The following is a 288,358-nucleotide window of genomic DNA, read 5'->3' on the forward strand; positions in this document are numbered from 1 at the left end:
CTTAAAAATTTTCTAGCTATTTTTCATAGACATGTTGGAATGCAGTAGCTTCTTCGATGGCAAACCCAGCTGTATTAATACAAAGCAAAACAAAACTAAAACCCACCCCTACACAAAGAGATAATAATCAGTACCAGTAGCAGAATCTTTGAAAAAGGAGATCTAGTTAAATTTGAAATTGAAGAATGCTGAGAAGGCTAGGCCAGTGGTCCGCAAACTCATTCGTCAACAGAGCCGCAGTTTGCAGACCACTGGGCTAGGCCATTCCAAGGTATAAAATGTGATGCAGGCGAAATCACTTGGTGGACTAAACATGGCAGTTGCCTACCCAATAGCCATTCTACCCTTTCCCCCCTCTATCTGACAGAATCCCAGTTTTGTTCAGCTATTGGCTGACCATGTGTTTCAGAGCCACTCTCCAGCTCCAGGAGGTGAATCCTGACTCAAAGTCAATCCCGATAATTCTACTTCCCTTCCCAGTGTCTGGTTGAGGACTGGCCAGGTGATGCAGGAGGGATTCTCCTGGCAGGCTCTGGGAAAAGTTTTTCTTGTTCTTACAGAGAAATGTAAGAAAAGAAAAAACTCCTTTCTTGCAGCTTTTGGTTCTTTAGTGAGAATGTAGTTGCCACTTGGGAGTACGAGGGGACAACTCTGAGGACAAAAGCTGAGCTGCTGAAGAGGAGACCACAGACAAGTATGAGGGTTCTCCATCCTGTCGCTGAGGATTTCTTGTTCCCAGTTTTCTTTTTTCTTAGATAATATATACATTTTTGGTATTGTTTGAGCCATGTGGAGTTTAGAATTTTACCTGTTTATAGCCCAAAGGATTCTGATTCAGGTGGTCACTGATAACAAGCGAATTAGTGACTGAGCAAGGTTTAGGGAGGGACAAATTAAGTTCTGTTTGCATTTCCAACTGACTGCCTTTCAGTTTAACCTTTGGAACTATCTACTATCCAAACTAGAATCATACCATATTCATACTGCTACTAAAACTACTACTAATACATTAGTCTTTAAAACAAGATATAATTAATATCAATAGTAGCTAACACATCAATATTTACTCTAGTAAAGACTTAGCCAGGTGCCTGGATTGGAATTTAGTAAATAATTTTTAGTGAATTAAGGAGTATTTCAACTGAGGAAATAGCCTTGACCTAAGGGAAAAACTATTAGCAAATTAATAATTTAGAACCTTGTTTATACTTTTCTTATTCTATTAGAGAAATCCCAAGCCAACCATAGACATTTAAAAAATTACTAGCCTCACTTAAAGTAGAAAGTATTTAAGGTGTGCCCTCTCGTGGGAAATTCCTGAGTGTACAATTCATCACACTTATATGGCTCAGTCAATTATTTCATAGAATGTCAGTTTAGGAGGGACTGTAGGCTTATATAAACTGAGAAGTAATTACTTATGCAATAAAACTATAAGTAGGTCCCCAGTAAATGAATTTGCTAGTTGTTTTCCAAGTTTATAGACATTGACCCATATGAGACATTTTACAAATGCATAAACACAGACAGACATATTCATTGCATTAATTAGGGCAAGTTAAATAGCTGTAACAGATAGACCCAAGAATGAAGTCACTCTAAAAAATGGAAGCTTACTTCTCCCTCATAAGACAGTCTGGAAGAGTCATCCAGGTTGTTAATTGCCTCCTACCATGTGTTCTACAGTAACCCAGGCAAACAGTTGTTCTATTATCTTCCAATTGCCACTCTCCTCACTGCCATCCAGCCAGCAGTGAGGAAGACAGAACATGAAAGAGGTGCTGTATAGTCTTGAGCAACACCCTTCAAGCAGCACATTTCATTTCTGCTCACATTTCACTGCCTGAAACTTGGCCATTTGGTCACACCTAATTGCAAAGGGATCTGGGAAAGGGAGTCCAGGCATGTGCTGAGGAATAATGGAAGCCTGGATTTTGAGGGGCAGCTTCTGACACATATGTGGTGTAACAGAAAGAGTACCAGGCTGGAAAAATCTCCTACCTGGGGTCACCCCATCCTTTCTAGTCTCTTCTCTGTTCTCCTCACTACAAGTAGAGTTTATCTCTGCATAGTACAAATGTGTCTGCCCTTCACCAATCGCCTCCATGCCTCTGCTTAGAACTTTTCAATAACTTTTCATTGTATTTAGGACAAAGACAAAACTCTTTATCCTAACATACAAGACTGCATAATCTAATATCCACTTACCTATTCATTTCCAATTTTGGAAAGTGCCTCTTCTCACTTTTGAGGCTCCAGCCCCGTAGGCCTCCCTTTCACATTCTCTACTTTCCATCTTCTCTTTCCACAGGGATTCTGCACTTGCTTACCCTGTGCCTAAACTCTTTTCTCCCCTCTTTGCCTAGTTGGTGCCCATTTATTCTTTAAGTAGGACTCTCCCACTGGAACCTTCTTTGATTTGGTCAGATTCTTCTAAATAAGCTCTCATCACAGAACATTCCTTTTTTTGCCCCCAAAGCACCAATTACACTTATTCTTTTATAATTGTGTGATTAAAATCTACCTCTCCCACTAGACTCGGTGATTATGAACTTTTAGCATAGAAGATGCTCAGTCAACATTTGTTGAATATAAGCATGTTTGAATAAATGAATAAAGGAAGGGAGGGAGGAGAGAAGATAGGAGGAAGGAAAGGAGGGAGGGAAGGTGGTGGAGGAAGTTCTGGATTCTATTTCCTGCCACAAATTAGCCCTGTCATCACCAAGACTTCATTTTTATGGGCCTCAGTTTCTTCATTGTGAAAGGATTCAATTAAATGATATTTCAGGCTTTCAGCACCATGGGTCTATGGTCCTGCTATTTTAAAATTGAATCCTCTAGGTCAGTGGTCGGCAAACTCATTAGTCAAGAGCGGCAAACCGCAGCTCGAGAGACGCATTTGGCTCGCAAGCCGAAGTTTGCCGACCACTGCTCTGGGTCATTATGTTTATCCAATCACTCAATTATGTTTCCTAAGCAGATGCAACAAATTGTGGACCAGGTAACATAGAGTGAGAACACTTTTATTCTTTAATTTCAAAATTTTTACTATTATAGATTCAGCACAAATTTTTACTTTATCCTAATCCATAGGTCCAATACAATAAAAAAGATTGTATGTTCGTGGAAAAATAATGGCATCAATTATTATACAGAAAAAGATAAGGAAATAAAATCCACAATTGATCCTGTAGGAGGCTGGAAGATGAGTACTTTGTTCCTTTTATTCTGGTTGAATTTGGGCCTCCGTATTATGAATACCATGTATTGACAATACATAATATAAAATTTCACTAGTATAAGAACAGAAGCTATTTTTTCTTCATTTGATTTTGAATTTATATTCAGTTAAAAAGCTTGGGACAATTCTATAAGTGATTGGTCTTTTTTATTCAGCTGATAGATCATCCTATCATGTTATATTTTAGAGAGTTTGTTATTTAAAAAGAACCAATCTGGTCTTTGCTTTTATGAGCTATACTAGTACAGTTATAGAAAGTTTCAAGTTCTACCAAGGAACTGAAAAAGTAAGGAGTGGACCAGGACTGATGAAGTTAGCAATTGCCTCTTTAAAATGGGATTATCCATTTGACCTAGTGATCCCACTTCTAGGAATATATCCCAAGAAACTAGAAACACCAATCAGAAAGGATATATGCACCCCTATGTTCATAGCGGCACAATTTACCATAGCTAAGATTTGGAAACAGCCTAAGTGCCCATCAGCAGATGAGTGGATTAAAAAACTGTGGTACATCTACACAATGGAATACTATGCTGCAGTAAAAAATAAGGAACTCTTACCATTTGCAATAGCATGGATGGAACTGGAGAGCATTATGCTAAACGAAATAAGCCAGTCAGAGAAAGATAAATATCACATGATCTCATTTGTGGAATATAATGAACAACATAAACTGATGAACAAAAACAGATCCAGAGACAGAGAAGCATTGATCAGACCATCAAACCTCAGGGAAGGTAGGGAAGGGTGGGGGTAAGGGAAAGAGAGCAACCAAAGGACTTGTATGCATGAATATAAACCTAACCAATGGACACAGACACCAGGGGAGTGAGGGTACGAGTGGGGGGGGGCAGGCAATGGGGTGATAAGGACACATATGTAATACCTTAATCAATAAAGAAAAAAACTTTTTAAAATGGGATTATCACTTTCTCCTTCTTTATTAGCATATATATTTCCCCTCTAGTGTTCAAAATGGCTAAACTGATTTTTCATATGTCCTTTATAAGGGGGTGTCATCCCATCAATAGTGAAATCTGACAGTGGGCATCTTTCCTTCTAACAAATTTTGGTTTGTTTTCATCAAGATTCTTTGAAATTCGTAACTTTTTTAGAACAGTTTTAGATTTACAGAAAGATTGATAGTACAGAATTCCCATATACTGTCCCCTTCCCTCACTACAGTTTCCCCTATTATTACTAATTATTATTATTACTAATCTTACATTAATGTAGTATATTTGGTATAATTAATGAACCAGTTTTAATAAATTTGTATTAATTAATGTTCATAATTTATACATATCTCCTTAGATTTCCTTTTTCTGTTCCAGAATCACATCCAGAATTCCCTATTACATTAGTTGTCATGTGTCCTTAAGCTTCTTTTGGCTGCAACATTTTCTCATACTTTACTTGTTTTTGATGACCTTGACAGTTTTGAAGAGTACTGATCTGCTGTGTCATAGGATGCTCCTCTATTGGAATCTGCCAGATGTTTTTCTTATGAGTAGACTGGGATTATGATTTTTGGTAGGAAGAACAGAGAGGTAAAGTACTATTTTCTTTATCTCATATCAAATGTACTTGCCATCAATGTGATTTATGACTATTGCTATTGACCTTGATCATCTGGCAGAAGTAGTGATGGTCAAATTTCTTAACTGTACAGGTACTACCCCCCCTTCCCTTATTCTTTTATTCTGGTTGAATTTGACATGCACAGCACACAAAGGATGAGTGGGAGTTATGCTCCTCCTTTTCTGGAGTGCAGTTCCTACTTAATTTATTTGGAATTCTTCAAAGGAGATTTGGAACAAGATTCTTTTTAAGTAGGTGGGCTTATTTGGGTTGGGAGTTATACTGATGAGCATTTTATCTCTATAATTCTATCTTTTTATTTTTTGGGGAAAAAAATAAGGCCATCTGGCCGTGCCAATGTGATGGAATGGAAAGGACTAGATTAGTAGTGGGAGGATCTGAGGTTAAAAACCAGCCTGGTTATTTCCCAGGGTCAGGCCTTGGGGATGCCCTTTTTCCTGAAAGCTGCTTTGAGTGATCAAACGTTCTACTTAGCAATGCCACTTTACTTGATGTTTTCACTATTTGGAACCAAGTTTCCATGGTGTGGCCCAGGGCTGGTTCCTTCTATTCTGGTCAGCTCAAAAGTCATCCCTTTACAAGAAGAGTTCTTGGAGCACCCCAGGTAAAGTAGCTCTCCCACATCCCAGAACCCTTTATCCCATTGGCTTTGCATTCATCATTGGCATTATTTATTGTTATCAAAGATTACCTTATTTATTTACTTGCTTATCCAGTGACCTTCTGGCTCACAGGTTGATGCTCAATCACTGAGCCACGCCATCTGGGCTATCATCTGATTCTAGATTATAAACTTTAGCAATTCCATGAACTTCATGAAGTCAAGGACCTTATCTGTCTTAGTTCATCCAGTGCCTAGAAAGTACCCAGAATAAACTACATACTAGATTAAAAAGAAGAAACAAACACCAAATTGACCATTGAAGACATCTACACTGAACATTGTCTGGAGCCAACAAGAAAAGAAAATAACACAGAATTCTTTGGCAGCTCTGACAAAAAATGTTAAGCCAATCTCCACTGCTGGTATTTCCATGAAAATGGGTGGAATTCTAAAAGCAAAAGAGGTTTTTGGTATTCTCTGTTTTGGAATTTGATTTCCAACAAGATGGTATTCTTTAGATCTAGATTATTTTTGCTTAAGAAACTTAAATTAATAGGTACTTTGGCTGCCACAAAGGGGTTCTGACTTCTCTTACTTAACTAATCAATCAGGAAAAACCCCCACAAAACTTTGATGTCCAGAAGAGGGTCGTCTTCTTGAGACTCTGAAATTTGAGATGTCAGAAGTACTTCTCTGCTATAATTGTTGGAAAAGGATCATGTTGATTCTCTAGGGGAACTGAAGCATAATGAAATGCAATCTAAGAACATGCAAACTTATTATCTACCAGGATGGTTGAATAGTTCCAATCAAATGGAGGATAGAAATAGGGGCTTTATATTCAGATTTTGGAAAAAAAAATGACTCCCTAGCTATATTTAGGCACAATGGTGCCTGCAAATACCTGGTTAGTGGCAGACTGTGGCTTATTCTTAACATAACGAATATATTGTCTTTGAAACTTATCATGGGGGTGAGAAAAAAACACCCCAAATTATTTCTGCAAATGGAAGAAAGATACCTTACTGTGGATAAGAGAAAGCCAGCTGCTTGTCTAAGTGATAGGTTAGTATTGTTTTTAATTGGCTCTTCAGAGGGCTGCCTTTGTGTCAGAGACTGCTTAGAGTAGGTGGACTTTGTGACTTTAAAAAAAGTCAGAATTTTTCTTTATTTCTCCCACTCTTGGAAATTGCTGAGAAGTAGAGCTATAGCACCATTAACAGTAGGAATCCTTTCATGAGAATATTTTTTCCACATTTCTATGGATAGAAATCCTGGCACCAGGGAGATAGCCTTTTTAAAAATACTAATCTGATGTCACTTGCTACTTAAAACTTATCAACAAGTTCCCACTGCTTTTAGGTTAAAAATAAAAATCCGTGTAGCCTATGGAACCCTGCAAGTGCTCTGGCTGTGGGCAACGGTACAGTCTCATTTTGTGGCCCAGGGACTTTGCACATGCTTTTCTTTCACCTGGACCCCATCTTCCTTCACCGTCTTCTGTCCTATCCCTCAGACCCCAGCTCAAATCTCAAAACTCGTGGGTCGCTTCCCTGACCTCCTAGATTAAATCAAGCTCGTTGTCCAACACTTATCATTCCCTGAAGCTTGTCTTTTTCACAGTTAGTATTTACTATCACTCGCACTAGATTATTAGGTAGAGACCACATCTATTTGCTCACTACTAAATGCAATGGCACATAGTAGGTACTCAATGAATTTATAGTAAAAGAAACGAATGCATGAAGGAATGAAGGGAACTGGGTAATACATTGCATCCTTGCACACATTTTATAAATACCTAATATGGTAGCAACATAAACAAGTTTGTTCCCTTATTATAATTAATAACGAAAAGGTCAGTTTTCACTTTGTTTCATATTGGCTATGATGTAACTAGATAAAGATAAAAGTTAAGTATGTGGGTTTTGTACTCATACAGATCTAAGTTCAAAACCTGCTTCTACCATTTACTGGCTGTGTGGTCATGGGAAAATTACTTAAAATTTCTGTGTTCCAGTTTCCTCATCTGTAAAATAGGTCAGACCTGGGTTTGAAGCCCTGATCCATCAATTATTGTGTAACTTGGGTCAAGTTAATAATCTCTTAAAGATTCAGGCTTCAGAACTTGTAATAGAACAAGGCTAATAATATCTATCTGTCTATCTTAGGCTTATTAGGAAAATTAATACATATATATGTATAATTTAAGTATATATATATATATATATATATATATATATATATATATATATAATTTGCTTATAAACATATGAAAGGTGCTCAGTCCATTTTGAGTAAAACAATAAAAGCAAATTAAAACAATATTGTAACATTACTTTTTATCAGAATATCAAAGATAAAAAATTGAGCAATGTATGTATGCTATTGGTAACAATGTAGAGAAAGTTTTTTTCACACATTGTTGGTGAAATATCTTTGGAAGCCACTTTGATCATATCTATCAAAATTGGAAATGCAAATAAAATTTGACCTAGAAATTTATTCCTCTAGGAATTCACCATACAGGTATAATCAGGATACAATCATCCAACTGTTTAAATGGGCAAAAAATATTTTTCTAAGAACTTACTGGAAGTTATAGTTGCCTTATAGGGAGAGAAATGAGGTGAAATGAGAGAAGCTAGGGTGAAAGGTATTTTTCATTGTCTACACTTTTTAAAAATAATTGTGTGCAAGTACATATATTTCTTTTTCTTTTCTTAATTTAAAATTTTATTTTTCAATTACAATTTACATTCAGTATTATTTTGTATTAGTTTTAGGTGAACAGCACAGTGGACAATCATATACTTTATAAAATAATCCCCCTGATAATTCCAGCACCCACCTGGCACTAAACACAGTTATTACAATATTATTGGCTATGTTCCCTGTGCTGTACTTTACACCGTGACTGTTTTGTATCTACCACTCTGTACTTCTCCACCCCTTCACCTTTTACACCCAGTTCTTCATCCCCCATCCCCTCTGGCAACCATCAATCTGATCTCTGGATCTATGAGTCTGTTTTTGTTTTTTGTTTGTTTGTTAATCCTCACCAGAGGATATTTTCTCCATTGCTTTTCAGAGAGAGTGGAAGGGAGGGAGGGACAAAGGGAGAGAGAGAGAGAGAAAGAACGATGTGCGAGAGACACATCCACTGGTTGCCTCCCGCATGCACCCTGAACCTGCAAACCAGGTTCGTGCCCTTGACTGGGAATCAATCTAACCACTAGCCACACCAGCCAGGGCCATGAGTCTGTTTCTATTTTGTTTGTTCGCTTATTTTGCTCTTTAGATTCCATAGATGAGTGAAATCATAAGGTATTTGTCTTTCTCTGTCTGATTTATTTCACTTAGCATAATACCCTCCAGGTCCATTCCTGTTATTGCAAACAGTAAGTTTTCATATTTTTTTATGGCTAATATTGCATTGGGTATATACATCCCAGCTTTTTTATCCACTTGTCATTGATGGGCTTGTGGTTGCTTCCAGTGCGTGGTTGTTGTAAACAGCACTGTAACAATGAACCTTGAGCACATGGTGAGTGCTCTCTCTCTCTTTTTATTTTTTATCTTTTTTTAAAATTTCTTTATTGATTAAGGCATTACATATGTGTCCTTATTCCCCCATTTCCTCCCCAACCCCCCATTCATGCCCTTACCCCCCTGTTGTCTGTGTACATTGGTTAGGCTTATATGCATGCATACAAGTCCTTTGGTTGATCTCTTCCCCTACCCCCACCTTCCCCTACCTTCCCTGAGGTTTGACGTTCTGAAACATATATTTCTTTATCAATTTGATATTAATTAAAAAGAGCAGAGACTGTGAATTAAAATTTGTAGCTACTGCTACTATGTTAGGCTCCCACAGAGAGCCCTGACTCTCCAACATGGAAGATGTAGGCCAGCAGGGTGGCAACGTGGTTACGGTGGGAGGACACACAGGTGTTAGTGGAGAGGCAGAGAAGCTTGGGAATTCTGGAGTGGGTATTAGAAATGAACAGTGGCTTTGTGGTATCCTCAGAGGTAAATGGAAACCAAATCTTAGAACAAACATCCTTTTCATGTGTATTTATTGAATCCTCATAACTATCTCAAAATAAGTATTGTGCCCATTTAACAGATGAGCAAATAGAGGTTGAGCAGCCTGTCCAAAGTCACACACTAGCCATTGGTGAAGCCAGTATCAGATGCTGGAAGTCCTACTCCAGAGGCATGCTTTAGGCATGCTCATGTGCTTTAGGCACAATCCTATATAATAAAATTGTCTCCTTGACTAGTTCGACCAGGGGGTGGGGCTGGCTGGGGGGGAGGGGCCACGGGAGGTTGGTGGGCTGGCCCCATCCCTGATCGACCCCTCCAACCGCAAGAAGCCCCTCCCCCTAGCTGACCCTGCCCCCGATGCCCCCCCCCCCAAACCCTGATCAAGGGCGGGGCTGGCCAACCTCCCGCATCCCCTCCCCCCAGCTGGCCCAGCCTGATTGGTCCGGATTGGGGTGGGCCGGACAGACCCCAGCCATGCACCAGGCCTCTAGTTATAGTATATTGTCTCTGTGTAGTGTTTAGGGATCCTACTGCAGTTTTTAATCAGTTTTGGACTCTTAAAATTTTTTTAAATTATATTTTTATTGATTTCAGAGAGGAAGGGAGAGGTAGAGAGAGATAGAAACATCAATGATGAGAGAGAATTATTGATTGGCTACCTCCTGCATGACCCCAATTGGGGATTGAGCCTGTAACCTGGGCATGTGCCCTGACCAGAAATCAAACCGTGACCTCCTGGTTCATAGGACAATGCTCAACCACTGAGCCACACCAGCCAGGGTGGACTCTTGGTACCTTTGCTCAAAACAAGCACTCTGTTGGAAATGCAGTTCCACTCTGTGCCAACAACTGCATTTGAAGCTCTTTGGTGATTTCTAGAAGCTCCTTTATACCCGGTTTGTGGTTTCTCCAGTTTCACTTCTGTTTTCCCTGGAGAAAAAGACTGCTTGATGGAATCAAGATACGTGAGCCCCCCTAGTGCTCTGCTGTGGTCATGAACATTTCAATTAGTGAAGACAGCTCTAGGAAAAACACATCTCAGCACATCTCCAGGCCTTCCAGTCTTGGAACTACATGAACAATAGACATGGTTTCATCTTAAGGACTTCGCTTACACTGCTGATCAGTCTACTTAGAAAGTTACCAAATGCTGCCAGATCTGCCTCTCCTCCAAATAAACACATTTTGGGAAATCTCTTTGGAGCTGATGGAGAAGGTAAGGTTATAGCCTGAGGTTAGAGCACAGACAGAACATATCCAACCAAGTACCACCCAGATGCAAGTACAGTTGGTTCCAGTATAAACTGGAAACTATTTGAAGGAACTATCCCCTCCTAGCAACCTCTCCATTCTGAAATACTCTGAAGTCTAAGACGTTTGGAAAGGGCCTAAGGAGTAATTAATTTAATTTGTCCAACTAGGGATAACCAGTTGGTAAATAGATATTTTTCTTTTGAAATTATATTTTAATAAAGGTATTTAAAGGCTTGAGATGTTTTCAATTATTCTACTGCAATATAATGGTTAATTTTAAGAGCTCTGTGTTTGATTTGTAGTTAAGATTTTTACGGTCTATATATAGGTTGGTCTTTAATAACCATTTATACATTGCTTCTTTTTATATAGGTCATGTATTCTCCTGGGAGAGTAACAAGATTAGAAATAACAAATACAGTACAGAATAAATTAACGTGCTTCAAACTGCATTATGTAATTTCAGAAAATTGGTTTCACACTGAATCGTTCAAATAAGGAAACCAAAGGATTTAAGGAAAAATCCCCTAGTATATGCATTTGAATAGCTATTGTTTAGTAAGTTTTATACTTTGTTGTGTGGTAATAGTATCTGTCCACAGTGCTTCATTTATGGGGTAGTTCATATGAGTCAATATGGATAAAATTATCATTATTTGTCTTTATTTAAAAATGTTGGCTTCATTCTCCTTGAAGATGAATAATATTCATTAGTCAAAATGTCAAAGAAGTATTGTAAAAGTAATTGTATTTATATATATAATTCTCCAAACTCTTGTATACAAAATGTTCTTATTACACTCAATGCAATAAATTCAGAGGCTGCTATGGGACAGGAGATAGCAAAATTGGGGCCAATGCTTTTCTAATTACTTACGATAATAAAAAGTGGGGCTTGGTTTTCCTCTCCCAACTAAATAAAGGAGATACGATGCTCTAGAGAGTCTATCATTCTGACTGGTTTTGTTTGTTTCTGTGAAGTTTAGCATCACTCTCTTTGTACCGAGTCCTCAGGCCTTTTTCAATTTTTCTATTCGTGCATTAAAGGCCTCTTCCTGTATTTGCAGCTTTTCGTTTATCTCGGCCTGTGAAGACAATCATAAAAAAGTGGTTATGATGGAGCTATCTTTCGCTGCACATTGTCTTTGTGGTTTTGACATACTATAGTGCCTAAAGACAGACATTATCCCTCACACACCTTCCTGTTTTGCAGACATAGCCGTGTTTCAGCCTGTAGTGATGTGATAACACTTTATCATATTTCTCTGCACATTCCCAATGTATAGCATGTCTGCTATGAACAGGAAGTGGTATTTGGACAGCCATTTTTCACATAGCCTTGTGTTGGAAGATAGGATAATTTATCTGTATTTTCAGACAGACTTTACCAAGAAGCACCGAATCAGAATAACTGCTCAGGGCTCAGTTATTACAATGCTGTTGGTCTCCCTACTCCTTTGCAATAAATGTTTTTGTCTCCTGTGTAGTACATTCTAAATGGGATCTCAGAAAGCTTCTGTTGTGAAATAGCAACACAAATAATCTCACGATTAGAACAATTTCCTTAATTAAATGTATTCATCAAACATTATAACTCCTGGGATGATGCCACGTGGTGGTATAGTTTTGGTAGAAAAAAGTCAGTGATTGCTGACAGGTCCCAGTGCTTGCTGCAGCGGTGATAGCATTTAGCCTCTGGCAGTGATATTCCATGGACTAGCGTTGTTACCTGCACATTTCCAGAAATACTTCCATATTAACTGAACATTAGTAGCCTGGAAATGTCTGCTCTTCTTCATGATGGATAATAAAATCACGTGTAGAGAAACCAGCTGTGGGCAATGTGGTAAAATTGGTGTTTTTGTTTAGATGATTTAAAAAAAATCTACAAGTATATGAATAGTAGTTTATACATATGTGTTAATTACTAACTCAAAGTGTAGAATGTTCATGTCTATAACATAATTTGAAGTTTTCAGGGTCAAATACTGTTTTGGTCCAGATATACCTTTCTATTCTTATTTCTTTCTTTATGAGGATAACTATAATAGATAGTTTTGAAATACTCCATCTTGGTTGCCTTATCTGATGAGATTTTGTTTTACCTTCACAGTAAGGACTGATATTTCTGAAAAGATCACGCTGGTGTCTAGATTCTCGTGTAATGCCAGAGTATCAAGTGTTTTTTGTTTTGTTTTTCTTTGGTTCAAGTATTATCAAGCCTTGGATCAAGCACTGTCCTCTGGTTTTCCATTTTGTTCTTTCTTGGTGGTTGGGTGAAACAGCCAAAGAGGGATGAAAATGGTTCTCCAGGTTACAAAGGAACTCTTGTCATTTTTTAGGAATCTCTAATCCTTCAGGCATGACTAGGGTAGAGCTAAAAGGAGCACACAGGTCTAGGAGTGTGGAGACCTAGGGATTAGTTTAGCTATTGTACCCTTGGGCGAGGCACTTAACCACTTAGGGTCTTAGTTCTTACCTGAAATATTGAGCAGTTAAAAATTAAGTATTAAGTTAATATTACATGCTAACTTTTAAATTCATAATTCCAATTCCTGATTTTGTGATATATTCACCAATGTTATATTTCAGTGACATGATGTTATGAAACATTTTAAAAATACGTTACTCCTATTTCTTTAAGCCATGCACCATATTAGACCATATAGGGATAAAATGGTTGGAAGAATAATGTGGGTCACAATTCCAAAGGATTGGGAAGTTTGAACTAAACTGACTCTTCCCACTTTCAATTATACTCCCATGTCACATAAGGACATTTTGGTCCAAGACAGACCATATATATGACAGTGGCCCCATCCTTCCTATCTAATAAAGAGGGAATATGCTAATTGACCCTCACACTGTCGCAAAGATGGCAGCACCCACAGCCAATAAGGAGGGAATATGCTAATTGACTGCCACGCCCTCAAAGATGGTGGCCCCCACATCCAATAAGGAGGGAATATGCTAATTAACTGCCACACCCTTGAAGATGGCAGTGCCCACACCACAAGATGGTGGCACCCAGTCCCCTCAGCCCCACTGGGGCAGTAGGCAGGTGGCAAGGCCAGGCCCGCCCCCAGGCGTGCCTGCCTCCAGAGTCCCCCAGTGCCCTCAGGCTCCTAGCCGCCCAGGGCTGGCCCGAGGCGCAGGCAAGCCTCGGATGGTGGCTGCCCAGCCGCTCAGGGCCACCTGAGGCTCAGGTAACCAGGGCCCACTGAGGCTTGGGCTGCTGGCAGTGACAGCCGCAGAGGTGTGATGGGGTGTTGCCTTCCTCTGATCGCTGGGTCACCTCCCGCCCCTGAGGGCTCCCGGACTGCAAGAGGAGGCAGGCCGGGCTGAGGGACCCCCCCCCCCCCGCCTCCAGTGCATGAATTTTCATGCACCGGCCTCTAGTCCTATATAATAAAGAGCTAATATGCTAATTAGACCGAACAGCAGAATGACCGTCTGGATGACCTTCCAGACGACCATCTGGACGACATTCCGGATGAGGCTGTGAGGGGCTGTGAAGGGCTGCGAGGGCCAGCTGGGGCTGCAAGGGGCTGCGAGGGCTGGCTGGGGCTGTGAGGGCCGAGCCCCTTGCATGAATTTTGTGCATCGGGCCTCTAGCAAGATTATAATGGAGCTGAAAAAAAATCCTATTGCCTAGTGATGATATAGCCAGTGTAATGTCATAGCATAGCACATTACTCACATGTTTGTGGTGATGTTGGTGTAAACAAACGTACAATCATATAAAGGTACTAGAGGCCTGGTGCACGAAGTTCGTGCACTTGGGGGGGGTGGTCCCTCAGCCCGGCCTGTGCCCTTTCACAGTCTGGGAGCACTTGGGGGATAGCTGGCAGTTGGACATCCTTAGCGCTGACCACCAAGGGGGAGTTCCTGCATTGAGCATCTGCCCCCTGGTGGACAGTGCGCATCATAGCGACCAGTCATTCCACTTTTTGGTTGATTTGCATATTAGACTTTTATTATATAGGAAGGAGGATATAGCCCATACAATGATATACAGTGCATACTACTTGATAATGATAATTAACAACTATGTTACTAGTTTATGTATTTAATATACTACACTTTTTGTTATTATTTTAGAGTGTTCTCTTTCTACTTATAAAAAATGTTTTCTGTTTCACAGGCAGTGGACTCATACATCTCATGATCACTGTGTTTCTTGATTGCATCATTCTCACCTACACTTAATTTAATCTTGTGTTGTTTTTCACAGTAACATGTTGTATATGCTTGTAACCTAAGAGCAATAGGCTACATCACGTAGCCTTGGTGATGTAGGCTCCATGATGTTTGATGTTAAGTATACTCTCTGATGTTTGCACAATAATATTACCTAATGATGCATTTCTCAGAATGTATCTCTGCCATTAACCAGTGGATGATATAATGTTTTCTATGCCCATCAATAATCTCATTTCTTTTCAACTTAGGACAGATGTACTATCATCTACCAGCTTCTGTTTCACTGTCTCACCAGGGTTTTTTTCACATTAACCTGGAGACCTTTCTGGTATTTCACTGAAACAGAATTCATCTACACAAGTGTGGGCTTTGGGGAAAATATTCCTGGAGATAAGGTACACACCTAACAGAGTTGTGTACTGACAGAGGGGAGTTACGTTTAAGATCATCACTGTGGTGATCAGACTTCAGTTCAGGCACAGCCAACAGAGCCGGACGAAATACTCCTTGTCTGGTCAAAACACATTGTCATTGGTCTACCATCTCTCCTGGTTCTTCCTTAGAACCCTGCTGAACAGACAAGCTATCCCACACCCACTAGGCTTGGGTATGCTCTCTTTCCTTCCCGGAAGAATGGGAAACATATGCCCTGGTTCAGTAGCCTCTCAGTGATCACTTCCTTGAGGTGATCTCACTCTCTGGTTTTCTAACCTGGAAATTCAAGTTGACCTAAAATCTCTACAGTCCCAAGATGGCAAACTTCCCTCAAGGTTTTCACTTTATTTTACCCTGTTGCTTAGAGCCAACAGCCAACATTTAACAGCAAGAATTTAGTGTTAGCATTCATATTTCTCTGAAATATAATTCTTTAAATATATTAAAATTTGCTCCATTGGGTATAATCTTTTATTATACAATATGGGGCCAAAATAATTTCATTTTCAATGTATCCTTAAAATTAAAATAACTAAACTATATAACCTTAAATGTTTGCTCTATCCAGTATAATTTTAATTAACATCTCCAGGCCAAGATAACTTCATTCTTTTTAATTTTTTCTTCATTCTTAATAAAGCTCTAAAACTATAAAGTGAGTCAATGGGAAAGTAAGTGAATCAATATGCAAAATTTAAGGATTCACACTACATTTTTAGAAATTTCTGAATTACAGGAAGTAAAATATGCCCATAACCACACTAGAGAAGGAGCTCTGAAAAAACTGTACTTAAAACATGATTTCTCTACTACCTTTTACTCCAAAAAATATAATAATTATATGATTTTAAAATAAATGAGAAGAAAAACTATTGGAAAATTTTAAGCAGCTTACAATTAATAATTCAGTAAATGTTTCTACAGCAGGCCAGTGTATTCAGGCCTACACACACTGGCCACTGGCATGTGGCTACCTTTGAACAGGGATGCGGCAGATTTAAGAGCCAGGGACACTGGGAGGTAGGTTTTAGAATTGGAAAATAACTTACCATCTAAAACAGGGGGAGAAATTTAGGTAAGCAGAGAGTAATTACCCAACTTGGAATCGAACCAAGACACAAGGGCAAACACTGAAAAAGTGCCACACCACGGGAGTATTAAAATCCAAAGTAGTCTGGTCGTGATATTAGAGGTTATGTGGTTTTTGCGGATAGCTCTGGAATTCAAACTAGAACCCAGTTTACAACTCCCATTCGGAGTCTTTCATCAGCTTCTGACCTTGGAAACTGGACAAACGACTCAGTCTTCCTGCCTCTCTCCTTTTTCAATTTATTTGTCAGAGAAGTGCCTGCCTAATTTGCCTAGAGTTTACTAGAATAATTGGTAGAAAATACAGAAAAGGATTTGCTATCTTGAAGCATTGCATAAATCCACATCATCATGTCATTTTATTGAAAAATTGGCAGTAATTTGGCCCAGGCTAATCCCTGAATCCACTTAATATGGAAATGATCGTAGCACCTTCTCCTCTGGTCCAGATTCTCTCTATGTCTAATTATACTATTTAGATGACCCAACTAATGAACTTCCAAGCCCGGTTAAGGATTGCTGCAGGCCAACGGGACAATCATGTACGTATACAGCAATCATATTATTTCTGTTACATAGTAGTGTTATAAATGCTGCAGACTCTAATATTTTTAAAAAATCAATAAATAGTTAAAAACACACTCACTACATGGAATATGGCCTTGGTAAAGATGTTTTCAATTTTTCGGGCCTGCAAACAATCCTATTACTGTCTAGTAGTTCCTCGGCAATAATTTCAGAGCCACAGGATCGCAAAGGAGCCCAGGGCCATGATTATACATAAACTATATTTAGATGAAATGTTATCACTTCTAAAAAGGAGATATGTTCTGAACTCAGCTTAATTCAACTGCACTCTGCCCTTCCACACAGTAACCAGTTATTACATTCATGGGGTTGCTAACAATACAGCTTTGTGTAAAACGTGTTCTTCCACTATTTCTGGTAAACACTAAATACTCTTTATTAAGCCAAGGACTTTGGCTGATTCTGTTGGCATCAAATCATTAAACGTTCATGTAAATAGTGCATTAACATTTGACAATTAAACAGTAACAAGGTATGCTTATGCCAAGCTAATCTTTTGCCCTTTCTAAATTAGTTGTTAATACAGTGTGCTTTTTATATATAGTCTCATGCTCAGATATCAACTAAATCTTTCCCTAAGATGCATTAATATTTTAAACATGCAGTAGACTGTCTTATTGATTCACGGTCATTTCCACAAGAAATTATAAATCCTCTCAAAATATGCAATTCACTTATTTAATCATTTTGCCTGGGCAATGATGCAAGTCTTTGTGTAGAGGTAGAAATGTGCTTTTTTGGATGGGAAAAAAAAAATTAAGCATAAAGCTAAGCCGACTGATCCATCATTGGCAATTGCTGCTGAGCTGGCTGTTGCCAGCACCGTTTTCATGCATCCATTGGTGTAAACTGCCTAGCTATTAGTGCTATGTGAAAAGGAGCAAACTATATGAGAGGGAGTTCAAAGATTTGAAAACCTCTTTTAGAAATTTGGTGAGAAAACTTAGCTGAGAATTATGCTGTGATCTTCAGTGTTTACTGCTTTTAGCAATGTACTCTAATTACTCTCGCATGAGCGATTTTGTTATGACAAGGCATGAAGTCTTTACCATGTTATTTTTTGGGTTTTGATGCTGAATGATTTTTCAAACTGATAACACTACACTATGTGCTGTTGGCGAAGTTATTTTGTGATCTTATTGAGTCTCAGATGACTCAACTGAGAGTTATGTGGAGATGTTAAATTGAACTCTTCCATCATAAGCGTTGCTCTTGCTAGCTGAGTGTAGGTAGTGCTTACAGACATTAAGGATGAGGTTGGCTAATTAACCAGTAATGAAGTAAGCGAGCACATTATCAAGGCTGAGCACCTGAATGCCGATTAGGATGTCATCTGTGACTTGGGCAAGCACTGATTTTATATCTTCAATGGTGAGACCAGCTAAAGCATCTGTCTCTGAAGTGCTGGCTGCTGGCTGGGACTCCATCGGGCCTTGCTCTTGATCCAATCTCTAGAATATGGAAAGTAAACAATGTTCAGGTGATATCTAGAGTACTCAGGGATTTATATGGAGCCTCAAACTTCTGGGTCATTTGCTACCAGGAGTGATGTCAATCTGCCAGGAGATTGCAATTTGACATCATCCTGCATTTTCATTATTTATGAGCATCATGAAGATCAAGTCATGGTGCTAACAGTGCTTACTTTGAGAAAGTGAAGGTGGAAACTGGGGAAGATGATGGAGTGGAAAAGATTAAAATTCCTGAACCAACCTCAGCTGGCCCACCTGCAAATTAATGGTAAAACAAATATTTGTATTTAGCTGGGGAAAGTCACAGGGAGAGAAAAATGGAAGAACATTTGCTTCCTTTCCTCCAACCCCTTAGAAAGTCCCATGCTGAGACAGGTTGAATTAAGAGACAAAAGGAAACATACCTTCATTTCTGTATCCAATATTGGGGGTGGCTCTATGAATGTTGAGTAAATATCAAATGAGATTCCTTCTTCTAGAGGGTTGGGGAAAAGGCCACCTGAAGACTTGACAACCTCTATCATTTGCTGGAGGGGAAGAAAAGAGCTGTATTATGATAAAGCCTTTTGTGTGTAACCACAATTTACAATTTCAGTTCTGCATCTGATAATTAGCATTTTATTCTACCCACTGTCTAATTCTCTTTCCATCCTATGTGGTTTAGGACTTCATTTTGTATTTCTCTGAGCTTTCATTGTTCATGGGTCAGTATCCCCTTCCTCCTGCTTACAAGCTCTCAGTACGCAGAGACCTTGGTTTAGATCACATGTATTTCTTCTCAAAGTTTGGCAGAGGGTTAGATGCTTAAAACACTCAATAACAGCCTGATGGTGATAGATGTTACTCAGTGAGATACAGCTGTTCTTGGAGGCAATAGTGAAATGACCATCAAGAACTTGTTAAAGGCTCTAGGTTACTGTATAAAGCCAGCACACAGTAAATCAGAGATGCTTGCAAAATCAACCAAGAACACAGAGGGCAGGGCAAAATTTCACTGTGAGCATTTAATAATTCTATAGCAAGAGTGTATCAAACAGAGGAAGGGGGATCATGGTTGGTCAACAGTGAAAATGAAGAAACAGGAATTAAAATGTCAATTTAAGTCCTGGCTGGTTAGCTCAGTTGGTTAGAGTATCATCCGATAAGCCAAGGTTGTGGGTTCGATCCCCAGTCAGGGCATATACAAAAATCAACCAATTAATGCATACATAAGTGGACCAACAAATTAATGCTTCTGTTTCCTCTCTCTCTCTCTAAAAAAAAAAAAAAAAATCAATAAATTAAAAAAAAAAGTCTGGGGAGAGAAAGAGGATATGAGGGCACTGATTTCCTTTAAAAATCTGAATCATTTTATTAGTTCCTCATGTTCTGATTCTAACCAACATTTTGATCATAATTTGACTTTCCATCTCTCAAATGATCTATAAAGATATGTCTACTTTCGTGCTCTGATTCTCTTGCTTATCACATTCCTTACTGTAAATCAATAAATTGATGTTCTAGTTTATGTAGTAAGCTCCATGATCCTGTTTTTGTGGCCCTGAGCTGACGCTATCCTATTTGCTGACAAAGTCAGACCGTGAGCCTTCCAAGTTTGAAGACAATACTCTGGAAATGCATAAATTCACCAAATAATTACCATCCCCTGAGGCCTAGAAAAATCCTAAAATCATTATATATTCATTTCTAATTTCACAATAGTTCAGATAAACTTATATAATATTTCATCGCTTAAATATTACTATTTATTTCTACTTATATAAATGTACTGGAGGCTAAGTTATTGCTTGGTCATACCAATGTCTCTTACATTGAATTCATATTTCTAACTTTAATTTGATTTTATAGAAAGTTGCTGCTTAGTATACATATAAAGTAGGAATGAAGTGTCCTAACTTTATAGTCAAGTGAATTGGAAACCAAGAGATTAAATGACTGGCTTAGTCAAATAATTGCTAGGTCTGGGAGTTAAACCCTGGTGTGCTAACTTCTTGGCTTATCCAGTTTTCAGTAAACTGTAATGTGTCATCATGTTGCCATACTTGGAAATTATTGATGTTATTGAGCACTTAATCTTTATTCTGTTAGATGACATCATTCCAGATTGTTTATCTTCAGTTGACTAAATGTTAATCAAAATAGAATATCAAGAAAAAGCATAGCAGAACGATTCTTTTCTCTCATCACATTCATAAGCCCCAGTTTTTTTCCTAAATGGAGGCATTTTCAGCTTCCTACAAAATTATTTGTACCTTTTTTCATCACACTTGATTTTTCATCCTCCTACATTTTATATTGCTCTTTATTTTACTAAACTAGGACAATGAAACAGCTAAACATATTTTAGTGTCCTTTGAAACTTTATAGGCAAAATAAATAAGCAGCACATGGGAATACAGAGACAGGGAAGAGGACGAGTGATACAGACTTTAATATAGGCTGAGAAATAGAAATATGGGTGGAGTGGTGGTGCGTGAGACATTGAAAAAAGAAGAGAGAAAGAATTGAAGGGAGGTTACTGAATTTCCTGCAGGCCTGGAGAAAATAAGCCTGAGCTAATTGGCAAGATACAAGTATGTCCTTTTAATGAAGCTGAATCTTAATTTGTTGCTGTGGCCATATCTGTCCCACTGCTATGCACTATATACAGGCTAGGCTTTCTGCTAATTCTCTCTCACCTCCAGTGCAAGTTCTCAATAGATTCCCTATTCCCTCTCCATCCTGTTAGGAGCAGATTCTACCATCTGCCCACCTGTGCCCCATCTTCCATCAGATTATACACTTAAATGTAAGCAGATATTTGTGCTCAACTCTCCCATTTTATCCCTTCCAGCCCTCCCTGTGGTCTGGATTTCTTTAGAAAGCTGATCTGAACTACCTACCAATGACCCAGCACTCCTGGTCTTTGGCGCTGGGGTGTGTGTGTACTGGGCACACACTTGGAAACTTGGAGCTCCTCAGGTCCACATCATTTCTCTGGTGGAATGAAGCTCCCATTTACTCCTAGAACCTGGAGCTCTGACTGAGAGTTGGGCTTCTCTTCTACTTGACTTTTTGAGTGTAGCTAATACAGCTAGTCACTTGATTTACCTTGTGCACAAAGCTGGAGGGGGGAGGGGTAATTTCTTTTCTTCAGGGTGTTTATACTATCAGGGAACCAAACCATAGCTACACTTTACTTTAAAAAAGTTTTTGTTTTTTATCTTACACTTTTCTTTTTCATGAAGAGTTACATTTGGCTGTGTTAGTAAGATACTGTTAAGGGAAAAAATATCCTAATTTCAGGTGAGGGTAAATACAAAGCTGTTTAACTAATAAGAAGGTATACAGTCAAATATAGTTCACAGAAGCATCACAGTGATTTTTTTCCCCATTAAGTGGCATTTAAAAAAAAACAGTTTAAGAAAATTAGAATCAATAATTGTGGTGAGAGCACAGAGCCAGCAAATATATTTAAATGAAACCGTCTGATGCAATACTTTCTTTAAAAAAATACAATTAGGCCTTTGTATTTTTTTTTAACAAAACCTCATGTTTTACAACATCACTGGTTCTGTAATAAAATCTATTTAAAACAGAGAGACATGGTCAGCTTTATTAAGTTAGATTTTCTGAAAGAACGTTATAATTTCCTCAGTCTATGAATAGTTGAAGCAAATTAAATAAAGCTAGTTTTATAACTATTTTTATACATTCCTATAGAATTGTAATTGTCTCATATTTTTTTCCTCAAAAGCCTAATATGTTACCTCTTAAATCTAGAAAAATAAAAACAGAAAAAGGATCAAGTATGTTTATTAAAAAAACACTCCTATTTGGTACCCTGATTTAGCAACCGCCCTTTTCCTATAAGAGAATAGCACCCATAATCTTCAGATCAAGAAACAAAGGGAACGACTTTAAGTGACTTGCCCGAGGCCTAATGCTGAGATTAAAACTCAGGAGTTTCTGATTATACACATACATCCATTTGGCCAAATGATTGGTTTTGCTTGACTTTCAAATACCCCCTAAATATTACTTTGAATGTAAAGCAATAAATGTGTTTCTCTTGCCATTTTTGAATGCTTGCACACAAATGGATATAATAAAAACAATCATGTTGTTCCATGTGAATGCCATTTATATTTTTTCAGATAATGAGCAGACCATTTGAACCAAGGTGAGTACATTAAAAGCTCTAATAAAGAAGAGAATAGATTTCTAAACTGAATAATCGACTGTTAAGTGAACATACAATAAATAACATCTACAGATGTGGTCACTAGAAAATTAGTTTTCTATAGCTTACCAATACACATTTCCCCCAGATGTTATCTGTTACATGAAAATTAACTTAAGTTAGTTATATTGTTCATTACCTGTACATTTCATTAGTGTTATTTAAGACGGTTTACATTCCAAGCTTTAGTTGAATCATGCTACGGTATTTAAAGAATATAAAGTAAGTGGCTTTTTGGCATAATTTAATACTTATAATAACAAATTTTCATTATCAACCATTATATAGCTTTAAAAAAATCCAAGATTTACTTATAAGCCAAACAAAATCACTAGAAATCTTTTAAGAATTTTATTTACATATTCAGTAGGAAATGGACCTCTATCATGGGAATCAATGGTAAGAATTTTGAACCCTCTTGGAACTAAGTACAGGGTCAGTTTAGTTTTAAAAACATACTATAAAAATTAAAGTCTGCTTCCAGATCTTACTGTGCCTAAGAACTATAAAGATTTTATCTGAAAAATGTTACTTCATGCTTTCTTTTTCTACTTTATGTGGTAACATTATTAATAATATCAACTCTGATTTATTATTTCTGTTACTTTTAGTTATTGTTTTTTGTTTATTGCTATTTGTTTATTATTTTCTCTGGAGAAAGTGCAGGTGATCGGTGGGTAGTGTTTGTACTGCTGATTAAAGTGTCAATTACTAAATTATTCAAAATATTAAAAATGTAATTGAGATGACAACTTTCCATTGTTTTAAGTGGCAGAAAGCAAGATAAATTTGTTAAACCCTTTTGGAACTAGAGGAACACATACAAAACACTCGCTTGCTTGAAAAAGACATTTGTTTGGAATTATCAAAGGATGATGACTTCATGTGTAAATCAGAACTTACTAAAAAATGTCAAAGTTTCAAATAGCAAACATTATTGCAAACTTTTCCCAATACAAGGAAAAAGGGCACACAAATTCCTGTAATGTTTTAAGTATTTCCCCCCTTAAAGAGAAAGGCATTACTAATTTGCAAGTCTAATTAAGAAGAACTTGTGTGGTTCTGGAAATTTTGACAAAAAAATTGTAACCCATTGCCCACAATATGCTTCACGTAAAATAACAACATATGAATGCCACCTGCAAAATGCAATAAACTCTGCTAATGTTATACTAAGGCCATAAATTTAAAATCAAAAGAGAGTAAATTCAAAAGCTATGATTATCAGAGAAGCAAAATTAATTCATTTCTAAAGTGTTTTTCTTTTGTGTTCAGGCCATTAAAACTCTTAATATATCCTGTAAATGTAGAATATCAATTCTGCTATGAGATCCTCCTCCCCCTTTGCATTTTTGACTTGGAAATAAATTTGCAAATGCAGCACATTAATTTTCTTTCCTATGCTTAATATGCAGTATTTACATTTTGAAAAGGTTCAGAATGTTGCCAGGCTTCTGCAGAGTATGAATAGACATCTAATAGCAACTTCTATTTTTACTCACAGCATACTGGTAGTTTGAACATTTATAACTTAATAGAGCATTGAGACCATCAGATCCACATGCTAATCACCTAAACAGTGAACGGTAACACAGTACAAGTTAGGACAGGAAATGAAGACTACCCCTTCCAGCTGAAGCTGCGAGAGGAATTCAAGTTGGCAGGCCACAGTAAACCAATTTGCAACCTAGCTAGGACACTCCAGTTAGCACCTCGTGCCCATTTTTATTTATATGTCTCGATTTGATCTTGTTTAACTTGGGCTTGGAATTTAAAAAACTAAAGTTAGATAATTAAAGAAACTGATTCCAGATTATTTTAAACATCTTCAGTATTTCAAGCGTACTTCTGCTTCAGGCCAACACAATTTGAAAAGAAATCTGAGTACTCCTATCTTAATGACCTAAGAAAACAAAATCCTCTCTAATGAATTTGAAAAAGAGTACCTTCTCAGAGTAAATGCAATTTAAAAGGGAAAGATCTGGCTCCTGTACAAACATTTCCTCAGGGATAGAGCAGTTCTTCAGATGCCCAGATACTTTCTAAAGATGGCAATAATCTGGAAGAGAGACCACTGCATTATAGGCTTATCCTTGGCTCTATTCCTAACTGTGAGATGCTAAGAAAATCCCTAGGCCTCAGTTTATTTATCTGTAAAAGAAGGATAATGATAATTGCTACCTGGCTACTTCATCGAATTATTTCAAGCACAAATTAGATAATGTGGGTGAAAATAATGGAAGTCCTTCAAAGGGAAGCTATTATTAAACCCAAAGGTGTGTTATTATAATTACTGTTATTATTGAAAGGGTCTTCTCTCTAATGCTAGCATTGGAAAACAGATTAGAGTAGCCACAGGGAGGACATTGGCCCATGTTATTTCCATATGTAATTGTTAATATTGCCCAAGGAGTCTAATGACCTCAGAAGAATTTGTTAATGAGGACATGCTATCAACCTGTTTCCATACAGCCAGTCTTGATAATACCAAACATATATTCAGTCCTATCTGATTTTAAGAATTCTGTGGACTCAACTTCTCTGAGGCCTGGATAGCATGGCATAATTAGGTAGTTACGTGGCATGGTCAGGACTAAGGCAAATCACCTATTTAGATAAGGAGAGTGTTTACATCTAACTTTTAAATGAGAAAAATCTGTCTCCCCCCTTTGTAGCTCAATTTATTCTTCTTTTTTATCTTTTGTTTTTCAGCATCGAGTGTGGTCTGTGGTTGCCCAGATTGAGTTTATTTTTAAAAAATTTCCTTCAACAAATTTCATCAAAAGTGAAGAGTTAGGGCATAGAGGGCAAACTTTCAACAAGTCCTTCTTTTGAAAATTGAAATACCAGAGATCTTGAAATTGCTAAATTCAAAACTGTATTTTTTATTCTTAGATTGACCTTATCCTCCAACTTCCTCAGTGTGAGAGATGGAAAGTATGGCAGGTTCCATTATAAATACTTAGAAAACAACTAATGCCTTTCAAAAATATTTTTAGAAGCCACTCAGAGTATATTTGTTTAGCTTACTAAATTATACTCTAAAAGGCATATCCTTGAACTCAACTGTAAACTATTTCAAATAGTTCTAATCATGGATACATTTTTGTTTGGTTTCATTTAGAGTGTTCTATTTAAATTTTAGGTTTTAAATATTTAAAGTATTTAAAACATTAATAGGAAATACTCTAAATTATCTCTTGTTTTAAGAATTGGAAATTAAGTATCAGTATCTGTCAGTTATAATAAAGATGAGTTTCTATTATCTTTGTGGAAAACCTGTTTTGAATTATCTATACTAATAAAAGAGTAATATGCTAATTAGACCGGGAGACCTTCCAGAGACCTTCTGGACAAAGCTGGGGGCTTGGCCAGCTTGCAAACCACCTCCAAACCCTCAGCCCTTGCCCAGGCTGGCCACACCCCCAGTGGGGACTCTCACTCTGATGGGGGCGTGGCCAGCTTGCAAACAGCCATCAGCCCCTTGCCCAAGCTGGCCACGCCCCCAACGGTGATCCCCACCCTGAAGGGGGTGTGGCCAGCCTGAAAATGGCCCTCAGCCCCTCTCCTAGGCTGGCCACACCCCCCCAGCGGGGACCCTCACCCTGATGGGGGCATGGCCAGCCTGCAAAGGGCCCTCAACCCCTCGCCTAGGCTGGCCACGCCCCCCAGTGGGGACCCCTTCCCCGAAGGGTGTGTGGCCAGCCTGAAAACGACCTTCGGCCCCTCGCCCAGGCTTGCCATGCCCCCCCAGCAGGGACCCTGATGGGGATATGGCTGGCCTGCAAATGGCCCCAGCCCCTTACCCAGGCCGGCAATGCCCCTAGTAGGGACCCCCACTCCAATGTGGGTGTGGCTGGCCTGCAAACTGCCCCAGGCCCCTCGCCTAGGCTGTCCCCGCCCCCCAAGGGGACCCCCACCCTGATCTGGGACCCCCTTCAGGGCAGACCAGCCGGCCCCCACCCGTGTGCACCAGGCCTCTATCTATACTAATAAAAGGGTAATATGCTAATTAGATCAGGAGACCTTCTGGAAGACCTTCTGGACGTCCTTCTGGACAAAGCCATGGTGGCGAGGCCGAGGCAGAGGTGGTTAGGGGCAATTAGGCCAGGAGGGGAGGGCAATTGGGGGCGAGCAGGCCGGCAAGGGGGGGCCAGGTGTGGGCGAGCAGGCTGGTGGGGTGGGCAGTTGGGGGCAATCAGGCCGCAGGGTGGGTAGTTGGAGGCGAGCAGGCCGGCAGGGGGGCAGTTGGGGGCAAGCAGGCCGGCAGGGGGGGGGGCAGTTTGGGGCGATCAGGCCAGTGGGGGGGGGCAGTTGGGGGCAAGTAGGCCGGCAGGCAGAGTGGTTAGGGGCGATCAGGCAGGCAGGCAGGCAGGTGAGTGGTTAGGAGCCAGCAGTCCCAGATTGCGAGATCGGGCCTGTGGGATCGGGCCTAAACTGGCAGTCAGACATCCCCTGAAGGGTCCCAGATTACAGAGGGTGCAGGCCGGGGTGAGGGACACCCCCTCAGTGCATGAATTTCGTGCACCAGGCCACTAGTCTATATATATATATATAAAGCCAGCGACCAGAACACCATAACGACCCAAACAACAGGTCACTATGACGCCCACTGTGGCCAGTGAACTGGCCTGATCGGGGGGTGGGGCCGGCAGGCCAACCTCCCACGGCCCCTCCCCCCAGCTGTACAGCCCCTGATCAGCCTCTCCGACCCCGATCAAGGGCGGGGTGGTTGGCCAACCCCCTGCAGCCCTTACTCCCAGCCGGCCCTGCCCCTGATGGTCCCCCACCACCCCTATCAGCCTGCAGCTCCTCACCCCTGGCCAGACTGCCCCTGATCGCCTCCCAACCCCAATAGGGGGTAAGGCCAGCCGGCCAACCTCCTGCAGCCCCTCCCCCTAGCCAGCCAAGCCCCCGATGGGCCCCACCACCCCGATGGGCCCACAGCCCCTCCCCCAAGCCAGCTCTGCCCCGATCGGCCCCCCCACTCTGATCAGGGGCAGGGCCGGCTGGCCAACCACCAATGGCCCCTCCCCCAGGCTGCTGGCCCCTGATCAGCCCCCCCACCCCATTCAGAGGCAGGGCCAGCTGGCCCACTGCCCACAGCCCCTCCCCACGGCCGGCCCTACCCCTCTCATCAGCCCCCACCACCCCAATCAGCCCACGGCCCCTCCCCCCAGCCAGCTCCACCCCTGATTGCCCCCCCACCACACCAATCGGGGGTGGACCGGCGGGCCAACCTCCTGCTGTCTCCTTCTCCTGACAGGCTTGGCCCCGATCCGCCGATTGGCCCTGATCTGCTGATTGGGGCTGGGCCGGCCAGACCCCACCTGTGTACGAATTCGTTCACTGGGCCTCTAGTTAAATATAAATTTAAAATTTTTATTTTATATATGTTGCATTTTAATTATATCCTAAAATAGCTTATATGAAGATGAAGCTATTTCATAGCCTTCATGTTTGAGAATATTCCTTTTGAACAAGTTTCTATAATTTGCAGAAATCAGATGAGCCAGTAAGTCCCAATGGTTGAAAGAGAAACTACAATGGAAGAAGCCTAAGTACTTGATTCCAGTCTTTCTCTTCATGGGCATCCCTGTTATTTTTCACAGTTTAAACTACCTGAGTAAGAGGAGTCTGAAACCTTTTGGATGAAGTATACATGTAATTTATTTAATTTCAAAGCACATTGAGTGAACGGCATTTCAGTCCTGAAGTCATCAGTAAGAATAAAAATCTTAAAACTATACTGAAACTCATTTCATGTAGAAATATAAAGCTTTTTTAGACAAAAAGAGAATGTTTGTAAAGTACTATGAAACCTTTAGAGAAGTCAACATAATATTATTCCTGTCCTCTTAGACCCAAGATGTCTATTTTAAGTAATCTGACATTAAAAATGTGCTGACAAATATAGATTAAAAAACAACACAGGAAGTTGTAAATCAGTTGGTAACCCTTAGCATCAAGGAAATAAGAGACCATGAAAATATAGTCATTTGCTTTAGTCAACCTCAACCTTAATTTTTAACTAAAGAAAATTTGCAGAAGGCATGATGTTTACATTTTGGATATTTTATTCATAGTTTGTGTGTTTCCTTTTTCTCCAGTAGGCTCATAAATTATTACAAGGAAACATGTTGTCAGTTATAAATATTTCCCTCTCTGCTCAGCTCCCTCCCCCCTCCCGCCCCCTCCTTTTTCAAATCTCCCCTAACTGGTTCTGTTACTGTATTAGGCACTCTTCCTTGGTCAGCAGGGCATGATTTTCTCTCTTCAGAGGAAACTGCTGTCAGTTACTCTTCTGTGCCTGACATTCTAGAAGCAGGGCTCTTGCAGGAAGCACCCCACCCTTTCCTTCGGCAGCCCCTTATTATGTACACGGGGTGTCATTATTTTAATGACCTAAAAGGAGTCATGTCTTTCCAAGCAAGAAACAGCTCCAGGTACCCTAAGCTTATGAGGCTTTTCATGGAATCTGAATTCTTGGAAATCAACTTCAAAAGTGATTTTGTAGACAATGGTTTACACGGCAATAAATTTTCTCAAAAAAGACCTTTCATTATAATCTGTAAACCAAACAAACAAACCAAAATAACAACAACTCTGAAAAGTTTACATGGTATCTTATTCCAGATCTGAATATTTCAGAAATCTGGATTTTTTCCCCCTTAAATGTGTGGAGTCCTGGCTTGGCCCTGCCACTCAACAGAGAGTATGTCTGAGATGTGGCATCTTTACTTGTAAAATTAGGGAGTTGGATTAGGTCTTCTCTAGTCTTGTTACAGATGTTATATCCTAATTTACTAAATTTCAAGTGGCTTTTCCTCTATCCAAACAAGACTCAAAGTTGCTGGTCAGTGAAGATCCTCAGGTACAGTATTTTTCTCTTGTGGTGTAGAAGAATATTTGGATCACACACCCAGAGCTTACTGAAATTTTAGACAGGCTGAAGCTTGTCCATCTATTTCTACTTAATTATCTTCTCCAAACCTGCTCCTCCTCCATTTCCTTAGCTCTCAATGGCATCAGCAGCTTTTTGGTGACCGGACTCAAAACCCTGAGGCTGTCTTCAGTTGTTCCCTTTCCCTAACATTAAATCAACCACAAAACATGTTGGGGGCATCTCCGTGATGTCTGTTTCATCACAATGACCATTGTGTAATCCAGGGGCCACATTGTTTCCCATGGGCCATCTCCTCTACCCCTGGCACCCCCAGCCCCAAACAATGTGAATGATACCCATTCGACTTGTGGCAGCATTTGCCTCCATCCAGGAAAATGAAGATTGAAATGAAAAAAAAAAAAAAATAACCCAAAATAAAAACAGCTTTTATTTACCAGAACCTACTCTGATTTTGGCATTGGCCTAGTTAGAAAGCACATTATAAATATTAGGTCCTTTAATTCATACTGCATTGTGAGGAGAGGTTTGATCAACCTCATATTTTGAATGAAGAACTTAAAGCTCAAAGAGGTTAAGTAACTTGGTCAAGGTTACACAACTAGAGAACAACGAATTCTGTCAGAACTTGAATTCAGATCTATTTCACTCCAAAGCTCATGCACCTAGTCCTTAGGGGTAAATGGAACCCCACTGGCTCTTTATGATCACCCCAAAACATTCCTCTCCAGTTTTGGGGGGAGTAAATAGAGGTTCGGGAAAGGAAGATGATAGATGCACAGCAGGAATCTGGAGACATGGGTTCTCTGGGAAATTCAGAAAGAGAATTTGTTCACTGGTTCCTCATAGCATTACAGTACATGTTCCAAAGTAAGTCAATGAAAGTAAGGCAGAGAGGACTGATTTTTTTTTAAGAAGGCAAGATATAAAAAGCATCTGGTTTATAGAGAAATCTGAGAACATACTTAATTCATTCATGTAAACAGGAAATATAGGAGCATCAGTTTGCTTTTGGTGACTTAAACTGCATGTTCCTGCTCAAATAGCAATTTGTCCTATTTGTTGTAATTTTAATTACTATTTTCATTGGAATCATAGTTTGTTTTTTTCCCCCCTAGGAACAGGCATGTAGAAAAACAACCAATAACCTAGACAGTTAAAAAGCACATTGAAAAATGAATATGATTGTGTGAACAAGTCTCTTGTGATTATTCTTCCACTGTGTGCTGCAATGTGCTATAAATCCATTTCCATATTTTTAATTAACACTTAGTTCCAAAAAACTTTCTGGAGGCCATTAAAATCACAAATGGGGGAAAAAAATTCATTTTATCAGAAAATTGACTGTAGACTATTTTGGCGGTTTTTATTATTTTTATATTTTAATGATTAAAATTAAATATAGCTCAATTACTCATGACAGAGGACAGTGGACTAATTTTCATGGCTGATATAATTCTGAAGTCAAACCTGGGTTTGACTTTATTAGTTCTGCTATGGATGAGTGTCATTGTCCATCCTGCAGCTCTAATTCCTGATCACTTCCATCCGCCCATAAAAGGAATCAGACAGCTGTACCAAGTTACACTTCTCCTAGAGACCTATGGTGCTTTGGCTTTATCTCAACAGCATTCCTATGGGAACTGTACCTTCTGTCCTACGGATTTCAGGCATCTATTTTCATAGTTTGAATCATTCATTTCTTTAATTTCTTTAATGGGAAAACAGAGAATTATTTGAAAATTTGTTGCACCAAAAAAACAACACCTGTATCTTCTGCTATTTTGAGACACTTATTTTGTCCCAACTAGAAGGTAGAACTGCAGCTCTCTGAGGCTACTTATGCATTCCTGGTCCCACAGCAATGACCACTGTTTCCTCAGTTAGAAAATGGGGGTAACAATAGTTACCCACCACGTGAATTTTTGTGAGGATTAAATCAATATGCATAAACCTCTTAATTCAGTGTCTGGCATGTAGGAAGAGCTAAAAAATGTTAAGTCTGTTTTTCTTCATATTCTTATGTCGCATATTTATGTCTATAATGATGCTAAACAAAACTCTCCAAGAATAGGGACTTGATCTCTTTTGTTCCCCACTTTACTGCCTGGCAGGTGGCTGATAAATATGGGAAAGTAATAAATATTTATTGAATACTTAACTGTAAGAAACCCTCATGGACTCATGATCAATAGATCATTTTACCACTACTTTTCACCCTGTTATATAGTCTAATGAGATACAGGGCATTACTTTTTTAAGATTTTTTTCACTCCAGTCTCCTCTCCCCACTATGACCTATGACTCAGGATGCTCCTCATCTGGGGGTCCAGCCCAGCTCCTTGACTTTACCTATTTCTCCCCTGCTGATGGTCAAGTTCTTCCTGTCCATGCTAGATGGAGTTAAGCAAAATGAATAGATTGTAGTGGTAAGACTGGAATATTAGGATGAGTATAGCCTGTTTCTGATGAGGAACTTGTTCAGGCCAGGAAAACCCTGGAAGGATCATTCTGATTTTCACACTTGTATGAACACAGCCTTGGTATGAGGGGTTGCTAATGAAGCCAGAGAATCTGGCCCAGCATGTTAATTTCAATTCAGGGAACTTCCAGGTATTTAGAAATAAATTCCATATATTAGGCAACTGATACTTAGATAAGAAAGTCAGAAAGCACATGCTATAATATAGTGCTTCAATAAATTATAATATCAACCCATTCTAGCAAAGCTAACATAATTGAAATAATCAAAAACAATCAAGGACAATGAACTACTGTTTCGAAATTCTTCTGCTAGAAATAAGAAACCAGGACTAAAACCATGCAAACAACAAAGTAACATTGCAAAATTAAGCCATAGTATTAATGGGGTTTATCGAATTATATAATCTACAAAGAAGCCATAACAGATTTCAGATTGGAATACCTTTGGAAACATCAGTCACCTGATTATCATCATTGCCCTAAGAGAAGATGAAGGTTTACTTTGAAGGATCCGGTATTCAAGGCAAGTTTTGCAGAACAGATAGAGTATCAAAATATTATGAAAAAACACATTCAATTTCTTTAGCTTCTGTATCTCTCTGAAACATTTTATTTTGTTTGGCTCAGCAATGACGGTAAACGCTAAGAAATGATGGGAAAGACAATATTTTACAGTAATTCTTTAGTCTAAAAAATACTCCTTTCCTTACGGTTTATTTTGCTATAATTATTTATTTATTTGTTTATTAGTAAATAATTTTATTTTGATTTTAGACACAGAAATACAATATTGTAACTGATTTATTCTTTTATGAGACTGATCTTTCTATTGGTAGATCATAAGATATTATTTTAATAAGAATTTTTTTAAAGCATTGGCTGTTATATCTCAGAACTTTGGAACTTCACCATCTCACTAGCATCTGTCAGATTTAATCACCCACAGAACTACCTTATAAAGATTATCTTATCAGAAAAAGTGTCATCTTGTGAGCTTAGGTGTGAGAATTGCAAAATAAAGCTGAGCTACACTAACAACTGCTGTGCTAATTTATTGTAAATTATGTTTTTTTTTGTTTGCAGATATAAGACATGAGAAGTGTTTCTATTTTAAATTCATTTCCTATTATTTCAACATAAATACCAAACAGCTCGGAAAAAAAAAAAAGTGAGAACAGAGAATATTCCTTAAATAGGTTCTAGTGACAGTGAAATTTATTTTCTAAGCTATCGGTACCAGTCATGTCATCCCGTTCTAGGTGCAGAAACCAGGCAGCACAATTAAGACAAAGCATGTATGCTTAGAATGCTAGATGGAAATTGCTGATCGTCATATGAAGAGTGATGATTTATAGGATATGAACTGGAAATAATTGCATAGCAAGCTGGTCTACAACAAAGCTTTAATTCACTGGGCTGACACTGTAAACTCATAATGTGTCGACCTGGCACCAGCCATGATAGATTACAGCTGTTCACAACACATAAGCATGTCCTTTTCATGAATATTCTGGGAACCGTAGTTCAGATGACCCCAGTAAAAAACTGCAATGGTTTTAACCAAGCTGGTTCCCTCAGAAATGTAAAAACCATGATGAGTCATTATATTATTAAAATTCAGAACCAGGTGGCAATGAATCACATGAAGTTATCACCTCTAAATCATCAAAGAGAGTATAAATTGGGTTCTATAAAGTACCACGAGTCTCAATGCATTTTAACAAGCTAACCTCTTATATAAACACGATTTTATTAATATATTTATTCTTCTTATTATGAAAACTAGAGTGAAATTTAGTGGCAATAAAAGTGAAGGGCTAATGTTGCTAGCTTGAGCCAGAAAGAGTATAGGCCTGTATTTGTATACTGCTTTATTTATGTAGTTCTGTCAATAACTTTTGACCTATGTTTGTTCTTATGAGTCAATGACAAACATGGGAATTTGTATGTTTTTTTTTTAAAAAATGCATTAGTGGACTGGGCATGTGGCAAGAAACACTCAAATTCATTGTGTTGTTTTTTTTTTTTTAATCTAAATTAGTATTTGAACTCTGGTCTCAAGAACCAGTTGTGGGTCAACCCAACTATTTTGCACATACCCCTCCACCACTTAAAAAAAAAAATTAGATTTCAAAGAAAATGGGGTAGAAATACTATTTTAAAAAGTAAAAAAAAAAAAAAAAAAAAAAAGCACATTTTGCTGGGTTTGCTGTGAGTTAGTAAGCTTTATGTTGTACCAGATCACAGATTTAAAAGAAGAGTTTTGCCTCTTATGTAAGATTTAGATATCAGTTAAATTTAATTGGTCTGGGTGCATGCAATGCAGGCAGACACATCATAGGCAGACTTCTGCCTTATCAGGGGTTACAGTCTAGAAGTGGAGTCAAAAGGCAGGGGATACAAATACCTGTACAATCAATTACAATAATATGTTAAAATGGCTACAGGTGGGCTAGATTAGGGTACTATTGGGTCATTCACACTTTATTTAGCTGCCAACTGAATGGTACCAGTGAGAGAATCAGACAGACAAGGAGAAGAGCTGGAAGGGAAGGACACAGTGGAGTATGTGTCAGCTGGCTAATTTTTTTAAATCCTCACCTGAGGATATCTTTCTATTGATTTTAGAGAAAGAGGAAAGGAGAACAAGAGAGAAAAACATTGATTGGTTGCCTCTTGTATACGCCCCGAGAGTGAACCTGCAACCTAGGTTTGTGCCCTGACCAGGAATCAAACCCACAAACTCTTGGTGGATGAGACAATGCTCCAACTAGCTGAGCCACCTGGCCAGGGCAGCTAGCTAATTTTTATAATAATTACTCAAAATCAGAGGAATAAGTGACATTAAATCATTTGAGTATAAAACCATGCTAAAATAAACTCAGTTAAGCATAATTGTTAATTGCTGATAAATATTGCTTTATTTTAAAGAAGATCAGAAGAAATATTCTTGGTTAATGGCTATTTTTACTTAAAATATTTATAGTTGGAGGGACACAAATAGACCTCTGTGGAAAACACATTTGATAGCTAAATATAAAAAAAATACAAATATTAATAACTACTGACATTTATGTAGTCTTTTTTTTTTCTCCCAAAGCTCTTGACAAACATTACTGACTATATACACACAGGAATAGTAGTGAAATGCTGCTACTCTTTCAAAGGACTAGACACTAATCCAAGAGTAGAAAATGGCTGATCTACTTAAGCACAAATCTGCAGAACATAGGTATGTATTTGGAAATGAAAACTCACACCACAGCACCTCCCTCTCAAAGTGTTTGTCATATTTTAACTTTATTAAATGACTGGTCTTATCTAACTCCATTCTCTTACTAAGTCAACAATGGTGTTTGTGTTTTCTTCTTAGATGGCCTGAGCTGGTTTATGATTGCTGTGAGGCAGTGAGGAAGCACAAAGGCTGATGGCACCTCCTCTCTGAGGGTATCCACGCTGGCTCCTTAGCACCTCCTAGCATGAGGATGGCTGATATGCAACACAAGAGTACCTCCAGATTTGGAACTAGTTGTTTCATCACGAATCAAGTTATTTGAGACAAACCAGTTCAAACAAGTTTCATTTATGAAATACTAGAGGCCTAGTGCACAGGTGGGGTCCCTTGGCCTGGCCGGTGATCGGGCCCGATGGGGCCATCTCGCCCAGTCCCGATCCAGCGGCCAGGGGTTGGGACCACAGGAGGTTGGCTGTGGGAGCACACTGACCACCAGGGGGCAGCTCTTGTGTTAAGTGTCTGCCCCCTGGTGGTCAGTGCGCGTCATAGCTACAGGCCAGTTGTCCGGTCATCTGGTCGTAAGGGTTGCTTAGGTTTTTATATATATAGATTAGATCAAATCAATTGTTGCAGGGCTGCTTGGTGACACTGATTAAAAAGATGCCATGTTTGTTGTACTTGCTTGAACAAAGTGTAAATTACATGGCAATAATCATGTGTAGAATGTTTAATGTATACTGTTAGGGCGGTTACTATAAAATATTAACTATTTTATTTTATTCTCACAGTATGACTGGCAATGACAGAAATATAATATTCTTTACATTTCCTGTAATGATGTTATTCATTGGAAATTTTCAATCCAGGGCTTATTATAAATACTTTGCTTCAAGTTTTAACATCCTTCATCTCCTCTATAAATCCAAATGTCTTTAAAAATTCAGCCCAACCCCAAGCTCCTCCTTAAAGCTTTCAAAAATTTTTCAGAAAACAAGGCACTCTATGTTTTTAAAACCCTCATGATTGTATAAATGTATCTTCACTGAGGAAGTTCTGTCTAGGTCCTGGGGATTCAGGCACAACCAACACACATTCATAGACTTTCAAGGAGGGCACAAGCTAGTGTGTGTGTGTGTGTGTGTGTGTGTGTGTGTGTTTGGTTGGTAAGGATAACACACAAGATAATTTGCAGAATAAAATAATCATTAGGATTATATGTAGGGTGTCTGAGACATATAGAGGAAAGAAAGCATTTCACACTAGTGGGAAAAAAGACAGGAAGGGATTCAGGGAAAGTATAAAGGGAAGTTGGTGCCTGAGTTAAATCTTCAAGGGTAAGTAGGGGTTACTATGCAGATAGGATTGAATAGAGAGAAAAAATTCCAGGTAGAAAGACATAGAGACATAAGGAGAGCATTCCAGGACAAGAGATGCACATGATGTTGGTGAAGAGCTGGGGTCACACAGGCCTGGGTTTAGTCCCAGCTCTAGCAATTATTTAATAACTACACAACCTTTGGGCAAGTCATTTATTTTCCTATAAGCATTAGGTTTTGCACCTGTCAAATGGTTCAAGTAACTTGACAACCATCAAATTGGCAGAGCCCATTTTCTTCAACATTTTGTGGGAACACATATCGAAAATTTTAAGATCACAATAGAAATAAAAATTATGGTGTTAAAGTCTAATAGCAAAAATGAAAATTTTATTTTAGGGGTGCTAATATTTTAAATATTTAAATGTTGTGAATACTTTAAGTTTAAAATGTGATTTATAGTCTTTTAGAGTAAGTTATGTCTACAAGTGTTTGTCATTTGCTATAGCTACATAGAAACAAAAAGTAAATAAAAAATTCAAGAGATTTATTTTCCATATGTCCAAACAATATTCAGCAATTTAAAAAACAAGTTTAGCAGAAGTTAAAACAATGTATTTCCCTCATCATTTGCTGAGAGGAAGCCTACTTGATTAATGTGATTAAAGGGTTGCTTGTAACTCAAGACTCAATTTAAAAAAATAAATTTGGCCTTATTACTTTGCTTCCAACTGGTGGTTTTCCTAGTGTGATTTTTGAGCTACAATCTGCGGCTGCTTTGTTCATGACACATGAATTGTTTTAGCACATCCTTTCCCCTGCTGTGCATATGATTAAGAAAGCAGAGGTTAAATAGTGCAGTAAAGAATTGGGTAAATTCATTCTATTTTTGCTCATAGTGAGTTTAGTCCCCCTCCCCCTTTTCAGGACTTGAAGAGTGCAGAAATCTATTATCTTCTCTTGAAATTCCTTAAGGTATGTTCTTATGCCAAAAATGTAACTTCTCTCCCACCATTTTCTGATACACTGATTTTGTGAGGCCTGTGCTATAGATATTATCGTATTGGCACGAAAACCAAATGCAAGTGTATCCTACCGTTTATTGAGTGCTCATGTGTGCTAGGCACGGTGATAAGCATTTTATTTATTTATTTACTTATATTTATTTATTATTTTTTAATCCTCACCTGAAAATACTTTTTCCATTGATTTTTAGAGAGAGTAGAAGGAAGGGAAGGAGGGGGAGAGAGAGAGAGACCCATCCTCCCACATGCACCCCAACTGGAGCCTGGGATTGAACCTGCAACCCAGGTACATGCTCCTTTAAATATATATATACATTTATTGATTTCAGAGAGGAAGGGAGGGGGAGAGAGAGATAGAAACATCAATGATGAGAGGGAATCATTGATTGGCTGCCTCCTGCATGCCCTTCACTGGGAATTGAGCCTGCAACCCAGGCATGTGCCCTGACAGGGAATCAAACCATGACCTCCTGGTTCATGGGTCAATGCTCAACCTCTGAGCCACAACAGCTGGGCCCAGGTACGTGTTCTTGACTGGGAATGAAACCCCAGACCCTTCAGTCTGCAGGCTGATGCTCTAACCACTGAGAAAACTGGCCAGGGCTGTAATAAGCATTTTAAATACATTGTTTTATTTTTACTTTGTGATAATCCTATGAAATAAGATCAACCATTCTCATTTTTAGATGAGAAAGAAGAGGCTCTGAGAGGTTTTGTTATTGTTCCAAGACCCCACAATTAGGTGACAGAACTAAGGTGCTAATATGATATTTCATTCTATATTTCACAGTCTATTTCATCCTAAACCTGGGTTCTTACCCATTTGCATTTTTTGTAGGTAGCATTTGACTCAATTCTGGTGGAGTCTCTTATATATAGTTGGTGCAATACATGTTAAATTCAATTGAATGGAAATTGTATGTTCATGAGGGCAAAGAGCAGTCAGTTGCCCTCTTTCAGTTTATAATTTAATGTGGGTATGACTAAATAAAAGATATAATATGGAAGCATGAACGCAGTGTAGTTTGTAGGGGAATCATGACAAACTCAGTATGTCCAAAGAAACTGTTTCTTCCCTTAAACCTGTTCCTTCCCAGTCTTCAGGGTAATGGTGCTAATACCCACCCAGCTGTTCAAATCAGAATCCTGGGGGACATCCCTGATTCCTCTCTTTCCCTCACATACAATTCATGATCAAGTTTTGTCATATCTGCTCTGAAATATATCTGAAATCTACTTCTACCTTCCCTGCCACCACCCTTTCCAAACCATCAGTACCACAGGTATCACCTTCTAACTGGTTTCTAGCTTCCTCTACCCAGTAAGACCCATGTACAAAGAACAGCCAGAGCAGGTTTTGTGGAGCATGAAGCTAAATTATGATATATGAATAGACAGAAATTGCAGAAGTGACTATATAGAATGATAGATTAACAAAAATTCTATATATTAAAAAGCTGACAAATTCCACAAATATAATAAAAACAAATTAAAAATTATTAAATGCTTGACCCATAATACATTTTAATATATTTTTGGGCTTTATACTCTAATGCTCTTTAGATACCAAAAATTTTGTAATATTATTTTCACATAAAGAATAGAAAGATCACCTAGTCTTTCCTCTAGCATGGTTAAGGGAAATTGTTTTTATTAGTGATACTAGAGGCCCGGTGCATGAAATTCATGCACTGGAGTGGGGTTCCCTCAGACTGGCCTGTGCCCTCTCGCAATCCGGGACCCCTTAGGGGATGGCCGACTGCCCTCCCAGGGATCGGGCCTAAGCAGGCAGTCGGACATCCCTCTCACAGTCTGGGATCCCTCTTACAGTCCGGAACCCCTTGCTCCTTACTGCCTGCCTGCTCGCTGCTCCTTACCACTCAGCTGGCTGCTCCTAAGTGCTGCTGCAGAAGCGGGAGAGGCTCCCGCCACTACTGCTGAGCTTGCCAGCTGTGAGCCCAGCATCTGGCTGTGCGGCGCTCTCCCTGTGGGAGCACACTGACCACCACAGGGCAGCTCCTGCATTGAGCGTCTTCCCCCTGGTGGTCACTGCGCGTCATAGCAACCGGTCATTGCGCTGTTTGGTTGATTTGCATATCAGGGTATAGAGGATAATTTAGAAAAATTTCAGCATCACAACTCATTATTTGCAAATCATATACATGTTTAGAACTAATGTCAAATTTCAGAGAATCTGTAGCAAGTTTCCTTCATACATGAAATGCAAGATTTAAGGTTCTTTTCAGGTTCTTTTATGCAACAAACAATTTAAAATATTCTTTCCTTCTTGAATGAATGACACTAATTAACGAATTTGTGTCGATGTCTTCACAGAAGAGGCATATTATACATTTGCTGTTATCTTCATTGATGTTAGACTTTTTTATAAAAATGCAATAAATTTATCTCTCTTGAGACAGTGTTCATATGATTCATTCCTCTTCACTAATTGGACTATCAAACAATCTAGAAGCCTATTATTGCTTCTACTTAAAATGTATTTCTTCTTCTTATTGAATTACTGTTGTTATGATCTGAATTCCTGGGATTACAATTTATTCATTGATGTCAGAATAATTTTCTATTGAATTTAATTGCTCATCTGTAATGCTCTTGTTTTATATTTTGAATTTTTCTCAGTTCCTTAATAAATCAACTCAAAGATGACAAAAGAAGGTACTCTGAACGTAAGTCCAAATCAGAAGTTGTAATTTCCCATTTGTTGAACAAAAATATTCCAAAACTCTGCCCAAATTGCAGCTAAATTGGTATATTCAAAATTTATTGAATAAAATGTTTGCATTTCATTTGCACTTGGGTTTTTACTCCAAGTCTTCAAAAATATATTTTAGAGTTCTTAAAATGACATTTAGTTTCTACTGCAAGACTTGAATAACATTTTACACAGCTGATGATTATCAGAATTTTCCATAGTTTCTAGCTCCATACATTTCATACCTGTTTCTCCTCCACTACTCACTCTTGTCCAGAGTCTGGCCCTAAAAGACACACTCACATTGCAATATGATCTTGGACCTTGCACCTCTGTATCATGATATCATAGTGAATGGTAGAAGCCATATCTGCACAAAGATGGCTAGATATAGTTTATTATACAAGATTTTCCTCTTCCAATTCAATCAGTGACCTTTATAATATACTTATCTAGCTCTATATTTCTAACTATGTGTAGGAAGTTTCTATATTATCATTTCAGTATTACATTAAACTTAATGTACTTAACACTAAAGTCATCATCACAACTTTTACTATCATTTTGAAAAACTGTCTTTTCTAATTATGTCAATGGCACAATTACTTTTAGATCCTTTGCTCAAATCTGTGTAAGTTTTGGTTGACCTTAACTTCTTAGTCTTTCTCTTTCAAATGGTCATAATTTCTGTTAAATTTTCTTTATAATATTTCTGACATATGTCCATTCCTTTCCATTTCCATTGCTGTATTCTGGTAGTAACTGGAATAAACTGTTAATAAAATGTTACAAGTAGACACTCTGGATCTATTTTAATGACTAAAAAACTCCCACTTCATTTATAATTAGCAATGTCCATTTGCATATAAACAGTGAGCGCTGCCAAATTTAAACCTTGTCCTAGTCCAGAGAGCAAGAGGCTGTTTATAAACAGCACTCATGTAATATTGTCTACATTATGTGTCTCTGTTCTCTTATAGACTAAAGTTTTACTGTTAGTGCAGACCAGATTGATATGTCTGAAATTCTGAGTTATTTGTGTTTGAATTAATGAAGTTTTTACTGTTTATAATTTGAAAAAATATTCAAAGTGCTACAATATCTATTGTCCAATATAATAGTTAACATATAATACCATGTATACAATAATTTTTATGTTAGTATTTTAAAAATATAAATATTTTGAGAGGAGAAACTATAACATAATATTCTATTCTGGAGCTATTATTAAAATTAACGTGTAATTTTAAAAATTAAAAGTGGACAATATTTGTTCACAATACAAAGTAGTAACATTGGTGTATTAGGTTTGCATTTAGCTATTAAAGTGACAGAAAACCCAAAATTCAGAACTGGTAAGGGAAGACACTATAGGAAAGATTAAGTGAGAATTGTTAGCATCCCTTCAAATGTTCCTTTCTTCCCTCATTTATCTGACTTGGTTAACCATTCTTCTCTTTCTCATCATTCATTAAGTCTTCAGAGCAGTTTGGCCAAAGCTCACATGACAGAGCAAAGAGGGAAAAGGAAATCTCTGATTTAAGAAAGAAAAGTTTCCTGCAAGGAGCTTAAGTGATAGGCAGTGATAACATGGATATATGTAAAGTGAACCACTGGCAGGCAAGGCCTTCGTCTTTTCAAGAACGCCAGGGTCTATGGCACGGTAGAAGCTTAAGAAAGGGCAGCGTGGGAGGACTATCTACGCTGTTTTGGCACCAGATTTAGTTCTCTAAGCCTGGCTGCTCCAAGGCTTCTGGTGGGAAGCTAAGACTTGAAATTTAAGGATTTCCATTACCTAGTAAGAGATGACTTCACCTCCCTGACTTTACCTGATTTTATTGACAGAAAACTGCTCTCAGGCCTGTCTCTCCCTCTAGAAAGAGACATCAAGTTTCTGCGGATTCTCAATTAGCTTTCTGACTATGGACCATGTGATTGGTGCTCATTTTGTAAATGGCTTTTGGGATTTATCCTGAATCCCTTTGAGGGAAATTTTCTGGCTGGGCCTCAAATTTATTCCATTGATTTTACTGTTCTACAAAGATACTTTAGATTTCACCATTGCTTATCAATGGAAATCTCTTTGTTCTTGGCCTTAGAAAATTTTATTCTTCTGGATTCTTTTTAGAAAATGGAGGAACAAGTATGCTCAGTACTAAGCATGCTTCATCCAAAATATTAAGATTAGCTTTAATTTCTCAACTATGGATCTAATCTTACCTGTTCTAATTAATTAAGCTATTTTTACTAAAGGAAACAAATACAGTCCTCCACTCTGTTCCACATTGTCTCATCCTATTTTTGCTTTTAAAATTTTTTTTCAACACTTCTAGTTTGGATGAGCTTACTCATAATCTCTTTGATCATGGCTATTGCTTCAGAAAGAGCTCCACTTACTTCTCTAGTCATGAACGTTGCCAGTTACCTAATAGTCTGTAATTATAGACGTTTAAACTTTGAAAACCCAGTATTTTCCCCTTTCCATTCACAGGAGACAGACTGAAAGAGATTTATGTAAGGAGACAAAAATCCATTGTATTTGTTGTTGACATAAAATGCTACAGATAGCTTTCTGGTTTTTGTCTTAGTGTTTTTCCCTACTACTTCTTCAAGAAAGTCTTAATTAGGTTCTAGTGCTTCTTAACACCTATTTAATTTCCCATTTAAGAAGGAAGGTGGCCTTTAGGGTTTGAGTAGTTAGCAGGCATCTTTGGCCTTAGCAAATGGAAAAGGCTGGGGAGTAAAGCAGTGGGCTATTTGAGGAAAAGACTAAACACAACAGGAACTATTGGACACTTAAATCCACCCATCTAAGAATGTTATGCACATTGAACTTGATTATAAATGTGCACCAAGAGTAAAAAGGTTGTGTGTGTGGGTGCGTGTGCCTATGTGCATGTGTGTGTGCCACATGTGGTAATTAACTTCGCATTTCCACATCCCTGAAACGAAGAGTAAAAGAAAGTTTAGAGCTGAGAGGAAAAACAAACAAACCAAAGCTTTGAAATAAATACTTAATATGTAACATTAATTTATCTCTAGAAAGAAAGTTTAAATCTGAGGAAAAAAGCTTGGGTTTGAATAAAAACTCACCTTTTGCATATTTCATTGGCAAATGTAAATGAGTGCATATTCTAGATTAAACTTAGTCATTTTCTCTTTCATAAATTAAAAATATAGTCTTTATGCTTCCAACAATAAACCTCTGTTTTCATTACATAAACCTGAAAGTGCCTTGGCTGAATAATTTACCTTTCTATTTAAGTATTGATTATGCTCCTTCCTTTTTATTAATTACTTATTTAGGGAAAAATCAAGGGAAGAAATCCATTTTAATAAAACAATTAAGGAATGTAGATAAAAGACAACATGCCTCAGTTTGTATTTTGAACTGCAAATCTTCTGACCTGTCAATGCTTTTACATTGTAATAGTAATTTAACGTCGTTACAAATGAAAACAATGACCAAATTATATTGAACTTCAGTAATTTGTCATTTAGCTTGAAAATCAATCTCATGGGCACAAAAATGAAGTTTTAACCAAACCTCCACAGGAGGGCACTATAGTGTGACTCTGGTATAAATTGCAACTACAGCAACCTATTCTGTCATAATCTGGCCCTTGAGGGAACATCTAAAATAGTGAGTCCTCCTGAATTAGAAAATTCTGGTTTTCAAAACTCAAGATAGTAGATCTCACATGTGGTAAATATTTTTTATTTGGTTAAAAAGGACTATAAGTAATTTAATTTTTCTTTTGTGGCATATATTCAACATAAAATCTATTTCAAAATACAGCAAAATTTGTAAAAATCCATGGTCTGGATGAAGCAAAATCTAAATAGTTTAAAATTATATAATATTTTAACAAATAGTGGGACTATTTTAGAACCATCATGTTAAGCCATCAAAAGGGAAAGATATTACAACTGATAAATGCATTTGTAGCATTATGTATATATGGTATGTATTTATAAATAGAATATATAAATAGTTTACATAAATATCACTTATAAGGGTATTATTACTTATAATGGTATGTCTAGATAACCAGACAATAGATAGGTGAATCAATCTTAGTGAATGTAGAAATATATCGAAACATATATATCAAAGCATTTCCTAATTGGCTTACCTTGTTTCAATAATATTCTAAAAACATTCACTGTAAGGATAAAGATGAAAATTTGGTCCAAAGGAAGGTTTGTAAAATGCCTTTGATCCTTTCAATTTCACTGGTATATATTAAAGTTGTTCTTCGGGAAATAAAATATTTTGATATTTTACTAGCATTAAATCAATATGAAATTAATTGTAATCTTTTCAGTTGCTATGTGTCTTTGTGGGCCTTGCCTTATTTTTTTTTTGAGGACTAAGAATGCTGTGCAAGTCCAAGAAAGCTATATTAAATAAACAGTTTCATTAAATTTGAAGAGTAACAAGAGCAGTGGTTATAGATGTAGTTACACAGTTCTATAACTTTACATAACAAATATGTTTCCATTAAGGAAATTACTCATTACAGTTTTGCCCCCCCAAAAAATGGCATTTAGGTAAATTCTAACAATGGAGGAAAAGACTGGTGAAAATCCTTAACTTTGGGGCAGTACATATGCTTCTTTATAGACTAATATTGATAGCTTTAATATTATGGAATTTATAGTTAAATCAAAATAATCTCACCACTGTACAAATCTGACAGCTTTCCGAATCTGCATTCTACATTGATGGCATCATATTTTCATACCAATGCAAAGCACTTGCTCTAAACTTTTGATGTTGAACACCTGGGTTGAATAATTAAATTTGTTGATAATTAAAATACTAGTTCATCACTCCCCCGGGGATTTAAGGCAGATGGTTCGAATTTAAATATCTTTTCTTTTAGCTCATACTTAGATTCTTTAGCCAATAAAGAATTCAAAAAGTAGATTTAAAAGTAATAAAAAATAACAAAGTAAGGCTTGGATAATCTGCTTGCACATAATAAAAATTACATTAAAATATTATTCTTATGTAAAATTGGCAAATTATGTAGTCAGATACTTAAATAATAGAATCATACACAAAGTATGATTTCCTTTGCTTTTTAATCTGGAATCAAGCTAACCAGAACATTCAACTTACTGGATATTTTGTATTTTAGAACAAAAAATAATCTATATTTAAAATGTTTCCCAGCTTTATTGAGGTATACTTTCATATACAAAAATTGCACATATTTGATGTACACATTTTGATGAGTTTGGACATATGCATAAACCCATTACACCATCACTACAATCAAGGTAATAAACATATCCATCTTCAAAAGATTTCGTGTCCCGCATTTCTTTCATTTATTTTGTGGTAATAACACTATCTACCCTCTTTAACTATAGACACTATAGACAGATCTCTAGAACTTATTCATCTTGCATGCCTGAAACTTTATACCCACTGAACAACTTAATCCCTTGGCAACTATCATTCTATTTTTGCTTTGACTATTTTATATGCCCCATGTAAGTGGAATCATGCACAATTTGTCCTGTGACTGGGTAATTTCACTTAGCATAATGTCTTCCAGGTCTATCCATAGGTTGAATTTCCTTTTTTTTTAAAGACTGCATAATATTCCATTATATGTATATACCACATTTTCTTTATCCACTTGTTTGTTGATGGACATTTAGATTGTTTCCTTATCTTGGCTGTTGTGAATAGTGCTGCAATAAGCATATGAGTGCAGACATCTGTTTGAGATGCTGATTTCAATTCTTTTGGTTATATATTCAGAAGTGGGATTGCTGGACCATACAGTAGATCTGTTTTGTTTTTGTTTTTTTAGGAACTTCCTTACAATTTTCTATCATGGCTGCACCATTTAACATTCCCACCAACAGTGCACAAGACTTCCAATTTCTCTACGTCCTCACCAACACTTTTCTTTTTTTTTTTCTTTCTTCTTTACTAACCATCCTAAAAGGTGTGAGGTGATACATCACTAGTTTTGATTTGCACTTCTCTGACGATTAGTGATGTTAAGCACCTTTATATTTTGTATCCATTTGTATCATGCAGGATCATGTAACAAAATCCAATAGAAACAGGATCCAGGAAATTCGGGATGAGCTTCTCCTCAAGGCACATGAACATTGCCAGCATCCCTAATGATTCAGACCTTACCATTTTAAAAAGATTACCAAGAATTTATAAAAATCATTTTTTTCTGTTGTTTGTTTTACTTTAAAAAATACAGCGTTCCTGTATAACCATTGAGATTAAATTGCAGACTAATGCTGCATTTCTCATCAGACTTCAATGTGCATTTAAGTACAATGACACTTACCACAAAACAGCTATTAAAATTAACTTTGATCTAATATTGCCATATAGTCTCCAGAATCCAATAGTTTTGCCAATTATCCTATGTTGTTTAGAGATTCAGGATCCAATCCAGAAGCATGTTTTGTATTTAAATTTCTTTAGTCTTTTTCAATTTATAAGAGTTCCTGAGCCTTTTCTTATTTTCCTTGACCTTGAAATTTTTGAAGAGCCTAGACAGTTATTTTTTAGAATATTCCTCTTTTGAAGTTTATCTGATGTTCCTCATGATTTATGCATTTTTGACAGAAGCACCACAGAAGTGATGGCATATTCTCCCTCTGCAGCACAGCAGGAGGCACCAATGTTAATTTGCATTATTTCTTATATTAATGTTTATTACATGAATAAGATTATATTGATCAAGTTTTTCTGCTGTGAAGTTAATTATCCAGTATGTTTAATAAAAAATAGCAATTTCTATGAGAAGATATTTTGAGACTATGTAAATATTCAATTCCTTATCAAACTTACACTTTCAGTTTTAGACTCTTTAATCATTCAAACCTAAATAAGTTATTATTGTAATGCTTATCAAATGGTAATATTCTAATTTCATTACTTTTTTATTTATTAGTCTCTTTCTACTGATGTGTCCTATTTCTCCCACCTATCTATTTTTTTAGATTCATGTATTTATAACAGTAATGCTTCACAGATATGTATTTTACTCAAATAGTTATAGCCCATTACTATCATAATTTATTTTGATATTCAAATTGGCCAGTAGGAGACCCTTCAAAGCTGATCCTGTGTCCTTTGGATAAGATCCCATCACTCTTTGTATACTTCTTTACTTTCTAGCTCAATAACATAGTCCACACCTATCTAATTTTTTTCCTTCCCCAAACCCAGAGTCAGTCATTTCCTATGGAGCCCTAGTTTCTTTTATTGGACAAGGGTATTTAGAAACCCAGAGCTGAGTGTTTAAGCTTAGTGTGCTTATTACCAAGGTATTGTTGCTGTGGGCCATCTCAGCAGGTAAAATTAGAAAAAAATTACATTATATACTTTTATGATTATGGTTACCTATCTATCTTAAAACCCATTATTAGTTCACACTGATATCTCCAACATCATGTAGTCTTCCCCCTTACCAAATATGGAACTCCCTTCTCCTATAGTGATAAACCCCATTGTCCCTGACATATTTACTTATTTGATCACTTCCCCAAACCCAATTTTCAAAGCTGTGCCAATAAAGTTAAACCCTAGTCATATGCTGCCCTTCTGCCCATCTCCTCCCCATTGCCCCCAGCCAGGCTCCAAGAACCCTTTAACCAGAATAACAATCCAAGAAGGGGAATGGGAGTGGATTAACAAAGGAAAGAGGAGGAATGGCTTAAAAATCTTGGCTCAGACATGTCAGTCCCCTATATTGTCCTGGTTGTGTTGACTGAAAGCTGGGCCCTGGATAGATACACTGTATCTCTCCAGACCCCAGCTGGGTATGTGGCAGAAACTTAGCTTAGTCAAAATTTTTGAAAACCCCAATTCTGAAGTCATCTTTTGGAGTCTATTCAATATTAATTGAAACAATCAGGTTAGCTCTATAAGCATATAAAACAAATTAAATTTTTACATTCCCTTTCCCTAGTAATCTCAAGGGTTCAATGTATTTTCTCACCTTGGAAGTAAGATAAAAAATGCATAGAAATATTATAGATTATTCTTTCTTTTTAATTGAAAAGGGGATAGCTAATGAATTTACTTATGAGGTTAGCTCCCTATTGATATGTTTTTGGTCAGAAATCTGCAATCACCTGGTAACATTTGGTGCTGCCTTGTAAATACTGACAGGCCAATTGCAATACTGGCAGCTCTGACTCATACTTCCATATTTCAAGAATGATGTTTTTATTGCCAAATGTCTAAGAATTGATATGCCAAGTGTTAAAAACCATGAATATAAACATGAGTAAAAACTAACTTTGTGTATTTAAAAGAAAATTAATCAACAATAATAATAGGAAAAAAACACACACACAACAGCACAAAATAAGACATACATAGCTAAAAGACTGTAAACAAATTGGATAGAATGGTAAAATACCTGTATCTTGGACCTCTGGCCAAGATGGTGGTGAAGGTAAACACAGTACTTGCCTCCTCCCACAACCACATAAAAATTCTAACTAAACTACAAAACAACCATCATTCAGAACAGCCTGAAATCAAGCTGAATGGAAGTCTTACAACTACAGAATTAAAGAAGCCATGCCCGACCGGCGTGGCTCAGTGTTTGAGCTTCGACCTATGAACTAGGAGGTCAGGGTTCGATTCCTGGTTAGGGCACATGCCTGGGTTGCAGGCTTGATCCCCAGTAGGGGGCATACAGGAGGCAGCCACTCAACAATTATCTCTCATTATTGATGTTTCTATATCTCTCTCCCTCTCCCCTCATCTCTGAAATCAATAAAAATCAATAAAAAAGAAGAAGTCACTTGGAAACTGGTAGGAGGGTCAGAGATGTGAAATGCGCTGGTTCCACACCCACGTGCAGCAGATCAAAATTGGGAGGGATATATCAGTAGTGCAGGTCTCCCCTGAGGAATGAGGGGCCAGGCCGCCCCAGCCTAGGGTTTCAGTGCCAGGAAGAGAAGTCCCCATAACTTTTGGCAATAAAAACCAGCCAGGATTGAGGTTGAGAGAAGCTGAGGCTGCTGGAGTCCCAGGCAATTCCTCTTAAAAGGACCACACAAGGTCTTACTCAGACTCACTCCCTCTGAACTCCAGAGTGAGGGCAGCAGCTTGACAGGCAACAGAGACATATGGGGAGGAACTGAATTACTTGGCATCAGGGCAAGAGCTGGAGAGGCAGATTTCTCCCAGACAGAAGTGCTGGCAAGAGGCCATTGTTCCTTTGATGAAGACCATATCTGAGTCTTCATAAATCTGGCTCACAATGTTTGCTCCATCCTGGTGATATGAGGAGGCCCCGCCCCATCCTATTTTCAGGCCCACCCAAGTTGTTTCCATACAAATGCCTGTCTCAGATTTTCCTGCTTCAGAGTTTCCTAAAATCTCTCATGTGGCCTCTGGCCTCAGCAAGCCCCACACCTCTCACTAAGTGGCCCCAGGCCTGGCACTAACAGCAGCTGGCTTTGGTTCACAGCTTGGTCTCCCCTAGGCACCTCCAAACCCAGCACAAGAAGTAGCCATCCTCAGACTGCTTTGAGCTTATGCAGGCTGGCCCTGGGCAGAACACAGGCAGTGGCTGACCGTGGCCTGCACCTCCCAGGAGGCCCCAGAGCCAGCACACCCAGTGGAGAGCTTCAGACCATGTCGAAGCACTACCACCCAGCCATCTCCACAGAGATACACTCAAGGGCACCAGAGCCCTGCTGAAATAAGTCCTGCTCTGTGTGGTGGACCCCTACATAACTGATCCTCCACAGTGGTCAAGGTTGGTGGTCAGTGTTAACAGCCAGTCCTTGCAGCCAATTGGCCTAAGTCAGTGGTCGGCAAACTCATTAGTCAACAGAGTCAAATATCAACAGTACCACTATTGAAATTTCTTTGAGAGCCAAATTTTTTAAACTTAAACTTCTTCTAACGCCACTTCTTCAAAATAGACTCGCCCAGGCCATGGTATTTTGTGGAAGACCACACTCAAGGGGCCAAAGAGCCGCATGTGGCTCGCGAGCCGCAGTTTGCCGACCACGGGCCTAAGTAAATCCCACCCATTGATGTTGTAACAGCAATAAAGGCTCAACTATAACAGGAGAGTGTACAGCTATATGGGGGGCACACCTCGAGTGCCCATTGTGATCAGCAAGGCTGTGCCACTGTACCCTACAAGACACCTACTACATTAGGCCACAGTACCGAGCCTGGGAGGCATAGCAGCTCTACCCAATACATAGAAACAAACACAGGGAGACTGCCAAAATGAGGAGACAAGGAAACATTGCCCAAATTAGAGTACAAAATAAAATTCTAGAAATAAAATTTAAACCAATTTTGAAACAGATGCTAATGTAAGTGATGCTTACAGGCATTGATAAAACTTTGCCTTCCTTCTACTTATATTTTCCATAATTATACTGTGATTTAAGTAGTTTATATATAGAGAGATGAATGTGGAACAGGAGAAAAGTATTCATATATTAGCATTCAGAATAAGTAATTCAAACATCTAATTGTTCCAGCTCAAGGAATATTACCAGTTAGATGTTCGAAATTATTTTGGTTTATTTCTATTGAGTCATGCTGATCATTGACAAAATTAGAAAATGTTCTGGATCATCATACATGCACACTACAGAAAATACAGAAAAGGAACAGATGACACAATTATCAAGAAAGCGTTTCTGTTTTTCTTTATTCTAGATACAATAAAATCATTTTTCAAAAAACAGAGCTTGTGCTATTTGAAGACTGTTATGGATGAAAACAGACATTTCTAATTATTATTTTTTTATGAGAGAAATACTGTGTGTAAAGAGTTTGATTGTACATTCTTTGAACTCCAATACTCTTTCAGATGCATTTTAATTAGCTTGGAACAGTTTAAGTCTTTTTTCAATATTCACAGAACACCAGTGAAACATCTTATTATTGTAAAAATTACTTTGAGATTCATTCGTTAGCCAATTTATAGTCTTTTCCTTTGTAAATCGTGTAGAACTAAACTAAAATGGAGTCACTTATGTCAAGGACAAAATGGAGATGGTTAGTACTGGTTCATAAAGGATACTTAACCTAACATTACAGGAATTTACAGCTTTTCTCAGAAACCAAGAGGACAGTAGCCAATTCCCAAACATCAAGCCGTCTCTGGACTTCCTTGTTCCCATGACTCCGCTACCTTGATCCAAATAAGAAAGAGTCCACTAGGTAACCAATCAGCTGAAAAAGCCAAATAATATCTTTATTTATCCCATACAAATTCCTTAGTCTGTGATGTGAGCAACTCAGAACTCACTGTTCCTGTAGCCTTGAGTTTTCTGGTTTGCAGGATGAAACCTTGTAATAAACTCATCTTTCTGCTTTGTTTTATACAGTGTGCAGAGTTTGGTTTTTAACACTTAGATTAGTATAGGTATATTAATTAGTATAGGTATAAAAATTATATTTTTTGAAATGGTTTCAGTTCAATTAGTTTAACTCAATAAATGTTTACTGAGTACTTCCCTATGTTAAGATCTATAAGAAATAGTTCTAAGTTCAAGAAGTTTATAATCTAATAAAAGGTAATAACTTAAAAATCACACTTTGTCTTTTATTACTGTAATTTATACAAGTGTCATAAATGATGTGGAAGTTCAAAGGAAGTCATCCAATTCTGGGTAATCACATATGATTCCATAAAAAATAGTATTTTCTAACTATTATGAATGAGTAACATATCATCTATCATAATATTTCCCCACCAATGAAAAGGATTTGTTTTTTAATCATAAAAACAATCAGAATCATAGTAAAAGAGATCAAGCAATCAATATAAATAGCAAAAATATAAAAGAAAAAATGAAAAATCATCCAAATCCTATAAACCATTAACATTTAAACATTTTCCCAGATATTTTCTATATAATCAGATATTTACTAGGTACATAATTGCTATATTTACTATTAAATATGTATGTATTTATTTTAAGAGACAGAATGATATAGGCATTTTGCTATATTTCCTTTCCAATCTGTGTAAAAGTTAATGAGCTCATCATTTATAATGGGTATGTAGTCTTAAATTGGACAGATGTGCTTAATCAACTTATCAAAGAACACTACTTTACAACTTTCCTGATTATAAAAACACTAGGATGAAAATCCTCACTGACATATCTCTGCATATGTTGAATTATTTTCTTGAAATAAAGCCTTAAAGTTAGAATTGCCAGGTCAAAAGTATGCCTTTCTAAAATTTTGATACATTTTAACAAATTACACTCTAGAAGAATATCAATTTAAATTTCCACAAACAGTCCAGGAGAGATTCTCACACATAGGTGAACACAGGACTGCCAACCTAATAAAAAGACTGGTATCAAATTATCTTATTTGTATTTCTTTGATTACTAATGAGCCTAATATCTTTTCCATATATTTTTGGCCATATTGTTTCTTCTGTTATGAAATGTTATTTATTTTATTGTTGGAATGTTTTAATTTTTTGTATTCACCTGTGAAATGCTAGGGATGTTATTAACCGTTTGTTTAACGTATTACAAATAATATTTCTACTTAAAATTTTTTTCAAACTTGATTTTGGTTCGTCTTTCTATTAAAAATGTAATTTTTATGTTTTACAATGATCAATCTTTTGCCCATGAAAAATTATAAACAAATTAGAAATGAATTCACTCATCTTTTCATTTTGTTTTAGTAAGGTTTAATTTTTAATTTTTTTATTTTTTTAAAATATATTTTATTGATTTTTTACAGAGAGGAAGGGAGAGGGATAGAGAGCTAGAAACATCGATGAGAGAGAAACATCGACCAGCTGCCTCTTGCACACCCCCTACTGGGGATGTGCCCGCAACCAATGTACATGCCCTTGACCGGAATCGAACCTGGGACCTTTCAGTCTGCAGACCGACACTCTAGCCACTGAGCCAAACCGGTTTTGGCTAGTATGGTTTAATTTTTAAAATTTATATATTTTTCTGACATTTTCTTTGATACGATAAGTGAGCTGATAATGAGCATTTTTCCATTTTCCATCATTGATTTGAATGTCATTGATAGCATATATTAAGGTCCTATATAGGCTGACTGCTGTTTCTAAGCTTTTTATTGTACCACATGGATATATTGGTCCTTTCCAGATCCTATAACATTGTATTTGGTAGGATATGTTGCTCTTCATTATATCATATTTTTATTGTCCCAAGTGGAAGGATAATTTTGTTTTATTCTCTCATTAGTCGATATACTCCATATTGAAAGTATGTTAGTCACAAATTTTAATAGGATTTTGAATGGCGTAAGAGCTTAAAATTTCACAATATTGAGTATTTCTATCAAAGAAGAAACTATGCCTCTTGTCCAAGCTTTCTTTTATGTTCTTCAGTAAAGGTTATAGTTTGTTTATTTGAGTTTTGCATATTATTTTGACTTTCATATGTTTCTAAAACTTTTCTTACTTTTGTGAATGGAGTTTTTATTCCAATATATTTTTTAATTATATTGTTTAATATATGTCTTAAAATGTTAATGGGAATGTTTGTAATATATCATATTTTAGCTTTTTGATTTTGGAAATGCATACTTTTATACTGTTAAGTATCATATTATATATTTTTAATTGAGGTAACATTGGTTTGTAACATTATATGTTTCAGGTTTATAACATTATAATTCAGTATCTGTATACATCAGAAGTCTAGTTTCAATCTGTCACCGTTTATTTGACTCCCTTTACCCATTTTGCTTTTCCCCAAACCCCTTCCCTCTGGTAATCACCAAATGTTTTGTTTTATATTCCACATATGAGTGAAATATGGTTTTTCCCTTTTCCTTTAAAAAATATGTTTTCATTGATTTCAGAGAGAGGAAGGGAGAGGAGGAGAGAGATATAAACATCAATGATGAGAATCATTGACAGGCTGCCTCCTCCACGCCCCCTACTAGGGATGGAGCCCGAAATCCAGACATGTGATCAAGCCATGCCCTCCTGGTTCATGGGTTGATGCTCAACCACTGAGCAACACTGGCTAGGTGCCCTTTTCTTTTTCTTTTTTTAATATTGATTGATTTTAGAGAGAGAGGGAGAGAGAAACATTGCTTTGTTTTTCCACTTACTTATCCTATATAATGAAGAGGCGATATGCAAATTGACTGTCATGCCCTCACAAGATGGCTGCCTATGACCAGGCCGGCAGGGGGGTTAGTGAGGGACTACCAAACAACTGAACAAGCAGGCTGTGTAGGGCGGTCGCGGGGGCGGGGGCTGTGAGGGGTGACCAGGCCAGCAGGGGAGGCAATTGGGGGTGACCAGGCTGGTGGGGGGGTGCAGTTGGGGGTGACCAGATCAGCAGGGGGGCAGTTGGGAGTGATTAGGCTGGCAGGGGGGGCATTTAGGAGTGATTAGGCTGGCAGGGAATGGGCAGTTGAGGGCAACCTGGCCGGCAGCAGGGGGGCAGTTAGGGTTGACCAGGCAGGCAGGCAGGTGAGCTATTAGGAGCCAGTGGTTCAGGATTGTGAGAGGGATTGGGCCTAAACTGGCAGTCGGACATCATCCAAGGGGTCCCGGATTGGAGAGGGTGCAGACTGGGCTGAGGGGACCCCCTGCCCCCGTGCACAAATTTCGTGCACCAGGCCTCTAGTTATTCACAATTTGTTTTACTGAGACCTGGGAAAGCAGTGATCAGACTACATGTTTGGTTTAAGATACAGGAAGTCAGGGCTTTCTTAATACTTCCTGAAACTCTAGGCATTTAGAAGCAAATTATATATTGGTATTATTTTACTCCATTAGTAACTGTATCCAACAGGTAATATATTTAACCGAATGGCTTTCTGTAAAATTAACGAAGTGTTTTTAAAGCATATTTATGAAAAGTAATTGATGAAAGTTTTCCATTTGGCAATTATGCTGGACTTTTTATTATTAATTGGAAATCAATTTCTAAGCACCTAGAAGATACAGGCATTTGATAAAAATTAACATTTTTTTCTAAGAAATGTATCCCATGAGATTAACAAAATTTATTTCTAAAATAAATTTGACAAGCTGTTAGTTTAATACCTGTATTAATACTTTTCATTAGATAAACTTACAGTGGCTTTCCCCAATGAATTAGTAAATATTTATTTTTAAACTTAGTTTTTTTTTAACTTATTCCAGTAAATTGTCTATTTGTGAACTAAAATAACCAACTTGATTGGTTGGCCTCACTCATAGCACTAACCTGTCTTTTGACCACCCACTTTAGAGATTAAAACTTGCACACCCACGCACACACCCCGACACTCACTACACGCCGAAAGTCTCAACTTTGCTTCATGTTTAAATAATAATCTCTATGGAAAAACATGCTTATTTTTATAGCTTTCTTTAAACAAACTGGGACTGCTTTTCATAAATAATTTATAACTATTTTAATTTAAACATGGCTGATTGCGTGTTTTCCAGTGAATTGACTACTTCTTCGATTGAACTGAACAGCTTTGCTATATCCCGAACCTGACCCTGACTTTGGAAATTAAAACACCTACACACATCATCGTGTTCGTGGGCACAAATACACACCCAAACACTGACCTTTGCTTCATGTCAAAAATAATAATCTCTTACGGAAAATCATGCTGTATTTATGCCAAACAAGTAGGAAGATTTCATTCCAACTGTGCTTCAGGAAGAATTTTCCTATGTTAAAACTCAGTCCAGGTTGCTTTAGTCCATTAAGTGCTCCTACAGGCAAGTGTGTAAATGGCTTCAGCTTGTTTACTGCACCAAGCCTGAACCACATTGACTAGCATCCATTTAAAGCCTGTCATAACCTAGCCTTTTACCCATTAAGTTACATTTTCCAATATTCTCCAATACATAGCCCTGGTCAAGGTGAGCAGTCTCTTCCCTGTTTTCTGGTTAAAATGTAACTATCATTCTTGTTTTCATGACCTTGCTCATACTGTTAATAATTTCCACCCTCTCAAGTTTGAAATGGTCGTTGCTAACTTTTCTATGTTCTGCCCTTCTTTGTAGGCCCACTTTTATTCCCAACTCCTAAGCAAAGTTTTATTTTGCTGTAAAATTCCACAATGATGTTTCCCTTTCCTGATCTTTTATCTTATTTTTAAACTAAAGCTTGCCTGTTAATTCCCTAAATATTTAATTTTACCTTTTCAAGTAGATTGCATATTCTCTAATGTCAGGTACTATATGATACACTTTAAAAAAAAATCTTCACCCGAGGATGTTTTGTAAATCCTCCCTTGATATTTTTTCCCCTTGGTTTTAGAGAGAGTGGAAGGGAGGGAGGGAGGGAGAAGGAGAGAAAACATGGATGTGAGAGAGATACACTGATTGGGTACCTCCAGCATGCACCACGATCAGGGCGGGGATCGAACCTGAAACACAATTACATGCCTTGTCTGGTAATTGAACCCGAGACCCTTTGGTGTGCGGGCCAATGCTCTACCACTGAGCACACCAGCCAGGGCTGAAGCGTGTTTTTCTTCATTGATTTTAGAAAGAAAGGAAGGCGGGGGGAGAGAAACATCAATGTGAGAGAGAGTCATCAATCAGTTGCCTCCTGTAGGTGTCCCAACTGGGGATGGAACCAATAACCTAGATCAGTGTTTGGCAAACTCATTAGTCAGCAGAGCCAAATATCAACAGTACAAAGATTGAAATTTCTTTTGAGAGCCACATTTTTTAAACTTAAACTTCTTCTCACGCCACTTCTTCAAAATAGACTCACCCAGGCTCTGGTATTTTGTGGAAGAGCCACACTCAAGGGGCCAAAGAGCCGCATGTGGCTCTCGAGCCGCAGTTTGCTGACCACGGACCTAGGTATGTGCCCTTAACGGAAATCAAACCCATAATCTTCCAGTGTACAGGGAGATGCGTCAACCAACTGAGCCGGCCAGGGCCAGATCGTTATTTTCACCAGTCATAAAGCACAGTACTGAGCACACAATAGTTTTTGGTTGTTAAACAAAAGTATCAGAAATCTGTTTAATTTTCTCTATTTATAACTGGATTTTTACCTCGAGGTAGAGTCCAATTATAAAAACAAACACTAAATTATTGTTAGGCTTTTCTTTTCCTGTATAAGTGTTTAAAGGATTTAATTTTACATTAAAAATAACATTAAGGTAATATGAAGCCTTTGATGTTCCAATAAAGCAGAATATCAATGATTTTGTTCTAAAAAATAAGAATTCATATAAACATGGGAAATGTAGATTCTAATTCAGAGGAAAGATAAACTTTTTTTTTTATATATCCCCAAAGTCATTTTCTGAATCTGTTCGTAGAATCTGTCTTTGTTCCTCATTTCTTGGTTATTTCTTCCTTTTCTTCAAAACTTTGTCAGGCTGTTAGGAGGATGAAGTTCTCAGAGATGTGCCTGACAGTTAGGAGCTCAGTAAGTGTTAGCCATTGTGTTATTTTCTTTTGTTTCTTTTATTATGACATTCCCTACCCCCCAATACGAGCCTGGTAAAATATACAAAAACATTACTTAGTATTATCTTGCTTACTGGTATCTAAAAATATGGTTAAGGATAAGAGAGTAGCAAGCTAAATGCCCTCAGAAGTACCTAGTATTTGCCTATAAGAAATTTTACTCCTACCTTTCTCAATAAATGTTTACTCCTACCTTTCTCAATAAATGTTTATTAATGATCTCATAAGTGTAAAACAGTATGGGGAGGCACATAATATTAAAAAATAGATCCTCATAATTTTCTACAATATGACTATCTTATTTCAGCAACTAGAAATAATGTTATTTAAAATGTAGAGGAGAAGTGACATAAATAATTCAAGATTGAAAGTTAAAAGTGCCTCAAGAAAGGTACAGATAAAACGAGAGTTCACAGGGTAATGGAAGAGCTATTTTCAGTTTAGGGGGTTAATAATTCATAAAAGAGAGAGGGTTTGAAATGAACTTTGATGATAGAGCTAGTTTTGGACAAGTATCCATTGGAGGGAGGTGGGAAGATGTGAAGATTATGGATGGCTGCAAATCTGTCATTCCCCACATTGAGCATGTCCTTTATTTCCCCTCTACTTGAATGCTAGCTAGTTCTGTGACTGCTTTCACCAATGCACCATGGGTGTGGTCAAGGTGACACTGTGCCAGTTCTGAGCCTAACCTCTAAGGGGACTGGGAGCTTCTGTGTAATTAGCCCAGCTAACCACATGGAGAGATTACATGCAGAGCCCATGTAGAGAGAGGTCAGCTTCCAGTGCTTTGCATTTTCTTGGTGACTAATAAAGTTGGACACACCTTTTTATTTGGGTATCTTCTTCTGTGAAGTGTATGTTCAGTTTTTTGCCCATTTTTTTCCTATTGGTTTATCTGTCTCATACCTTATGGACTTGTAAATTTTTATCTATTATGGATTTATCTTTTGTCACATACATTTTATGAAAAATATTTTCCCCCAATCTACCTGAAATTTTGCCCTAATTGTGTCTTTTGTTGAAAAGAAGTTCTCAATATTAGTGTAGTACAGTTTATCAGCATTTTCTTTTATGGTTAGTATTATTTTGTGACCTACTTGTGGCCATGATGATATTTTTCTGGTTTCTTCTATAACTTAAAAGTTTTACCCTTTATGTTTAGATCTACAGTGCATTTAGAATTGATCTTTAACATTGTGAGCTAAGAGTCCAGATTCCTTGTTTTCCTTATGAAATACACACTCAATCCAGCATCACTTACTGAAAAGGCCATGTTTCCCCTTCTGCACTATGTTGACACTTTTGTCATAAACTAAATGTCCGTGAAAGTGTAGGTCTCGTTCTGCACTCTCATTCTCTTCCGGTGGTCTACTTGTCCATCATTAAGCTCAACACATTGCTTTAATTATTGTAAATTTATAAATCTTGAAACAGGTTAGTATAAATCCTTCAATTCTCTTCTTCAAGATTGTTTTAGCTCTTTTTTTGCCTTTTGCAATTCTTTAGACATTATAGAATCAGCCTATCAGTTACATGCACAAAACCTGTTAGGATTTTTAATGAGATTATGTTGAGTCTGTATATCAATTTGAAGAGAATTGATATTTTTATTATATTGATTCCTCCAATCCATATCTACTATGTATTCCTCCATTGTTTAGATGTTCTTTACTTTCATTCAATAGTATATATGCTTTACACATTTCCAGTTAGATATGCTTTTTTATTAATTGTTTGACTTTTAGAGAGAGAGAAAGGGAGAGAGAGGAAACACTGATGTGAGAGAAACATCAATCAGTTGTCTCCCACACATGTCCCAATTGGGGACTGAACCCACAACTTTGGCATGTGCCCTGACTGGGAATCAAAACTGTCCCCTTATATAGAATCCTCTTTTTTTATTGGTCATTTGTCCATTGGTTTACAATATTGTTTTATATGTTTGAATAATTTTTCAGATTCTTTTGCACTCTAAATATACAATCAGATCAAATGTGAAAATGAGAGTTTTAAAATGTTACTTTCCCATATCTATACTCCCATTTTTTCCCCTGCCATATTGCACTGGCCAAGATTGCCAGCGTATACTGAATAAAAGTAGTGACAGCAGACATCCTTATTCCCATTCTCAGGAGCAAAGGTTTCAATATTTGACTATCAGTTATGATAATTACAATCATTAATGTTTTTCCAGGTTTGCTAACAGATTTTATAATGATTGGGTATTCAATTTTATGAAATGATTGTTCTGTTTCTAATGAGATTGATCGATCCTGAAATATTAAACAAACATTGCATTCCTGAAATAAACTTAACTTGCTCATGGTGTTCTATCTTTGCATATACCATTGGGTTTGATTTGTTAACATCTTGCTTAGAATTTTTACATGTATGTTCTTAAGGACAATACAGCAAGACTTTTCTTTTTGTAATGTCCTTATCAAGTTTAGGTATTAAGGTTATGTTGATATTTTTCTAAACTTGAAAAGCTTATATAAGATTAGTTTTATTTCTTTCTTAAATATGAAGATAGATGGCCTTGGAAATTTCCTTGTGGAAAATATTTTAATTTTAAAAATATTTTAATTACATTCAATTTTTTTGACATAGAACTATTATAATTTTCCCAATTTTATCATTTTATCTAGTATAAAACGTAGACATAATGTTCCTTATATCATCTTCTTATTTTTTATTTAATGTTTGTGTGATCTTTTGAGATGCCCCAATTTATTACTGACATTTCATTCTTTCTAAAGAATCACCAAGTAGGCTTGTTAGTTTTCTCTTTTGGTTGTATAGTTTCTATTTTATTAATTTCTGCTCTTAGCTTTTTAATTTCCTTCCTTATCCTTTCTTTGAGTGTAATTTGGCATTTAAAAATTTTTACTTCTCTAACTTGATCTCTGGCTCAGGAGTCTGGGATCTTTTGCCAGTATCCATAAAACTGTGAAAGCTAAATTGTAAAGAATGTAAAATCTCAGACCCTCCACAGTTCTTGACAATAATATTCCCTTATTTTCTTTCCAATATTTGTAGACATTTTAGTGATATCTTAAGAATCAGCCCATGCCTACAGTAGAAAGCTGTCATAGAGTGTCAGGCTTACTTCTATACACCCACCTTCTTCCTGTGATCTTTATCTCTTAATCCTAGCAGACTTGGCTTTTCCATACTCAAATTTTGTTTTCCTAGTTTTATGAAACTGCCAAAAGTTTGATTGGCTTCTCTGCTTCTTAGGGGCAGCCTTCGCTGTTTGCTGTTTCTTGACTTTTTGCCTTGTACATCCTAAAACAAATGTCCCTAGGGGAAAAGCAGCACACAAATATTGGGCTTACTTTAAAATTATTGGGATCACTTCTCTCTGAGACCATGGCCCTTTAAGTCCTTACTTTCTTGGAAAATCTCCAAAGCCTTCAAATGGATTTTTAAAAATGTATTCACTTTTCTATTTGCTCTTGATTAAAGCATGGTCTGTTATAAGATACTCCATCAGAGCTGGAAACAGATGTGCAGAATGGTTGTTTCTTTGAATGAAGTATTTTTCACATTGGAAAGATATATAATTATTTGTAAATTTTGTGCTTTATTTTTTAATGATCCCCCCAAAAAAAACATGTTTCCACTATTTGAACAATGATAATATATTAGAGTTCACTGTATATTCAGGGACTATCAATAGTATCACAACTGCTTTTAGGATCCAAACTGTGTTCAACAGAAATTTAGGGTTTATTTTTATTTATTTTTAATTTATTTATTGATTAAGGTATTACATATGTGTCCTTATTCCCCCATTACCCTCCACCCTCCTTTAATGCCCCCACCCCCCTGTTGTCTGTGTCCATTGATTAGGCTTATATGCATGCATATAAGTCCTTTGGTTGGTCTCTCCCCCTTACCCCCACCGTCCTACCTTCCCTGAGGTTTGACATTCTGATTGATGCATCTTTAGTTAACTCAAGACCTCCTTAAAGAAACTATTATAATGAAGTCTCTATCATTATTTCTTTCTCTATATCTATGTCTACACACACGCAAGTGCACACGAGTTCAGCATCTCTAGCCTCCAGTCGCAATGCTGTGTTAGGAACTAAAATCTGTACATAGAACAAAAGGTTTCCATGGACCGTATACACAAAAAAAGCTCACCAAAATATTTATTTAAAATAGTAATTAGGTAAGTTCTTCTTGTTTTTTGGCAAATAAATGCATTACAATCTTAAATCATTGTCTTCATTTTGTATATAAAAATTTAAACTTCCCAATTATGTAAAATGCTTATTTTATGAAGTCACTCATGCTTTAATTCATGTCCTTCACCCTTTAATTCACTTTATACTTTTGAAATAGCAAGTGGAGCTTATGTTACCACAAACATTTCCTTTAATCTGAAAAATATGTTTTTAGAAAAGCCACTCAACTCAAATAAGGCCCTAAGTAAAGCTTCTTTCTCTAAATCAGTTTAAATTAGTTGCATTTTAGATTATGATGCAGTGCTGGAGCCCTAAGAAAAATGAAAGAAATAGCATTTAGTTTTGTCAGTTATGTATACACTAGAGGCCTGGTACATGAAATTCATGCATGGGGGGGGAGGGGTCCCTCATCCAGGGCCTGCACCCTCTCGCAATCTGGGACCCCTCGGGGGATGTCCGACTGCCGGTTTAGGCCTGATCCTGCAGGGCAGTTGGACATCCCTCTCACAATCCGGGACTGCTGGCTCCTAACTACTTGCCTGCCTGCCTGCCTGATTGCTTCTAACCACTCTGCCTGCCTGCCTGATTCCCCTAACTGCTCACCTGTCTGCCTAATCACCCCTAACTGCTTCCCTGCCTGCCTGATTGCCCCTAACCATTCTGCCTGCCTGCCTGATTGCCCCTAACCGCCTCTGCCTCGGCCCCCGCCACCGCAGCTTCATCCGGAAGGATGTCTGGAATGACATCAGAAGGTTGTTTGGGTGTCCAGTCTAATTCGCATATTATGCTTTTATTATTATATATTATTTTCTATTTGTAGAGAAGAAGAGAAGTCAGGCCAATGGCAACTTAAATAATTTTTTTAAAAAAATCTTTTTGTCTTTGTTTTTAGTGGTTGTTGAAGTCCTTTTAGGTATGCAAACTGAATCTGTGTAAAGGCACTGATTTTGTGTATTTGTGTAAATGTACTATGCATTTACTGTGAAAATTTACCTGAGTTTTTATGCTTATGGCATATAGCTAATAAAACAGTCCAAATATTTTAGCCATGTTTTAATCAAAGGTGACTATCTTAAACTAACTTAATTCCAAATGTCTGGCCTTATTTTAACTTAATGGGTCTATGTCTAAGCACTAATCTAATTTTAAGCTTTTTGTTTATTCCAAGTAAAGTCAAACAATATGTACATTTGTTAAGAATAATCTTTGGGCAACACTTGAGTTGACATATCCCATTAGAAATGATTTGGGGAGCCTCTTTTGAGTAACCTATCCAAACTGTTTCTTCTTAAGATTTGTAGAAATAAGAGGAATAAAATTAACTGTCTTCTACTAAAAATTAACTGTTGAATGTTAAATATTTTCCACATCTATTCATTTTGGATTTATTGAAATAAGTTTCAGAAGTGGGGCCTCTTCCAAATTCTTAGAGCATTTTAACCATAAAAGGCTAAAAATATTTTGCAATCCCATGGGCAGTAATCTGATATTTAGAAGGTTTTTTTTAAAAAGGAATTAATGGAATATAAACTTTCACAATTAGAACTCCATGTGTGATCCATCACAGACATTATTTCAGTGCCTATAATGTGCCAGGAACTTGAGATACAAAGGGGACAAAAGAAAGAGGAATAAAATTTATGGAGTACTCCCTATTTTCCAGATATTTTAACTGTTACCTAGTTTACTTCTTACAGCATTCCTATAAGGATAGGAGGTGTTATCTCAATTTTAAAAACAAAGATCCCATAGCTCAATAGGGTTAAGTAATTTGTCTACAACTATAAAGGCAGCAGATGGAGATGGAATTTAAACACAGGTAGAGGAATGAATGGAAAGGAAGGTAAATCATAAATTGACCAATTCCTTTGCATTATCAAAATAAAACATTTACTCATTCATTCAATTACTCACATAGTTGGTACCTGGTATGTGTCTGTCTATATGGGGAGCACTGGGGATGCAAAATGAGGTAAGTACTGGTAGACATGGACCCTGAACTCAAAGGTTCATAGCACAGTGGGTGGTACTAGGTTGGAAGTGCTGTGAGAGAGGAATGCCCAAGATGCTGAGCCCAGAAGAAGGGAAACTAAATTAGTTTATTAGCTGACTCGCTCTCTTCTATCTTGCTTATCCTTACAACTATGGGAGGCAGATACGATTCCCCTTATTTTATAGATGAAGAGCCTCATAGAGATTGAGCTTCATAAAGATTAAAAGAATTGTCAATGATAACCCAACGAGAAGTGGGGAGGGCTTACCTTCGAACCAAGCTCTTGCATTAGCTTCTGTTTTCACCTTGTGCTAAACCTGAAGTAGGACTTAGTACTTGTATCAGCTATTCAGAGAATATTTATTGAAGCGTTGTGTCCAGTGTAGATCTTACTGGAGATTTTTTAAAAGGATTTCATTCAGCACTCTTTTCTCACTAATACTATTAAAAATTCACTTAGTGTTTTAAGAACATACAAACATGTCATAGGAATGAATAATGTAATCCATATCCCAAACATGGTTCTCAATATCCCGGGGGCAATGGTTAGCAAGTATAAACAGGTTGCACATTATTTAATCTTCCTGAACTATCTGGATCCTTCCTCTCATATGGCAGGGAAGTTCTGGCACATCTTCCTAATGGACTGTAGGCCACCACTGAGTTCAGCCTTCAGTTATCCAGCCTAGCAGACTAATAAAGCCTCTCTGGGGTACTCAAGCCACACTTTCAAGTCCTGAATTCTGAGTGAATGCCCTACATGAGTCCGTTCCTCCTGCTCAATCTCTATGATCTCATTACTTGTTTCATCCTCTTTTGTCTGGTACCGTTAAAGTCAACTCAACCATGTCCCTTAGTGTTGCATCACCACTTCCCCCCTCTCCTGGCCAATAAGTTGTCTGAATACCACACACATATTTGGACAACCCAGTTCAGAATCCCATTTTGAGGGTGAGTTTCCTGAGGCCACTTCTGTTATCAATTACTATGTAATCAGGGTTCTACATGAAAAACAGCACACCGATGCTAGGTAATTGATGAGAACTTAATAAAGGGCTATTTACAAATACAGTATATAGCCCATTTAGGGGAAAGTAACAAGGATGGTTTGGCATCTTATATATTCTCATCCCTGGGTCTAATGGGAAGGCGAGGGAGCAGTTTCCAGAATAAAGAGAGAAGAGCTATATAGACGGGACAGGAACTAACATTCTGTAGAGGATACACCCAACATGCAGTGACCCAACTGGGAGGGAGTGGGGAGTAAAGACACCTCAGCTGCACTCTTTTCTCACCCATGTTGCCAACTGGCCCAGCTAGATGTCAGAGGGTAAAAGAGTCTATTGGTGATTTCCATAAACTTTGGCCTTCTGAGCACAGAGTAGGCTATAAAAGGTAGAAAGTGGTTCTGAACAGGTAAACAGAAGACATCCAACATAACGTATAGCATAGGGAGCATAATCAATAACATTGTAATAACTCTGTATGGTGCCAGATGGGTACTAGACTTAGAGTGACATAAGGCATAGATAAATATCTAATAACTATGTTGTAGACCTGAAACTTATATAATATTGTATGTCAACCATAATTGGAAAATAAATTTTAAAAATACATCCATGCAATAGGCTAAATATTTAATGTAGGGTTGTTTATGGTATTTAAAAATCTATGTAATACTATTAATAAAAGTATACAAAATAACAGAAAGTAATAAAAGCTTAAAAAATTAAAAAATGTATTTAGGAAATAGGTATATTCAATTATAATTATTTTTACCTAGATAACTAATTATGTTGAATAGGTGACTGCACACATTTTGTGTAAATGGAACCGTTAAATATTCAGAACTTTAGCCAGAGTTTATCTTAAGAAACATTTCAAGTTTTAAAAAATTTATATTTATATCACATTTATGCTCATTTGTAATTAATGACCACATTACTTCAAAACATTCATTATTTAACAAAGAATAATAAAGCACTTTCCTTCTTCTTTTCTCAATTTTGGCTGCAATTTAATATACAGTAGAGTGTCCATTTTCATAAACTATATAAGAAGAAGCATACATATCTGGACAGCAGTATTTATTATACAAAAAAGGTCATCTGGGGTTCTTGGGTAGAAAGCATAAAGAATTTGAAAAACTTGTAAAAGTGTTAAGTAATTTAAAATTACTTAGTTATAATATCATTTATATGATCCTTTACTTTTTTAGAGAGCATGTTTGGAGGGTAATAAAGTTAAACCATGTCCTCTTTTATTTGTGTTCAATTGTTGAAACTTCTGTGGGTAAACAATATATGACATGCTGCTTCACTTAAAAGTGGTCTAAAGATTTCCTTAAACCGGCGGTCGCCAACCTTTTGGACCTCACGGACCACCAGTGGTCCGCGGACCACAGGCAGGCGACCGCTGGAACAGTCTCTTTCATCCAAGACTTTCTTTGGTGCCTCTAGGGTTGAATTCAAAGCCTTTGCAGAGGAAATTTGGGACAGTAGTTAATTAAGCATGTGGACAATAGGCCTCAGGTTTCATGTCTTTAAAATGTGGTTAATGTGGTGCCTACCTCCTATGGTTGCAAAGATGACATGTGTTAATACTTAAAGTACTTTGACAGTTGTTGGAATATAGTAGATGCTGAACTAATTTAACTTCCCTTTCCCCTACACTTGTGCCTAGGTAACTTCTATAGTCTCCAGATCTCCATAACTAGCTCAAAGGAGTATTTGTGATCCACTAATCCCCAGATTAGTGAAAGCTCTCTAATACATCTCTCTACAGTTACCTGTATTTTTTCTCTACAATTTTTGCTTATAACTATTTTTCTGTGGGTTTATTAATGTCCATTTGTCTCACTAGACTATTTAGCATTATTAGTAACTATGTTTTTTTTCTACCCAATGTCACATACAGGCAGTAAAAGTAATATTTATAAACAAACTAACAGTAAGTTCTCAAAGCACGGCACATATACCACATTTGTTTTATAATTATCTTGATTATTAAAGGTGGCAATATACACAAACCTGAAAATTACAGGCAACACCTAGAACTAGACCTGCATTTACAAGACAGTGACCTTGAACTTGCAATTGTTCCTTAGGGCAAAGCTTGTTGAACATTAACTGTGTGGCATCATTTCCCCTCTGGGACTCAAATGCATACCCATTCCTGTTCCTGAAGCCGAAGAATGCATTGAGTCCAACATCTGCCTGGCTCAGGCCCCAGGTGAACTTGATTGTGTAGTCATCAATAGTAAGCCTTGCTTATAAAAAACAGCTTCAAACACTTAAACACTTCTCTTTATAATTCTAGTCTGAGTTGATAAAAAACATGCTGTTTTCAAATGAATGATTTTTGTTTGCACAACTCAAAAGAAAATGAAATTTGGTTACACAATGAACAGATATTTATTAAGCACCTCTTATGAGCAATCTAGTTAGGAGATGAGCTATGCATGTGTATAATTTGATTTTTTACTAGAATTACAGGAGGCTTCTTTGGGAGTGAAGAGCAGGCCAGAGTGCATGGTATAGAAGCAGCCTAACACAGGGGAGGCGAAAATGAAAGACGAAAAAGTGAACATTTGGAGGGTGATTGAAATAATGAGTAAAAGAGAGAGATTTCAGCTATTGTTGTGAACAGGAAGTGTATTAGTTATCTGTTGTTGTGTAACAAATTTCCCCAAATTCGGCAGCTAAAAACAACAAGCATTTGGTATCTCACCATTCTGCTAGTCAGGAACCTGGGAGTGGCTCAGCAGGGTGGTTCTGGCTAGGTTCTCTCACAGGTTGCAGTCAAGCTACTGCTCTGTCTGCAGTGCTGTCAGGCTCACCTTGGGGAAGATCTTCCCAGCTCACTCATGTGGCTGCAGGCAGGCTTCAGGGCCTTGCCCCGTGGGCCTCTCCAGAAGCTTCTTGCATGTCCTCACCACATAGCAGCTGGCTTCACCCAGTGCAAACGATTAGAGAGAGAGAGAGAGAGAGAGAGAGAGAGAGAGAGCAAAAGAGTGCAAGCCACAAGTTGGAAGCCACAGCTTTTTCACAGCCTAATCCTGGAGGTGACACCATCATTTCCTCCACATTCTAGTCTCTAGAAGCTGGTAACTAAGCCCAGCTCACATTCAAGGAGAGAGGAATACATCTCTTGAGAAGTATTAAATTTGTGAACATATTTTTAAAAACAACAGAGGAACCGTGGAGGGACATGGAAATATACAGATCCCTTTGTGATGCCTTATGTATAATATCTAAAGATATAAAGAGTCACAGTTGATTCTAACTCATAGGAATCAACTGTGTGTTTGTGTGTAGATGTGTGTATGTCTGAGTGTGTGTGCTTCAAGAGGCAGCAGCCAACTTCAAGGCAACCCAGCTATAGTGAGATGACATACAAACTGACACTGCAAGGCATAATGCCTTAAGTGTCAAATCTCAAGAGTGGTTTACAGAAGGAAGAATTCAGCATGGTCTAAGGAAGTCAAGAATGGTTTCACAGAGGGAAACACGAGTTGCTCCAGATTTTGCACATTACTGTGTGATATTGATTTAATACAGTTTGCATTTTATTGACAAAAGATAATTCAAGTCAGATTTTCACTGCTTAAATGGAGTAAAAATATCTGCATTCATTTGTTAGTTACATGTATAATTTTTCCCATCTAAAATATTTAATCTTTAAGTTTCTACACATTAAATATGTAGGGCAGAAAAATATTCTCTGAATAATGGACAGTATCTCCCCACAAGCACTGGCAGATGTATATGATCCTGTGTGAACCATCAGGCATACAAATCCCAAAATAAGCTAAAGTAGGTTGCTTCTCCCATCTAAATTCTTGTTAGTCCAAAGCCATGCTCTGGGAGCTATGAAACTCCATATGCATCAGTTAAACTTGCCATGTTTGCTATTAGTACTTTAAGCAAACAGAAGAAATAAGCAACTTAAAAACAAAACAAAACAAAACGCAAAAGCAATCTACCTCATCTACCCTCATCTTATTTCCTTGATCAGGTACAGAGCTAGTTTGCACAGAAAACTCGCCCTCACCCCTTCACTCCTATAGTGTCAATGGTGCTGATGCAGCCTAATTTGCATAGGAAGTTGCTCAATTCCAGTCAGAATAGCAATAAGGTGACCTGTTTCTAAGCATGTCTATTCTCTCTTGATTGACTCTTCACTTGCATGCTTTTCTGCACAATGCACACTTGCATATTCTCCGCCATCTGTCAAATATTCACCAAGCCTTAAGATTGGCCTAGCAATCAAATTTGAATACTATGGAAACATTGGTATATGGCCCAATATTATAAAACTATGACCAAAATTATTTTTAAAGAAAGTAATCAATAAAAATATATCACCCTACAGTCTCGCTTGACATATTTGATTACATAAATTTATTAACACTTAAGTCTGCATTCACCAAGACAGAGCTAGCATTTATGACTTCCTAGTTAGAAACAACAATAGCTCTCTATCCACACTACTGTAGCAATCCAACATGATTTCCAGTCTGTAGGACAGAATCTATTTTGTCATTCTATTAGTTATGCTACCCAGAGTAAGACAGGCTCATCATAAATTGTGGACTTTACTACCAAAAAGAACATATGGAAGTATACTTATGGGAAGAATAGGACAAAATAGTTTATATTGGAATTGTCCTAGAAAATCCTAGAAGAATTTGGGATAGATGGTCAGGTACTTATAGAAGACCTGGCTCAATCTCCTATCCAATGTTTAAACAACTTTATAAAATATCTTTCAACAAAAATCCTATAGTTAAATTTGGAATATAGTCAATGAAGATATAGCTTATTACCTCATTCAATAGAACATATTAAGTGTCTTCCGTTTGCCAGGACCTGTGCTAAGCGTTGGTAGTGAAAAAGTGAGGAAGGCACATCTTATCCTTTCCATTTCTGGATATATCCATTATTTAGATAGTGTTGCATATACTAGTCAAAATTTCCCCCCAGAAGAGCCAGCCACTGGAATTTGGTCTGCCATCTGGGAGTTCTACAGATAAGACAAATCTTTTTTACTTTGCCAGGCCTTTAGATTTGCAGACAGCTATTAAATCTTCTTTGAATTTTTTCTTCTTCGGAGGCCTCTGGTCCTGAAAAATCCAGGTTCTTTTCCTCTGAACTCATGTTGATTTGAATGTGCCCCTTTTCAAATGTGGGTTGCTGAACCTTAGTTAGTCTATTTTAGACATGTCTGGACATTTTCTTTAAACCAGAAACTTGGATTATTAATGGATTCTGCTGAGTATGTAATCACAGACTAGAGACATATTGATTTTTCTTAGACTCCATTCTTCCCCCTATTTCTCACCATCTATTAGCCAGATAGCATCTTAAATAATAGAGTAAACCCCTGTAGCTAGAGTCCTTGTTTTTTAGGTCTTATTGTGATCACCCTGGACATTTTGGTAATTTATATAACTCATGAATAATAAAATGCTCATCCTCAAGTAACAATTAAATCTTCATTTGCAATAGAACCTTTTGCTTTAGGGAAAAAGAACACTGCCTAATCACATAAACATGAAATGCACATCTTCAAAATAAAACAGACATTTTCATAATGTTATGCAATCTTTTAAAGTTAAATAAGCAAGGAAAAAATAATACTGAAAAAACACACAAAAGGAAATGGAGTAAAACTTTGGCAGTTTAAATCTTTATCTTAAAAAGCAACTGCATTCAATAATACATGCTGATTGCCATAAGTAATTTCAGGATGTATAGACAAGTGGGAAAAAAAAGCAAAGATTATCTGGTATACTGTCAACATCAAATGACTAACTGCTAACAATCTGATATTTGTCCTTTAGGACCTATTCTCTCTCTCTCTCTCTCTCTCTCTCTCTCTCTCTCTCTCTCTCTCCATATATATATATATATATATATATATATATATATATATATATATACACACACACACACACACACATATATGTATATATATACATACTAGAAGCCCGGTGCACGAAATTCGTGCACGGCGGGGGGTTGTCCCTCAGCCCAGCCTGTACCCTCTCCAATCTGGGACTCCTGGAGGGATGTCCAACTGCCCGTTTAGGCCCGATCCCACATCGGGCCTAAACGGGCAGTCGGACATCCCTCTCACAATCCAGGACTGCTGGCTCCCAACTGCTTGCTTGCCTGCCTGCCTTCCTGATTGCCCCTAACCGCTTCTGCCTGCCAGCCTGATCACCCCCTAACCACTCTGCTGCCAGCCTGGTTGATGCTTATCTGCTCCCCTGCCAGCCTGTTTGCCCCCAACTTCCCTCCTCTGCCAGCCTGGTCACTCCTAACTGCCCTCTCCTGCAGGGTTGATCACCTCCAACTGCCCTCCCTTGCAAGCCTGGTCCCTCTCAACTGCCCTCCCTTGCAGGCCTGGTCCCTCACAACTGCCCTCCCTTGTAGGCCGGGTGCCTCCCAGCTGCCCTCTCCTGCTGGCCATCTTGTAGTGGCCATCTTGTGTCCACATGGGGGCAGGATCTTTGACCACATGGGGGCAGCTATATTGTGTGTTGCAGTGATGATCAATCTGCATAGTATTCTTTTATTAGATAGGATAGAGGCCTGGTGCACGGGTGGGGGCCAGCTGGTTTGCCCTGAAGAGTGTCACAGATAAGGGTGGGGGTTCCCTTGGGGTGTGGGGCGGCCTGAGCGAGGGGCCTGTGGTGGTTTGCAGGCCGGCCACGCCCCCTGGCAACGCAAGCAGAGGCCCTGGTATCTGGAATTTATTTTCCTTCTACAATTGAAACTTTGTAGCCTGGGGCGGCAGCCATTTCTGTGGCAGTTAATTCACCTTCTACAATTGAAACTTTGTAGCCTTAATCGGGTGAGCCCGGCCAGGGTGTGCGGAAAGCTTTGCTTCCCCTGTTGCCGCCAGCAACCCTGGCCTGCTCTCTCAAGCTCCATTCTGCTGCCATCTGTTTGAATTTGTTTACCTTCTATAATTGAAACTTTGTAGCTTGAGTGGAGGCTTAGGCCTGCAACGGCTATGGAAAGCTTGGCTTGCTCTGTTACCTGGGAAACCTTGCTCTCTGTGGCTGTAGCCATCTTGGATTGGGGTTAATTTGCATACTCGCCCTGATTGGCTGGTGGGCGTGGCTTATGTAGCGGAGTGATGGTTAATTTGCATATTACCATTTTATTAGAGAGGATATATGTATATACACACACACACACACATATACATATACATATATGTATATATAAGTATATACTAGTATATACACCCATATATATATATATATACTAGAGACCTGATGCATTAAATTTGTGCAAGAGTAGGCCTTCCTTACCCCAGCTGCCGGCACTGGCATCCCTCCAGCCGCCAGCAGGCACCCGGGACCCAGGCTTCCCTCGCAGCCCTGGCTTCATCCAGAAGGTCGTCAAGTCTAATTAGCATATCACGCTTTTATTATTATACTAGTGGCCTGATGCACGAAATTCTTGCATTGAGTGGGGGGGAGTTCCCTCAGCCCAGCCTGCACCCTCTCCAATCGGACATCCCTCTTGCAATCTGGGACCACTCACTCCTAACTGCTCACCTGCCTGCCTGCCTGGTTGCCCCTGTCTGCCTCTACCTGCCTGCCTGATTACACCTAACCTCTCTGCCTGTCTGATTGCCTGTAACTACCTCTGCCTGCCTGCCTGATCACCCCTAACTGTCCTCCCCTGCTGGCCTGATCTTGCCCCTAACCCCCTGCCAGCCTGATATCACCCCCAACTGCCCTCCCCTGCCAGCCTGATCACCCCTAACTGCCTCTGCCTCAGCCCCCACCACCATGGCTTTGTCCGGAAGGAAGTTGGACATCCATAAGATGGCCGGTCGACCAAGTCTAATTAGCATATTACTCTTTTAGTAGTATAGATAGATTATATAGGATAGGATTGCTTAAATGGGGCGGGGGGGGGATGCTCTTGACAGACAAAAATACATAATCCCTATATCTAGACTGATAGCCAGCCATATGCACTATACTGCCAAACCGGTCATTAAAAAATTGAACCGCTTTCTTACACCTTACACCAAATAGATATTGCCCTAAAAACCCCTCCTCAACCCCCACCTTAGGTTCTGCCTTTCGCAGTTCACCCAGATTAGGTTCTGATTGGTCAGTTTCTATGCCAGTCAGCGTCTTTGGGCCTATCTCCAGGCCTGATCAGAGAGGCGGGGCTGATCAGCAGCCGCCCCAGACTGCTGGCGAGCGGGATGAACTGCTGACCTCTTGGAGAGAGAGAGAGAGGTCCAGCTGCTGGCAAGGCCCGGAGAGAGAGAGAGAGGCAAGGGCTGACCAGCAGTTGCCACAGAGGCTGCAGATCAGACCCTGCTTCTCTCTCTGGGCCTCGCCAGCAGCTGTGACAGCTGCTGATCAGCCCTGCCTCTCTCTCTCTCCAAGAGGTCAGCAGTTCAGCCTGCTCGCCAGTCCCTGCCCACCGGAGCCTTCTGCACGTGCAGCCTGGCATTCGGTTGTCCCTTTGGTCGTTTGGACGTTATGGACCCTGGCTCTTTATATATATACTAGAGGCCCGTTGTCCTGGCTCTTTATATATATACTAGAGGCCCGTTGTACGATATTCATGAAAGAATACGCCTTCCTTCCCCTGGCTTCGCTCCCGGCCACCCAGGAGCCTGCAAGTCCTTGCTCCGCTCCTGTCCAGAGCACCACTCCTGTAGTTCCCTCCGCCAGCCCCCCTCCCCCTCATAGCAGGCGTCCCGCCCCAGCCGGCTGCTCCATGCCTGCATATGCAAATTAACCCGCCATCTTTGTCAGGTTAATTTGCACTCACTCCTGTGGGCATAGCGGAGGTATGGTCAATTTACATGTTTGTCTATTATTAGGTAAGATATATATACACTTACAAACTGCAATCACAATAGATACACTTAATAGTCTGTTTTTCACTTAATTAACACAGTGTGAATAACTTTCCATCATAAGTACAACACTATATGAGTACTCTTCATGATGACAGAATTATAATGAGGAATCACACATTTTTTAAAACTTCCTGCTAATGATAAACATTTAGGTACTTCACCATCTGACAGTTTTTCTTCTATTATAAACAAATATATGCACACATAATTCTGTCCACTTCCCTGATTATCTCCTTGGGATAAACTCAAAGTAGTATAATTTTTGGCTCAAAAAAATAAACACATTTTAAAATTTGATATATCATGCCAAACTGCTCTCTGGAAAGTTTACCAAATTTACATTCCTACCATCAGTGTATGAGAGTGCCCTTCATCACTCTCTAACAAGACAATGTATCAGCATTTTAATTTTTAAGAATCCGATTATTTTAATTTAGTTTGCATTTCTTTGAGTACTGCAAAGCATGAAATTCTTTGCATGAGTTAACTGGCTACTTATATATCTTCTCTTCTAAATATGCTTTGTTAACTTTTCCATTAGCATGGTCACCTTTTTCTCATTGATTTTTAAGAAATAATTATATTAAGACTGCTAAGCCTTTCTGTCATTTATACTGTAAATTTTTTAAAGTCTGTTTGATGTTTGTTTTTTGGTATTCCCTTCCTCAAAAATAGAATTTTTAAATTTTGATGTGGTAAAAAATATTAGTGGTTTCTGGGATCTTAGTCTCAATTTATAATAGGCATACCTTTTACATATTAAACATTCCCAACATAATTAAAAATGACTAAGCATATTTTATTCTAATATCAGCTTTTAATTTTCTAATAATGGATTTAATAATTGATATTTAACCCTTTGCACTCTCTTGCTTTTTTCTTGATTCCTTTATTCTACTCGGGATTTAATTTTTTAAATACCCCAGATTTTACAAAGCGCGGCAGTAGAATAAAAAACTGGAGTTTCTTTTCATACAAACTTATTTATTTGGATTTTTTTATATTTCAAATTATTGATACATACAAAGAGTAATTTGCACTCGGCATCCGAGTGCAAAAGGTTAAAAAGGTTAATTTAGATTTTTTCAGTCTATACACCAAAATTATATTTCAAATAGAATATTTTGAAATTAATAAGGAAATAAAAATTTCCCTTTTTTCACATTGATTTAGTAAACAGTTATTGAAAACTGGGTGAATGTATATAAAGTTGACCCTTGAACAACATGGATTGGTTCTGAGACCCCTGAGAATACCAAAATCCATAGATGCTCAAGTCTCATATAAAATGGTGTAGAACAATGCATAGAGTTTGCCCTCTCCTTTGGGATTCCCAATCATGGATGAAAAATGCTTGTTTTGACCTGTGATTAGTAGAATCTTTGGATGCAAAAACCCAGGAATAAAGAGGGCTGGCTGCATATTTTTTAAAAAAAACAACAACACATATGTGGACCCACACAATTCAAATCTATGCTGTCCAAAAGTCAACTGCAGTTCCTATACTGAGAAAACAAGAAAAAGAAAGTCAGTTACCCAGGTCTCAGAGCTACAACAAGGAGCACTATAATTAGAAAGTTAATACTGAGGAAATAAGTAAAAAGTAATGTTGGATAAAGTATTTTTCCCTCCCTCCATTTCTTCCTTTTTTCCTATCTTTTCCTTTCTTTCTTTAATTCTTTAAGAGAGGTGTTCCTCAAACTAAGCTGTGAAGAAATAGATTTTGGTTGGCAGACAGAAGATTGGAGAGCCTTTCAGGTAGTAGGACGAGCTTACTTCAAGGCAGAAATAAGTAGAAAACCTGTAATTATGAAAAGAACAACATAAAACTCCATAGAGAACTGGTCACAGAGGAGCTGAGATTAATGCTAGTTGGCCCATGGATGGGAAGACTTGAGTGACAGGTTCAAGAGTTTAGGTGCCATATGATCCTTGATGGAAACCATCTTTAAATTATGCTCCTGCCATTTATCAATTATTGTACTGGAGACAGATTCCTTGAATTTCTCTTAAAAGATTTATATTTAGGAAGGGATGATTATTTTTCTGTGCTTTGGAGAAAAAGGACTAGGGTGAAGTTTGATAAATTGTATACCCAAGTGTCAACCATTTTCTTTAAATGATAGCTTCTAAAGTCAGTTAGTCACACATGCCAGGTGGAGCAGATTTTAACACAACCATTTTTGATTCATTTTCTTTAGCAACACCCAATGTGAGTAGGTCAAACTACAAATTATGTCCTGTATGATTTTCCCTTCCAGCAGTTTGCTAATACAATCATCCAAAAAGAAAAAAAAAAAGCCTTTTTCAAGATTACAAACATCATCTGGATAAGTTTAGATTATTTTGATAGGTACATCTCAAGGGTAAACTGAAGAGGAAAAAGAAACCTTTATAGCTACGCTTCAATTGCCTTCCTCCTCTCCAAAATATGATCCGACATGCAATGTTGTTTTTGCCTATTTTTTTTCCATAAAAGGGTGAGTGTTTACATAAGTCTCATATTTTGTTTATTTGGGAAACTATAACTTTACAAAGACAGAAAATAAAATTTATGTTTCTACCTGATTCTTTTCCCCTCAAAGCCTAACAGTTTTTAAGCACAGTGTCACTAACACCCATAATCTGTGTTGATTTTGAAGGAAGAAAAAAGTGTTTTCTTTATTTTGTTTTTGCTTTAGGAATAAGTGCTCAGAACATGAAATTATATACAATTGACATTCACTGCTTTTAGCGAGGTCTGAGTTTTCTACATTTGCTGACTTTAAGTGGTATTATTTTGGGTTATGTAAGGCTGCCAAAATATGACTCTAGGCAAGGTAACTACTTAGGTATATTTATCATACCCTTTAAATATCTAAGTTTATCACATTTACAATATTCAGGTTCTACTGTAGGACCACTTGTGAAAACGGCCTCCACCAACAGCTGCACAGACTGGGCAATGAACAACTCCATTAAGCACAGAGACTTCATTGTGTACAGTGCCCCCTGGAATTGTGTGAGGTTTGCATGAAAATGCCCATGTTACAAAGTAAAATTCTGAAACATGTTATGTATGCTGGCTGAAATGAAAACAAAACTACACCTATTACACTTGATAAATTAAGGAAACTATTAAGGCGGACAATCTTATGAGCTTTTCTACACTGAAACACAAATATGTGTATATGTGTGATTGTGGATGTGTTTAAATACTTATCTATATAATAAAAGCCTAAGAGACCGTTACGACGGAACGACGAGAACAACCAGTCACTATGATGCGCACTGACCACCAGGGGACAGCTGTTCAACGCAGGAGCTTCCCCCTGGTGGTCAGTGCACTCCCACAGGGGGAGCACTGCTCAGCCAGAAGTCAGGCTCACAGCTGGCGAGCACAGAGGCAGTGGCGGGAGAGGCTAAGGAGCAGTGAGCCAAGCAGTAAGGAGCAGTGAACAGGCAGGTGGTAAGGAACAAGGGATCCCGGACTGCAAGAGGGATGTCTGCCTACTGGCATAAGCCCAATCCCTGTGGGGAGTGGGCCTAAGCCGGCAGGCGGACATCCCCTAAGGGGTCCTGGACTGCCAAAGGGCACAGGCCAGGCTGAGACACCCCTCCCACCCCAGTGCACGTATTTCATGCACTGGGCCTCTAGTATATAATATAACCTTTGAAAGTATAAATGATCCAAGATGTGATGTGTTGTCACATTGGTGAAATTAAACTGAATAAATATTTTTAAAATGTGCTATATATACATAATTCATGATATCAAGTTTATTTTCTTAGGGGAAATTTGGGATGTTATAGCACAACACCAGATTTTTATTCTATAAATGACTTTTCAGCTAAATCTAGTTTATACTTAAAATTAAAATATGGCAGCAACACAGTTGTAAAATATTTAATTGTATGGATCAAGAGTTCACCTATTTTATTCTATTTGGTCATTCATTTTGTAAACACCAGATAATATCTCTCTGTCTGTCAATATATTAGTATGGAAGCTGGTTGATATGCCTACACTTAATGTACAAAATGTGCCTACATTCTCCTGGGAATGAACTAGGAAGCAATTTTACTATTGTATTATATGGAGACATTCACATTATAAAAGATTAACATAAATCTGAAATATACAAAATAAAATGTCCCTCTTTACGTACTATCCAACTCTTACTTCCACTCCATTGCCTAAAGGTATGCCTGTTAATGGTTAGTATAAATCCTCCTAGTCCCTTTATTATCACTTACATACATACATATATGTGTCTAGGTTTTCCTGTTTAATCTGCATTTGAAAATAAATGGAACTATGGTCATATTGTTCTTCTTCTATACTTTTTTTTTTCATTAAGAATATGGTTGAAATCTTAATATAACCATACATTCCTTTTATTTTTTTATTTTTTATTTTTTATTTCTTTATTGATTAGGGTGTCACATATTTGTCCTCATCCCCCCATTCCCATCCCACACCCCTCCCCATGGATGCCCCAACCCTCTGTTGAACTTAAGCATTGGTTAGGCTCATATGCATGCACACAAGACCTTTGGTTGATCTCTCCCCCCTCCCCCCACCCTCCCCTATTCTCCCTCTGAGGCCCGATAGTCCGATCGATGCCTCCTTGTTTCTGGTTCTGTTCTTGTTCATCAGTCTATGTTGTTCATCATTTCCCCTAGATGAGCGAAATCATGTGTCACTAGAGATATACTTATAAGAATTGAATGTGCGACGAGCAATAATAGTTATGCTGACAGGCAAATGAATCAGTCTGTAGTGAGTTTCTTTCTGGACCAAGAGTTCTTTTGAGACCCAATATCAATGTCCACCAGTTCCTTATGAGTACATGTCGGCACTGACCCGTCAGCTCTGGATGGTGGACAAATGGTGGTAATGCAGGTCCGACTCCCTCTGGTTTGGTCTCGGCGGACCCAGGGGCACGGCTTCACCCGGATCCAGGGGCCCACGGCCTCACCCAGACCCGGGACCCAGCCTCACCCGGATCCAGGGGCACACGGCCTCGCCCAGACCCAGGATTCAGCTTCACCCGGACCCAGGGGCGCATGGCCTCACCCGGACCCAGGGGCACGTGGCCTCTCCCAGACCCAGGGTCGCGTGGCCTCACCCGGATCCAGGGGCCCACAGCCTCACCCGGACCCGGGACCCAGGCTCACCCAGATCCAGGGGCCCACGGCCTCACCCGGACCCGGGACCCAGGCTCACCCGGATCCAGGGGCCCACGGCCTCACCCGGACCCGGGGCCAGGCTCACCCGGATCCAGGGGCCCACGGCCTCACCCGGACCCGGGGCCAGGCTCACCCGGATCCAGGGGCCCACAGCCTCACCCGGACCCGGGACCCAGGCTCACCCGGATCCAGGGGCCCACGGCCTCATCCGGACCCGGGACCCAGGCTCACCCGGATCCAGGGGCCCACGGCCTCACCCGGACCCGGGACCCAGGCTCACCTGGATCCAGGGGCCCACGGCCTCACCCGGACCCGGGGCCAGGCTCACCCGGATCCAGGGGCCCACGGCCTCACCCGGACCCGGGGCCAGGCTCACCCGGATCCAGGGGCCCACGGCCTCACCCCATACATTCCTTTTAAAGACTGGGTAGTTTTCTATGTATAACTAGAGGCCCAGTGCACGAAATTTGTGCACTGGAGGGAAGGTCACTCAGCCGGGCCTGTACCACCTTGCAGTCCGGGACCCCTGGATCCTTACCACCTGCCTGCTTGCTGCTCCTTACCACTCATCTCGCTGCTCCTTACCGCTGCCACGGAGGTGGGACAGGCTCCCACCACTACTGTGCTCACCAGCCATGCATGAGCCCAGCTTCTGGCCACCTGGTGGTCAGTGGGCATCATAGCAACCGGTCATTCTGGTCATTCTGCCATATGTCACTTAGGCTTTTATTATATAGACTAGAGGCCCAGTGCACGAAATTTGTGCATGGGGGGGGGGTTGTCCCTCAGCCCAGTCTGCACCCTCTCCAATCTGGGACCTGTTGAGGGATCGGGCCTAAACAGGCGGCCAGACATACCTCTCACAATCCAGGACTGCTGGCTCCCAACTGCTCACCTGCCTCTGCCTGATTGCCCCTAACTGCTTCTGCCTGCCAGCCTGATCACTCCCTAAACACTCCACTGCCAGCCTGATCGATGCCTAACTGCTCCTGACTGGCTCGATTGCACCTAACTGCCCTCCCCTGTTGTCCTGGTCACCCCTAACTGTCCTCCCCTGCTGGCCCGGTCACCCCTAACTGCCCTCCCTGCTGGGCTGATCGCCCACAACTGCCCTCCTCTGCTGGCCTGGTCACCCCTAACTGCCCTCCTCTGCAGGGTTGATTGCCCTCAACTGCCCTCCCTTGCAGGCCTGGTACCTCCCAACTGCCCTCCCCTGCTTGCCTGATCGCCCACAACTGCCCTCCCTTGCAGGCCTGGTCCCCCCCAACTGCCCTCCTTTGCTGGCCTGGTCTCCCCCAGCTGCCCTCCTCTGCTGGCCTGGTCACCCCCAACTGCCCTCCCCTGCAAGCCATCTTGTGGCAGCCATTGTGTGTCCACAGGGGGGCAGCCATCTTTGACCACATGGGGGCAGCCATCTTGTGTCTTGGAGTGATGGTCAATTTGCATATTACTCTTTTATTAGATAGGACTAGAGGCCCGGAGCACGAAATTTGTGCACGGGGTGGGGGTGGGGGGGTCCCCCTCAGCCCAGCCTGCACCCTCTCCCATCCAGGGCCCCTCAGGGGATGTCCAACTGCTGGTTTCGGCCCAATCCCTGGGATCGGGCCTAAAACGGCAGTTGGACATACCTCTCACAATCCTGGACCGCTGGCTCCTAATCGCTCACCTGCCTGCCTTCCTGGTTGCCCCTAACTGCCACCCCCCCCCCTCTGCCAGCCTGATTGCTCCTCACTGCCTCTGCCAGCCTGATCGCCCCTAACTTCCCCCTGGTGCCAGACAGGTCACCCCCAAATGTACCCCCCACACTGGCCTGGTCGCCCCTAACCCCTTCCCAACCTGCCTGGTTGCCCCCACCTGCCCCCCCCTGCTGGCCTGGTCACCCCAACTGCCCACCCTGCTGGCCTGGTCGCCCCCAACTCCCCCCCCTCCACCGGCCTGGTTGCCCCACACAGCCTGCTCTTCAGTCGTTTGTTTGTCCCTCACTAACCCCCCTGCTGGCCTGGTCACCCCACGCAGCCTCCTTGTTCAGTCGTTTGGTCGTTCCTCACTAACCCCCCTGCTGGCCTGGTCATAGATAGCCATCTTGTGAGGGCATGAGGGTCAATTTGCATATTACCTCTTTATTATATAGGATTATATTTCATTTTATTTAACCATTTCCCTTCTAATTGACTTTCCACAATTGTTAGCTGTGATAAACCATGCTTTGTGTATAAACAGCTTTATATAATACTAGAGGCCCGGTGCATGAAAATTCATGCACTGGAGGGGGGGGGTCCCTCAGCCCAGCCTGCCCCCTCTCACAGTCCAGGAGCCTTCAGGGGTGGGAGGCGACCCAGCAATCAGGGGAAGGCGATGCCCCCATCACACCTCTGCTGCTGCTATTGCCGGCAGCGCAAGCCTCAGCCAGCCCTGGTTACCTGAGCCTCGGGTGGCCCTGGGTGGCTGGGCAGCCGCCATCCAAGGCTTGCCTGTGCCTCAGGCCGGCCCTGGGCGGCTGTGGGGCTGAAGGGACTGGGGGACTCCCAAGGAAGGCGCACGGAGCAACCGGGCCCACCTGGGGGTGGGCCTGGCCTTGCTGCGCGCCTGCTGCACCAGCGGGCCTGAGGGGACTGGGCACCACCATCTTGTGGCTGTGGGCACCACCATCTTCGAGGGCGTGGCATTCAATTAGCATATTACCTCATTACTGGCTGTGGGCACCAACATCCTTGTGATGGTGTGAGGGTCAATTAGCATATTCCCTCTTTATTAGATAGGATTGAAATATCCATGGGCAAGATACTTCTATAAATATATTTTTATTGACTTCAGAGAGAAAGGGAGAGGGAGAGAGAGAGAGAAACATCAATGATGAGAGAGAATCATTGATCGGCTGCCTCCTGCATGCCCTCTAAATGCAACTTTTGGAATTTACTTCCACCACTCCGACTCCAATTTTTGTTCTCCTAGCTCCATGTGTTTACCAAAACTCCTAAGTGTCTCAGATTCTCAGCTACCTTTTACAAAATAGTAGCTGTCTATAGTAGAAACTACTTCTAAGTTTCAGGTTCACTTCTTGGGCCAATATATTTTTTAAAGCTTTGCCAGCTCCAATACTTTCAAATATTTAAGTCTTAAAAAAAATCTTGCCCAACTTTTTTAGTTGTTTTCATGGAAGTTTGGGAGGACAAAATTATAGTGTTCCATTATGGGCTATGTCTATCATTATGAGAAATGAATCTTTTAATGAATTAGACTCATTTTCAAGTTTGATGTGAAGGAGAAATTTAATTTTTTTCCTCAAACATGTAGACAATTTTCCCAACTGATTTTAAATGCCACTCTTCTAAATACTTGTATATGTTCTATACAAGAAATATACATGTTTAGACTGTCAAATTACAAGGGGAAGGTTAGGGAGAGGTGGGGGAGATAAGAGATCAATCAAAGGACTTGTATGCATGCATATAAGCATAACCAATGGATGAAAAACTCTGGGGGGTGAGGGCATATATGGGAGTGGGGTGGGGGGGCAATGGTAAGATATGTACACATATAATACCTTAATAAAAAAAATTGAAATATTAAAAAAAAAGAAATATACATGTTCATGAGTTTAATTCTAAATTTCATATGGAAGTAAAAATGAACTATTAGAGGTAAACTATATAATCAACCAAATATTGAAGAATAAAAACAATGAGAAGACACTGTCATATCAAATAACAAGACATTCTATAAAGCCATGCTAATTAAAACAGTATTGTAATCAGACAGGGATTGGTAAATAGACCAATGGGATACCTGGTCAAAGATGAGACAACCTGAACGTTAATAAGAATAGCAATTAAAATTTATGAAAAGAAAACAATTGTGTGCCATTAGCCCAAATCTATGTTAGTTTCTTATTCCTGCTATAACTAATTATCATAAACTTAGTGGCTTAAAATAGCACAAATTTAATATCTTACAGTTCTGGAAGTCAGATATTTTTCACTTAACATGGTGACAGGGCTGCATTCCTTTTAGCAGCTCTAGAGAAGAATCTGTTGCCTTGCCTTATCCATCACCTGGAAGTGACCATGATTCTTTGGCTCCTGGTCTATTCCTCCATCATGAAGGCCAGTAGTATAGCATCTTTGAATTTCTCTCCATCTCTGACTGACTCTCCTTCTTTGCCTTTCCTCTTATAAGAAGACTTGATCCTACTTGGACAATACAGAATAATTCTCGATCTTGAATCCTTTAATTTAGTCACATCTGCACTCCTTTTGCCCAGTAAGGTTACATATTCACAAGTTTCAGGAATTAGTATGCAGGCATTTTGATTTGGGGGTGGGTGGGAATTATTTAGTCTACCACAGTCACTTTTGGAATATATTAAAAATCTAACTTATTATTTGAAAACTATTAAAGAAAGAAGAATCAAGCACTTATCCTGTCTTTTCATATGAACTATATCTCAGTTTAATAAAAAAGTGAAGGGTGACAGTTTCTATTCATAAAAGTGACCATTTAATAAATTAGAAAAGAATAATTAAATAGCATATCACCACTTGAAATGATAGATGTAGCCAATTATGATTAGTGGTTCCTAACATCACAAAAAAAAGAGAAGAAACCAGACATTATTTGCCTCCATATAAAATTGTATAAAACCACCTATAGATTGTTGTTGCTAGACATTTGAACTGAAATATGGTCAGTCTCTAAACCTTAAGAACCCATTTAGTAGAAATATTGGAAACAGAGGAGCATGAAAGGGATACCACAGGAATGCAATTAGCAAACCAAGCAGTGGGAAATTCTAGAGAAGATGTGGATTCTTCAATAAATAAATTGCAAAGAAAGAATAAAAACAGTAGTGAACTTATACATTAAAACTGACTCAATCTAATTGCAAATCAAATTTGGATGCTACTTCAAACAATAAATTAAAACACAAATATGAACCAGTTATAAGATAATTAGGGGCTTTTGATCATTTGTTGCACATTAGATGATATTAAAGAGGTACTTTAAAGTCACTATTTTAGAGTCATATTAAAATATTTAACAATTTTGGCCTTAAGTTCATAACTGTTGAAGCTAGGTAATAGATATATGAGGGTTAATATTATTTTTTTCTATTTTGTATATGCCCCACAATAATTTTAAAAAAATAATTACTTGGTAAAATGCTACAATTATAACATTTTGGTTGTAACTACCTTGAGTTTACAGGTTAATTTAGATTGACATGATATCTTCCCAAAATTGAGTATTCTCAACTGGGGACATGTCTATCTCTCTATATTTACTCAGAATTTAAGAAAAAAAACCTCTTTCTTAAAACTACTTAATTTTCATTGTGTTTTTCTTCCAGATTTCTGTTAAATTCATACCTAAATATTTTATGGTTTTCATTATTATCAATGTGATCCTTTTCTAGTGGATTCTTACTAAAATATAGGAAAATATTCTTTTCTGAATGTTGTGTTTCATACCATCTGCAAACAATAGCAGATTTGTGTGTTATTTTTCAGTAACCTTTTTCTTCTACTTTTGATTTCTTTTTTGTTTGATTGTTTGTTTTATTACATTGGCTAGAAACTAAAAAGCAATATTGGTATATAATAACAATTATCATTGTCTTGTCCCAAGTGGGTATTTTAAGGTTTTCATTAAAATATTTCTAGTAAGTTTCTTGGGTTGTTATATTTTATGACTCAAGAGTGTAATTATCTATACTGATTAAGTAGGGTCTTTTAAAAATCAGAAATCGATGTTTACTTTTATTAAATTCTTTACCATATCTACTGAGATGATCATTTGTTTTTTCTTCCCTTAATTTGATAATGTAAAGTACATTAATAAATATCCCACTGTTAAACCATCTCTCCAAATCTGAAATAAACCCTATTTGTGAACATTCAATCACCTGCTCTGTTTTACTTCCTAATATTTTATTTAAGACTTTTTCATCTATTTTCATAACTGAGATTGCCCATAACTTTGCATTATTGTTTTCCATTTCTGGTTATAATTCATTATCAATTCATAGCCTTTCTCAGGATTATATTAATTTCAAATGAGTTGAAAACTTTGTTTCCTTCTATCCTCCATCATAATTTATAGAAAGGGGAATTATTTACTCTGAAAAATTTTGGTAAAACTGGCCTATAAAACCTTTGAGGTATAATGCCATTTCCATGCATACATTTTTCAGTATTTTATATGGTTAACATTCTATTAAGATTTCCACACCCTTTCAAGGAAATACTGGTAATTTACAGTTCCCTTAATATCAATTTTGTACATTTATAAATCTATCAACACAAATTGTACCTGATAGTTCATTAAAAGTTTTCAAATTTTATTTTAAATTTCTAAGACCTCTATTAGGTCACTTTTCAAGAGTATAATAAATTTTCAAACATTTCTGAAACTATTAATCAGTCTTCTGCCATTTGCTCTATTAACTCTTCCTTATTTGATCTGTTTGTAGAATTTCATGCCTGTGTATGTTTTTATTTTCCTCAACTGTTTGGTGAATTGGGGCTGCCAATCACCTTTACATTAGGTGATTCTGGCTTACTTATCTGGGGATATTTGCTTGCCATAGCTTGCCTCTAGATACTGTAGAAGGTGCAAAGGAGGATGGTAGTTAGTGTGCCAGTAGCTTTGATTTAGGGTATATTTGCTGTCTATCCTGAAGATCAGTAGCACCACAGAACTATCCTCCTCTTGTATGTCAATGTCTGCACTAGTTTCTTTAGCTTTGGAGCAAATGCTATGGAGTCCCAGTGCTCTGCTCATCAGCAGAGGGTGAAGGGGCTGGATGTGCAGTTGCTGGGAAAGCAGTCTCCTACTTGCTTTCATTTTTTCCATCTAAAGCTTTCTCCCACTTCTGTATCAATTTGAGGATGCCTAAGAAACCGTCATTAACTGTGTATCATCTTCTTTGTATATATGAGGCTGTGGTTCCATCTAATCAATAATCTATAAATTTAGATGTCAAAAAAATCTCTTATCCATAGCATAATGGATTTTGAAAATTTTGGTCTCTTACGGGATTTTGGATGGAAGAAGAGTTGTGCACGTATGTTTACTTCACTCTTTTGATAAAATCACCCTTCCCTTCTGCAAATTCTCTTTCTGCTTCTTTTGGGTACATGTTCATCTTGTTACCCATTCAATATGGCCTACTTAGGTTTTCTAACAACTTTACTCCACTTCTCTGGCCACAGTGGTTAATCGGGTGTGGACACCTGACAAGGAGCACAGCCAGTAATGTTAACATTGTGAGGAAGGATGTCTCTTTGTCTGCAGTTGTTAAATGAGAGCTGCCTGTGTCATGTCTCCTGCAGGTTGGAGGAAGCCTGTCTACAGAAGGGAATGAGGCCAAAACAGAGAGAATCAGAGAAGTGAAAGAACTAGGCTGAGAGGTGGAGACACATGCATTCATAATACACACTCACATGTACGTTCACACGTCATAACATTGACTACTTAGATCCAGCTGACCTTAGGCTAGCTTATCCACTGTGTTTATCAGTTATTTTGAGTGGAATTTCTTCCATTCATACTCCAAAATTATAATATTTTGACTGGCTAAGTCATTCACAACCTTTAGGTTTCCTATTAGATTTCACTTGTTTCTAGAAGCCCTATGAGCCTTAAATCTACAAGTTAGATGCTCCTCTTTGTTTTCTATTTGTCCCCATAGTATATTAACATTATTGGTCCTATATTGTAATTATTTATTCTTCTGTCTCCTCTCAGTAGAGTGTAAACTCCTTCAGGACAAGAATTGTTGCTTACCCCTGTTATACCCGAAACTCAGTACAAGGCCTAAACATAATAGGAATTCAATAACATATGCTATGAAATGAATAAGATTTCTAGATTATAAAAATTAAAAAAAAACCACGTCAGGTCAAGAATAATGATTTACTGAAACATGCCTTCTATGATCTAAGAACAACATGAAATTTCTTGATAAAAGTGAGTAGAAATAGCTAGAAATAATTGTTAACTTAAAAAAAAACACAAAAATTAAATTTTCTTTAAAAGCTAAAACCAAAGAAAAGTAGGAGCATGATTTATTTGTATTCCTATTAATAATTAAAATTAATTTTTATCAATATTCTTAGAGGTGATTTATATGTTTTGTTCTCATCTTCCATCCATTAATTTACAAAAATTAAATTTCATCAGTTATGTAGTTTGAATGCTTGCCTGAGCGTTAAATTTAGAACACTGGCCTGTGGCCTTTGTTCGGTCCCAGAGCTCTGAGGTCAGCATGAATAGTCACATTAGTGGGGCAGGTTCTTGCCTCCTCCGCCAAAGGTTGTTAATTGAAATAATAGATATTTGCTAAGAGTTATGAGATAATTTTAAAATGCCATAAAATATTGCACTATAATAACTGCTTTGGCTAATCCTTTAGAAAATCCATGAGTGATCTAATTCTTGAAGATCCAATATCTTCTTAAAGATTATTTTTATAGTTCTGTCAGCTTGGGGAAAATACAAAAGACAATGGCAAATAAGGAGCCAACTCCTGTCCGATTTCTCCACTTTATCTTTCTGTGAGCATAAATGTCACCTAAATATATCCTTACAGCAGAGAAGAAAGGCATGACTGTGCAATTAACAAAGGGAAAAGGGAGTTCTTTATGAAATTTTCCTTGATAATTCTAAATATTTGCTTATGCTGCTAATGAAGCCACTATCATTTTCCCAAAGTTTTGCTGAATAAATGAGATAGGATCGTATTCCAAAACGATAATTATTGCAACACTGTCACACTATATGATGTAATTCTGAAATGGAAACATTTTCAGTGAAACTTTGTCAAGTGACATTTAGTTTAAGCTACAAGGATATTGCAAAGAAGAAATTTTAAGGAAACTCAGAAGCAAAAGGGTTCATTGTTTTCCTTCAGCTCATTTTTAAAAGGGCACCATTAGAACAAGTATCCAAATGGAGGGTGCGTGATGGTGACTGAAATGTTTATGAAATAAACCATTTAAAAACAGTAGAATAACAATGCTATGGAAGACAGAATAGTTGGCACATTCCATCTGGTTCTTAATATCAGGAAAATTATAAAGATAACATAAATATCCCCTTATTCACTGTTTATTTGCAAACATAGCCACCCCTATTCCTTACACCAGGCGTCCTCAAACTACGGTCCACGGGCCACATGCGGTGTTTCTGCCGTTTTGTTTTTTTACTTCAAAATAAGATATGTGCAGTGTGCATAGGAATTTGTTCATATTTTTTTTTAAACTATAGTCCGGCCCTCCAACGGTCTGAGGGACAGTGAACAGGCCCCCTGTTTAAAAAGTTTGAGGATCCCTGCCTTACACTTTTAGGCAATGTAGTCTCCTAAAGTAGTAGAGTACCTAAGAAACACATTTTAATGGCATTTTTAGCCTCCTTAAGATGTTCCCTTACACATAATTCATTTCTGGTCATTACAAATATGTGATTATATGTAAGGCTGGTCAAAAGTGTCTCCAAGTAGACCATAGAACTTCTATTTTATGCACTGCCACTGAATCACTGAAGTAGTGTTAACTGAGAGACTACTATGTCCTTCATTATATTGTATACTGTGGTAGAAATACAGCACATGACCCTTTTCTTCAAGGAAATTACATTCAGGTTATAGTTAGAAAAGCATATAACAGTGCATTTATGTGCTAATTGGTGTGGTAAAAGTAGCCAATATTCAGCAAAAAGAGATCAATTGGAATAAAATAATAGAATGTGATTAAAGAGTTTGCCTAAACCCTTTCTTTGCAACATGATGCAATTAAGGAAGGTTTGTTTCATTGAGAAAGTAGGAATTGAATTAAGCCTTAAACGAGTAGACGGAAAACAAATGTGCAATTAGAAGAGATTTAACTGAATTAATTTATCTCACTTTTCCTGATTTTATTTTTATGAAGACATACATATCCTATCCATTTGAGCTTTGTCAAAGAATTAATCCATAAATACATAAAGTATATGTGTTTAACAATGCTGTTAATGCCCAAAGACAACTTATTTTCTTAATCCAAAGTCACTTTATGTGATTATTCTTTTTATAAACTACTAGTTGGTTATATTAACACTTGAGTAATCTTGACAAGAAGTTGCTTTAAGCAGTTAAAGATCCAGATGCTGATCAGCATGCATTAAGTGATTCAGCTTAATTGGTACCATCTAGATAAATTACTTACCTCAGTTCCTATCACAATTTCTTCCCTGGAAGAGTAGAACAGAAACTCATATAGCTTGTAGTGTTGAAATAAGCTGAAATATAAAACAAATATGCGACTGTGAAACATTTATTTCAGGAAAAAAGGCAAATATGTAAGAATGTTTATTAAAGGAAAGCTGTTGACCAAGCTAAAGACCTTAAACACTACTATGGAGTTAACCCCTCCTTTATTCCAAAATAAATTTATTTAATTTTTAAGTACTAATAATTTATTTTATTTATAAGTACTAAGAAATTAATGGTTTACTTTTTGAGACATTGACAATATAACAGTGCCTAAAATAATATCAGTAAATTAATTGTGATGAGTAGATAGGTTTGGAATAAGGGAGCAATTATATTGCACCTTAACATTTCCTGGCTTACAACTAAATAATGCACTGCCCCTAAATAACACCAAACTTGACATTATTTTTATATTTTGTTCCAAACTGAAATCAGTTTCCTTTAGCATAAATGGCATGGAATTCTACAACCTACTTCCGTATCAATTACTTCTTCTCACGTTCTAAAATCTGTTTCAAGATTAAATTAATCTCTGATAACTCTTGAAAAATGATGCAATATGAACTAAAATCCATTTAGAAGATGTCTGATTTTCTTGCAGAATATTTGATCATACATCAAAGAGAGGAATTAATTTAAGGAAGATGATTTCTTCTATTCCTACCCTAAAGATCAAGTGGTTAGTTTATAAAAAATTATAAAGAGCCAAAACACATATTTCTAGTAAGTTTAAGGATCTCAGCAATGTATTATTAAAAGTTAAAATTTTACTAAAGGGCTGATTTTTAATATCCTGTTTGTGATAATATTTGGATTTTTCTAATTCTCTTCCTGCTGGTTGGGAAAATTAATAGACTCATAATACAGCAAAATGCCCAAGAACAAAAAATTGTCTTAGTGGTTTCTCTTTCACTCTGGTGCCTTTTGCTATTTAAGAAAATTGATTTTAATATAACTGAGAAATTAACATTTGCAAAATGTAGCTACAGAGCATGTATAATAATGGCTTCTTCTGAATGCTGTAATGGATCAAAGTTTCAATTCATTTGAAATCAATGAAGAAATCCTCAGGCAGCTGGGTCTCTGAGTTACATTTGCAGTTGATCTCACAACTAACACAACCCATTAAAAAGTGATGGGTGTGCAGACTCACTCATGGTATTTTTTTTTTGGGGGGGGGACCTTATACATTTACTAGTAAATTAGTCATCAACATTCAGAAAACTAACTTAGCTTTTGACATTACTTTGATTTGTTGGCTAGAACATACATCAAGATTAGTGAAGTTTGATGATTCAATGAAGCAAAATAAATTCAAATTCTCCCTCCTTACATTGCTTACCTAGAGAAAGCATTAAGGTTAAAAAGATTACACTGGCAATAACTGATTTTGAGTAGAAAAAGTAAAAACTTGTAAATAGCTTGGCTTCCTCTCAGTGAATTAGTATAAGATTTTTCTTTCACCAATTCAAAGTTAATTCATAAGTCTTCCTGAAATTTCATCATCTTTCAGCATTATTCTCCTCATTACATGTAGTGATTAGATTTTCCCAGGACAAAGGGAAATTCGTGACATGGATGCAGTGGTCAAAGATGCAAGGTTGGGGTGAGGCCAGGAGTAGGGTGAGGCAGAGGAGGGGAGGGAGGCACCTTACTCAGGGGCAGGTCAAGTTGCCTCCATTGCCCCACACTGGTCCTCACCTTGGTTGGGGTTCTCTAACTTTACCAAGAAATATTAGATGACCTCCCGTGGGAGCAAACTGTGACACCTCCGCAATGAGAGTAAATTTCTTCCCTCTTCCTTTAGACTTCCCACTGACTCAAGCCTTAGACTACTTTGCTAAACAGCTTGTCTTAGTCATAAATCAAAGAAGAAATACCGAGAATGAAAATGGGTCAAGGCATCTGGCCCCATGCCAAAAAGTTCGATTCCTTGTTGTGCACAGAGAGGCAGTGTTGATTTTCTCATATTGCATATATGCCTGTGCACATTACCTTCACCTATTTCCAGGGGGTAGGTAGAATACACAATGGGAAATGTGTGCTTCCAGATATATATCCAAATTCTGTCCTAATTAAAAAGCTGCAGCAGTATTTATATTTATACTAGATGCCCTGTACACAAATTCGTGCGTGGGTGATGTCCGGCCAGCCCCCCCCCCCCCATGGGGGCCAATTGGGCAGGGCTGATGGTGGGGAGGGGATGCGGGAGGTTGGCTGGTTGGCCCCGCCCCCAATTGGGGTTGGGGGGGTCGATCAGGGGCTGGGGGGGCTGCAGGAGGTTGGCCAGCCGGCCCCATCTCCAATCTGGGCAGGGGGAGGGGCTGCCCCCCCCATCAGGCCAGTTGGCCGGCTGCAGTGTGCCTCATAGCAACCAGTCATTATGGTTGTTCTGGTCATTCCGGCCACTTGGTTTTATATATAAATATGGTATACAACATTTGCATATGTGTATATTGCACAAGAAGATTCGTCAGTACTTACAGTAATGTTGGGGAGGAATTTTGGTATTAGTTTTTTTAAACTCACAGACACATGACAGAATATATCATTTATACCAGCAATTTTCAACCTATTTTGTCTCATGGCCACATAAACTAATTATACTAAAATTATGTGGCACACCAAAAAAATATATTTTTTGCTGATCTGACAAAAAATAGGTATAATTTTAATTCATTTACACTGGATGGCTATTGTGTTGGCTGTTGTCATTTTTAAATTTTATAATATAAGGGAAAAGAGGTCAGTGCCCCTGACTAAATAGTGAAATATTGCATGTTTTAAAAATTCTTATGGCACGGCAAACTCGTTAAAAATCACTGATTTAGACACTATTAACAGTATCAAATGAGATTTCAATTTTATGCCAGTTAAGTTTCATGTGCTATGGGGTCATGTTCTAAAAACTGCTCTCCCTAAATTGACGAGGGTTTTCACTGGTTGAGTAAATTTAATATCAGGTTAAATTGAAGCATGCTCATACTTTCAATAATTGAGTTAGCTTCATATTTATAAAATTTCTTTATAGTCATTAAAATGAAAAATATATTATTTAATTGCCACTAAACTTACATTTGTGGATCTATGAGGCATTATGAACAGGTGTTACAGAAAAATGTATTTCTCTTTATACAATTTCTGTATCAATTCCAGGTATCCTACTAACTGATATTTTATTTATGTAACATGTACATGGAAAATGTATAATTTATTTAAAATCACAGTATAAAGATTTAGCAGCATCAAATATAGTTCTGATTTATTTTGTATACTTTATATGATGACTAATCTCTGAAACAGTACTTTTTTTTAAGAAGACGAGGGATTTTTGGTAAGTGGTTACCCTGGTTAGGACCTAACAGTGACTAAGACTGACATCGCCTCTGAACCATTTTCTGAAATAACATGGTAAGAAGTATACTGATGAGAGATATGAGATGAAAGAGAAAAGAGCCACCATCTTTCCTCATCTAGAAGGTGTTATTATGGTGCCCGCATGGGTTTTGCTGCTGTGGTTAACGACCAGTTCCAATGACCAGTATAAGCCTCTTGGGCTTAGAACTGAGATGTAAAAATGTGTTCTGCAAAAGAGACTTAGCAGTTTTAAAGAGAGAGAGGAGGGAAAGAAGGATGCTATATGAATGTGCAGAGGATTCCCCCGGCCAGTATCCCAGGCCCTGAGAGGCAGAAAGACCTGGGACCAGGTTCCCTTCAGTCTGGATTTCCACTCCCTCCTCTCCCCCCACACAAGGGCCTTGCTTTATTCTAATTGATATGAAGAATAATGTGGCTTTTAGTGGAAGACACACTTTAGAGGTATGTTTTATGGTAAGAAATCATATTATATTAAATGCTATTATATAAAAACATATTATATCATGTGCCATTATTAATTCATGCCAGAAATCACTATACAAATCTTATCATATTAAACACATTAATATTTAAAAAGCTTCCAGACTACAACCAGGATCCTTGCCAAGCAAATCATGAGCATGTCTAGGACATCATGCAGCACGCTTTATTTTGAAATTTTAAAATTTAAAGTTGGAAAACACTGCAGTATACAGTATTAGAGAACAAAGATATTCTGGGAAGCTTTTAGTAAGACAAAAGAAATATTTTTACCAACTCTTATGTAAATGTTTTCAAACTCTAAAATCTCTCTTCCCTGGGAGAGAAAAAGGACTCTAATGCAGACCCCATGACAGATTAAATAAAAAGACAGATTTCATAATTCACCAATGAAGAATCCTACATAATAAAAAGGTAATATGTAAATTACCATCACTCCGCTACGCCCATGATTGGGCCAGCGGGAGGCGCATGGGGCGGGACTCAGGGTGGCCGGGGTGGTGATTGGGCTGGCAGGATGCTCAGTGTCTGCGCCATGGCTGTGCTGCGGCACAGAAGGGGCCTCTGGGGCAGCGAGCTGGGGCATTTGGAGGCCCTGGCTGACGAGGTGGAGCAGGCGGGGGGGGCGGGTGGGCGGTGTGGCTCCTGGGGGAGGAGTCTGGCAGCAGTTGGGCCACAGGAGCGCGGGTTTCCACGCAGCCCTGGCCGGCCGAGGGAGGGCTCATGAGGGAGATGGAAGGCAGAGGAGGCGGCAGCGGCCCGAGCCTTCCTGGGCAGGAGGCAAAGGCAAGACCCTGGCCTGGGCTCCAGCCGCCAGAGGACCACGCCCCCGCCCCGCCTCACCCCAGGGGCCCAGGGACTTTGGAGCTGCCGGCCACACCGGGTCCCGACCAGCAGACAGACAGCCTACACGTGCATGATTTAATCATGCACTGGGCCTCTAGTCTTACATAATAAAAAGGTAATATTTAAATTACCATCACTCCGCTACGCCCATGATTGGGCCAGCGGGTGACACAGGGGGCGGGACTCGGGGTGGCTGGGGTGGTGATTGGGCCGGCAGGACGCTGAGCTCGCGTTTCCAGCGGCGACGCAAGCTCAGCGTCTGCGCCATGGCTGTGCTGCGGCACAGACAGGCCTCTGGGGCAGCGAATCGAGCTGGTGTTTTGGAGGTTTGGAGGCGGCGGGGGGTGGGCGGGCGGCGTGGCTCCCCGGGGAGGAGTCTGGCGGCAGTTGGGCCCCAGGAGCACGTGGCGGCGGCCCCAGCCTTCCTGGGCGGGAGGCAAAGGCAAGACCCTGGCCTGGGCTCCCGCCGCAGGAGGACCACGCCCCCGCCCCGCCTCGCCCTAGGGGCCCAGGGACTTCGGAGCTGCCGACCAGCGGACAGACAGCTTACACGTGCATGATTAAATCATGCACTGGGCTTCTAGTCACTGTAATAAAAATACTTTCCCTCCATATACCATCATTTTCTATGCAGAAAGAAAAACTTACTGAGTTTAACTGGTCAATACTACAAAATATTTCTAGACAGCTAATAAATTTGAGGAAGTATATACATAAATCTTTTAAATTTCTAGTACAAAGCATTTAAAATAAATGTTTAAGTGGAGATGAATGTTCTCTTTAAAATGTAAAATTTTGACATTAAGGCCATCTACATAAAATATAGATTCCATTGTAATCAAGTCTGATAAATAAAAAAGAATATTTTTATTTACAAAATGGTATTAGAGACTTAGAGAAAAATAAATGCATAGATCAATTTATTATAATTCTAAATAAAACTATACTTATCAAACACGAACCTCTTTTTAAAAATGCAAGTTAGCTAAATTAATCAATGACCTGACTTTTATTTATTGAATGGATGATTAGAATATTATCTAATTATTGGTTGAGTTAATTACTGTATAACTTCTATAAATGTCAAACTTCACTAAAAACTGAATTAGTTTCTATTTAGAAGATATTTTCTAGAAGATATGAAACAAAAAAATAATTGTGACTAAAAAGAAATCCATACCTGATTTTTAAATAATCAGTGATAGCATTGGCTTGTTTTATATCAAAGATACTCCATTTCCCGTGTTTCTGTAAATTGGCTGGTCCAATTTCAGCCATAACTTCTCCAACCCATTGTAAGCTATCTTTTAAGGACATATGCAATGCTGAAATAAAATTCAGAGAAGCTTTAAGCAATTGTTTTGATAGATGTTTGGAACAAAATAATCCAAGATGTCCTTAATGTGAAAAAATGTACCTTCAATATTTGTGAGGACAAATTTTAAAACTATTGTTTCTTTATGATAACTTAATAATTATATTTTGTGTAAAAGAACAGCAGCTGACACACCCAACAATTATAAATTGCTATAACGCTACACAATTGTCTAAAGAGCTTATGTTTTCATTTTAAGACACAAAAAATTTTGAAATCTATCTAAAGATTACTTTAAAATGGAAAAGAAATATTTTTTTATGATCTCAAAATAAGAGCACATATGGAAACCACACAAAAGTTGGTTGGATTAGCCGGTGAGGAAGGCCTGCATAGTAGATTCAGTCACAGTAGACAGCAGAACTGAACTCAGAGCTGAAAATATAAATGAGCAGTCGACCAACACTTGGCTTTAGCTGATTGTTACCATGTGGGAATTTGGGCTTGAAGATTTTCAATAGATGCCAGAAATATGGATTTTTATGTAAAACATCAAGATTTTTTTTCTTTTCCAAGCTATAGGCTTATAACTTATGTAAGCTGTTTCTCAAATTATGGGTGGTGGTGATGGTGAGAGCCAGAGGACAGTGCAAAAGAGTGACAAGGACTCCACTTTGCCACCATTACCAAAACCAACAAGTCCATGGTTGTGGTCTGTTATCTTGCAACTAAAAACAACAGAGCAATGCTATCTTTTATGGCATTTGTTTAGCTGAAAAAGAAGTAAATGTCAAAAGCCATAGACAACTTTTATAGTGTCTATAACACAAATATATTATCTTTTGTCTTCTTTTCATCTTTGGTCATATTATGCTCGTTTTTACTTGTGGCAGGCAAATATTTACAACCCACACACACCCACTGCTCCCTTTGTCCCAAGGATGAATCCAGGGAACTGGAGTGTCCAGAGTGCCCTTTGTTTGTTGACAAGTGACTGTAGTATGGAAGTAAAACTGAAGAGTCTTAAGGTGGAGAGTTGAAAAGCTCTACCAAAAGCGAGGTTGGACAGGCTGCATGTGGGGGGTGAATGGGCTTTGGAGAGAATGGTGTTGCTCAGTGTGAACCCTACTCTCTTAATCCCAAACAAACTTAGATATCTTTATCTTTAGGAAATCATCAATAAACTTCCACTTCCTCCTAAAGGAGTGAATGTTTTCAGGGAGGTAGGAAAAGAGAATACAGAGGAATTATGAGAACACTAGAGGCCCGGTGCACAAAATTCGTGCATGGGTAGGGTCCCTAGGCCTGGCCAGTTATCAGGGCCGTCGGGGCCTTCCGGCTGCTGGCCAGGGACTTCCTTTGTTCCGTGCCACCCCCTGGTGGTCAGCGCACATCATAGTGAGCGATTGAACTCCCGGTCTCCCAGTTGAACTCCCGAGGGACACTTTGCATATTAGCCTTTTATATATATACTAGAGGCCCATTGCACAATATTCGTGCAAGAATAGGCCCCTGGCTTTACTCCCAGCCTCTTGGGAGCCGGCAAGTCACCGCTCCTGCTGGGAGCCGGCACGACCCTGCTCCCTGGCCGCCCGGGAGCCGGGAAGTCCCTGCTCCCTGGCCGCCTGGGAGCCAGCATGTCCCCGATCCCGGGCCGCCTGGAGCTGGCACGTCCTTGCTTCTGTCTGGAGCACCACTCCAGTAACTCCCTCTGCTGCCCCCCTTCCCCTTATAGCAGGCTTCACACCGCTCTGTGCCTTCAAATGCAAATTAACCTCCATCTTTGTTTGGTTAATTTGCATACTCACTCTGATTGGCTGTGGGCGTAGCAGAGTGATGGTTAATTTGCATGTTTCTCCTTTATTAGGTAAGATAGATAGGCTGACTGTTGGACCCAGCCATTTCTGGGTTACACAGATACTTTTTATCTCTGGGATGTAAGTGCTATACCCCCAAATTACTAATAAAATGACAGTAATTTAAAATTTTAGGAAGATACTGTGAACACTAACTTGTAATTTGTTTAATCTAGATTCTTTTCTACTTATAGAAATTAGAAAGAAGCAAAAAACTATGTAACAACTTAAATCTGGTTTAATAAATGACAACTGGTACATTTCTTATAGGCTCCCTCCATCTTTTATGTATGTCAGATACATAATTATTGCTGGATAATTAGGCTTTCCTGTATCATCCTAAGAGATGCTCAATTATTATTGTATATTTCTTTTTCCATACCAAATTTCTTTTGAAAATAGTGCGAGTAACTTCAGAAATGAAAAATTTGTTGGATAAAAGCAATTCAGAAAGGAATGTATTGAAAATGTGAATTATTTTAAAATGGTATTACTTAGAGTTTCAGGAAAATAAAGAAATTCTTAGATAACCTATTATAATTCTAGATGTAATTATATTTATCAAGCACAAAATACATGTATATGACTACTTTCTTATATTGAAATATAACTGACTCTAAAATTGTTTTTTGATTTCTAATGTCTTTTTATAGATAACAGCTTTAAAAATTAAGAAAGTTTTCGCTTCACTTATCTAACTGAAATATTTGCTCTTTTAAAATCACATTTAGTGATGTGATTAAAATATGAAAGATTAAACCATTTGAATAGTAAGGGCTGTTAGAAATAAAATTTATCTTTGAAAATTTAGGGTAATGAAAGAACACACTAGACTTATAATCAGTTGGAAGGCTTAAGATGGTACCTCATAGCTGCCACTTAGTAGCTAGGTGATCTGAGTTTCATTTTCCTTATCTGTAAATGATAGTAGTATCAATTTTCAAAGTGACAGTGCTGTTGCGAGGGTCCAATAAGAAACACATGTGAAACTCTTGGTAAACTGAAAAGATACATATCCTAGTATATTACACTAGAGGCCCGGTACACGACATTCGTGCATGAGGGTGTGTGTCTCTCAGCCCAGCCTGCACCCTCTCCAATCTGGGACCCCTCGAGGGATGTCCGACTGCGCGTTTAGGCCCGATCCTACTGGGATCGGGCCTAAACGCGCAGTCGGACATCCCTCTCACAATCCAGGACTGCTGGCTCCCAACTGCTCACCTGCCTGCCTTCCTGATTGCCCCTAACCACTTCTGCCTGCCAGCCTGATCACCCCCAACCACTCCCCTGCCAGCCTGATTGATGCCTAACTGCTCCCCTGCCAGCATGATTGCCCCTAACTGCCCTCCCCTGCAGGCCTGGGTCCCCCTCAACTGCCCTTCCCTGCAGGCCTGGTCGCCCCCAACTTCCCTCCCCTGCAGGCCTGGTCACCCCTAACTGCCCTCCCCTGAAGGCTTGATTGCCCCCAAATGCCCTCCCTTGCAGGCCTGGTCCCTCCCAACTGCCCTCCCCTGCTGGCCTGATCGTCCACAACTGCCCTCCCTTGCAGGCCTGGTCCCTCCCAACTGCCCTCCCCTGCTGGCCATCTTGTGGTGGTCATCTTGTGTCCACATCGGGGCAGCCATCTTTGGCCACATGGGGGCAGCCATCTTGTGTGTTGGAGTGATGGTCAATTTGCATATTACTCTTTTCTTAGATAGAATGTGTATAGGGCTTTCTAGAATTCAGCCCAAAGGCAGGCACATTTGATATAGTAATCAGCAGGACGAGCTCTCACTCACTGGGGTTGAACCTCATGACCTTAAGGAGTTATTTTACCTCCCTGAATCTCATTTATTTTTCTCACTTTCAAAGTGAGGAGAATGATAGAATTATAATAAGATCATGTGTGAATTAAATGAGACAAAGCAGATGACACTATGACAGGCACAAGTTAATCATGCACACATTTTACCTATTGCTATTATTATCATACACATTTGGGGGAAAACAAGTCAACTTGATAAAAGTATTCTATGGTTACTTATTAATATTCATGTTATATACAGGGGAATCAATCTAGGTCCTCAGACCTGGAGAGAGGCCAAATATCCAGTCTGTTGAATACAGTTTGTCCTTGGTCAGGCCCTGGAAAAACTAAGCCCCAACATGTATATTGTTAAGACAGCTATACAAATCCTGTATCTTTCACAATCTTTCAGGTGATCTGATCTGATTTCAGGTGGACTGTCTACAGATTGCCTTGTAGATAGATAACACAGCACCAGTTTGAGACAAGAAACAGATCAGAAACTGAGTCAGAATAAAATGCAGTTTCCACACTAGGTTTTATTAACAATGATCAACCACACTACAGCTAACAGCCCAGACTGGGCTCTTCAGTGATTTTTCTATTAGGATGTCCCGGATGGGAATGCTCACTAGGGCCCAGGACTCACCACCTCTTAGTCTGAGTATAATGCATTTTACCTCTTCCCTAGCACACTTGGCTAAGATTACATTCTTTCCTGATTATTACAATAACCTTCCTGGGATTAAAGGTTTGAGGGGATTTTTTTTTCTTGCCAGAAGGAAAAACTAGATCCCTTGCTTTTTTCTGGTTAGGTTTTACATATGTACTTTCACTCTCTCATAGTTAATGTGGAGTTAGATGGAACCTGATCAAGTTTGAAAATTCATTTTTGAATTGATATCAACAATATGACGTTTCATGTAAAAGAAATAGTCTTGGGTCAGTTATAAGTTATGGAAAAAAGTTAAAAATGGAAATATCTTGTCAGATTTGGAATTGAGGTTTATGAAAATGTTTTACTTTTTAAAATTCTGTTTCTAATTTGTGAATACTTAGTTCAGAGTTTGCAAAAGTTCATGTCATATATTCTCTTTACAATCTAGTTTTTGCATAGGTGATATATTCACATGGTTCAAAAAACCACATGTGAACATACATTATGAAAAGACTCTTCAATTCCTGTTGCCCATATGCCCAGTTCCCACACCCTTCCCTATAGAAAATTTTGATAATTGTTTCTCTCCCCCCATCTCCCCCCCGTATTCTCTGAGCATTTTTTTGTACATATAACATGCAAAAGCACACAATTCTTCACCTGGCTTTACTCAGTAACAATATACAGTTTCCCATGCAACACTTAGAAAGCTTCCTCATTCTTTCCTTTTTATAGCTGCATCATATTTCATTTTAGGGATAGACTAATCCCTACTAGTTAACTTCAATGTCAGTGTACTTTTAGATTTACAGAAAGGTTGCAATAAGAGCTCCCATTTACCCTATAGACAGTTTTCCCCATTAACGTTGTTATGGTACATTTGGCACAACTAATGAACAAATACTTTGGGGGGATTTCTTAGTTTTTATTGAAGACTTTTTCCCTCCCAGGATCCCATCCAGAATACTCAATTGCATTTAATCATCATGTCTCCTTGGACTATATAGTTTCTGACTTTCATTGTCTTTGATGGTTTTGACAGTTTTAAGAAATACTAGTCAGGTATTTGTAGTAGGTCCTTCAATTTGGATTTGTCTGATATTTTTATCATGATTAGACAGGGGTTAATGGTTTTGGAGAGGGAGCCCACAGTGCCATTCTCATCACATTATGTCAAGGGTTTATGCTATTTGATATGGCTTCTCACCAACAGTGTTGGCCTTAATCACCTGGCTGAGGTAGAATTTGTCAGCTTCTCTACTGTAAAGTTACTGTACTTCCCCTTTCCATACTGTCCTCTTTACAGGAAAATCAGTGTGCTGCCCATACTTAAGGGGTCGGGATTTGTGCTTCAACTTCTTGAGGATAAACTATGTACATAAATTACTGAGAATTCTGTGTGGGAGATTTATTATACCCCAAGTCATTATTTATTCATTCATTAATTTATATCAGTGTGAATTCAAGGATGTTAATTTTACATTTTGGGTTATAATTGTATTTTTAAAAATATATTTTTATTGATTTCAGAGAGGAAGGGAGAGGGAGAGAGATAGAAACATCAATGATGTGAGAGAATCATCAATTGGCTGCCTCCTGCACGCCACCCCACCTGATCCGGAACCCCCTTCAGGGCAGACCAGCCAGCCCCCACCCGTGCATGAGGCATGTGCCCTTGACTGGAATCGAACCTGGGCCCCTTCAGTCCACAGGCTGACACTCTATCCACTGAGTCAAACAAGCTAGGGCAATATTGTATTATTTTGTTCAAATTGTTCCAGGTTTGGATATTGGGAGCCCCCATCATTTTCATTTTTGAGTACTTGCTTTTGGCCACTAAAGTTGCTCCAGGCTAATCTTTTATGTCTTTACTCCAGGATAGCCATTTTTCTAAGGAGCCATGGTTCCTTTTACTGAAGAATAAAATTATAAACTAAGACCTGGGTTCTGGTATTGCTACTGAGATGTCATTGCTTCTAAGCCCTCTCTGTGGTCAGAGCTAAGAAATATATGTGTGTATATGTATGTGTATGTGCACTAAACCAGCAGTCGCCAACCTTTCAGACCTCACAGATCACCAGTGGTCCGCGGACCACCAGTTGGTAACTGCTGCACGAAACTATCCTACCTAATAATAGACAAATATGCAAATTAAACATCACTCCGCTACACCCACCAGCCACACCCACCAGCCAATCAGAGTATGCAAATTAACCCCAACCAAGATGGCTGCAGCCACAGAGAGCAGGAGGAAGGCTTGGGTTTCCCTGGCAATGGAGGAAGCCAAGCTTTCCACACACCCTGGTTGGCCCAGGCCTCCACTCAAGGGTACAAAGTTTCAATTATAGAAGGTAAATATATTCCAACAGAAATGGCGGCAGCTATGGAGCTTGAAGAGCAGGAGGCTAGGGTTGCCCCAGGCGATGGAGGAAGCCAAGCTTCTGCAGCCCTGGCCAGCTCAGGCCTTCACTCCAGGCTACAAAGTTTCAATTATAGAAGATACGTAAATTCCAACAGAAATGGCTGCCACCACGGAGTGAGCAGGAGGCTTGGCTCTGCTCCAGGCTATAAAGTTTCAATTGTAGAAGATAAATAAATTCCAGATAACAGGGCCTCCGCTTGGGTTGCCAGGGGTGTGTGGCCAGCGTGCAAACCACTACAGGCCCCTCGCCCAGGCCGCTCCGCGCCCCAAGGGAACTCCCACCTTGATCCGGGACACCCTTCAGGGCAAACCAGCTGGCCCCCTCCCATGCACCAGGCCTCTATCCTATCTAATAAAAGAGTAATATGCACATTGACCATCACTCCAACACACAAGATGGCTGCCCCCATGTGGTCAAAGATCCTGCCCCCATGTGGACACAAGATGGCCACCACAAGATGGCCAGCAGGGGAGGGCAGTAGGGAGGGACCAGGCCTGCAAGGGAGGGCAGTTGAGAGGGACCAGGCCTGCAAGGGAGGGCAGTTGGGGGCAATCAGGCAAGCAGGGGAGGGCAGTTGGGAGGTACCAGGCCTGCAAGGGAGGGCAGTTGGGGGCAATCAACCCTGCAGAGGAGGGCAGTTAGGGGTGACCAGGCCAGCAGAGGAGGGAAGTTGGGGGCACACAGGCTGGCAGGGGAGCAGTTAGACATCAATCAGGCTGGCATAGGAGTGGTTAGGGGGTGATCAGGCTGGCAGCCAGAAGCAGTTAGGGGCAATCAGGAAGGCAGGCAGGCGAGCAGTTGGGAGCCAGCAGTCCTGGATTGTGAGAGGGATCCCAGATTGGAGAGGGTACAGGCTGGGCTGAGGGACACCCCCCTTACCTCGCCCCCCCATGCACGAATTTCATGCACCGGGCCTCTAGTCTATATATATATAAGGCTAATATGCAAAGTGGTCCCTTGGGAGTTCAACCTGGAGACCAGAAATTTGATCACTCACTATGACATGCACTTACCACCAGGGGGTGGCATGGAATGGAAGAAGGCCTCAGCTGGCAGCCAGCAGCTGGGAAAGGGAGGCCCCCTACCCAGGATTGAGACCCCATCCTGGCATGTGCCGTGACTGGTAATGGAACTGGCAACCCTTCAGTATATGGGATAACACCCAACCAACTGAGCCACACAGGCCAGGGCTACAGGGGTTTTTCAATGTAGCAATAAAGAAGCATATATGTTTTCTTCCAGTTTTGTCAACTGAGGATGTTACCAAAATTTTACAGTTTTGTCAATCTGATATACGATAAATTACATTTCGGTGTAGTTTCAATTTGCATTTTTCTTATTAATGTCAAGGCTGAACTTTTCATTTGCTTAAGAATCATTTGCATTTATTTAGTAACATCCTTGGCAAATTCTTCTACTGCATTATTGGACTTTTTCTTCTGCTTCTGCATGCTCTTTTTTATAATTCAGAACTTAATTGTTTGCTGGTGTGCGAGATGCAATAATTCCCAGTTTCTTATTCTTCTTTTGATTTTTCTTTGGCATTTTTGCTTTGCAGACTTTTAACTTTTATATATCAAATTTAACTCCTTCATCTTTATGGTTCTGTAGCTTAGAGGCATAATTATAAATGTCTTCCTCATCCAAGATTGTAAAGAAATTAAACCATGTTTTCTCATAACATTTTTATAGTTCCACTTATTTTACGTTTAAGTGTTTGATCCATTTGTTGTTTTTTTTCCCAATTTTTTTTTATTAAGGTATTATATGTGTACATATCTTGCCATTGCCCCCCCCCACCCCACTCCCATATATGCCCTCACCCCCCAGAGTTTTGCGTCCATTGGTTATGCTTATATGCATGCATACAAGTCCTTTGATTGATCTCTTATCTCCCCCATCTCTCCCTAACCTTCCCCCTGTAATTTGACAGTCTGTTTGATGCTTTACTGTCTCTGTATCTATCTTTTTGTTCAATTTTATTATGTTCTTTATTATCCATAAATGAGTGAGATCATGTGGTATTTTTCTTTCATTGACTGACTTATTTCACTTAACATAATGTTCTCCAATTCCATCCAGGTTGCTGCAAATGATGAGAATTCCTTCTTTTTTATGGCAGCATAGTATTCCATTGTGTAGATGTACCACAGTTTTCTGATCCAGTCATCTGCTGACGGGCACCTAGGCTGTTTCCAAATCTTAGCTATGGTGAATTGTGCTGCTATGAACATAGGGGTGCATATATCCTTTCTGATTGGTGTTTCTAGTTTCTTCGGATATATTCCCAGGAGTGGGATTACTGGGTCAAATGGGAGTTCCATTTTCAGTTTTTTGAGGAAACTCCATACTGTTCTCCACAGTGGCTGCACCAATCTGCATTCCCACCAGCAGTGCACGAGGGTTCCTTTTTCTCCGCATCCTCGCCAACACTTGTCGTTTGTTGATTTGTTGATGATAGCCATTCTGACAGGTGTAAGATGGTACCGCATTGTTGTTTTGATTTGCATCTCTCGGATAATTAGTGACGTTGAGCATGTTTTCATGTGTCTCTTGGCCTTCCTTCTGTCTTCTTTTGAAAAGATTCTATTTAGGTCTGTTGCCCATTTTTTTATTGGATCATTTATCTTCCTTTTATTAAGTTGCATAAGCTGCCTGTAGATGTTGGAGATTAAACCTTTATCAGTGATGCCATTTGCAAATATGTTCTCCCATGTAGTGGGCCTTCTTGTTGTTTTGTTGATGGTTTCTTTTGCTGTGAAAAAGCTTTTTATTTTTATGTAGTCCCATTTGTTAATTTTCTCTTTAGCTTCCACTGCCCTAGGAGCAGTGTCAGTGAAGAATTTCTTTTGGCATATGTCTGAGATTTTGCTGCCTGTGGATTGCTCTAGTATTTTTATGGTTTCCCGTCTTATGTTTAAGTCCTGTATCCATTTTGAGTTTATTTTTGTGTATGGCGTAAGTTGGTGATCAAGCTTCATTTTTTTGCATGTATCTGTCCAATTTTCCCAACACCATTTATTGAAGAGACTGTCTTTATTCCATTGTATGTTCATGCCTCCTTTGTCAAATATTAATTGAGCATAGTGGTTTGGGTCGATATCTGGATTCTCTATTCTGTTCCATTGATCTATATGTCTGTTCTTGTGCCAGTACCAGGCTGTTTTGAGAACAGTGGCTTTGTAATACAGCTTGAAATCTGGTATTGAGATCCCTCCTACTTTATTCTTCTTTCTCAGGATTGCTGTGGCTTTTCGGGGTCTTTTTTTATTCCAGATGAATTTTTGGAGAGTTCTTTCAAGGTCTGTGAAATATGCCGTTGGTATTTTAATGGGGAGTGCATTGAATCTATAGATTGCTTTGGGTAGTATGGACATTTTAATGATGTTGATTCTACCAATCCATGAACATGGTATGTTCTTCCATCTGTTTACGTCTTCCTCTATCTCTTTTTTCAGTGTCCTGTAGTTTTCCGTGTATAGGTCTTTTACCTCCTTAGTTAAGTTTATTCCTAGGTATCTTAATTTTTTTGGCGCGATGGTAAATGGGATTGCCTTTTTAGTCTCTCTGTCTGTAAGTTCACTATTGGTGTATAGAAAGGCCATAGATTTCTTGGCGTTAATTTTGTATCCTGCTACTTTGCCGAATTCATTTATTAAGTCTATTAGTTTTTGGACGGAGTCTTTCGGATTTTTTATGTACAATATCATGTCGTCTGCAAATAAAGACAGCTTTACTTGTTCTTTTCCAATTTGGATGCCTTTTATTTCTTCTTCTTGTCTAATTGCAATGGCTAATACTTCCAGTACTATGTCAAACAGGAGTGGTGAGAGTGGGCATCCCTGTCTTGTTCCTGTTCTTAGGGGAAATGTTTTTAGTTTATGTCCATTGAGTATGATGTTTGCTGTGGGTTTATCATATATAGCTTTTATTATGTTGAGGTATGAGCCATCTATTCCCACCTTGTTGAGAGTTTTTATCAAGAAAGGGTGTTGGATTTTGTCAAATGCTTTTTCTGCATCAATTGATATGACTATGTGATTTTTATCTTTCAATTTGTTTATGTGATGTATCACGTTTATTGATTTGCGGATATTGTACCATCCTTGCATTCCTGGGATAAATCCTACTTGGTCATGGTGTATGATCTTTCTGATGTACTGCTGGAGCCGATTTGCTAGAATTTTGTTGAGGATTTTGGCATCTATGTTCATGAGGGATATTGGTCTGTAATTCTCTTTCATTGTGTTGTCTTTATCTGGTTTTGGTATTAGGGTGATGCTGGCTTCATAGAAGGAGCTTGGAAGTGTTCCTTCCACTTGAATTTTTTGGAATAGTCTGAGGAGGATAGGTTTTAGTTCTTCCTTGAATGTTTGGTAAAACTCTCCTGTGAAGCCATCAGGCCCCGGGCTTTTGTTTGCCGGAAGCTTTTTGATGACTGCTTCAATTTCGTCCATAGTTATTGGCCTATTGAGCTGTTTAGATTCTTCTTGATTGATTTTTGGAAGGTTATATTTTTCTAGGAATATGTCCATTTCCTCCAGGTTGTCCAGTTTGTTGGAATAGAGTTGTTCGTAGTATTTTGTAACAATCCTTTGTATCTCAGCAGGGTCTGTTGTTATTTCACCTCTTTCATTTCTGATTTTGTTTATTTGGGTCCTCTCTCTTTGCTTCTTGGTGAGCCTGGCTAGAGGTCCATCAATCTTGTTTATCCTTTCAAAGAACCAGCTCTTGGTTTTGTTGATCTTATGTATTGTTTCTTTGGTCTCTATGTCATTTATCTCCGCTCTGATCTTTGTTATTTCCTTCCTTCTGGTTACACTGGGCTTTTCTTGCTGCGCTTTTTCTAGCTCTTTGAGTTGTAGGGTTAAGTAATTTGTTACCATTGTTTCTTGTTTTTTGCTTGTAGAGCTATGAACTTCCCTCTCAAGACTGCTTTCGCTGTGTCCCATAGATTTTGGATTGTTGTGTTTTCATTGTCATTTGTTGCCATGATGTTTTTTATTTCTTCCTTGATCTCTCTGGTGACCCAGTCCTTGTTTAATAGCATGCTGTTTAGTCTCCATGTGTTTGATTTCTTTGGATTGTATTTATTGTAGTTGATTTCCAGTTTTATGCCACTGTGATCTGAGAAGATGCTTGATATAATTTCTATCTTCTTGAATTTGAAGAGATTTTGCCTGTGACCCAGCATATGGTCTATCTTTGAAAATGACCCATGTGCACTTGAGAAGAATGTATATTCTGTGGCTTTGGGGTGAAATGTTCTGAAGATGTCAATTAATTCCATCTGGTCTAGTGAGTCATTTAAGATTGCTGTTTCTTTGCTGATTTTTTGTTTAGAGGATTTGTCCAGTGGTGATAGTGGGGTATTAAAGTCTCCTACTATGATTGTATTGCTATTAATCTCTCCCTTGATATCCTCCAGGAGTTTTTTTATGTATTTGGGTGCTCCTATATTGGGAGCGTATATGTTTACCAGAATTATTTCTTCTTGTTGGATTTCTCCCTTTAGTATTATGAAGTGGCCTTCCTTATCTCTTGTTATGGCATTTACTTTGAGGTCTATTTTGTCAGATATAAGTATTGCTACCCCTGCTTTTTTTTCATTTCCGTTTGCCTGAAAGATATTTTTCCATCCCTTCACTTTCAATCTGTGTGAGTCTCTTGTTCTGAGGTGGGTCTCTTGTAGACAGCATATACATGGGTCGTGTTTTTTTATCCATTCAGCTACTCGATGTCTTTTGATTGGAGCATTTAGTCCGTTTACATTTAAAGTTATTACTGAAAGGTATTTGTTTGCAGTCATATCTATTTTTGTGTCTGTATTCCTTCTTACCTGTTTATTTCTTCTTTTTACAGTATTCCCTTTAGCAATTCTTGCATTGCTGGTTTGGTGGTGATAAACTCCCTGAGGCTTTTTTTGTCTGCAAAGCTCCTGATTTCCCCTTCAATTTTGATTGATAGTCTTGCTGGATATAGTATTCTTGGATTCAGTCCTTTGCTTTGCAACACTTTGTATACCTCCTTCCATTCACTTCTAGCTTGTTGTGTTTCTGATGAGTAATCATTTGACAATCTGATGGGTGTTCCTTTGTAGGTAACTCTCTGTCTCTCTCTTGCTGCCTTTAGGATTCTCTCTTTATCATTTATATTTGCCATTGAAATTATGACATGTCTTGGTGTGGGTCTTTTGGGGTTGATCCTGCTTGGGACTCTCTTTACTTGCGTAACTTTTATCTTTCCCATATCCGGGAAGTTTTCTGTCATTATTTCTTCAAATAGATTTTCTAAACCCTGCTGCTCTTCTTGTCCTTCTGGCAGCCCTATTATACGCATGTTACTTCGTTTCATGTTGTCCCGAAGCTCCCTTAGGCTTTCCTCCTGCTTTTTAATTTTTTTCTCCAATTGCTGTTCAGCTTGAGCTTGTTTCTGTACCTGATCTTCTAACTCACTAATTCGGTCCTCTGCTTCTTGTAGTCTACTGTTGAAACTTTCCATGGTGTTTTTGATTATAGCTATATCACTCTTCATTTCTTCCTGATTCTTGCATAAGTTGTTGATTTTCTCATCCATCCGTTGTATAAATTCCACGACCATTACTCTGAACTCCTTTTCGGTCATGTTGCAAGCTTCAGTTTCACTAATTTCCTTTCTTGGCGACTCCACATTTTCTTTCCTCTGTGAGATATTTCATTTCCCCATTCTGGCTATTACCAGAAAGCTCAAGTTTCCATTTGTGTGGACCTGGGCCGTGTGCTGTGGGGACTTCGCTCCACCCGAGTTTCACTGGAGTGCTCTGACACTAGGACGTGTGGCTGCCTTTGGTTGGTGGGAACCAGACTTGCCCAGGGTCAGTGTCCCCAGTGTTCTGTGTGGTCTCGTGTGCACACTTGGAATCAGGGGCCCTGTCTGCACCACACTGTTGGTATGCGCCGAAAATGAGATCCTTAGGATGTGCCAGGAGTCAGAGTTTCCCTGTGTCTGCACCAAGACTCGAGTGTCAAAGTCTCTGTTGCCTTGTGAGGTTTCTCGTTGAGAATCAGGGTCCCTGTGTGTGCATGCACCAACAATTGGGGTCGCTGGCTCTTAGTGTGAATGCGCTGTGAGTCAGGGATCCCCGGCAGCTGTGTCCGGCGTGCCAAATTCCCTGAAGTGGAGCTGCGTCCTGTGTGTGCTCTCTCTACTGAGCCAAACCGGCTAGAGCGCACATTCTTAAAATCCTGAAGGTGAGCTGATTCTGTGGTGCACTCTCCCAAAGTCCCGGAAGGGGGGCAGAGTCCGTCCTGCACGCCAACTTCCCTGAAGGGAAGCCCTTCTGTGCACGCCCTAAGATTCCCAGAAGGGGGAGCTGTGACCCGCAAGCCAAATTCCCCGAAGGGGAGCCCTCTGTGCGCGCTGACAGATTTCCCCGACCGGGAGCTGCTTCTGTCCCGTGCCGCGCCAAATTCCCTGGTGGGGAGCGCGTCCCTGCGCAAAGCTCAGCAGCTTGGGCGAGGGGCGGGTCTATCAGTTACTGTGCTCTAGGCGTGCCTGTGAGCGTTCAGCAGCTTGGGGGAGGGGCGGGTCTATCAGTTACTATGGCGCTATCAGCGCCTGCTCGGAGTGGGGTAGGCTCTTTGACTCACGGAATTCTGCTGAGAAGTCTGGATTCTTGTTTGTTGGTCTGAAGCTGTGATAGCAGTTCTCTGTCCCCAGTGGCTGCAGGGTCCTGGTTTGTGTCAGAAGCCAGGATCCGCGTCTCAGGCAGCTCTGTTTCCCAAGATGGCGTGGTCTCCACGTCCGCACCAGCCGCTGAGAAGTGTCCGCTTTGTGCGCGGGGCTGCGCCGTCTAGGACTGCCCAGTTAGGGAGCCCCTTGGAAGACGTGCAGAATCTAACTGACCCTAGCTCACACACACACACACACACCACACGTCTACACTCTCCTCTATGGGTTCCTCACTCGCACTCTCTCCCTATCTTCCAGCCGGTCGCCATCTTTCTATCCCTCTGTTTGATCCATTTGGAATGTATTCTGGTTTATGTACAGAGAGAAGCTGGATCCAATTTTATTTTATTTTCTTCTAGATGGATACCTAGTTGTCCCAATATTATTTACTGAATAGTACATTTTTTTCACCACAGATTTGAGATGTCATTTTATCAAATACTGAATTCCAGTGTGTGCTTGAGTCTATTTCTGAACTTTTGGTCTTCCTGCTCATTCACCACTGTGTTTAAATTTTTGAGATTTCATAAACACTACTACATACTAATACTTCTAATAGCAATATATGCTACATCTTATCATACTTTTAAAAGACAGTTTTTCTGGCTATTTGTGTGTATTTCCTATGTTTTTGTTAGAATCACCTTATCTAGTAACCTATCATATAGACAAAACATCAACAACAAAAAAACTGTTGATATATATGTGTGTATATGTATGCACATATGCATACATATACACACATATATTTCTTAGCTCTGACCACAGAGAGGGCCTAGAATATTAATATTTTTAATTAATTTAATGAGATTTAGCATCTTTATGATGTTGAATCTTTCAATGACTGTTGTTTTTCCCAAATGTTGAAAACTTCCTTTGTGATCTTGAAAAAATGCTTAGAATTTTTCTTTCTATAAGATGTGCAAGTGTTGTTTTTTAATTCTCACCTGAGGACATGTTTATTGATTTTAGAGAGAGAGAAAGGGGAAAGGAGAGAGAGAAGGAAAAAGAGAGGGAGTGAAAGAGAGAGAGAAAAACACTGATGTGAGAGAAAAACATCAATCAGTTGCCTCCCATTTGCCCCCTGACCGAAGATTACACCTGCAAGCTTTTGGTGCCCAGGGCAATGCTACAACCAAGCCACCCAGCCAGTGCATAATCATGTGTGTGTGTGTATATATATATATATATATATGTGTGTGTGTGTGTGTGTGTGTGTGTGTGTGTGTGTGTGTGTATTGTTGAAAGTATTACAGATGCCCCGTTTTCCCCTCCTTTGCCCACTCCATCAAACCCTCACCCCACCCCAGGCCTTCATCACACACTATCGTCTATGTTCATGGGCTATGCATATATGTTCTGTGGTTAGCCTCTTCCCATCCCTGCCCTCGCCTCTGGCGAGATATGTCAATCTGTTCCATGTATCCATGTCTTAGGACATGTCTTGTTTATCAGTTTATTTTGTTCATTAGATTCCACATTTAAGTGAGATCATGTGATAGTGTGTTTTTAAATTTATTCCTAGGTAGTTTCTCTTTCTTGTTACAGAATATATATATTTGCTTTCATTAAATCTTTTACCTTTATTTTTATACATACATATTTTTTTAAAGTTTTATACAGTGAAATTGACTTTTCCTTTTGCTGTACAGTCTTATGAACTTAAACACTTGGATAGATCAGGTAACTACCACCACCACAATAGGATACAGAACAGTTACATCACATCAAAAACTCCCTCATGGCCCAGACAGAGTGGCTCAGTGGTTGGTTCGATTTTTGGTCAGGGCACATGCCCAGGTTGTGGGCTCAACCCCAGGTGTGAGGCGTGCAGGAGGCAGCCAATCAATGATTCTGTATCTCTGTCATTGATGTTTCTATCTCTCTCTCCCTCTTCCTTCCTCTCTGGAATCAATAAAAATAAAATAATAAAATAAATAAAACTCCCCCATGCCTTTCATGGCCTCTTCCCATCCCAGTCTCTGGCAAACAATAATGTGTTCTCCATCACTACAGCTATCATCATTTTGAGAACATCCTACAAATGTAATCATACAGTGTACAATATTTTGTGGCTAACTTCTTTAAATCAGTATGATGCTATTGAGATTCATCTAAACTTTTGCATGTATCATGGTTCATTCATTTTTACTGGCAAGTAATGTTCCATTTTATGTTCATTGTATGTACATTGTTTACCTCTTCACCTACTGACAGACATTTGGACTGTTTTCAGCTTGGGGCACTTATGAATAGAGCAACTACAAAATATTCACGAACAGGTTTTTTGTGTGAACATGTTTTATTTCATTAGAAGAATGCCTAGAAGTGGGACTAATAGGTCATATAATTTTATAAGAAAACTGCCAACCATTTCCCAGAGTAGCTGTGGCATCTTGCATTGGCAAAACTCTTGCTCTAGTTGCTCCATATCCTTCTCAGAATTTGGTATTTTTTTTTTTTATTTTAGCCATTCTAATAGGTGTGTAGTGGTATCAGAGTGATTTTAACTTACATGTCCCCAGTGGCTAGTGATGTTGAACATTTTTTCATGTCATTTTGCATCCTTTTATCTTACTTTGTGAAGAATTTGAATTAAATTCTTTGTCCATTTTTTAAAGAGAAATTTTATTTGAGAATAAATGTGTATATATATATATATATAGAAAAATTACAAAAATAGTACTGAGAATTCTTGCTGTAATAAACCATGCTTTGTGTATAAACAGCTTTATATAATACTAGAGGCCCGGTGCATGAAAATTCATGCACTGGAAGGGGGGTCCCTCAGCCTGGCCTGCCCCCTCTCACAGTCCGGGAGGCCTCAGGGGTGGGAGGCGACCTGGCGATCAGGGGAAGGCGACGCTCCATCACACCTCTGCTGCTGCCACTGCCGGCAGTGCAAGCCTTGGCCAGCCCTGGTTACCTGAGCCTCAGGCTGTCCTGGGTGGCTGTGCAGCCACCATCCAAGGCTTGTCTGCACCCCGGCCAGCCCTGGCGGCTGGGCAGCTGACATCTGAGTCTTGCCTGCTCCTTGGGCCAGCCCTGGGCGGCTGGGTAGCCACCATCCGAGGTTTTCCTGCACCTTGGATTGGCCCTGGGCGGCTGGGGGGCTGAGGGGACTGTGGGACTCCGGAGGCAGGTGTGCAGAGCCTTGCCATGGGCCTGCCGCCCCAGCAGGGCTGAGGGGACTGGGTGCCGCCTTTTTGTGGCTGTGGGTGCTGCCATCTTTGAAGGTGGGGCAGTCAATTAGCATATTCCCTCCTTATTGGCTGTGGGTGTCGCCATCTTTGCGGGTAGGGCAGTCATTTATCATATTCCCTCCTTATTGGCTGTGGGTGCTGCCATCTTTGCAACAGCGTGAGGGTTAATTAGCATATTCTCTCTTTATTAGCTAGGATCTTACATTATGGTATATTTATTAAAACTAATAAACTAAAATTTATACATTATAATCAACTAAAGTTCATGTTTATTAGAGTTCCTTATACTTAACTTAATGTCCTGTTTCTGTTCCTGGATTTCATCCAGGGCATCACATTATATTTACTAGTCATGTCTCCTGGGGCTCCCCTAGAGTGACAGTTTCTCAGACTTTTCTTGTTTTTAATAACCTTATCAGTTTGAGAAGTACTGCTCAGATATTTTGTACAATGTTCCTCAATTTGGATTTGTCTGATGTTTTCCTCATGGTTAAACAGAAGTTATGGGGTTTGATGGCTTTGCTTATTATTTTTTAATGTTTTTGTTGATATTTTAGAGAGAGAGGAAGGGAAACTGATAGATAGGAACACTGATGAGAGAAAAACATCATCAACTGGCTGCCTCCTGCATGTCCCCTACTAGAGTTCAATCCTGCAACCCCAGGCATGTGCCCTTGGTTCCTGGTCTATGCTCAACTGCTGAGTCACACTGTCAGGGCATTTGAAAGGGTTTGTTTTCTCACTGTTGAGTTTTCAGAATGCTTTATATATTATAAATACAAGTCCTTTGTCAGATATATAATTTTTTTTATAATTTTTTAATAATTTTTTGTAAACGTGTTTCGTGTTTCCCCTGCCTGTAGCTTGTCTTTTAATTCTTTTAATAGTGATGTTCATAAATCAAGTTTTAAAATTTGATGCAATCCAATTTATCAATTATTTTATGGGTTAGGTTTTGGTGGCAATTTCTAAGAACTTCTTGTATAACCCCAGGTTGTAAAGATTTTCTCCCACTGTTTTCTTCTAAAATATTTACTGTTTTCTGGTGTATTGTTCTGTAAACATCAATTAGATCCAGTTAGTTGATGATGTTTTTCTTTCAGTTTAACTTGTCTGTGGTCCAATCAGCCTTTTGAATTTATAGGTTTTATCTTCTGCCAAATTTGAGACTTTTTAGCCATTATTTCTTCAAATGTGTGATCAGCACTGTGCTCTCTCCTATCTGTCCAGGACTCTGATAATACGTAATTAGAACTTTGGTTGTCCCACAGTCTCTGAGGTTTGGCTCATGTTTTCTCTGTATTGTTCACACTGGATAATTTCTATACTCTGTCTTCAGATTCCTTGACTTTTCCTTTGTCTCCTCTCCATTCTGCTATTGATTTTACCCAAAAAGATTTTAATTATGGCTATTATATACTTTGATCCTAAAATTTCCATTTGTTTCTTCTTTATATCTTCAATTACTCTCATAATTCTTTGTATTTTAACATTTGTTTCAAGAATGTTCACTTGTTCATTTAAGCATTTTTATAGTAGCTGTTTTGAAGTCTTCGGCTTATAATCTCAATATCCATTTTATCTTATTGTTGGCATACTTACTATTTTCCATGCAAGTAAGAATTTACATAGTTTTTTGTTTATTAAGTAACTAGAGGCCCAGTGCATGATTTAATCATGCACCTGGTGCACCAGCGGGCTGTCCGCCGGTGCCCCAGGCCTTCCGAAAGCCTCCGGCGCTGCGGAGGCTTTCGAAAGGCCTTGCGCCGGAGCAGACAGGCGGCCAGGTCCCCCGCTTTGGCCTTTGATCGCGGGGGACCTGTCCGGCTGGCTGTCCGCCGGTGCCCCAGGCCTTCCGAAAGCCTCCGGCGCTGCGGAGGCTTTCGAAAGGCCTTGCGCCGGAGCAGACAGGCGGCCAGGTCCCCCGCTTTGGCCTTTGATCGCGGGGGACCTGTCCGGCTGGCTGTCCGCCGGCGCCCCAGGCCTTCCGAAAGCCTCCGGCGCTGCGGAGGCTTTCGAAAGGCCTTGCGCCGGAGCAGACAGGCGGCCAGGTCCCCCGCTTTGGCCTTTGATCGCGGGGGACCTGTCCGGCTGGCTGTCCGCCGGCGCCCCAGGCCTTCCGAAAGCCTCCGGCGCTGCGGAGGCTTTCGAAAGGCCTTGCGCCGGAGCAGACAGGCGGCCAGGTCCCCCGCTTTGGCCTTTGATCGCGGGGGACCTGTCCGGCTGGCTGTCCGCCGGCGCCCCAGGCCTTCCGAAAGCCTCCGGCGCTGCGGAGGCTTTCGAAAGGCCTTGCGCCGGAGCAGACAGGCGGCCAGGTCCCCCGCTTTGGCCTTTGATCGCGGGGGACCTGTCCGGCTGGCTGTCCGCCGGCGCCCCAGGCCTTCCGAAAGCCTCCGGCGCTGCGGAGGCTTTCGAAAGGCCTTGCGCCGGAGCAGACAGGCGGCCAGGTCCCCCGCTTTGGCCTTTGATCGCGGGGGACCTGTCCGGCTGGCTGTCCGCCGGCGCCCCAGGCCTTCCGAAAGCCTCCGGCGCTGCGGAGGCTTTCGAAAGGCCTTGCGCCGGAGCAGACAGGCGGCCAGGTCCCCCGCTTTGGCCTTTGATCGCGGGGGACCTGTCCGGCTGGCTGTCCGCCGGCGCCCAAGGCCTTCCGAAAGCCTCCGGCGCTGCGGAGGCTTTCGAAAGGCCTTGCGCCGGAGCAGACAGGCGGCCAGGTCCCCCGCTTTGGCCTTTGATCGCGGGGGACCTGTCCGGCTGGCTGTCCGCAGGCGCCCAAGGCCTTCCGAAAGCCTCCGGCGCTGCGGAGGCTTTCGAAAGGCCTTGCGCCGGAGCAGACAGGCGGCCAGGTCCCCCGCTTTGGCCTTTGATCGCGGGGGACCTGTCCGGCTGTCCGCAGGCGCCCAAGGCCTTCCGAAAGCCTCCGGCGCTGCGGAGGCTTTCGAAAGGCCTTGCGCCGGAGCAGACAGGCGGCCAGGTCCCCCGCTTTGGCCTTTGATCGCGGGGGACCTGTTCGGCGCCCCAGGCCTTCCGAAAGCCTCCGGCAGCCATGGTACAGACGCTGAGCTCGCGGCGCCAGAGGCGCCGCGAGCTCAGCGTCCTTCTGGCCCAATCAGCTACCCCGGCCACCCTGAGTCCCGCCCCCTGCGCCTCCTGCTGGCCCAATCGTGGGCGTAGCGGAGTGATGGTAATTTACATATTACCATTTTATTATGTAGGATTTTGGCAATGTTGTTGGAAGAATGTGTTTAAAGAAATGTAGTATTCAAAGATTATACAAACATTTGTGTCACAAAGAAAAAAAATAGCCAAAGTCTGTCTTTTTTATAATTTACTAAAAATTCCTTTTTGGAAGGTTGTGGCTTAACACTTGAAATTCAAACAATATTATATTATTTATCATGTCTCTTAATTACAAATTATGTCTCTTGAATTATAGTACTGGAAAGACTGAATTCTCAAGAATAAGTATCTAGGACTTCAGTTTTTGTTTTCACTTTATATCCTGTTTCCTATGTGCAGGATAATTGGAAATCGGTCAGTTATTATCATATTTATTTTCATTACCAAGTATAATTACTTTATCTGCTATTGGTATAGTTATTTATCTTTAACATGACACTACATACTTAAGTAAAAGCAAAGATAAAATTATTGCACTTGCAGAGAAGGAAAATAATAATTTCTTCTCCCCACATATGAGAACCACCAATTCTTTCCTTGTAAAGGGTGACTAGAAGCTGTAAGAGTACACAGGGCATGAGTGGATTCTTTATAGTCTTGCTAACTCACTAAAAACTTCCCCTGTACCAGTATAGTTAGAAATTGATGCATAGAACAGACTAGGCTTTGAGTGACCACAAGGCATCCACAAATTTTGCAAGGATGATGGTAACAATTCTTTAGGGGGAGCAAGGTCTCTAACTGCCCAGTTGAAAACAAGAAAAAATAGAAACAAACAAACAAACAAAATAAGGCAAACAACCAAAGAGAAAAGAAACAAAGGAAAGGAAGAGAGGACTGAGAGACAGGAGGAGAAAGAGAAAGGAGGGGCGGTGGGGGAGGGCAAGAGAGAAAGGGGAGGAAGGAAGAAGATGCCTCCCAACTGACATTTTCAGTTGAGACACCAACACCTTTACATTTATTGTGCTCATGGCCTTTTGGTTTTACAGTCTGAGACCCAAATTCCAGTTCTGCCATTTCCCAGCTCTACGACCTTGTTCTCAGGACTGCCTGCTCAACTCGGAGACAGTGGTTACCACACCCACCCTGTAGGAAGGAGATGCTCTAGGTTCAGTAATGTATGTTAAGGCTTAGGACCAAATAAACTACCTAGACCACAGACTTGGCATTAAATAAAGTATATTTCCTTCTTTTCCTCCTCCCAAGAAGCAATTCTATTTATTCTCAAACAAAAGTTATCACATTTAAAATTGCTCCAAGGAAAAATTTGCAATCTGCTTGTAATAACTGATTGCAATGTTATACAAGAAAAACAGTCACAAAATCTAAGTCTATATGAGTAATGTCTATTTAATGGGGGTTTGAGACTGACCAAAGTACCTCCTCTTTTAGTCCTCCTGAGATATCCCAGGAATATTTTTAGGTAAGATGAGATGAAAACTGCTCAAACAATGAAAAAATATCCAACTAGATCTGAACTACTTGATATTTTTTGGATAGATGCCACTGAAAAGATTTTAAAATGAAATTAATATATCTCTGGTAAATTAATTATTAAGAGACCTTTATATTATTTAATATTACTTGAACTTTTACAACTTAATGAAAATCTGACTATGGTTTTGCTACACCAAGGAAAAATATAATTTTCACTAAAGAAATCATAATACAATTAGGAACTTAGCTTGACAACACAATTTAAAGAAAATTTCCTTTCTTTAAAAGAAAGAAGAAAGTACTTACCTCTAAGATTATGAAGCAAGATATCTAGTAAAGTCATAAATTTTGAGTACTGCATAACAGAAAAGTCCATGCCTCTAGCCCACAAAAATCCAGATACATAATAATCTAGTAGAATGGCTTCTTTTAAACAGGTTTTAAGATTTTTGAAATTCAGAAATGTGGCAAATTTTCTGTAACAAAAAGAAAAATTCAGGTATTAAAATTAGATTAAATACTGAACAGTCCCTTTTTCAGTTTTAAAAAACATAAATATTTTTGGAATGAAAATTCTATAATCTAAAAATATTCATATCTAAATTCTAAGTCCAAAATGACATTCAAAAGAGAAACAGAGAGGAGAGAGAGAGGGAGAGGGACAGATAGAGAGGGAAAGGGAAAGAGGGAAAAGGAGGGGCAAGAAGAGAGAGAGAAAGAAAGAGGACAAGAGGCAGAAGAGGGAAAGGGAGAGAGAGGAAGAGCATATCTCTCTATATATAAAAGGCTAAGCGAGTGGCTGACGGGTTGGTAGGTATGATGTGCACTGATCACCAGGGGGCAGATGCTCAACGCCGGAGCTACTGAGCGACAGCAACTTTGCAGAGTGCCCTCTCGCATTCTGGGACCCCTCGGGGGATGTCAGACTGCAGGTTTCGGCCTGATCCCCGCAGGCCAGGCTGAGGGACCCCACCTGCTGGAGGGACCCCGCTCACTCCGCAGATGCCCTTCGAGCCCCGGAGCTGCCTCAGGTGCAGCTGGCTGGCCAGGGAGAGACTGCAGGAGGTTGGCTCCAGAGTGTGTCCTGCCCATCTCGCCCAGTCCCACCCCGCAGGCCACCTTCTAATTAATTTCCTTTCAAAGTGCACAAATCCATGCACTGGGCCTCTAGTAAAAATATAAAACCATATTTGGTCTTCTTCCTCTTCCTCCTCATTCATTTCTAATTATCCTTCTTCTCCTAGTCTTCCCTTCTCTTCTTCTATCTTTGAAGTATAGCAACTTAACTACTATTTTTTTCTCTGAAAATCATTATCTTTTTCTATTATACAATCAAGTTTCTTTTCCTCCTCACAATGTTCTGGAATTAGATTGTTAAATATTTGTTCTTTTTAAAAAAAGAATTCCAATTATGTGTATTTACTCATTTTTTCTATAGCTACAATTTTCTATTTAACCTTTAAAATTTTTTCAAATCAATTTTCTTTTAATTTTATATACTTTTCTCATTACTGTATTCTATGTCTCTCAGTGTTTTCAGAGTGTTAATTCTCCCTTGGGCTGCTTTATAAATTTTTATCTGGGCAACATTGTTTTTTTCCTACTCTGTTTTACATATTTTGTCTCCTTTTATTTTGTATCTCTTCCTTTAGTTTTGTACTCTGATTAACCTTGTGGTGATTGCTTCCCATGCATTTTTAAAATTCATGATAAATATTTTACTTTATTTTTTATCTGCTCATGGCTATATTTTTCTGATGTAAGTATTATGTCTACAAGTTCTTTACCCTATTCAATTTTTCCCCCCTTGCTATGTCTTATATGCATATTCCTTACTTAGCACTCAGACCTGGCCATATTACAAGCTATTTTCTGTATGACATAAGTTTATGTCAATGAGTCTAGTTTTATTTTTGTTAATTAGTAGGGAAAAAGAAGAAAGAAGTGGGATATGATTTCTTCACTATCACACAAACAATCTATTCTTGTGAATATGGGAAGCATCTGCTCCCATCTCTACATCCTGATCGTGCTGTTGCACCCAAGGCTTCTGGAAATGCATTTTAAGGTTTTCTCTTCCCCTAGGAGACCGAGTATAATTTTACCTCAGTCTAGGTCTTCAGATGTGTGTGTATGTATGTATGTATGTGCTCCCAGTCCTTTCTCCTGCACTTGTGTTTCCAGTAGTTAATCTTCCTTCTGAGTGTACTCTTCATCTGCCATCTCTATGCTTTGCATTTAAAAATGGAAATATTCGGCCTGAAGAGTTACATGTATACTCAGTGTTTGGTTGTATGTAAATGAAGGTAACTACCTGTGTAAGAATATCTTGGTGAAATTTCTTTGACATCCTCCACCTTTGCCTCTTTCCCATATCCCCTGCACCTCTTCTCCTGGTACCATTTAGATGTTAACCTCCAATTTGAAGTGCAGGACTAACATTTCTATTCTTGGTTCAGTTATTTCACCCCAAAGGAGATTATGCAGGGAAGCATTTGGAGCAAGATACTACTGTGGTTTGACTGCAGTTTCTATACCCTACTGTCAAATTTGTAAGCTTTTCCTCTAGGGATAAGGAGAGATGAATAGGGGGAAGGGGAGAGATGGCCACAGCTGGAGCATGAGAAAATGCAGGGAAAGGGAAAGATGCTTAATAGTGACTTAGGAAGTTTTGCTACACTGATAAGCGATATAACTATCTCACCAAGAATTTTTCAGTAAAAATATTACATTATTCTTGCATGCTCTTGAAATTGGAGTGCATTTTATTTTTTAAATATGATAATATGCAGAAATAAGCCTTAAGGCAAGAATTGAACAGCTCATGGAAGCCCCGTTATAGAAAGGTTATTAAAAAATCTCTTAGTGTTATTTCTGTATTTAAATAGTTATTTTAAATTTTGTTCCTATCATTGTTTCAAACAAGATTTGAGTAGATCTACTCATAAAATCAGAGTTACATTAAAATATAATTGATAGTACTTAGGAGGCCATGAGAAATGTACCCAGACATTTAGCTTTATGTGAAGTATATTCCACAAATATGTTTTAATGATCCTTTAATGTTTTACTTGGTTGGCTGCTTTTATGGAGTACAACTTTTAATTTTAAAAGGTAGAAAAGATGCTAATTTCCTATAATTTATTTTTAATAGGTGTATTGCTTTGCAGACTGTATGATTTTGGCATACTTCTGTCACTTAGTGACAGGATACCTAAATTATATTTCTGTTATGTTGAAAGGTATTTAATCCCCATTTATAATGATGCTATTTTAACTGAAAAATGAATGATTGATTGTAAATATTTCCGGATTACTATTACAAAAATCATTTTAAAAAACACACAAAAAAATACTTTGCAGAGCAATGACTCCTTGCATAACATTGGTGTCATTTATTCAAAAGTGATGTCTTAAAATTTGAGATTACTTCAGGTGATTTCTATTAATGAGACAGTTTAAAAGGTCCACCTATGTTAAATCTGCTTGTTTCTATAGTGCTAACTTCTGTATCAACATCTGTATCATTTCCTTTGTCCTAGATCTCTCCTCTTAAAGATTAAAATACTTTCAGAATTTAGATCTTAAACAACAAAAGAACCAATAATTGAAAAATAAAGATTGTCACAGATGGTATGATACACAGTACAACTTAAGATGCAGTAATAAGTCTTGAAAGCATTTGTCTGCAATACCTTTTACTTAATATTAATTGCATTGAAGATAACATCTTTTATTTAATATTTTAAAAAATACTTTGTAAACGATATTAAATATGTCATTTGCATCACTTTATTTTGCCTAGTATTAAATACCTAACTTTTACATTTCAATGACCAACAACATTTGGGATTACTTAATAAGAGAAAATAATATTTTACTTAAAAGCATAATCAGTGATGCTGATGAAATGAATGAATTTTACTAATCAATTCTGACACTAAAAGTCAGAATTCCCAATGAGCATTCATTTATATAAAAATGGTAAAATCACCATGAAATACTTGTTTTAAAATCAGTAAAGAGTTTTATTGACTAACTAGAGGCCCAGTGCACAAATTCGTGCACAGCTTGGGTCCGGCCAGCCCAGCCCCAATTGGGGCAGATTGGGGCTGGGCCTGTCGGGAGGAGGAGATGGCAGAAGGTTGGCCAGCCAGCCTAGCCAGATCAGGGCCTGATCGGGCTGGGCCAGCTGGGGTGAGGGGCTGCAGGTGATTGGTCGGCGGGCTCCACCCCCGATTGGGGAGGGGGGCTGATCAGGCATCAGCACTGGGGGAAGGGCAATAAGAGGTTGGCCAGCCAGTCCCACCCCAGATTGGGGTTGGGGGGCAGATCGAGGGCAGAGCTGGCTGGGGGGAGGGGCCGAGGGCTGATTGGGGTGGTGGGGGCTTATCGGGAGTGGGGCTGGCTGTGGGGAGGGGCAGTGGGTGGTGGGCTGGCCGGCCCTGCCCCCGAATGCGGTGGGGGGCCCATCAGCTGGGGGGAGGGGCCATGGGTAGTTGGCCGGCCCGCCCCACCCCCGATTGGTAGGGGGAGCGATCAGGAGCAGGGCTGGCTGGGGGGAGGGGCCCTGGGAGGTTGGCTGGCCGGCCCCACTCCCAATCTGGCCAGTTTGCTGGCCGCATTGGGCGTCATAGTGATCGGTCGTTCCAGTTCCTGGCCTTATATATATATGCATAAATATATATATATATACTTAAAAAGATGCAGAGAGTCAGTAGTATGGTCGAATCACACATCACCAGCATTTCCAGCAGGATTTGCAGGTGCTGGAGGTGAACAGCATCTTGGGAAAAGGCCTGTCACTGGTATTCCCCTGCTCTTAATATGCTTTCCCTTCTCAGATTTCTCTCCCAGCCAGTACATCTGTCATATTCCTTCTCAGTAGTAAATCACCTCTATTCCATAATATTTGTGAGATTTGCAAATGATAACCCCTGACAGAGTCATTTTCTATTTGCCCATTACAGTCCACAATACCCTGCTAAAATGTGGATGACTGGCCTGCAGAAATCTTACATAGGGACATTACGGTCCAGAACAGCACATCGTCCCCACTCTCCACGCATTACAGCCAATTGGGATTCCATTATTAGAGCTGATGATTTTTAAAATCAGTGATTACTAAAAACACCATTTAGGTATTTGTGTGTTGGATATATCTGACTAGAATTCAAAGTAAATGCTCTACTATAGAAATCAACGGTCTTAAATATAATATGTACACATATTAGCATTATTGCATATAAATTCAGTTATATTCACATTTTTATGCAAATGTATGAAATCAGAGTACTCAATATAGCTTCATATCCAATGAAAATCAGAGATGGATGGCTAATATTCAGAATTTCCTAATAAAATATATTATTAACATTACAGAAAATTACAACTTATTCTTTTCAAGATGACACAGAAGACCTAAAAGCTCTTGTGAATATTGATGGTTTTATGGATGAAAGAGAAAAAGAAGTAGAAGATAGCATATGTTAAAGGCTGCTTTTAACAATAAATCCCTACTCTCAGTTAATATTAACAAGTTGGTTTGAAATGCATTTCTCCCATAAAGAAGACTACTGAGTGGTGCAAAGTTAGTTGGTTAAGATTTTTTGTGTTCCAGAGTCTGAATATATACCTATATATAATACATGTGTATATAATATTTAGTAAAAAAAGTTTAAAATGTGTAGTAGAATATTATGGTCATTTATAGATGCAGAGTTAGAACTGTTCTACATTTGGTTGTAATATTGAAATGCTTACTGTTGAACTCCATCTATGTCTTCTGCTAGCATTTCGGTGATTTGGGCAACTGAGAGAAAATCTGGAGACAGAAACTTGTCATGTTCCTGAAATTCAGCATCTCTCTACAAAAAAAAAAAAAAAAAAAAAAAGTGGAATGAGTTATCTCAATCATAACTTTTACATATTAATCCCAAGGATATCAAAATTGGTTCTTACTGTGAGACCAGGAAAATTTTTTTTAGAACAACACTCCTAAATAATCCTTTTCTGTTTTTAAGTAAAAAATTGAATGGCTAGTCTATCTTTTGGGCATACTTAAAACTGGGTAATGGTTTTCAATAACAAATATTTTTTAATATCTACGTATGGAGAGCGGCTACAATGTTTGGACAGGTTCAAGCCTCGGACTGACTTGTGGCAAAGCCACATACAAGTCCCACCTTGGAGGTCAAAGCCCTCCCAGCACAATTATAGCCAAAAGGCTATGGTTGTAAGCTTTGACCTTATAGTCCAACCCTGCAGTCCTAGGTAGCTAAGGGATGTGGGCTGCAGGGGGTGCAGCAAGTGCTGCATAAAAAAAGCTTGACAGAGTTCAGAGAATGGCAACAACAGGAAAGAAGCAGATTTGAAATTCACAAGAACATTGTAAACATCTTGCCCTTGTTTTGCTTTGTGTGATCTGACTATAAAGTAAAGCTTCAGATTACAGGCTGTGTCACTGTTTCCTCGTCCAGGCACAGAGATCCACCTGGTCCCAACTGTATTCTCTTGTCAATTTTTAATCCTTCACCGCCCCTCCTCAGGTTCACCCCTGGCCATGCTGGACGTGGTTCATCTACATATTCCTCATTGGACTTGGGGCTCAAGAGGAGGCAATGGCAAGTAAGAAAGACTTGCTATCCTCAAGAATCTTAACATCTAGTGGGAGGCACAAATTAAGGGTGACTATAAAACAAGAAAATAAAATGGTGAAGCATAAAAATGTGGCATTCAGTCCAAAAGAAGGAACAAGAATAGGAATAGGACAAGGAAAGTCTACAGACAAAAGGTCCAGGAGTGGACTTTGTGAGATTTGGCATGCCCCAGGTGAATGAGCGGCAATACCAATGTGATAAAGACATTGATGTTGGGTACCAGTTCTGTAAATATCAAGTAATTCATAATGGTACCTAGGTTACAAGTGGGGGACTAGTTGGACTAAGTGGGAAGTTGCCAATGGGAACCTATTGTGGGAGATCTTAAATTTAATAATTCAGTAAATATTTATTGAATGATTACAAGATACAAAATACTGTGCAAAGAACCATAAATATTTTAAACCCTAGCTGGTTAAAGAATGAGAGGCTGAAGAGTTTGTTCTTGCTGATAAGGCATCCATGAAGTTTTGAGCAGTGAATAGCACAATAAAACTGTGCTTGAAGGAAGGGTAATCTTTAGCAGGGGCAGAGTAAGGGCACAGAGGAGGAGCTAAATGAAAGCGTTGTTAAAACAGTTCAGGAATGAGGCCTTAGGCTGTACTAGGCTCCATGCAATGCATTTTAAAAGAAAGAGGTGAATGCAACATATTATACTAGTATATGGGGGACTAAAAGAGGGAAGAAGGAATGGAGGTTCTGAGTTTCTGAAATAGGCGACTAGAAGAACAAGGGCCTCCAATAGCATATATGCCTCTCTGTGTGACCTAGACAAAGGCATCCTCTCTAGGGGCAGCAAGTGCTAAGAGTCTTAACCCTTGGCCCAAGTGCAGCACTTGTGAGGACAGTATAGTTTCAGCTCCTGCTCAACCCTCAGCCAAGTTCTTTTGTTTGGAGTAGTCTGCAAATTCCATACGTGGTACTCTCGTTATACAGAATAGAAATAGGAGTTTTTGAAGATGATGCGAGTTTTAAAAAGGCAAGATAATGAGTTTGGTTTCAGTGGTTGAGTTTAAGATGCAATACACCTATCAAGGAAGAAATGTGTAGAGGTTAATTAGAAATGCTGGAGTGAGAAAGGTCAAGTTTGAAGATCCTCGTTTAGGAGTCCGGCAAATGTAAGAATAGATGGGACTGCCCAAAAGAGAGCAGGAGGAGAAGAGCTGTGAATGGGGGTGAAAGAGGAGACAGACACAGTAACAGCAACAGCTCCATAAAAATCAAGGACTGTGAGGTTTAGGAAAGAGAGGGGGCAAGTGTTTTCCATTCAACAAATAGTGATATATCCTTCCATATGAATTAGCTCCAATAAATAAGAAAAGCAAAGAAATGCTTTGCTATAGTAAAGAAGATCATATCACAATTTTTCGTTATTCTTTTCCCAGATCAGAAAGATTCCAAAGCTAGCACTTACAAGGAATGGTAATCAGCTTAATGATTGTATTTAAATTAGGTAGTTAAATTTTTGTTTTTAAATATCTAACTTAGAATTAAAATATGCTACTTCATTAGCTATCTTTTTGGTAATCTAGGGTTAGCAAATTAACCTAAACTAGATCATTCTATTAGATTATAATCCCAATTAAGCCAAAATACCTTAGTACCTAATATATAATAGCTTGCACCTAGTAGGCACTTAGATACTTGGAAATTGAATTAAACACACTCAGTTTTTAGATAGGATAGTATTTTAGTCCACAATATATGGCGGTATATTTGTTTAAATGTTTGTTCGTTTCATATTTTTTATTAGTAGCAGTATTCCTGTACTGTCAAGCCCATTAGATTATGAATTCCTCAGGGACAGTCATTCAATCTTTTACTTCTTTTGAGAATTCTGAAGATCCCACTTATGTCAACATAGGTTGTTAATAGGCTGCCTGAATTCATCTCCATCATTTGATGACACTGTTGGATGATGCAACTTAATGAAAAGCAGGACTTAGATTTGGAAATCTCATGAGGTTTGACAAATGATTAATTTTGTGACTTACAGCAAGTCATTTCAACCTAAATTTGAACTCATGTTAAAAAATCATTTTGATATGTTTTAATATATACAAGACTGCTATCATTATTAATAATGAATAAATATATACATGAAAGGTTCATTATACAGATATTTAGATCAATTTTATTAGATTTAAAATTTTCTGGATAGGAAAAAAATATGTCACACAAGAACTATATGAAAAAGAATACAATATTCAACCTTTTGTATAATAATAGTTCTAGCTAAGATGCCTAAGATCAGTGCCTCAATTTTTACTAAAACTTGATAGCTTAAGATAATCATCTTGTAGGAGGGTTTGCCTCTGGTTTCTTATTTTCTTTGTTTAAATTGAATTCCTGGACCTATTTTAAACTAGAGCTCTTTTTTGTTTGTTTTTTTATACACTGCCTTGCATTAGAAAGGATACAAGGTGGTTAAAAATCTTTAATCTTTTAACACATACATTCTAATTTGTACAAATCAAACGTATAATGGAAAATTCATGAATAGGCTAATAGAAATGTGGGTATGTAATTGTGGCTTTCTCTGTAAAATGACATCTCTGACTAGGAAATCTGTAAGCTAAACTGCACTGTAGCTCATTTTATTCCACCACCTGGTGGATTTTAGCAGTTATTCCAGAAGCAATAAAATTGAAAACCTGATATTATTTGCCAGATAATGTTTTCTCTGAATTTTTTCTCTTATGTCACCTAAACCTTGTACACATGTCTTCCTTCTAGCATTTAAGGTTTCTGGGGGTATATTTGTATCCATCACTGGTAGTGTCTTAAAAGAATCTTAAGGAATGTTCATTAAAAGAAAAATACATTTCACCAAAGAAGACTACGGAGGAGTATCACAGTCATACAATGGTCTACAATTTCCACATTTTAAAAGACTTTCTTCAAGCCTGAAAATAAATGAACTAAGGAGCAACACTGTGTTGAACCATGTTGGAGCCTGAGGCAAAAGTGGGGCGAAATCAGTAATACTAATGCTGTCTTTATTTAAAAACTTTGACCATTAGGGATTTTTCTGCATTAACTTTGATTTTTTAAAATACTGCATTAAAATAGAATTTATCTTGACTACTGAATTTTTTTGGCATCCCTTAAATTTTGTGCCCAAGGAGAGTGTATCACTCACCTCACTATAGTCCTGACCATGCTAAAGAGCCAATTTAAGAAAAAGAAGGAAAAAATAATTGAAAAAAATGATATGTTAAAGCAATAGCTAGTTTTTTAAAATAATAAAACAGGCAAATCTCTGGCAAATGTGATTAAAAATAAAGAAAAAATATGCCATGTAAGTGGAAATACATTTTAAACTTACAAGGAAATGGGTGATTTTGTAGGATTACATAAGTTATCTAACTTGACCAGGGGTAAGGGAGAATTGACCAAACATGAACTAAACTGGAAGTCTACTTCTTAAAAAGTCACCATGCCCAATAGTTTTACACTTGAAGTGCTACGTAATAAACAAGAACACAAATTCTGTTAAGTGTAATAAACAGTAGATAACTCATTTTAAAGAAGCCATCATAATCTATACACACAAAACTGAACTAGCACAAAAAGAAAATTATAAACTGAAATCATTAATAAATTCAGATGCAAAAATTCTAGTTAAAACACTGTCTTAGAAAATTGAATCCAGAAATGTTCTAAAAGAACAATAAGCTATCATTGTGACCAAATTAGGATAAGTTCAGAAATGCAAGCATGGATCATCATGAATAACTCTATCATAACTTTGTATGTGTATAGTTGTATATAGGAACTAAATCTTTAGATCCACTGAATCGCATTTATAATGTGGGAAGAATTTAATTTTTTTAAATTTGAAGGTTTCCAATAAGTCTTCTTTTTATCAACTCTTGTTATTAAACTTTTGATAGTTTATAATTTCTTTAGGTCCTATGCCTTTCTTATTATATTCAAAACCAAGATCTTACCATTTCCATTTCTAATTAATTTCTAACATAGAAAATAGCAATTGGCCTTGTATATTTATATTATATGTAACCACCTTATTAAATTTCGTATTAGTTCAAACCATGTTAATACAATGTCAGGTTTCTTAGGTATGCAACCATGTAATCTTCAAATAAAGATTTTTATATTTCCTCATTTCTAATACTTAAGTCACATATTTAGTTTTCTTATTTTATTAATTAGAAGTTCTATAGTATGTTGGATTACAATAATGTTACTAGCCAGAATCTCTTTTTAGTTCCTGGCTTTTATACAAATGGCTTTAAGTATTTCACCATTCAATATGATGATGTTTGGCAAATAATTTTTTCTTGTTTAGCTATTCTTTTTCTACTCATACTTTACTGAGAGTTTTGTCACCGAATTCCTGCAATACCTGTTTTATATTATATATATATATATATATATATATATATATATATATATATTCTCTATTCTATGACTACTTTGTCTATTCCTGTGTCCATTCAGGTATATTGATACTATATAATAAAAGCCTAATATGCTAATTATCCAGTCATCCATTCAACCAATCAAAGCATAATATGCTAATGATATGCTAAGGTCGCTCAACCACTCGCTATCATGTGCACTGACCACCAGGGGGCAGATGCTCCAACCAGTAGGTTAGCTTGCTGCTGGGGTCCTGCCAATCCGGACTGAGCAAGACAGGCCCGACATGCCTGGGGCCCTCCCGAGGTCCCTCCCTGGCTGCCAACCTCCCGAGTCCCTCCCCGGCCCCAATCGTGCCCTCTCACAACCTGGGACCCCTCAGGAAATGTTGGAAAGCCAGTTTTGGCCTGATCCCTTCAGGCCAAGGGACCCCACTGGTGCACAAATTCGTGCACCAGGCCTCTAGTAATGTTATAATGTGAGAGCCAGTCAGTCCATTCTCTAAGAACAGAGAGGATAGTTAATTTAGTTAAGGAAGCTAATTTAATTGATGGTTCACGTCTAGAAGAAAACAAAATTAGATCCTCATTTCAAATAAATAAAATATATCTATCAAACATTAATTTTAGCTGTGTTAAAAACCTAGCTTTAGTATATTAACACTTTAAATATTAGAAAAAGATTGAAGATTATTTGTGCAACCTGAAAGGGAGGCTGGAGGGGAGAGAAGAAGTAGGACTTTTAAAATAAGACAGGAAACCCAAAGAAATGCCCCAATGTTTATCAATATTTCCATACCCACAGCCACTATTCCCAGAGGTTCTCAGTGTCTGATAAATAGTATCGTATAATGACATTTTGAGGTACATTAGCAGCATTTTCTCAATGATATTTTAAGGAATATTTTGGAGACCTCCCCTTGGTCCTGCATAGGTTGACCTACTCTCTGTGCTGTGAATGGCTTCAATAAGTAACTCCTGAGTAATATTGTAATAGCAGAAACCTCATCATTTTGCTGTTCATATTAATCCCAAAGTGTTTTCTCTCTAACCTGTCAATAGAGTGGGGGCTGGTTTCCAAGTTCTGTAGAAACCACCTAATGTAGAGAGACTCGTCAGTGGCCTCCTCTAGGTCATGATGAGGATCTCTAAGACAAATGACGTTCATCTTTCCACTCAAGATTATGTAAGTGTCCTTCTGAGCGGATAAAGCCCAGAAAGCAGTGAGTAAGTGTCATCCATCAGGGGATATGGTGACACTAAGGGACATTATTCAAAAGAAGCAATGGGGTGGGAAATAAACATTTACATTTTCTTTTAGGTCTCTAATGTGAGTTGAAGTATAGTCCTTTTAAGTATACTACTTAAATAATTATATTTCCTAAAAAGTGTTTTCAAAAATATTAAGAAAGTCAGTTTATGAGTAAACTAATAATAAAAGACTGACTACTGAATTCCTAGTTTTCATTTTTAAATTCAATTACAAATTCACTTATAAACTCCTTTCTCTTACACATACATATGTCTACAGCAAATATTTATTTTCAGATTTTTGATATTTTTCTGTTCTTGTGCATTGATACAGATATCTGCTAAAAGTTTGGTCTTACCTTTTGCAGGGAGTCATTTACTCCAATGTTATTAAAGAACCTGGAATGTTAAATTCAAAGAGTTGACAAGAAGAGTTTATGCAATGTCATAGGAAAAATATTTTCCTGGACCTGCATTTCATGTCTGCTTGTTCACAGTACCTCATAGAGTAGATTTTAGTCTATGATAACTACTATCTCTCCTGGCATATGTCAGTCCACCTATGATTTTAACTAGCTATATTTTTTATTGAGTGCTTACTGTGTGATTGCAGTAATTGGTTGTTTTTATTCTAGGTATTGGCAACAAATGGGAAACCTGAGACTCCTGGAAGCTTATGTTGTAGTTCCAATAGACTTAGCAAGAAAAGAAATATTTCACTACTGCTTGTCTGAAATGACTACATGGTCTACTGGCTAAGTCAATTTGGATACCGAATACATTAGAAGTGACACCATAAGGGACCAAGTCTCAAGGGATCAACTCTGGAAAGAATCTGATCTGAGAAGAATCTATCAGTATCTAACTGAAAAGCTGTGGCCTTGGGAAGACTCTAAGAGAGAGAGAGAGAGGTTTTGCCATCTTTTCCATCTAACCCCTGAACCCTCCAGTCAGCACAAATGGGTGGCTGGCAGAACTTGTCATTCTAATGAATGACACAGCTCTATGGATCAACTCTCTCCTCTGTGGACCACAGGAACTCTGCTTTCATTAGACAGTGCTAACATGATAGATACTCCTCTAAGGCCTCTAATAAGCTCATTCATCTGTTTCATCATCCATTATAAAAAGTGATTTTTTCCCCCCTCGACCATGGCATTTATTTGCATCTTTAAAAACCATGGTGGGGTATTTCTTTCTTTTTCTTAAGTACAGATACATTAAGACCTCAAATTGTCAGTCTTCTTAGAAAGGACATTATCTACATGGATAAGTATATGTAAGTGTACACTGAAAATTATGCATTGTCATAAGTATGTTTTTGTATATATTTAACAAAAATTTATTGGGAAAATTTCCTATGCCACTTTTGAAATTGTATTACATTAGAGATCACAAGGGAGTAACTGGCAGTTTATCACATTAAGATGTGTTTTTAAAGAAAGCTAATTTCAAAAGGCTCACAGGAGAGACAGCATGCCTTAGCAGTCTGCAGATAGCAATGGGAAGAATCTGGATTGGGAACAACTTTGTATATCTCTGAGCAAGGAACTGAATTATTGGCTCTGTATTTATTTATAATATTGCAGCTAATACTTCTGCACAGAGAACATTGTTTAGGCTAATGAGGGAGTTGAGCATTCAGTGTTAATTATAACATTATTTACCTTTTGGGGGCCTTAAGAAACTGAAAAACACTTCATAGGAACAACATGGCCGGCTCAGTGTGTGAAGACAAACATTTTCTTAGTAATATCTGGCATAGCAGCTATGTTCTTGATAAATATCTCAGGATACCAAGCTTCTGAGAAATTAAAGTTACCTAAAGCCCATTTATGACTGAGAGGTGATGTTGGGCGGGGCCTAAAGGTACGTCTTGATTGCACACAGCAAACCACCGGGGCCCAAGGAGGTGAAGGAACTTCCCAGAGGACAAGTGGATGATGAGCACCTAAGCCACAGCCATTAGGTCGCTTTTCCAGGGACGCCTCCTTTGTCCTACCTCCTGTCGTGTATGTATTTAGAGAAACGGTAAAAGAGTAAGGGAAAAACCAAGCCCCAGCCTTCGAACATTAATCAATCCAGTATTAATGAAGAGTTACTCACTGACACCTTTCCAACCATCGGAACGGTGACCGTTAACAAAAAATTAGTAGAAATTTCCAAAAGGGACTGAGGGCCGACTTAAAATGCCAAAATCCCTTTCTAAGAGCAGGGAATCCGGGGGGTAGCGCGTAGTTGAGATTCTCTGGGCCCAAAACCAAAGCGTCCCCCGGAGGAATCGCCACCGTTCACCCTCGAGGGCGAAAGGGCAGCGAGCCGGGGCGGGTTGGACCGGGCAGGCGGGACGCAGGGAGCGCGGGGCGGTGCCTCCGGGGCCCTCGCCCCGCCCCCCTGGGCCCCGCGCAGCCCCACTCCTCTGCCCCCGCGGCCCGCCCCGCCCCGCCCCCAACCCGGGCGGGGGACTCTCGCCCGGGACTGGCCTGGGCCGAGGGTCCCGCGGGCCTGCGGGGCGTGCGGTAGCGGGTCGCGGGTATCGGGAAGGGGCGACGTACCTCCGACTCCGGCGAGGTTCCCGCCGGGGTAAACGCCGCGGTCAAGGCCGCGGGGGTCGTCCCCCCGACACTTGACCCCAAAGAAGTCGCCAGGATCTCGCCTCGGCTGAGCGGCCCCGCGTCGCCTAGGCAACCGGGGCGGGGCCGGGGAGTGAATCCCCGCTTAAAGCGGCTTCCGGTCGGAGCCTGGGCCGCCCCGGGGCGGGGTGGGGCCTGGCGGTGGGAGCTGAGGTCTCCGGCCGTGGGGTGCGGGCAATGCTGGGAAGGCCCTTTGAATCTTGGAGGAGAGACAGACTCCTTCCTTCCAGTGACAGTGGAAGCAGGGGCAGCAATTCAGATGAGCTAATATGGGGAAGTTGCTTATGCCCATGCATTAAGTTCTCAATAAGTATTTAAGTGAGATACATTATTGGGACTTTACCATTGATTGACATTTGATATTAAGGAACTATTACAATTTTAAGATGCGATGATGATATTGTCATGGTTAGAAAGAAAATAGTGTCCTTACCTTTCAGAGATATTGATGTCATTGAAATGATATAATGTTTGGATTTACTTCAAAATAATAAGGGGAGGAGCATGGGAAATGGGTGGAGGTATAGAAAATGAATCAAGATTGAGTACATGGTATGTGTGTGTGTGTGTGTCAGGGGGTCACTATATTATTCTTTCTAGTGTATGTAGGTTTGAAATTTTCCATAATAAAACATCTAAAAACAACATAGTTATTGGCCCTATGAGTATTCCTTTCTGGATAATACCTGCTTTGAAAGTGAAATGTACTTTGCTTGCAACCAGCTGCATGGGAATTGCTGTGCAGGAAGCTTACTGGAAAAATCAGACATTATTTGTGTGCTTCAATTCTCTCATCTGTAAAATGGGATAATAACTGCCTCACAGCATTACTATGAGGATTTAACATGTTAATATATGGGAATGTTTAGAAGAGTGTCTGGCACCTTCAAGTGTGAGATATTGTTAGGATTAGGATTAGTTTGCATAATTTCTCCTGATTGTAGCCCATCATGTATAGAGCTGCCAGGATGATATTTCATATTTTCCCATTGCCTTTCAGACCAAATTAAACACTTTAGCTTTACATAACCTCCATAATAGTGCCTCTTCTTAAAATTGTCTCACAGTTCAAGTTATGCACATAGTTTGTATTTTCATCTGGTGTTCATGAATTGTCTCCGGTTTTGTGTATGTTTGGACAATTTTTCAAGTGGATTGTAGTGGTATTTTCATTCTTAAAGAAACTGGTTTAGTTCTTAAAACACTATTCATCCAACAATGCATCTATGACTTCCAACCCCTTTAAAAAGGACTACCTTAATTAGTTGAAATACAGTCAACTTTTAGTGATTGCAGAGTTGATACAAGAGCTACCTACCACCTTACAAACTCATTACAATGTGTATTTATTTGATTGTTTCCTTGTGATGGCTACTTCAAAGACACTGAAAATAGCAAGTCACCTTCTGCTAGGTAAAAAAAAAAATTCTCCACTTTCCTTAAATTTAGCATTTGGTAAAGTGCTAAAGCGCTTATTTCTCTAAAATACAGTTCTAGTTTCCTCAAAGATCTGATTTTTTTTTTCCTTTAATTTTCCCTAACAGTCTTTGACAATTGTTATATTCCTGCTCCCCTTTTTTTGGACCCCAGAACTAGATGGAGTACTCCATTAAAGATAAAGTCAATGTTAACAGAGATAGGAAGGGGGAAATTGTTTTGTAGGAATTCCAATTTTACTGTATTTAATGTTGCAATTTGTTGGAGAAGTCAGTTTTGAGGAGGTAATTTAATCTTATGCGGCACAATTAATTTTTGCTCAGTAAGGAGTGGTGTTGAAAACCCATTAGCCTGGAGGTTACTTTTAATTTTCACAAGTCGAAGCTGATTGTAGTCTCCCACTTCTTTCATAGGGAGGTGCCAACGAGGAAGACACATCTCAGTAGATGATATGCCTCCTTACATGGGAAAGTGAGCAGTCTTCCTTCTCAGGTCTCTTTTGAAGATAAAGGCTTCTAACCAAAGCCTGCGAAATTCCATTTGTTATCTTAGTTTATTGTTTCAGGACTGGAAGAGAAAAGGAAACATATGGGTTTTGTAGTTTACAATGATTTTTTTAAAAGACCTCTGACATTTACCTCATGACAGCAAAATATGGGGTAGCTTGAGATATTATTGTTTCATCAATTGGTTTGGCTCCTGTACCAATGAAAGTACTCCAATCTATATACCTATGAGTAGCACATTTTACAAATGGAAAATTAGATGTTAAAAAAGACCATACTTTTATTTATTTATTTTGTATTTTAAATCTTTAAGTTGAATGTATTACAATGTCCCTCTTTCCCCCCCATTGACTCCTTCTAGCCTCCCCCGAGGCTTTCACCACACTATTGTCTGTGTCCATGGATTATGCATATATCCATTCGAGTTCTTTGGTTGATCTCTTCCCACCCACCCCCACCTTCCCTCTGAGATTCAACAGTCTACGCTTAAAAAGACCATACTTTTAAATACCAGAGACACATTTTTAGGAAAGGGCTAGATGCTTCTATGGTTGATATGGATGGGCTAGTGTGGAAATAGGTGACAATGAAAACTGAGATTCAGCTGTCTTCTTAGGATGAGGAAACATTTCTGCTCCACTCTTCATGGTTCCTAAGTTACTGGCTCATTTTAAATATGAATGAAGTTCTTTAACAATACATGAAATAATGCCCCTAATGTGATTAATGACTTATTAGTAGTTCAAGCACTGTGATTCCTGAAGTAACACCCATGATAGTCTCAAGTGGATAAAGCTGGAAGAATTCTAATTTGTCCTTTAAATGATACTGAGAGGCCACAAAGTTCTGGAGGTAGAATTTACATAATACATTGTATCTTTGTCTTGAAATACCTTGAAATTGTTAAATGTAGGAAAAATATATGAAGCATTTTATTTTGTGATTAAAATTTAGTCTTTGTTTCCTATTTAATTTTTAGCAAAGAAAGTATTCCAATAGCTAATTATTCTTGAAATATATTTAATTTTCTTAAATCTTTACCTAATCCTTAAATCTGCTCTTCTTATTTCAATCAAGTGCCTTAATCTGTTAAAGAGAACATTTTAAAGTCTAACCTTAATAAGAACACTTTTAGGAGATGGCATAGTAAACCTACTGTAGCAGAATGCATTCTAAGACTAAGAATCATTAAGGGAGGTAATGAATTCTAGTAAACAGTTGGTACGATTTTGACAGTGTTCATGTAATACTGCAACTTGTCTTCAAAACTCTACTCTCCCATTGTGGGTATATCTGTTTATTCCTTGTACAGTGGATCCTTATGCTCTTCACATGAAAATTCAAAGTTTCCCCCCAAATCAGAAAATACTCTTTTCCTAATCCAGATACGTCTTTCAGATAGTTTGGTAACGTGATCCTTTTCTTCCTGATCAACTTACTGAAAAAGTGGACTCATTCATCAAGCTCCATGCCCTGCCATCAGTCTCTTACTTCCTTTGCTCTCCTAACGCTGTCTTGTCTTTCCTGGTATGTGGACATTGTCTGTTTGTCCTCTTATCCACTCTCTACCTTCTCCACTTGCCAATGTGCCCTGGAAGGCTGACCCTTATGATCTTCATCAGCTGGATTTGCCACATGCCTTGCCCTCTGACTTGTTTGCGGTTGGGTTTGGTCAATGGGAACACCAGCAGGAGGTTGGAGAGTGGATGGGTGAGGTCAGGGTCCACATTCTCCCTACTCTCTCGTGCAGGACTGTAGGTTGGGATCAGCAAGTTCCTACACCAAAGCGCTTGAAGTCCACTGCATGTCCCTCAGCTTCTCCACAGCTATAGCCCTCTCTGGGTTTTGGTAATCATCACCCCTTTGCCCCTTCAGGCCTAAGGGTGGTAATGGTGCCCTCCTGATGCTAGCCTGGGGTTGCCTCCCCTTCCCTTGTTGGTTCCCTTATGGCTGCCCACATTTTTACAAGTAGCTCCTTTACTAAACTATTCCTTGTTCTCATCTGTATGCCATCTGTTTCCTGTTGGTACCTTGACTGATAACAGCAAAAATGAACTCCAAAAGCATTTAACATGGAAGACTAAGTCTAGCTTGTTCAACACCGTTGTTGCCCACCACTTAGTTGTCGTGCAATGAGAAATTATCTAGATAGAACTGCACCCCACCTCTATCCATTTTCCACCAGGAGGCACCGCACCCAAGTTCCACTACCTTCAGAATTGATGGCAGGCAATTGAGGGACTCCTCATGGGACCTGTACTAGCCATGTCCTGGGCAGCTCTCTGTCCCAACTTGTGTAAACTGCTGGCTCCCCCAGTCCTAACTTTCTGACGTTGAGCAGTCTGTTTAGTTAGTTATCCGGTTGACAAGACTTCTTGAAAACCTGACCTATAAAACTACAAAATGGCAGATCACCTGGGCGCTGGCATGCCTCGCCATGGATGATGGAGAGTGTGGGGAAGGAATAGTGCCTTTCTCTTCTCTTTCTTGCAGATTCTGGCCTTCAAGCTTTGACCTTTTCCAATAAAACTTTATCCTGTGTCATGTGATGATGTGTTATTCAGGAGGGACATACCAGGCAGTGGAGGTTGCTTGTGAAAATGCATGTCATTCACAGATTCACATTGAAATTTATAACCTATATTTGCATACAAGTTAATTATTTTCACTTACAAATTGTTCTTTATTTGTAGTATTTGCCGTAGTATTTTCATCATTCCTTTTATGCTTCAGTGAACTCCTGTTGAGTCATCAATTCATATATGTGGATTGGTAATTTAATGCAAAATACACGTTAAAAAACCTGAGCAATGATTTAATATATATTAAATGAAAATGCTTCCTCTGACAAAGAAACTGTACCTTGTTTCCAGAGCGTTATCCAAGGCAGACTGACTCAAATTAAAGTGCAAGCAGAATCTTTAGAAACATGATGTGAGTTACCCATAAAATTTTTTTTTAAATCAAAATTCATCCTACATTGTATATTTGTGAAATATGTGTGATCAAAATAGTTTCACTGATTGTTTTTCTTCTAAATCTATCTACCAGTAAAAGTGATTGGGTGCCACTCAATTAATGGCAGCAGACTCCCATATTGTTTGAGTATGTTTTTCAGAATACTTACCCTGGGTTATTCTGGAAAGTACTTTGTCTGAGCAAGCATTGCCCCTGTCTGTGTACTACCTCCCATCTTGCTCCACTTTTAAATGTAGCAAGTCTAATTTTACCTGTTTTACATAATAGCTTTCTTGTAAATTTCATTAGAAGGGAGGGTTTTGAGTTTCAGAAAGTTTGAAAGCCAGTGGATAATCTCTAAGGAAACTTTATCTCTGAAAATTTGGTTACATTATAATTTCCCAAAGCATGCATTGTCAGAATCATTCACTGACAAATACACGGTATTATTAAACATTTCTGACGAACATGCATGCTTATGATTCTAGGGAAGTAAAATGACATACATTATCTTATTTAATCATTAGAATCCACTGTCATGGTATTCCACGCCGCATTGCCTTATTTTTCTCCTGTTATTTATTTAAAATCTTTATTATTGAAAGTATTACATATGTTCCCTTTTTTGATCAAAAAAATATTTCACTGCAAAAGAAGTGTGGCGATGGGCCAATGCTTATGGACTCACTGGTCTTTCCAGGTTTACCTCCAGCCAGGGGTAGACTTGACGGACCAGTGGAATGGCCTTTTGAAGACTCAGTTACAGCGCCAGCTAGGTGGCAATACCTGGCAAGAGCTGAAGCAAGGTTCTCCAAAAAGGCTGTATATGCTCTGAATCAGCATCCGGTATACGGCGCTGTTTCTTCCATAGCCAGGATTCATTGGTCTAGGAATCAAGGAGTGGAAATGATTATTATTCAATTACTATTCTAATGACCCACTAGCAACATTTTTGCTTCCTGTTCCCATGACCTTATGCTCTGCTGGCCTAAAGGTTCCAGAGGGAGAGATGCCTCTATCAGGAGACAAAAATAATCCCATTGGACTGGAAGTTAAGACTGCCACTTGACCACTTTGGCTTTCTCATGCTCCTAAATCAACAGGTAAAGAATGGAGTTATGGTGTTGACTAGGATGACTGATCCTGACCCTTAAGGGGAAATTAGGCTACTGCTCTACAATGGAGGTAAAGAAGACTATATCTGGTATATAGGAGACCCCTTAGGGCTTCTCTTAGTATTACCATGCCCTGTGATTAACATGAAAGGAAAATTACAACAACCCAATTCAGACAAGACTCCTAATGGCCCAGACCCTTCAGGAATGAAGGTTTAGGTCACCCCATCAGGTAAAGAATCACAACCAGCTGAGGTGCTTGCTGAAGGCCAAGGGAATACAGAATGGGTAGTGGAAGAAAGTAGTTATATGACCACTAACCAGTTACAGAAACAAAGACTGTAATTGTCATGGGTATTTTCTCCTTATTTTGTTATGAATACATGCGTGTTTTCTTTTTTATTTTATTTTACTTACTTAATTAATTAAATTTAAATTATTTATTGTTTAAACTATTACATAAGTCTCCTTCCCCCCCCCCCCCATTGACCTCTCCCCAGTCACTCCCACCCCCCAGGACATGCCCTCACACCCCTACTGTCTGTGTCCATTGGTTATGCTCATATGTCCTTTGGTTAATTTCTTCCCCCCCCCCCCCCGCTTCCCCCGCCTTCCCTCTTAGGTTGGTCATGTGTGTTTTCAATAACATAAAATGTACTGACTTTATATCATAGTATTTACGTATTATTAAGTTTACATCAGAGTATTTAAGTTACAGGATATCAAAGAGAAGACTAAGCATCACTCAAAGACTAACTTCTGGGGAGGGGTTAGTGCATTTTCAGTTGGACAAAGGATGGTTTTGAATCATGTTGGGCAGAATTATGACTGTTATTTTCTTTATTTGGAGCCGAAGTATGGTTTAAGGAGGTGTATACAGGTGACAAGTTGACAAGGGATGGACTTGTGATGGTTAAATTTATGTGACACCTTGACTAGGTCACAGGCTGCCCAGATATTTGGCGAAACATTATTTCTGGGTGTGCCTGTGAGGGTGTTCTGGATGAGATTCGTACTTGAACCAGTAGACTGGGTAAAGCAGATTGACCTCCCATAAGTGCCCACATAGAACAAAAAGGCAGAAGAAAATGGAGTTCACTTTCTATGCCTGACGGTTGAGCTGAAACATAACCTTCACCCTCGGACTCAGTTTGGGAGTTACACCATCACTCCCTTGCTTCTCAGGCCTTCAGTGTCGGCTTGGGACTATATTACTGGCTTTCCTGTGTCTCCATTTTGCAGAAGGCAGATTGTAGATGTCTCAGTCTCCATAATCATGTGAGCCAATTCCTCAGAACAAATCTCTATGTTTTAAGCACATATCCTGTCAATTCTGTTTCTCTGGAGAACCCTGACAAATACAATGGTATTATTTTGTTTTACAGATGGAGGGCACTGAGGCTCAAAGGGCCAAGGTAACTGATCTAATGTCTTGTGACTAAGTAGAGACCATGCAGGCCCAGGTGTAGACCAGTTTTATGATTCCACTGCCTACTCACTGTGCCCACTACATTACACTACCTCAGCTGTGTCATGCACTCAAGAACCTGGTGGGTTGATGAAGTTTATCACTGGAAGCTTTCCATCATTCCCTGCATATCTGTCCTCTTGTCCCCTGCCCCCATTCCCCAGTGCCTTTACAATAATCGCTAATTCATTTAGTGTTTTCCTCTTGGCAAGTTATCTACCGAGGTATATAGTAATAACTACAGTGTGAGATGACTTGGTATAGCACCTACCAAATATTTCACTAGGCAACTCTTGAAGATGGAAGATACTTTTGCAGCTCAAATGAAAGAGGTTTTAATAGAAGATTCCCAAGTTGTGGAGAATATATTGTGGAAATAGGAGGTCTTTTCTGTTGCCTTCTCGCCCAGACTCAGCTGTACTTTACCTACGAGTGACATAAGATGTTGTCATGATTTGTTCTACCTTCCATAGCATCTATTGCACTGTTCTGGTAAGCATTCCATTAATAGGTAGAGCATGATGATGAAAGAGTAAGTCAATCAATAGAAACTATTCTTGTAGCTATGATTATTCCTGATTCTAGTACAATAGATGACACAATTTGCTCCTTTTTTGGTAGATGAAGTTATTTTATCTTTTCCCCATTTTCATTAGGATATAATTGTCACATATCACCATATAAGTTTAAGGTGTATGTACAGCATTATGGTTTGACTTACATATATTGTGAAATGATGAACAAAAGTTCAATTAGTATCCACCATCTCATATAAATTTAATGAGAAGAAAAATTTTAAAAAGGAAAATTTCCTTATGATAAGTGTCTTGGGATTTATTCTAATACCAACCTTCATATCCATCACTCAACTCTGTTAACTATAATCATCATGCTGTACATAACATCCCTAGTACTTACTAGTATTTATCTTATAACTAGGAGTTTGTACCTTTTGACCACCTTCCTCTAATTTATTCTCTCCCCCCACCCCCATCCCTGCCTCTGGTAACCACAAATCTGATTTTTCTTCCATGAGTTTGGTGGGCTTTTTGTTGTTGTTGTTATCTTGTTTTTAGATTCTACATATGTGTGAGATCATGCAGGATTTGTCTTTCTCTTTCTGGCATTTCATTTAGCATAATGTCCTCAAGGTCCACCCCTGTTGTTGCAAAAGGTAGGATTTCCTTTCTTTATATGGCTCAATAATATTCATATATATATATAATATTCACATATATATAATATTCATATATATGTAATATTCACACACACATATATATGTATGTTTATATATATGTGTGTGTGTGTGTGTGTGTGTGTGTGTGTGTATATATATACATATTTATATACTAGGAGCCCGTTGCACAAAGTTTCGTGCAATAGACTTTTCCTTCACCTGGCTGCCAGCACCAGTTATCCGCCAGCAGCAGTTTTCCTCTGGCCACCCGCCGATCAGAGCGCCTCCCGCCAGCACGATCGGCCACCCCGAGAGGAACTCCGATCGGAAGGTGGAAGGTGCTCCGATCGGGCGGGTGGCCAGAGGAAAACTGCTGCTGGCGGAAAACTGGTGCCAGCAGCCACGCAATCGGCCACCCCGAGTTCCCCCACCAGCGTCTTCCACAGTGCCGGCCTAAGCAGCGCCAGCTGTTTAAGCCGGTGGGAGGAGCGGGGGGCGGGGACTCGCGAGTCCCCGCCCCCCCGCTCCTACCGCCAGCCAATCGGCCACCCTGAGTCCCACCCCCCGCGCCTCCAGCCGGCCCAATTGTGGGCGTAGCGGAGTGATGGTAATTTGCATATTACCATTTTATTAGGTACTAGAGGCCCAGTGCATGATTGAATCATGCACGTGTAGGGTCCCCTACACGCTTTCGCTTTTCGCAGTGGAGCTGGGTGCCTATCCGCTAGTGCACCGGCCTTTCAGAAACCTCCGGCTCGGCAGAGGCTTCTGAAAGGCCTGGTGCCGGAGCAGACAGGCACCCAGCTCTTCCACTTTTGATGGTCCGCGGCTGCTGAGGGGGGCTACCCTGCTGTTGAGAGGCGCAGGGGGCGGGATTCCTGCCCCCTGTGCCTCTTAACGGCCGCTGAGGGGGGCTGCCACGGACAGCCGGCTACCCTGCCGTTGAGAGGCGCAGCTGGGTGTCCGCGGCAGGCCCCCTCAGCGGCCGTGGATCTGGCCGTTGAGAGGCACAGGGGGCGGGAGTCCCGCCCCCTGCGCCTTTCAACAGCAGGGTAGCCCCCCTCAGTGGCAGCGGATCCGTGCCTCTCAATGGCCGGATAGGCCACCCCGAGTCCCGCCCCCCAGCCTCCCACCGCCCAATCGTGGGCGTAGCGGAGTGATGGTAATTTACATGTTACTCTATTATTAGATAGGATGATTTTATTTTTTTTATCAAAACTTTTTCATCCATTCATCCATTGATGGACACTTGGATTGTTTCTCTGTTTTAGCTATTATAAATAATGCTATTATGACCAGGGGGTGCAGATATCTTTTTGGGTTAGAGTTTTTATTTTGTTTGGATATACTCTCAATAGTGGAATTGCTGGATTATTATAGTTCTATTTTTAATTTTTTGAAGATCCTTCATACTGTTTTCCATAATGACTGTAACAGTTTACAATCCCACTAACAGTACACAGCATTCCCAATTCCTCCATATCCTTGCCAACACTTGTTATCTCTTGTCATTTTTATCATGCCCATTGTAACAGATACGAAGCAATATCTATTTGTGATTTCAATTTGCATTTCCCTATGACTAATGATAAGTATCTTTTCAAGTACCTATTGTCTATTTATATATCTTCTTTGGAGAATGCTTATTTAGGTTGTTTTAGAATGTTTTCATAGAAAAAGAAAAATATAAGATTGAAAAAATAAGGAAAGGGAAAGTGTATGGTAGAACAGACTTTGGAGAGAGAAAATGGACTAAAATTAAAAAGCTGAGTCAAAATCACCATGTTATCAAATCATATTCCTGTCATTAGGAGTGAGCCCACATGAGATTAGGCCAGAGTGTTCTAGTAGGTTTGGTTTTGCTCTGGAATTACCCTGGTAATTTGTAGGAGAGTTGCTAGGACAATCCCCTCTGTGGGACCTAGATCCTCTAAACAAATGATATACTGAAAGGAGACCATTTTTTTCTTTCGACTCTTAGACACTCTGAAAATAGTTGATGTCATGGCATTGATACAAAGCTGACTGATATAAGTTGATTAAAATTCAGCGGCTGAATTAAGTATTCAAGATATGTTTAAAATACAGATTTTGAAGGACCAGTGGGCTATTCTTGGTAGGCAGCCCACTCCTGAATGCCTGGCCATTCTTGATTTGGCAGCTTGCTCATATAAACTTGACTATGCTCAAGAAGAGTCAGACTACTCACAGGACTCCATAAATGTTAGAGCCCAATGGTCATAGGTCCAGGGTTCAAGGATATTGTAAGACAACAGGGAAGGTCTTTATTCTAGTTCCTTTGTTGCCAATGTCCTTTGGAACCCACTGGCAGAATCACTGCTCCTCCCTTAATTGGACAAGGACGGGCTCATTTTTGTTGTGAAAACTTAGGTTATTGGAACGATTCTACCTCCTCTTCTCTGGAAGCAGTAGGTGCTCTTGCTCTGCATGGAGTGGTGAGTCACTGTAAACTTGAACCTCCCTCTTTGCCTATGGAGCCTTCCCTTTCTTCCCTACAGGGCATGCACACGAAACTGGCTTGGGCCATATCCATACATAGAGTGATAAACTCCATATTGGAGTTCTGCTTCTAATTTCACCTTCAGTGACAAGCACTTAATTATATGATTATACTGAGTGTTAGGAATATAAAAAGAAGTAAAAGGTATTTCTCTACAATTTAAGACTATCTAAAACTGATAATATTCCTCAAGGCATTTTCTTCTTATTATTCATTCAACCAGCTTTTATTGACTACTGGCCACTTATCAGGCACTATTCTAAGCATTTGGTGAAAAAGTAAAAGACAGAAACTCTCTGTCCTCTCAGAAATTCCATTCTAGAGAATTAATAACTCTAGATTCTATTTCAAGATATAAGAGCCCACTAATTAGTATTTTGGAAGGCTTTTTCTCTATGTGAGTCTGAGAAGTTAAGGTCAGCAAAGAGGGTGATAGTTTATGTGATGTGATGTCACTTTAACTGGAAATCATACCCTACTGGTTGATGTTTAATAGTTTGTTAAAAAGTGATACATGTTATAGAAAAAATAGAGCAAATGGATGAGGTATCACAAATGTGAGGTTGGGAGAATATGGGCATATTATAGTTTTAAGTGGGATGGCCAGGATAGGCCTTAGAGAAAAGATGACAACTGAACAAAACTTATTGTCACTATTATCATAACTCATCTTCTGTCTAATTGCTTTTCGTGCATATATTTCTTAAGTATCCCAACAGGTGTGATCACTGAGCTTAAAGAAGTTAGGTATTGCCAAAACCGGTTTGGCTCAGTGGATAGAGCGTCGGCCTGCGGACTGAAGGGTCCCGGGTTCGATTCCGGTCAAGGGCATGTACCTTGGTTGTGGGCACATCCCCAGTAGGGGGCGTGCAGGAGGCAGCTGATCGATGTTTCTCTCTTATCGATGTTTCTAGCTCTCTATCCCTCTCTCTTCCTCTCTGTAAAAAATCAATAAAATATATTAAAAAAAAAAAAAAGAAGTTAGGTATTTACCCAGCATCACACAGCTATTTAGTAGAGGTGTGATACTGTTTCATAAAATTTAAACTCAGGACTATCTGAGTAAGGGCCCATGTTACACTCTTGTTGTGTCTGAAAGCAGTGGTTTACAAACTGTGTTTGGAGGTTGTACTAAAATTTGATTTGACACTAATTTTTCAAAGCATTTATTATTACCCATATTTTAAAAGCTATCTTTAAAAACATGTACTCAAATAGACTATAATCCACATTAATATATTGGAGCATCTCAACCTGTTAAAATGTGGGGTAGGTACTTTTTGTATATGTGCAAACATTTTCTACCTCGGTACAGATATTTGGACATTGTATAAATGTTTCATTGCCTAGGAATGTTTAAATTTTGCATGATTCAAAAGAAACTCAGGTCTTAGCATGTCTGTTTAACATAAAATTTTTAAAGAGCTCATGTGTAGTACAGGGTAGAATCAGGAACATCTGCTGGTTACATGTTCTCATCATGGTACAATTGTCGACAGCTCATTCACAAGGGAATCCATAACATGTTTATATAATGTCATGAAAGGTAATTCTAGTACTGTTTGTTAGGTTTAGATGCTTTTTGAGAAAAGCTGAAATATAGTTAGTGACTGACCTTGATTTTATTTTGAGCTCTGAATTACTTAATTAAAGAATATCCTGAGACTACAGGGAAATTTTGTGTTTTTTTGCAACCTACTATTTGACATTACTATATGGATCAGGTTTCCTTTTTTAATACAACTAAATCAAGTCAGAATATTGGAATAAATTAAATATTGAGACTGACATGGCTGGAAGAGTCTCATTATGCTTGTTTTTAAAGTTATAAATAAGTATATTTTATAGTAACTAAATATGTTTTTAGTTATAATGCACATGTTAAAATAGACTATAGGTAATATATTTATATGAATAATTTAGCACTTTCATCAATTTACATATTGATTAATTTTTTAAAAATCAGCAAGAGATGGCCCTGACTGGTTTGGCTCAGTGGATAGAGCGTCGGCCTGCAGACTCAAGGGTCCCAGGTTCGATTCTGGTCAAGGGCATGTACCTTGGTTGCAGGCACATCCCCAGTGGGGAGTGTGCAGGAGGCAGTTGATCGATGTTTCTCTCTCATCGATGTTTCTGACTCTCCATCCCTCTCCCTTCCACTCTGTAAAAAATCAATGAAATATATTTTTTAAAAAATCAGCAAGAGATGGGTAAAGGTTGACATCCATTGATATAAACATGGAATTAGATTCTAAAATGGCAACCACTTAAGGAATTAAGAAATAACATAGATTGTGCCCATGGTTGCCCTAAATGAAACTATTGCTCCTTTTGGGAATATAAATAGTCCAATAACCAAAATAATTTGTGTTTTATTTCCCCTGTTTTAATGTATATAATTGTACCATTAAGGAAGTAGAATAGTACAAAAACCTTCACAATTTTATCATTCAGCCATTGACTTTAGGTGATTGAACTTGGAGGACGGTTATTGCTGGGGTGTTGGGCTAAAGGGACAATTCACTGGAGTTTAAGATTGCTACTGCTATGTCCACAGGCTTTGAAATTGTACACCTCACCCCTTAACTCACTTGCAGAATTACACCTCAAGTTCACCTTGTTATGTAGGCAGAATACAAGTTGATATGAGAATTGGATATTCATAGTTTCATTTTCATAATTTTTACTTTGGCCACTAGAACTGAATTGTCTTCAATGGTTGATTAATACATTGAAAATTGTTTCATTTATGTGGAAAGCATGTCTTAATGTGAAAAATTTAAGACATAAAATATTAACCCAAAACTTATTTTGTGCTGAACTAGTAGAATTATTGAAATGGATATGAGGTAATAAGAAAACAAAAATTTCCTGCCCTCTTCCCAGTGGAAAAATAGACAAGGGTATATATGAGCACATCTCAAAAGAAGAAATATCAATGAAAAGAAACATATGAAAGAGGTTAAACCTCACTAATGATAAAAGAAATGCAAATTTAAAAATCATAATATCTCTTGCCTATCAAGATTCACTAACATGTGGGGCAGTGGACATTCTTAGGACACTTCTTGTGGACATGTGAATTTATAGCATTTCTGGAAGTTCATAAGACTGTATACATAAAAATATAAATATTTGCATATTTCTTGACTTGGAAATTACATTTCTAGAAATGTATCCCAAGGACATAACCACAAATATCTGAACATGTCATCTATATTTTTTGGTATAATCTTGTTTATAATCTGGGCGTGAAGAAGAGAGAAATAAAGTAATCCTATATAATAAATGCCTAATATGCAAATTGACCGAACAGTGGAATGACAAGTGGAACAACTGGTCACTATGAAGCACACTGACCACCAGGGGGCAGATGCTCAATGCAGGAGCTGCCCTCAGCCCACAGGCCTCAGGCCAGCCGAGGCAGGTGCCAGTGGGGGCCCCCCGATCACCCCACCAGTCGCTCCACAGATTGGCCCTGATTGCTGGCCAGGCCTAGGGACCCTACCTGTGCACGAATTTCATGCACCAGGCCTCAAGTGTTTAATAATGGGAGAAAGTTAAAATAAATAAAGTTAGATCCATAAAGTGAAATTTTATATTCTTACAAAATCATGTTTGAGAAATCGTTCATGATAAATTAAAAGAGATAACAGAACAAATTAAGATATAAACAGCATGATACTCATATATAATCTACGCATATGTGTATTGTTTTATATGTATTTAGTAAAAGAATTGGAACAATGTTCACTAAAGTATTTAGTGTTATTGCACGATTTCTTATTTTTGCTTATTTGTACTTCACAAATTTTCTATAACAAAAAAACAATATTATTTTTTACTCTTAATACAAATTAAACAAAAGTAGAGAGAATAGGACACTAAACCTTCACTTAACTATCATTCATTTCAACTATCAACCAAAGCCCTTAAAAAATTTTTATTTTAAATTCAATTACCCACAAACCATTGTGCTCAAACCTCCTGGAGCTGCATATTAATTGTAATTCTTCATAAAGAATTTCTCATCTCTTCCCTTGAAAAATATTTTGTTTCCATTGCCCGAATCCTGTTTCCAAAATATTGGATTAGTCACCCAAATTTTTTGTAAGAGAAAGCTAAAAGTATTTCAGTGTTGTTAATGAAAACAGTAAATCAATAATGTGATTTATTATTTTTTTTATCAAAGTAAAAAATACATCTTTGTTTTCTGGCAGTTTGTCATTGTTTCTTGAATATACAAACAAGAGGGTTTTTTTTTTTTTTTTTTTTTTTTGTATAAATGACATTTGAGCAATGACAACTAAAAGGCAAAGTGGCCAGTTGTGTGTGGTCCTTGCCATCTCTTTCTTCATCTAGTTTATGGATTATTCTGAATTTGGCAAAGCGCATTTAAGGAAAATTGTCTCTACACTCTTCAGTCAGTTTTCGGAGCACCTTCACTCTTGAATTCAGTATCTCAAATACAGAACATGCTATGCAAGCAAATGATTTTAAGGAGCATCTAGAAGTTAAGAGCCATGTTTGTGCTAAAGGATTAGGTGCTTACATGTTTAAAAAAAGACTCCAATGAGTTTAAATATTTTCTCCACTGAAAAGTAAGATACAAAGAGGTGCAACAACCACCATCTAGTATATTTATAACTGAAAACCTCTCCTCCAGACTCCTCAACCTCTAAAGGCACATTTTTACACCCTGTGTTAGGACTGTATGTGTTTTGACACAGACTAACCCCTCTAGCAAACTTTAGTGTGTTGTGTTTTTTTAAATTCCAGATAAATTAGTTTTGGAAAAATGGAAAGTTGTTGTTTTTATATTTCCATAAGGCCCAATACTGTGGTTCCAATGCACTCAGTATAACTGGACCATAAAAATAATAAATGTCTGACAACATGATATAAACATAATAAATATCCTTCCTTCACATGGCAAATTGTCAATATCTATTGACATTTGTTCTTATGGCATCTATTAAGGCCACACCATATTTATTAACTCTGGTTTGATTACACTGCTCCATTAACTTGCTAATTTCATTAGAGCTTAAGAGGGATTTTAGCTGTTGAATTTAGTTTAAATTTTATGCACAAGCCCAGAAATCCTTGGGCAGTAAACACATTTCATATATATCAAACAAATAATTAACAAATAAAAATGATTTTAGAGAAGCAGAAAACAAGAGAATCAGGATCAGATAACTTTTTAATAAGACAATCTGAGAAATTGTTCATCAAGGGTATAGTCATAAACTGTGTCATGTGTATTCATATGCTTGTTAGTAACACACTTTGGAATAGAAATACCCATATCATAGGGAAACATTAGTTCTGTTAGAAAATAGATGTTAAGCCCATGTAGCATGAAAGGAAAGGAAGATGCTTGTATGGGGGTAAGAGGCTGAGTAAATTTGTTTGTTTCTGATCTAGTTTCAAACATGACATTCAGATACTCAATGATTAAAATGTTCCCCTTCTGATAAATCCCACAAAAGTTTCCAAAAACACCAGTCAAGAGATAATGTATTGGCTAAAGGCATCTCTGGTCTATAGTTAATCTCACTTGAAAAAATATATAGAATAATAGTCTGTGTTACGTTAGCTACTATCTATTAGCAAGTCAAAAACTACATTTGGGTGTGACCTTTCAGTTCTTAGCTCACTAATTTGTTTAATTTATTGTCCTCCCTAAAGGCACTTAGAATATAAAAAAAAATGTTTTAAAAGCCTTGAAAACAAATGAGTAAACACATGTTCTACTTATCATTTTGTCAGACTGAACAAAGCTCTTTGGATGTGCTCAACAGCTCTTGGATGAAGACAAACACAATCAGTTAAATAAATGAATGATTTCATTGGGATCAGAAAGTTTCAGCAGAAGCTATTAATTTTTATGAGCATTAACTGACAAAAATCTATCCATTTGACACAACCTAGTATCTATAACACACTCCTCCATGTTAACATCAGGAATAGTGAATCAGGCAATTCAGATAAAAATTGTAGCATATGGTAGAATCTTTACAATGGTGGGGAGATACACTAAAAATTATGTTTGTAAATTTCTGAAATGATTTCCAGAAATGCATTACAGGCTAAGTGCTTTATGCAGTATGTATTGTTAGCAGGTGTTGCAAGTACTTTATTTCTTACACACAATGCTGACATTTTACTCCTTTATACTCTTTAAGGGAACAAGCAGCATAATTGGAATTCCTTTGAGGATGATTTGTTAGTTATTTTGGCCCTTTGCAGGGAGTAAATGGTAAATAAGAGCTGAGTTTTTGGACATTAGTGTCTATTGGTTGAGCAGATTATGCTGTAAATTTTAAAAAGGAAGGGCAATTTAGGCAATGATACTAACAGCTGTACGGTTATTGTGTAATAGTGGCCCACCTGGGCTGAATTGTGAATTGCAGAACAACGCTGAATGCTTTCAATTCCGTGATGTATTATGCTACACGGGAAGCTCTCCGCTAAGCAGACTGTAGAGCTACTGTCAGACCATCCCTCTGCCAAATTACTACTGCACTGAAAAATGACTACAGTGATATCACATGGTGAGATCATCACAGTCCACTTCTCTTAATGTTTCCATCATTTCTGATCCCAATTTTACATCTCAGTAATTTATTTTTGGTGATGAAGTGTTTTTTCCCCACCTTTACTTTGGTAGAGCTTGTATTAGAAAATGTACTCAGCTCTTTGAAAATAAATTAACATGAAGTCTTCTCCCTCCTTCATCAAGAAGAGTATAATAGGTGAACAATATCTAGGCAATGACTCACATGCTATGATTTATATATCTATAATGTGCAATTTTTTTTAATTTAAAAAAAATTGATTTTTAGACACAGGAAAGAGAGAGAGCGAGAGAGAAAGAAACATTCCCCTATGCACCCACCTGGACCAGAGATAGAACCTGCAGCCTGGGTATGAGCCTGGACTGGGAATAGAACCCGCCGCCTTTTAGACTCTCTAACCATCTGAGCCACATTGGCCAGGGCATAAGGTGCAATTATTTTAAACATAGAGGAATGTTCCTAAAAGTTGGTTAAACTCAGCAAAAGGAAGCCTCTTTGCACTTAAGAATTTATTACAAAATGATGTGATTCATTAGTTTTCTACAACTTAAAAGGAGAAGAAAACAATATTTTCTACATCTCCATTAGGACCCCAACTCTGCATTCCTGTAATTTTCCTCTATACTTCCTAGTGGTAAAGAGAATGGATGCTTCTAGAAACATGAGTTCTTAGAAAAAGGAGTTGAGACATAGGGAAACCATGTGGTCTTGCTGTGAATCATCACAAATAGGAGCCAAAGAAAAGTTGGGCATTCTACCAAGCATTGTTTTCTTTCCAGGTTTTGTTAAGTCTGGCCGAGTTTTACAAACACTTCAAGGGATGTGCAGAGTTCTGCATCTTTTTCCTAGATCTTTCATATGACCCTGAGAAACCACTTAGGCTCACAGATGTGTTTGAGATGCGTTTTGAACCACCTTTCCAAATATACCAGAAAAAAAGATGTTTGTTTGGATGTTTTCTCTTCACACACACTCAGATAAAAGCATGGGAACTGTTATTATATTTTGATGTAAAGAATAATTCAAATTTTTAATAAAGCCAAATGGCTGCCTGGATAAATCAGTTAATCAGTGTTCTCTTTCCTTATTTTCTTTCAGTAATGTGGTTTCCATTAGACATTTCAATTCTGTCTCATTGCTGGTAAGCATCTGTTTTAAAATACAGTTAAAAATTGGCACTCTTAGTCCAATTCCAAGGGGCAAAATCATCAAGAATAAGTAATCCCACAGCCTTCAGAGAACCTTCTAAACCATGAAAAAAAAGTATTAAGTACTAAACTTTGAATAAAAGAGCCATAAATGAGTCTGGAAGCCTCATTTACATTGTAATGTGCATACCAGCATGATGTCATTATCAATTAGTGTGAGTATTTTCTAACAGCCAAGTATGTAGTCATTTAGTTTATGGTTATGATTGTGGTGTGTGTGTGTGTGTGTGTGTGTGTGTGTGTGTGTGTTAATATCAGAAAGTAAACACAAAAGCAGCAATGTCCATGGAAAGTAATAACAGAGAAAGTGTATGCCAGCCATGAATCAGTCCCACTTCATCTACTTCATTTAATGTTATTTATTGATACAATGTAGATATAGTACCTCAATAATCTATGCACGTTGAATAGAATAATAAAATCTGGCTGTAATATCTTTGTATTGTATGAATTAAAGCAACAAATATATATATATATATATATATATATATATATATATATATATATATATATATTCTCTTTTTGTCAGTCCCATCACACTGTACTTTTTCATATTTCATTCTGTGTTTTAAAGTCTAGCTCAGTTTCTCTGCTTGTTTCAGGAATCCTGTGCACTGATTAGGGAAGTGGTGTCTGAGCTGTGAGGTGAGACTGTCCTCTGGAGTTTATGGTTTGTTCCTTGTAACTCCAGGCTCTCTGGGAGGATAGAGGGGAATCTAGAGCAGCTTGCATGGACATTGATGTTATGAGCTAAGCAATCTTAATGGGGCTGTCTTTTAAATTTTAATTTGTTTCTATTTCTTTTTGTGTGCTGTGAAATATTCCATAGCTCTTAAAAAATTATTATTATTGACCTTTTCTGCTTTGCTACATTTCCACATATTAACTCATTCCAATGATTAGGAACTTGGTTAACATTTTTTATTTTAGTACATAGATACTTAGGATGACTGAGAGTCACCAGTGAAAGATATGCAGGTAGTTCCTATATATGTGTAAGGCATCCTATATAATAAAGAGCTAATATGCTCTTAGACCGAAGAGCAGAATGACCGTCCAGACGAAGCTGGGGCTGCGCGGGCCGAGCCCCTTGCACGAATTTCGTGCATTGGGCCTCTAGTTTCTCAATAATATTTGTGAAATATATAAGAGGGTCACCTGAGAAATGGATACCTTGTTTAAAAATATATGACTTAAAATGATCCTTGATTTATCCATGTAACAAAGGGAAAGTAGTTAATGAACAAAACAGCAACAACACTCTGTTTCTGGACTCTGCGAAGTGAGCATTTTTAGCAATAAGGCTGGGTTCCCGCTGGACAGTGCCCACCTTTACTTGTCTCTGCTTTCCGACCAAGCTGTGGTGCTTCGCTCTGAGCATGCTGCAGTTAGTGATCTGTGTAATGTTCTGTGTCTTTGTTAATCACACTATAGAAGGATTCAACTTACTGAATCATTTGCTTTATTGCAACTCCAGAACACCACTGTAACTGCCCTGTGGGAACTCTTGGAGCGAGTTTTTTCTGGAGTTAGCCGCTATGCAACTGCATCCCTTCTATCCCTGAAAATGGCACCAAGACATTCTGCAACAACTCACTTAGGAAAAAAAGACCCTTTTGATAAGCTTTCCTAGTGGAAGTCCTTTAATGCTGCATTTAATAACTTCATGGTGTTAGCGTGCTACATCGCTAGAGTAGTAATTGAATGGGGTGATGTATGTAAAAGTGTTTTGGGTGATGCGGAGAACTCAACATATGCTACATATGAACCGATGCTGGCTCATAACCATATTTCTTACATTAAGTTTCAAACGGGCATTCATTTAAACTGTTTTTTGAAAATTTGGATATGCCCTCCCCATTTTCCCCCAGTGCACAAATGTGTATTTTTTTAAAAATATATAGAACTCTCCCACCTGATCCCATCCTCTCTCACTGTTTCCTAGACTTTGCTCCATCTGGCATGACTTCAGTTCACCATCCTCTTTTTTGCAACTTGTAAAAACTCTCAAGTCTTCCTCTAAGACGTGTCCATAAAACATAATACCTTTCCTTGATCCAACCTTCTCTTAAGCAGTTGACTTAGGCTTATTCTTTCCTTTATAGCCAAACTTCTTGAAAGAGCCATCTACTTGATGTTACCCTCTGCCCCCCCACACACACACACACAACTACCTATGCAATTTGAAAAGCAACAAAAGATATATCAGAACAAATAGAAAGATACAGTGGTGTGCCCAGCATATATGGGACTAATTACAATTGAGTGTTCATCAGCAAAAGAAGAGTCTGCCTCTCTAAGTCAGCTTCCCAGTGTCTAAATTGTAAGCCTGCATTGTAATAATTTGTCTTACATCCTGTGAGGCATGCCAAGAGAGGGAAGGCAAGGGTTTTCTCTTGAAGTTGCTTATGAACTAATTGTGGAGAGGACCACATAGATAGAAAGATAACAGAAGAAAAGGGAGGTCCTTTTGTTAGGAGAGGGGTGGTGGCAGATCAAAGCTGGATCTAATGGCTGGATCGAATGTGGCAGGGTTGAGGAGATAAATTTCCAGATGTAAATATGGGTAGTGATGGAAAAGGTAAAATGTGTTTGGTAGATAGAGAGGAACAATCTATCTAGGAAAGAAATTCTTATGTGAGAATGGTGCAAGTCAACGTAAGAATACTTATCAATTTGTACTTTATTCAATAAATATATTCCTGGAAAATAGGAGAAAATAAGAACTGATGTATCTAGTTTTTTAATAAATAATGACAACTGGCTCTCTCAGCAATGAATGGATGCTTAAGAACCAGGTTCTCATAGTCTCCAGTCTTTTTTTTTTAAATATATTTTATTGATTTTTTACAGAGAGGAAGAGAGAGGGATAGAGAGTTAGAAACATCGATGAGAGAGAAACATCGATCAGCTGCCTACTGGGGATGTGCCCGCAACCAGGGTACATGCCCTTGACCGGAATCGAACCTGGGACCCTTCAGTACGCAGGCCGACGCTCTATCCACTGAGCCAAACCGGTTTTGGCTCCAGTCTTATCTTAGTGTAAAGGAGGCAATTGTGTGAACTCTTTCAGGCCTTTAGGTGATCTACCATTTGCTGTGACAATAATTAACTGGCACCTGCCATTTAATATACTAATAGTGAGCATGCGATGCTACATTCACTGCAGTGTGTCATGGACCTCTTGGATGTTATTTTAATGGATATTTGAATGCTATTCCTGGCAACTCAACTTCTACTAGCAACTATTTCAATAAATCTGTGTTCATAGTAAAAACTGGGTTGACGTGGTACTCTGTGGGGCAAATTTAGGGAGGAATTATGCTAAATTTCTATATTACCAGGGCTGTCCCAGGTGCTGGGTCATTTTCAAATCTCACCAAGTTCATGAAAATGATAAGAATAGGGTCATAAAATGGTTCAATTAGTCTAACTTTCCCAAGATGTAACGTCCTCTTCAAAGCCACATATCACATGGCTGGAGGTCCATTTAATAAATAAATGACTTCTGTGCACTAGATAGGACCCGAGAGACCTGAAATTGTTCATGTGGCTTCATGTCATCCACAGAGTTTCTATGTTTAGTTACCCCTCTGTGGCAATATTTTATTGATGTCCTATATGTCAATTTTCAGATTGGGTCATTCTGTGTAATGTTGCAAATTATTCTGATTTTTTTTCCCCTCCTGAAAGACTGTGTTCCTCTAAAAGCTCTCTGTAATATCTATCCATTAGTAATTTTGAGATGTGAAAGGGGTTGGGACTAGGGGGGAAAGGGTGTAGCCAGGTTTCTATTAAAACTGATAGATGTCTATGAAAGATGGAGTATTATTATTGAAAACATTAAATCAGGTCTTAATTCAGTGATTCGATATTAGCCTTTCATCTAAAATTACACCATCAAAGGAATACTACAAAACATTTATCCAACTCTGATCCTTTGAAAGCAATCAATCAGAGTAGATTTTCCTTTAACATCTGAGTTTGACCTACAGCTCTTGAGCCAATTTGGAAAACAGTGTGTTAAGATGAAAATAATAAGACTTAACAATAATACTCATATTTCTGATTTTTCTATTGGAAACTAAAAATGAAATTATTGGCAGGAAAGCTCCAAGTGTTATAAGTAACATATTTTAAAAATCTACATAATATAATATAACAGAATCAGCCAGCAATTAATCAGAAAAATCAGAGCTAGACCAAACAATATACATGGAAGAGCATCAGCCACATTTCTTTGAACAGAATCTTATTTCCTGGTTGTATCATTCCTTTGATCAACTAATCTGGGGATTCAATTTGTCTAGCCATGATTCAGAATCCCTTTAATGAAGTTATAAGAAGGATATCTAAAAAAAAAAAGGGAATATCTACTTAATTACCACTCAGAAAGATGAATTTAGCTCCATATTTAAAGGCTGAAAATGTAACTTCACAGGAGTTTGCTCCGAAATCTTCCCCTGACAAGGCTTATCAGATACAATAAACTGGGAAGGAATTTTAAAATTATTCAGTCCACCAGGTCACTTGCAAGATGAGGAGTCTGAGACCCAGGGGATAGCTGAATTACTGAACTTCCTGTAACTGGGCCCATCTCTACCTGGCACCACCCTGCCACTTGCTTGAAGATGTGGGAGTCTGAAAATTCTCTGAGATTTTACAGGTTCATCATTTTGCTGTGGTTTGGTATTATTTGATTATTTATTTTTCTCATGAGTGAAGAGTATATTTCCCTAGAGATGCAAACTACTGTTAAGCAATAATTATAGTTAGTCTACTCAAGTTCAGAGCATGATCTTTGCTGTCTGATAGACACAGATTCAAGTTCTGGGTTGGTGACTTTTGATACATTACTTAATCTAAGCCTCAATTTCCTCATAAGGAAAATAGCTTTTGTTTATTATTGTGAACAAAGTGAATAGTCAATAAGTATTGCTCTCATTATTATTTTTCAATAAATGCTTATTGGTCAGTTGAATCTAGGAAATTTTCTGGTGCTTCATTACTACATTTAAAAGTATTTCTTTTTCCATATTAATCAAAAAGTGATAGTGAGATGAAATTTGTGAATGTGTTCAAGTATGTTCTTTGTTGATAGTATTTCTAGATTTATAGACTTCACGAGTTCATCTGTGTAATACAGAAAAAAAAAAAAACAGCCAAAAATGTAATTTATTGAGTTGTTGGTGAGTCAAAGGTAGGTTGGAGTTTAAGCAAGATTTGATTCAGAAATTAATAGAGGATGGAGTATGGAGTTTCCTTAAAAAATTAAAAATGGAACTACCATATGATCCAGCAATCTCACTTCTGTGTATTTATCTAAAGAAAATGAAAATACTAACTAAAAAAGATATGTACTTATGTTTATTGTAGGATTATTTATAATAGCCAACATAAGGAAACAATCTGAGTGTCCATCAATGAATGAATAAAGAAAATGTGGAATATATATATATATATATATATATATATATATATATTCACCCATTAAAAAAATAATGAAATTTTGCCATTTGTGGCAACATGGATGGGCATTGAGGGCCATTATGTTAAGTAAAATGTCAGACAAAGACAAAATAAGTAAGTTAGGGGGTGTAATGTACAGCATGGTGACTATCCTATATAATAAAAGGCTAATATGCAAATCAACTGAACAGCGGAAAGACTGGTCGCTATGATGCACACTGACCACCAGGGGGCAGATGCTCAATGCCGCTCAGCCAGAAGCTGGGCTCTCCCGCCTCCAGGATGTCCCACCTATGGCTTAGGCCCTCTCCCCAGGGGGACATCCCTGTCAGTCAGGCATCAACCAAGGGTTCCCAGACTTCGAGAGGGCACAGGCTAGGCTGAGGGACCCCCCTCCCCCTGAGTGCACGAATTTTGTGCACTGGGCTTCTAGTAGTTAATAATACTGTTTGATTATTTGAAAGTTGCTAAGAGAGTACATCTTAAAAGTTCTCATCACAAGAAAAAAAATTGTATAATTATGTATGCTAACAGATGTTAACTATACTTACTTTAGTGATAATTTTGCAATTTATAAAATCATTATGTTGTACACCTGAAACTGATATAATGTTATATGTCAATTATACATCAATAAAAAATAAATTAATTTTAAAAAGAAATTAAATCATGTTATTAAAGATCCCATTTTTTTCTTATTATCCTTTCTGCCTGTCAAAGTGTCTGCTTCATTCAAGAAAGGCTCAGCTTTAGGGAACTAAATGCTTCCTAATTCACCCTAAGCACTCAAGAGAGAAAATCTCTTCTGGAAGCTTTCAAAGAAGAGGGTGGAAATTTATTTCTTCAGAAACTCTCAGCAAAGATCTTCTTGTATTTACTGACTTTCACTAGACTCTGGTCATTATATGAGTGATTGGACTTGTTGGCTAGTTTTAGTCAGTCAGGATCCAGCTCTGGTGTTGGCGATAAGTCAGCTCCTCATTACTAAACATACTGTGGTGGAGCCAGAAGAATTCTCAAAAGGAAATTAGAATATGCTTACTAAAAGAAAAAGACAATAAATGAAAGCTAGACCAAACTGTTTGCTACAGCTCCCCAAAGTAAGAGATATGTCTCAAGTTTGAGATAAAATGTTAGATGTAACCATAGTTATTTTATATATCATCAAATTCTTTGCTTTTGCAAAGATTAATAATTATTGTTGATAAAAGCATGTCAGCATGGAGACAGTTAAAAAATTATTTGTATTTCTATTAAAAATTTCTCAATCTCCTCCCAAAGCAGTAGCCTATTGAAGAGTTTACTATCGTTGGACAGAGGTCTAAATTAATTGTATTAAATACTAGAGGCCCGTTGCATGAAGAGATTTGTGCAATAGGCCTTCCTTCCCTTGGCTTCCAGCACCGGTTTTCTTCTGGCACCCAGGACCCAGGCCTCTGCTCCGGCCAGAGCCTGCCATCTTTGTCTTCGCTGCAGACTCCAGAGTCTGCAGTCTTGTCTTCACTGTGGCACTCTGCTCCTGTAGATCCCTTCGCCCTGCCCTCCCTCTCATAGCAGGCGTCCTGCCCCGCCTGGCCACTCCGCACCTGGAGCAGCTGGGCAGCCACCATCTTTGGCCTTCTACTTTGCATACTCACTCTGATTGGCTGTGGGCGTAGCAGAGGTATCGTCAATTCACATGTTTTTCTATTACTAGGTAAGATAGCACTTTGTAGAACTTCTGGAAGGTGGTGTTTGAAGCTTTGAACTCAAAGACAAATTATTTGCATTATTTTGTATTATGCAAGATAAAAATGAGAACTGAATGATTTAATTTGAATCATTTGGCTGCATTATTTCCACTTTTAGCAAATCATAGTGTTATCAACATGTCATCCTTATTTTCACACATAGTATTTAATAAACTTTGGTCAAGTTGGAAATTCTTTTCTTTTCTTTCAAGGAAATTTATACTCTCAATTCTGACATCCTCTAAACATCATGGATCACAGTGTATGAATGTCTGAGTCTACAATATGTACCCAAGCTACTGTAGACTAAAAATAGAATTATGGCTCAAAAGTGTTTTGCATTCCCATGGAGAATATATACCTCACAGGAAAAATAATCACAGAACCAAATGATGCTAAGTACAACAAAATGATGCAACCATAGACTATCAGAGAACTTTCAGCAAAGAAATCTGACTTATTTTGCACTTCATGGTTTTCGCACGCGCCATGACCTTGTGATACTTACTGAGTAGCTGCAATAAGGCATATGTGGGTAGTCTGTTAGTGGTCAGAGCCATAGATTCTTTGGGAATCAGATGATAGCTACAAATGCTCACACCAGAAAAATGCCCCCCCCTCCAAATTTCACTACTATTTGGGGGTTTCAGGAACTCCTTAAAACTCATTTTAGTTCTTTATTGGAGTGAGACTGGTTAATAAAATTATATAGGTTTCAGGTGCACAATTCCACAACACATCATCTCTATACTGTATTGTATGTTCACTACCCCAGTCAAGTCTTCCATCACCATTTATCCCCCCTTTATGCTCCTCCACATAGCTCCTTCCCACCTCCCCCTGACAATCAATTTTCTCTTTTTTTGTCCTTTTTTTTTTCTCAATCCCCCACAACCACCCTAAAGCTCATTTATAGACTCAAGCATATATAAACCATTTTTATCAGAATGCAAACACTAACCCCTCTTTCTTTGAATTTTAAAAATCTGATATCTGGCTTCTTATAGCCATAGCTTTAGGAAGTTAAAAGAACTGAGTTCATTGCTTCTTAAAGTATATTTCTAGTAGTTCAGTCTAGTAGGACTAAGAACATGTAAAGGAATAAGAAATGTGGAGCATTAATGAATTCTTCCAATGCGTCGCACACAGTAGGTGCAATGAATCCTGTAAAAATGAAAAATAGGTCTTAGAATTCTGCCTAAGGTAGCAGCTCATCTAATGTCATAAAAGTAATACTAGGTGAATACTTATTAAAATAATCCCCCTTCATTTTGTCATAAACAAGCTACTTTACCATTATATAATTAATAGTCATCTAAACAGAACTTTCTGAACATGTGAATTCACTAGCTTATACAAAATAAAGTGCATGGCTATATTCCTCCAATTTCTTGCCTTTATTGCTTCAGTGAAATGTTTCTCTAAATAAATACTAGATTATGTTTATGCATGTACTCAAATAGTTCCATGAAGAATGTTCCTTACAGTTTGCATTTTCAGGGCTATTTTAATTTTTTCTTTTGATCTTTATAATCTCTAATAAGCTGTTTTCTAAAATCAGTGCTCTCACTGGAGATGATCCAACATGTTGCCTCAAATGACTGAAAAAACACGATTTGCCCTAACACTGAGTGAAACTATGTGGAAAATTTGTAATGATTTGTAAACATTTCACACTTATTATGATTCAGATATGGACTGTGGCCCAGAAAAGATTTGGATTTATTTTGATAGTCCCTGTAATTAGCTCAGCAATGTTTTTCTAAGTTATGATTTCATGCTGACTATTAGAAATTGCACATTGTTGAGATGCCACATGCAAAGAAGGTACGGTATTATATGGCAACAATTAAAAACACCATAAAGTAAATTAAATAGGATTTCAAACTGAGAAAACATAAATGTGGCATAAATAGAATTGAAAGGGAAAATATCTAGTCTTAACGTTTTAGTTAAAATTCTAAGCACATAGCCCAATTTAGTTTCGAACAAGTAGAGCAAAACTAGAGCACTGATGAGACAATAGAAAATGTGGCCTCTCCTCCTATGTCATTAGCATAAGTATGGAGATCAAGGAAACATTTCCTGGCCTTAACATTATACTACTGATGTCTTTTCTCCCAGGATGCATGACGGGCAGAATTGGCTACACAATTGGTGGGGCCCAATACAAAATGAAAACGCAGGACTCCTTGTTCAATATTCATTATAGAATCCAGCCCAGCCAGCATTCTTAGTGGTTGAGCGTTGACATATGAACCAAGAGGTCATAGTTCAATTCCCAGTCAGGGCACAAGCCTGGGTTCTGGGCTCCATCCCCAGTGTGGGGGATCCCCAGTGCAAGAGGCAGCCGATCAATGATTTTTACTTATCATTGATGTTTCTCTCTCTCTCTCCCTCTCCCTTCCTCTCTGAAATCAATAAAAAATAAATATTTTTTAAAAAAAGATGACAACAGACATACATTAAACCAGCACAGGGTCCTGTGCTACTGTGGGTCCTGGTGACAGGGAAAAGGAAGTTGTAAAGACACTTTAGAAGCCTGTCTATCCATCCCTCTGGGCTCTTCGGGGATCCTGACCAAGCCCAAGGGAAGGGCCAGTGCTCAATTTGGGACAAGTTTTGAAGGTGGTTGAGATGACAAGGCTCTGCTCCCTTCTGAAATCTATCCTCTAGATAGGTTGTGAGGATTAACGAGTTAATATCAGAATTTGCTCCAGGGCAAATCTTCACTTGCCTAAAAGAGCATAAAATTTTTATTTTGCCTTTTATGCTTTCTGACAATCCCTTCAGTCTGCCACTAGGCTTTTAGTGGAGCGTGTGGAGAATTTAGGACAAGATGATGAATCTTACTCAAGGGCATCTCAATAGCTTTGCAAACTTAATGCAATAATGTAGGTCTTGAGCCCTGTGTCATGGAGTAAAGAAAGACAGCCAAAACTTCAGATAAAAGAGGCTATAGCTCATTTTTGTTATTATTTAGAAGACAAATTACAGCAATGAATTTCTTTTTATCTTAGAATCCCTTTTATCATTGCATGTCTACCTAATTTTATTTTGAGAAACTACAAAGCTATAGAGATATTTAAGTGTTTAAGGCCATATATTTTTAAATTTCTTATTTATTGATTGATTTTAGAGAGAGAGGAAGGGTGACACAGGGGAGAGAGAAACATCGATTTGTGTTTTACTTATTTATGCATTCACTGGTTGATTCTTGTATGTACCCTGACCTGGGATCAAACCCGCAACCTCAGCATATGGGCATGATGCTATAACCAACTGAGCTACCTGGCCAGGGCTAAAGCCCTATTTTTTTAAACAGTGCATAACAGTGCATATACTTTAGTTCCTTAAAACAAAAGAAGAAGAAGAAGAAGAAGAAGAAGAAGAAGAAGAAGAAGAAGAAGAAGAAGAAGAAGAAGAAGAAGGAGGAAGCCAGGTTGTACAACTCAAAACTGGGTACAGCCCCAAATGAAAGCTACTGGGACAACTGGGAGGGACATAAAATCATATCCTTTGCACACACTTTTGAGCCTAACAAAACTGAGAGCAAATTCCTGCCCAGTGCCATAGCCTGGGCTGCGACTGTAGTCTTAAAAGCACTTGAGGGCATCTACTCTTCTTAGTCACTCGAAAAAAAGGAACTCCAGGAATTGAGCTGAAAAAGGTAGGCTCATTACAAGCCTACCTTTTTCAGCTCAGTTCTGTAAAGAAATTGAAGAGGAGGAAAGAACAAACAAAGTGCTCCTATATCTGTGTTTATAGGTATTGTTATATGTTTGGGTAGTTACCTTAGGTACTGGAGGATGTAAAGAAAAAAAAATAGAAGCAAAATAGGAAGTAGGTTTGTAGTGCAATGTAAAAGGAACATACACAATATTGCAGCTCAATCAAGGCAATCATCGAATGTGCCTGGGAATGAGCTCTCTGGGGAAAATTAAAGGACAATACTGATTTATTTAGGTGATGGGGCTGTGGGTAGTTTGGGCCATGGATTCCTTTCTTTTATGTTAATTTAGTTTTTTCTCTCAGGTAAAATAACAAAACAAACACAAAAGATTTCCCCAAATCTGTATGCACTTGGTTGTACCTATAGGTGTACAGCAAGCATGTCAAACTCAAAGGCTAACACAGGTCAAATAAACAAGGTTTAAGTTTATGTGGGCCTCAAAAAAACAAAAGCTTCAATTTTCATATAAACATAGGTTTATTTTAATAGAGACATATTGAATACAAAGGGCTGAAATAGATGAGTAATTGTTAATATAAAATAATAGAATATTTTAATAAAAAGTAATATTTTTGTCTTGAATATTAACTTACCAGACACTGAATAACTGCACAAATTAACAAGTGTAATGCAAATAAACCTATTTTTCTTGTTCTCTGAAAGCGAAATATTTCCTGTTGTGCACACCAAACAAGTCAGTCCAAGACTAATGATGTGGCAATCGGCTGCTAAAATATTTGCTGCTAGTATTAGTGGAGAGAAATGGTGCGCCTGCGCATAAGGCAAATAAGGGAAATGAACACAACACAATTATAGTAATCAGTCATTAGTGAACATTGTAATTTGTTATTAATAACTAGTAGCCCTGTGCACGAATCCGTGCGCCAGTAGCTCGCCAGTAGCTCACTGCTGCCCTCCAGTAGCTCTCTGCTGCCCGCTTGTAGCTTGCTGCCCCACCCTCTCGCTGATCCGTGATCTGGTCATTATGTGGTCGGTCCTTACGCTTCAAGGTGTAATGACCATTTGCATATTACATCTTTATTATATAGGATTAAGTATAACAGGATATTGTAAAAGTTAAGTTACAAAATTTTTATTAATACGTCTTTTACATACCATTATATTGGCTGGGCCGCAAAAATATTCGTTGTGGGCCGCATGTCTATTGTGGCTTGCCTAGCACCTTTTCAGGTGTGATTTAGTTCCAATCATTAACAATGAAGAGCATCCACATACAAATCCGAATTTTGTACCTGAGGGCCACGAGTTTGACATGCTTGGTGTACAGCCAACAATGACACATCTCTGGCTCAGAGGCTCCTGCCCCAGAACTCTCAACACCCGCGCCCCCTGCCCCTCCACACCCACCGTCCCTGTATTTCTGCATGGGGAACTACCCACTCTGTTCCCACGGTTACATGCTGGCAGTGATCCAAATCCCTAACCACACCCCCTTCCCCACAGAAAACAGTTAAAATGGTGAAGGGCACCCTCTGGGAGCTTGAAAAGGGACCTTATGCTTCCTGTTTAACAGGGGCAGCCTCCGCTCCAGTCCTGGAGCTCGTTGTGTTGTTGCAGGATGGTGAGCCCAGTCCTTGGTAATCGTCCAATTCTTATAGAAGAAGAGTACAAAATTTGGATTTGTATGTGGATGCTCTTCATTGTTAATGATTGGAACTAAGTCACATCTGAAAAGGTGCCAGGCAAGCCGCAATAAACACATCTGCAGTCACACATCATTGTGACTTGAAGGGGAAAGGGTCTACTTCAATGTTTTGACAAGAGCTCAAGAAAGTTCTGGCTTATGGCTCTTGGGTGGAACACAGCACTGTGTGGGTGGCGTGGTTAGGATGGGGAAATTTAAATATAAAGGAAATCACAAAGTCACGCACCATAGAAAGACATCAGCGATAACTTTTGCTGATTTCCAGTTTTGCTGAGTGTCTATCTTTTCACAGCTATTTATCCTCTCTAAGATCAGTTGTTAAAATCAAACCATGTATCTCAAACACAGAGAGGGGTCACGGCAGTAAGGAGCGAAGACATTCTCTCTCCAACCCTAACCACATACATGTGTACATCCCACACATCTCAAAGCGTGTAGAAACATGGAGTGTTGTTTTGCTCTTTTTCTTTTTTATCACTTAAGAGTTAGGGATAAGAATGAACTGAAGTAAAATAGTATAGTGTGTCATCGCATGTTCTGAATTCTGGCATAATTCAAACACCTCCCACTAAGATTTGTCATTCTGCTTCCAGGCAGGACCGTTCTTAAAGTGTTCTTGACATATGAGCACCTACGCAAGTCATTAAGCCCCCCTTAAAAATACTCAGTGTCTCTTCTTAGAGAATGAAGTTCTATATCTCCATCAAAAAGATGAAGGTATAACCCTCACCCTGCCATTTAGCAAAGGGCAGGAGAAGTAGGTTAGCATGTAGCGAGTGGAAGGAAGTCTGTGCCGGCATTATTCATGACGTATGCCTTATATCGCTTGTGACTTAACATCGTGAAACCCTCCTCCCCACTCTGCCTCTGCAGAAGAGGGACACAGGAATCCTGGAACATCATACTCTATTAATTTTTAAACCCCACTAGATATGAGTGCTTTTAGACAAGGAAATATTAAGAATTGTTCTGAACCCGAAACGGATATTCTTATTTTAGAAAGTGCTTCTTCACCAACTATCACAACATTCTTTTGCAAGGAGCTAGCTAAAAGGGAGTGAAGTTTTTTCTGTATGCAAGTCTATCCTCTCTGTTCCAGTTCAAACCAATAACTCATTTTATGCAGCCACGGACCAAGAATTTTGACATTTTGGAGGCATTATTGGAATAGCATATTCTCCATGATCCCAAAAATACATTTTGATGACACATTGACTGCTATATTCCTAAATGGATATTTCTAGTCCATTGTCTGTCTAGCAGCCATATATTCCCACCTATTTGGGTAATTTCTGGCTCCAGAAGAACATATGGGCCATATTCACAACTTCTACCATTTTCGGTGTTTATCTTTATTCTGTCAAATTTCTTAAGAGTTCTTTCCATTTCCCTTCTGTCTCTTTATTCTCTTCATTTTTCTTGAATGTGCTGATTAGTAATTTGTTTTCATAAAGCTCCAGTTTTAGTTTGTGGGCTAGGCAAGCTCAGTGCTAAGAAAATGGTAAATCCACAGGCTAAAATTTTAGTCCCTGCTCTGTCATTATTTAATATTAACAATTTGTATAGTTGTTTAAGTACCTCATGCTTTAGATTCCCCACTCACTAAATGCAATAAAGGCAGTTTCCTCTCACCAGCTTAGCAGAAGTACAGTGGCAATGAGTAATGTACACGTGTTACTTTGAGAGTCTTTGGAAAAATCTGAATTACTGAGTTCACTGCCAACAGCTCTGTTTGCAGCCTGTGCAAGTCACTTTGGATGTTCTTTGCTTTGATTCCTCCATTTGACCAATCTGCATAATAATTTCTCTCTCCACCTATTTCACAGAGATGCCCAAATCTTGATAGACAATTGTGATACTTTGAAAAGATAGACTGCTAAGAATTTCAGGCAGTGTGGCCTAGCTTCTGGATTAGAAAGAGTCATGAGCACTATGGCAATCAATGACCTATTAAGTACAAGTTCATGTGTTTTGTGTTAATTACATGATCTTGTTACTATCTCTGCAATGTGGCTATAATTATCTCTATTTTTACAGGAAATTAAGACTTGGTGTGTGAAAAACTAATTTAAAGACACAAAACTAGTAAGAGACAAGACCAGAATTTGAACCTGGATTTTTAGTTTTTAAGTATTACTTTACCTTAATGATGGCTACTTATTTGTCTACATTCATTGTTACTTATCTATATTCATGTTTGCACAATTAGCTTTTATTATTAAAAATTGGACTATATAACAATTTTATCTAAACATATGAATGTCACCTGTTCATTCATCAAAGAAGATACTTCATAAATGGCTTTTAGGTCCAAACAAAGTAGCTGGTTGTGGTTTCTAATATGGGTGTAAATGTAGATAGGGGACTACCTTCTGTATCTAATCTATATCAATAGAAAGCAGATCATTGTTGCCAGGGGCCAGGATGACTTGGGGGTTAGCTTGGAAAAGGAATAAAGGCATCCTTTGGGGGTGATTACAGTGTTCTATGTCTTAATTGTGGTGCTACTTACACAGGTGCATACATTTATCAAAATTCAATCTCTATACCTAAAATGGGAATATTTTACTATCAATAAACTATGTCTCAATAGGCTTGAGTTTAAAGTACAAGTACCATCATCTATTTGCTGTATGATTGGCAAGACACCTAACCTATCTAAGTCTCATATTCCTTCTGTGACAACAGGGATACTAATTGTACCATCTCTAAAATGTTGAGGAATATAAAATAAGATCATCCATGTCAAGAGCATACCATCAAACTTATCCATAGTAAGCACTGAACACATGCTTATTTAACTAAAATATGTCAGCGGGCTGGAAGGGTCAGTGGGGGGCGGGGTATGAGCGTACATCTGTATTACTTTCAACAATAAAGATAAATTTTTAAAAAATGTCAGACAGTGTTCTAGGTATGGAAGAATGAGTGGTAAATAAAAGAAAGCTTCTGCCCTCACTGAACTTATGTTCTAGACTGGGGGAGGCAGCCAATAAGCAAGTAGACAAGAAAAAAATGACTGTGATACTATCAAATAGCTATGAAGAAAGTCAAACAGTGATAGGATAATGACTGTGATGGCCGTTTCCATGAGTGCTTAGTGAAGAACCCTGCGAGGAAGTCTCATTTAGAATGAGATCTAGATGCTATCATGAAGATGCCCACAGGAAATTGTGGAGGGAAGTGTTTCAGGAGCAAGGGACAGAATGTGCAAATACCCAAAGTGGGAACAAGGTTCTCTTGAAGGAACCAATGGCTTAGAAAGAGAAATAAGATGAGAGTTTGAAAAGCTCAGTCATAGGGCAATGTACATTGTGGGGAGACACCGGAGGAAGTTAAGCAGGGGATAATGTGTTCTTATTTAGTTTATAATAATTTCTTTGACTTTTGTGTAAAGTGTGGATTCTAAAGGGGTGAGAGAATCAACAGGGAGACCAGGCAAGAAATAGTGATGCTTGAACTAGGATGTTAGGAATTAGAGATGGTGAAACTTGGCCAGATTTGGGATCTATTTTAGAGTAGAAAAACCAGGATTGCCAACAGTTTGGATGTGGCAACGGACAGAGAATTTTTTTTTGGCTTGAACAACTAGGTACTATTTACTGGATTGACATTTACTGATATTTACTAGTAGTTATAATTATAATTTTTTCCTGAGAAGCCATTTGGTGAGCTCTTAGGTATTCTATCATAAGGCGTTTCTGGGTTAACTACTGATATTAAAGAGTTTGTGTGCTAAGTGCTATCTTGGGGCCAAACTGTTAGCTTTAAGTCTTAAGCTATCATTAAGTAATTAAGTGATTGTGCTGAAACCATTTCTGAAATCAAAAGGATATTTGTACTTGTATGTGTGTGCATGTGCAAGTGTGAGTGAGTGTGTGCGTGTATGTGTGTGTGTTTTCTTGAGTCTATGGAGCTCTGCTTGCCAGAGTGACATACAAGGACAGAGCTCAGAATTCCTTATCAATAGGGGTTTTGAAGTTGCCCCTTGCTCACCTCACTTGTACCACATCCTATACTCTGCACAATCTTTATGGAGCTAAGACTTTACTCAGCTGTGGTTTATGTCTTTACTGGTTTATGATTCTAAAACACCTAGGATTCCTCAGTATCTGTGGAGTGGCAAGTGGGACATGTCCAGGAGACTCCGATAGTTCAATCTCACAGTTTAGAATTCAAAGGCTGAAGCTTAATTTTATCCCTTGGGTGGAGAGGTTCAGTCAACACCACATCAGTTGACAGCAGTGCATTCCCTGCCACCTCCACTTCCTTCCTCCCTGGCTATTCTCCCTCTGCTTTTGCTTCCTTCTCTAGGAACCACTGGAAGTTTCCCTCCGTGTGAAGGAATTACTAGTACTCTGGGATAATTCAATGAACCACCGTTCCAGGGGTCAAGTGACAACGGACAGAACCATTTTAAATCAATAATAAAAAATAAAGTTGTTGCCTTCCATCGAGCACATGCAAGCATATCTTGGAGATGTTGCTGCTTGACTCCAGACCACCACAATAAAGTGGGTATCACAATGAAGCAAGTTGTAATATTTTGCTGGTGGAGGGTCTTGCCCTTAATTTGTCAGAAACGCAACATCTGTGAAGCACAGTAAAGTGAAGTGCGATAAAACGAGGTAGGCCTGTGTTACCTGCTAGTACTTAATGGGAATTCTAACTTAATCCTTACAGCAAATTCAAAAGCTCTCTTGCACAACCTTGTAAAGCTCTCTTATGTTCTACTTCTAATGGTTGAGTGCACAGGCTCAGAGAGTAAAGTAATTCGCCCAAGGCCACACAGCCAGTAAGTGACAGAATTGGGACTTTGACTCAGGTCCGTCTGGCTCCAGAATTCCAAATTTGTAACTGCTAAGCCACAGTAGTAGCTCAATCCATTTAAGCCTGTAAGTGTGGGATGTAACAGCAAGATTCCCCAGAATCTTGGCTTATTACTCAATCAACAATTGTGAGGCTGACAATGAGGCTTAGAGAACATTGCCACAAACACGGCAGCTGCTGTCTTGATTAAAGACCAGTTTCTGTGTTACTTATATGGAAGGATCTGTTTGTTCTGGTTTTGGCCTTCCATCAAGGCATGGGAAATAGCATCACCTTCATTTTAGACCAAAGTTCCCTGATTTTCTGCTGAGCGGTACTCTTTTTAAGTGCATCATGTACTTATTGGCATTAATTTACTAAAAAACTGTCCAAACATTATTAACCCTGAAATTTTACATGCCCCAAATCTCAGTCATATTGAATACTTATCATTCTTTCTGTGCTTATATTAGGGAAAGCAGATGTGTGATGTACAGCAAGTTAAGTTCAAATGAAAGATTGTTGATTGACAAAAGCACAAAAGAATATTTTTCAGATTCATGTTGCTTTAAAGCCTGGCTAGAACTTGTGAAAGGAAACACACACAAACAAACACACACACACACACAAATACACACACACACACACTCATGCACACACTGGAGGAAGTTAAGCAGGGGATAATGTGTTGTTATTTAATTTATAATAATTTGACTTTTGTGTAAAGTATGGATTCTAAAGGGGTGAGAGAATCAACATGGAGACTAGGCATTCATATAGTTCTTCTGGCCTATTTGAAAACATCTTAGATATACTGTTTAAAAGCATGATCTCATGAGATTTCTACCATCCTGCATTTTAGCAGGATGATATATTTGGTTTATATAGATAACAAACATTGGAAGCTGGCTCTAGAACTAGCCCAAATAAAAACCTGCAAATTTTTCATTGCTACTTGCAAATTTTATTTGCTGGAATTGGGGGTGCGTGTGTGGGGGTAAAATTATTTATCCTTCTATGACAACTTTCTGTTCAGAGACAATGTCTGTATGTGACTCAGTTGTACTTCATTCCAGTGATGGAGAAACAAAAGTCTAAATCACAGATTGCTAACAAAGCGATGCAGATGAATCTATTAAAGTATATCTCCACACTGTTTTGTTTTTTACTTCCAATTGGCACCTTTTCTTGCCTCTCAGCTTTGAAACTTGAGAATAAAATGCCTCTGGAAACAAAGCAAAGTGAGCTGAAGTGTGTGTGTTATGCAGAGGACTGTGAGCGATCTTTGTGCTGTGCACAGCTACAGCTGTCACCAATTTTTCATCTACAGGGAGGTCAGCCAGACAAAAAGACCCACGACAACACATTCAGTAGCATCTTTGTTCTCATCTCAGTCTAAAAGAGGTAACTTGTAGTGACTTTCAATTATGGTCACAGTGATTTTTTTCAGCACATCATTGGTTTGGAAATTAATTGTTGGTTGGATGGGGGAGTTTTTTCAAGCTCCTCAAATAAAATAAATGTAGCTTTCATGAAAGATGTTAATCCCAAAGCTCTAGAGATAAATGATTTAACTCTCCATGCTGGAAACTGATGGTTTACCTCCAGATTGTTTTGTGGGGATAAGGATTAATTATGAATTCAAGATGATTTTCAATCATAAACAGCCTACTCTATTATTCAGAGGGCTTTTGAAATTATATTTTTATTGATTTCAGAGAGGAAGGGAGAGGAAGAGATAGAAACATCAATGATGAGACAGAATCAGTGATTGGCTGCCTCCTGCACGCCCCACACTAGGGATCAAGCCTGAAATCTGGGCATGTGCCCTTGACCAGAATAGAATCTGAGACCCTTCAGTCCATAGGACATCACTCTATCCACTGAGCCAAACTGGCTAGGGCTACTATTCAGAGTTTGATCATATAATTTATTACTGAGATGCTTTGCTGTACTTTGCTGTGTTCCTTATAGTTTTCTTCGTCCCTTTCCATATCAAATGGGTAAATGAGATCAATCTTTTACCTATTAGGTATTTAAGGATCAATTAATAAATTGAGATTTCTAAATTGTTCAGTGATCAATGCAATCCATCTCCTTATAATTATCTGTGGCTATTAAATTTTTAAATTTTTGCACTTTTTAAAATATTAACAATAACACAAGCTAAATAAAAAATTAAGGAACTGTTCATCTTGGTCTTCAAATTTTGTGATTTCAAAGTCATGATTTGGAAAGAATCTTCCTCTTTCTTGAAGCATTCTTCACGATAAGGATGTTTATTTTTTAAATTATTATTTTTTAATCCTCACCTGAGGATATTTTTCCATTGATTTTTAGAGAGAGTGGAAGGGAGGGGGAGAGATACACAGAAAGAAACATTGATGTGAGAGAAACACATCAATTGGTTGCTTCCCACACGTGTTCTGACCAGGGCTGGGGATTGAGCCTGCAACCCAGGTACATGCCCTTGACTGGAATCGAACCCTCCAGTCCTTGGGCTGATGCTCTGTTCACTGAGCCAAACCAGCCAGGGCAAGATGTTTACTTTTGGCGATTAAACAAAATGGAAAATGCTAATGTAATTTTCCTTAATGTCAAACTTTATCTTGAATGGAACTCAGTGTCTTCTCTATTTTCTTATTAAAAAACTAGAGGCCCGGTGCACAAAATTTGTGTAATCGGGGGGGGGGGGGTGAGGGGTCCCTCAGCCCAGCCTGTGCCCTCTCACAGTGTGGGAGCCCTTGGGGGATGTCCGACTGATGGCTTAAGTCCGCTCCCCACGGGCAGTCAGACATCCTTAGCGCTACCGCAGAGATGGGAGAGGCTCCCACCACCGCCACTGCACTCGCCAGCCGTGAGCCCGGCTTCTAGCTGAGCGGTGCTCCCCCTGTAGGAGCGCACTGACCACCATTGAGCGTCTTCCCCCTGGTAGTCAGTGCATGTCATAGCAGCCGGTTGTTCCGCTGTTTGGTCGATTTGTATATTAGCCTTTTATTATATAGGATTGCTTTATGTTCTGTTTACTTCCAGAGTATTCTATTTTATAAAAATTTCTAAGGAAGAAATTGCATACCATCATACCAGGGCCAATGCAAAACAGTCTTTTCCTTGTGCTATTATTTACCTTTCTTTTTCTATTACTCTGGTGGTTATGCACTGAATGAAAAGAAGTAACACAAGCCTTCACAAACCTGTAAGTCTATAATTAAGAACTGCATTTCATAAGAGTTCTTTTTTTTTCTCCTGAGAAATAAATGTCATGTTTAAAAGGGATATTACAGGAAGAGTGATAAAAACCAATAGGCAAAGGGGTAAAAATTGTTCCTTCTCTTCTTTGTGGCAGAATACAGAGGGTGTTTTTTGTTTTTTGTGTTTTCGGGTTTTTTTTGATAAGTACTTACAATGACTACACTGTTGAGTTGGCATGCAGATCAAAAAACTGACAGATTTAATTCATGTTTCTGTGCTATACAAACAATGACATGTATAAGCCAATCTGTGCTGCTTTCAGCGAGTAATTGAAGGTAGTACAAACACAGACTTTAAAAGATCCACGGTGCCTAACTGAACTGTTGGACAAAAAGAGATCCGACAGCCCATATTCGTTTTACTGTTTCGTTGGGATTCTGCTTGGCCTGCCCTCTGCCCTGCCCTCACGCTCCTGGAATTAATAGCGACTGATAGCCTTTGCACGTGTCACTAGAAATGGACACACACACACACACACACACACACACGCGCGCGCGGTATATTAACTCACTTGTCTGGTGTTGGGTGAAGAGATAAGCTCCAAGAGTGCACAAAAAATAATCCGAAGACGTTTGGAAGTTAACCACAAGAAATCAATGTTTGCATGAGCTTCCATTACACGGGCAGCTTTTGCTCTATAATGCTGGCCGGCCTGGGTAATGAGATAATAAATTCATCCACGAATGTATAAAGGATGACCCTGCAGGATTTTGACATGACATTTTCTGTGGATCTAACTTGGTTGGAAACTACGGGCAGCATTTTCCTCCAGTAATTTGTGTACTTGATGTATTTTTTTCCCCCAAATTGCATGGTGCCAGCAATTTGGGTTTTAAATACAATAGTCTTTTGAGAAGTACTGAAGAAAATGAATAGAAAATCACCAGCATCATAGCAAATTATCCTAGGTCAACACATAATGCCTTCATTTTCCAGATGTCTCAATTCAGCAGCTACTTTGGGCATTTTTATCTAAGGATGCTTTTAAGTATTCCAAGTTTAATAATACATTTTCTGTTGTGTGTTACCATAGGCTAACATCATTGTATGAGAGTCTTCCACATTCAGGGTCCAAAAGAAATGAATTTAAATCAATGTACCCAGAGGCGGTGCTTTTGTTTGAATGTTTCCAATGACTTCTTTGTTCAAAATCCTTGCCTTTACTTAAGGGTCATGGATAACTTTTTATGATTCTGCCTCAATTATAAAACTGTAATTGTTTTATACTAAAATGTCTTCAAGGATAATTTCCAAGTTTTTTAATGTCCAGAGTTTAAACATTTGGGAGTTGCCTATGCCATAACAATTAATTGATACATTGTTTTAAGAATACTGGGTCTTTGTTATGACTGTCTTAAAAAGAGTTACATAAATAATGCTGGCTTATTGTAGAAAAATTAGACGTTTCAAAAGCAAAAGCAACAAAAAGTATAATACTTTCACCTCAGAGTAATTTTTGTAATTTGGATTCTATCCTTTCTAACTTTAAGAATATTATGCCCATTCTTTTAGCAAGTAAATAGGAACCTTAATTCATTAGTTACTGTGGAATATTTTATACTAGAGACCCGTTTCAGGAAGATTCCTGCAAGAACAGGGCTTCCGGTGGGCTTCCCTCCCGCCGCCACCACCTCTCCCGCGCCCCCCCCCCCCCGCCCACACTTTCCCTGCCGCCTCTGCCCCCCACCCCCACCCCACGCTTTCCCTCCTGCAGCCACCGCCCCCCCCCACTTTCCCTCCTGCCACCGCTGCCCCGTGCTTTCCCTTCCACTGCCGCCTCGCACTTTTCTGCCGCCCACCACTGCCCACCGACCGCCCCGCCCGCGCTTTCCCTCTGGCAGCCGCCTTGCTTTCTGTTTTCCCTCCATCTTCCTTCTATGTTGTCTTCAGTCTTCACTCCTCCCTCCTTCAGCATATGCAAATTAACTGCCATCTTTGTTGGGTTAATTTGCATACTAGCTCTGATTGGCTGTGGGCGTAGAGAAGGTACGGTCATTTAGCATTTTTCTCTTTTATTAGCATTTTTCTCTTTTGCCCAGCTCTGGGCAAAAGTAGATTTACAGTTGTTCATATGAAAGATAATACAATAATTAGTAAATAACAATGTAAGAATAAACTGTTTTACATACTCACAACTGTAAACCTACTTTTGCCCACCCTATATACATTTTATATATATATATATATATATATATATATATATATATATAATATAATTGTTTCTTCTCATCTAGAGTTGTGCAGAATGCTTCATTTGCTATCTTTTTTGAATTGGGTTCCTTCTGTGGATTTCTTAGAATCTAGAGATTTTGAGTATAAAGGTACAACCTATGTACATTTGTTAGAACATAAGCTAGGAAATGGTTAAGTAATATTAGCAGGATCACATGAGCTGATTAGTGGCAGGGAGAGAAACTGATAATGATAAGTGATTTCTAAAAACTTGAACAGAAGAGTGAACTACTTGAAAGCTATGATTGTGAGGAATAGCAAAAGAATTTGGGCATGTATAATTGGAGAAAGGGCTTAAGAGAAATGTGATAACTATCTTTTTCTTTGAATGGTTGCTATGTGAAATTCCTCAGGAGTGCTGTCTGAGATCAGGTTGGTGTAACAAAGATACCATAGACTGGGTGGCTTAAACAGCTAAAATTTATTTCTCACAATTTTGGAAGCTGGAATTCAGAGGCAAGAGTGCCAGCATGGTAGGGTTCTTGATAAAGGCCCTCTTCCGGGTTTACAAAAGACTATCTCCTCATCCTCATTTGGTAGAGAAAAGAGAAAGGAAACTAACTCTCTCCTCTCTCCTCTTAAAAGGGCACCAATTCCATCACACGGGTTCAACGCTCATGACCTAATTTCCTCCCAAAGGTCCCATCTCCAAATACCACCACATTGGGAATTAGAGTTTTCAACATATGAAATTTGGGGAAACAAACATCCAGTAGATAGCAAATGCTCTAGAAAATAAAGAAAAATTAAACTAGGATACATGGTGGAGATAACCACACAGGAGGCTTGGGATCCTATCTAAAAGGAAGAAGGAATCAGCAACTAGAAATATTCAGCAGTGGTATCAACAGTGTTTGGAGCACTGAGCCCCTCATTACTAAAGGGATGCTAATGGCTGTTGGCCAGGGATGCCGCATTAGGGTTACCTGCAGGTGGAGAAATGTTGGGGTATGTGAGAAAACCCTTCCTTCTCCTGAACCTTCTTATCTTCACTGGAGGCAATCCAAAGGCCTCAACTCAATAAGGACAAGGTTGCATGGATACATCAGCATGAAACTTAAAAGAGATCTCAATAAAAACTAACAGCAGAAATAAAGTCAATTCTAGTGTGGACTGCTGTTTGGATAAAACTTCTAATAATTGAAATATCAGCAGTTCTTTTACTATGCCAGATATAAGGGGTACTTTTAATTCTAGAAACCTAAGATCTGTAAGCTTCAAAGTCATCAATAGGAATTGCTGGGGTTTTGACTTTGGTGCTGTGGACACCATATCCCACCTTAGGAAAGCACACCATGAGGGGACAGGGAATTATGTGTAACACAGTGATTAAGTGAACTGTGTTCCTTTCTTTCTGTTCAGAGTCTAATCAGTAAGTCTGTATCTGAAAGCATCACAATAATATAGTCTAGGAGTAAGCAAACATAAATCATCACTTTGGCAACAAACCAAACCGATAGGGAACAAAGCATGGAGATAATTCTTAGGTGGTGGAATCATAGCATAACCCACGATGACTTTATGTTATCCAGAGACAGAACGGATGTAGCATTATTCCTAAATACTGCAATATCTGCAAAGGTGAGATGATCATTATAAATCAGGATGTTACAAAAAGAAAAAGAGAAAAGCTACAGCTAGAGACAGATGCTCCAATTAGCAAGGTATCCATTTCCAAATTATTATGTTTTCAAATAAATTCTGACATGCAATTTCAGAACATTGGAAAATAATACTAAACCAGCCCAAGTAGAAGCAGGAAGTAAGTCTTGGCAGAGCTGTTCACCCTCAACATATTACTAACAATTCACTCCATTGCTGAGAAGGGGTGGGGAGATGGTGATGAATAGATGATTTTAAAAAGCAGCCTTTAGCTTGAGATTTTCTCAAACTTGGAGTTATAAATCGAAACTGGCAAAGTCAGAAAATAATCTTGTAATTACTAAATCAGATAGTTTAACCAGATAGTTTAAAATTATCTATAAGGATCCTCATGTTCCAAAATATCAAATACAGCTGTAAAGTCTTATAAACTTAATTTTACCCTCTGGTACACGGCACGCATCATTACGCATTTCAGAAAAATCTATACTCTTCCTACACACAGATATAAAATTCTGTTTTCTTTTCAGTAAGTCCATTTAAGCTATCCAGTTGGGACCAGGGTAGGCCCATAAAAATATTAACCCTGCTCCCACTTTTCCCATGCCCCCCCTTTTTTTTTAGAGAGAGAGAAAGGGAACATATGATAGATGTATTGACTTGAAAAGCTGTTCTCTTGATAAAGTAGGGGAAACAGGCGTACAGACCTATGTAATAATCAGCTCCGTTGCTTCCTACTAAAGCGGTTTCCCAGAAATATCCCAGCCCTATGAAATAAAGTTCTGTGGGGGTTGAACCTGCATTTTAAATAATCTCACTAAGGGTCTTAGTTTATTATCTTTTTAGTATAATTGGCTTAAGTAAAAGTGTGAGGGTTCTCTTCAGCATCCTCCTTAACTTCTAGAATTTGTGAACCTTGTTGAATCCAGTATTAAGGGAGATTAGATGAGAAAGAAAAACATGAAAAATGACAAGTTTGAAGATCAAATAATTTGAAGTCTGAATGTCTGAATATGACGTATGTAGACCTAAGCTATTGACATCAAAAGCAATGGTTTGGGGATAGAGTGAGGGGAGGATATAAAATGGCTGTGTTCTTAAGCTGTCATTTATGTCAGCCTTTTGCTTGTCCTTGGAAATAAGCTAAGAATCCCCTTTGTATCACACAGCCACGGATCTTGGAAATTCTTACAAGCATGTTTAAGTGCCATTTGAAACGCAGCTGAAGCTTTTCTGTTGGAGTTCAGTTTATACAGCTGTTGCCAATGTGATACTCATGATGATGTTTTATGCCATGACATACTCAAAACCCTTTCGATGGATTCTCTCAATTAATCTCTTCCACACTCCTCTGAGGTAGGTGCTGTTGGTCCTCCTGACTTACAGATAAGGACCCTGAGGCTCAGAGAAGTTGCATTCTTTCTTTGCACAAGGTGCAGGACCAGGCTGCAAACAGAACACGGACCTCAGGGGCTATGCTTTAAAGCAGGATGTTATTCTGCCTCAAAATCTGGGACCGCATTATGTAGTAGGGGTCAGCAAACTTTTTTCTGTAAAAGGCACTTAGTAAATGACTTAGGCTTTGTGGACCGTAGACTCTCTGCCATTATAGAACGAAAGTCCTAGACAAAGTGTAAACCGATGGGTGTGGCTATGTCCCCAAAACACTTTACTTATAAAAACAGATGGCTGGCGAAGGTCTGTGGTTCTATAGGATTTAAAAAATGTCCCCTCACCCTGGTCAGTGTGGCTCAGTTGGTTGGAGCATTGTTATCCCCTACACTAGAAGGTCGCAGGTTGGATCCCCAGTCAGGCAGGGCACACACCTAGGTTGTGGGTTCCATCCCAGCCACCCACCCCTCTCTCTCTCTCTCTCTCTCTCTCTCTCTCTCTCTCTCTCTCTCTCTTTCTCTCTCTCCCTCTCTAAAATAAATTTTTAAAATGCCCCCCTCATGGTGATGTAAAAGAACTACACATTGTTTTTTTTCTGTGAACAAAGATTTTACATTCTCTTCTGGTGTAAATTTTTGCTCCTCTGACAGCCAAGAGCAAAAGGGCATATGCATAGATGAGGCTTCCAGAAGTGAAGAGTTTGCTTTGAAGCATTCACACTGTCTCACCTAGTTGTTCCTAAAAACATGGGTTTATGAAGCAGCCAGCTGGGCTCAAAGTGGGGAGGGGAGCTTTCTCAAAGGGAAACAGATTTTGCACTTGGAGTGAGTATCACACCTGTGATTTAGCCTGCTTTGTCTCCACACTTGAATCCAAACAGGTGTCCAAACCAGACAAAATCAATGATTCCGGGAACTAAACAAGTACGTGTGCTATAAACTTTTTGGGTTTTTTTTGAGCACATATCCCAGCTGAACATTGCTTGAAAACATTTGCTTCCTGTTTCATCAAAATGAGAAGACCTTTCCAGTCTAAACTCTTTCAGATGGCCTGTTAATGAGCGACTTGCAAACAGTAAATATTATTGATAGTGGTTTTCAAAAATTCTCTGAAGTCTCCAGAGTTTGGTTTCCCTCCATCTGTGAATTGGGAGGATGACAGCTGCCATGCTCCACGGAGCTGGGAAGATTGAATAAAGAAATAGACACCTAAAAGCCTTGATAAGTTCAGGGAGCTAAATAACTTGTTGGTAAGAGTATTGCTTAAGTTGTTTGGGATCAAGTAAATTATACCCACTCCCTATGTGTGTATGTGGGCTTTGGTAAGTGGACGGCAGCAAACTAGGATTCTCACTATAAAATAACCCTGGACAATATTTTCAACAGTTCACATAAAAGTCCATTTGTTGAGTCAATGCAGAGAATTTGGGAACTCTCTGAGGGTGAACTGCACGCGCTGTCAGAGGGAGGGTGGGCCTCAGGCACACTGTGGTGAAATATGGCAAGAGTCGATGTTGGCTTGGACTCCAAATGCCTTGCGGTGATAATTGCCACTTTCTTAATGCAAATGATTAGCCATGATTTTCTAAGAAAAAAATGTGTAAGAAAGAGTTAGTTGCCCTTCTAACAAACCTGGAAGCAGTGAAGCTGTCCTCTCATGAAAAGGGCTGGCAGAGAGAATGCTTCCTTTCCCTTACTTTTCACAGGCTTTGCTTTGGGAAACTTTAGCATTTATGTGGACGACAGCATGGATTGTTCTAGTGACCGGAAACTACTTGGTAATACTGGGGAGACTAACATCAACATAAAGAAAACAAACCAGGCGAGATCTACAGTGCTCCTTGATGTGTCCACAAATTAAGTTTATAGCTAAGCAACTTCGGGACTATTTATTTATATGAGTTTTGAGCATTTTTTTTTCTCTTTTGCAGGAGGAGGGGAGAAGGCATTTGGATTAATGAAGGTAAAATAAGTATAATCAGGAATAATAAAATGGGTGATATGAGCACAGTTATTTAATAGTAAACCCACTAACGTGTTCTGAAAATCTAAAATGTCTAATTCTCATTATATAGACTCTATTTATTGAACATTTACTGTGTCAGTAACTATGATAAGGGCATTGCATAAATTATTTCATTCATCTCATTCCATCATGAAATAGGCAATTTTAGTTTCCACATTTTTAACAGATGAAGAAAATGGCCTGGGGCACACAGTACATAAGTGGGATTTTAACCCAGATCTGTCTGATGCCAAAAGCCACAGCTCTTAATCAATAGTTAGAAAAAAAATACAGGAAACACCAAGAACTGAGCTTGGTTTATAGAGAATTGTAACTAAGGGACAAGAGCTCGAGAGTAATTCGGGGACATAAAAGGAGAGGGGAAGAGGCATTTTCTTTTCTTTGGAGAGGGAACGCAGGAGGGCCTGGTGGAAGGCCCCTTCTGGGCTGGCTGAGGCCCCCACCAGCTAAGCCCCCTCCTCAGGCCTCCCTCTGTCACTCTATTGAAAGGGGAGCCTGGGCATTGTTTTCCCTGAGCATTCTGTTTGTTTCTAATATGACCTGTGAGAATTTGAAATTTTTTATTTCCTTATATGTTTGTTTCATGTTTATTTTGCCCCTCACGCATGAGCTCGGTGAGTACTGGTTCCTAGTCCGCTTTGTTCCCCTTGTATCCCCAAGCACCCCATAGTCCCAGCCACATAGCAAGCACACAAAACCCAATAGTAAGAATTAGCTTTATTGAGCACTTGCCAGGGGCTGGGCGCTCTTGCAAAAACTTGACATCTATTGTCTCATTTAACCCTCAGCACGTCTCTGCTCACATTCCATTATGTGCTCTGTGGGTTCTTTTACTTCTCACTTGTTCTTTCCATTCCCTGTTACAACTCCACTGTCTGTCATTGAAATATGTTTTCCTCACTAAATCTACCACAAAACTGTTCTGTATTTTTATTTTTCACTGTTTGCTTATATATGCATATTTTTATATACTATATATATATTACATATAACACACACACACACAGGGGAATTTATCCTTTCTCTTACGTGGCTAGGCTATTTTTGTTGGACAACTGTCAGATAATACCACCTATAAAGTGGAACTAAAATCACTTTATGTACCAGCTACAAACAGGAGAATATGAACTCAGCTTGAATAACATCTAGAAGGGGAATAAGTCAAGTCCATTTAATACATATCTACTGAGGTTCTGGTTTATTTACATCCCTGTGCTTGTAAAGAATAGAAGTGAAAATCAAGACCCAGTCTCTCCATGAAGAAGTTTGACATTTTTAAAGTTGTGGCGATACGGGCATTCTCGAGGGCAGTCTTTGGGGCACGTGAGTCACATGGCCCCTGAGGCTTGCGCAAAGCTCCTGACTTACACATGCACTTAGCTTGCTGGTGAAGGGATGTGCAAGGAAGTTGGTAAACATGTGCCAGAGCAACTTCTCAATGTCATAGGGGTGGAAAAGGAGCTTTGACAACCAACAGCAAATGTTTAATTTAATCTTACATTATCTTACAATTAAATGGGAGAAGAGCAGCTGAGCAAGATTCTAGGTTTGAAGATCCAGGAGAGAGAAGAAGAGAGGCAAAAAGTTAGCTAAACATTAGATAAAGCAGAAATCGTTCAAGTATAGAAGGTAAAATTAGTGAGTCTTTTATGAAGTAAATATCCAATAAGCATTTGTTTTGATTGATTTGATTTCAAGAGTGTTTATGAGAAGAAATGGCCTCCCTCACTACCCACATGTCAGTACAAGTCTTTCACTCAAGCAGAAGGACAGACTAGCTGTTTGTTTTTAATCATCTTGAGAACAAGGCACATGCAAGAGATTGCTTTATTCTCTTATCTTCCTGGACCATCCCACACTTTGACCATCATAAATCATTCTCTCTCCCTTCCTCTGTTCTCTGCCCATGGGGCCTGTGACTTCCATTCTTAGACACATCTATGCCATATGGTTAAAAGAACAAAGTGAGGAGTCATTTCCTTTATCTGTTTTTATAAACAGCCCAGGAACATGAGACAGGATCTAGGGAAGTTTATACAGGAAAATGAATGACGTTTTGGGGTGGGAGGTGGGGGAGGGAGTAGGACTGAAGGAGATTAGAGGTATGTCCTTAAGGGAGAGCTTAAAGGGAGAGTCTTATTATTAAGGGCTAATAATTAGAATGTGTTTAAGATTTAAATTAGGCTGTTTTGATTTTCACTTATTTACAGAGAACCAATTAAAGGCATGTCCAAGAGCCTGTAAAAGACATGAATCTAAGAGTCAGAATCCTCCCACTGAAAATGCTTAGTGGGCATTGCTAGATGCTCTGCCAAAAAGATATTCCATATCATGTTTCTGTTGTGGAGACTGGGGGGAACCCCTGGCAGGGGCTTGCCACACAAGAGCAGATCTCTCTGCCTTCCCATGATGGACATTTGAAATGGCAGCTTTTGGAGAGGTTTTATTTACTAGAATATGCATTGGATAAGAGGCAATATCTTTGATCACCGGTTTCCAAATTATCTAAGCAGGGCTATAGAGATTTAATTGCTCAAATTGGCTGTAGAACAGATAGAAAAGTTGGCAGGTGGTCATAGTCTTCATAGCACCACAAACCTGAATGTCTGCCCCAAGGCGCGCACCACCACTCTGCACCATAGGGTGGAGAGAGGAAAAGCAGTAGAGCAATTCCACGGACAAGATATTTCAGACAGAATCATCTGCCTGCATTACTTCCCTGATAGCTGTGATCTCAGGCTATTCTAAGTTATCTAGAATAATGTGTTCTCTCTGCCTCTTCCTCTCCCTCTTTCTGTCATTCTCTCCCTACCTGCTCCAGAAGAGTTATGAAGGCTGCACAACTCTACAATATATATCTATATTTTCCCTCCATTTCTCCCCATGGCCTCCCTTGGCCTATTTTTGGGGAAGAAATGGATAATATTTGTGTATATTTGGCATGTTTAAGCTTATAGTGAAATATATGACTATTTCTGAAATTGGACAGGGCTAGAAGATATATAGATATGTAACAAATACTTTGGAGAGGTCAGAAAAATATGACACTAAGAAGATTTATAAATTAGGCATCTACCAACATAGCAATATGGTTTTAGTTGATAACTATTGGAACAAGAGTGTTTTCTTGAACAGTTGGATTCTCTAGTAGCCTGGGAAGGGAAATAGTATTTTTTTTTGTTGGGGACGTATTTTGCAATTACTTTAGAATCACTCTGTTCCTAATCAGGGAGAAATGGATTGACTTTATTTAAAAAAAAAAATACCTCAAAAGACAAAAGCCCCATACACATCTACACTAATAAAAGAGAAATATGCAAATTGACTGTACCTCCACGACACCCACCAGCCAATCAGAAGTATGCAAATTAAGCAAACAAAGATGGTGGGTTAATTTGCATACAGAGGCGTGGAGCAGCCAGGCGGGGCAGGACACCTGCTATGAGGGGGAGGGCGGGGGGCGAAGGGAGCTACAGGAGCAGTGCTCCGGCCAGAGTGGAGAAGACTGAAGGCTCCAGCTGGAGCAAACACTGAAGGCTCTGGCCTAAGTGAAGACTCTGGCTGGCTGGAGCAAAGACTCTGGCGAAAGCGAAGACAGAAGGTGGCGGCCAGAGCGAAGGCCTGGGTCCCAGGTGCCGGAGGAAAACCGGTGCCGGCAGCCAGGGGAAGGAAGGACTATTGCACGAATCTTTGTGCAACAGGCCTCTAGTTAAAATATAATTATTCCAATGGAAACTCAAGTTCTTCCCTTCCCTGGTGGACAGCTGGAAGGCTTAGGACATTCTTCCCTTGATCCTCTGATATTTCTAGAGCATGTGGCAGGGAACTCAGTAATTTCAGAATGTTAGAACTAAAGGGAACTTGAGAGACCCAGCTCAAGGGAGAGAGCAGAGGCTCTGAGGCCCAGGGAGCTTTGCCTGGTGGCCTACCTCCAGACGTGTCATGCTGGGAATAGGCAGGGAACTAGATGGGAAGTGGACCAGGAGAGAGTTCAGTTCAGCCTTCACTGGGGCTGAGCTCTTACATGAGATAACTAGTCTCTCTGAGCGTCTGTTTCCTCTTGTGCAAAATTAGAGATTCTAGCAAGGCTCAGATGAGAATGAGAAAAGAGCCCTATAAATTTTAAAGTACTATGCACATAAAAGATATGCAGATGGGATCACATATGAAGTAATTGGATAAGAACTTCTAGTTCTCTTATGTTTTCCATGAGTGAAATATTCAGCCAGGATCTGCTGGATTCACGGCTAGAGATATTCATCCTTTTGGGCTCATGTACTTCTATAAGTTGATCCAAGCATTGGACTCTCACTACAGAGAACTAGGCCTGTGCTCATGCACATGTGTACACACAGACACACATTCTGCATGCACATATTCCAGCATGGCATAGTGGAGTGAGCATGGACTCTAGAGAATGGTAGACCTGGGTTCAAATTCTAGCCCTGCTACTTGCCAGGCCCATGACTTTAGATAAGTTACTTAATGTCTTTGAGCTTCCGTTTAGTTTCTTCCACTGAAGAGTTAACACCCACTTAATACATCCTAGTATCTCGTTGGCTAATATTTGGGGTTCTCAGTAAATGGTAGGAGTGGTAGTTACTATCACCATTTTTATTATTACTATGATTCCACATAGTTCTGAGCTTTTAACTTTGTATATGCCTCACAAGATTCTGCTGTTGTGAAACTTTGAGTGATGTATGAATGACATTGACCCTAGGGATATTTTCAATATTGTCAAATTAGAGCAAAGAAAATTTTAGCAAGTATTTAAACCCACTAGTGAAAATGTTTCCACCTAATTTAGCGGCATTTAGTAGCCATAACCACTAAAAATGTTTTTACTGGGAAGGGTAGATAAAATGTTTAACAGACTAACAAATGTAGCTGTAAATCTAATTTAACACTTTTAAGACAAAACTCTTGTCTGGGTAATGCCTATCATGTAGGCTTTCATGGAGATATAAATGTGTATTATATTTAGAATAAGACACTATGAAGTCAATTAGGCCAACATAAAGGATTATATTGATGGAGTATTTTACCTTCCTGGTTTTGTCAGTTTCCTTGACTTCAGTATCTTTTCATTTCCCCTATTTTAAATATTCCCTGGTTTATAGTAACCATTATTTTATTATAGACCATTCCTGTCTTGTTTTTTTTCTTTTAAATCGTTTCTTTTCCCAAGGTTCTGCTGTTAGTCAGTGTAACATCTAACATAATTTGGATTCTCCTTTTGAATTTGGTTTTGAACAATCACATCCAGATGTTTGCCTTATAGCCTGATTCCCATTCCATGCGGTGTGGATGTTTCAGAATATTTTACTATCAAAGCTTCCTTCACATTCTTTTCAGTTCACAGTGACTTAGATTTTCCCATGCTCTATTTGGTTCTTGCATAGGGTCATAGCACTGAAGGGGACTTCAGAGATCATTTAGTCATCCCCTGTGTTAGAGCTGAGGAAATTGAACCCTTGAGAGACTTCATGACCAGTGCTAGTAATATAGCTAATATTTGGCAAATCTGGGAAGAAACCATGGACCTCATTCCCCCAGACCACTCTAAGTTTGAATACTAAAATATTTTTAAACTTAAAAAAAACACATTTCTCTCATTTATCAATTATATTCTAAATTCAATCCAGAAAGATGTTTGGAAATGACTGCAAATTAAAGATGTTATATTGAATGCCAGGGTTGTGGGCTCAAACCCTAGTGTCGGGCACCGATAGATGATTGCTTCTCATTATTGGTGTTTCTATCTCTTTCTCCCTCTCCCTTCCTTTCTGCAATCAATAAAAATATATTTAAAAAAAGATGTTACATTGTGACTTTTCTTGAAATATGTAACTTTTAAAGCAAATCATTACATTTGTACCTCTGAATTAGAAACAACTGTATTTCCTCAATTTCTATATTGTTTAAAACTTTTAAACAAGGTGGTCAATTTTGAAGCAATAAGTCTCCCCCATTTAAGTAGTTTCCGAATGTAATGTCTGAAAAAGAAGCAAAGGCATCACTAGATCGTATGTCACTTAGGGGTGTATGTAGAGCTTTAATGCTTTTCTCACAGAGAAAAAAAGGCTTAAAATATAATTCAGGTGGAAAGGAATATCCAAGAACTAAACCATTTGTTAAACAAGACCCCAACAAAATATAATTTAGAAAATGTATACTCTAAATGCTAGTGCGTGAAAATGCCTCCAAGTAAATCACAATCCACTTTTGATTTAACTGGTATTGAAAAGAGGAATGCAAGGGCAAGTTTAACGTTTTCTCTTTTTTTCATGGGATATCTGCCAACTACTAGCAATTGAGTAATTATTTTCCCCACAGGATACTCTGGTCTCATTGGAATGTAGCTTAAGATAATAATCAGATTCAATGAGTCCTGATACCAATGTAATATGGAATTTGGTCATACAAAGCTTTATTTAGAGAAACGTGTTCCAGTTCTGTTTAGCCAAATGCACTATAGATACTCATTGAAAAGGGGGGAGGTTTCCTTTCTCCATACTCAAACACTCCTATAAGACTTTCATCTATTGGCTTAGAAAACTCTGCTGTAATCATTCATCAATCATTGAATGCCCACCATATAAGGGGCACTGTGCTCAACACTGAGGGCAGAAGTTGATTCTGTTTATATCAATGTTATCCCCAAGAGTGTTTAGTGGAATACTAATTTCTTGAGAAAAATAAAATAAATGTAGAAACCTATAGAAAAACCAGTAATGATAGTTAACATTTAGACATATCATGTGCAAACACTGTTACACGTTATCTATTCCATATCTATTTTGTTTAGTCTTCATGAAAGCCCTAAAATTAGGTACTAACATATTCCCCGCAAGGGTCATTGAGGATTAGAAAGTTTAACTAAGGTGTTCTTGGGCCTGTAGCTAATATATGGGGAATCTGAACTTCAAACACAGTCTGATTTTAGAGCTGATATTTTCACCTCTGTAATACAACAATCTGTCTAGGGGGCCTCAATAATTACTTTCCCATAATGGGCCAGTTTAGTTGATGCTTTTAGTGTGAAAGTTGAATTGTTTAAACCCATTCTTGAAATCACCTTGAAGCGAATTTTACTGTGCCCAAGATTTAGTGTTTTTTAGGTGTATTTTATTACATCTGAGCCTGCTGTAGCAGCCAGAATTGTGACAACCAATTTGCAATTCAAGTTTTGTGATTCTTCTGCGAAAAGGTTTGAATTCTAAGGGATTCACCAAAAGATCCAGGAAACTGAAGGCAGAAGTGTGGTTCATAGAATAGCACTTCAAGCTCCTTATCCCATGATTGACAGGATCATTTCTAACATAAGGTGATGATGAAATTTCTAGGGAGTTATGCACATCGAACTTGTTCCAAGTGTCTGTGCCATGAATATGCACCAGACTCTCGAATGACAGAGCACTGGAGCTGGGAAGCATGAATTTCTGACTTGGTCAACCGAAACTATGTACTTCTTCAACATCAAAAAGTTTCAGCTTATTGAACACATGTAATGAGGCAAAACTTAAGGAATTTGGTAAGATTGAAGTTCTGCAGTATCAAATATATGATTCAAACCTCATACATTAGTCTGCAGTATGGCTTGTTCTGGGCCATAGACAGATTTTCAAACAAATGGGGGTTTGAGAAATTTGGAAAAAGAAATGTACTAGTCTATTATCAGTCCCTTGCCTCTACATTAAAGTATCGGTACTGGTATGAAATTGGGCTGCATAGAGAAAGACAGGTCACAGTTATAAAAAAAAAATGATGGTCTGCATTTTACAGATGATCTTGTCTTACTGTTTCTATTATCTAATAAATAGCATGAATATGGAAAGGAACTTTTGGGATAACATAGTAATCCTCAATCTTGGAGATTCATTTGTATCTTCACATAAAGATGTTGAAAAGTCTTACAGTCTTTTAAAACATAATGTTTCTCAAGCTTATTTGACCACATAATATTTTCAGTAATCACTATTAACATGAAACTAATAATGTTTTTTGGAAAAAGGCAAGGTCTACACGGGAATGAGCATTTTGTTACAAAATGTCTCCTTTTCCCATATTCCATTGATTTTTGATTTCTAATTTTTTGTTTTGCAAAGTTTCAACCATACAGAGGAAGAAAAATATAATAAATTCCATACACCTATCACTTTGATATAACCACTATTTCAACATATTGCCTCACATGTGTTTTTTTTATGTGATTTAAAGGAAATCTAAGATATAAACTTTAAGTTTTATCCTTAAATACTTCAGTATATTATTATAAAAAATAAGAATTTTCTTTACATGTCTACCATGCCATGATATCCTCCAACAAAATTAATACCACCTCTTTAAAGGTGTCTAACACACAGTTGATATTCAAATATCCTAAACTGTTCCCCATGTGTCTTCTTTTTTAAATGTACAATTCAATGCCTTCTAGTATATCCATAGAGTTGTGTATCCATCACCACAAACAATTTTAGAACATTTTCATTAGCCTCACAAGAGACCCTATTTCTCTTACCCATCACCCCCAAATCCCCACATCTTCCCCTGCCTTAGGCAACCAATAACCTACCTTTTGTTTCTGAAGGTTTGCCTATTCTGGACATTTTATACAAACAGAATCATGCAATATGTGGTCCTTTATGTTTGGTTCCTATCACTTAGCACAATGTGTTCAAGGTTCATTTATGCTGTAACATGTATTGGTTCTTCATCCCTTTTTATCCTATCTAATAAAGAGGGAATATGCTAATTGACCCTCATGCCATTGCAAAGATGGCGGTGCCCACAGCCAATAAGGAGGGAATATGCTAATTGACTGCCATGCCCTCAAAGATGGTGGCGCCAACAGCCACAAGATGATGGCACCCAGTCCCCTCAGCCCCGCCAGGGCGGCAGGTGCCCGGCCACTCTGCACACCTGCTTCCGGAGTTCCCCAGTCCCCTCAGCCCCCCAGCCGCCCAGGCACAGGCAAGCCTCAGATGGTGGCTGCCCAGCTGCCCAGGGCTTCCCAAGGCTCAGGTAACCAGGGCCAGCTGAGGCTTGTGCTGCCGGCAGTGGCAGCAGCAGAAGTGTGATGGGGCATCGCCTTCCCCTGATCACCGGTTGCCTCCCGCCCCTGAGGGCTCCCGGACTGTGAGAGTGGCAGGCTGGGCTGAGGGATTTTCCCTCTAGTGATTATATAATATTTTATTGTATGGATATACCACATATTATTCAGCTATTTGCCAGTTGAGGGACATTTGGGTTATTTCTACATTTTTTTGTGATTTATTTTTTATAAAGAACATTTTTTATTATGAAAATTTTCAAACTTATAAAAAAAAGAGAAGAAGAAGAATTTAAAAACTCCAACCAGCATCTCATAGTTTCTACATTATTAACTTCTGACCCATCTGGTTTCATCTATACTTCAGTACTCCCTTGCTCTCTAGGTCATTTGAAGCAAATCCCCAGTAGCTTATCATTTTATCCATAAATATTTCAATATGTGTTTGCAAATGGTGAGAACTCCTTTTTTAAAAAAAGATCATTATTATCACACCTGAAAAATAAAACAATAATTCCCAACACCATCAGATATATGGTTCACTTATATCTTAATGGTTGCCAAGATGCTTGTCTTCATAGATTAGATTTGATTTACTTAGTGGATATGGAAATTGTCAAAGCCAATTGATTTATATGGGATCATTTAATGTGCTAAAGGAAAATGCCTCTTCTATCTTGGGAATTGCAAGACATAGAGACTTTCAGGGTAAGAACTATCACATGCAGAATCTGGCTCTGCCTGCCACTCCTGGTTCCCCCAGATGGCCTTCCCCAGGCTTAGAGATAAATCAGCCTAAACTCAGAGAGTTATTTGGATGCTGAGATCTTTCAGACAAGGTGGGTCAAAATTTCATGAATTGGAGCATTGAGATATTCATTCATCTGTTGCAGAAACAATGATCTGCCAGCCAGAAGTTCTTTCTATACATTCATAGAGTATGATCTGGGCTGAGGCCAGTCATGTCAGTGGAAGTGGTACCAATAGTGAAGATGGGGGAAATGAATGAAAACAACAGTTCCAGGTAGGATATAATCTGCTCTTTCAGGCAAAATATCAGGGACTAGTTGATTTTTTCAATATATAATTATGTTGATGTCTTTTTGTTCTTCCCTTCATGGAGAAAAATACTGTACTATTTGTCATTAAAATCATAAGGGAACATCTTCTCCTACTCTTTCTCTGAATGGTTATAGTTTTTGAAAATGTGTAATTTGTCTGGCAACAGAGTAATGAATTTAACTAGTGGCAAATTCAGCAAATGTTGTGTGTGTGTATGCATGTGTGTGTGTTACTCAAATTAGTGTTTTCATTTCTCAATTAAAAAAATATATATGTTTTAATTTATTAGAGACAGAGAAAGAGATAGAGAGAGGACTACCAATTGGCTGTCTCTTGCACACTACATGTTAGGGATTGAGCCTGAAACTCAGGCATGAGCCCTGACAAGGAATTGGTCCGGTGACCTTTTGGTGCACCAGACAACACTCAACCAACTGAGCCACACTAATCAGGGCCACTTCTTAATTTTGTAACACAGATGTGTACAGTGTTTAAGTGAATGCTGAGGGTGAGAAAAGAATGGCACTGACCAGGTATGGCCTATGGAAAATTCCTCTAAGAAGTCCATTATGCTTCTCCTCCAAAATGTTACAAACCAGTGATGTGAGGGTTTGACAAGAGGAAACCGTATAGTTCTTTGCAAATAATGTTATTTTTCCATATCTTCTTTTGTGACCAGAACTTTTAAAAGGCCAGGAACAGATTAATATTTGTTGAATGAGTAAATGAATAAATGAATAAATAGCTACTTTACTTAATTTAATCAAGCTTTGAGATTTGGGGCAAATCAAAGTGATTATCTATTGATTGTTCAATTGAAGACCCCAGTAATACCCTAAGTGCTTAATAGGGGGCGTAGGTGTAGGGAGAAGACTGTATATAGTACTGGTATATAGGACTCATTACTTCCAGAGCTTCCTTGTTCTAGTAGACCATTACTAATGTGGAAGTGCTTAAGTAGTAGATTTAAGTGATAGATTTTAGAGTTACTTTTAAGGATGCAGTTTTGTGGCTCTGTATTTATATCTGAGGGAAAAGCTGGAGATAATTTTTAAATTATTTTATTTAAACAATTTTTTTTGAGAGAGAGAGGAACATCAATGTGAGAGAGAAATATTGATAAACAGCAAACCGGGAATTGAACCCAAAACTTTTTGGTGGATGGACAATGGTCCAACCACTGAGCCACTCAGCTAGGGTAAGATAATTTAAATTCACACAAAAATGAGATGTGTTTGGTATGCTGGATACAGCCTGGACCCATTCATCCAGTTTCCATAAACCTTCTCATGGAGATGAATCATTGCAAATACTAAATATTTTGTGATCTCATGAACTGTTATTTGGAGAAACTCAGAATAGAGTCAAATTCTGGAGTTGGCAGTTCCTTTGAGATAGTTGTTATTTGTGCAATTCTGTGCTTTATTAATTTCAGTCTCTTAACTCATTAAAAAGAAAGGAATTCCTATGCCTCCCCCAAACCAAAATGTGATGCCATTAAAGGCAGTAAAATACAGATATCAAGAGAGCAACACTGGCCATCTCAGGAGATTGGCTAGACTTGTCACATTGACACTGAAAATGTATCTGAACCATAATCCTTTTCCTTCTCGCCAGTAACTGTTGTGTCCAGGGTATCCAGCTTCTGGACAAAGCATAGCCCCAGAGGTCCCATAATACACAAAACTACCCTGAGAACATGTGACTGCTTTTTTAGGACAGTGAAGACAGTTCTGCCTAATTCAAACCATAGGTAGTTTCCTTAACTAGAGTTCAACATTTAGTCAGAATATCTATAGGACAAGTGGCCTAAGTTCTTTAAGGCCCTTATGTGTAGCAAGATAGATCTACATCTTATTTGAAAAACGCAGTCTAAAATCCAGGGGATAATCTTTCCTGAGTGCTGCCTCAATTTGCATTTTGGAACCAAGAGAAAGAAAATTCATTTAAAATAGATTATCTGATGACAAGGAGTCAGACTTATGAAAAGAATATCTAAGCTTTATACCAGCGGAAGAAAGAATAAAATACATTTTTTAGTGAAGCATAATCTTTGTAAAATTAAACATGCATAATGATTATACTCTAAACATGTCAAGAAGCCCTATAATAACAATGAGGTCATATATGGAAAAGACAGCAAAAACATGATCGCATCAAGAGGCTATAGGCATTCATGTGCTTTGGATATTTTTGCCCTACTAAATTAATGAATTTATTATATTATCTTATAGATAAGTAGGATTAATATTAAGGGAACATTAGTAACAAATCACTACTGCTGAATTTCAGATTTAGAATTCTCTTTTGCAAGTAAATTCAGCTCCCTAAAATTCTATTTTCTGCTTATATTTAGATATGCCTTCATAAATGTGACTGCCCAGAGAATGTATAATAGACACAGAAATTAAGTTAAGTATAGTGTGTTGGAAAAAACAGTTGACTAGGAGTTAGATATCCTCGATATTTTTTCTTCCTCTACAGCTAAACTTGTGTTGTGATATAAGGCAGGCAACTTAATCCCTTTGAACCTAGATTGTGTAAGCGATACAATAAATTGGTTGGAGTAGATGTTTAAAATGTTCTTTTGGTTCTCATAAAAATAAAATTCTAACTTGTTCTGTTAATTAAATCAACATTGCCAATCTGGTGAATTCTGAGCCTCCAGCCTCTTTAAAATGGAGAACAGTTTATGTGAATTATACAAAAAATTGATTCATCTCTTCTCCTTTTCACTTTGCCTTTGAACATACAGTCTCCGATTTTTCAGCTGTATGGTAGCATTGTGGGCCTATTTATTTTTCCAAAGACCTTTTACTCTGATTATTTGATAAGCAACAATATATTTTTTTTCAAAGGTATTGAGTTATTCCCTTGGTTTATATTAGGTAGATAAGTCCTTTGAGTTTTTAAATGAGTTTACATTTTCATTCCATCTCTTTGATTCAAGTTTGAAGGGATTCTATTTTGGCTATTTTATCTCTCTGCTCCTAGTAAAGCCAGACTTTAAGTTATCCCCAAGGTATCACTGGCAGCATTCCACACCATCTGTAATGTATAAATATATTCAGTTATTCAGTATATTCCAACTTAGCTAGCTCTAGTAATTTTATATTATTGGAGTCTTTGAGGAGAAAGGCATTCTGATTTATTCCTTACTGTTAGTCCTGAACTTTTGATTCAGCTGACAAGTAATCTAATACAGAAACAAAACCCTAAAAATTTTCACAATGAGTTAAGTAACAGAAAGTTCTGGAGCCCATTCATTGTCTTTATTGTAGTTGACTGGCTGAATACATTTGAGCACCCTTGGCAGATTCCAGATTTGAATTTAGGAGACTTAAGGCAGGTCAAATCATTCTCAATAAAGGGTGCTTGTCTGGGATCGCCTCACTTGATGAAGTCTTTTGTTCACTTTCCTGACAAGGTATCACATTAGATTCTTTGACTACTTCTTCTCTATTTAAAAATTCCTCTTTTCTTTCCTTTTCCTATTACTGTAATGAAAGAAAACACGCCTTCCTCTCACCAGTATGATTATAAAATTTCCTTTTTAAAATTTAAATATTGAATATGATTTTTGGAATTTAATGTATGCACAGAACCATCAGCATGAAAACTGTAATACAAAAAATGCTTGGTTACAGTAGATGACCTCCTGCAGTGTGAGATTTTAGTCAGGGACAAAGGGAAATAGAAAAGAAGGTTATAAAAACATCAGTGATGGGAGAACAGACAACAGTTTTAATAGCGAATCTCCCATTACTACTTATATGACCTTGAGAACATCTTGACATTTTTCATCATCATTTTTGTCGTCTGTTGTAAAGACTAAATTATGTTAATTGGTAAAATTTACTGTGCAAGGTAGATTTCCAATGGTTAGAAGTTATTATTTTTGAGAACATCTTGTGTGTTTCACACTGTGCTTGCTTTTGGATAGGATACAGAAAACTCATAAGGTGTAACTGTCCTAGAAGTTTACATTTTAGTTGAAGTTTAAAGTTTGTTTAGGTATTTCCAGAAGGTTTCATATACCATTCATTCATTTTTTTCCACTCATTTATTTAACATGCTTCTTATATACCAAATACTATCCTTAATGTCTAGTATAGATCAGTGAGTAGAAGTACATAGCAAAAATCTATGAAAATTTACAATTGTAACTGACTTTTTTATTCTACCTGGGTAATTCCGGGCAACTTATTTTTAACTGCATTGAGCCTCTACGTCCTCATCTGTGAAATGAGATAATGATTACTTAAACCGAGGTGTGAAGGTCAAATGCATTAGTATATATAAATTATATAGACTAATTCCTGGCATACAGTAAGACACAAAAGACCAGTAAAATATTAGGTTTATTATTGATGTTGTTGTTATTTACATTTTCTAGGTATCAGATTCTTAATTTTCCTTTAAGGAACAATCTCCTATCCATTCTTAGTCCATGTTTTGGCTTTCATGTGCACCCGTGGCTTATGCTTAAAATACGCAGCACAGTTCTTTTTCCTCAGTCATGGTGATTGGTTGAGTTAGGACAAGTCCATGAAATTAGCACGTTTGAATGCACGCTCTCTTTGTTAGTTGAATCGAGCCTGGTTTGATATGATGCTAGCGTTCCTGTGAACTTTCTTGTCACTATTTGAACCCAGATAATGAAACCATCAAGGTCAAGGGCAGAACAAGAAGTTGGAGAGAAACCAGACACTCAGGATAGCATAGGCTCCTCTAGATCGAACAATTCCAAGGACATTACTCCTGAACTTTTAGTTTTATGTGGCAACATATTATAGTTTACCTATCATACATATAGTGTTTGGCTAAGTTAGCTAGAATTGGCTTCTGTTGCTTGCAAGTAAAAAAACCTAAGTGATAAACAACTTGGTTACTTAGAGGTTGATGCAGATTGCAGATTATGAAATATCTTTTCTACCTTCCTTTCTCCCCCCATCTGCTGGAGTATCGCATGTCATTTATCAGTGTGCAGAAGTTTCCCTTTGGGGTAGAAGCCTGTGATTGTCTTTTTCAGAATTAGAGCATTTCCAGAATCTACTTGAGATAACCAGAGTATAGTCAGAAGAAATAACAAGATACAGAAAGCTGTAGATTGATTCGATTGTGTGTATAGGGTGTGTTTTTGTGCCTTGCAAAAAGGAGAATTATAGTACAAGTTGGTTACTGCATATGCAGCAATATAAGAGATCTGAATATTTATTCTAGAATAAAACACAACCAGATTAAAGAACAATCAATTCGGTTATAAAAATAAATATATGGTTACAAATTTTGGTCAGTGTTCTCAGGGGGAAATATAGGTTGCAAATATTACAGCAAGTAACCAAAAATTGTCTCTTACTCTTTAGTAGTGGTCAGGATGTAGAGAAGGTTAGAAAATTTTAAAAAGTGTAATGTGATATGCCCAAGTCTATGATTCACTTCGTCATTACTATCATTATTGCTACAACCACACAAAATCAAAACAAAGAAAACCATATGAACAGTACAGCTGACACTGAACACTTAAGTATGCCGAGTACTTGCCACACAAAATTCACCTGACATCTCATTCCGTATATGGGGGTGAAACTCAAGAATCCTTCTTAATTTCTCCAATTCTTGGAGTTGGAGGCTTAGGTTTCTCTGGTTCACATCATGTCATTCATTATGTTAGTTTTCTTTTTGAAAATATCTGTCTCTGAGCTTGTTATCAATGATTTGTCACCTATTCCCTAGAATCCACTTTAGTCTCATCAAAAAAGGAAACAAGAACACGAAATGTAGTGTGTAAGAGATTTGTACAAAAGTTGGGCGTGGGTGAGGAATTGAGCTTGGTACGTATAGCAGGGAGTGTTTACATTTGCATTTTTTGCATGAGAAATTTCTTTAAGATGAATATATAGCATCCATGGTCCTATGAAAGTCTCTCAGCCATTGTATTTTGGCACTGACCCTCATGTTCCATGCCTTCTAAACCTCTATCTTGCTCAGTATCTTCTCTCCACTCCACCTGGGCACCATCCCCACTGAGCTATCTGCTAAAAAATTATTATTTTATTTAATACTTACAACAACCCATGAACTATCTCTATATTAATGCCAGATAAATTAACTTGCCCCACTCAAATAATTCGAGTTTAAGAACAACCAGTTTAGGTTGAGGCTAGAGAAATTCCTTGGTATAAAATGTCAACATGTGTCAGAAGAAGCAAGAAAACATGTACCATCTGACTCCTGAGTAAGCTACTAGCAACCCAGTGTGTGTGTATGAAGAAGAGGGGTGAATGGATAGGAAGAAGTGGAAGTTCTCAAAAATATTAAAAATAAAATAAAATCTTTGGAGTTTTTAATAAAGTCTGATTAATGGGTTTATAAGTACAAAGAACTAATTAGCTGGGAAAATAATTCAAAACTTAGGGACAAATGCCAAGAGATAGAAAGAAAAGTCTTCCTCCTTCATCTTTCTTCATAGCAAAACCTAGCTTGCAAATTCCTTTTTTATGAGTATGAAATCAAGGTGCATTGCTTTCTTATAAGACAATTAGTTCTTATTTGAGTGACTGTTTTATTATTATAAGGAAAGAGCCGAAGAATTTCTCTTACCAAATCTCTCCTATCTAGTGTTAAATTGCAATGTTCACATGAAGTGGAATGTTCTGCTCATTCATATTTATTCCTCAAATGGTGACCACAGCTCAAAGCTTATCATCATAATAAAAGGCTAATGTGCAAATAGTTGTCACGAGGTGATGCCGTAACAACCGATCAGCAGGGACCTGAGGCTGCGTGGTGCCAGGCTGGGCCAGGGGACCCGAGGCTGCGCCCCCCACCCAGCAGGGCTTGATGGGGGACCTGAGGCCGTGCGTCCCTGCCTGGTGGGGCTTGACTGGGGTGGGACCGGCTGGGTCTGGGTCTCGCCCAATGGGGGTTGGGGCTGGCCAGGTCTTGGTCTGTCACGATTTAGAGGTGCACGTGGGTGGGCGGGGACTTGACTCTGGGTCCTGTGGTGTGCCCCAGACTCTGACAGGAGGGAGATTTTCATATATATTTTACTAATTTTCTTTCATCTCTGACACTTCTGTTATAGAGACAGGGTAAATAGCAATATTAAAATATTTCCTCTAATTAATTCCATTGTAATGTGCATGAATTTTGTGCACCAGGCCACTATTCTGTAATAATTATGATGATAATAAACAGGAATTATTTATTGAGCTTTTATTGCATTGCAGGCATTGGGATTTATGTATGTATTATCTCATTTAAATCTTTCAGCAATGCTGAAACAGATACTGTTATTATCTCCATTTTATATCTGAAGGTAAGGAAACAGACACAGAACAGTTAAATGACATGCCCAAGATTACATCAAGCAAATGTGTAGTTAAACTGTCATTTGTGTAGTGAAGGTTAGCATCATGATGATTTTTTTCCTTGGATGCTTTATGCTTGCTTAGATGTTTAGAAGCATCATTCTGGATGCTTCCATGGTTGATTCTGTTGCAGTTGGCTATTTGTATCATCAGCTGGGAAGCTGAACATTACCAAACATTTCTTTTCAATTTTATAATTAATGGTTCTATTTTGGAAAAACGAGGTGGATAAAGGACAAGGAAAAAAACACCTATCACCACAAAGATATAAACATAGAAATGTTAGAAAATGTTTCCTTAAGGATGAAAAATAAAACATGGAGAAATATGAGGCACAGACATGTCAACTGACTTGTTCAAGGTCAAAGAAATAGTTACATAATCAAGTTTTACTTTGTCAAGGGAATTAAGTGTTCTAAGTAACTAATTTATTTTAATGTTGGAAGATCTCTATAAATCTTCCTGCATTACTTAGATAAATAATTTGCCATGGAAATTGTTTTTCAGTAATGTTGTTTGGCTATTTTAGTGTGTGTTTTTCATAATCTCTAACGCTGAATTTCTCATCAATTCAGCCCTCCAGATTTTATTAGGTTTTGTGTGCTCGGGAAATAACACCATCAAAGCAGAGTTATCATCACATACGCAGGACAATTATATTGATATATCATGTGCTATATTTTAATTTCAAAATTATTGCCTCATTGTTTTCTCCCGGAGCCCAGTTTTATTTCTTTCTTCTTATCGTTAAAGGTACAGCGACAAGTAATTCATCCTTAAAAAAAAAAAAAAAAAAGTAGAGAAAGGAAAGGTTTACTTAAAAAAAATGTAGCTAGAAAAATCCCCCACAGAGTGAATTCCCACAGTGTTATGGAGGATATAAATTTAGCCCAGTGTGATTCAAACAATCAAGTTAGGAATTTTAATTTAATGGTTTGTTCCTTTGAATTGTTAGACGCTCACCTCATTGTGCAAGTTGTGTTTGAATTGAAGAAAATTAAACTAAAATGTGTTGAATTTGCCTCAATCAGGTTATTCTAAGAGGTCTGATTCACAGGCTGAGTGATGAACTAGAAAGAATGAATCAACCCAAGAAAGAGGAAGCTTAAATTATTTTGCCTTAATAATAATTACTCTAATATCTCTTAGTATTTTTAGAATTTAAATGTTTGGTTTTTGGGATGACAATATCATTAGCTGTTTTAACAGACTTGGGGAATTCTCTTATTTTTATTTCAATATAACCCAGAATCCCATGTGTTTGGTATGTTGGTCAGAAACCTCAGTGCCTCACAGATTAGAGGGTTTGTGAATCAGTTCCTGCCCAACTGGCTTGGTTGTGGCAAATAAAATGTTGGAATAGAAAAATAAATGTTGGATGAAACATCAGACGAGAGTAAGAACCAAGTATTTTTTATGATATTGTAGGGAATAGTCCAATAAGCCAAGCCGAATGGGTCTAGACAATAATGGCTCATGTTTGGAATTACAATTGTAAGATTTGGTAAAATACAGCACTTTTCTTGGAAAGTAAGAAAACATATAAAAAAGCCCATGAAGTGGAAAGTGATTTGGTTATAAGCCTTTTTACATGTTTACCCATAAAGAAAGAAATGTTAATAAAGTGAGCCTTTGACAGTAAAATGGAATTCTTACCACTTAGAGGCTTTAAAGTTAGACCTTGTAGGGAACTTAGAGACATGTGTATTGTTCAACTTAATTTCAAAGACTTTGAGACTAAAACTCAGAGTTAGAGTGTTACCCCAAGGGTCACACTGGTATTGATTGGCTGAATTAGAAAAGGTATTTCTTTTCATTCCACTGTGGGGAAGCTAAGTTTGTTATCCTAAAATATGACTTTGGGAATATTATTTAAGTTGATTATTAAAAAAAAAAAGACTCAGGACCTTCCTTCTAGCTGCTTAAAAGAAGTTAGATAGCCCTAACTGGTTTGGCTCAGTGGATAGAGCGTTGGCCTTCGGACTGAAGGGTCCCAGGTTCAATTCCGGTCAAGGGCATGTACCTTGGTTGAGGGCACATCCCCAGTAGCGGGTGTGCAGGAGGCAGCTGATCGATGTTTCTCTCTCATTGATGTTTCTAACTCTCTATCCCTCTCCCTTCCTCTCTGTAAAAAATCAATAAAAAATATTTTTTAAAAAAGAAGTTAGAGGACCAGCTCCAGGAAGGGAGGTATCACCATAGATATTTATGGTTTAATATGAACTAAGTATGATAGACAGGGAGAATCCAGACATAGCTCATTTGATCAAAGTCCTCAGTGTGCTCTGGGGGTAAAGATGGCCCTATTTACCAAATATTTACATTTCTATCTCTATGTGAACTGCCTCCATGCTCTTTGAAGCCCCAAATCACAACTTTCCCACCCCCTTCTCCTTAGTTCAAAATGGCACATAAACCTTAACTGCCAATCTGTTCTTACTGATTTCAGAGTGAGGAAGGGAGAGGGAGAAGAGATAGAAACATCAATGATGAGAGATAATCATTGATCAGCTACCTCCTACATGCCCCCTGCTGGGGATTGAGCTCTAAACCTGGGCATGGGCTCTGTCAGGGAACTGAACCATGATCTCTTGATTCCAGGGTTGACACTCAATGACTGAGCCATACTGACCGGGCTCATTTCAGCTTTTATAAAAGGCATTTCTCATACATTGATGAAACATGTTAATGTAAAACAATTAGGCCATGAGGAACAAAACGACACTCTGAGAAAGCTAACATTTAGAGAAGAAATATTCAGTCCACTGGACTGATTTTACCAAGAGCCCCAGAAACCAGAAGCCTATTCTACTAAAGAGCTAAAATGGCTTCAAGCCCCTTGACTTCTCCAAGTCTGTTTTTTCATTTGTAAACAAAAGGTTTGGATTAGGTTATTGCTGAATTCCCTTTGTGTTCTAGCAAGCTCCTCTGAAACACAGACATCTCTGTCATCATCCTTGAGGGGTGGGAAGAATTAATAAAATAATATAGACTGATCATCTTTTTTGATCTTGATTGCAAAACTGCTCTCAGCTAGGATTAACCTCATTTATATGGTTTCCCATTGGGCCTTAATCACTTCCAAAAATCTGGATGCTTTTCAGTTTAATGTGTCAACAACATATTTGTTCAGTGCTTAGAACAGTAATTTTAGGAAATACTTTTCTCTCCAGAATCCTCAATAAGGAATTCTTAAGCACCAACTGCATTGCATGCAGGGCACTCTTGGCATTGAGAGTTCAATGAACCACAGATTTTTGTTGGGGTCCTCAGGAGGGCTTGTAGTGCTATTGAAAAGAACAGAATTATGATTGAGGACACATTTAATTAAGTGACAAATGAATGAGCTAGATAATAATTATAGTTTGCAGCCTGTTTTTATTTAACCACCCAATTTTCTTATATTGAGGATTTCTGATTTTTAAACTCTCTTTATTATGTTTTAAATAACTCTATTAAGAGCTGACTCATCTAGCAGTGAATAACTCTCTTGTTTTCTTTGAGATAATTCTCAGATTAAAAAAAAATTTTGTTGGCATTTGAGTCTAATGATGAAGGCTGTGGGAAAGAAATAATCCCAATAATTATGTCTAAAAATATGTGTTATATATAGCTTTTTTTATTTGCTATGCTAACATTGTCCTCAAACCACATACTAAGAAAAATAGAGCATGTAGAAATGATTAGTCAAGTACTGGATGTAATGACTGGATAACATTCCAGACATTGCAACACTGCTAGTCATCTATGTCATCTATCTGTCCCCCTTTTTTACTAACTAAATGATCTCCAATTTCACTTCCTGTGGCAATGTACGTGGCTTTAACAAATTACATTACGAACTTCTTCTGTAGCAGGGTTAGCCACATGACACAATCCTATCAATGAGATATCAAGATAAGTCACAGGATGGACTCCCATAAAGCTCATTAAGATTAATGGAAAGGCTGACCTTGAACTAAGGAGAAGCAGGTGGGGAAGTTGTAGTTTGGGACTTCAAAGTGCATGCTCTTTGCCTTCATTCTTCCTCTTCTCTGAGATGTGGATACAATGCTGGATATAGAACCACCATGTTGAGTCCACAAGGAAGTTCTGTGAATTATACATCCTAAGTAGGGCAGTGCAGAGAGTTGGATAGAGCTTGGGATCCAAGAGACATTGTGAGATGTCATGCCATGCCATTTGTTTAAGCCATTTTGGGGGGATTTCTTCTATTATTTGTGACTGAATATGTCTTAATGGATATGAGTACATACTCTGTGTTAAGTGCTACATCTTGCTGGGTATATAGAAAGCTTTCTAGGAGTTTTTAAACACACACACACACACACACACACACACACACACACACACGAGGCCTGGTGCACGAATTCGTGCACCAGTTGGGTCCCTCGGCCTGGCCTGTGGGATCAGGCCAAAATTGGCTCTCTGACATCCCCCGAGGGATCCCAGATTGCGAGAGGGCGCAGGCTGGCCGAGGGACCCCACCGATGCATGATTGGGGAAAGGGAGGGATGTGGAAAGTTGGCCAGCTGGGGAGGGACTGCGGGAGGGCTCCAGGGCATTTCCAGCCTGTCTCCCTCAGTCCCAATCGGTTGGATCCCAGCAGCAAGCTAACCTATCAGTCAGAGCGTCTCCCTCCTGGTGGTCAGTACATGTCATAGCAACTGGTCAACTGGTTGACTGTCTGCCCCCTGGTGGTCAGTGCATGTCATAGCGAGCAGTTGAGCAGCCTTAGCATATCATTAGCATATCATGCTTTGATTCAACTGCCGACTGGACGACCAGACACTTAGCATATTAGGCTTTTATTATATAGGATAATTTTAATACTAATAATGGGTGTAGTCTAAAAAACTCCATGAATAATTGAAGGAGAGATTAATCGGCCTGGTGATATCTGCAAAGGCTTCTTGGGAGATGGTTTGTTAGGCCTCTTGTTTTTCTTCATAAGGTTGGCTATGACATTGCAGGCAAATGGAGACCTGAAGGACACCTGGGCAGAGAAGTAACTTGAGTGATAGCACAGAGATTCTCTGGGTTGGTCTCATCAGCTAATCAAAGACATATATTCAGTATAGAATGTTTCTCAATGGTCTTGGTGTGTTATAGTGCAGTTCACAAAGTTAGTTTGAACTGGAAGTTGCAATTAAAGTTGTAGTTTTCATGTGATTTCCATAATGGCTTGTTTCTTGATCTACCTCATAACTGAGTATAGGATAAAACTCACTTTGGTGTTGTTTTTATTGTTGTTTATCTCAATTATTGCAGTCTGCAGGGTAAGCCCGGGTAGAGCGATATTGGGAGAAGAGAACCAAATATCCATTTCTGCTCTTGATAATTTGGCTTGTACTACTCTCTAAAATTTCTTGGCAATTTGGCTTGTACTACTCCCTAACTTTTAATCCCTTTGCAAGTCACCGTGAGCTTGATAGTTAAAATAAACAACAAAAAATTCTCATAAATTCTGTCCCTTTAGGGTTTTCCCAGCCCTTCACCTCTTCTGTGTCCAAATTGCTGATCATCAGGAATTTCTCAGATAAAAGAGGATGAAAGGTGATATTAATTAATTGACATGGTCTGTGGATTTGCATATTTATAGATGTTATTTACCTATGTATAGTCATTTAGATATAAGCTATGTTCATTTGGATGTTATACAAACAAACATATGTTCAGATATTACCTTCTGGAATCTGTGTAAAATGAGTGGTTAAATTCCATAGATGAGCTTTCTGTTGCCAAAGTTGCTCTTTTGACCTGAAATCCTTCTTTAGAAACTTCTGATTTCAATGGCCACTTTTCTGGTTTCTTTCTTACATTTATCTGACTTTACAAGATAGGTGCTTGTACATGCAAATTATCGCATGAGCCTGGAACAAGAATGATAAATACATGGCAGGTATGGGACTCCCTTACTCCCTTTCCATGCATATATGCTCATGTTGTGCATCCCTGAGGACTCAGGGCACTTACCCACTGAAGTCAGGTTGCTTCAAGATCTTCTTTAACATAGTGCTCCAAGTGGTGGCAACAAAAACTTTTGAATTGAGCTCAAGAGGAAAGTCATTTTCCAACCACTGAATAGGTGGGAAGTGTGGTACACTATTCCTGGGATACAAGACTGGGCTAAAGTCTCAAGTATCCAAAGAGACACCCTTGTGTTCAGAAAGCCTGAGTTTTTCTTTCAAAGACATGAGAAATGTTCCTCCAGGTAAAGGCTTCACAAAATAACTTGTATCTAGTTATCGTCTGAAACCTGCCTGCTCATCCACAACCCATGCAGTATTCTCAATACTGGTATTGACCTAGTTATCTCATTTGACATTCTTATCTCATAAACAGGAAGCTGTTTCCTTTAACATTTTGAGGGAACTGTTGAAATCCCCCCAGAAAAATGTTACTTCGTATGTATCTAGTGTATTAATTTCCTATTGTTGCTGTAACAAATGATCACAAATACAGTGGGTTAAAGCAAAAAGATGTATTTTCTTACATTCCTGGAGATCAGAAGTCCTAAAATCAAAGTGTGGGCTGCATCCCTTCTGGAGGCTTCAGGAGAGAGTTCATTTCCTTGCCTGTTAGAGTTACCAGAAGTCACCTGTATTCCTTGGAACATCTTTGTGAATGGAACACCTCACAAATTTGTGAGAACATCAACTTCTTCTCTGACTCTGACACTGCTGAACTTCCTCTTATAAGGATCCTTGTGATTATATTGAGGCTCCCAAATAGTCCAAGACAATCTTTTTTTCCCTCAAGGTTCTTAAATTCATCATAGCTGTAACGTCACTTTTTCCATGCCAGGTGAAACATCCACAGGTTCTTGAAATTAGAATGTGGACATCTTTGAGAAGCCATTATTTTACTATCCATAGCCAATCCCTTTTGGCCATTTGATTGCTAACCCACCTTTACTACTTCACACACACATAATATTGTGCATAATATTATCCTGACACACAACTAGGAAAGGTAGATGTAGACTCTTTGGAGGAGGAAATAAAGAGTCAAAAAGATTAAATTAGTTGTCCATGAATGTACAAAGGAGGAGTTGGGATTCAAATGCTGTGTCTTGACTTGAAGTCTAAGTTTTCCATGGTGTACTGTAAAATCCTCAGCTTTCATTCACAACAAGTCAGTGATTTTTAAAACTTACTTTAGCAGTAAAACCTTATGTTAAATGAAATTGTACACATGTAACTAATATGCCCCATTTCACCATCTAAAGATTGAAAACAAGGTCAACTTTCTTTTAATATTCAACTTAAATGACTCCAAGTCCCATCATGCTGTCATAGAAATGTCTCTTTCTTTCTTGGACTATCCTTCGCATAACAAGCCTAAGAACATGAGAAGTGTGTGTTTAGTTGATGACATAACATGGGGAAAAAACACCCCAAAATAGTCTAATGCATTTACCAGGAGCCAAGATCTGCACTGCTGTTATTGCTGTTGCTGTCATATTGTGTCCCTGCTGGAGACAGGAGAAGTGTGTGTCCATTGGAAGAAGCGTGGCAGAGACCTACACACACACACACTGACATCTTTGGCTGGTGGTAGACCCTGGGAGTAAAAGGAAATCTCTCTTGCACTGTCAGACAGAGCTCTGCTCACCCATGCTCCTGCTCTCACAGCTCTACCATGAAGCTACTCTTTCACAATATAATTTACAGCTGTTTTCCAAAGTCAGTCCCTGCCTCAGTGTCTGGGGAGCTGGGTCATGAGGGTTTTCCTGCCTTAGAAACAGCTTACATTCAACCAGCTTCCTTTATAGCATAAGTATTCTCACCCATGACAATAGAGAAAGTCCTCTCTTGGTCCCAAGGTCCATCTCATTTGATGCAACCAAATGAGTAGTATTTTCTTTATGGTGTTAGAATTAAATTAGACCAAGAAAAAAATGAAAAGTCAGATGGTAGTGGCATGAATGAGACACAAGTTTATTTCCTGCTCATGTTCTATCTTGTTGCTCTACCATGTATTCCTGACTTTCTCAAGGTCAACTCATAGACCAAGGTGTTCACTAAGTCTGGAAATAGGAGTTATTATATCCATATTCCAGCCAACAGGAAGGGGGGAGGAGAAAGGAATAGAATGGCCTTTTCTTTAAGGACACTTTCTTTACCTCGAACTGTCTAGAATTTCAATGGCCACACCTATATGAAAATGTGCATGGAAAATGGGATATGTATTCCAGGTGCCCACATGTCCTGCTACATCTGAAAGATGCTACTCCTATGAAAAACAAAACAAAACATAACAACTAGCAGTCTCCCATCTAAGGGAAACGCCATAACTCATTAAACAGTCACCCCATTATATAAAATGGATCGAACGACTTGCTCTGTTTGAAGCAGAGGTGGGTTCCTACAGCCCCACACACTCAGTTCTGCACCTTTGCTGTGGGTCTTGAGGCAATGCTGAAAACTACAGGCCTGCAGAGCTCAGTTTGAAAACCACTGTTCAAAGATAACAACTTGCATCTCAAAGGATCAACTGCTCCCTGCTTTTGACAATTGTGTACTTATTTTTTCCTGATGAATTTAAGACATATAGGAAAATTAAAAGAATAATACAGCAATCCTATATAATAAAGAGCTAATATGCAAATGGTCAATTATGCCCTTGTGCCCTCGCTCCCTCACACCCTTGCGCTGGGGCTGGGGGATGTGAGGCTGCGCCCCCCGCCGAGCGGGGCTTCATGGGGGACCTGAGGCTGCACCTCCCACCCTGTAGGGCTTGATGGGGGTGGGGTTAGCTGGGTCTGGGTCTCGCATGATTTTGAGGCGTGCGCGGGTGGGCAAGGACTTGACTCTGGGTCCCGTGGCACGCCCCAGACTCTGACAGGAGGAAGATTTTCATGTACATTTTACTAATTTTCTTTCATCTCTGACACTTCTATTATAGAGAAAGGGCAAATAGCAATATTAAAACATTTCCTCTAATTAATTCCCTTTTAATGTGCAGGAATTTCGTGCACTGGGCCAATAGTAATAATATAACTACCACCCAGATTTACCTCCATCACATAAGACCTCAGTATTATTTAAAAGAAACAAAGCATATTGGAATCAGCTAGAATTCCTTTAAAACACCACACAGCCTCATTCCCCTCTTTCTCCATTCCTATGTCCACCTCTGCCCACCCCAGCCTATATCTTAATATTGATGTGTATCCTTCCATACTTGATTTTGATTTGCTTTGTTTTTACCTAAAGTCCTTTTTTCTGTTCCAGAACTCCACCAGCATACTCCATTACACATAGTTGTCATATCTCCTTGGAGTCCTCTTGGCTGTAACATTCTCATAGCTTCCTTGTCTTTAATTACCTTCACAGTTCTGAGGATTATTGGTCAGGATACCCTTCTATTAGAATTCACCAGCTATTTTCTCATAATTAGACTAGGGTTACAGATTTGGGGGAAGAAGACTATAGATATAAAGTACCATTTTCATTATATCATATCAGGGTTACATATTATCCCATGATTTATCACTATTGTATTGACCTTAGTCACCTGGCTGAGGTAATGCCTGTAAGGTTTCTGTCCTGGAAAGTTACTATGTTTCTCTTCTTTCCATATGGTACTCTTTAGAAGAATGTCACTAATGCACCACTAACACGGAATAGCGGATTATGTTGCCCCTTTTGAGGATGGAGTAGCTACAGCAATTATTTGGAAGTAGAGGCTGGGTGCATAAAATTTGTGCACTAGAGGGGTGTCCCTCAGCCCAGCCTGCACCCTCTCCAATCTGGGACCCCTCGGGGGATGTCTGACTGCCAGTTTAGGCCCAATCCGGAGTCAGACACCCCTCTCGCAATCTGGGACCGCTGGATCCTAACCGCTCACCTGCCTGCCTACCTGATCACCTCTAACTGCCTCTGCCTGCCTGCCTGATTGCTCCTAACCCCTCTGCCTGCCTGCCTGATCGCCCCTAACTGCCTCTGCCTGCCTGCCTGATCGCCCCCAACTACCCTCCCCTGCCGGCCTGAACTCACCACCAACTGCCCTCCTCTGCTGGCCTGATCTCACCCCCAACTGCCCTCCCCTGCAGGCCTGATCTCACGCCCAACTGCCCTCCTCTGCCTGCCAATTTGGTTCTGATTGGTCGGTTTCTATGCCAGTCAGCGTCAAAAGCTCCACCTCCTATGCAGCCATTGGCTCCTCACAGTTGACCCAGATTTGGTTCTGATTGGTTGGTTTATATGCCATTCAGTGTCAAAAGCTCTGCCTCCTAGGCAGCCATTGGCTCCTCACACCAGATTTGGTTCTGATTGGTTGATTTCTATGCCAGTCAGCATCAAAAGCTCTGCCTCCTAGGCAGTCATCTTGTGACGACATAATGGAGTGAGGGTCAATTTGCATATTATCTCTTTATTATATAGGATGCTTCTGTATGGGAGATTTGTCTCTTCTCCCCCATTTATTTATTTATTCAATGATTTATTTATATCAGTATGGATTCATGGATATTTATTTTATAGGTTGGGTGATAGTCTAATACTATTTAATTTTCTGCATAAATTGTTTCAACTTTGGTAATTGGTAGCTCTTGTAATTGATTTTATGTCTCTTTGACATATTCTTGTTTGTTTGTCTTAGCATGTCCTTGTTTTCTGGTACTATAAGATGCTCCACACTCATCATGCCCCAGTCCTAGAATCAGCTATTTCTTCAAAGAGCCCTGGTTCCTTTTATTGGAAAATTGTATTAAGAACCAAAATCAGGGCTCTAAACATTTTTGCAATCTAATATACATACTATATACACACATATATACACACACATCTACATATGACTTTTATTTTAATGGAATTTAGTAGTAAGCAAACAGAACAAGGGTCTCACTGTGGGATTTTCAGCATTAAGGAAACAGGTGTCAGAATTTTTAGGGTGTGGTCCTTGGGGCTACCTGCCCTCTGCCATCATACTGTGAAAGCAGACATGTATTCATATTAGAAGTTAATATTAACCTTTCTTTGAGTCACAAACTCCTTTTGATATGCTGCTGAAAGTTCAATGGATCTTTTGCCCAGGAAAAAAAAAAAGTGTAAGTAAGCCTATACAGAATTTAGTCCGGGATTCCTGATGTTCATGGGCTCCCTGAAGTTCAGTGCATCAGTGACCCCTGGTCAGGGACCATGATGTGAGAGGAAAGGCCAGGAAGTCTGCATGCCCCATTATTGGTTTTCTCAAGCCCCACTTCCATAGCAACCTCTTTTCTGGCCAAGAAAATGGTGTCATTTAACAAATAAATCAGAAAAGTCTGATCTAATAATATCATTTATTCATTGGTTAATTACAAGCATTTTATTTTTAAACTGTTCCCTTTTATATAAAATCATGATTGACTTGTTTGGGGTTGTTTTTGGTTTCTACGATTTAAATAAAAAAGCCAGAGTTAATTTGCATGGGTTCTTTAATTCCTATCTCTGACAATTTTGAGTCACTTCCCCTTTGCATTAATGGTTCCTATTTAAAACCGGTACGGTGGGAAGAAGGGTATATTTAGCACAATGTTGTGTCTATGAAAACTGTCATAGGTGTAGGACTGAAGGAGTTAATTGAGTTAAATCTCAGTACATTTTTCTGAAGCTGTGTTTAACACTGATTATTTCAAGGTGGTTTTTATAATCACTTCCAAATGTTTTAATGAGGCTGTTTTTCATTTTTCTCAAGACTTCTTTAAAAAAATTTTTTTTCCTTTCCCTATTGATTTTCCAGCCACTTTCCTTAATGCCGCCGTTGGCAGGCCCAGCTCTGCACTTTTACGGTTTGTTCAGGAAGCTTCCCTCCACCTCCCAACCCCGTTTCTCTTCCTGCCTCCTGGGTGCTCTTTATCTGAGGAGAAGGCTCTTCGGGTCTGATTCCCTGCAGTTTCTCTCACAGCCTATGTCCTCGGAACTTTGGGGGTTTAATTTCAATCTGTCATGTTAGTTGTAGCTACTTCTTGTTGTCATCTTATTTTCTGAAGATCCTTCTGAAATGGAATCTACAAGACTTTCTGTTTTACTGACTGGATTGACTATACTTGTGGGAAACCTGTTCGGTTCGAGTTTGTTTGCATTCCTTTGGTTTCAGACATGGTCTGAGGAGCACTTCCCGCTCCCCTCTGGCCTTCTCCAGCTTGGCCAGGTAGCGGTAGGTAGGCAATTAGGCTGCCCGGGGAAGGCAGGCCGTGACACTCGTCACATGCCACAGCCCTCGGACAGCTCTGTCTAACACACGTTGCCAGCCAGCCCAGACTGATGTCAGAGATTAGAGTCAGAACGCGCTTGCCATTCCTTCAGACAGAGGTCCTGTTAGGTTCACGGTAAACAGCTGCAAGATTTATGGCTTCCCCAGAGGAAAACCCATTCCCTAGGGGGCCTAGGCTATTGCTGGGAGCACTGTCGGTGTGCCGGGCCTCTCCCTGCAAACATCATGACACAGGAACATGATCACTCACCAGAATGTTCTGTTATCTTGGTGTAAAAGGGGTTGGGTATTTTCTAAAAGGTAATGACAACCAACGGGTTCGTATCCCCTATTTTCTTTGCTTTATTTGTAGATTTGAGTCCCAGAAGCCGATTCTCAATTAAGTCCAGTCTTTATAAATGTAGCCCCCCCCCCACCCCCAACTATATTACTCACACAAGCTTATTGAGTGATTCCGCATTTTTATTTTGGAGTTAAAGTGATCAGGGTACATCTGTTTTTAATGGAGAGAGAGGGTGTGTCTCAGGTTGATGTCAAGATCTCTGCCAAGGTTAGCAGAATTGAAAGCATTAATGTAGGGTCCCCAATGTATATGCTTGGATATTGAAGCTTGCTCATTGGTTATTCCACCAGAATGAGAAACTATTGCTGCATGAATGATACTGAAATAGCCCTATTCTCAGTGGGGAGATGGCAAATTAGGTAACTGGTCTGAGAAAGCGTTTTAAAATTTGGATTGTGGTACAGTGTTAACATTAATTTTCAAGACTAACCTACCATTTTTTCAAAGTAGTAATACTAAAATAATAATAAATTGTAGGCAAATTATAAGAATCCACATTTACCTCACATCATTCAAATGGAACATAAAGATCGTCAAGTCATTTGGATAAACACTATTCCCAAAACCCAGATGTTTTCTTCCCACATATTGAAACACCCGAGTATTTGGAAATTTCAATTTGGGGCTGGTATTTTCTCTTCTCAACCAGATGTTTGGCACCCTGTGAACACAGCAGTGTATCTGGCTGTGAGGTTAAAAATTCTGTTCGAAGCAAATTCATCATCAGCGGACACTGAAAGACAGAGGCTCATGTGAAAGAAATCTTTAGAAAATCCTGGTATCAGGGTCTCGTTAACATTAGCTGAGCTCAGAGGCAACACCCTTTCATGAGTTCTTCATTAGTGCTCAGGGAAGTAATTGATTCGACTCTACTCTTAGTCTGCGTAAGCTATTCCAAACCCAAGGAAAAGAAAATATTACTTGAATCTGGGGTCTTTTATTAATAAGATTAATTGGCATAACATTTAATAATTGAGAAAGGATACCACAAAGGAAGACAAAGTAGGGGTTCTAATGAGAAACAGATACCCATCCCCAAGGAAATAAACGTGAGCATGGATATAATGTTAATATAAGAAAAGGAAAAAATGTGTAGCTGCCGCACCCTCCTAGGGCCACGTACTGACTTCCAATTCTGTTCCCCCTATTATCTCCAACTCGGAAAAATTCTGCTTTTGGAGCAGAAATTCTCCATGCTTTGCTTTACCTTAAGGGGATGCAGTTTTCCTGGAAGTTTTTATTTTGTGAAAGCTAAATCCCTTTTGCTTTTATCTAGGCAATCATGTATTTTAACAAACACAGGGCTGGCAGCCCCAGCAACAATCAGTCCCCGCCTTGCTCCATGAGCGGATGGGGAAGACCAGCTCACTCCCACTGGCCTCTGTATCCTCGTTCATGTTTTATCTTTTCTGGCATGCCTTTCCTTCCTTTTGTTGCTCTGACTGTGACCAATCGCAGGGTCGGCCCGAGTTCCATTTGTTCCATGAAATCTTTCTGAAGGGTTCTGGTCCCCTTGATCTCCCTTGCCTTCGGTGCTGATTGATGCTGACTCATGATTGAGCCCTTGGTTATAGACTGTATTTTGTTTCTGTCTCTCACCTGACATGTGTTAGCCTTAGTCTCACCAGTTAGCTAGAGAGACAGCTGCTTGAGACCAGATACCGTATCTCCCTTGAGGGTCTCTTCATAGGAGCAAGCATGATGCTGGCTATGTGATATTGCAATGTGCTGCATCCCCATGTGTGGGTTTGATCAGCTTGAGTAACCAAGGGAAGTGCCTTCCTCTTGAGAGAAAGAAGGCCCCTGAAGAAATATTTGAAAATATTTTGTAATTATGTCATTATAAGAGATATATTATAAGAGATGGCTGGGGTTTCTATTATAATAAGCTTGTAAGAAAGTTGTCACAACTTAATGACTGTCCACTTATTGTGAATACATTTTAAAAATTCTTAAGGCCAATTATTTCTGACAAAATATTCCTAACATCATTGTTTCAGCAGAGTATCTGACAAATGCTATTTTTTCCTAAGCTCTTGGGACATCCAAACGAACTCAAATTAGCACTTTGAGGATTGTTTTCCCATGTGTTAAAAACCATTCTACATGCATTTAAAAAATATGACTTAAAATAATTCATAATGCCATTTTAAAAATTGGGACAGATCCCATATTGCACTAAGCCAGTGTTTTTCTAGGACTGATTCCACATTTCTAGAGTAAAGTGGATGAAATGTTTTAGGGAGGTACACCAATGAACAGTATAGATTTTAATAAGAATACACTGTAGTATGTAGTAGAAAATATATAGCAGGTATTTCAAACCTTGATTCATTGGTGTTATTGCTTAGGATAAAGTATGTAAACATTGTGAGCTAGGGTAAAGAAAACTAGCAAGTATTTAGGTATTTACTTACTCTTTGTATGTTGATGCATAGATATAGCAAAAAGAATTTTGAATTTAGTAGAAGAGTCAGACTTAAAGGAAACACAGCTTCAAATTAAGACTAGACCTTTCATTAACAGTGAAGAGGAGAGGAGAGGTTTTAGCACTCATCCAACAAGAGAGACACACTCCTAACACAAAGCTGGCCGCATTGCTCTCCATGCATTTCTAATGTGGGCGCTCTTCGTGAATGCACCCCCAGCACTTAATACAAGTTGGTGGCAGCCTGAACTTGCTGATGACCCAGTCATCCACTTGGCAGTATGACTTGAAGAGAGAGTGACTACATTTCCAAGTTCTAAACCTTGGTGTCACCACACTCTGATGTGTCCTCTGAAGGGTATCTCAAACAATCTGCTAATGAGAAACATTTACTAACATTGTACTGAAGTGGACAAGATTTTCTTTTAATTATGAAAGAAAGCAGATCTTATGGCATCTCTATAAGTGTTATTACTTTCACTTGCATCCAATACATTTTCTAGACTGAGAGGAAAAAGTTAGGGAGACACTGGGGACAGCTGAAATTGCCTTTATCTCTTGGTTCAACCTTGAGTTTGTGTCATTCTTGGGGCCATTGTCCATCCTATGTGTCCATCATGCTAAAGTGTCTTATCATGAACTTTAGCTCTTCTTCAGCTATGTCTGGAAATATGACATATTTCTATACTTCAAACCCAAACGTATTTTTAAAAGTTGACTGCAGTTAAACCCCATCTTTATATCTTACCTAATAATAGACAAATATGTAAATTGACCATACCTCCGCTATGCCCACAGCCAATCAGAGTGAGTATGCAAATTAGAAGGCCAAAGATGGCGGCAGCCCAGCTGCTCCAGGCACGAAGTGGCCAGGCGGGGCAGGACGCCTGCTATGAGAGGGAGGGGGCGGGGCGCGAAGGGATCTACAGGAGTGGAGTGCCGCAGTGAAGACAAGACTGCAGACTCTGGCCTGAGTCTGCAGCGAAGACGAAGATGGCAGACTCTGGCCTGAGTGAAGGCCTGGGTCCCGGGTGCCAGAGGAAAACTGGTGCTGGAAGCCAAGGGAAGGAAGGCCTATTGCACAAATCTCTTCGTGCAACGGGCCTCTAGTTTTTAATAAAGGTCATAAAATTTTGGACAGTAAACATCCCTTGCTCTTTCTAAGTATCACTTCTAATGGCTAAGAATACAGGTTGCTGGTAAAGAGGAAGTCACACCTGGCAAATGACTTGGCAAGCATCACACAAAGTAGCCGTCCTTTCTAAGCTACAGAATTCAGTGGCCATTTTCGCTGGACATGGAAAATATCCTTTCAGAATAGCTGTGTTGGGAAGTGAGAGCTGCTGCTCTTTCATTCTAATGAGACCACTGGTAGAAATGAGAATCTGTCCTTAGTGAGGATTCTAAATTCTCCATTTCTCCAGCAAGGTACTGTAGCCATATCTCATTCATGGAAGAATCCTTGGTACTTAACACCAAGCCTGGCCTATGAAAGTATATTGCATTGTTACTCAAAATGTTTATATTTTTTCATTCATATATTTATGAACTTATTACAATCAATGTTATCAGAGACTAATTATGTATGATTGATGGGTGGTCATGCCACTAATTGAAAGAAGGGGGGAGGGAGAAGGAGAAAGAAGAATTTGAAGGGCAGAGGAAATACAATCTAATCTATTAATTATTTATTAATTAGATTCAAACATGTTTTTATTACTGAAAAAATGATTTTTAAGCATTAAGCAAAAGTTAAAATCATCATTATTATATAATTGTTTAAAATTATTTTTTTTCACTAACTTTAGTAAATCATAATTGTATTCCATAATTCTGGTATTAAAGGGGAACATTTATTCAATATTTTAGTAACTTCTTAAGAAAAGAAAAACATGGATTTAGGCTGACACAAGAATTCTTATCATACCCATTCACTCTGAACTCTCCATTAAGCACAATTGGATAATAATGTAGTGTGACCACTGCTGATCCCTATCTCCCTTTGCTTCCACACCAAGACAGCAGCTCTCATGATTACATTTGTGCTCATTTGAAATCAGGAATGCCACGGAATCGCTAAAACTAACAGTTTTAAAGTTTACAGATCATTAATGGGACTTAAATTGATTTAGTGACTCAAATATTGTAATTATCCTCTACTAAACCCCTCAGTGGGATGTTTAAAAATATTATAAAACTAAACTGATTTAGAACTGGAATCCAATATATGTAATCTTTTCCCTCCATACCTCCCTTCTTCCTTCCTTCCTTTTTAAAAATTCACTTTTTTCTTTCTATCTTTCAGCTGACGTAGATTCAGCATTACTTTCACCCACTGACTGCTCTAGCTTCAACATTTGAGGAAATGAAAACAATATTTCTGGCTTCTTAATACAGGGGCTGGGTACGTAATGACAAACATTTCTTCTAATGATAAATATTCTACATTACATGTTTATTAAATTACCTCCATGCTTTAAATCTTAATTTATATGTGCGAAGTTGAAACAATACAAAGGAAAACTAAAGGAACTTAATTCTGAAAACACATTTTAATTTCTGAAGACTCCTAGAAACTGGCCAAGGCCATCTGTGTGAAGGTTATTTTATTTACTACTGTATTACCTGAGTGAATTTAATGCATCAGTAAGGTAGGTGTCTGCATGGCTTTAAGACTGTTGTTTTGGGGAGTTCTCATTACATAGTAAGGCATCCTGCAGTGCTCTGTGCTTAGGGAGACCAACCTGTGTCTACAAACCTTTGCAAGGTTTTCTTAGTTCACTGCAGGGGGCTGCAACTAGTAAGCAGACAGAAATGTTTTCAAATGAGAGAGAGAGAAAGTCCATTCTGTTATAATGACAAATCTATAATACTTCTAAGGAACATTGTTAACGATCAACAATGGCTGTAGAGATGATGATTTGGGTGTGTGTGTGTGTTTTCTGTTTGCAAGGTCATTTAATAACTGTGCAGTACTAATTTGCAAATCTAGAAACATTGAGGCGAGAATGTGAAGTAATACTTTGCTTCCACTCATGGGTTCTGGGACAGTCTGGGAATAAAGACCTTCTAACATCGAATGAGGCACTGGCAGGGCTCACAGCTACAGAGATTCTCTAGGGATGGTCAGGAAGTTCCTGCCTACAATCCTCTCTACCTCATTGGTTTTTCTTTGTGTTTGTTCTTTTTAAAATTTGAAATAGGAGAATGCTCTTTCCCTTCTTGAATCTTATTCAGAACCCCAACATGAAAGTGGGAAAAAGCAGATCAGCTGCTTCTGAAATGATAGTAAGAGCCTTGGAGCTCCGGCCGCTGAGGTTCTCTCCTGTCCATGGCTCCCCCTACAATCAGTTCCTCTGTGGACTCTTCCAGAGTATGGGGGCTACTCCAGTCATCCATTCATTAGGGTTAAGACTCTGAAGGCCTGGCTGCAATGTGGACATCTGGGAAAGCTTTCCGATTCTGCCATTACTAATCAACCACTCCTACCTTTATTCTCTTTTGTTAGATAGTAACCAGGAAAGCCCAGTGTGACTGGGATAGAGAAATAATGAGCTCTAATTTGGGGAGAGATTGAGGAGAAAAGTAAAACATATTGGGCTGTGTCAGAGCGAACATGAAAAGGCTAACACAGTAAGAGAAATCGAGCAGATAGGAAGTAGTCTCAGTTCACTGATTGTCTGGTAGAAGGAAATACATAGGCCCAAAAGGGAGGGACTATTATGGAAAGAGAGAAAGTTGGTTATGAAATCAGACTGGTACTTGCCTTTACTTGTAGGCATCACGGAGTTTGCCAATATGGTACAGTATTTGCTTCACTTGGTGAGAGGCCTCATTAATATTGAAAACCTTCTAAAAGCTTATTTTGTCTGGGCAATGACCTGGGGTTTAGTTTAAGACACAAAGTTGTTTTCCAATCTTATGTATCAACTTTTTCTTTAAATGTTTTTTTTTTTTTTTTATGTTCTCCTATCTTTCTCCTCTCCTTTTGGAACTCCAAATACACATCTATTAGACAATTTGATATTGTCCTTCAGTTCTTAAAGTTCTGTTCCTTTCTTTTCCCCAATTTTTCCCTCTCACCTTTAGATCGAATAATTTATATTTGCTAATCTCTTTCTCTGTCATTTCCATTCTGATGTTAAGCCAGCCAGTGCAATTTTTATTTTAGTGTTATATTTTTCAATTCTAGAATTTCTATTAATTTATTTCTAGAGTTTCTATTTCTATGCTGAGAATTTTTATCTTTTTATTCATTGTAAGCATTTTACATCATTGAACATAGTTATAATATATATTTTAAAATCCTTCCTTGATCATTCCAATATCTGACTAATCTCAGGTTTGATCTCCATTGAATATCTTTTCTATTGAGAATAGGTAGCATTCTGTTTCTCTTTAAAGGAATTTTTACCGTATCCTGGACACTGGGAATGATATGCTGTAGAGACACTGGGTTCTGTTACATTTCTCCAAAGAATTTGATTCTTGATTCTTTTTCTTTTGGTAGGCAACTAAATGAGCTGAACTCAAACTTCAAAGTATGCTTCTCCTCTAGGGGACTAGCAGCCCAAAATTCAGTTCAGTTATTTTATCATTAGGCTACTAAATTACTCCACGTGAAAAGGTTGTATCTAACCTAGTTATTAATAACAGGAAAGAAGCAAAAGGAAGGCAAAATATTGTAGGCATGTCATTTGGGTATCTTTGCCAGGAAGCTATGACTTCATACTCCCCAGGGGTTCAGCAAAGGAAAGATAGAAGCATGCCCAGTAAGTTGGGGTGACATTGGGAAGGTATTTATCAGTCACATCTGGGAACAGGTCATTGGCCAGAATGGGCATGGCCACAGCAAGGGTGAGAAATTTGGGATATTTAATCCCCTAAACAAAGAAATTCACTTTCTTGTGCTTTCTTGGTTTCTCTTATGCTCTTGGGACTCTTACTGCTCAGGGCAAGCTCTCCTGCATTCACCCACATGGACCACAGCCATGTGGACCCCACACACAGTGGACTAAGTGGATTCCAAATAGCCTGAAGCTGAATTGGACCCGGTTACAACATGGAACAGAAACTCTAGACACTGGCTTTGCTTCTAGTACTGCTGAGGCCCCGGCTGTACTTCTTCTATGAATGGACTAGGGAAATGGGATTATGGAAACCCAGGGATGTAATTCCATGCAAATAAAAATCACGCATCCTCCCGTGGAAATCTCAGAAAATTATTTTTCTCAAGATATCTTAAGGACTTCACCCCTAGCACTCAGTAGGGAAAGGGATAATTTCCCGGATAACTTACGCATGTGTTCAGTTATCAGCCAGAGGTTTGAACAAATTTTATACAAAGAATTTGGGTCTCTCTCTCTCTCTCTCTCTCTCTCTCTCTCTCTCTCTCTCTCTCTCTCTCTCTCTCTCTCTCTCTCTCTCATTTTTACTTCCTGGAATTTCCTATTAGGATAGTTGCTCTGAACTCTGTCCTCTGGTTCTTGAAGTCACCTAACCTGCATGGTTTTCATTATACTTTTAGCCAGCTCATACAATCCTGACTGTGGTTTGACCTCAAGCTAAAAAAATGTAAGAAGGGGAAAACTCACTTCATGCTGTTTCCTTCCACGCAGTGTTAGCTTCCTCTGGTATTTTCCTGCTTATTCACTCTCTAGTTAGTGCCCTTAGCAGTTTTTCTCACTGAAGTTTATTTATCCATTCACCTACTGAAAGACATCTTGGTCGTTTCCAAGTTTTGGTAATATGAACATAGCTGTTACAAATACCAGTGTGCAGGTTTTTGTGTGGACATTAAGTTTTCATTACTTTGAGTAAAATACAAGGCAAGTGATTGCTGGACCATATTGTCAGAGTATATTTAGTTTTGTTAACAACTGCCAAACTGTCTTCTAAAGAGACTGTACCATTTTGGATTCCCACCAACAATGAATGAGAGTTTCTGTTACTCCACATACTTGTCAGCATTTGGTAATTTCAATGTTCTGAATTTTGGCCATTTTAATAGGTGTGTAGTGGTATCCCCTATCTTATGTAAATTGATAGATATCTGGAGTTTGAATTACATTCAATTACACATTTTTAAAAAATAATTTCATCAATGATAGTATGTACTTCCAGGAGATACTCAATGTCTGATTGTTCCTCTTTTTATGACATTTACCTTAAGATACAGATCACATTGGAAAAATAGAATTCTTGACTCTTTCACTTTATATACCAGTTTTCAAATAATAAAATTGGTCAACAGGGTCCAAAGAAATTTTGGTTTTGTATTGTTATTTTTTGCTTTTATCCCTTTCATTCATTAACTTATTCATTCATTTTGGCATCATTACTCATGGATTTAAACATATTTATTTGATCTATTTCAATCCATTTTTGTTAACAGCTCTATTTATTGATACTCAAAATTTCCATCCCAGACCAAATGGTTGGCTTTTGGTTTAAATTTAGTAGGCTTTTGTAACTTTCCTACTTTTTGGTATGATAATCTTTCCAGTATGTTAATCTTGTATCTCTTTAATACCAAATAACTAGCCATTTCTATAATGAATCTAGTTCCTTTTGGTGTAACATGGTATTCAAACCACTATCTGAGTATTAGAGAGATTCATTGATATAATCATTGTAATGTAGTGAATCCTGTGAAACACAAGAAAGACCCACAGGTTTTTTGAGAACGTTATACTAACAGAGATATTGCAAACATGGACTGAAAGTGGCAGAGAGGACAAAATGAGATAGCTTTTGGACTCTCAGGGTTCTACCGGCAGGAAATAGGCTGATAAAATTACCCAGCTGCTAACATATGCTAACCTTCATGAATAGGAAAAGTATGATTATTAGGGCAGAGCTGTGAGTTTGGAGAGTGGAGCTGTCAACCACAAAGGATTATTCCCAGGACTTGAAAATTAAAGGAGTTTGCCCAGTTAGATTAAAATAAAAATTGGATCCAATGAATCCCTTTTGCCTTTAATTTTTTTTCATTTTTTCAATGGGAATATCTGTAACTGTGGTCTAATGCCTGTATCACTGTGGTATTTGGGGGGAAGACAAGTTGGTTCTTGAGTTTCACAGGTTCAGATGGCGAGAAGAATTTTGCTGCAAGATGACTCATACCCAGAGCCTTATCCATGCCTAGTTTAGATGAGGAGATATTTAATTTTTGAACTGATGATACTTATATGAGATTTTGGATTTGAGTTGATACTGTAATAGGTTGAGATTTTTGGTGGTATTGGGATGGGATGCATATGTTTTGATGTGGGAGGAATGTAAATCTTTGGGGGCTGGAAGACAGACTATAATAGGCTGAATAATGGCCCTTCAAAGATAGTCAGATCCTAACACACTGAACCTGCAAATATATAATCTTACATAGTCAAAGAAACTTTGCAGCTAATTAAGTTAGAATCTTGAGATGAAATGGTCCTGGATTATGCCGCTGGGTCCACTGTAATTATAATGGTCTTTATAAGAGGGAGGCAAGATGATCAGAATTAGTAGTGGATGTGATCACAAAAGAGAGAGGTTAGATCAATGCAAAAAAGGAGCCAAAATCTAATTATGCAGGCAGCCTTTAAATGTAGGGAAGGCAAGGAAATAGTTCTCCTAGATCCTCCGGAAAGAACCAGCCCTGCTGACAGCAGCAATAGAAATTTAATACATTGTTGACACTGGTCATTGTTTCTAGGACTTTTCATGGCTAGAGCAGGAAAATATATTTATTTTTAGAAAATAAAATACAAGGTGTACATCCAAAATGTATACACACTGTAACAGTTGATGGCTCAATTTTGAAAATGAAATGTATTTTAATAAACACTGCCTTTATAATTACTCAAAGTGTATACATTTTTGGAACACCCTTCACATTGTGTTTTTACTACTACTTCCAAGTCAAATTCAGAACTACTGAGAATGTTTTTTAATATGTTTTTTAGAGTGATAGGAAGGGAGAGGGAGAGAGAGATAGAAACATTGATGAGAGAGAAACATCTATTGGCTGACTCCCACACGCCTCCTACTGGGGATCAAGCCCACAACCATGTGCCCTGACCAGAAATTGAACTGGTGACCTCCTGGTGCATGGGTCAACACCCAACCACTGAGCCACACCAACTGGGCAAAACTGCTGATTATTTACTTAACCTCATTAAATTTATGTCAATATTATTTTATCCTATGTTGAAAACCTCAGTTCTCAGTAACAAAATATATATATATATATATAAAAATACTCATTTACTCCATCACGGATTACAAATACATCAGTTTTAGAAAGTTAGTAGCGTTACTATCAAAACTATGATTATCAAAAAATGATTTATTCTTAGGTTGTTTCCCACTGAGAGTATAAAATGAAATTACTGCATCTTAAAATCTTTTAGAATAGATCTTCTCTGCATGATGATGCCACCAACTGGAAATGGAGTTAGTTTCATTTGTTCCATTTTTAGACTTTGAATGATTTCTTTTTGATTGAATTTTATTTTATAATACATAAAATATTTCTATGGTTCCAACATTAATCTACAAATCAAAGAAGTTTGGCTCCCATTCCTTTTTTTCCCCCCACTGTTCTCTTTCTCTTTTATAAGTACATCATTTTTTAATCACTGGACAAATGTTATTGATTTATTTTTAAAAATAGTTCAGAGAATACTTGTTCTTCACTATGTACTAGTAATATAAATAAAAATGTATGATGATGGACATTTTAAAGCATACTAAAAGCAAACAGAAAAATTTGCCAAGTGCCCAGGACTCACTATCAACCTTACAATTGTCAGCTAATGGCTCCTATTTTTGTATGTCTGCCTCTCACTCATTTTTCCTCTTCTTGCATTATTTTGAAGAAAAATACCTAATATTAAGTCACTTTATCCATAAATAGTTTAGTATCTCTAAAAGATAAGGAATCTCAAAAACAATGATTACATAAAGAGTTTAAACTTGTAGGTTAATCATTTATTTTTTATAGTACTCATTTTTTCTCATTTTTGTATTAGATTCTAAATAAGGTCCACTTAGCAAATTTTCTTTCTTAAAATTTTTTTGAATTTACAGGTTCCCATTTTATGTCTCCTTTCTTCTTTCTTTCATTCTTCCTTCATTCCTTTCTTCCTTCTACCTTTCTTCTACTTTTTTCTCCTATTGTTGATAAAGCTACAGTGGTTCTTGTGTAAGTTTTCTCATAGTTGTCATTTTACAGATTATATCCCTGTAATGCCATTTAACATATTTCTTTTGGGTGATGCATATCCTATAAATTAATATTTGGATATAGGGGCTTGATGAGCCTTCTTCAAAGGTGGTATTTTATTCTTCAATCAAGAGGTACATATTACATAGTTCTCTCTCTGTCTCTGATAATCGGTTCCTTCATCCAGGAAATTTCTGATGTTCTCTCATTACTTTCTTTATTTTTAGCTGTAATTTTTCCATAAAGTGAATCAAACTTTTCATCTACTATTTGGTTACACGGTGATATTATTCATATAGAAAAGCAGGATAAATATCTGATTTTTTTCTTTTTCTTTAGAAGTTTTAAAAATCTAATGAGGTGGTTCCCTGGTGTCAGGGTTCTCCAGAGAAACAGAACCAATGGAGTGCGCATGTGTGTGCATAAGAGATCTATTTTAAGGAATTGGCTCATGTGGTTATGGAGGCTGTGTCTCAAGCTCTGCACATAGTAAGCTAGAGAGCCAGGAGAGCCAGTGGTGCAGTTCCAGACTGAGTCTGAAGGCATGAGAACCAGGGGACCTGGTGGTGTAAGTTCAGGTCCAAGGGCTGAAGACTGATGTCCCTGGTCAACAGTCAGGCAGGTGAAGTTCATTCTTATTCATGGCGCGGTCAGCTATTTGTTCTATATAGACCTTCAACTGACTGGATGAGGGCCACCCACATTAAGAAAGACAATATGCTTTATTCAGTCCACCAATTCAAATGTTAACCTCATCCAAAAACACTCTCCCAGGCACACCCAGAATAACTTTGACCCAATATCAGGGGACCTCATGGCCTGTTCAAGTTGACCATAAAATTAACCAGAGCATTTGGCCTCCTCAAAGAGCAATCATCTCCTTTTTCTTTTCCATTCTTTTTTTTTCTCAGTTCATGAACCCATGGGTTGAAATATAGTTGATGTGCTTCTATGGATTTAACCATTTGTATAGACGCAAGAGGCAGACCTTTTTTAATTAAATTCAAAATACTGCTGCAGTTAACTGGTTAAATTAATTTCATTATTGATGCTCAAATTGTTCCATTCTTGGACTCTTTAATTTAGTTCCTAAAACATTTTAATACAAGTATAGTAGTTTTTTATGGTTTTCTTCCTTTAGTTGTGATATTCACGCTTACCATGTACATTTCTTGCCTTAAACTTGAATCATCATTTTTCTGAAAAACTTTGCTTCTTTTTAGAGTAAAATGCTATTTCAAGGCCATAATCTGGATGCTTTAGTGATGCACATTACTTACTCCCGAGTTTATGATGATGATGATGACGATGATGATTTGAGTTGATTATTATTTAAAATTTTTTTCCATATATGAAGCTGGAAATATGTATTCCTATTGTTCTTATTCAGAACCACAGAATATGCTTTTGTTTTTTTTGTTTTTTACTATACTGTTTTACATTACATTTGATTGTTCTCTTTCCCACTATGAGAATCACAGTTGCCAACAACACTGGGCCTGATGGAATATTGGCTACTTGTTTAATTTCTTATTACATACACAACAGTAGCAGAAGAATACCTATACTGGCACCAACAATATGATTATTAAAACAGCGTAAGGGTTTTTTGCAGTTCTTTTATCCTTATGATTTATTCAGTAGTTATATGTAGTAAATTACTGTTATAAAGTCACTTGAAGCGGTATCTCTATGTGAGGTAATGCCCCAAGCCAGATATACATATACACTTATTTCATTCTATTTTTAAAAGTACTTAATAGAAGTCTGACATGATGAATTACCATATTATGTAGCAATTCCACGTATATATCAAAAGGAAAAGAAATTCATATTCCAAGGAGATACCTGCACCCCCATGTTCACCGCAACATTATCTACAATAGCCAAGACATGGAAACAACCTAAGTTTCCATCAATAGATGAATGGATAAAGAAGATGTGGTATGCATGTGCAGTGTAATATTGTTCAATTATAAAAAAGGAAATCCTGCCATTTGTGACAACATGGATGGACCTCCAGGCATTATGCTAAGCAAAATAAGGCAGACAGAGAAAAACAAATACTGTATGATCATAGTTATATGTGGAATTTTATAATATCAAACTCATAGAAACAGAGTACAAACTGGTGGTTATCAGAAGCAGGGTAGTGGGTGGGGGAATTGGGTAAAAATGGTGAAAAGTTATGAACTTGTAGTTATAAGATAAATATGTTCTGGAAATGTAATATACAGTATGTTTACTATAGTTAATTATATAGTATGGAATATTTGAAACATACTAAGAAAGGAGATCTTAAAAGTTTTCATCATTAGAAAAAACTTTGTAAGTATATAAGGTGATGGATGTTAGCTAAATTTATTGTGGTAATTATTTTCCAATATATAAATATATGAAATCATTACATTGCACATCTTTGTACAATGTTATATATTAATTATATCGTAATAAAACTGAAACATATTAGATTTTATTTTAGCACATTTTTAGATATACAGAATAATTTAGCAGATAGTACAGAGTTCCATATATCACATCCCTTCCTCCCCCAGCTTCCTATGTTAAGATCTTGAATTACTGTGGTGCATTACAATTAAACCAATATTTATACAGTATATTATTATTAACTATGGTCCATCATTTACATTAAGGTTCACTCTTTGTGCTGTACAGTTTTACGGGTTTTGACAAATGCATAATAACATGTATTCACCATTAAAATTTCATACAGAATAGCTTTATGACCTTAAAAATCTCCTGTGCTCTACATTTTATCCCCTCCCTCTCTCTCCCAAACCCTGGCAAACACTGATTTTTTACTATCTCTATAGCTTTACTTTTTCTAAAATGCCATATTGTTGGAATCATATAGTTTGGAACCTTTTGCAGACTGGCTTCTTTGACTTAGCAATACACATTTAGGTTCCTCCACATCTTTTCAGGACTTGATAGCTCATTTCTTCTTTATTACTAAATAACATCCTATTGGCTATATTATCACAGTTTGTTTATCCAATTCACCTACTGATGAAAATATTGCTTGCTCTCAGTTTTTGGCAATTGTGAATAAAGCTACCATAAACATTTGTGTGCAGAATTGTGGGTTGATATAAGTTTTAAACTTATTTGTGTAAATACATAACAGGGCAATTTCTGGATTGTATGGTAAAACTTTAGTTAATTTATGTGAAAGGTGTAAGCATTATATTCAGATTCATATTTTTGCATATGAATATCCAATTATTCTAGCACCATTTGTTGAAAAGAGTATCCTTTCTCATTGAATGACATTTGCTTCTTTGTCAAAGATCACTTGACTATATTTTTGTGGGCCTAGCTTTTATCTTAAATCCTCCATCCTGTTCCCTCCATTCCTCAGAGTTAACTACTTTAAAAATTGCATATCCACCCACTTTCTTAAGACTGTTATATTATGCTATTTCTTATTTAAGAAAGTGGGTGGATATAACAAGATACCATAGACTGGGGGGCTTAAGCAACAGAAACTTTTCCCCTCCCAGTTCTGGAGGCTAGATGTCCAAATCAGGGTTATCAGTATATTTGGTTCCACTTATAGCTTCACATGGTGGAGACAAATAGGGGAAGCAGCTCTCTCCTATATGTTCTTAAAAGGGCACTAATCCCACCATTAAGACTTCACCCTTATGACTTAATTACATCCCAAAGGCCCCATCTTCAAAAGTTGGGGGTTAGAGTTTCAACATCTGAATTTTGGGGGACACAAGCATTTCGTCCATAGTACAAACTTTTGCCAAATTGCATTGGTTAGTAACTCCAGTACACAGTTTAATAGCAGGGTAACTAGTGGCTTCACTTTTCTTTTTCTGACTTTTGTAGGACAGCCTCTAATGTTTCCCTATTAAGTAAGATACCTGCATTTGGATAGATATATAGGTAGGTAGATAAAATCATGTTAAGAACATCTCCATCAATTCCTATTTTATTGAGTATTTTAAAAATAAATAGATATTGAATTTGTCAAGTGCCTTTCTTGTGACTATGGACATAATATTATTTTTCTCCTCTACTTGATTATAATAACAAATCCTATGAATGGTTTCCCAATGTTGAAACACATACATATTCTTTGAATTAGCCCTACTTAGTCATAATAATGATGCTTTAGTGTTGGCTTTTGTTTCCTAAAATATATATCATTTTTATAAAAATTCTGTAGCATTATTTATAAGTGAGGTGTGTGTGTGTGTGTGTGTGTGTGTGTGTGTGTGTGTGTGTGTTTTATATGGTGCAAACTTTATCAGGTTTTGGTATCATGTTCTAATTTTTTCACAAAAGTAGAGTTGGTAGAATTCTCCTGTGAAATCTTCTGGGCCTAGTGCTTTTGGCAAGCGGTCTCTTAAACTACTATTTTTATTTTTTCTATTAAAAATGATCTATTTTGACTCTTTATCTCCATTGGAATTATTTTTTATAAGTTGTAGTATTCTAAAATACCATTCATTTTATATTGATTTCTTGAATATCTATATATTCCCTCCAAAAGATATTCTCTCATGCATTGTTTCCTCTCGTTAATTTTTCTAGAATTTTAGTTCCAGTCTGTTTTAGTTATATTTTATTTATGTTATTCTTATGTTTTTAGATGACAACACATTATAAAAAAAAAGTGGTCTGATTACATTTATTTCCTAATATCTTCATTTGTCCTCCTGGATCTAGCTCTATTCTTGTTTGAGTACTTTCCCTAAAGAGGAGTTTCACTTTGTCAAACTTTGTGAGGTCTGATAAAACCAAGGATATTTCTTCAGTCAGATTTAAATGACATATTGGACATGTAAAATTTTGCAATAATTTTCTTTCTTTCTACAGCTTAGAAATAATACTATGTTGTCTTCTTGCTTTGTTCTTTTCAGTGTAATTCTTTCTTTTTTTTTTTTAATTTCTTTATTGATTAAGGTGTCACATATTTGTCCTCATCCCCCCATTCCCATCCCACACCCCTCCCCTTGGATGCCCCAACCCTCTGTTGAACTTAAGCATTGGTTAGGCTCATATGCATGCACACAAGACCTTTGGTTGATCTCTCCCCCCTCCCCCCACCCTCCCCTATCCTCCCTCTGAGGCCCGATAGTCCGATCGATGCCTCCTTGTTTCTGGTTCTGTTCTTGTTCATCAGTCTATGTTGTTCATCATTTCCCCTAGATGAGCGAAATCATGTGTCACTAGAGATATACTTATAAGAATTGAATGTGCGACGAGCAATAATAGTTATGCTGACAGGCAAATGAATCAGTCTGTAGTGAGTTTCTTTCTGGACCAACAGTTCTTTTGAGACCCAATATCAATGTCCACCAGTTCCCTATGAGTACATGTCGGCACTGACCCCTCAGCTCTGGATGGTGGACAAATGGTGGTAATGCAGGTCCGACTCCCTCTGGTTTAGTCTCGGCCGGACCCAGGGGCACTGATTCACCCGGATCCAGGGGCCCACGGCCTCACCCGGACCCGGGGCCAGGCTCACCCGGATCCAGGGACCCACGGCCTCACCCGGACCCGGGGCCAGGCCCACCCGGATCCAGGGGCCCGCGGCCCCACCCGGACCCGGGGCCAGGCCCACCCGGATCCAGGGGCCCGCGGCCTCACCCGGACCCGGGACCCAGGCTCACCCGGATCCAGGGGCCCACGGCCTCACCCGGACCCGGGACCCAGGCTCACCCGGATCCAGGGGCCCACGGTCTCACCCGGACCCGGGGCCAGGCTCACCCGGATCCAGGGGCCCACGGCCTCACCCGGACCCGGGACCCAGGCTCACCCGGATCCAGGGGCCCACGGCCTCACCCGGACCCGGGACCCAGGCTCACCCGGATCCAGGGGCCCACGGCCTCACCCGGACCCGGGGCCAGGCTCACCCGGATCCAGGGGCCCACGGCCTCACCCGGACCCGGGGCCAGGCTCACCCGGACCCGGGACCCAAGCTCACCCGGAGCCAGGGGCCCGCGGCCTCACCCGGACCCGGGACCCAGGCTCACCCGGAGCCAGGGGCCCGCGGCCTCACCCGGACCCGGGACACAAGCTCACCCAGATCCAGGGGCCCGCGGCCTAACCCGGACCCGGGGCCAGGCTCACCCGGATCCAGGGGCCCGCGGCCTCACCCGGACCCGGGACCCAGGCTCACCCGAATCCAGGGGCCCACGGCCTCACCCGGACCCGGGGCCCAGGCTCACCCGGATCCAGGGGCCCGCGGCCTCACCCGGACCCGGGGCCCAGGCTCACCCGGATCCAGGGGCCCGCGGCCTCACCCGGACTTGGGGCCCAGGCTCACCCGGATCCAGGGGCCCGCGGCCTCACCCGGACCCGGGGCCCAGGCTCACCCGGATCCAGGGGCCCGCGGCCTCACCCGGACCCGGGGCCCAGGCTCACCCGGATCCAGGGGCCCGCGGCCTCACCCGGACCCGGGGCCCAGGCTCACCCGGATCCAGGGGCCCGCGGCCTCACCCGGACCCGGGGCCCAGGCTCACCCGGATCCAGGGGCCCGCGGCCTCACCCGGACCCGGGGCCCAGGCTCACCCGGATCCAGGGGCCCGCGGCCTCACCCGGACCCGGGGCCCAGGCTCACCCGGATCCAGGGGCCCGCGGCCTCACCCGGACCCGGGATCCAGGCTCACCCGGATCCAGGGGCGCATGGCCTCGCCCGGACCCAGGGGCACGTGGCCTCACCCGGACCCGGGGCCCAGCCTCACCCTGACCCAGTTCCCAGCCTCACCCGGACCCAGGGGCACGCGGCTTCACCCGGATCCGGGACCCAGCAGAGTTTCGTCTTCTTGATCCCAATTCCTGTTGGTCAATTCCCTCTCAGCAATTCCTTCGGCCATTTTCTCAGAGTTCCAGGGCAGCCACCGCAGAACTCGTTGGGCGGCGGGCTCGGCAAAGCTCCGGTGTGCCCGGTGCGCGGCGGCGGGCTGGTCCGGGGTGGCTGCGTCGGCCCTTGGGTCTGCAGCGGTGGCCGGTCGCCGAGCGTGCGCACCTGGCCGCTTCCGGGGCGTTGAGATTCTTGAAGGACTCGGAGGTCAGCAAGCGCGTAGTCTCCCGCCCCATGTCTCCCAGGGGCTCGTCTGTCCGTGCTCGGCAGCGAGTGAAGCCTTCCCCTCAGCCGGAGACCGCTGGGGGAACTGCGCCGAGCACGTTCCAGGCCGCCATTGTGTCGCCTGAGCCGTAGTTTTTAAAGTGTGGTCTTTGGGTCACCGGCATCAGCTTCATCCCGCGTACCCCTCTCTTTTATTCTAGTTGTATAGCATCCGCTCAGTTAGCCCTCCGGTGGTTCTGGATGGTGTCCGCTCCGCTCTCCCGTTGTAGTCTCAAAACCGTTGTGGTAGGCAGCAATCAGGCTTCTGCCCTATGCCTCCATCTTGGTCCTTGTTTGTATAGTTAAGTCTTGATTGTTGTTGGTGTCACTGGGAGGAATTGTCCTCCAGGCCTATTGGCCGTGCGGACCCTCTGTGTCTATAAAGGAAGAGTTGCTGTGCGGGAGACACGCCTATGTGCCGGGTCTTGGTGCAGCAAGGCTTTGGCGCTCACTGCGTCTGCCTCTTGAATGTGTCCCTTATGGGAGTGGTCGAAATCTGATGTCATCTCACACCGACCACTAGATGCCTTCGTTTCTGGGTCTCCAATGGAGTGTAGGTCAGCTACTGCCTGTGGCCCCTCAGCAGGAATTACAGCATCCCTTATATTCGTGACCTGTTTCGGTGTCTTCCCCTTTTGGCTGCCTCCCTATCGCTCAGCTTCCCCAATCTCCCTAGGTGGTCGCTCTTGATACCCCCCTTTGTTGGCTGAGTGCAACGTCTTGGTGTTGTTAAGCCTTGATTGCTGTTGGTACACTGGGAGGATGTGACCTCCAGTCCAATTGGCTGTGAGGATCAGCTGTGTCTATGCCGGGAGACAGCCCCATTCAACTAGACTTGCAAAATTGTAAAAGCCTCTGTGTTCAGCTTGGATGGGGCGGAGTTACAGGGCGGAGCCTACCGCCTTGGCTTCCCGTCAGCCCCGCCCTATGAGGTTCCTGTGTCTCAGTGTCCCTCTGTACTCCCAGCAAACACCTCTGAGAGAAAAGCGCCCTGGAGTTTCGTGCGCTGCCAAACAGTCTAGTTTCTCCCCCAATGAATCTGGATTCCCAGATTCTCTCCCGGAACTGGGTTTCCGTGTAGTCAGAATTGGGGCTCACCTCAGTCTGGCGCTTTTGTCTCCTTCCCTCCAGGGCGACTCAGCAGCACAGTCAACAGCCCATCCTCCGCGCACAATCCTGTGTGCGCCTCCGGTGCTCTGCTCTTCGCCGCCTCTCTGCATCTCTGCCTTACAGCCCAGCTTTCCCCAGTATGAGCATGGCTTCCCCGGGTCTTTCCCGGAACTGGGGTTCAGTGCAGTTGGAACTGGGGGTTCAGCACAGTCCGGAGCTTTTGTCTCCTTCCCGCTAGGGCAATCCAGCGGCACAGGCAACAGACCCTCCTCTGCGCACATTCCCGTGCGCAGCTCCGGCGCAGCTCCTCTGTGTCTCTGTCCCACAGCCCAGACTCCCCCAGCATGAGCCCGGCTTCCCAGGGTTTCGCCGGGCACTGGGGTTCAGTGCAGTCGGAGCTGGGGTTCAGCACAATCTGGCGCTTTTATCTCCTTCCCGCCAGAGAACGTCAGCCAGGCGGCCAGGCGGCCAGCCGCCCCTTCCTCTCCGGCTCCGGCTTCCCCGCACGCGCGCGGGCTCGTGTCTCCGCCCGTGTCTCCATACCTCAAGCTTTTACGGCTTCTCTGATTTTCCTTGTGGTTTTCTTTTTCCTTCTAATTGTGCGCATTTCAGTCAGCCAGCTTTCCTGTGGTTCTGGATGATGTCCGTTTTGACTTTTAGTTGTGTTTTTGATATTGTTGTGCCCGGCTGTAGGTTAGGTGTTTAACCTATGCCGCCATCTTGGTTTCGTCTCTTCAGTGTAATTCTTTCTTTTTACTACATCTGCTCTTGGAAATGTTTAGAATATTCTTTTATAGTTATTACATTTTACTACAATATGGCCAGGTATAAGACTTTATCTATTATTTTGTGCTCTATGAAAACTACTTTCAATTTTTTATCTTTCTTTAAATTGAGCACATTTATTTTCCTTATTTTAATCAAATATTTCTTCACCTACATTTAAAAATATTCATCTCATATTTTTATTAGCCTTATGTTTTTGTTTATTCTTCTAATCTCCACAGGTCTTATTTTCTTTATAAGTCTCATCATTTTCTTCTGCTGCCTTTTGGGAAGGTTTCTCAATGTGATATTTCCACTCATTAATTTGTTTTACAAACTGGTGTTCCTTAGTCACCTATTATACTTTTCACATTTCAGCTTGCTCTTTTTTCTTTCTTCTTGGTACTACTTTAACACTACTGATATCCTCCATTCTCTGTTTGAAAATATTCATTATGTTTTTTTAGATGATATGTTCCAACAGTTTTTCATCATACAGTTATTTTTGTTCTGTTTATTATTTTTATTTTATAGCTTGCATCTCTCAGCTGTCTGTGAAGTAATGCTTCCTTAGGGATATCAGCCATGCAGGGGCTTTTAAACTTTTTGATCTTATTCTACAGTAAGAAATACATTTTACCTCATGACCCATTTGAAATATATTTATAAAATGAGAATCGTAAATATACTTTATGCATATTACAAAATAATATTTCTTTTATGATGAGCAATGCATTCTGGTATTTCATGCTCAATTTGATTTTATAAAAAGTAAGACCTAGAAAATGCCCAACCATCATGGCTCAGTGATTGAGTGTCAACCTATGAACCAGGAGGTCACAGTTAGATTCCCGGTGAGGGCACATGCCCAGGTTGCGGGTTTAATCCCCAGTAGGGAGTGTGTAGGAGGCAGCCAATCAATGATTCTCTCTCATCATTGATATATCTATCTATCTCTCCCTCTCTCTTACTCTCTGAAATCAATAAAAATATATTTTAAAAAACATAAGAAATTATTCACTATATTGATTTAATCATCCAATAACGGTTAAAAACCCACAGTTTGAAAACTCTATGTATATGAAGAAAGTACTTAAAGTCAGGCAATGGTTAAGAGGAAGGGGTTTGAGGAATAAGCCATAGAGCCCTATGCGCCACAAAACCCTTCAGATTCATCTAGTTTGCTCCCCTCCACTGGGCAATAACTCTGTTTTGGCATTCACTTCTAATTGAGTGCCACGATGAGGTAGCAATCTCTTTTGGTTATACATTTTCAGTCCTGGGCGTTTGGTGGGGAAGAGGTTGAATCGATGTATATCCAAGGGTAACTTGGTCAGCTTACACATACATCAGCTTCTCACCCCCAAAAAACTGCTCTAAGAATATCCACACCCTGCCCTGGCGGATGTGGCTCAGGTGTTTGGGCATCATCCCATGCACCAAAAGGTTGCTGGTTCAATTCCTGGTCAAGGGCACATACCCAGGTTGTGGGCTTGATCCCCAATAGGAGGGTGCAGGAGGCAGCAATTGATGTTTGTCCCTCTCCCATTCTCTCTGTCTCTAAAAAATCAATAAAAATATTTTTTAAATATCCACCCCTATAGGCCTTATAATTACTGCTGATTTCTGAAGCAAACGAGCAGGCGATGATTATTCCTAGGCAATGAGGAGTGAGCCAAGAGCAGAACCTGAAAGATCCGCCCCAATCTATACTTCACTGCTGCTTTCAGGCCGCCTTGGTCCAGAGGGCCTTCTGGACACCTCCCACACCAATTCCCCACAGCCTTCAGTGTCCCTGGGATTTCTCACAGTTTTCATGTTATTTTCTCAGATCAATCATTCTTTCCCTTCCAGTGTCTCTAGAGTGGATTACGTGTGGAAAAACCAAGCAGCCTTATGTTAGGCCTTTTCAGGATACTTCAAAATACACAGACTTCAAAAGTCCTACTTTTTCATGGCAAAGGCCTCAGTGACCAATCTGAGATGGGTCTATCTCAGAATAGGATTCAGGGTGATTGAAAGAAAATATATAGTTTCAAGACAGCCTTTGCACTTGCTATCTCCTGTGTTGCCCGGGTGGCATTTATTCTGGCAAGTTCCAGGTTAGGCTTCAATGATGCAGTGCAGCAGGGTTTGCACAATGAAAGCCAAACGGGAATTCAGTCACAAAGCACTGGGAGTGCAGTCGATCAGAATAGCCCAGGGGGGAAAAAGTCTTTGCATCTGTCTGAACCATGTGGCTCATTAAAAATAATTTAGGTCACTGCCTTTTTGGGGGGTACATCATGGCCCATTTGTGAGGATAATTATACACTGGGGTTATCCAGCACCCAGATGAGGTGGGCCTCTAACTCCAGAATAAGATATGAAGCTTCAAAAATTACCACTCCCTCCAGAAGTACTCCATATCTGGAATGAGAATCACCTTCTTATAACATTGTGAATATTCAATAAATCATCTCTTGAGTGAGTGGATGATGAGTGTGACATAAGAAGCTAAATTTGGTGTAAGTTCAGAGCATAAAATTCTGTGAGTGTAGTGCAGGAGAGAATACTGGGAACCTAAAATAACTTAGTTTGTGAGTGTGTATGTGTCTCTGTGTATGTGTAGTCACACACATATGTGTACATATGAGATAACTAAAATGTGCTTTTCATGCAGCAGGGCCTCTATCAGTAGTTGCCAAACAGGAAGACTTATAAAATTTTTTAAAAATTAAAGTTATTGGGGTGACATCCTACCTAATAAAAGAGTAATATGCAAATTGACTGCACCTCCGCTACGCCCAAGCCACACCCACCAGCCAATCAGGGTGAGTATGCAAATTAACCCAACCAAGATGGCGGTTAATTTGCATACACTGAGGGAGGGAGGAGTGAAGACTGAAGGCAGCATAGAAGGCAGAGGGAGGGAAAGTGGAAAGCAAGGCGGCTGCTGGAGGGAAAGCGTGGGCGGCGAGTGCAGCCGCAGAGGCGGGCAGTGGCGGGCGGCGGTGGCAGGCATGGCGGGTTGGGCTGCGCAGTGGCGGCAGCAGCACGCACAACTGCAGAGGCGGCGGCAGCTGCTGTGGCGTGGGGCGGGGCACGCCCCACCCGCCCTGCCCCGCCTGCCACAGCAGGAGAGGTGGGGGGGCCGGAGAGGTGGTGGTGGCGGGAGGGAAGCCCGCTGGAAGTCTTGCAGGAATCTTCCTGCAAAACGGGCCCCTAGTTGGTTAATAAGATTATGTAAATGTCAAGTGTACAGTTCTATGATGCATCATCTATATATTGCATTGTATGCATAGATGTTCAAGTCTTCTTCCATATATTTGACTCCCTTTACCTTTTTTTACCTCCCCTATCCCTTTGTCCTTCTGGTAACCACCATGCTAATATATGTGTGTTTTTTTCTATTTATTTTGTTTGTTAATTTGTTGCTGTTTTATATCCCACAAATGAGTGAAATCATATGGTTCTTGTCTTTTCCATCTGACTTATTTAGCTTAGCATAATATTCTCAAGGTCTATCCATGTTGTTGCAAGTGGCAGTATTTCATCCTTTCTTATGACTGAGTAGTATTCCATAGTATATATGTAGCACATCTTCTTTATCTAATCATCCATTGAAGGACACTTAAGTTGTTTCCATGTCTTGGCCACTGTGAATAATGCTGCAGTGAACATAGGAGTGCATATATCTTTACAAATAAAGATTTTCAATTTGGGGGAATAGATACCCAGAAGAGGGATTACTGGGTCATATAGTAGCTATATTCTTAATTTTTTGAGGAACCTCCATACTGATTTCTATAGTGGCTGTACCAATTTATATTCCCACAACCTTTCCAACACTTACTATTTTTTGTCCTGTTGATAACAGGCATTCTAACAGGTGTGACGTGATATCTCATTGTGGTTTTGATTTGCATTTCACTTATAGCTAATTTTACTGATAAAATTGTAACACAATTTTTGCCTAGGTCAATCTAGCTTTTTTTGCCTGGATTTTGGGGACTCCAGTTAACAAATGAATAACTCAAATCAAAGCATAATTTAATACAATGTTTGCCACTATATTATTTGTGGAATGCTTTAAAAAAGACTTCCATGGTGCATTAGTTTTTTATAGTTGATGTAATAACGTACCTTAAACTTATTGGTTTAAAACAACACAAATTTATTGTTTAACTGTTCTGGAGGTCAGAAATCTGATGCAACCCACTGGGCTGCAATCAAAGTGTGAGCAGGACTGAGTTCCTTCTGGAGGCCAGAAAGGACTATTTATTTCCTTTCTTTTATCAGCATTTGGAGTCTGCCAACATTCTTGGACTCTCTATCCTCTTCCATCTTCAAAACCAGCAATTTCCAGTGGACTCGTTTTCATGCTGCATCACCACACACACTCCTACCACCTGTTTTCACTCACAAGGACCCTTGTGATTACCTGGGCCTACCTGGATAATTCAGGATAAGTGTCCCCATCTTAAAGCCAGCTGAATAGCAACTTTAATTACATCTGCAATTTTAATTCCCTTTGCCACCCAATGTAACATCTTTGCAGATTTGGGGAATTAGGATGTGGACATCTAGCAGGAGAGGCATTATTCAGGGTACCATCCAGAGTCATACTCCCTCTTAGAGAGTCTTAGAAATTACAGTGCACATTAGCATAATGAACCATAAACACCACTGACTAATGTGATTGTTCTAACTGTACCCTACACAAGGGTACCCGGGGGGGAGGGGCAAGTAAAAAGAGAAAGTCCTGGCTGAGCACCATCACATCACCTCTACTATATAATAAAACATGTACAAAGCCACAATAACTAAGAGTGTGGTACCATAGAATAATGGGACATAATAGAAAGTCTGAAAATAGATCCATGTATTTTAAAAATTTAACATAGTTTCCAATTTTCATGTGACACATTTTTCTGTACTTTGTGCACTAACCTTTCTAAGTCAGCCAATTTTAGGTTTTTATATATAGGCTAATGAGCAACTGTTTTGATCTAGAGCACCTCTGGCTCAGTATAATTTTGAAAACATTGTCTCCCCATGTACAGATATACACTATAGTTCTGAATTTGAAATGGAGGCACCAGTATTACCTATCAATTTATCATTTAGTAAAATACATATTTCCTAGATTGGTCCTCTGAAAAAAAAAAGGCAAGGGACAATGGTAAACTCAGTTGAGTTCCATCAGCACCCAGAAAGGGTCTTGAAATATTTTTCACCTAAAGAAACCAAGGATTTTAGGAAAATGACTGAATTTTGGATCTGGTTTAGAAAATGTATAAGGAAAACTTTAGTATGTTTTTCTAATTGGTTATCATTTTGGAAAACAGTCAAATTTTATCCTTTATTTACACCCAACTTAGGTCTATACAGATTAAATATTCATATATTGAAAATAAAATCATAAAAGTAATTATAATAGAAAATATTGATGAATGCTTATAACTCCTGTAAGGAACAACTTGCTCATGTGACACTAAGCCAGAAACTACATAAAAAGTTACACCAACATATAACAAAAGACCTCCTTTCTTCCAGTTAATGACCAATGTTTAAAATATTTTATTTAAATACTAGAGGCCCGGTGCATGAAAATTCATGCATGGGGGGTCGCCTCAGCCCAGCCTGCACCCTCTCCAATTGGGACCCCTTGGGCAGTCGGACATCCCTCTCACAATCCTGGACTGCTGGCTCCTAATCGCTCACCTGCCTGCCTGCCTGGTCACCCCTAACTGCCGCCCCCCACCCCCGCCAGCCTGATCACCCCTCACTGCCCCCCTGCCAGCCTAATCACCCCCAACTGCCACCCCTGCTGGCCTGGTCGCCCCCAAATGCACCTCCCCGCCGGCCTGGTCGTCCCTAACTGCCCCTCCTGCTGGCCTGGTCGCCTCTTACTGCCCCCCCTGCCAGCCTAATTGCCCCCAACTGGCCCCCCTGCCGGCCTGGTCGCCCCACACAGCCTGCTTGTTCAGTCGTTTGGTTATCTCTCACTAACCTCCCTGCAGGCCTGGTCATAGGCAGCCATCTTGTGAGGGCATGAGGGTCAATTTGCATATTACCTCTTTATTATATAGGATTTAAAACTCAAATATTTAAAATACATTGTTATGAGTTAATATTCTTAATACAGTAAGAGCATTTATGAATAGATAAAAGATTATTTTTCTTCTGAGAGAAAAATGGACTAGACACATGAATAAAAGATGCAGTTAAAAAATACAAATCACCAACATACACATGAAAAAAATTCACAGACTTGCTAGTAATGAAATAAATGTAAATTAATACAAAGATGAGATGACACTTTCTCATCTATCAAATTGGCAAAGATAAACGGCTTGATTGGGCAGGGGTGTGGTTTTGCCACTCTACTACTGCATACTGCTGGGAGAAATTGGCACAACCTCTCTCAAAGCAGTTTGGCTATAGTGAGACCCTTAACATTTGTATAACCTTTAATGTAAAAATGTTTTCCTCTAGAAATTTATTTTAAGAAATAATAAAATAAGTACGAAAACACTAACATAAATGTTTATGCAGCATTGTTTATAATACTAAAAAAGCTGTAAGCAATCTGAAATCCAAGGATGGGGAACTTACTCAACTCCTTGGTAGATACATACAGATTCCAAAGAGTGTTTTGTTAACATAGTAAGGTAGCTGCTGTAAAGTGGGAAAAGAAGGGTTCAGAGCAATTTATATTCTGTCATCCCATTTTATTCCTTTACATATATATTTAATCTATCTGCATTTTGTATGAGGAATATATATATGTATATATCTATACACAAAAATATGTTTTGTTTCCTATTTATATCTGAAGAGTGTCTGGTAAGAACCTATGGTGTAAAATGTGACAATAGGAAAGATCATTCAAGCATTGCAATGCCTGTTCTTGTTGTGATAAAGTGATCGGTGGAGGAACCACAGCTCCAGAAACAGAGCCCAGAGTGGGCAGTAAATCTGCACAATATAAGCTGACATCTGATTTTAACATATCACAAAGAGAAAAGAAATGTAATACCTTTTGTATTGGGTGGGTAGATTTTTAAGTCCAGAACAACACACACACACACACACACACACACACACACACACACACACACACACTCACACTCACATACATGTAACCAGAGCAAAAGAAATTGCCTGTCAAGGCAGCTTGGGGCAGATGATGAGAAAAAACTAATGCCTTCATGCTGATAAACACTAGCACCCAATCACTAAGGGAACTGTTACTCAGTGGTACAACAGGTATCAAGTGCGGGTTGAAATGATCTATTGGGTAAAATAAAACATCCTAGAGAAATTAATTTTACCCATTTCTATTTATCATTTTAAAAGATGAGGATAGTAGAAAATTTAAGATTAAATCTGTGGCATGCATTATATTTCTGTTGGTCAGTGCTAGTGTACACTGTAATAAAAATCTGATTATGTCATACTGCTGCTCACAATCTTTCAATAATTTTGTTACTCTAAGGATAAAGACCAATATCCTTAACATGCCTTTAATGTTCCTAAGGAATCTTACCCCTGCCTGCCTCCCCATTTCTACTGCCTCCCAATCTTCCACTTGATTTCTGAGTACCAGCCAGTTGCCTTTTTTCAAGTCCTTCAACACAGGATTTTTCTAACTACAGATTGAGGCTTAATAGTCATAAAAACAGCATTAAATATAAATAGAATAGAGTAGAAAAGAAAGTACATCACAAGCCAAAGGATAAATATTACTTCATGTAAACACTATTTTGTGTTGTTTACTGGGTTATGCTGTAAAATACATTGCTTACTGAAGTAAACATGTTGGAGAAGCAATGCTCAAACCCAGGGTTTCTCAACTTTGGCACTATTGACATTTTGGGTGGATAATTCTGTGGAGAGCTGCCCTGTTCTTTACAGGATGTTTAACAGACTCTGTGGCCTCTATCCACTAGATGCCACTAGCACATTCCTCCTCCATTAGGTCAACTCAAAATAACTCCAGACCTCACCAAGTGCCCAGCTGAGAACTGTTGCTCTGAGTCTAACCCATCATGTTTGATCTCAGAACAAAGCTTTTCCCCTTATGGAAAAGCACTTTTCACCTGTCATCTTCTGGTAACGCGGCTCAATGCCCTCACCTTGGGAAAGTCTTTCCTGAGGCCTCTAGGTAGTTCTCATCTTTCTATTATATGTCCTCATAAAATCATGTGCTATATTTCAAGCCCTTATCAATTTATAATTTCCCATTTACTTCTGTGATTATTTGATTAATATCTGCCTCATCATAGGCTGTTGGTTCCACGAAGTCAGGGATTGTGTCTGATATTTGCCTACAATACAATGCTAACTAAATGTTCAGTGTATTTGACTCCATGCTAGATGCTAGGTGTATATGTGGTAGCCGAAAAAGCAAATTTCCTGCCCTTGAATGATCTACAGTCTTGTTGAGGAGACCAAAAATACAGAACCAGACCAATATTTAAGTACAAATTCAAAATGGAAATGATGCTAAAATAAAAATGTGTTTTGAGTTGGGAAGAACAATCTAGATAGAGTTTTCAGGAGAAGGAAGCACTAAGGATGGGAATACTAAATAAAATTTGAAGTATTAGAAGGATACCACTACATAAAAGCAGGAAAAGAACATTCCAAGAACAAGTATCATCTTACTTAACAGTTTATAACATGTTTTTAGCAGGGTTTTAAATGATCATTCTGTGCTGAAGAAACTGCATCAGAGGATATTGAAAGAAAATAAGGGAAAGCCCCTTAGCAAGTCATTCCATCCAAATAGGAGATCATTGGTGGCTTGGACTTGGTAAGATATGTTTAACTCTATAAGAATTTAAATGTAGTGGAAAAGGAAAGTATGAAATATAAGTATTTACTAAGTATCTAGTATGCCAAATGTCAGATTTGACAGACTAGGTCCTTAGTATATATTTTTTGATTGACTATTTATTGTATAAATTCAACATTTAATAATATAGTTAGATCAAAGCTTTAAGAAATTAGGACAATGTTGGAGTAAGTTTTGAACCATTGACTTTTATTTTTGGTGCCATATCTGCCTGCTAAAGTTCAGTTCGAATTCCATATTGCCTCCGAATAATTGCCCTATAGTCTCAGACAAATTAATCTCTGTTTCCACGGCTATATTCTCATAGCAAATGCTTTCTATCTCCATTGTAGCATTTATCATTGTCAACCTTAGATAAGATATTTATGTGTTCATCTTCCCAACTATGCCATGGGTGCAGTGAAGTCTGATAACTTTTAACATCTGAACTCTGATACAATAGACTGCACATAGGAGGCATTAAATAATGTTGGTTGAATGGAATGAACCCTATGAAAAATTACTTGGGAAAAAGTCAGTCTTTGAAAATTTTGCTTTGATGACTCCTTCAGTCAGAAATAATTTCCCAATGAACAGGAAATTATTTCTACTTCTTATTTCAAGTTAAAGTTTGCTTTGAAAAAGCCGTGTTTTAAAACATGTCTTAATCCCAGACATACCAAAGGCGGGTCTCACTATTACAAACAGATTTTGATGATTCATTTTGCCATGAGAGCTAAGGAAAGATATATTTTCAATAGTCAATGATGATTAGCTAGGCATGGGATTGCTGGGTCATAGGGTAAGGTATGTTTAACTCTATAAGAGTTTAAATGACCTAATCTTTTCCCAAGGATAGTCACTATTTTATGCTCTCATCAGCCATGTATGAAAGTGCCTGTTTATCTACATCTTTGTTAACTTTTGCTATGCCAGTCATTTTAATTTCAGCCACTTTACTGATTATAGAATGGTATCTCATTGAGGTTTTAATTTGAAGTTTCCTGATGACTAATGATGTTGAACACTGTCATAACCTTATTAGCCATTCATTTATCTTTTCCCTTTGAAGTGTCTGAGTCTTTCACTGAAATAAAAATTATTTTCCAGATTTGAGATATAATTGATGTATAATATTGTGCAAGTTTAAGCTATACAACATGATGATTTGATACACATATGTATCCATTCATCCATCAGAGGTTGTTTCCATATCTTGGCTATTATGAATGATGCTGCAATGAACATAGGGATGCAGATATCTCTTCAGGATAGTGATTTTATTTATTTCATATGTAAACCCAGAAGTAGGATTGCTTAATCCCATGGTAGTTCTATTTTTAATTTTTTTGGCAAAACTCCATCCTGTTTTTATAGTAGCTGTACCAAGTTACAATCCCACCAATAGTACGGGAGCCTTTTTTATACATTCCTCACCAGCACTTATCTTTTTTTGAGAATAGCCATTTAACAAGTGTAAAGTGATATATCACTGTGGTTTTGATTTGCATTTCCCTGATGTTTAGCAATGTTGAACAGGTTTTCGTGCATTTTTTAATTTTTTTAATCCTCACCCAAGGATATTTTTTTTCCTTGATATTTTTAGAGAGAGTGGAAGGGAGGGAAAGAAGGGGGGAGATAGAGAGGTGGAGAGAGAGAGAGAGAGAGAGAGAGAGAGAGAGAGAGAGAGAGAGAGAGAGAGAGATGAGAGCGACACATCAATTGGCCGCCTCCTGAACATAAGACCTGAAACCATAAGACACCTAGAAGAACACATAGGGCGAAAGCTCCTTGACAGTGTTCTTGTACAGTTACTATAAAAACAGTACGGTGTTTGACCCCTGACTGGGCTGGGGATTAAACCTGCAACCCAGGTATGTGCCCTTGACTGGGAATTGAACCTGTGAATCTTGGGCTGGTGGGTTGATGCTCTAACCACTGACCTGAGGACATGTTTCCATGAATTTTTTGGCCACATATATACCTTCTTTGGAGAATTGTTCTTTTGTTTGTTTGTTTTTGTTATTTTAATTTTTTAAAAATATATTTTATTGATTTTTTACAGAGAGGAAGGGAGAGGGAAAAAGAGTTAGAAATATCGATGAGAGAGACACATCGATCATCTGCCTCCTGCACACCTCCTACTGGGGATGTGCCCGCAACCAAGGTACATGCTCTTGACCAGAATTGAACCTAGAACATTTCAGTCTGCAGACCGACGCTCTAGCCACTGAGCCAAACTGGTTAGGGCTGGAGAATTGTTTATTCAGGTTCTTCTTTCATTTTATAATCAGATTATTTGGTTTTTGCTATTGAGTTATATGAGCTCCTTATATATTTTGGATATTAACCCTTTTTCACATATATGATTTGTATATATTTTCTCCCATTCTGTAGGTTGGCTTTTTTCTTTTATTGATGGTTTACTTTGCTGTACAGAAGCTTTTTAGTTTGATGTAGTCCCACTTGTTTATTTTTGCTTTTGTTGCTGATTTCATATCCATGAAATCATTGCCAAGAACAATGTCAAGGACTTTTCCCCTATGTGTTCTTCTAGGTGTTTTGTGGCTTCAGGTCTTATGTTTAAGTCCTTAATCCATTTAGAGTTCATTTTTGTGAGTGATGTATGACAGAGGTCCAATTTCATTATTTTCCATTGGATATCCTTTGCTGATTTTTTGAAAAGTTATGTTGCATGCCTTTTTATTATTATAGACATATGCATTTTCTAGATATATGTACTATAACTACTTTCCCTCAGAATGTGATTTACCTATTCATTTTTTAAAATAATATTTTTATTTTTCAATTACAGTTGACATACAATATTATATTAGTTTCAGGTGTACAACTTAGTGATTAGACATTTATATAACTTACAAACTGATCACCCCAATAAGTATAGTACCGATATGATACCATACATAGTTATTACAATATTAGAGGCCCGATGCATGAAATTTCATGCAAGAGTAGGCCTTCCTTCCCCCGGCTGCCAGCACTGGATTTCCTCAGGCACCCAGGACTCGGGCTTCCTTCCTCCAGCTGCCGGCAGCCACCCAGCACCTGAGTTTCCCTCCCTCTGGCTGCCCACAGGCACCGGGGACCCGGACCAGCTTCCCCTCCCCCCCCCCCCCCCCCCGGACAGGCCCCGGCTTTGTCAGGAAGGACATCCAGAATGATGTCCGGAAGACATCCAGTCTATCCAGTCTAATTAGCATATTACCCTTTTATTGGTATAGATTATTGACTATATTCCCTATGCTATATTTTACATCCCTATGACTGTTCTTATAACTGGCAATTGTACGTTTTAATCCTGCCCCCTTTTCACCTAGGTCCCCAACCTTCTTTCAATCTGGCAGCTATCAAAATGTTTTCTGTATCCTTGAGTTTGTTTCTGTTGTGTTTGTTCATTTATTTTATTTTTTAGATTTCACATGTGAGGTCACATGGTAATTTGTCTTTCTCTGTCTGACTGACTTCACTTCTCTTCCTGGCACTAGAATCCTGGGCTAAGGAGCCCAGTGTGGGGCTGGGACCCCTCCATCCTCAGGGTGAACCTGCTGATTCTCAACCACCACATTGGGTTGTGGAACCAGCCTATTTGGCATCTCTGACCCTCCTACCAGTCTCGCCGTGACGTTTTCTGTATATCCTTAGTTATAGGGCTTCTGTTCAGCTAGTTTTAAGGCAATTCTCAATGATATTTTTTCTGTAGTTTAGTTTTAATGTTGATGTGGTCATGGAAGGAGGCAAGCAAAGTGTTTACCTACTCTGCCATCATGACTGAAAGTCTACCTGTTCACTTTCTTAATGGTTGTTTTTAATGAGCAGAGGTTTTTCATTTTGATAAAGCTCAATTGCACAAGTTTTTCCTCTTTATGTTTAATGTTTTCTGTGACCTAAGAAATTTTTGTTGACTCCAATTTAGAGATATTATTCTGTTTACTTCTAGAAACTTTATGATTGTAGCTTTTGTGTTTAAGTATATGATGCACATGAAATTAATTTCTGTATGTGATGTGATATAGAAATAGTTGATTTTTTCCTTATGGATACCCAGATTTCTCATAACCATTTGCTGAAAAGACTTTTCTTTCCCTATTCAACTGCTGTGGTGTTTCTGTAAAAGTTTAATTGATCACAAATAAGTGAGTGAATTTATAGAATATATATTCTGTTATTTTGATCTATTTGTCTATGCTTAATTCAAGACTTGATTACTGCAGTATCATCAGAAATGTTGCAATCAAGTATACACAATTCATTTAACTTTGCTCCTCTTTTAAAAAATTGTTTTGGCCATTCTAGGTCTTTTGCATTTCTGTATACATTTTATAATCTGCTTGACAATATCTAAAACAAATTCTTGAAAGGATTTTGAATGAAATTGTGTTGAATATTTAGATTAACTTGGGGAGAATTTACATCTTAATGATATTGAATCTTGCAATTCATGAACATGATGTATCTTACCATTTACTCAGATCTGCTTTAATTTTCTTCAAAAATGTTATGTAGTTTTCACTGTAGAAGTCACATTTTTAAATTTTTGACAAAACACTTTTAATGCTACTATTCATAAAATTTACCTATTTATACTAATAATAGAGGAATATGCAAATTACCTGGGACACCATCATGTCATGACTGCTCAGCAGGCGGCATGCACAGCAGGAGCGGGTGGGTGGGGACTGCTATCACCAAGAGGGCCGCCGCGCAGCCTGCCCCAGGGGTGGCCCCTGGCGGAGGCCGCCCCCAGCAGAGGTGTGCACAGGTCTGTTGCATGGCCTGGCCTTGGGGCAGCCCCCCCCGGGGCAGGCCCCCCCCCCCCCGGCAGAGGCGCATGGAGGCCTGCCCAGTGCTAACGTGACGCTGCCTGTTTGCGTCCCCACCCAATGCTGATGTGATGCTGCCTGCATGTGTCCCCGGCCTGCCTGGGACGTGACGCTGCCTGCGTGCATCCCCGCCCAGCATGGACGTGATGCTGCGGTGGGGGGGGAGGGGGTGGTGGTGGGGGGGATTGATGGGTGTGCAGCCGGCCGGGTCTGGGTCTTGCCCAGTCGGGGTGGGCCCGGCGAGTCTGGGTCTCAAGTGATTTCTCAGCGTGCACAGGTGTGCAGGAACTTGACACTGAGTCCCGCGGCATGCCCCAGACTCTGACAGGAGGGAGATTTTCATATACATTTTACTAATTTTCTTTAATCTCTGACACTTCTATTATAGAGAAAGGGCAAATAGCAGTATTAAAATATTTCCTCTAATTAATTCCCTTTTAATGTGCACAAATTTCATGCATCGAGCCACTAGTTGTCTTTATAAAAGTTATTTCTGTTGAGATGACCTGTCTTTCATTCCTGATATTGATAACTTGTGTCCTCATTTTCTGTCTCTCCTAATCATTCTAACTAGAGGTTATTCAATCATTTAATCTTCTTGCAGAATCAACTTTGGCACTTGATTACTATTTGTTTATTTTTAATTTCACTTATTTCTGCAAGTTATTTCTTATTTCTATTCTTTTACTTACTTTGGGTTTAATTTTAAAAGCCCAATTAATTTTTTATTCTCCCTTCCTCCACTATTAGAGGAAAAGCTGTTTGAGAGCAGGGGTAATATTTAATGTCTGACATGTGAAATCTCAAATATCTGTTAAATCCATTGTGGGAAGAGGAAAGGGGGGGGGGGTTCCAGTTCTCCAGCATGTCACTTGGTTAATAGTTGCATTAATTATTTATTGATGAATAATAAATTATCACAAAGATTCTTGTCTAATGGGGGAGGGGAAAGTATAAGAAAATGATTGAAAATAAAAATCCATCCTAAAATGAGAAGAAATATAACAATGTAGAAAGAACAGAGATATGGACTAGTCAGAGTGGGTCAAATCTGAGTCTCTAAATTTTGGGGAAAAAAACTTCTCTTAGATTCCATTATCTCACCTGAAAATATAGTAACACTACCCCTGAAAAGTTTGTAGAATATAAAAACTCTTGTAACGATGCCTAATATATATTAGGGAGCCAATGAATGCCATTTCTTTGCGTTTCAGTGTCATTTGTAAAATATGCTCTCATAGTAGGGTTGTTGAGTATGTGGAAAGAGACCTGTACATATAAAAGCCTAAGTGACTGGAATGCTGGAACGATCAGAATGACGGTCACTATGACATGCACTGACCACTAGGGGGCAGACGCTCAATGCAGGAGCTACCCCTAGTGGTCAGCGCACTCCCACAGCCAACCTCCCACGGCTGGCCAACCTCCCCTGATCCCTCCCCATGGCTGGCCAACCTCCCGCGGTACCTCCCCCTGTCTGGCAGGCCCAGGCCGGCACCTAGAAGGCCCCGATCAGCCCTGATCACCAGCCAGGCTAGGGATCCCACCTGTGCACGAATTTCGTGCACCAGGCCTCTATTATATAAATAACACGTTTAGCACAGGGCATGGTTCATTTCAGATAGAACAAGAATATAAACTCCACTTAGTGTCTGTAGAACCTATAAATCTTGTTATGGTCAAATGATATGGAAAGAAATCTATAGACAGCTTTAGGGGGTTCTAATTTTTGTTTAAAATCTGCACCTTGCTTCTTTAATAGATTTCATTTTTCTCCTCAAAAAGCCTAGCTTTCAGCCAATGTTAATATCACACAAAGATGAAAAAGAAAGACAAGGTGGGACACACAAAACAACCTTTGGACCACCATTTTCAACAAAGTAGGTAGGATGAGAACTGGGAATTAGAGATAAAAAATTTGAATTCTCTTTTTGTATCTGAGTGATCACCAAATAGGGAATTAAATAGTTTCACTCTTAGGAATTTTACATATTAAATAAATAAACGGTTCTCTAATATAATATTTATAAATGGTTCCCTAGACAAATATAATATTTTAAAAACACATTTATAACATCAAGGGTTAGTGTTCATTATGATTTTCCTAGAATTTGATAAATACCCATTCCCATGAATATTAACAAAGACATATCTGAGATTAGAAAGATATACCCTCACATTTTTCACTTCTGTTCACATATTATTGACCAAAAAGTCATGTCTATTGACAACTTCAAGTGGATAGAAAGTACAGTCCTTCTATGAGCAGCAGTAATATCTACCATAAAATTTTAAAAATCTTTTATGAATAGAATAGAAAAGCATAGATGTTAATCACATGATTCCCTTATTCTCTTTACTTATGAGCCATAAAAGAACTTCCAGCTTCAGAATAGAGACTGAAAACTAGTTTGTATTAATGCATTCAACACTTATATTTCCCCCACTACATGCCAGTGTTTCCAAGTGTTTTATACCAGGTGTACCGGTTAATAATAGTAGATTTTGTAATCAAAGAAAACAGGATAATTTCATGAGAAACATCAAAAGTGCTTTATTCAAAGTAATGTCCATCGCTAGCTACACATTTCCCCATCTTTCAGGTAATTTGTGGATACCATCCCAAGAGAACTTTTCTTGTTTTGAAGCAAACCATTCAGAGACCCAATTTTCCACTTCTTCATATGTTTTGAAGTGCTGCTCAGAAAGTGCGTGTGCCATCGATTGGAACAAGTGGTAATCTGAAGGAGCAAGGTCTGGTGAATACAGTGATGGGTTAATACTTCCCAGGCAAAAATCTTTTAACGTGTCTTTAACTGGTTTTGAAGTGTGTGGTGGTGCACCATCATGAAGCAAAATTACTTTGCCGTGTCTTCTGGAACATTCTGGTCGTTTCACGATCAAAGCGTGGTTCAAATCGATTATTTCTTGTTGGTAGGGATCAGTATTAATGTTTTCATCTGGTTTTAGAAGCTCAATACACCACACCTTCCTGATCCCACCAAACACAGAGCATTGTCTTCTTTCCAAAGCGATTTGGCCTTGCAGTCGATGTTGATGGTTGACCTGGATCAACCCATGATTTTGTGCATTTGGGATTCTCAAAATAAATCCACTTTTCATCACCAGTCACAATTCGATGCAAAAAAGACTTTCTTTCGTGTCGTTGAAGCAACATTTTACTGATGACTTTTTGGTTTTCCATTTGTCTTTCATTCAGTTGACGTGGCATCCATTTTCCTTCCTTTAAAATCTTTCCCATTGCTTGTAAATGATCGGAAATTGTTTGCTGAGCAACATTTAATCTTTCTGCAAGTTGTTTTTGAATTTGACATGCATCTTCATCCAATAATGCTTGTAATTATTGGTCTTCAAACTTTTTTGGTTGACCTGGACGTTCTTTGTCTTTCACATCGGAATCATCACTCTTACAGCCTCTAAACCAGCGTTCACAAGTATCTTGAGATGAAGCATATTCACCATAAGCTTCCCGAAGTATTCAGCAGCACTTTTCTTCAAAATAAAGTAATGAATTATAACTTCCTGCAAATGCTCTTTTTTTGGCATGAAATTCGACATTTTTAAGTGTAAAAATATCTATGATGTTAACACCTACAGCAAATTTGACATATGAAGTTTAAAGCTTGTTGTCAATACAACAAAATAGCATTCATATCAAAATGCATATATATCTACATATGTGTAACTCCATCTATTGAAAAAAATCCGCATTATTAACTGGTACACCTTGTACATATTTACTCATTAATTCTTCAAGATAATTTTGAGGTCGCTATTATTATCCCTAATTTAAGGATGAAGAAGTTAAGGTACAGACAGGTTAATCTCTTTGCCTAGTGTCATGTATGTGTGATTCACACCCAGAACAGTCTGATTGCAGAATCCATACTCTTAACCAGTGTATGTGGCCTTTCAGACTAGGCTTTTAACAGTATTATTTTAAGAACTATGTGCCAGGCTTTGAGCTGGATATTCCCCGAGTACCCTTCAATCCTCATGAAAGGTATGGGGCAGAATGCAGACATTTGGCAGGAAGACCACTGCTGGACTTGAAAGAATTCTTTACAATACACCAAAATATTTTAATACTTCATACATTAGGAATATATCTTTTCATATTTTTTGCCATGTTTCTACATAAGACCCTTACATAAAAGTAACTTCTGTTGCTCAGTGTTTGACCTTTGTCCAATAAGGTTTGAGCCGAAAACTTAAGAATGTATTATTTTCCTGTTTTGAGAAGTGGAGAATGTTAATTTTGCATGGTTGCATGGGACAAAAAAGAATGAAATATGTAAATCAATTACACATATGTGTTTAACTGATTGCTTTGTTTATAATATGGCCTTTTATTTTAAAAACTCTACACTACTAGCAAATAGTAACTTATAAAGAAAACAAAATGGAAATGACAAGTAAGTTCTTATCTTCTGACAATAATCTAATTTAACTTCCTAAATTCTGCTGTTTCAGGAATCAAATTCTGTATCAGGTGCCATCTGCTAATTGAATGATTTGATCATCTATGATAGGGGCTGGCAAACTACATCTTGCAAGTCAATTCTGCACTGCCCCCTATTTTTATAAATGAAGTTTGATTGGAGCACAGCCACACCCCCACATTATGTATTGTCTACACTGCTTTTGTACTTCATGGAAGAATTGAGTAGTTATGAGGGAGACAGTCTGGCTCACAAAGCCTAAATTATTTACTACTAGAGGCCCAGTGTATGAAATTCGTGCATGGGGGGCGGGGGTCCCCTCAGCCCAGCCTGCACCCTCTCACATCTGGGACCACTGACTCCTAAATGCTCACCTGCCTGCCTGATCACCTCTAACTGCCCCCCCTCCCCTGCCAGCCTGATCACCCCTAACCACCTCTGCCTGCCTGTCTGGTTTCCCCCAGCTGCCCCCCCGCTGCCAGCCTGGTCACCCCCAATTGCCCCCACTGCTGGCCTGGTCACCCCCAACTGCCTTCCTCTGCCAGCCTGGTTGCCCCTAACTGCCCCCTCCACCAGTCTGGTCACCCATTACTGCCCCCCCACCAACCTGGTCATCCCTCACTGCCCTCCCTGCTGGCCTGGTTGCCCCCAATTGCCCCCGTGCTGGCATGGTCACCCCCAACTGCCTACCCCACTGGCCTGGTCACCCCACGCAGCCTGCTGTTCAGTCATTTGGTCGTCCCTCACTAACCCCCCTGCCAGCCTGGTCGCCCCATGCAGCCTGCTGTTCAGTTGTCTGTCTGGTTGTTTTGGTCATGACAGCCCCTGGCTTTTTATATATTAGGATGTAGCTCTTTTCAGGGAAAAAAAAAAAAAAAAAAGAATCCCAACCTCTGGTCTATGAAGTTGTTATTAGTTGCTGAACCATTGATAACAACTAAGGTATTTTGAATGCTCTTTAACCTGTGGTCAATATTTTGTTTCTCCTTGCAAATCACTACTCATACATGTTCAGAGAAGGGTCAACTGAAAATACAGTGAAAGAGCTCCCATTAGAACATCAAAGCCCACATCCATGATATAATTGAACCCACTCTCAAGTAACGACAATCAGTATACAACTTACTATTAAGCATCTGCAAAGTGCTTGTCCTTTTCTACTTATTCCTGCTTTATACTAGTTCCCAATCTAAGACTCATAAAATTGAGACAGTTTCATGTTATAGTCTAAATGAAATTAATATTTATACTGCTAATCATGAAAGAAGAAATCAGAACTCCCTTTCACCTAGATATCTTGTTACCTATTTGCCTTGAAAATTTTGATGGAAATTATAAATAGCAATACTTTAACAAAGAAAACTGTAATGAAACTTGCTTACCAGGAATTTGTGCCAAAGAGCTTGCTTTAAAAGACATCTTGTTTAATTTGGAGGGGGGTGGACGGAAGGAGTGAATAATTTTAGACATTCTTTTCTTAATAGTCATAAGCCAAGCTTAATTAAGGAGACAAAATATTGGTTCTCAAAGACAGAGTTGATGCTTAATGTCATCTTTTTTTTTTTTTTTCTCTCTAAGTTCAAAATACCAGCTGGCTTGAACTGAGGGTGACATACACAGTTAAAACTGAATAAAAGACTTGAGAATCTTAATTATCTGGCTTTCTGTTTCTTTTTTTATGTTGCCTAAATCACAATGCCACCATCTATGCATAATAAATTAAGCAGAAATTCCTGTTGATACAATGAATATTTTAATTTTTCAGATATGAGTATTTCTCTGTCTTTTGTAAGTATAGGATAAATTAATAAAACAAGTCACTAAAGTGGTATGTCCTATTAACTAATTAGATGATCAGAAAGAGCAGAAAATTCAGTATCTACAGATGATATACTATCATTTTTCCCTTTTGACTTAATTGATCAATTTCCAATCAAGGCAATACTATTGAATAAATGGATCAGGTTGGTTTTTTATTAATTGTATTATAAAAAATTTCAAAACATGCAGTAAAATTAAACAAAAATGAGTATCTACCATCCAGATTCAGCAATAGGTGATGGCCATATTTGTATTTCCTTGCTTTGCTCTAGTATTTTCTAACTCTAGAATAGTCTCATAGCTTTTTTATTTGTGTATTTAATTACACTGACTTCAAACAAAAGTCAGTTTTCTCATGGATTGTCCCATATTTTGAATATATCTGATTGTTTCCTTTTGGCGTTTTTAACTTTTTTCTGTATAGTTATTTCTGGAAAATTGGAAGATGGGTTAAAGACTAGATTCACAGTGATCATTTTGGAAAACATTTCATAGGTGATGGTGTGTGCTCTGTTTTTACATCATATCAAGAGGTGATGCTAAGTCTGATCATGCAGTTGATTTCTGAACAGCAGACCTCTCCATTGTAAGGCATGTTTTCCCTTGGCAATATGTGTACATCTTATATTCCAATAATATTCTACCTAATGATTTTAACTTTGATAGATGATGTTTGCCTGATTCACTGATTTCATGGGGTGTGTCATAAAATTATGGTTTTGTAATACTGTTACTCTTTTTATGTTTATCACATGATTTTTTTTTTGCAAAAAAAAAGAAAAAAGTACTTTTCCATCTAGAAATTCCTTATTTCCTCCCTTTAATTACCAGCTGTCAGAGTAAGAAATTGGTTTAATAGTAAGATAACTTTCTATTCCATTTTGTCCAGGACAGTTCTGGTTATCTTTTCCCCCAGCATAAATATTATTGTGCTTCTGTTCACTCTCAAAATCTAACAGATTGGATAATAAATTATCAAATAATTCCATCTATTAATCACATCAAATTTCTTTCTTGGCTCTTTCATTTTGAGAATTCTGTGTTATTTATTCAATGTTTCACAATTAATTATGCCTTTTGATATCTAAATCTCAGACAAGTAAAATAATTACCCCTTTTGATACTCAAATCTCAAGACTCTAATATTCAGTTTCAAAATTGGCTGTTAAGTCCCTTAGAAATGCCTCTGTGTCCTTTTGACATAACTCCAGTGATCTCTGAAAAAATTTTTGCTTTATGGCATAAGAAGATATTACAGCTTCACTTTGTATTTTCTATGTTCTGTGCCTCAATTCAGCCATTTTCCCTAAGGACTTCTGCTTTCTTTTAGTGGGAATTGGTGGTTAGAAACCAAGATCGATGTGTCAGGAGTATTCATTTTTATTGAGGTATTATTGCCATCAGATAATTTCAGTGGGTAAAACTAAGATAAATGTAAATATAAATATACTTAAATATTATTTATTCCCAATTCAAATTTAGCATTACAGTGTTTTTCTTCAGGTTTTTTTTTTCTTTATTAAGGTATTACATATGTGTCCTCACCCCCCTGGTGTCTGTGTCCATTGGTTAGGCTTATATGCATGCATACAAGTCCTTTGGTTGATCTCTCCTCCTTACCCCCCACCCTCCCCTACCTTCCCTCTGAGGTTTGACAGGCTTGAGTTCTTTAATTTGTATATATATAGTTTGTTTTATATTGAAATCCTTGGTTTCTAATTAGCACATTTACTTTATTGTACAATACACATAAAATAGTTTCAAAATTAAAAGTTCTAATGTTTGCCAATAATAAAACTCTAAGTATGGTTAGAAGTTTTGTTTCAGTTCTTTTTTTCTCTTTAGGATTTGGTCAGGATACTGGGTCAAACTAATGTAAACATATGTCTGGCAAAAAAACAACAACACCACAAGCAAAGTAGAGACAAAGGATAAACTTGGTAAAAAAAAAATGCTTGCAGTTTTTATCACAGGCAAAAAGAGCTACTAGACTGAGACAACATAAAACACAACAAAAATTGTTCACCTAAAAAAAGAAATGCAAATGACTCGTGTCATATGAAAGTATCACTTCTTGTGATCAAGGCTAAACTTGATCACAAGAAGTTAAATAAAAATTAAAATTCTATTAAGGTACAAATTATGATTTATCTACTCTGGCAATAATACTAAAATTTGACAGCATACTCTGTTAGCAAGGCTTCAGGGACAGACACAATCACATATATTGCTGGTGACAATGAAAAATAGTATAATTCTTTATGGAAAGGAATAGGTAAAATCTAACAAAATTCAACATATATTTGTACTTTCACACACATAATGCAAGATCTTCCCATCTCAAGATCCTTAATTTAATCACCTCTGCAAAAGCCCTTCTCATGTGTCAGTTCTAAGGGTTCCCATGTTCTGGAAATTCCATTGTGGACATTCTGGGGGTCAGTTTTCTGTCTACGGATATGGTCATAAAACATGTAGGTGAATTTAATTTATACTAAATTAATTAATTAGTTAACAAATTAATACTGAATTTGAGGGGGGTTGAAGTCCATACAGGATATCTTCTCTGATTATAACAGAACTAGAGGCCTGATGCACGAACTTCGTGCAAGGGGCTCGGCTCTCACAGCCACGGCGGCTTGCCTCGGCCCTCGCAGCCCAGGCTTCATCCAGAAGGTCAACCGGAAGGACGTCCGGAAGGTCATTCGGCTGTCCAGTCTAATTAGCATATTACACTTTTATTATTATAGATAAGCAAACAATCAGAGAAAGACAAAATCACATGATCTCACTCACATGTGGAATCTAAAGAACAATATAAACTGACAAAATAGGACCATAGGCATGAATAAATGAAGCAGTCTGACAGGAAGATATTAACCAAAGAATATATATGCATATGTGCATAACCAATGGACATAGACAATAATGTGGAGGACAGAGCAGGGTGGATGGAGACAAAGAGGGAGAAAAAGGGGAGCATCTGTAATAGAGTAAACAATTTTAAAAAATTCATCACACACACACAAAAATCAATCAGTGAAAGCTGACTGAAAAATCCTCAAATATTTAGAAAATAATCAGCACACTTCTAAACTGTCCTTAGGTCAAAGAAGAAATCAGTAAGAGCATAGAGAAAACCACATTTCAGAACTTGTGGGATATAGTTAAAGCACTTTTTGCAGAGAAATTCATCTTTTAAAGCTTATGTTAATAAAGTGAAAGAGTACATAATCAATTATCTAAGTCCATCATTAGAAGCTAAAAGAAAGAGCAATAAAATCTAAGTAAGTTAAAGTAAGTAAATAATAAATATGAGGACAAACATAAAGAGAAAACAGAAAAAAAATAGAGATTAATAACATTCAAAGCTGATTCTTTAAAAGGTCAACAAAACAAAACTGATAAACTTTTAAGTAGATGGATCTAGAGCAGTGGTTCTCAACCTTTCTAATGCCGCGACCCTTTAATACAGTTCCTCATGTTGTGGTGACCCCCAACCATAAAATTATTTTCATTGCTACTTCATAACTGTAATTTTGCTACTGTTATGAATCATAATGTAAATATCTGTGTTCGCGACCCACAGGTTGAGAACAGCTGCTGTAGAGCCTAAGACCATCGGAAAACACAGATATTTACATTAAGATTCATTAACAGTAGCAAAATTACAGTTATGAAGTAGCAACGAAAATAATTTTATGGTTGGGGGTCACCACAACATGAGGAACTGTATTAAAGGGTTGTGGCCTTAGAAAGGTTGAGAACCACTGATCTAGAGGGGGAAAAAAGGAAGATGCAAATTATCATTATCAGGAATGAAATAAGAAATGACATTATTGATCTGACAGTCATTAAAAGGGTAACAAAGAAATATGATGAACAGCTTTATTCTAATAAATTTGAGAACTTAAATGGATTGGACAGATTCCTTGAAAGGCATAAATTAAAAACTGACTCACAGAGAAACAAACACCTGAATCATTCCATATTCATTAATGAAATTAAATTCATTACTTAAAAGCTCTCTAAAATTTTTTTTCATTCCAGATGGATTCACTGGATAATTGTATTGAATATTCAAGGAAGAAATAATACCAATCCTACATAAATTCTTTAAAAAATAGAAAAGGATGCAATATTTTCCAAAGAATTTTATGAGTCCAATATTAGACTGATACCATACCCAGACAAAGACATTATACAGAAAACAAAGCTAAAGATCAATATCCCTCATAAAACGGGATGCAAAATTCTTAACAAATATTAGAAAACCAAATCAAGCAATAATAATAATAATAATAATAATAATAATAAACCAAAAGAGGTAATACACAAAGATCAATTGTTAGTGTTATCCTAGGAGTATAAGATTGGTTTAACATTCTAAACTCAATCAATGTAATTCCTATGTACAGAGAATAATGGAAAAAAGCATATGATCATCTCAATAAATGTAGTAATAACATTTTACAAAATACATCACCCACTAATTCTAAAAGCTCTCAGCAAAATGTAAATATTAGGGTAAGAGAAGGAAACATTCAACTAGCATCATACTTACTGATGAAAGACTAAATAATTTCCTGCTCTAAGCCTGGGAACAAAGCAAGAAATTTGCTCACATTTATTATATTCCACATTGTGTTGGAATCCTAGCCTGTGCAATAAGGAAACTCACAGATGCACACTCAGATGGAAGGAAGAGACAAAACTGGTTTTATTTTTTAGATATCATCATGCTTTCCACAGAACTTCCTAAAAACTGCCATAAAATCTAACCTATATAGTAAGTGACTAAAACAGCATCACATGACAAAAGACCAGTACACCAAAATCAATTAATTGTGTTTCTAGATAAAAGGAACAATTATGACATCAAAAACATAAAGTGCTTTGAGTATAGACCTATGAACCAGAAGATCACTGTTTAACTCCTGGTCAGGGCATTGCCCAGGTTGTAGGCTCCATCCCCAATGAGGGGAGTGCAGAAGGCAGCCAATCACTCTCTCTTCATTGATGTTTCTGTCTCTCTCTCCCTCTTTCTTCCTCTCTGAAATCAATAAAAATATGTTTTAAAAAACAAACATAAAGTGCTTATAATTTTAACAATATGTATAATACCTGTACAATGAAAACTACCAAAGATTGCTGAATGAAGTTAAGAGGACATACATAATTTGAGAGCCATACAATGTTCATGAATTGGAAAACTGAATATTGTTAAGATATTGATTTTATCTAAATTTATTTATAAAATAACACAACCCCAATTAAAATCCTAAACTGTCAAACTTGATTCTATAGTTTATATCGGAATACAAAATAAATAAAATACAGAATTTTAAAAAAGAGGAATGCATTTGGAGGAATTATAGTCCCTGATTTTAAGACTTACTAACAATGTACAGTAAACAAGATAGTATTATATTGGTGTAAATATAGAAATTTAGATCAATGGAATAGAATTGAGAATTCAGAAATAGATATATGATTATATGATCAATTATTATTATTTTAAAATATATTGCTATTTATTATTAACTGGAGGCCGGGTGCACAAAATTCATGCACGGGGGTGGGGAGGATGTCCCTACCCCAGCCTGCACCCTCTCCAATCTGGGACCCCTTGAGGGATGTCCGACTGCCCGTTTTAGGCCCGATCCCGGTAGGATTGGGCCTAAATGGGCAGTCGGACATCCCTCTCACAATCCAGGACTGCTGGCACCCAAATGCTCACCTGCCTGCCTTCCTGATTGCCCCTAACTGCTTCTGCCTGCCAGCCTGATCACCCCCTAACCACTCCCCTGCCAGCCTGATTGATGCCTAACTGTTACCCCGCCAGACTGATTGCCCCTAACTGCCCTCCCCTGCAGGCCTTGTCACCCCTAACTGCCCTCCCCTGCAGGCCTGGTCACCGTTAACTTCCCTCCCCTGCAGGCCTGGTCACTCCCAAATGCTCTCCCCTGCAGGCCTGGTCCCCCCCAACTGCCCTTCCCTGCAGGCCCAGTCACCCCCAACTTCCCTCCTCTGCTGGCCTGGTCACCCCTAACTGCCTTCCCTTGCAGGCTTGATCGCACCCAACTGCCCTCCCTTGCAGGCCTGGTCCCTCCCAACTGCCCTCCCCTGCTGGCCATCTTGTGTGTTAGAGTGATGATCAATTTGCATATTACTCTTTTATTAGATAGGATAGAGGCCTGGTGCACGGGTGGGAGCTAGCTGGTTTGCCCTGAAGAGTGTCCCAGATCAGGGTGGGGGTTCCCTTGGGGCATGGGGCGGCCTGGGCGAAGGGCCTGTGGTGGTTTGCAGGCCAGCCATGCCCCCAGGTGAACCAAGTGGAGGCCCTGGTATCTGGGATTTATTTATCTTCTATAATTGAAACTTTGTAGCCTTGAGTGGAGGCCTGGGCCAGCCAGGGTGTGCGGAAAGCTTGGCTTCCTCCATTGCCGAGGAAACCCAAGCCTCCTGCTCACTCTGTGGCCGCAGCCATCTTGGTTGGGTTAATTTGCATACTCGCTCCTGATTGGCTGGTGGGCATGGCTTGTGGGTGTAGTGGAGTGATGGTTAATTTGCATATTACTCTTTTATTAGATAGGATTTATCTATTTTTTTGTAACTTCTTCAAGATTAATTTACCCATATTTTTTTTCAATACATATAATATTCTCTTTTTATATTTAGATACCTAACCCATAGGATGTTTTTTTATTAGTGTTTAACAGCAGGAGGTATGGATTCAATTGTATCTTTTTTCCAAATGGTTATCCAACTGTCCTGTGATCACTTACTTAAAAGTCCTCTTTCTCGCCAGCAACTTGAAATGCCACCTTTATTATCTATCAAATAGCCATATATACTTGCCATTTTTGTACTTTCTATTCTATCCTATGCTTTGTCTGTCTATTCATGGACTAACATCACCCTTTATTTAAAATTTTTTATATGTTTCTATTGACTTTTAGAGAGAGAGGAAGGGAGAGGGAGAGAAAAACATTGGTTAATTAGTTGCCTGCACACAACCTCACCCACAACCTGGGCACAAGCCTTGACCCAGAATTGATCCTTTAGTGCATGGATGATGCTCCAATCAACTGAGCCACACAGGCCAGGGCAAAATACTCTTAAACACAGAGGCTTGGTAGTGTGATTTAAGATATGTTTTTTTCATTGCTCTTCTTTTCCAACATTTTCCTGACTATTTGCTTGTGCATTTTGAGAATCAAATTTTCTAGCTTCATAAAAATACCAGTGTTTTCATTGCGATCACATATTTTATCATGTAAATTTTAAATATTTCTTTTTATTGGTTTTTAGAGAGGAAGGGAGAGGGATAGAGAGATAGAAACATCGATGAGAGAGAAACATTGATCGGCTGTCTCTTGTACGTCCCCTACTGGGGATCAAGCCCACAACCTGGGCATGTGCCCTGACTGGGAATTGAACCGGTGACCTCTTGGTTCATGGGTCCATGCTCAACCACTGAGCCACACTGGCTGGGCTATCATATGTCATTTTTAACATTAACTTTAATTATATTGATTCTTTATGAGTAGAATCATCCAATCCAAGAATATAGATTGTATTTCTGTCTGTTCAAGTTTATTTTGTATCTTTCAATAGTGTTTTGTTTTCCATGTAGAGTTGACCCTTTGTGAGAGCCTTAATCAGAGTATGCTGGATATTCAAGGCCAATTTGCCATACACATGTGCAAAGTCAATGACACAGCAGTTTTATTGTACACACTGTGCAGGTGTACCTTTCTATAACCCAACTACTGATGTTACTATTTGGCAAGAAGCCTCTTTTGTATGAGTTGGTATAAAGATGTGTTACTGACTAGCCTGTGCGCAGCTGCTTTAGGAGACTACTTTGAAGAACTGTTTTGTCTGATGGCTCCTTGTTAGCAATGGCTATTTGGTTTGCAATAAAGTCTCTCTGATATCCCTACGACTTCTCATATCTTCTTCGTCTAATACCGGCGTCCGAGGGCCTGTGCTCCGACACCATTGAACAACATGGGAGTTAGGGGCACTGACTCCTGAGCAGTAGAAAAATCCATGAACACATAACTTTTGACTCCCAAAAAACTTAACCATACTCTTCCTACAGTATCTGCTGGAGATTGTTCTAAGATTCTCACAGATACCAAAATCCATGGATGCTCAAGTCCCTAATATGAAATGATGTAGAAAAATGCATACAATAGGCCCTTCCCATCCCTGGATTTCCAACCACAAATCATAAAAATAATGTTTTCCACCCACAGTTGGTTGAGTCTGCAAATGCAAAACCTCAGGGATATATAGAAGGGCAATTGCATATTTATTGAAAAAATCTGCCTGATAGACTCATGGCCATTACATATTATTCATGGGTCAACTGTATGAATTTTATACATTTACTGCTTATTTTATTTCTGTTTTCTTCTACTTTTTCTGTAATGGGATGCTTTCCTTGATTATATTTTCAAACTAATAATTTTTGCATAATGAAATATTAATTTTACATGGTAATTTTATATCTTGATACCTCATAAAATTATATTATTTGTAATCAGATTTTATTGATATTTTTCAAGTATACTACCATATTTTATACATATATATATATTTTTATCTTTTGTAATGATTAGAATACTAATTTTTAAAATAATTACATTAGATAATATCTCTAAAACAAGAGTATATAGTAATGCAAATTATGGGCATTTTTGTCTTATTCCTGTCTTAGAATTTATTCAGTGTTTCTCCATAAGTAAATGTTATATTTTGGATTGAAGCATACACACACACACACACACACACACACACACACACACACCTCGTGTTAAGGATGAATTCATTGACTCTTATTTCAGAAAGTATTTTTTAACTTAGAAATTGATATTAAATTTTCAAATGTCTCTTAAGCACCTGAGGGGATATATGATATTATTTCCTTAAATCTATTAATGTGCTGCATGACATTAATGGCTTTTTAAAATGTTGAACCATTCTTGAATTATTAATAATCCTACTTGGTCAGGACATATTATTTTTTAATGTGTTTGATTTTGCTTGCTAATATTTTATTTTAAATTTTTGCTTTGATTTTCAAAGTGAAATCATCTGTAGTTTTACTTGTTTGAGTTTCCAGATTTATAGTTTCAATTTTATGCTGACCTAAAAAAAATAATTTAAATATTTTTCTTCTTTCAGGATCCTCTGTGATGTTATTATTATTTATTTGCTGGCTTCTTTAATTTGCATATTTGGGGGAGAATACATATAGAGAAACTAGAATTTGCTAATGGCCATTATATAACAGAAACTTGGAATTTTTATCTTATTATAAGATCAGTGAATGCTTATTGAAAAAGTCTTACAAAGTACAAATGAACAAAAAGAAAAATACCATCCTATATAATAAAAGCATAGTATGCAAATTGTCCCCTCCACCAGAGTTCTTCCGGGAGTCCAACCAGGGGGCGGGCCAGCCAGGGGGAAGGGAGGGAGGCCCTGGCGCTGGCAGGCAGCTGGGGAAGAGGTGGAGTACCCGCCCAGCAGCTGGCAGCCACTAGGGACCCTACCAGTGCACAAAGGCCTCTAGTAAAGTAATAATGTAATAATGTTAATAGTCTTTTACTACTTTGAGTAATCATTTTACCAGATGGTTCAAACATATAATAGTGATCAGAATACAAAAATGTACCTTAAATAATTCTTCTTTTAGGAAAATGTTGGCCTGAGAAACCTAGCTTTCAATTTATTAATACATTTTATTTCTTCTATATAAAAACATTTTAAAATATTTTAATATATGTGGCTCTTCAAATAAGTTAATGATTCTATAATATTTGAAGAGTAAAAGGTAACCCTTTAAAAACAGAAAATACCTTATTTTAATCCAACCACACGGGACTAATTTTAATATTAGTCATGTGAAAAACCAAACATTCACCAAAATGAAAGCTACCATTTTGAGAGCAGAAAAGAAAAACTGAGTGCTGTTTTCAATGCCCCACTCAAAAAAAGTCATGTGTACACTCACTGAACTCATTACCTAGGCAATAATGTCTCAGATTCTTCTTTATGAATGGATCTCGCTGCCACATTCTTATGCAGACACTTGATATATATTTTTAAGACAGCAAAAAGTACAGGAGAAAAGTTTGTCTTCTGTTTGTTTCCTGTTTCATTGTCCTCTATTTCTCTGTCACTCCCTCCCTCCCGAGGGTTATTAGAACACCTTTTAAGGAGTCCCTCTAATTTTCATTTATAGAATTTTTAGCTTTAGTAGCCATTGTCCTGGGTATAACAACATGCATACATGAGTTGTCACAGTCTGCTATAACCAACATTTTACCATTTTGAGTGTTTAGAAAGTTACTTTCATTTAGAATATTTTATTTTTTTCACCTTTGAAATAAAATTATCTTAAGTGTTTACTTCACATACTTTAAATATCACATTACATGGTATTATAATGTTTGCTGTAATTATCAAAATGATATAAGAACCTCATAAGTAGTAAGATATTCTGCTATACTTACACCCATTTTTCCCATTATGTTATCCCCTTCTGAAGCTCAAAGCCTTCTATTACCATTTACCTTCTGTTAGCTTCATTTAGTCATTTTTTAACAGTGGACTTGCTAACAACAAAGTCTCTTAGTTTTCCTTCATCTGAGTATGTTATTTCCCCTTAATTTTTGAAGGATATTTTCACCAGATATATAATTTGTACCTGTGTTCTTTTCTTTCAGTACTTGAAAAATGTGTCACTTTCTTCTGGCCTCCATGGTGTTAGATGAGAAATGGGCTTTCATTCAAATTGGTGTTTTCCTAAAAGTAATGTGTCATTTCTCTTGGGCTGCTTTGCTGATTTCTCCTTTGTTTTCAGTTTTCTGAAGTTTAATGGATTTCTTTGTGATTTTTTATTTCATTTATTTTTATTTTTTAAAGAATATTTTTTATTGTTGATAGTATTAGAGATGTCTCCTATCCCTGTCCTTCCTTCTTATCCCCCTCCTTTTTGTGTTTATTTTATTTGTGGTTTGCTCGGCTTCTTGAGTCTCTACATTTATGTGGGCTATTGTCCCACAGGTCCCTAAGACAGTTTATTTTCAAACTATTTCCTCACTGTTTAGATTGGGTAAATTCTATTGATCTGTCTTAATGGTCACTGATTCTATTCTCAATACTGAGCACATTCACCAAAGTTTTTTATTTCACTTATTGCATTTTTCAGTTCTATAATTCCCATTTGGTTCCTTTTTGTTTGTAATAACTGCTTTTTTTTTTTTTTTTGCTGAAATTTTTTATTTATTTTTCCATTTGTTTCAAGAGAATTTGTAACTGCTCACTGAAGCTTTTTCATGGTGGTTGCTTTATAATCCTTGCCAAATTGTTCCAACATCTGGTTCATCTTGGTGCTGTCATCTGTTGGTTGCTTTTCTAATTCATGTCAAGATTTCCCTCATTCTTGATATTATGCATAATTTTCCACTGTACCCTAGATATTTTGGGTATTATATTATGAGACTCTGGTTCCTATTTGACCACCTATTTTGTACAGGCCATGTTCTTGTTAGAGTGCACCTCAAGGTACGCTCAGCTCCTTGCAGGACCTTGTCTACCCACCAAAAAGTGGGCAAAAGTGGGCACTGCAGGGTGTGGCTGGAAGCTTGGCTTCACACTAAGCCCCTACATCACCAGATGAGAAGGAGTGGAGTTCCAATTATCCCTGCTTCTTACTACCTCTTCTGCTTCTCTGACACCAGGTGGGGTTGGAGGCTTGGCTACACATGGGCCCCACTGACACAAGGGAAGAGAGCCCATGGGTAAGTGGATTGTCTACTGTCCTGCCTCAGCCCACGTTATTCTACCTCCTGGATGCTAGGTGGGCGTGGAGGCTCACCTCCTCACTGAGTCTTGCTGACTCCAGGGGTGGGGTGAAAATTAAGCACTTATTAGCTGACTTACATAACAGAAACTATTTTTCATAAAGTACTTACAAGTGAGCCCACCAGGCGTAGAGCATTGAAACGGTTGGTTGACTGTGTAGAGAGCATTCCCTGAATCCACTGCTCTTGGTGCAGAGCTCATCTTGGACCCGGAAAACCAATCTCGTTTTGTCCATGGGGAACATTTCTAAGCAAGAGTTTTCATTTTTGAAACCTCAGGACTTCTGAGATGGTTACCTATACTGTTGAGTTAGTCACACCTGGGAAATGATGAAGTCAGCATGTTGTCGGTCCAAAAGTTAAGGAACCCAATGGACTGAACTTGATGGTTATTAACACAACTATGTACCAGAGATTTAAACTTGAGAGGACTCATCTCTCAAGAATCATTTGATTCTTTACCTGTTGGAGAAATATATTTTCTGAACCTTGTCCATTCTTTTACCTGCTTGGAAAGAACTTCCTGGTAGCAAAATAAGCCACTAGCAAAGTGGAGGAACAATTTGAAAGAAACAGCTTTGAGCTGCCTAACTTATATAACCAGAACATCTATTCAGTGTGTTTTTATCTGGTATGATAGATGCAATTTGTTATAACAGATAAATTTCCTTGTCAAGGAAAACAACACCTGCCTATATGAGTTATTTTCAATCTTGGGTGCACATCAGAATCACCTGGACAATTTAAAAGAATACTGATGCTCAGGTCCCACTAAAGATATTCTTATGTAATTGTTCTGGGGTAATTAAAACTTATTAGTATTTTTTTCTAAGTCCCAAAGCTGTTTGAATGGGTGCCCAGAATTGGGAATTTCTGCTTAGATTTATAATCTCTATTTGCTAATCTTTTAAATTTATTTAGCTTTACAGTGCTCTACAAAGATAATCTTCCGTGGAGGACTGAAAGGTAAGATTAATGATAAACCCAGCAATTTCCCTACCTGAGCCACTGGGGAATGGATTGGTCATTGCTCCCTACTGGGCTACTATTTTAGATATAGAAAAATTAACCTAAAAGGGGTATTTATCATTGAATGTGTTCATGAACTGAACTTGGTGGTGCTAAATGGTAGGTATAAATCCAGAGGAAATATTGCACTTGTCCCTAGATCAAATATTCTCACTTATCATTTATCATCTAAGGACATATTAAAAAATTCTGCCTTAGTTATACAGGGAAAAGGTTTCTCCCCTCACTTTCCTTTAACATATTAATGATGATTTAAGCTGGTCTGCCGTTGATCTTCTAGGATCTGATTTGACAAGAAGGGCTGGGCAGCCAAATGTACCTCTGACCAGGTTTGTGTGCAACATGTTAAGTAAAAAGTAATAAAGGCTGATTGTGGTTTTAATAAATTTTAAAACTTTCTGTGATAGGGAGTCCTGGTTCTGCCAAGGCGGAGTAGCCCTTCCCTCCACGGTGGAAAAACTCTGAACAGGCACAGAGGAAAAGAAGCACACGAGTTGTTGGGCTCTGATGAATAATAGCAAGAATATCCAATTCCTCAATCTGGAAAAGGATAAGGGAGGTCACCAGTTCCCCAAACTGGGTACAGGCCCAGAGGTTGCACATACTGTGTCCAGGCTTTTCTAGGGAAAAACAAGCCTCTGAGTCATGGAATCTTACAAGGGACCATAATAGAAGTTACTGGATGAGATGAGTATTGTTATTAGGGTAGAGGTATCAAAGACTGTCTAAATCACCCTGCAGGGAATGCAACTTCTATGGGTCATTTGCTTATTCTCCCTTAACGTAATAGAAAAAAAGATTGTAGAACACCAGTCACAGCCATCTCCTCTTCCTAAGAGAGGTAAGCCTGTTGACTGTGATAAAATGGGTCTCTCCTCCTTAAGCTTTGATCATCTGTAGTTCCCTGAGTGGCCTATCATGGGCTCTAATAAATTAAAGGGCCTCCACAACCAATTTCACCTACCAAATTCTACTAGGATCTCACTCCACCCAGGTCCTCTTTAATTCATATTAACACTGTTGAGGCACCTGCAGATATTGGCCATGGTTTCCAGGTTACTCTTGATTTAGGACTTAAGAATTGGCATTTTCTATTTAAATAGGTCATCTTCCTTGGCTTAAAAAAGAATAGTGAGATGGCTCAAGGGTGGTACAGTATTAGCCATGCTGACTTCTAGAGACTTTACAGGTAAATTTAGCAACCAGTTAGCATCCACATGAAAAATAACACATATGGTTAAAGCTAATTGTGTATTTAGGTGCAAGTAGAAGTTCATTGGGAGTTGTGCCATCCTTAGATTCCAGAGGCAGACCAATAGCTAACTTAATATCCTAGAGACGGAGTTGGTTAACTTATTAAATGCCTACTGCATGTTGACATAGATAGAAATGGATAAAAAGTTATCTCTATCCTTTAGAAGTTTGTAACTTATCACAATCTTCCTATTATCAGCCAAATTTGACCATGAGCAGTGCCTCACTAACTTCTTCATTAATAGTTCACCAATAATTCCATGACAAAGGTACTTAATTCTAGCCTTGAATGTAATTACTGCTGGCTGTCATACTCAGACCTCATTTTATGTATTTATTATTAAAGTTTTTCTACATAAAGAAACTTACAAACATTCAAATTATATAAAGATGGCTCACCAGATCAAGTGCATAATTATAGTTGGTGTCTTTTTTAAATCTTAGCAGGCAGTTGCCCACATTTTCAATATTTATTGACCCCCCTTTTACATGTCTGTGTCCAAAAATGTAAGAGAATCATTGTCTAAATCTATGAAGAGGTACATCACAAAAGCACCATGCAAAGCTTTTTGCATAATTCAATCTCCAAAAATATTAAATGAATGTGAAATGCAAATAAAAGTTCATGATGGGTACATAAAATGCTTGAAAATAGTTAATTCTTTTTCACTTAATGATAGTCGCAAAATTTCTCTAAAATGAAGACATTTACCTCAGTGTATATTAGATGTTAAAGCAGAAATTGAGGAGAAAGAAATTCCATTTGAACTTCTAAGCAAATGACTGGTGAAGGGATGTCAGCTGTACTACATTACTACTTTCCATATTGCGAAGTAAATTATGTGCTCATTAGTTTATGGGTTAATAAATGAGAAGCTAAAAAATTTACATGCTCTTACAAGTGAAATATTTTCATGGAGCCAAAGGAAGTCTGACTAATTTGAATTAGGTTTGAATCCTCTGCATTTTTTAATGATTAATATCATGAGACAACGGAAGAGTAATCAGCTTCTAATTCTGACTTGGCCAGTGACTCACCAACAGAACTTGGGAAATTCCCTTACCCCATGGGTCTGCATCTCCTAATCTGTAAATGGATAAAATAATACAGATTCTTGGGAGTCCACTCAGTTCCATGATTCCATCAGATTCTAAGGGGTTTTCTATTTGTAACTTAACCTTATAAACATATAAACATTTATCTGATGTTATTAAACCATATTCTTATACGTTCAAGGTCATCTAAGGACTGAAGTATGTCCTAGGCTGAGAAACACTCCAGGGCCAAGACCCAGGCTATAGCTACAGGAATCAAATTGCTGAGCTCTCAGAGGAGAATGTAGCTGATGATATATTATCATGAGATATGATCAGGTAAATTAAAATGCTTTACAAACTATGCAGGGCTACATAAATGTCAGGTATTAGGCATAACTATCATCTCTATTTATTGAGGGACCAACTTACATAACTGACTTCAACAGGGACATATACTAAGTCAGAGACAATTTGGAAGAAATTATATTTCTTATGCTGACTTTCTTTCTATTCTTTCATCTTACCAATATTTATGGAGCTGCCTCTGCTTCTAAAGTATCAGTGGGGACATTAAAGAGGTGTCTAACTGCTAGTATCCTCACCTAGTTTGCAATATAGTAAATACTAGTATGTATGAAACAACATCATCTATTTTTCTTTAATGATTTTATGGGCTGAAGATTAATTTTCCTGACTAGGTTTTTAAGTTCTTTGAGGCTCCAAACTAGACTTTTATTTCTTTTGACCTCTTTCATTGTGTTCAACAGACTACTGGGCATATTGATCCTAAAAATACATTATTTGATTGAAAAATAAAAAATAAACTATGTGATAGGATTAGACTCCTAAAGGGCTAAACAAATATAAGTTATTGCCACTATTTATGTATGAAACTTTCTCCAGTACAACTCAAGAAGATATCTAGACACTTAGGATTCCATAGCTTTAGAAATGGTACCGGCCTAATGACAATAAAAAAAAAAAAATAATAATAATAATAATAATAATAATAAATACCAAAGTAATAGCAAACTTTTATTGAAGGCTAATGTGTTAGACACTGTGCTATGTGTTTATATTCATCATCTCATTTACTCCCCATAATAATCCTATTCAGTTGGAACTTATCCCCATTTTATAGATGAACAGATAGACTGAGGTCTAGAGATGATAATCAAAGTTGTGTGGATAGTGAGTGGTTGAACTAGATACTGAATGAAGGCAGTATAGCTGCCAAGACCTAAAAGGGGACACCATTACTGGGAGCTGAATCTACCTGATTTACTATATTTAAAAATACCTAGAATGTTAGATCAGACTGAATGACTAGTTCTCAATGGAGAATAATTTTGCCACCAAGGGAACATTTGACAACGTCTAGAGATATGTGTGGATGTCATGACTGCAGAAATGCTATCAAAGTCACAGATGCTGCCTAACGTGGTCCACTATGGAAAGCCTCCCACAGGAAAGAATGATCTGGCCCAAAATGTCAGTAGGGAAACCCTGATCTAGACTTGTCTTTTCATGCCAGCGCTGTAATGTCATCAATTAGTGACTTCCTTCTCATGGCTCAGTAGTAATGAACATGACCTGAGAGGTAGCTGTGCAAGAGGTCAGGGAAATGAGGCGCTGCAGATTGGAATCCCAGAGCTCCTATATGAGGTGATGCAACGTGGGGTGTTTTTCCCCCAGAAGGTAAGAAGGCATTCCTCTTTGATATTTATAATGGTTTGGTTGAAATAGGAGTTTGTAAAGGTTTGGTTTATAGTTCATCTCTACCCCTACCCCATACTTCTTAATTTAGACCAATGTCCTATAGTTATTGTTTGTTTGTTTTTTAGTCCTCACCGGAGGATACTTTTCCATTGACTTTTGGAGAGAGTGGAAGGGAGAGGGAGACACAGAGAGAGAAACATCAATGTGACAGAGCCACATGGATTGGTTACCGCTCACACATGCCCTGACCAGGGCCAGGGATTGAGCCTGCAACTGAGGTACATGCCCTTGACCAGATTGAACTTGAGACCTTTAGTCCACAGGTTAATGCTTTATCCACTGAGCCAAACCAGCTAGGGGTTATAGTTTTTAATACATAAAATAGAGCTGAAGTCTTTCCTATATTTGAGACTCTTTTGGCCTAACAGTTAGATGGCATTATCTATGGGTAGCTAAGATAAATAGCGATAGCAATTTCATAGCACTTGAAGTTACATTTCTTGATAATCTCTAGATTTTCAGGGACCATTAGACATCTCTGTGTGAATTTTGGAGTAATGGAAAGTACATTCTAGCAAATACTTTAGATACTCTGCCATTGCTGCATTGATTTAGAAACACACTTTTAAATCAATTTTTTTGCAACTTTAACTTGTAATAAAATGAGTCTTAACCAAAGTGCCCTTTGCAATTTAACTGCTTAGGTTTGAGAATAGCGGGCCAAACAGAATTAATTAACATTTCGAAGCCATAGTGCTATATTGCTTAATCCTAAATTGTACTTAAAATAAGGATTGATTTCTACTCCATAAGAAACAACTTTTCCCTCTTCCCAAGCTCTTTTCAATAAAAAAATAGATATTGTATATTTAGAGAATAAGATTAAATAAAGCAATCACTAAATGTTTTTGATGAAGCCATAATATCCTATTACACAATACATGTTCTTCAAGACATCTTTAAAACTTTGAGAAAACAATTATTACTAAATAAGACAGAAAGCCAACCAACACTGAATGAATTAGTGTAATTTATGTATCATAAAACTGATAATAGACATTTATTTCTAAAAATCCTAAAGCGCAGGTAATAATGGAGCCAGTCAGCAATTTGCCACTTGCAATTAATCACTCTCTTCATATTCACAACATTCAATTTTTCTTGCTATTTGAGGGAGTAATGATTAATTGATAAAAGTTTAACAAGTGCACTAATAGCAGGTGCTGCTAATTGCAAAGTCTTCAGAATGATTCTCCCCAAATCTACTTTATGCTAATTTGTACAGCATTAGTCATAACACTTTATAATTTTACTTTTAAAATGACTTTTCTTTTAGTCACCCTAATTTAATTAAGTATTTTAACTAGTTACATGTATCAAGAATACCAATGAATTTTAAATTTGTGAGTTTGATTACCATAAGAGATTAACAAGAACACTCATAAAAATGCACGGCTGCCAATTAGAAACATCAACACTGTGTAAATTAGAATTTGTTAATTGGTTTAGCAAATGTAAATTAAATTTTTTGAAATTTTATGAACTGAAAAATTGATTATATTTTTGTGAGCCTCAAGAAATATCTTATTAGTGATGATATTTGTTTCAGTAGTTTCTGAGATTATATTTGTATTTTAGCCATAAACATTTCTATTTCATTTAGTTCAAAAATATTAGATTACAGAAATAAATTTTCATCCACATATGTTTGCCCCTTACCATCCACACTATTAAGTGAATACTTAAGCACATTTTTTCTTTCATCTGTTTTCCTCTCAGCAAGACAGATAAAATATGCATTCTAGGTAAGGTTTCTTATTTTGTACTTTTCAATATTAAAGTGCATGTAATTAAATTAGTTTCCTTAAACAGTATGTGTTTGTGACAAAACCTACAGATGCTTTTATAAAGATGAATACATAAACAGCATCTCAGGTATTAATACTGTTTGCCTCTAGGAAATAGATCCAGCAACCTTGCATTTCATAAGAGAAGCAGAAGCTATATTTTAGTATGCATTGTGGAATGGAGAGGCCTATTATAATGTAAGGTCAAAATCTATCCTCAAGGAAGCACATGCCTGGTCTGAACACTAACTTCACATCAGATACTCCCCTGCTAAGTTGCAGTCAAGAAACTGAGGACAGAATTGAGGATAGGCCTAAAATATCCTCATGACTAAGTCTCCAGACTGTAAGTCAGGAGCTGGGGAAATAGGGCATTGGATTGCTTTGTGAACTCAACAGTCTATTTTCCAGATAATGCGATTCATTTGTGAGTAGCCACAAACACCCTCAATTTGCCCCCTAACTTTCCCTGCCCCTCCTAGAACTGTTTTTGAAAATCACAGAGCTTGATGATCACCCCAAAGGCTCCAAAGTCAGCAATCGATTATTTGGCTGCTCAAAACCTCTTGCATTAATGCATTATCCTAAATTTGTGTAATTAGATTACTCTATCCCTGATTAGCTCTCAAAGGGATAAGACCCAGGATAAGTGTACAGGCCAAAGGGATCATGAACTTGTGCCTTTGCCTTTGATCAATGAGGACAGAAAGGGACTCAACATTGCAGGTTTCATGCACATAGTTCCATACCTCATCATCTTTATGCAGGAACTGGGGCCCAGACAACTAGACCTGGGACTCAAGTAGCAGCTGAAGTCACTCGCACTGGGAGGACAGCAGTAGGAACCAGGCTTAAAAGAGATGAGGTCTCTAGAAATCAGCTGAGTCACGGGGAGCAGAGCAGCCCCGGACTACAAAAAAACAGGGTGGCTTTGTTTTTTTCACCCTGATTCCTTCTTCCTGTGTATATTCTCCCCTTCCCAACAGGGGAAGGGGAGAATATAGATCTCCTGTTATACTAGTTTAAAATTTTTAAAAAAGGAAACAACCTCAACTCCCCAAAACAAAACAAAAAAGGTTTATTAAATGTAGCTATTAGTAGAATACTATGCAGCTATTAAAATAATAATGTAAGCTCTGTCTGGGTAGCTCAGTTGGTTAGAGCGTCCTCTCCATAGGTCAAGGTTGGGGTTTGATCTATAGTCAAGGTGCATACAAGAATCAACCAGTGAATGCACGAAGAAGTGGAACACCAAATCAATGATTCTCTCCCTTCCTCTCTCTCTCTCTCAAATAAATAAATTAATTAAAATAATAATGAATATATACATAAGTATCGACATGGAAATATGTTCACAATTTATTCATTCATTCATTCATTCACCAAACACGGTTCCCTGCCTAGTGTGTGTCAGGTGTTGATCTAAGCATTGATCGGCAGTTAACAAAACACACCTGTCCTCATGAAGCTTGCATTCTAGTGAGAAAGTTAAGTTAGAAAGCTAAAAACTAAACCAGCAAATATATGTGTAATTTCAAGAGAGAAAATTGCCATGAAGAAATATAAAACATGTCAGGGATGGAGTGGGAATGACATTTGAGTAGATAAGATAGAGGGAGAAAAACATTTCCAGCAAAGGGAAATGTCAGTGTGAAAGCCTGAATTGGGAGTAAGGAGATAAGACAGAGGTAGAAAGGCCAACAGTATGGAGTTTCCTTAAAAAAACTAAAAATGGAACTCCCATTTGACCTAGTGATCCCACTTCTAGGAATATATACCAAGAAACTAGAAACACCAATCAGAAAGGATATATGCACCCCTATGTTCATAGCAGCACAATTTAGAATAGCTAAGATTTGGAAACAGCCTAAGTGCCCATCAGCAGATGAGTGCATTAGAAAACTGTGGTACATCTACACAATGGAATACTATGCTGCTGTAAAAAAGGAAGGAACTCCTACCATTTGCAACAGCATGGATGGACCTGGAGAGCATTATGATAAGTGAAATAAGCCAGTCAGAGAAAGATAAATATCACATGATCTCACTCATTTGTGGAATATAATGAACAACATAAACTGATGAACAAAAACAGATCCAGAGACAGAGAAGCATTGATCAGACCGTCAAACCTCAGAGGGAAGGTAGGGACTTGTATGCATGCATATAAGTCTAACCAATGGACACAGACACCAGGGGGATGAGGGCATGAGTGGGGGGTGGGCTGGGGGGGAAGTAGGGGGATAAGGACACATATGTAATACATTAACCAATAAAGAGAAGAGAAAAAAAGAAAGAAAGAAAGACCAAGGCTAAAAAGGAAGGAAAATAAGAGGTGGGAAGAAGGATGGAGAGTAAAGACTGCAATGGTCGCAGCAAGTTGGAGATACTCAGCTCAGTTGTCCTTGCCAAGGATGGTCCCAAGAAAAGCAACATCATCTGTGCTGAGCTGGGGGTGATTCTGGGTGTAAGGAGTCAGACAGGGTGCTCTACACATGTTAACTCCCAGGGGTGCCCAGTGCACTGTCTCGTATTCAATGCAGAGCGTGCAAGTGTGTCTGCACCCGAAAGGTTTCATGAAAAATAAAACACTCCGTGGGCCCGTTACACCTGTGGGCTCTATACAGCTTTTGACTGGAAGTTTTCATCCCCTATTTTAAGCTCATTTAGTGAAAATTCCAGGACTGATTGGAGGAATTGGGGAAACATGCATTGCAGTCAAAGAAAGTGCCCTGAACTGAAGACTTTCTCTGGGAGCATACTGACTTTCCCATCCACTGCCCCTTTTTCCTCTTTTCAAGATGTACCCGAGGACATTTTCTCCAGTAATAGAAGCCTCTGAAAGTTTCACTGCTTTGAACATCCTCTCATAATCTCGTGTGTCCTAGTCAATGCAGACACTCTAACTCTCCACTCTCTGGTTGGGGTGTTTTGGAGGAATCCTGGGCAATACCATTCCACTTGAAAACACAATTTCTTAGGGTATTAATGAGGAGAATAATATTTATCTTTCCCACTGGGTGATGTGATGGTTGAATGTGTGTGGCTCAGTGATTGAATGTCAACCTACGAACCAGGCAGTCATGGTTCAATTCTCTATCAGGGCACATGCCAGGGTTGTGGGCTGGATCCCCAATAGGAGGTGTGTCAGAGGCAGCCAATCAATGATTCTCTCTCATTATTGATGTTTATATATCTCTCTCTCCCTCTCCCTTCCTCTCTGAAATCAATAAAAAATATTTTAAAAAAATAAATGCTTAAAGGGCATTTTGAAGATTACTAATGTCAGCTATTATTGTGATGATTATTAGTTGATCCTACAACCCAGAATTAGAATGAGCACTAGGTTACAGCTGACTCTTTCATCATCTGTACATACATTCTATCCACTGGAGGAATTAAATTTAAGCCCAGCATAATTAATTAGTGTTTATGAAGCATGTTGTGAGTCTCAAAACCATAGCTTTAGTTTGAACCTTGCAGTAAGATTAACATTCTGATTGACTTCATTTACATTACAGATCAAGCACTTAGGGTCTCATTTCTATATTCTGCTCAGTGCCTGGCAGCCTGCTGGCATATCATAACTATCCAATAAAAGCAGTAATAAAGTTGTAATATCCTTTTCTTTTCTCTTGATTTGCCTCCATATTTTTTAAAAAGTAGACTAGACAGGAAGAAAGATGCTTTCTTATTTTTTGGCAGAGGATGATTCAGAATCTTTGCTAATGGGAATGTGGAACCTTCTTTTTCCTGCTTACCAATCAGGAAAATAAAAACTATTTACTCTGGGAAGTCTGGTTGTATCACTCTTAAATCATTTATAGTCCATTAAGTGCTTTGAATAATGAAGGAGCTAGAGGGCCCCTGATTTAATTTTCTCTCCTGTATTTCTTTAGTATCTTTGTGCTTTCTTGCATTTAGGGGAACAGCACAGAAGAGACAGTTAAGAAGTTTTTTTTAAAAAAAGAAAGCTATTAAAAGCTTTTACAAGGGACTTGAGCTTTAATAAAACCTCTCTGTATGCAGGAAGGCCAAATCTCCAGGGATTTGGAAAGACACAACCTCAAAGTTAAACATTTAAAGAGCAAATTAAATTCATGACTCTAACATCACTTTCTTTGTCTCTTACCCTTATCCTCTTTATAATAAACACAACATTTGGTCAGTATATTCTTTAACCCCAAATCTCCAATATCACAGTAAGAAATTACAAGAGCACATATTTGTCTGACATTTTAGTTTATAAAATACTATATTACATATCTGTTAGTTTTCTATTTCTGCCATAACAAATGATCACAAATTCAGTGGTTTAATATAACAGTTCTATATTATTTCACAGTTCTGTAGGTCAGAGGTACCAGCACAGATTGGATTAGCTGGTTCTCTACATCAGCTTTCACAAGGGTGAAATCTGTCAGGCTCTAGTCCTCTCTTGAAACTCTACTAGAATGCATGGATTCACTTCCAGGCTCATTCATGCTGTTGGCAGAATTCAGGTCCATGTGTCTGTAGGACTGTGGTCCCTGTTTCTTTGTGACTATTGGCCAGTGGTAATTCTCAGCTTTTATAGGCTACCCACGTTCCTTCACTAATGGTCTCCTCTCCCCACCTGCAAAGCCAGCAATGAGGATCAAGTCCTCTTCAAGCTTTGAATCTTTCTGGCATCCCCTTCTGCTTTCTCCTCTACTTCCCACTGAGAAAATTCTTCTCTTTCAAGGGCCCAGGTGATTAGATTGGGCACAGCTGGGTAATCTAGAATCTTCCCATCTCAAAATCTGTCATCTTCATTATATCTGCAAAGTCCCTTTTGTCATCTAACAAAACATATTCACAAGTTCCAGAGATTAATGCATAGACATCATTGGGGGAAGTCATTTTTCTGCCTATTCTTCATGCTAGGTAAGGAGGACACTACTATCCCAGTTTTACTAGAATAGGTGAAGAAATGCATGTTCTCAGTAGCATAACTGATTTAACCCAAGTCACAGAGCAAATAAATGGCAGAGTCTAAGAATAATGTGTGTGGCAGAGTCTAAGAATAATGACTAAAATCATTTTGTTATTTTCACTCTTTGCAATTAATAAATATTTAAAGGGTGCTTAGTAAGTGTCAAGTTCTGACCAATGCATGATACTACAAAATTATGCTGACAGTCCTGAAAGTGCAAGACAGTCCTATAGATATCAATCACTACATGTACAGAAAGCTCAATTGTGTGGTTTCAGATTCCATATTGCACTTGTCAGGTTTGAATGCAGTATCAAGGAATATCCAAAATTGTCTTAGAACACTATTAAAATACTCTCGCCACTCCAAATACATATCTATGCAGGCTAGGTTATCTTCAGATATTTCAACCCAAATATACTGCAGCAAATTAAATGTAGTAGGTAATATGAGGACTCAACTGTGTTCTCAGAAATCAGACATTGGAAGAATTTGCAAAAATGTGAAACAATGCCACTCCTGTCATTAATGATTTTTCTTCTTTTTGACTTTAGAACGCAGTTATTTTTAAATAAAAGCATGTAGTTTATTTTTAGCATGCATTTTATTTGATGTCATTTTAAGAGCATTAAAACAGAAATATTTAAAAATTTTATTTAAATGTACTAATTCTGTAAATGTTTATTGACATAATATACATAAACAAATCTCTTCGGAATTCATCATAATTTTTAAGAGTGTAAAATGGTCCTGAGACCAAAATGTTTGAGAACTACAAGGCAAGTCTCATCAGAAAACCTGAGGTTGCTAGGTTTTTACTGCCATTTAATTATAAAATATATTACAATAGAGCAAAAACGTCAGTTCTTACTCTTAGAAAAAGTTATCTAGTTGTGTATAGTTAACTTTTTGAATATGGCTTCTGGAATACAATCTATGCTTTTAGAATCTATCAGACAAAAACAAATCCAACCAAACAAACAAAATAATCCCCCAAATACTCACAAGTATATATAGTTGTTCATATTTAAATAAAACAGGTTTTGCTCCTTTACTTAAAACTAGAGGCCCAATGAACGAAATTCGTGCAAGAGTAGGCCTTCCTTCCCCCGGCTGCCGGCACTGGCTTCCCTCAGGCACCCAGGACCCAGGCTTCCCTCCAGATGTGATTATTTAAAATGAATTTTAGAGGTCAAGTCTCTCATAGTTCTGAAATAAATGCTATTTGGTAGTGCTTCAAAAGTCCTAGTTTTTCTATTGCTTTGGGGGGATGTAAAAACACACTTATATATCTGTAGAGTTTGATGTTCTCATTTTTTGGCACTTTGCCTACCCTTCTAATGCTACCAAAGGTTGGATCTCTAGAGAGTTGACTGATAGATATATTCCACCCAATGTTCCCACCTCGGGATGAGGTCCTTATACAAAAAGGAACATTACTTCTACCTGAAAGTAAAATTTTAGAAAAATAAAACTTCAATGTTCCCTAAAATAAGATTTGCTCCCCTTATTACATTCTGAGCACTATTGAGATGCCTTACAAATGTTGACATATTCAAAGCTCATAATTTTATGGAGAACTGACAAAATTGAAGAGCCAAAAGGGTGAGCTACTTGTTTAAGGTGACCTAGCGACTGCGTGTAGACAGCCTAAGCAATCTGACTCAAGAGAGGTGTACTTAACCAAGACACTGATAAAATGGTGCTTTAGTTGCAGATAACTTTTAAAATGACATTTCAAATTAAGGATTGCTTAATTTTTGTGGTAATAATTTTAATTAGGATTTAATTGCGCTTTGGACACGTACCCTTATGCTTACAAGACTTCCAAGAAGAGATTCAGGAGACACTGAGGCCACAGGGGATAGAAGTTGCAAAGATTTGAAGTTAGAAGAAACCTAGAAATGTTCCTCAAACTCTGCCAAAAAAATACCTCCAATGGCTGAAGTAAGCAAACCTGGTTCAGGTTACTAGTGAGAAATGGCTTTGGAATTCCGTGCTTTATCTTGTAAATGTTCTTGAATTTTGCATAATATAATACTGTATTTTAATATAAAATCATGTTTTAAATTACTCCTCATTGAATAAAATAATCTTCCAAGAAGATCCAGTTACTACAGTTCTTTGTGGCTCTACCACACATACTCTCTCTTTTTTGTTGTTATTTCTTTTTCCCCATCACCATTTATCTCCCCTATGCCTTCCTCCACCTCCACTTATCCTCCTCCCGCCAATCATTACACTGTTGTCCATGTCCATGAGTTCTTTTTTTTTTTCAATCCATCACCTCTCTCTCATCCCCCTCCCCACACACAGCTGTCACCATGTCTCTATGTATAAGTCTGTCTCTATTTTGCTTGTTAGTTCATTTTGTTAATTAGATTCCACATATGAGTGAAATCATATGGTACTTGTCTTTCTCTGACTGGCTTATTTCACTTAGCATAATGTTCTCCAGGTCTATCCATGCTGTTGCAAAGGGTAAAATCCCCTTCTTCTTTTTACACCGAGTAGTATTCCATTGTGTAATGTACCACAGCTGTTTTATCCACTCATCTACTTATGGACATTTGGGTTGCTTCTAAATCTTGCCTATTGTAAATGACACTGCAATGAACATAGGAGTGCATATATCCTTTCAAATTAGTGTTTCGGGTTTTTTGTTTTTGTTTTTGTGTTTGTTTTTTTTATAAATTCCCATAAGTGGAATTTCTGGGTCCTACTATATTGTCTCAATCTTAGAGAAGTCTAGCTCCACAGAATACTTTGGAAGATCATGGAGGATTATCTCCTTTTCATATTTTCTCATCTTGCACTATTGCCCAGGGATTCTGTACTAGTTTGAACTTGGTAGCACAGCTCTAAATAAAATGATGGCAAGAGGGTGCCAGGGGGCAACTCTGTAAGCAAGTGAGGTTTGGCAAAGTCATTGAATGGTCCCCCTTTCACTGCTCCTTTTAACTTAGACCGGAGGTTAGAGATAACATGTGTAAAGACAGCAGGCACACAGCAAGAATGAGTGACACAGGCCATTTCCGGAGTACTATAGGAAATGGTGGGGACCCAGGCACACTGGAGGGCACATGCACTATTTAATATGGGCTGCCCTACACAGGTCCAGCACTGAGTGAGGCCAGATTTGCCAGGTATTCTAATGTTTTGGAAATAAGAGAAATAAGAGAATTCTATTATCGAAAATAAAATTATTTTGATTTTACTAAATAATTCAATTTTATTAAATATGTGGCCACCTAAAAGAGCTTCAGACCTCTGGCCTATGTTGTCCATTCTTTCAGGGGAGGGGGAAACATTTGCATTTCATTATTTTTTATGTCTTTGCGGGGTAGGTGAATACTCTTCAGCTAGGTGTGTCCGGAATGGTGTGAGAAGAGAAACTTCTGTCCTCTGACCATTTTAAAGTTTTGTTTCTGCCTACTGACAAGTCCCAAGAGGGAGAATTAAGGTGACTCTTCTGAAATAGGATAAAGAATGGCCTCTTTGTTGCTTTTATGGTATTATCCTCTGAGCCTGAGGAACACACATCTCTTTTGTTCTCTCTTTAGTGTAAAAGGGAAACAACTATTTTCCATCCTCTGAAGAATTCTTTTTGTATTTTGGAATAGTTATTAAGGTTCTCCTTGCTCATGTCATCACTCTCTTCAGAGAAAATAATCCCAAACCCTTAAATATTTCCTCGAGGATTTCTTCTTACATTTTAATTATTTTCATTATAGACCTCTGGACCCTCTCCAAGTTTCCCGTATCTTGCTTATAATGTAGTCACACTGGAATAACTTGTTCCCATAAAAGCTCAGTCAGAACTAAATGCAGATAGATTATTTGCAGATACTACATGTATGTCTTTGTGTTCTTTTCAAACAGTATTGAATTTCTAACTGATATGTAAACTTGCAATCTGCTATAAACCCTATATCATTTCCATTATTTTTATGCATAACCAATCCCTTCTTACTTTTGTGCCATACCTGTAACTTTTACTGCTTTATAGTTCAACCTATGTAATTTCCTATGTGTTTACATTTTTTTCCTCTATATCCATGATGCTGAGACTTTAATGCCAGTATCTACATAATGCTCAATACACAATAGGTGCTTAAGATATGTTTATTGAGTGAAATAGCTAAAATCTGACTTAGATAAATGTTCCACAAAAACTTTTTATTGAATATAGTAGAAGCTTTGGATACCCTTTTCCAAACTTGACTAAAGGTTTAGATTCTATATAGGGAATGATCTGTGTCAAAATATTGGCTCTGGTTTCTTATTAGCTATTTGATTGGGATGTTATTTAAATTGGCTAAGCCTTTGTTTCTAATCTATAAAATGTACATAATATCTATATTTAAAGTTATTATGATATTTATGTGAAATATTGAATGTAAAATGCTTGAAAGTGCTTGGTATATAATGAATCGCTCCAAAAATTGCTAGATTATGAAATAAATCATATCCAAAACATAGAGCACTATATCTAAATACATTAGAGTGGGGAGTATTTTCTCATCTCATGTTCTCACTTCTAAAAGGTCTTACACTGGAAATTATTTCTGGACTCTAAGGATTCTTGGTCATGGTACTCTATAAGCTTCACTTTTTCATTCTTCTGCTCAAATTGAATGCGCGGCATAAATGTTCAGCCCCAGTCAGATACTCATTACACAATGTTAGCATTTCAAATCACCAGTAGCATCAGTTCCATCTTTTCCTATATCTTCATGACACAAGACTCTAAATAGAAAATATAACCCACTGATGCAAAGAAGAAATGCAAAACTGCTATTGAAGCACTTTAAAGAAGAAAATATATTTTAACATTCAAGGAAGAGGAATGGTTCCTTTGCAAGAAAAGGAACACGTCTTACCCAGACTGTGCTCTGGAGGAGGTGCTGGGCAAGAGTCACCTGATTGACAGCTGTGGCGATGGTGGAGGTGATGGAGGCATGGATGAGTTCCCATGTCACAGAGAAGAGGGCACGGCCACTAGAGAAACAACAAAGTATTAAGTATTCCAGTGAGTATCAGATTATGCCAAAGCTTTAGGAAAGACAGGAAAAGTAAAAGGAAATGACAATTTAGAAGTGATTCACAGCCACATGAAAATAACAAACTGGCAGACTACATGGATGCTAAAATTCACACTTCTAAAATGGTCACCAATTTAACTGCTAAAGTGTGTGTCTCAGCAAAATTGTAGTTTAAAGTGAAGATTTACAGTTTTTATATTTTAAGCAAGAGGTGAGTTGCTCAGGAACAAAACTTTTATAAGGCTTATTTATTGTCATCAAATGATAGTATTTAGGGATGTGTCTGTTAGCACAAATTACTATAAGGTGATAACTCACATAAAGTTTATATTAAGCTTAGGATTCATTAGAATAATTTTTGAAGTCCAGAAGACCTTGCAGAAATTTTCATTTTCAGCCACTATAGTAAATCATTTTCTACTCAAAACTACTTCACAATTATGTTTCCCAAGGACACACTGACTTTATGTTTATACTTATCTAGTTCTACCCTCTCTGGGAAAAGGTCATTGACAATGAGATAAAGAAATCAGATCGTATGGTCATCACTATTTCTCTTAGGGTTATTGATTAGAATAAATCAATTAATTTAAAATTCTTCTATAACTTTTCCTTCATATTGTGAACTACATCACTCTTAAAATTATAAGATATTGCTAGCCCAAATATTTGTGCCAATATGTTGTGTGTATTGTCTTGGATGCTTGGATATGAAAGTGCCTAGAAAAATAATGATACTAATGCAGATATAGGATCAAATGACAAAATTTTGTATTAATTCTATCATTTGCCAACTGTATACCATTTTTCAGGCAAAAAAAAAAATTGAACTATTTTTCCCTTTAGTTAAATGGGAATGATTTTACAATGACTTTACAGTGTTGTTTAATAGGACAAAGGTGATAATCAAAGTCATGTAAACCCAAAAGAGCTAAATCAATATACATAAGGTTCTACTGCTTCTATCTAATACTACTTGTACTTCTATCACTGCTATTATAACTGTTACCACCACCACTATCAGCATTATTCTTATCTTGGGTTTGATGCAAGCAACGCTTTCTCATCCTGGGTTTGAATGTCATTAATATAGAGATAAACTATATATGGATTCCTCCAACACCTATATAATTAAAAAACAATGAAAGGTTATGTAAAGCATAGTAATATGCATTTATATATTTCTTTTTAATAAAATCTATATGTAAATTATAAGAATGTCAAAAGGTAATACTAAATTATAAAGTAAAAATATCTGAATAAATAAAAAATGACTGTCTTCTACGATCCTCTCCCAATCCCATTCTCCTGAGATTGCTCAGTCTATGCTTTCTCAGTCTACTGCTTTTGAGGCTAGCTGTTTTAGGAAGAGAACAAATACATTTTAAATGTAAACTGTTCAATACTATACAAGTTTCTACACAAAGTAATTTAGCAGCCAAGAGCCTTCAAATACTTTGCCTACTAATGGGAAGAAAAAACTAACTTAAAACATTGTCATTAACAGATGGATTTTGAGCGCCTATTAGCCACAAAGCAGAGTATTTAATACAATAACTAATATGAATTCTCACTTTCCTTTTTTCTAAACTTCATGTAGACTTTTCTTCTCTTCCATCTACATTGGCCATTATAACATTCCTCTTTATTTATTTTTTTAAATCTTTATTGTTCAGATTATTACAGATGTTCTTTTTTCCCGCCCATAGCTCCCCTCCACCAGGTACCCATCCCACCCCAGGCCCTCGCTCCCCCTCCCCCACACTGTCTTCTTCCATAGGTGTAAGCTCTTTGTCCAATCTCTTCCCGCACCCCCCACACCCTGTTCCCACCAAGAATTGTCAGTCCGCTCCCTTTCCATGCCTCTGATTCTATTACATTCACCAGTTTGTTCTGTTCATCAGATTTTTTATTTATTTGATTTTTAGATTCACTTGTTGATAGATATTTATTTGTCGTCACTTAGTTGTTCATAATTTTTTATCTTTACCTTTTTCTTCTTCTTCCTCTTCTTAAAGAATACCCTTCAGCATTTCATATAATACTGGTTTGGTGGTGATGAACTCCTTTAGCTTTTTCTTGTCTGTGAAGCTCTTTATCTGACCTTCAATTCTAAATGATAGCTTTGCTGGGTAGAGTAATCTTGGTTGTAGATTCTTGCTATTCATCACTTGGAATATTTCTTGCCACTCCCTTCATAGTTTCTGTTGAGAAATCAGCTGATAGTCATATGGGTACTCCCTTGTAGGTAACTAACTGTTTTTCTCTTGCTGCTTTTAAGATTTTCTCTTTGCCTTTTGCTCTTGGCATTTTAATTATGATGTTTCTTGGTGTGGTCCTCTTTGGATTCCTCTTGTTTGGGGTTCTCTGCACTTCCTGGACTTGTAAGTCTATTTCTTTCACCAGGTTGGGGAAGTTTTCTGTCATTATTTCTTCAAATAGGTTTTCAATATCTTGCTCTCTCTCTTCTTCTGGCACCCCCATAATTCGGATATTGGTATGCTTGAAGTTGTCCCAGAGGTTCCTTACACTATCTTCATATTTTTAGATTCTTTTTTCTTTTTGGTCCAGATGTAAATGTCAGCGGAAGCCTGCAGCTTTCCCTAAGCACATAAAAAGCCTGTTCCCTCCCCATTCGGTACTGACTTCTTTCTCTAGCTCAGTCCACCTGCACCCAGGTGCCTTGAATAAATATATTTTTGACTACACTGAGCCTGGAGTCAGTTTTGTGTGACCCCGGCCCAACTCTGAACCTTTCACTTGCCACTGTGCCTCAGGTTCTCCTGTGCATGGGTCCCTGAAATGCATTTCCCATGACTCTGCTAAAGAATCTTATTTCCACTAGCAATAGTTATGTGTTGGTATATATTTATTTTTACATACATACAAGTGTATAAATGTGTAAAACCCTTAAGATATGTGAAATTTATCATATGTACATATTTTCATAATATATTATATTATTATTCAATTTAAAGGGTTAATAAATTAAATCAAAGATATACATTAACATTTTTTCATAGTAAATGTCACATTGTCCTTTAAAAACTAACAATTTACATTTCTACCTACAGTATATGAAGATACTCTTTTATCTTCATGTTCTCATTAATACACTCTTTTGTCAATATGAGAAGCAAAAGATAGTATCTCCTTGATATTTAAATTTGCTTCCTTGATTATGATGTAAGAATTAAATTTACTTTCTCACCCTGTTGTCCCAGCACCATTTGTTGAATAATCTTTCCCTTCCTCTTTGATTTGTTATGCCATTAATCTTGATCATATTTTTGTGATGTCAATGGCCATGATAATATAATAAATTCTTGTATATAGTAGGATCTGTTTCTGAGATATCTATTCTCATCTATTAATTTGTCTCTTTATTGTTGCACCAGTGCCATACTGATGAAATTAACATAACTTTAGAAAAGTTATCTCCATTAATCTTCTTTTTCAAATGTAAAAAGAATCCAGATACTTTAAATGATGTCTTAAATGGTTTTGTCAGGGCAAAAAATACCAACTGAGATTTTGATTTGCAATTCGTCTATGGTTGGGTTCCTCCGGGGAAACAGGCACTGAGATAGAGATTAGTCCCCAGGTAATTAATTGGGAGTGCTTGAGAGAATAATACCTTTGAGAGAGGAAGGGATGCAAAGAGAAAGTTGAACTGCAGCTGTGATGAAATTATGACAGGAGGCTTCAGCTGCTCCCACAGGGCGCTGTAGAGCTGCAATAATTCTTCCAAATTGACCCGGATTAAAACAAAGGGGCTACATCAACCAGTCAATGTATACAGGCTGCCTCCAGGAAGGAGATAAAATGAGCAAGGCCATGGACAATTCCTGGAGAAAGACTCAGCTATGTGCTGTCAGTAGCCAACACTCTCAGTACCTAGCAATGAGAACGTTGATCCTGAATGGCAATATGAAGCATAGCATCCACTACACAATTTTTACAATATTGCTTACTTTTCCAGGAAAATTATTAGCCTTTCATTTTATTCAATTACTAGAGGCCCGGTGCACGAAATTCGTGCACGGAGGGGGGTTGTCCCTCAGCCCAGCCTGTACCCTCTCCAATATGGGACCCCTCAAGGGATGTCCGACTGCCCGTTTAGGCCCGATCCCTGGGATCGGGCCTAAACGGGCAGTCGGACATCCCTCTCATAATCCAGGACTGCTGGCTCCCAACTGCTTGCCTGCCTGCCTTCCTGATTGCCCCTAACCGCTTCTGCCTGCCAGCCTGATCACCCCCTAACCACTCTGCTGCCAGCCTGTTTGCTCCCAACTTCCCTCCTCTGCCGGCCTGGTTACCCCTAACTGCCCTCTCCTGCAGGGTTGATCACCTCCAACTGCCCTCCCTTGCAGGCCTGGTCCTTCTCAACTGCCCTCCCTTGCAGGCCGGGTGCCTCCCAACTGCCCTCTCCTGCTGGCCATCTTGTGGTGGCCATCTTGTGTCCACATGGGGGCAGGATCTTTGACCACATGGGGGCAGCTATATTGTGTGTTGCAGTGATGATCAATCTGTATATTACTCTTTTATTAGATAGGATAGAGGCCTGGTACAGGGGTGGGGGCCAGCTGGTTTGCCCTGAAGGGTGTCCCGGATCAGGTGGGGGTTCCCTTGGGGCGTGGGGTGGCCTAAGCGAGGGGCCTGTGGTGGTTTGCAGGCCGGCCATGCCCCCTGGCAACCCAAGCGGAGGCCCTGGTATCTGGAATTTATTTTCCTTCTACAATTGAAACTTTGTAGCCTGGAGCGGAGCCAAGCCTGGGTGTTGGGGTTATAATTGAAACTTTGTTGCCTTAAGCGGGTGGGCCCGGCCAGGGTGTGCGGAAAGCTTTGCTTCCCCTGTTGCCGGCGGCAACCCTGGCCTGCTCTCTCAAGCTCCATTCTGCACCATTTGTTTGAATTTGTTTACCTTCTATAATTGAAACTTTGTAGCTTGAGTGGAGGCTTAGGCCTGGCAATGGCAGGCTGAAAGCTTGGCTTCCTCTGTTACCTAGGAAACCTTGCTCTCTGTGGCTATAGCCATCTTGGTTTGGGTTTAATTTGCATGCTTGCTCTGATTGGATGGTGGGTGTGGCTTGTGGGTGTGTCGGATGTATGGTCAATTTGCATATTTGTCTATTATTAGGTAGGATAACTTAGGCAAAAAGTACAAAAGAAGACAATTGGAAAAACTGAATAACTTTTCTGTGCAATGACTGGTAGTCAAAAAATAGTATATGTCATATTGAAGAATGAGCCCAAAATCAACAAGAGAACTTGTAGTAAGTGGTTAGGCATGAGCAGAGCAAGGACAGTGGGTCAGATACAGAAGGTTAGTATGGCAGTTGCCTAGCAATATATTATAGGGTGGGACCTTGTCCCAAAGGTGACCTTTCCCCTCTGACATATAGCTGGTCATGTGGTTTAGACCCCCTGGCTTTTCATATCACTGGTCATATGGTTTGGACTCTCCAGACCACTCCTTCTCTAGCATGTTGCTAATCATGTTGTAGTCCCCCCTCCCACCCCGCCTCTGTCCTTAGAGGAGGAACAAGGGGTCCAGAAAATAGCCTCATAAGACTTCCATATAAGCCTTTGCATGATCACTACCTTAAGAATTAAGCATCCTTTTATTTCCCATAGTGCTTTGTTTAGATCACTCTTGAAACATGCAACATCCACGTCTGTGTGTTTTCTTGACTAAATTTAATTTTAGAAGCTTTAAAGAATCTAGAAGAAAATGACATGATTTCCAGGGCCTGGAAACTGAGTCCTATTTTGAGTAGATAATAGAACCAGGCACAATCCAGGGCTCTAATTAGCATTAGACAGCCAAATTAACCATTCCTTGAATTTTTCTCTCTAATATAACAATAGAAAACTTAAAGGGTATCATGATTGCTATCATTAAATACCTGAAGAAATACCATTGAATAGTAGATTAAATTTAATTCAGGAGAAATAGCTAGGACCAGTGTGAGAGAATTTCTTTTACATATTGGACAGGCATTTCCCCTTTACCAATTAGAGCTGTTCATAAATAATATGATCAAGTAGTGATATCCTCATCAATGGAAAATCAAGCAAAATTTGGATGATATTAATAATTTATATTCTAACAGTGCTCTATGTTTTCAAAGTATAATTTCATTTAACTACTCTAAAAACCCTATAAGGTGGTATGTGTAAATATGATTACTTCTTCATTATGAAAAGAATGAGGTGTAGCGAACTCAATGATTGCTCAAGATTATGGGGTTAATAAATAACACAGACTCACAGTCAAATTTTTGGATTGAAAAATATTGGCAATCCCTAAAACTTTATAACTATCACACTATTTAAAATGTGTAAGTAATTGAAAGTAATTTTATAATAGATCTGGATTTGACTCTGTTCTTACTCCTTATATTTCTTATTCCTGGCAATCTTGTCCCTAGGAATGCCCATCATTAGCCACTCTATTCCTCTCCCCCCTTGATAACTTAAAACTACATTTCTTAAAGTTCCTGCTGCTATATTTCTATATCTTGCAGATACTGTCTGTATTCCCCTTTAGTTAAAGATTCTTTACTTGGTATTAGTTACTACATGTAGTTTTACCATTTCCCAGTACTCTATAGAGTCCAGTTCATGAATAAATGATCTCTCCTTGATCAATCTGAAGTTTCCTTCTTTCTCTCATGGAAGTGTTCTGATTTATTTCATGATTCACTGAAATATAATCAACTCTCTCTTCTCTTTCCTTTGCATCAGATACAAAAGACTTCTCTTCAAATACATAATGAATTCTCTTCAAATCAATTAGAAAATTCTAACCTGAATTTTGAGATCCTTTGATCTAGTTCTGGCTGTTGCTTTATGATTTTATTTTTTACACTAATGGAAACATACTATTTCTCTATTTCTTGAGTTGGAATTTTTAATAGCCACCAGAGCTTCAAGCTTTGCAGAATTTGAAGTAGCTCACTATATTCAGGTACAAAAAAAAAAAAAAGACTTTCCATCTCAAACATGTGTCATGTAGGGTTTTCATTCAACTCCTCATTACATTTGAGATAGGAAGAATGATTGTTGATAATGTGCTGGTGACTCCAATATGTTTTATTAGGGGGCTACTGCAGTGAATACCTAAAATTTTTTAACTTCAGAAATATAGCAAAAAACATCAAAAGGTATAGAGTAGGTCAATGACTATGAAATTACTGCAATGATTTTTGTTTATTTCTTCATGTTCACTTGATCTGCTAGTTCCTATTGTAGTTGACCTTGCACAACACAGGTATGAATTGCGAGGATCCACTTGTAGATGATTTTTTTTCAATAAATACTGTGAATGTTATTTTCTCTTTCTTATGATTTTCTTAATAACATTTACTAGCTTATTGTAGAAATACATTATATAACATATATAACATACAAAAATATGTGTTAATTGACTGTTTATGTTATAGGTAAAGCTTCCAATTACCAGTAAGCTATTAATAGTTAAGTTATTGGGGAGTCAAAAGTTATATGCAATGTCTGAGGCATGATTTTACATAAAAATTTTGTCAACTATTATTATCCTCATTTTACAGATTTGAAAACTGAGGCACAGAGAGGTTAAGTTATCCAAAGTCATACAGCTATAAAGTAGTGAAGGCAAGCCCTAGCTGGTTTGGTTCAGTGGATAGAGCATTGGCCTGTGGACGGAAGGATCCCAGGTTCCATTCTGGTCAAGGGCACATGCCCAGGTTGCAGGCTAGATCCCCAGTAGGAGGCGTGCAGGAGGCAATCAATAATTCTCTCTCATCATTGATGTTGCTATCTCTCTCTCTCTCTCTCCCTCTCCCTTTCTCTCTGAAATCAATAAAAAAATATATTTTAAAAAAAGTAGTGAAGCCAAGACTGACAGCCAGCCAATTGAGTTCTAGAACCCATACTTAATCACTATGCTTTATTATTAATATCATTAATATTACTAAATGTTATCCCCAATTTGGAATTTTTAGAGGGCTGCAGGAAAGCAACAAAGAAGCCTGTTTCTTAGAATGTATTAATATATATCTTTATACCCTTCAAACAAACTCCTGGTGTTTCAACTTGCATGTTTAGGTGCTGACCAACTTTAAATATTTCAGTTTTATTAAGTTCTACTCTTTGCTACCTACTTATATATATTTGATGGGCTGACTTAACCTATCTTTGAAGGAAGCCCAAGCTAGGAAGTAAAAGCAAGTGAGAGGAACAACCCTGACCATGATGGAAAGGATTCTCAGAAGTTATAAGAACAACAAAAGACACCTGAGTAAAAGACATAAAAGGTTTAAATCACAAGTACTACAAGAGAAAGCAGTTTAAGTAATATAAATAGTCTTGTGTAGGGAGAAAAAATTAGTAGTGTCTGGAAATAAAAATTAGTCTATAGGATCTGAAATTTAGAATTAATTATTATAAATCAGAGAAGAAAAAATTATATATATATATATATATATATATATATATATATATATATATATATATATATATGAAATTAGAATTATTACTACAGAGACTCAGAAAAATTAAGAGAAAATAAAAGATAGAAACACTCAAGGAGATAGATTGGGAAAAAGTGTGACAAAACAATGAAAGGAAAACAAGAAAGAAAAATACTGAGGGGGCAATATTTACAGCGAAATTCCCATGATTTTTCATGACTAAAAGTCACAGATACATAAAATGTGAGAGAAAGGCAGAGTGGAGTCCTTCCCACAGCTGGCTGCTGAAGTAAAGGCTGTGATGTTTCTTTATGACAATTGACTGGCCAGATAAATTATGATTCAGTAAGTTACAGGTGTGGGAAATGAAGTGGAAAGGTACAAGGGACTCAGCAAACTGTAAAACTGCATTGGCTTTATCAGTGGACTCATGTTGAGTCCATCTAGTTGATGAACATCCTTATCAGCCTGCAAATATAAATGACTTATGGGAATAATATTTCAAGGCATAATGACACAGCTATAGCTAGTATTCTTCTAAGATCTGGGTTATTAAATATTAAATATCAAAGCTGTAAATTATAGTAGCAGCTTTATATAACTAAATTAAATTCAAACAAAACCTAATTTCCTTAATCATTGGCTGTAATCCTCCAGGAACATATGCTATTAACTCAACTACAAATGGCACAGAAATTGTATGAGTTCAGTTAAGTTATTTGATATCAAATTCAGGCTTCTCTGTAAATCTCCTACAGGGATTTTAATACTTCTACAATCATATTGGATTTTTACAGAGTAGCTAATCTTTTCATACTCTTATTTCTCACTTCTTTATCCAATTTCTTTTTATTTTTTCCTCTTTCTTTTTTTCTCTCAGAGCATATTCTAGGTCAATTTTATAAAACAAAATAAAACAAACAAACAAACAAAAAATGCTTCCTGTAGCATTAAAGAAAGTTTTCCAAAATTATCACCAGTTATCATAACTGGAGATTCTGCATAGAGAACTAATTAAACTTAATAA

The 288,358-nt window shown here is 38.7% G+C and overlaps 1 protein-coding gene across 1 annotated transcript; it reads right to left on the reverse strand.

Annotated features, from left to right (window-relative positions):
* Positions 1-9,946: 9,946 nt before the first annotated feature.
* On the reverse strand, positions 9,947-132,666 carry CABCOCO1 (ciliary associated calcium binding coiled-coil 1). Its single transcript, XM_079793702.1, has 8 exons — positions 132,535-132,666; positions 123,448-123,551; positions 117,991-118,160; positions 95,297-95,441; positions 89,366-89,438; positions 18,946-19,068; positions 18,380-18,520; positions 9,947-11,839 (listed from the first exon to the last, which is right to left on the reverse strand). The coding sequence occupies exons 2-8, from the start codon at positions 123,477-123,479 to the stop codon at positions 11,765-11,767; spliced, it is 759 nt and encodes a 252-aa protein (XP_079649828.1). The 5' UTR covers positions 123,480-123,551; positions 132,535-132,666; the 3' UTR covers positions 9,947-11,764.
* Between the last annotated feature and the right edge of the window lie 155,692 nt (positions 132,667-288,358).

The sequence above is a fragment of the Cnephaeus nilssonii genome (assembly GCF_951640355.1).
Source record: "Cnephaeus nilssonii genome assembly, chromosome: 16".
Lineage (NCBI taxonomy): Eukaryota > Metazoa > Chordata > Mammalia > Chiroptera > Vespertilionidae > Cnephaeus > Cnephaeus nilssonii.

Excerpts from the sequence above, each read along its gene's own strand:
- CABCOCO1 (XM_079793702.1), bottom strand. The coding sequence starts at position 123,479 with ATGCTAGCAGAAGACATAGATGGAGTTCAACA. Across the intron at positions 89,439-95,296 it reads ACTGATTATTTAAAAATCAG|CTTATTTCAACACTACAAGC; the intron begins GTATGGATTTCT and ends TTTATATTTCAG. Across the intron at positions 11,840-18,379 it reads ACATCCTAATCGGCATTCAG|GCCGAGATAAACGAAAAGCT; the intron begins GTGCTCAGCCTT and ends TTGTCTTCACAG.